Source organism: Alosa sapidissima, chromosome 5, assembly GCF_018492685.1.
Source record: "Alosa sapidissima isolate fAloSap1 chromosome 5, fAloSap1.pri, whole genome shotgun sequence".
NCBI lineage: Eukaryota > Metazoa > Chordata > Actinopteri > Clupeiformes > Clupeidae > Alosa > Alosa sapidissima.
Window position 1 is genome coordinate 26,054,102 of NC_055961.1, and position 288,358 is coordinate 26,342,459.

Consider the following 288,358-nt stretch of genomic DNA (forward strand, 5'->3'; position numbering starts at 1 on the left):
TTCATAGTACAGGTTTTTACTACAAAATATATCAGTATGACATTTGTTATTTTGAGAGTTAGGCCTACTTTTACTTGCCAGTAATGGCATGTATTGTAAAGTCATACAGCTGAAATCGGAACTGCCACCAATTAATAGTAGCTGTAGACACTGTTCATTGTCTAAATTAATTTCTTGTGAATGAATAAGAATATGTATGGGACTTAAATGGGAAACCCTTCCTTGTATAATAATCCATCCACATTTTCTTGCAGTAATATAGTGTTAAAATAGTTATTGACCCGGTGTAATGTCAATAACGTCCAATAAAATAACTTTCAATAAAGATGAGCCACAATGTAACGAAAATCCCTAGATTCACAAATAAAATGTGTTGCATGAAATGTGAACTCTAATATTGTAGAAAAATAAATTCCATAAAACATTTTTTTCTTTCTAAATAAATATTTCAACATATGTTAGTTATTACATTCCAGTGAGAATCCATTGAAAGGTGCAATGTATGTAGTCTATATATAATGTGGTTCTGTGGTAAAAATAGTTGTATTTCATGACAGAGGCATGATGGTCATGGTTTACAAAATGTGCAGTGCAATCTATGCATTTTGTTTCTCTGTTTCAGGGGGTTGATTGCATTTGTGTAGCATTTCATTCCCTGAAAAAGTAGACAAATGCAAGAACTCCAGACACCAAGGAACCAAATATGCATAATATATTGGTATTGCGGTTGATAATACTAACTGTTCCTGATGATATAATCCTAAATGTAAAAATAATATATGAAATAAATAAATAATAATTATGTTTATATAACAGAAAATGTATACTGCACCTTTCAGTGGAGTTTGAGTCAATATAACTACAACCTCTGATAATCAGTGATGAAGGCTAGGTCTGTGTTGAAACGTATTTTCCCTAATAATAATAATAATAATAATAATAATACTCTATAAAACTGGACATCTTAAAAATCATAGCGCTCTATCCTCCTCTTCCCTTATGTTACATTACAACCTGAACATCAACACTTATTGAACAACATGGCTTATTGGTTAAAGAAGAACATACAAAATGTAAGCCTTAATATGTTCAGTGCTATGCAATGACGATGACAAAATGGTAACATCACACCCAAACAACGAACCTGGACCATTATCAAACTTTCTTGTCACTATTTTCACATACAGCATCAGTCGTGTACTGTATGAAGGAAATTCACATACTCTGCACACATGAAGAAGGGAGGGTTTAAAACACCTGCATCACCGTTACGATGGAGAGGATCTGGATTCATCACGAACAAGCAGATGGAGAAACGTGTTGTCATGGCGATGGACTAACCTGTCCACATCGTCGTCATCACTTGAGAATGGAAATGTCTGGGTAGTAGATGATTTTAATGTATTTTGGTCTTCGTTTCTGTGCACCCCCCCCCCCCCCCCCCCCCCCAGTTCCACTCCCTGCTGCTGACCGCTCACCCCCACCTCCTCCTGCTCCCGGCCGCTCAGAAGAGGCCCTGCTTCCAGGCGGAGTTGTGGACCAGGCAGGTGCAGCACTGTATGGCGTGCCACCAGCTGTGGCAGTGCAGGGGCTCCACGTTGGCCTTGGCGATCATCACCTTGGAGTTGGAGGCGCTCACCCCCGACTGGTTCTCCGTTTTCATCGAGCTGCTGAACAAAGCACAGGTAGATGGGGGAACACAATCAACTGTGGTGGGGCTGTCTACATGTGATTCATTTCATACTATGTAATGTTAATGCTTAAATCCTTTTCACTCACTGAATGGGAACTGTACTATTGTTTCTATAGACAGGTCACGAAACATCATTGCTTGTTTACTAGCTTTCACTGCTTTCTTTATGATCAAGCCCATTTCTCCTATTGATTGTAAAATGTATGTGTGTAAACATGTACGTTTTTAAAACTTTGTTTTTGTGGCTTTGTCTCTGTAGAATTTCTGGTTTACCATGTTGTCATCCTTCACAGATTGAGAGCTCAGAGTTCATCAAGTGTAAGGAGATGGTGGATGAATATCTCTCCAGCCTAGAGGCCCCACTGCCAGCCAATGCTGTGTACATATTCAACAGTGCCTGTGTGACCAAGTACCAACCTTTGGGCCTAGAGCCGACCCAGGTGGCCCGCTGGCATCCGAAGGGCCAGCCTAGAGGGAAGAGAAACGGGCACCGACCCGGGAGCCACGGGGAGAGGGAGGTGGACGAGTACTACGACGGTTTCCGATGCCTTTATGACGGAATTGCCTCTGAAGGTGAATGCTATGGGGATTCTAGGAATGTTGGCGTTGAAGTTTCGCCCTGCCCACCGTTGCAGCCACACATCAGTTAACATGAAGGGGATTCACACCCCACTATTATGCTAATACAGCACTTTCATCATTCTTGCCTGATTATGTATGCATTTTGTTATTTACAAATATTCTCATTTTATTCTCTTAATTATTGTCACTGAATGCATACTATTTTATTACGTACCCTTAGATTGCTGTGTGTGTGTGTGTGTGTGTGTGTGTGTACGTGTGCAATTTTTAGTTGTGTTTTTTTTTTTATACTGAACATGGTATGTTAACAGATTAAGCTTTTTTCTACTTTCAGTTTTGTACACATGCAACTAATTTTATTATGTTCCTTTTGATTACTGCACTTTTTAGCATTGTTATATTTTTGAAAAAAACTGAAGTTACTGAATCAATAATTTCACATCATGTTTCTAATAAGATATTATGTTTTATATCTGAAAGGTAACTTTTAAAGGCAGCTACTTACGGTTGAGAGAAACTGTTAAGATGAGATTTTCTTTACTGTGTTTTTCGTTGTTGGTTTTGATTCAGTCTCACATGTTTATTTTCCATTAAAGTGTTTTGAAACTTTACACCTTTACTTTTTCCAGTAGAGTGGGAACTTGATAGCCTGGAAAATCCAGACCCTGATAATCTAGAAAGATTAAGGGTCTGGCAAAGAACAATGTAATGGCCCAACTCGAGGGGCGAGCATGCATTTAAAAATCTCACTGCACGCAATTGGATAACACTAGACCATGTTTACTCTGAATGATTTCGGACTTCGAGGCAATCGGATAACACTACGACCAATGTGTACTGTCCTCCAACGTTGCAGCGCTGTCTTCATCAATTTAGCTGTTTTCCTGGAATGTTGGGGTAAAAGTAACGTGCATCATTGCTCTTTGCCAGAGTGGCTCGCAGAGAACTCTGGATTTCCAGGGTAGGAACTTGATGTGATTGCATAGGGACTGTGGAAAAGAAATATTTTCCAAATGGTCATCAGAATTGGCCAGTTTGAGATTCTGCATATAGGTCTGAACATTTTTATTGAGTAGCTCTCTAGTAGTTTTCTACCTTATTTGTCTCTAGCAACTGACTCTTCACTATTTAGAAGTATTTCAGGAAAATTGCCAGAATCTCCAGCCAACTTCTCATGATTGTATGAAACATGATCAGGACTGAACAAAACTCGTTCAAATAACAGCTTCATGACTATAGAACTCTGCAACTCTAACTACTGCCCATTGTCTTAATCTACACTGTAGCTCTGCACAAATTACATTCAGGGATCGAAAGAGCACACTCTTTATCCTGATAGTTTGTTCAAAGCACAGGCAGTGTGTGAAGTGTTAACCTATCGATATTTGCCCTTCATCTACCCATTTTATGTGACTAGAGCTATTAGCTCCTAGAGCAATGACTTCTTGAATTAAAAGAGCAAAATATTCTAGTGATCTAGAGATGTGGTGGCACATTTGTGTGGTGTTCTCATCTCTGGTTCTTTTCAGCAAGTCTTACACTACACACCACCTGATACCTACATTGTATAATGGATGTCCTGCTGGAAATTCCAAACAATTACGGTCTTCCTTCACTACAATGTGGCCCGTATAAGATATCTCGGTTCACAATGGGACAGGGTCAGGTGTGCTGCTTTTAGTTTATTTACGAAAGTCAATACATCTCACATCTCATATGCAAATGCTCTGGTCACTTTAGCAGTAAGACAGAAAAAGCTTCCTGTGTCCATTTGTTCTCTGTGAGCTGCTCCTCTCACAGAACGACTGGAGGCTATCACATGCATAATGCAGACACCGCTTTAAACACAATGTGCCTGACAGGTTTTACAATGCATAAAATAAAACAACAGCTACGACAAAAATGAGTCATAGCGGGTTGAAATATTTAAATTTTAAAAACACCATCAAGGTAATTCGCCCTCTTATACACAACACTTGTTTATTCATGGGTACCCAGGTGTATGGATTTGATGTTGTGATATTATTGCTAGTATGGTTTGTATACTATCATTCAGGCCTGACTTGACTCAGTTTAAGACAACTCTAAATGCAGACAGACACAAATGCAAATGAATTAGCATTACATCACCTAATAAAAAACAACATGGCTTTAAGGAATCTGCACACAGATTAACACATAATTGTATATATTTGCTGGAGCTCCATTACTGTTCTATTCCGTTTCTGTACTCTAGTTATACAAGTCACTGGTGCATCTCAAAGCAAGACAAAGGTAATAAAAAATAAAATGTATAAAAGGTCCCAATTTGTCAAATAAATGAGAAAATAAACCTGGATAATCCTAAAGATGCGCATGGCCACTTTATTTCGGCTTGGCAGCACCAGCGTCGCTGGCCTCGTTTTCCCCCACAAGTGTCTTTGGTCCTTTACAAATGTCACAGGAATGTCAGAACGCATGTGCTGATGTGGCTATGGTGATGGAAGACAAATCCTCGGTTGGCCTGGGTGCTGTGCTTATAAATTAACTGAAAGAAAACAAGGCAAACATGGACAAGAACAGAAAGATAATGACCAAACGAAGAAAAATGAGGAGTGATAACATGCAGATGACATGGCACAATCACAGTGTGGTGCTTTATGGTATGCTTTAGACTTTACCACAGTTAATACAACCATAATACAACCACATGCATAAAAATAAACTAGCAAATTAAACATCAATAAAACAAAACACCAAACAAACAATGGAGCGTTTACTCTTCAGGAATTCCTCAAATTATATACAAAATAATGGCACTGTCTTACAGGTGACTTGTATATGAGAAACTGAAATATGTGCAAAGATGTGCCGATTGTGTAAAGATCTAGAATGCTATTTTGGTAATTCACAATTATGACCACCAGATGGAGCCAGTCAGTCACTAAAATTCACTAGCATTTCAACTATGAGCTGTGAGCTGTAAAATTGCTCTCCACAGCATAGAAGAACAGCCCTGTGAACCAGGCTGATTGAATGGTGGGAACAAAGAGGGTTAGCAAGAGAGGAAGAAAAAAGAGAGACAGACTCACTTTTTCTTGTCCTTGTCCTTCTTGAGTGGCTGTGAGAGGGAAAGTGTCTCGGCGGCGACCTTCCTCCTGTTGAAGGCGTTCATCTCCTCCTCCAGGTCTCGCCTCTTCTCCTCCACCTTCCTCTTCTCCTCCTGGTGCATGCGCTTCAGCTGCTCAAACTTCTCATGCAGCTGCGCCAACAGGGGACAACACAACACGGCTCAGACATCTTCATACATGCAAACACCTCTGACCAACTGCCAAGCAGTCTGACCACTAAGCATCTTTAACACTTGTTTATTATAAATGGCTGCATAACGCTCAAGGAATATGTGCTGTGAAAGAGACCAACTGGCTGAGTGAGGTGCAAACCACATGTAGGCCATGGGTTGGTTTTCCAGTTAGCACAGACACAAATACAAGCCTTATCTACAGAGCATGTCACTTTGGATTAAAGCACCAGCCAATGTGATATTATGACCAGTGCCTCTTCTAGTCTATCCTAGTGCATTCAATCCAGCTCCTGATGCATGTAAATGATCTTGTGTTACAGAATCCAGTGAGTCATGAGAGAGCTGGGGAATCTCATGAAAACTTCGGCTCTGAAACAACCACCCACCGTCTAGCCCACCCAACACGCACACACACACACACACACACACACACACACACACACCTCACCTCTCTCTCCTTCTCCTTGAGCTCGGCCTCCGTCTCTTTGACTTTGTTGACGAACATCTGCCTCATCTCCTCCTCCTTGCGCTGCAGGTCGCCCAGGAACTCTTTCCTCTTGGCCTCGTAGGTCTCCTGTAGGCTGCAAAGAGATAGACACAACAGAGTTCCCTCTTCAGAACGCATCTCTAGTCTCCATCACAACAGAGTTCCCTCTTCAGAACGCATCTCTAGTCTCCATCACAACAGCATGCTTAAAGTGCTGCACATAATACATACAATCTAGCTTTGGATTAAATTGCCTACTTAATACTGAATAAATAAATGTAAACAGATTCATATAGTCAAGATTGTTGGTAACCTTCCACAAAACATTTTACCCTACATTTATCTTTGAAATCATTTGAAACTGATAAAAGTAATCAGCATTCATTGTTTAATGCAAATTAGACTTAGATTTGGACTCTTCATTCAACAGAATATTTTGAAAAATAAAACAAATTCAAATGGCAAAATGACAAAAATGATGGTAGTCTTATTCTAATAGTGTTCCATGACCTTCAGAATCAATTACTGCCAACAAACGTTTTCTGAAGCTCTGAATGAGACGTGCTTCTGAGCAAACTGCTCCAGCCCTCTCAGGTTTGAAGGTTAGCTTCATAGCAGACTGCAAGTTGTAGCTCTTTCCAGAGATATTGAATGGAATTTAGGTCTGGACTCATGAAAGCCCACTTCAGAGTAGTCCACTGTTTATTCCTTAACTATTCTTGGGTGCTTTTAGCTCCTTGTGTTTGGGTCAATATCCTGTTGGAAGATCCATGACCTGCCACTAGGTTTTCAGACACTGGGCTGTATGTTTTACTCCAGGATACAATCTAGTCTTGAGATTTCACTGTGCCCTGCACAGATACAAGGTGCTGTGGGCCAGACACAGCAAAGCAGCCCTAAAACATAACTGAGCCTCCTCCTCCAAAATGACCAAAACATAACTGAACCTCCTCCACTTTTCAAAATGGGTATGGTGTTCTTTTCTTGGACACACTCATTTTGTCTTTGTAAATGTAGAGCTGATGTGACTTGCCAAAAAGCTCCAGTTCTGTCTTATCAGTCAAAAGGACATTTCTCCTAGAAGGATTGTGACAAGTATTTTAGCCAATTTGTTTTTTTTAGGTTTTACTTTCAGCTGTGGAGTCCTCCAAGGACTTCTAAGGATTACTTTTAAGAAAGCAATAAATCATTCTTTCAAAAATCTGTAAGGGTGCCAACAAATTCAGACACAACTGTACAAAAGATATTGTCAAGGTGTTTTTTTTTGGTTGTAAATTATTCTGACTTCTCAGCGTGTGTGAGCATGTGTGTATACATCTCCACCTGTGTGTGTGTGTGTGTGTGTGTGAGAGAGAGACCGGACTACTCTCCCCACCTGAAGGGCTGGCTGTCGGGGTCGGTGTCCTTGAAGCCCATCTCCTCTAGTTTGCAGCGGCGGTAGAGCTCATAGTGGCGTGCATGGGTCTGCTCTCGAAGGTCCTCCATGTTCACGCGGATCAGCATCTCCCTCAGCTTCACAAAGTCACAGTGGCTCTCGTTCTCAACTGCACAAAACACACACACACACACAAAGTCAACAAAACTTCTCTATAACCCTCCAGACACCGGCTGATTCTGGAGAAGGCTGCAGCTTGATTGGCACAGGTCCACCCACACAACTTAACACCACTACAGTCAGTTACATCAATCTCTTTAATTCTCTCTAACCCATGCATGCAGTCAACACAACACAACACAACACAACACAACTTAACTACTTAGCTACAGTCAGTCTTCTACTTGCTCAATCATTCAACTTTCCACATGGGGGGGGGCACTGTGGTGCAGCAGGCTACAGCGCCCGTCTGAGTGCCCACAGGGACCCAGGTTCGAGTCCGACCTGCGGTCATTTCCCGATCCCGCCCCATCTCTCTCTCCCACTTGCTTCCGGTCTCACTCTCCACTGTCCTGTCCAAGTAAAGGCAAAAAGCCCAAAAAAATATACTTTAAAAAAAAAAAACTTCCCACGTGGTGACAGACTAGTAGGGACCAGACCTGCCGCTGCTTCTGGCCCTGATGCGGCGCAGATCCGCGCCAGACAGGAAGAGGATTCCAAAGCTCACGTCTGGTCTATTGCCTAATGAGTCGTCACAGTCTTACAAAAACACCAGCGGTAGGGCAGGAGCCCAGTTTCCCCGACAGGATAAGAACTCAAGTCTGCCATGATGACTGACAGTATTCCCTGCATTCACAGTCAATGATGTCAGTAAGAGGATAAGACATGCTTTTGATCACCAGACAGAGACACACACACACAGACACACAGGACTTTCTCAGTCCTGCAGCACTGTAAAAAAACACCTCATGGCCGTCTGATTATCACTATGAGATGAAAGAGGGAAATAAAGCTTTTCTGTAGCGTGGTGCATCCCAGAAGCCATTTTCATTCTGGAGGAAGAACGAGGATGAGTGAAGAGTTAAAACAGAGAGTCGGACTCGTTCTTCACATTCCTCTGCTTAACATCCCCCTAAACACAAACACAGACACAGACACAGACACACACAGACACACACAGACAGACACAGACAGACACAGACAGACACAGACACTTTCTCACGGAAGCCAGACAGCTGGATCTGTGTCTGTGGAGTGCTAACGCTCTGATAAGTGAAACACTGTTTCTCTCTTCTGACCAGAGCACACAGGCATCTGTAGTCAGTCCGAGGAGTCCCCCACCCAAATGATCTACACCTCATATCATGCATGCTCCGTCAGTCAAAAAATAGACTGCATAAACATGACAAAGGAAGATTGATGACCAAATACCATGATGTTTAGAAAGAAGTGTTCCATATCCAGTGGACTGTGGGAGGGAGAGAGCGAGAGATGGCTAATGGGGAAGTTGTGCAGAGGCCAGCTGCTGGAGGATGGGGATGGGTGAGGGGGGGAGGGGGTGAGGGGGCGGTTTGGGTTAGTCACAACCTTTGACACGTTCACATAGCATCTCCACAGACTCCTGTTTGGACAGCCTGGGACGCAGGATGCCACATAACTCATCCCTCCCCACTCACCAAAACAAATACCATGAAAAGATGCAGAAAACACACACACACACACACACACACACACACTCTATAATCATGTTATTGTGTCATATATGTGTGACCTGTGTTATTGTAATGGTATCCATCAGTGCATTTAGACCTGCATAATTCTTTTTCTCACAAGCTCACGTGCATGCAAACATGTGTAGTGTACACAAGAACACAGACGTGCGCACACCTATGTGCTTATGGACGACTTTGGCTACTACGCCATCATATCTGCACGGTGTCACATTGTGTTAACATTTGAATATGTGAGGAGGATGCAACTCCCTCTGCTCGCGACATTCTCGGGACTTATCAGAGCATGACGACTGAGACTCTTGGTGATTAAGATACGAGGCTGCAAGCAAGACAACTACACATTAAACTAGGACAGAGGGGAGAGTTCAGTAATGGTGAACATCACACCATCCACACACAATCCGCCATGCTTTTTATGGAGCCCATCACAGCTGTGTCCAACACACAGAGCCAATTTGACTGACTGTTTGATGAAATAAAAACTAATGATGGCTAATTAGTGACAGAATCCTCTGTGTGTGTGTGTGTGTGTGCGCGTGTGTGTGTGTGTGTGTGTGTGTATCTAGTTATCAAAGTCATGTATGTGTGTGTGTGTGGGCCTCTCCCTGTGCATATGTATGTCTGTGTGTGTGTCCACATATGGAGATAAAAGTTAAGGAAGATGGGCCTTCTGGTATGCGAGCGCCTTCCAGCTGCGTCTCAAAGAGCAATTAGCTGACCCCAGCCTGAGGTCCCCTGGGGAGTCTGTGAGAGAAGTGGAAGGGGCCAAGGCTCCATTATCGTCAGCCATGGCCAGAATAGCATACCGCAATCTGCCAGAATCATCTCAGATTCAAAGATAACAACATGCGCAGACATACAAACACTGCTGGCCTGGGATGTCCAGATTTCCTCCTCTATTGTTTTATGTAACGAGTAATCTCTTACACCTAACATTTTTCCACTGAGAAGGTAATATATATATATATATATATATATATATATATATATATATATATATATATATATATATATATATATATATATATATATATATATATATATATATATATATATATAACATGCATATGAAATCATGGACATCAGATTTAGGGAGAGTAAGGGTGTGTGTGAGTGTCTGTGTAAGTAGGAGAGAGCAGGTATACATGCATGCATACCTACCATATGTTATTGACCTACTTGGTTTGGAAAGGAAGGAGTTGTAACCATTGTACGTTTACGATTTGATTCACTACAACTCCCTAGATTTCTCTTGTTGAATAGAGTTGAATGGTATGACACCAACCTTGCACCACTCCCCATGGGTACTGCCTGGCTCTCACAGTCTTGTTTCCCACTTTGACTTCCTCCACACTCCCAACGACAGCAAAAGGAAGATGTGCCTGAGGAGAACAAGGCAGAAGGTGCTTTAACCCAACTCAATACACACAAACACACACTAGCAAAAACCTCTCTGAGCGGAAAGAAAGCAAAAATGTCTAAGAGCAGAAAAATACAGCATCTGAAAGTATGTCTCTGTCTCTCTCACACACACACACAAAACACACACACACACACAGAACGATGTGGGCCTGTGCCTGGAGTTTCATATCTACACAGTTGCATAACAAAAACTGCATGTCATTATCAAAAACAAAAAAAGCTGAGCGCTTGAGAGAGAATATATATGCACAGTGATGCAGGGAGCCATAGTTCAACATGAGCTGAATTTAACACAACACTTCTTCTTCTGTCTTGGCGTGAGCAAAGAATTATCCATGGCCGAGTAAACTACACGGTGACGTAAGCATCCTGTCCACCCAACCACAAAAGCCACACCACACACGCGCACCAAACAGAAGCTGAGAGATGGCTGCCCTCGAACGAGAGGCCTCTGATGGGAGAGGAGGAGCCTCACAGCAAAGGTCTGGTCAACTGATTAGTCTGTCTATGACTCCACATCCTGCCAATACATTTACATAACCTCCAGTGATTGGTTTTACAGAGCAGTGCGCCCAATAGACAGCAAAAAAAATGTTTTATGTTTTCTCAAAGCTGGGCTGGAAATCACACACAAATATCTACAGAGTAAAAAAAAAAAGAATTTTCTATGAAGTAAATAACAAATTCCTCCCTTAAAAGTACAAAGAACAAGTATAAACGTAGATATGACACTAGCGTTGAGGAAGGATGAAGGGTCACTTACATTCATGGAGGAGTTGATCTCTGTGACCGCCTCGTCATCTGTGGGAAACTGGTAGATCTGCACTCCGTTGCTCACCAACTCACTCATGATTTTGATCTTGAACTTGTGCAGTTCACTCTTAGAAATTGTGTCTGCTTTAGCGATGATTGGGATAATGTTAACCTGAGAGATAACACAATCACAACGTCAGCAGTAGTCATCATCATCATTTCTTTAATAATACATCAAGCAGACTGTAGATGTAGCAAGAACACAATGGTGAGATGCTAGTTCATCTTATTATACAGTCAACAAAACATACCAATGACTAAGGCTGTCATGGATGTCCCCTTACTCAATTTACCAAAGCCTGCAGGCATGGGTGTAGCAAGCTCGTAAATCATGTAACAAACACATCTTTTGTCCCCCCAAACACACACACCCATACTGGACGATCATGTAACCAGACACATATTCACACATACCTCCTACCATCACTATCTAAACAGGTCACTGACACACAGCCACACCAACCCACAGACAAGACATGTCATTCATTATTGCAGAGAAAAAGAAATGTGGCTCCCGGACCACAAACACAGAGTTTCCCTAGTGATCATGATGATAAAGGCTGCCATCTCCATAGCTCTGGCCCACCAATCATGCAAAGGGCAAATCTCAATCTGTCTACTCCGACTGCGCACTCCAGCACAGCTCATGGACTGGAATAAAGATGGCCGAATGTGAAATGAACAGCCTTCTTTATAATTTACTCTCCCCGTGCTCAAGAGGAGAGGGCACAAGTGGACGACTGACTGACCGACCCACTGGCATGTTTGAGAGGATTTCTGCACATGACACAAGAGAGTGGGTCTGAAGACAACCAGGGAGCGCTCGGAGCTGGAAGAGTTCCCTGCCTATTGCTAGACCATCTGTCTCTCACACACACACACACACACACTAACATCTCTCTCTCCCTCTCTTCTTTAACTCTCTCACTCTACCTTTTGCTCACTCTCTGCCTCCCTTCTTTACACTACTCTGAACACTGACATTCTCTCTCTCTCTCTCCCCCTCCCTCCCTCCCTCCCTCCCTCCCTCCCTCCATTTCCCTTCCCCTCGCTCTTTTCCCCTGACTCTTGCATTCTCACCCTTCACGCTTTAGCGCATCCATCGATTCGCTTCACACCAACACTTTTCACATGGGTAACAGACAGTTCCGTACAGCGCCTAATTAGGGACCGCTCAATACTTAATTCACAAATATGGATCAGTGGCATGCTGTGCTACTCTACGAGTAGGACCGCTACAGACATTAACCCTTAAAAAGATGAATGAACTGAACAGAACTCCTACCTTACTGTCCAGTTTCTTCATGGTGACCAAGTCTAAAGACTTGAGCGAATGGCCGGTGGGGGCGATGAAATAGAGACAGATATGGATTCTGGTGTCGTGATAGTTGAAGAGAGATCGCTTGATTTTTAGCTCCTCCTGAAGGTAGTTTTCAAATTGTGTGTCGATATAATCCACAATAGGCTTATAACTGCAAAACAGAAGACAAATCGGATATTTTGTTCATTGCTGTACTCTGTGTTAGTATAAAAGTAAGTATTGAATCCACAAGCTGCAACCAGATCATTTTGAGGCAGTTTTCTTCAAAAATTACACAAACCAATTAGTTGACAACTAATCGATTAATCAATTATTTGTTGTAGCCGGAAATTAGGCGTATATGTAATCACTAGTGACAATCCATTTCATGTATTTCTCAATGAGAAGAAATGTTGCTTGTGCATACTTGCCAAGAGCCTTATTATACTGTGTGACCTTTCCCTTGGCTCAGGGACATTTTCCCATCAGCGACACTGTCCCGTTACATGCACTTCAACGTGTATTGCGTTGGCCATGCAGACACTACTTAATTATATTCTATTCATTCCCCAAAGAAGCCCACAAGTCCCAAGCCAATGAATCAGTTCGAAGAATGTAAAATAAATTAGTAATAAAATTAGCGGGTATTGCATATTAGGCTTTAGGCTACAGCAACAAAAAGGCCTTGATAAGATCCTCGCCACGACTCACAACTAGATAGGCTTTGGCACAGACAAAAACACAGCAACCAACCAGCATTAGTGTATCCGATTCTGGTGAAAACCAAGGATCGGTTTACCACAAAATGATTACTCAACAATTTGTCAACAATATGATGATCAAAGTAGTACAACGAATTAATTTCGTAAATCAACTTCTTCTATGAGGAAGTTCTACTTTCATAGTAAAGCATGAGTAAGTCACAAGTGATCACTTGGTGAGAGAGAGTATTTTGCATGAACTGAACATAACTGAAATTAACTTTGAGCCCAACATCTCACCTGTCTTCTTTGTTGATCTGATCGCCGAACCCGACTGTGTCCACAATGGTGAGTTTGAGGTGCACGTTACTTTCCTGCAGATCGTACGTTCTGGGTCGCAGGTACACGCCATTCTGGTAGTGGCTCGCCTCCTCATTCTCAAACATTGTGTTAAAAAGTGTGTTCATTAACGTGGACTTTCCAATACCCGTTTCCCCTGGACAAAGAAACAGATAAAGAAAGGAGATGACCTCAGGAAGACAATTAAATTCACAGCTTGTAGTTTCACTCCCTCGTCCACGCCAAGTACACGGACACCTATGGGGGAGTTAGAAGAAAAAGAGAGGATGCTCACCCACACAGAGTATGTTGAAACAGAAGCCTTGTGTCACCGATTTACTGACCAGTTGATCGGGCAGACTGTCAAAGCCAACATGGCCGCCCAAATTCAGGTTGCGCTTTTCTTCATTCTGTTAACACACATACCAAAAACAAACATTAACGGACATGACCATTTAGTCACAATGGTTTAAAAAAAAAAGACAAAAAGCTGCATTATGGCTTTTAGCTTAATGGCTTGAGCATAACCTTCAAATAATACAATATGACGTCAGGAATGGGTAACTTTCCGGGGGGTGGGGGGGTGGTGCGAGCAGTCACAGGTGTGCAGCCTACGTCTAGGACTAAAGGGGAACGCAAAGTATAGGCTATACTTTCAAGTTTTAAAATGCTGTTTGGCCACATTGATAGACACATTCTCACCTGCATCTGATGAGTACAGGCAGGCGATAGTCATGACTCATGAGTGACTAAGCATGAACTGAAGACACTGATCTGCCTCATTCTCAATCTCAACCCACACAGGCCGACCCTAGAGTTCAAATATTAATGTGTATTGTGCTCGGTATGTCACAACTAGAAACTATATCATTACACTCTAGTCATTCTCTGATGACACCCACAACAGCTGAAACGTATTAAAGCAGTTTGAAACATTAAAACTTAAAATATTAAAATAACAATAATACTATATTGGATCGCAATTAAACTCCATTTTAGGCTCAATCCACACATAGGGCTTTGGACATCAACATGTAGCCTATATTGGCCTACAGAGCAGATGAACCACCTATAGGCTACCAACATTGTACTGAATTCAGCTTTACCTATGTAGCCTATAGGCCTACAGATCAGATCACCCATCTAAACCCCACAGACTAGCCTACACCAGACCTCCTCCTCATAAAGGCGAGTGGGGCTTGTTCTCCCGTATGGCTGCATATTTGGAGGGTGATGTCAGCAAACGTGTGCAGACAGCCAGCCGAACGCAGTCAACTCAGGCAAAAAGGGGGCTGTAGGACCCCGGAGCCGGGAACAAGAGGAATGTGGCGCACAGGAGAACCGGGGAGAGCCCAGTGTTATCACAGGAGAACCGGGGCAAGTCCAGTGTTATCACAGGGGCTAAGGCTCTCATCAAACAGAGCTCCCAGCGACATGGGCTGGGGGAGGTGGGGGGGGGCACTGCTAACTGCAGACATGATGAAAGGATGAGAACCCCCAACTGACAAAGCAGAAGGGATGTGTTAAGTGGCTAAAACACTTCTTCAACAAGCAGCAATGACTTTTTTTTTATTTTATTTTTTTTAGAGGGAGGATTCCTGGGATGTCTTCAGTCGACAGAAGTTAAACGTCCCCCAGCCCTCCCCCTGGTGAGGAAACACTAAACTTTCTCAGGGGAGTCACTAGGTCGAGAGGAAATGGCTGCGTGTTTTGTGGTACAGACCAATATTTTTTTAAGCGCCGGCCTGAATATAGTCAACCTCATTCGCTTTGTGACTAAAGGGCTCTGACAGACTGCTGAAGATGGACTTTAAAAAAGAGCTTGATCAGTAGTGTGTGGGGTGGGTGGGCATTCAAGAGAGATGGGGGGGGGGGGGGGGGGGGGGGTTGAAGGGGGGCTTGTAGAGAGGAATTGGGATGGATGGCAGGGGGGTGCACTGAGGATGAAGCTTATTGGACAGTGGAAGCCTACGTGCCGGGGGGGGGGGGGGGTACAGTAAAACTGGGATAGATGGAGATGGGGGGGGGGGGGGGGGTTACTATGGAGGGAGCCTTCTCCTCCTCTCAGACAGATGGCTGGGAGGGCCTTCAGTGGCACCTGTCCATCCTGGCCGCCCATTAGAGCACACACCTGAGCGGGCCGATCTGCCCCTGCATTGATTGGACAAGAATAACACTGGAAGAATGCCATGGCATTAACACTAACACACAAAGGTAGTTTCAATTCTCCCATGAGACAAACAGATGGGGACAGAGACAGGAAGAGAGCGAGAGAGAAAATCAGAGACAGAGAAACAAAGAGGGGAAAAATACAAGAGATAGGAACACAAAGAGAAAGGGACAGCTAAAAAGTCTCATAGAGGGAGGGATGAAGACATCGGCAAATGGAAAGAAAGAGTGACAGAAACAGAATGAGAGAGAGAGAGAAAGAGAAAGAGAGGAATTCAAAAACGCTTTCAAAGACAGCTATGCACAGCTGTTTGACTGATGCAAGACAAGACAATCCAAAGGGACAAAACAAGGGAAGCAGATTAACAGGCTTCAGTGAGCGAGACGACCATGAGCACTGAAACACTGGAAATGGAGTCTTTGGTCAACACATGGCCAAATCCCCTCAACACCATCAGGCTACAAACTGTCTGTCGACTCCGAAAACATGAAATGACATAAGACGGCCATAGGACATGAGGCTGAGGCGCATCCACCCAGTCGTGTGGTGTGCGTTGTCAGCCACTAACGGTCATGAATCATCCCTTGCGGCTTCTCACGATGCATGCATGGTAAATATCATTTATGACATAAGCATCAGGTCATGCGGAGAGGCAGCATCTCGACCAACCTATTTCTGTCCGGATGAGTGCACTTGCAAGCACACTAATACAATATCAGAAAGGCTCTTGTCGTATTTTGAAGAGTAAGCTACTAGGGACTACTACTGGGCACCGTATAGCCTACATATAATGGTGATTAAAAACAATGGAATAACACAGTGTGATTGCAATCTGCCATTCTGTGCACTACGGCTGAAAGATCTCTGCAAGGGATTACATAACAGAAACTAAAATAGAGCTTTTTAACTGAGGGCGATCAATAGCGCCGATCAAAATGGCCTGATCAACATCAGGGTCTTGTGGAGTACTCACAGGGAGTGAAATGTCAATAGGAAAACAATAAAACGACCAAACATCTGATCAATACCCATCATGCCCTGCAAGAAAACATCACTGCTCCCGTCCCTTCTAGGATAGAAACATGAAACACGCAAAAGGTCTCAAATCATTATCGCTGCTTATGCAGTGTGGGTTGTTTGTCTGTCTGATTTTCAGGAGGATTATATATAAAAAATAAAAAAAAAACACAGGCCCGATGAAACTTGGTGTAAGGGTGTAGAATGGGTCCAAAAAGAACCCATTATATTCTGGAGCAGATCAGAGTAATGTGGCAGATTCACTAATTATCTCATTAACATTCCGACAAAGGGCATTTGGCACAGGGCATAGGGCATTTGGAAGAGGTTTGCACTCCTCATGTGCATGTTTAAAGAGTTTGCTAAGCCTATCTGGAACTAAATTAATCACTAGACACGTTGCTTTTACATGGCATCCTCTCATCCATCCTAGAACCAGAGCAGACTTCCAAATTTCATGTTAAAACTTAATCTGAATGCTTGGGAACTGTTCTGATAGGTCGGAACAAACAAAGCCAAAGCGATTCTTTCCGCACAGTTCGTCCCAACAAACTGTCAGACAAACAGGGACTCGTTTGTATTGGTGGATCAGTAATCCAAGCACAAACAGCAGCAGACAATGGGACAGTGCTATGGCTGGCACTTCACAGAGGCTGCAAATCCACATGAACTCTTCTTCAAAGGCATCCAAAGACAAATCGTGGAGCACACCAGATTCACTTATCCAGTGCTTCCTCATTCTTACTCAAAGACAATACAAAGTAGTCTAATTACAAACAGATTCACCTTTTAAGATAGGGTGCACACTATTCATAGTTCAGTGAAAATTCAGTTGATAGTCTAACACGCAATGTGTGGCTGGCACTCTGTCCACCAGAGAAAGGATTTGTTACCAACAGATAGGCCTAATCCACTTATCCTGCAACATACCACTTACCCTCCTCTTCAACATCTCTGTGAATCTCTCATTGGCTGACCAAAAGTTAATCAGCCTTGATCTTGAGTGCATGCACACTCCCCCCAGCCCTTGACACTTATCTGTAGTCATTCAGTCGCGGTAAGAGGGATTTCATTGTAATCTTCAACCTTGAAGGACAACTTTCTCAGATTGATAGCACAATATTTCTGGTGAAATGCTAGCATACCACATCTCCAGATAAACCGGTCATTTGGTATTCATATGCTGATACGTCAAGGATGAGTACATTGTATGTCCCACTGGGAGAACTTGAATTATCATTAAGCCTTTGAAACTATGTAAATTCATTTTATTGCAATCAACGCCAACTTACTTCCTTAATTACAGTACAAAAAAACTTAGGTTGGAGTGATATGGATGTGAACTCTCATCAATTGTTCACAACAACGAACAAAGCGTCTAGGACTCTAGGTTATTCCAATACCGTACTGTTCAGTGTAAATAGAATAGTTAGCCTACTTATTACTATTTACACTGAACACAAACGATCAACGTTAGAATGAAAACAGCTGTCGCTATCTGTATGACCAAGATAGCTGTGATGTTAGCTTATGAAGAAAACAGCGATGGTGCATTTCATTTACTGAAACCGAAAATTACCGATAACGTTACTCCAAGTTGCAGGTGGCGGTTGTGTTTCAGTGTAAGTGACTTCAAATAAACACTAGGCCTACGAGAGTCAACTGGGCAGAAAGGTATAGTGAGAAACAAATCTCAATCACTGGGTTTACAACTCCATTCTTAAAACCTGAAGGTACACTCCCTCGAGCTAGCGCATATGCTAGCTAGTTGGCTAGCAGTCTCGTACACTTTCCGAGGGAAATCACATAGTGCTACCATAGATTCACAGCAAAGCGATGTAATTCATGTTCCCAGCATTGCGCCCTACAAGCGAAGTAAATCACAAGGCACTTACAGAAAATATGTCAACGTCGGTAGCAGCCATATTGCGGAATGTGTGTATTTTACTGCCGAGCTGGGCGAGGGGGCTCCTCTCTCGTCTCTATCAGACTGTCTGTAAACTGACGGAGTGGAACAAGCTGAAATGCTTCAATATGGCTACTTCCTGGAAACTCCCACTTGGTCCAGGGCGGTTCAGGAATGCCCTTCTCAGCTCTACGCAAACCAGAAGAGGGAAGCGAGTAAATCCAAACTGCAAATGTCTAAATATATTTTAATAATCAAGTGTAAACCAATGTAATGATTAATTGACAAGCGCACAGCTTATGCGACCACTGCACACACCATCCTAATGCTTTGCTACTGCAACTGGGAGTTGTAGTTTTTAAGCCACTGCCTTCAAGTGCCCTCGGTCATATCACGCATTAGACGTTATTGGGAAAGTTTATAGGCCTAGCCTGCAGTACAACAATATGGACATCGAAGTTGCCTGTTTTCAGCCTCTGTGTTTTCTTCATAGCCAGAACGAAGGACAGTTTATTTTATTGCTCCATTGGCCTACAACACAGGAACCTATCAGGGCCAGACTACATTGAACGAAATGATGTACATAAGTTTAGGGCTAACCTAGGCTATTTAAACGGGCTAAAGAAAACCTAACATTAAAACATCGAAGGGCTATGGCCTTGCAAATAGTCTACAGTGACCTGCATAGGCCAAAGGCTAGGCTACTGTCTAGCTATGCATAATGTAGGCTATTCAAATGATAGCCAATCCACGTGTTCATTTTTCCCGGAAATGGCAGGTAGGTCGAGTGTCAGGTAGACAGGTATAGGCTACTTGCCGAAGACTTATCAGCTGGGAACAGGGCTACTCGTCTGCTGCTCGTCAGGAAAATGGATCTAACGCAAGAGTCCATTATGTCCATATTGGTAGAGGAGGGTGGAAAGGTGAAGAATTCAGACATTCTGAGTAAGTTTCAAACGTTACTTAATTGTACTGATCCAGTTGAAAAGAAACAAAATAGGGATCTATTTAAGACACTTATCAACAATGTCGCAATCGTGAAGGAGCTGGAGGACGGCAAATATGTAGTTCTTAAAAAGAGACATCAGTATTTATTGAAACAAATTAGTCCTGAAAATGACGACAGTGACAATGACCAGCTGAAGGTAGAACATGAACCGACTTCAAAAGACAAGACAGACAAAGTCCAAGAGCGCATCTCATTTTTTCCGGATGGGTTTGATCGTGAGGACGCGGAACATTCTTCTGATTCAAACACTGATAGAAATACTTCCTCATCTAATGAACATTCACCTATACAGTTGGCACTACACAGGTCCAACGTAGGCCTAGGCCCAGTTGACATCAAACCAAGAAAATGTCTCAGCTTTGTCCGAAAACAAGTGATTAGTTTAAACGAGTCATCAGGACAAAAGGTTTTTCCTGTCCAGGCTACCGCAAACACCCACAAGCCCTGTGCACTTCCATTAAGGCTACCAGCTACACAGGCAACAACTGATCCCCAGAGTCGAATCACAAAAGACACTAGTAGTCAAGAGGGAGACAACACCCCAAGAAACAAGAGGAGACCTTCTGTGGAGGGTGTGGTGCTCAGTTCTCCACTGCTGAGGCGCGGCTTTAAGAATGCCAGACCCTCAGATGAGCCCAAGCACACTGTGTTGGTGCCACTGGAGCGTAATGAACATGAGTGGCTGGTTAAATCAGCCGCGGGACATTGGGACCTGGTCTACGGCCTCCTGCTTAACGATGGCCACCTAGCACAGAAGAGGGACTTCATGTCCGGCTTTACTGCCCTGCACTGGGCCGTCAAGTGTGGCAACAGCAAAATGGTCACCAAGATCATTGAGGTGTCCAGGAAAGTTGGCAGTGGGGCCGATGTCAATGCCAAGACCCATGGTGGATACACACCGTTGCACATCGCAGCAATACATGATCAGGAGTACATCATGACCCTACTGGTACGAGAGTATGGGGCAGACGCACGCATCAGGGACAACTGTGGCAAGAGGCCGTACCACTACCTGCACAAAGGGGTGTCCGAAGCCGTCAGGGAGCTGCTGGGGATGCCCAAGGCCATCCAACAGGCGGCGGCAGTGGTGGCGGCCCCGGGGAAGGAGGAAGCGGAGGGCACACTCCACACGACACTCACCCGCCTGTTCCAGCCCCACACCATCGGTCACCTCATGCTGAGGCCCAGACACAGGGAGGTGTTCTCCTCAGTCACGGAGGAGCCACTGGAGGTGTGAAGCAGGAACCACCTCAGAACCACCACAGAGCCTCTGCTTTCCGTCATGGAAGTTATGAAAAGCTCTTTGAGCTTTGACCTGCATGCCATGTATGAATGCCGCATTCAATGTTCATTATTGTAATTATGATGACGGCAATCATGAATATGTTGATGATGATTATTGTTAATAGTAGTAGTAGCAGTTGTAGTAGTTGCAGCAGTATAGTAGTGTAATAGTAGCATTAGTTATTATTATTGCATCTATGGGGATGTCGTGGCCTACTGGTTAGGGCTTCAGGCTTGGAACCGAAGGGTTGCGGGTTCGATCCCCGACCAGTGGAAACGGCTGAAGTGCTCTTGAGCAAGGCACCTAACCCCTCACTGCTCCCCGAGCGCCGATGTAGCAAGGCAGCTCACTGTTCCGGGTTAGTGTATGCTTCACCTCACTGTGTGCTCTGTGTGTTCATTAATTCACAGATGGGATAAATGCAGAGACCAAATTCCTTATATACACGTATTGGCCTAGAAACCTGATTTACATTTACATTTATCAATTGTAAATCAGCAATCGTGAAATCCAATGAGCAGTATACTTGTAATCAAATTTTATTATTATGCAAGATTGAATATACTACCTGATTCAGTGTTTTCCATTTAGATAATGTTCAGGACATACAGCAGTTTGTGTCCACTGATTATCTATGTGATTTTTGAACGCACCCCCACTGAACTGATTCATTAGCATGTTTGATTTACTGAATATATAATGAATACGGAATAGGCTACGTGGTTTACAGATGAATATATAATGAAGACTGAATAGGGTACATGGTTTACAGATCATTGTATCCAATGCAACTTACAGGAAAGGCCACATCTATGTTTGCTTCTTAGGAAATGCTTAGTGATACTGACATTGCTAAGACATAGCCTTTCAGGCTATTTTGAAAACTGTTGGAGCACAGTTTGGAGGCTGACATGTTTAGAATGGAGATATGTAAAACAATGTGAGGGGATAAACGTTACATATTATGTGTTTGTCCCTGTGATGATTGTCTGATGTGAGAGGCAGACTATGAATAAATAAATGAATGCACTCACTTTCATGTTACTCTGAGCTCATCTGGAACAAGGAAGGTACACTAATATATAGTGCAATATTCATACAAATAGGACTCATTCAAACAAGGAACTCAATTCACTTCCTCTTTTTGGACACTTTGTGTGATCATACCCAATGGCCATTAGACTTGTGCTGCTGATCATCTACTAAAGTTGTGTGAACATACTTTTAAGAAATTTCATATGAACACGTAAGAGACAGAAAGGAACATGTGCATAAATAAGCACAGTACATACAAGTAATACATTCTGAAGACTTTGATTGTGGTTCATAACAAGAAACGTCCTCCTGATGCCTATTATTAATTGAAGCCCAATGCAAATCTGGTTAACTGGACAGATGTCAGCCTCTGGGCCTTTCACTGGGTGGAAACACTTACATAAATGTCCCATTATCTGATGGAAGTTAATGGATGAATAAACACTCTGACTAGTGAATGGCCCATCTAATGGAGAATACTTTACATTCAGAATACGTTATATCTAACATTATTCATGTAGTATATTAATGAGCCATTAACTTAAGGGCTGTATATTAAGTGTTGCAGTTAATGCCACATTACTGTTAACTACTGCGGTCAACATAAAGTGTCACTGTCTTGATATAGAGTGAGAAGTGATGAAGCCTGAAATAACTTCCATTTCCTGTCTTTTTGTCGTGTTCTCTCACACCCTTGCATCTATACTACTCCCTCTGCCATGATGTCATTTCTACCCAGGCGATAACAAACGTGCACACACATGCCTTGTGCCCTCTCCCACCCAGCGGTAGAACATGTCTCTCTCCTGCTCTCACCCAACCAGAAGAGGGCAGTGAGCCAGGAGGGGGCTGCTTGCCAGAAACTAGGTACAAACAACCGTTACCTCACAGTGCATTTTAAGCCAGTCAGGGACCATTCAGGGAAAGAGAGTTAATGCATTCCTTTGAGTTCTCCTAGGAGTTCTGCTTTTTCGATGGTAGCTAACTGAAAGTTTACTAGGCTGACCTAAGAAGATGTATTATGTACATTTCGTAACCATTATTACTTTGCAAAGGAGAACAATATTGTCACACACACATAATATTTTAAGTCACATTTTAACATTTCCATTTCACTTTCAGCCATAGCGGATACAAGAATGGTATATTTTATTCAGCTAATATCAGTAATTCATGTCATCATGTTTTCTTATTGCAAAGCTATGTATGACCTAGGATGGAGGAGGAAGATTATTCTAAACTTGAAGAACCATTAAACCAACTGCTTTGCATGTCATTTTATTGTCTCAGCTTGTTTTTCTTCCATGTTTTAATTTATGATGTTCCTGTTATTATTCACTGTCAACAACAGATCTGAATGTAGGCCTTCAACCCTCTGCTTTCCTGCTGAGTTCCCTCCCAAATGACACAAGGTCACCATAAAAACACGTTCACAAACAGGCCTGCAGACATTCTGCTGGTGTTTTCATGCAGAGAACATTGGGGAAAACATTAATCCATTTATTTCACAAGCATTCTCTTTTTGATACTCAATCATTATGACAGGGAAATTAAAAGCATCTGATTGCAGTTGCACAAAATCCATTTCTAAAAAATGTGTGGACATTGATAACAAGGTAATTCAAGGATCTGAATAGCCAGTCCTGAATTAGATAAGGCACGGTCAACCATTGCCTAATTTAAGAAGGCACAGCACACATGTAATTAAAGCAACTTGTGTCTTAAATTGAACACAAAACTGAAATGTGTAATTTATTCACATTAAAACAAAAACAAAAGAAAATCATTAACATTCAAAAAAACTAGTCTTCTAGTAAAAAAATACACAGACCAGTCAAATGGACGGTAAAAGATATGTTGTAGACTTGTTTATGTCAATTCCAAACACCAGAAACAGTGATATGGATGTGATATTTTAACAAACAAAGGGACACGACCATGTGACAAACCACTTCCACGAGTTTCATTACATAATCCAATCTCGCCCACAGCACTGTCCAAATCCAAACCCATAACAAAAAACCTGCACACTTGGAAATGCTGACAAAACAAAGAAACGCCTATTGTGAAGTGCAGCTTAAACTGAAATGGATCAATGGACAACATGTGTATGTATGTAGACATGTGCATAACAGGAAATAGTGTGCGCTTATTGAAAGCAAGAATGTGATCTTTTGTTGGTTGTGCGTTAATGTAATGTAATGCAGTGCTGTTTTTTTTTTCCAATTCTTTGAGGCTGTATAAACACAACCCCTCTGAGACATAGGGTCACTTAACCTTTGAGGTCGCGCTCTGAGCAAAGGCCAACACAAACATCCATTATGTTTATCCAACTGAAATGCCAGTGGGCATAAATCTCAGGAGAAATGTTTGAATGGAAAATATTTCTTAGATATTTTAGAAAACTCATTTGTGACATATGGCATGTGAAAAAGAAAAGGGACACCGCAGAGAATGCTCAGCTGAATAAGTTCATGTACCATGTACATAATGCCTTAAAAACAACACGACAAACTCTGACAACACACTAACCACGTGCGTTGGGTAGAGATGGCTGCAATTGATGATAATCTAAAATTTGATTATTATAAAGGAAGGGTGGCGATAGCCCAGTATGAATCCCTTCAAATGAAGCAAGATCTTAAAAAAAAAACATTTACCTGAATTCAGTGAAGAGCTTTGAATAGGTCTCAAGCACATATCTATTCTTATTTCAAAAGCAACATTAGTCCAACCTTTCATCAGGTTAAAGGTCATCCATACATTAAGGTAGTTTGACATATAAATGACACACAGAGGACATTCCAGTGTCCCAAGTCAGAAATGACTACATATGTCTGGATAAATAGTCTACATGTGTTAACAGAGACTTGTAAACACCTCTGTCAGTAGGGTTTGGGTGAGAAATACCTGGAAACGTCAATTCAGTTATCAGACGACATTCAACATTCAAGAAACTGGCGTTTCTGTGGTTGCATCAAGCCCTTCTGGGATTGGAGAGCACAGTACAATATAAAGACAACTGTTGAAATAAAAGGATAAATATTTACTTACTAATTTAAAGGTAAAATAATGTAAATAAACCATTATAAGACCATTGAATTGTGCCACATTCACGTCTTTTATGATCATAGTATCCATCCAGAGCCACTCAAAACATAAAACGTGAAATATAAATAAAGGCACTGAATGATTAAAAGGTAGAGAGGAAACTTCTCAGAAAGACATTTGTATTTGAGTGCATGTAAATATCAAAGTGCTTTTTCTTCATTTTTATCATTCTTCCTTTTTTTGGTTTTGTTTAGAGTGCCTTCACTTCATTTTGAAATTAATATTTACAAAAATACTACTGGAGAACTCGTCCAAACTACACTTAAAGCCTTAAAGCTGTCGTTGTTCTGAAAATGTGCACACTGAAATGTTATGCAAACTGAACCAGCAACTACTCAGATGAGGCAATAATAGGACACCCCCCTCCCACACAGAAGTCCAACACTCCAGTACATCCACAAACAGGAAGGCGCACAGGGGCCATGCTGCAGTATATAGACTAGTTTCACACGATAAGGCATGTTCATTGTTTATCATCGATAAGGCAAGTTTATCGACAGTTTCACACTATAAAGCATGCAGGGACAGTAGGGGTAAGGGAGACGACATTGCAGGTGAGCACCCCCCCCCCCCCCCCCCCACACACACACACACACACACACACACCCTGACCCCCCCATCCCATCTAAGGAGGGAGGCTGTTGAGCAGGGCGTCCCTCTGCTCCTCTCCCAGACGCTGTCTCTCTTCCAGGTCCTTCTGGCGGATCAGCAGCGAGGCCTTGGTCTGGACGAAGCGCCGGTAGTCCTGGAGCTCGGCAGCTGTCAGGTGTTTGGAGAGGAACGTGGAGACCACACGCTCGCGCCGGTCCAGGTTGTCCTTCAAGTCTTTGGCATCGTCCCGCTGCTTGCACAAGAGATGGTGGCGGTTGTCCAGAGATTGCTGCACAAGAAGAAAAGAGAAAGAGAGCAGAGTGGTTTAGCCTCGAAATGATTAAGTACATACATCATCAGCAGGGAGATTCTGGTGATACCCATGGGAGTCATTTGTACTAAGGACATTGAGACCTATCAAATCTATGGTACATTTTTTTCTCACAAGGGCTACATAGCCAAAAAACACTTTTTGTGTCTCGTAGTTTTAGGACACCCATGGGAATACCCCTACCCTGCCATTATGCCTAAATTAAAGGCTGGATAATAGAGTCTTTATATAGCCTATGACAATAGTGGCAGTGATGTTTAGGATCATTATTACTGTTGTTTACTGCGGATATGAACAAAGCATTCCACACAGTAAGTGAGTCCAGAAGGTTGACCTGTCATCTGTGGAATTTGGCAATTAAAATGAAGTTCAGATTTCTGCCACTAGAGAGCAGTGTGATGAAGAAAACACCCACCGAAACTGGCCTGTAGTTTCGATGACTCATTGTTGACAGAAACAGTGCTGATTACAGAGGCAACTTAAAAAAAAAAACTGAGGCAGCAGGTTACTAGCCATGCTAACCAGTGGCTGTCTTTAGTTTTATAATAAGTTATAGGTAAACACTTTATTTAAAAATACAAACAGAACTGTATAAGCTTAATCACAAATGTACTCAAGAGTAGGCTACTTGCATAACACCATACACAATATTTCAAATTGAACGCACTTCAAATGTATTTTCTCTCCAATTCACCCCTTTCAAAAGTCTTAATGTATGTATAGTGTATGTGGCATTTGATGGTATTTAAAAACAAGCTAGTCTGACCAAATATTTATTTTGTTCTGTGCATGCATTGTGTTGCTTTCCTCACTCACCTTCTCCTCTTCGTCCGTGTGCTCGGTGACTGCGCTGAGGGCGTTCTGCACGCGTGCCAGTCGGGCAGACAGGCAAAGCAGCAGGCTGACCACGCGCTCCAGGTCACCTATGAAGAGTGAGTAGCGTTCCTGCTCGGCGGGGATGCAGCGCTCGGCCACCAGGGCCGTAATGGCCGCCCCGCGCGCCCCATTCTCCTCCTCCTCCTGCTGCAAGACGCAGCGCTGCTCCCCCAGAGCACTCAGACGCTCCTCCACACAGGCCAGCAGCTGCCTCTGTACACACACACACACACACACACACACACACACATACAGACAGAGCAGGTGAGTAACATTTTCAACTGGCGTATAACCAAAAGTGAGTATGTATTGTGTAGTTTACACAGAATATTGAAACACGTGATGACCAAAAGTACCTTTTTCTCAGTCACATCAGCACCAGATAGACTTGCAGCACCGTTTTGCTGAGGCTCAGAGCACACTTCTTCAGAGGGACTGGGGGAGAGGCCAGGCTGCTCCTCAACAGCACTTGCCCTTAGGAGAGGAAACAGGATTATTAACAAACACACACCAGGATAAATTCCAGCCCTCACCCTAATGGCATAAGTGATTGTGAGAAATATAGGCTACTGCAATCTCATCATTAAGAACGTGTCGGCAAACAATTAAAATTTTCAAATTTAAAGATGACCATTGCACTGCCATTTGGAGCACCACCGTGGCTAGTGACTGATGAGATTTATGACACCACAGTGGGAGCTATTATTCCCGTTTCTGTGGCACTCGATTAAACAACGGCGGCTGCAGGATAAGATATGGAAAGATGGTGAGATGTCATAAAAGCCTCAGAGCGTGATTGTTATGTAAGTGCTCTGTGACGTGTGCGTGTCAAAGTGGGCATTCACCTCTGGGCCCTCTTCTCCTCCTCCTCCTCCTGCTGCTGTTTCTCCTCCAGGCCAGAGGCCCTCCCTTCCTCTTGCTTCTTCTTGTAATGCTCCTCCATCAGCAGGGTGTCTTCAGATAGCAGCTGCTCCATCAGCATCAGAGCTGTCTTGCGATTGGCCACAGGGCGCAGTAAGACTGCCAGAAATTGGTCGGCGGAGGCCACTTCCTCTACTAGAGCCGCCCACTGTGTCTTCTGCTGCTGTTGCTGCTGCTGTGGTGGTGGTGGTGGTGGAGGGGCGTTCCTCTCTGGTTCTTCTGTCCGATTTCCCCCCACTGATGCGACTTCCTGTTCCCTGTCTTTCATCTCTCGCTCCTGCTGGCTCTCTTCCTCCCTCTCTTCCCCCCTCTCCCTTTCTAGTTTCTCCCCCACACTCGCATTGGCCTCAGTGACCGGAGTTGCCCTGGGAGACTCGGACTGTGACAACCGGACATTGTGCATTGTCTCCATTCCCATGGCATTGTATTCATCTTCTCCGTCATCATCATCACCCGGTGGAGAAGGCCACAAACTAGGGTCGGTGGTCACACCGTGACTAAGGGCCACCTCATGAGAGGAGTCTGGCTGCTTCACCTCACTCCACTCCTTCATACGAGGGGGCACTGGAGCCTCTGTCGGATACAGACTGGGGGGGGGGGGGGGGCATGACAATGTGAAACAATGCTTCAAAATACTGCAAATGTTTAGTAACCCAAGTACTCATTTCTAGTCCTTACATAAATAACATGTTATGGCTCATATAATATGTAGTTTTAAATGCAAAAATGTGAATTGAGTTTATTATATACCCCATTTTTCTTGGGTTATTTTACTTGCGTGCACTCTTTGGCGTACCTTGGCAGAGGTTTGCCCTCCACTGGGTACCCTCTGGGCTTTGTCTCTGTTCCTGTCGACACCAGGCCAGAGGACTGTGCCAAGTCAGGCTGTGCCCCTGCGCCTACAGGAAGTGATCCAACACTGGAGGTGGAATCACCCCTGCTGTGCTGAATGTCCATCTGCATGGCTTCCGCCCAGCCCTCCTGGTGCCCGGTCCACCTCTGTGTACATTCACCAAGCTGGACCCTGTCTGACGCTGCTACACTCCTCTTCTCTCTGCTTTGGTAAGAGCTGGGGTTTGCTGAGCTAGGCATACGGCCACTGCCACTGCAGAGCTGGTCCAATTGTTCTGAGCTCCGGCTCAGACACGCCGGCCTGATGACCTTTGACACACCCAGCTCCTCCATGGACTTCCCTCGCGGGGCCATCACCCGGCGACGTTCCTCGGGAACCACTGCAGCAACAGCAGCAGTCTGGGGGACACCCGCTACTGTGTTCACGTCTCCTTTCAGAGTGCTGTGCAAATTAAATAAGCCAAATCAACATTATAATATTACAACCCTTTGATATAAAGGCTACATAATCACCAGTAAATTACATATAGTTTATTTTGTTCATGATCATAATCACAAAATAATCACATATAGTTTATGTTGTTAATGCATACATGTGGTCATTTTTATGGTTTTGGTTAGCATAATGTGGATATGTCCACTAAATAGTATGATAAAAAGTAAAATTATATGCCTTCACCTTGATGAATCTGTTGATGAAGCATCACTGATGCTAATGGAATCCTAGAAAAGAGAGGGAAAAAAACACATTTGTAAAACTCTGCATACACAGTAGTTTAGTAACAGTTTGGTAACAACAGGATGCTATGTATTATATCATAACTACTGAAATGTTCATCAAGCAACAGGATGCTATGTATTATATCATAATTACTGAAACATGCATCAAGCTGTGAAAAGCTTGCTGACAAGTTGGTGTGTGTGTTTAATTGTCTCTCTCTCTCCCTCACACATATGCACACACTCATACTCACACACAAGTGGGAATTTTTTTACATTTGTATCTATGTTTTGAAACAGACCTGGAGGGCATGAGGTGTTGACTTGGAGCGGGCGCGGTAGAATCTGGACAGTTCTGGTTGATCCAGCAGACTCTCCACGGAGGCGGCTTTACTTGGAGACGCCGACGGCACGTCCTTCCAGCTAGACTGTCGGGAATGCTCACCAGAAGACGTGGAACCGAATTGGGCATACCGGATGGAGCTAGAGGAAGAGTCCAGTATGCGCCCGGCAGAGAGGGGCCTGTGGAGTTTCTTCTTCGAGCCTCCATTGCCGTGGTGAAGCCTGGGGCCACAGTCGGAGGTCCTGCCCGATGTGGAGTGCCTTTGGCTAGTCACTTGAGAACAAGGCTGCTGGGGCTCAGTCACCTTCTGGCCTGTCTTCCGCTCCATGTAGGCCACGAGGGCCTTGTGCTGGAGGTGCTTCAGGGTGGTCTTGGACAGGCTGGATGCAGACAAGGCGCGACCCCGTGTCTCAAACAGCTTCCTCCGGGCAGCCACCAGACCCTGGTCTCCCAGGTCATCGTCCGTGAGTAGGCACTCTGCCTCGTTGCCCAGCGAGTGCGAGGGCTTGTGGGTAGGCGCATCCAGCAACTTGTGAAGTTTCTCCGGCTCGGAGTAGCACATCTTCTTCTGCTCCTGAGTTAGCCGCTTTCGGCCTCCAATGCGCGCCACTTGTGGCTGGGCTACTTTGGGGACTTTCCTTGTTTCCTCACTCCTTACATCCTTCTTCGATTCCTCAACCCCTACATCCTTCCTTGTTTCCTCAACCCTTATATCCACACTATGCAATTCATTCTCCTGGGCAGACTTCCTTTCTTTCTCCTTCCCAAATGTTTTTTCACTCTCTCCTCCAGCTGGCTCCCAGGTCTTCTCCCTGGGGTTGTCATTCCTACTCTTGGTATCGGACACCTGTGACTGGTGCTGTGACCACAGACGACTCGGCTTGTCCACTGTGTACAGAGGGTCCTGGGCGGAAGTGAATACCTGGAGGACAGGCTGCTGTTGCTCACGCTTCTGTTTAGTCTTGTGAGGCTGCAGGTCCCTCCTTTTGAAAGAAGTCTCCCTGAGCACTCTGGACTGGACGTCCTTTAGCTTCTCTTTGTAGTATTTCTTAAAGGAATCGTCCAGCGTGGGATAAGACAAGTTGTCCAGATTTTTGTCCACAGGTGTCTTCATTTTAGAGTCTTCACACTGGTCACTGAAGATGCTTGTGCCTTTTACTTCTTTCGAGTTGGCTCGCTCTTTCTCTGGCTGTTGTGGATTCCTACAGCTCATTCCGGAGTCAGAATCGTTTTTGAACTTGTTCATGAGTGCCATTCTGTTGGCCCCTGTGAGGTGGTAGAGCAGAGGGGTATTTTCCTTGCTTATTTTCTCACGGGGCACCACATCTAAAGGCTGCTTCCTGACCTTCCTCGCTTGCTCCTCTTGCTTCTCTGTGTGAATGGACGGCTCTGCCACAGGAGGCGGGATAGGAGTTGGTTGTGGGACACTTGGCTGCACGTGTGGAACACTTTCCTCAGGGCCACAGTAGAAGATTGGATGGGCAGAACTGTGATGTCTGCCTGTGATCTCCCTGCCTAAGAGTCTCTGCCCTGGCTCTTGGGCATCAGAAATGTGTGGCGCCTGTTTGCTACCGAGAAGAGCATTATCCAAGTACCCATCGGCATCTTGCTTCCTCACACTCAGCTCCTGGGCACGGGGGAAATGCTCCCTTTCACTTAGTGTGTCGTAACTGTTACGTCTATGATTGGTGGATCTTTGCATACCACCATCTGGAACATGGAATCTCTCTTTCTCCACAGGCTTACGTGAATCAACACCAGAGTTATCTGACATGTGAGCCACTGGCTTGGTTCCGGGTGGTCCTTCCGTCTTGCAAACGCCGGTCACAAAGTAGAAGTGCCCCTTGTGCTGGATGCTCCCGTTGATCGCACTCGGAGGAGAAGGATGAGGAGGCTGCTGCCAGGAGTCGGCTGGCCGTATGGGCACAGGAGGCAGGGCGGCGTGGGCAGAGTGTGCCCTCTTGCACTGTGCGTCTCCTTGGGCGACGTGACCCTGCTGACCAGCCGGTTGGCTGTCATGCTCCACTGCCGGGCTCGGGTACTTCTGGGCCAATCGGCTTAAGGTGTTTGCTGACTTCTGCTGACCAGAGGCGTCTCGGTTCACTGGATCACCCTGGATAGTCTGGGGGACCGGGAAGGAATATGCTGAGTCAGGGCCTGAGCCAGGAATGCTGGGAAAAAACGGTGGTGGCGGTGGTGGTGCTGGCGATGTATAGGCCCTCTGGTGCGACCTGTCAGCTATTTGCCCTTCGGGGACTTGTCGTGATAGAAGGTTCTCCATATTCCTGATGGTGACCAGGCTTTCAAGCCGAGTAGGTGGAGGAGGCGGTGGTGGAGGTGGGGGTGGAAGAGACATCGTGGGGGACATTTGTTTTTTGCTACATTGCTGATTGCCATTGCTGCAGTGGGTGGCATCTTCCTGGTTGCACTGCGTCGTGAAGGCTTCCATGGAGCGGTACAGCTGGTCCATGCTTTTGGGCTCGGACTCTCCGGCCAAGTTAAATGCGGAGTTCATGTACTTAAAGTCTGCATAATGAAGGCCGTGGGCATGAAAGTCGTCGGGGAAGAAGGGAGAGGAGAGATCGGGCGCGTTGGAGCCACCAGAGAACGAGCTGTAGGCAGAGTCGCCCTTGCCGTGGTGGTGGGTGTACTGGTCGATGCTACTGGAGGACTTTGCAGGGGCTAACCTACTGATGGGGAAACTCAGGGGGTGCATGTCCAGGTTGCTCATCCTCTCAAGGGGGAAGCTGAACGAATCCATGTGGGGCCCGCAGGAAGAACAAACATGGACTTGTGTGAACCTGCCGGACAAGAGAGATTATCGGAAGGAAGTTGACTTAATCAGCTGACGTAACAGTTGGGTCATTTTCTTTCTTTTCCTGGACCTGTAGATGAGAAAGAAAAGGAGAACATTGTCAACGATCTCATAAGTCAGCTGCAAGCTAAGATGGCACATGGCTACGCAAACAAAAACAAACAAACACACACACACGCAACAACAAATAAAAAAGAAAAAATAATACTGGTCATTCTTTTTCTAATTCCTGTCACCATAGCCCTGATCTCCTCACCTAGGTACTAGGCAGATGGTACATGGCTACACAAACACACACACAACAAATAAGAAAAGAAAATAATGGTCTTTCTTTTTCTAATTCCCGTCAGCACGGCTCCACTATAGCCCTCATCTCATCTCCTAGTCGACCGCATTGTTATGCATGGCCGGAAACTTCCTCTCGGTCTCACCCTTATTCCACACAAACACTCCTCACACTCCACAGCACACTCCTCCCCTCTGGCCAGGTACCAGCGCCAAAACACACCCATAAGCAGGGGCTTTGTCTGATATGCAGTCAGTCCAGTCCCAAACTGACTCTTCATTATCTATTCAAACTGACTATTCAAGTAGTGCTGCACTGACTAATGGTTATTTGAGGCTTGGCTTTGCCGTGGATAAATAATGCACCAAACCATAGGATCTCCTTGAGTACAGTAGACTGAATGGTCAGGCTATGTGTGCTGGTGGTGAGGCAACGCCTTGGTTGATACTACTTACACCAGTAATGCATACTGTCCACATTAGGTGTTCCCCCACTCTCGCGACACAGGATATGTGTTAACTAACAATAACAGATAACTGTGTTTGTGTTAGATTCCCAACCATGCATGTCTGCCGCAACCATAACGAACAACCCCATTAGCCAAAAAAGATCAAATCCAGTCTGGAGCAATTTCTTTGGTGGAATTTTAAGCATTCAACGGAACACTGATTCTGTTGGTGCTCAGGATATTTGGATTATCAAACGCATTGGTGCAATATGATATTTTTTTCTCAATTAAAACAAACTCAACAGAAAATTCTTGCATAGCACAGGGCTTGGTACAGTCAAGTACACATAAATGCCCTTCTCTTCCTCTAATAATTAGAATGTAAATCTTATTTTAGCTCATGCTCAATTTGCTTGGAATTTAAAAGACCCAATTTGTCGACTTGTGCCATGCAGCTCCCTGTCAGAATGACTTAAAGTCTTAAGTGTCGAGCCTGGGGACAGAAAATTTGTTTGATTTGGATAAAGGTGGAATCAGGAGAAAAATCCATGAATTGGGGATTTATGAATTAAATGAATGTTTTCATGCCACCCTCTCTGACCATCCAACATCTGTCAAATGTCTGTCATTGGACAAATGAACACTAAACGTCTTGTTTTGATTACAAATGTTTCTTTAGTAGATGAATGATGAGTGGCCTTGTAAATTATTTTTTAAAACTTTTTTTTTTATTAAACATAAGACTCAATGTCTTTGAGGTCCATGTCAGGGTGATCAAAAATGTGTGGAATTCCTTGTCGACATGGGAGAAATATTTTGGGATTAATCATGTGATCATGCTTAATGGATTAGCCTCTGTCTGAGGGCAACGCATATTCTATTCACAAGACTGATGGCCACACACACACACACACACACACACACACACACACACACACACACACACACACACACACACACACACACACACACAGTATCCCTATAATGACTGCAGATGGCAGACAGTGAATTATCAGCATCTACTGATGGACTTTATTATGGCATTGTACAATTGTACACCTAAACCCCCCACATAGTAAGCACTGTAAAGCGGTGTAATCCTGACCTGTTAGCACTGGGCTTAGGGTGCAAAAGTGTATTCTCACAGTTATAAAGAGTGGAAGATGAATGTATACTTCAATGTTTTGATCATATGAATTATACACATTATAATATGCATAATATGATGTATGTTTTGCAATTGAGGATAATATACGCTAGTATTACAGTAATACACATCTACTTCAGAGAAGCTTCACCATGTCACATAACACTAACTGCCACAGTTAGACCATAGATGGAATGCCTATATTAAAGATTAACAAGTGTTTTCCCTCGGCAATCTGAGAAACAACAAAGTCCAACTAATCCAAACCAAACATTTCAGAAAAGCTTCCCTCCCCTTTCAAAAAAAAAAGTTTCTTGCACGTCCAAAGAGGACACACGGACGGTCATGTGTAGAAGGGTGACACAGAACAGAGGGCGCACAAAGACACACACACACACACACACACACAAATGGTGGGGCTCAAGTGGAAGTAATTGGACCGTCTTCGAGCGACAAACTCAGAGTAGCACACACAGAGGCCTGCAGGAGCAATGCCACACACTACATTAAGAACAACAGCATCTATTACAGTGAACAAGAAAAGCCAAAGTACCCCGAGGGGGTTCTTACCACAAGCTGAGAGGGACTCTTAACTGTAATGAAAGTAAAGTCCAGTCAGTAAGCGCCACTCCATTTGCTGTCCCTCACTGTGATGAAATTATTACAGACTGAGGCGGAAGATTTAGGGAGACTTTATTGAAATGGAGGCCTGCTGAAGCACAGCCTAGCGCTGCCGGCGACTGCGTGAGAGAGAGAGAGAGAGACAGAAGGACAATGCGAGCCTCCTCCTGTTTACCCGATTCCCTCTGCACTGGACGATCAGTGAGTGAGCAAACCAACGCGCGACCTCCAGTTACACAGCCCAGTGACGTCTCCCTCCTCGCCAGAACACAATAGGGACACGCAGAGGGAATATTTCACTGTTGATAATGGCGTCTGAACAAGAGAAAGAGAGTGAGTGAGAGAGAGAGAGTTTGTGTGTGTGTGTGGGAGAGAGAGAGAGAGAGAGAGAGAAAAGGCCTCACATTCCAGGCCAGCTTCAAAGAAAGACAGGGCCGGGGCGCCATTCATTGCCAGGGTCCTCTGCTCATGGAACGCAGCCAAGCTGCTGGGGCAAGGGGGGGTGGAGGGAGGCAACAGGGGTGGGGGTAGAATGGGGAGGATGACCAGGGCACTCCCATGGACTTCACACATTAGAAAAGCCCCCAACACCTCCTTAACTTTACTAAAGGGAGATAACGATTTGCCTTTACTGTTAACAACCCATGAAAAAGACACAATCCACAATGTCAATTTATGCTGTTGTATACTCTAGATAAAATGACTTGTGTATCCTTCTGAGTAACGGATGGTAGGTGCATGGCCTGGCTCATGTGGTTTCAGTGGCTATATGATTTCCTCCTCCTCCTTGGTCAGAGCAGTGGGGGAGAAAGCTGTTGGGGTATTCCATGACTTGAATGAATATTTCCTCTCTATCCTTCAAAGTCCACTCTGGTTTCGGTTCATGGTAGGTATTTATGACTTTTTTGTTGTCCTCTGTAAGCTTTGTGGAGTTGCAATGCATTTTCTGTGGATCAACTCTGTGACCTGCCCAACCCACCAACCTATCGGCATAGAGACAAAGGACAACGCCTGGCAAACAACTCAAGAGGGGTTTTTATTGATACACCTTATTGGCTGTGCACCTTATTGGCTGTTAAAACTGCCTCACAGACTGCTGTTTTCGTTAGAGCTGTTTGAGAGCTAACAACGAAGACAAAAGCCATTGAAAAGGACACCATGGGTCTGCACAGTGCACAAACATCTTTGACATCACTTCAGGAAACATCATCAGGATAAATAGTCCCTGAGCACAGCACACATCAGCTTTGTATACCTGTTTCTCAGAACATGTTTTCCCTGTCAGTTTCAGTTTGACAGCTGTAAGGTGTGAATCAGGCCTAGTTTAGTTTCAAACAATTCAAACTGTGTTTACCTTCCAACTTCAAGTAAACACCTACTCCTACCTACAGCTTCATAAACATCACAAAGGGATAAATCTGACCAGTCCACAACTAAACATCCGTTCAAATACACACCTTCACTTCCTCTCGACTCCAAACACACATTGAACAAATGAGAGAGAGAGAGAGAGCTAAAGGGGAAAAGATGGATGAAGGGGGAACACAGAGAGAGAGAGAGAGAGAGAGAGAGAGAGCTTTTTGAGAGGATAAGTCGGATATGAAATCTGGTATGAGGCAACGCTTGTACTGGGTCAGGATTCCGTTGCCGTGGTGAAATGGCCAGCACAATCCCTGGAGGCTGGTGCTTTAGGAAAAGGTGCTTTACTGCAGCAAAACAAAACAACACATCAGGACAGAGAGGCCAAGCATTCAGCAGAGCTCACTCCCAGAGCTAGGTTAATCTATACACACTGCAGAGTAGTCACTCATGTGTAACTAACCATTAAAGCTTTGTTTAATTATCGAGCCATGATGTAAGGTGATGATAACTTGAGATGGTCAACTTTTCTAACAATGTTGTTTGGCAACCGCATGACCAGTTCCATGTGTTCTTATTGGATGATCGTGAAAATTTGCTTATCGATGATTAAATCATCCAGATAAAAAAAAAAGAAAAAAAAAAAACTATTGTTGCCCAATATCAATGGGACCCCAGAACAACACTTGATCATTGCCCAGGAACATTTTTTACAAAGATTCCTCATGCATCATCATCTTAAGTATATCTATCAGGGCTATTATGCTGTCTGTATTTTGATCGTCGTCATGCTAGCTACAGATACAAAATGTGATACAAAATGTGTGAGACTATAAGGATAGATGTTTGATGAATAGGTGACAGATCCTTTCCTGTTATTGTTTTGATTTTTTATACCAGCATCTCCAGACTTGTGAGAATGCTTAGATGTATGTGTCATCAGCAAACGATGATTTCAATGATTTCCCAAAAATGCTTCTTTACAACTTCCTTAAATTACTTGGCCAACAACTTCCTAAACTGCCTGTACTAAATTTCCTTACTGGCTTACAGTAAAACAGGAGCATGAGAGTATTTGTCCCTGGGGTGGAAAAGTACAACCAACACATGTTCTTCTTTTGTGTATTCTAGAACTTGCTTCATTACCCAGAAACCTTTGACAAACTGATTCTCTTTTAAATCCAGACTATTCCTCACTAGGCTCTCCTTTTCAGACAGCTTCTATACCAGCACAGTAGCCCTTTCAGAAGTGTAAGTGTTGAGTGAAACTGTCTTTGGCGTGGTGGTGTGGTCACAAACACATATTCACGTGTAAAAATGGGTGGAAGGCAGCTGAACTTCACACCCACTGGAGCAGATACGTAAACACTTTCTTCTCTTCCCAGTGGAGGTTATTATCAAATTAAACACTTATTAGTTGCATACCAAGAGAGGGAAGGGAGAAATGTACATGAAGCCTCTATTTATCTTAAAGTGTTATTTTTGGCCATGATATTATGAACTGACTTTTTTTTAGTTTAAGAGAGTGCATCATAAGTTGTTTTGGGCAAAGCAAATAAAACTGGCACACACTGTGTTGTTCTTGCCATCTGATCCCAAAAGAAATGCAAATATTAGCTTAACTTACATGCTCTTGCACACTATTAATATTTGACTATTTGATAAAATGATGACAACAAATAGGAATGTTACATCTACTTATTCCAATCTGTCTCTATAACATACGTATAAATTTTTCAAATAAAAAATATCATTGTTGAAGGGTTTAACACCTGAAGTTGCACTAGTGTTTCCTCATCATGTGAGAATGCACAGTGGATACTGAGAAAATGGCAAACCATTACAGTTAGCCTCATATCCTGAAGGCGGACTATTATGGCAGTCCTAGTCCACAGGTTTCTATTCAACTGCATGTGGCCCTGAAGAATGCTACCTGAACAGCCCAGGTAATTCCATCTCAGTAGGTGTTATATTACTCCCACGCAGATGGCATTTTAAGGAGTCCACGATCAAGTTACCAACCGACCAACAACCAAACACCCTCCTTGAAAAAAAAACAACACATTCCAGCTTGAGCTTATTGTGTAGATGCTGATAACTGGGAAACTAAAAATCCCGCTGTCATTTTCACAGTGTTAGCAAAACAATACAACAGCTACACAATCAGCAATCACAGCAAACATACGTGGGTTTAGCCTTTTATTAAAACTACTTTGATATAGATGTCCTGATCTGTTCGGATTTGAATGTGTTAATGATTCAGGTAACAAGAAAAATTAACACTAACAGTCTGACTCTGAGGAAGGCGCTGTGTGTCGAAACGTTAGTCATTTACATTGATTAAAGTCTCAAAAAGCTATTTGTATGCTCCGGTCCAGGGTTCAGCCATTTGAAATGGCCCAGGGCCTGCTGCTAACTCTCCGTTTCTGCTCCGTGAGCACCGAGTTTCTAGAGCGCAGGTGATACCCATTCCATTGCTTTAACACTGACATGTGTTAACATTAACACCTTCCCAGGTGTGAATAGCTTAGTTGTGATGTTTAGTTTAGTAATTAAACACATATTCTTTAGTCACTCTGATGACTGGGAATAAGGACCCTGAAGGAAGAGTCTGACTAATCCTTGGGTTAGTGGCCATAGACCACAGACACGTGCTGAGAATTTGCCTGTTGCCTATTGTTTGCCGTGTGAAACAGAGCAAGACCCTTGGTCTACTTTTCTTTTTACAAAGAAGGTGAGAACATTACTTCACCCCACCAGCACCAACCAAATGGAGCATTGCTCAATATTTGTTCTCAGTCGACATACTAATGACCTCTATAGTAATCAGGTCACGCTGGGTGGGTAAAAGTGTTGCGGCCACGCCAAGTGTATCAAATCACAAGAATCAAAAGAAATGACTCAACTTGAATATATGTATTTGTGGGAAAGGGTGCGCACATCCTATATGTTTTTACAGATGCCAGACAAAACGTGTCAGAGAGAGAGAAGATGGTCTGCACACTGTATATGGGCTCCAAGAAATACTTAATTTATTCTAAAAAGGCAACGTTTCGATCTCAACAGATCTTCATCAGGCAAATAAGAACAAATAAGAAGTTCTGTGTGTGTGTGTGGGTGGGTGGGTGGGTGTGATAGAAGGAGAGAGAGAGAAATTACATGAGCAGAAATTTGTTTAACCCTCTTTGATATTTGACTTGCAAAAATATGCTGTTAGAAACAGACCTTGTCTCATCCGCTCTGAGATGACGCACAGGGATGCGTTGTAGCCTTGTTGTCCGATGAAAGTCAGAAAGTCAGAGGAGCGTGGCTGTTCAATATCATCCTGCTCCTTAACATTCATCATGACTGCTGTAGCTCAGAGATGATTTGTAGACACAGCCCATGATCAATCAATGTGACTTCATACGTTTACAGTCGGCAGTATGCAAAAGCCATCAACTCTTGCTTTAAACCTGCTCCTTCTCAGAGAACAAGTGAAAACCTCAGGGAGAGATTAGGCATCAGCCCTTACAGACTGCTGCAGACCAACACACCCTGAACTTTGTAACCTGGAATCCACACAAAACCAGGGATGAAAGGCAAGACAACATGAGATTAAAAGCAAGCGTGTTGATGAAAGGAGACGAAGAGACACAAAGAGAGACAGGGAGAGTAACAGGTGAAGCTGAACTACAGGCAACTATTCAGTGCAATTATGAAAACAAAAGCCTTAAAGAAAAGAGAAAAACAACAAAAGACCAAAGTTCATGTTATGTCGCTATGCCCTGCCACTGTAACAAACATTACAACGGAGAATTATTATGTTGAGTTATATGACAATTTCAAAGGCCATTTGAGAGGCTGCACTGTAAATGACGCTTTATATGACCTCACCTGATGCCTCAATACTCGATTCTCAGGAACCTTTAGTCCAGGTGACAGGTCGTCAGACACACTTTCTCATCAGTGTGTATGAAACTGGAGTACCTTGGCATAAGCAGGAAGTGTGTATGAAACTGGAGCCCTTGGCATGGACAGGAAGAGTGGGATTACTGTACTCACACTGCACCTCTCATTCTATGGCCCTCTGAACAAACAGTAGTTCAGTAGAGTAGAAGTGAAGGAGATGTTCCAGGTAGTATCAGGATAGAAGTTCTGGGATTCTTGAGACTGTGTGTTTGTGAGAGAGAATGTGTGGGTCTGTGTCTGCGAGAGTGTGTGTGAGAGAGAAAGATGGTGTGTGTGTGTGTGTGCGTGTGTGTGTGTGTGTGTAGAAACAAGACAATTTTGTTCTACATTTCAATCCACTGTACAGTGATAGTCAGTGACTAAGTGGAGTAGGAAACCCAACACTGCACTGATGCTATTTTAGCAGCAATCACTCTTATGGTTTTCTCACAATTGCAATTAAGTTAAATGTCTTCCATTCTCATTAAACCTAACTTGTTGTATTTGGGATTGTGTCTGATGTGATTTGACAACATAGGCTGTGACTAACAATCGTATAGCCCACAACACTGTCTCTAATTCTGCAATCAGAAGATTAAACAAAAATTATATGTCAACTGATATTTGCTTTAACTCTTGATATCAGTCTAAATCTACATATGAAAGTGCTTTTGCTATTTCTCAAGTTGGGAACTGGAGAAATATGTACAGGGCGTTGTGCCCTTGAGCAAGGCACTTAACCCCAAGTTGCTCCGGGGACAATGTGATCCCTTGTAATATAGCTGACATATGTAAGTCACTTCGGTCAAGAAGTGTCTGCTAAATGTAATGTAATGTAATGTACTACCTTTACTTCTGCTGAAGACCTTTGTCCACATAAAAAGTCCCTTGACTGACAGGGTTGGCCTCAGGTTGTCTGGGAGAATTACCCTTTCCACAAACACATGGGCCTATTTTTTTACTGCCTACTGGCAGCATATTTCTTTTCAACATACCATCTAAAGTCAGATGGGGACAAGTTGACAGCAGCATATGATGAGTATTACCTAGCAACCCACAGTGGATTCAACTGAGCGAGCATGGAATTTAAGGCATTTTCAGTCTCCCTAAGAGAGCCTCACTTTCTGAATTGTCCTGTCCATGTACAGTTTCCCCAACCCCCTCCTCATACTAAACCAACACACACACACACACACACACACACAGACACACACACACACACACACACCTCACCGTTCAGCTCAGAGCCAATCAGCATCCTGCATGATTCACATTCCATTGCAAAACAAGCTGCTTAAAATGTATGCTCATTAGTGGAATATGGCAAGATCATAGATACACGGGGAAATTCATAAACCGCCTCAGATCACTGAAATTTTTTACATCGCTAGAAACATCCAGAAAAGCCACGTAGTCAATAGCCAAACACCAATGCATACATTTGGAACCAAGTTGTAAACAACTTCACAGAGAAAGAAAATACTGTATATAGGGCAATCTGCTCCTTGAGAATGTAAGCATGTGTCAGGTACTGATTAATTTGTTACAAAAAAGGTAGGCATTATAGGCCTGGGCTAGGCCTACTATAGACACACTAATATAATAACATAATTAGAAGTTGTTTGATAAGGCCTACTGTACTACACCGCAACAGTAAACCAGGACTAAAAGACAAAGGGTCTGTTTCTCATCATTATATTTGCCATGTGACAGTGTCGCCATGAGTGCGTGCTGCTTAAGCTGCCAGTGCACTGGAGTTTCAGTTGGCATGTTGAAATCTTTCATAATGCAGAGTTGCAGGCCAGGATCTTGGAATGATAGAAGTACACTTTGTAGATTTACTGATGCAAACATACCTCCACATTAAGGTACACCTAATACCTACACACAAATCATTCTCAGCCATTTTGTGGCTTGTGGAGACTCAAGCTGCATTGCATTAGTAGACTAGGTATCTGGTCTGAAATAATGAAAAATATACACCATGTTTGACTGGGTGCAAAGTGACAGTGTAAGCTATGCATGAACTATAGAGTTTCAGACTAACCACAATGGGTAGTGTCAGGTTTCCCCTACAAACTGATAGTGGAGTCTTTCCATCTACTATATAAATTAAACATAACGTCAAGAGCTGCATAACGCAAATTAATTCTTCATGTTTATGGTATCTGGCAGAAAATAATTGTTTAATTACAGTTTTTCTTTCTTCTAATTGCTTGGACTAGGGGTGGTGGGGTTACTGAAATTTGCCTTTGTTCAGAGGTGCAACAGAGGTCTTAAAGATTGACGCTTGCATTTACGCCATCAAAAAATAACTGATGGGCAAAGGTTGTGTATGTACAAATGTATGTATGGAGCACAATAAAGTTGAATTCTAAGACGGACTGTTCCATCCATTTAGCCTATAAGAATAGTGATCAGGTGCTTTAGGTAGTATGTTTCTAGGTTACTTTTTTGTCTTTTCAGAAAACAGCACACTTGTGTAGTGTTTGTCTCCAACAATCAATAGCCTAGCTTATACAAAATATGACCTCATTGATGACTGTGACATATATTTTGAGGGTAAAAGGTTGTCACACGGTTGTCGAACGAAACTCCGACAACTCCGACGCAGATGCTAGCCTATAACAAGTGCATTAAAAAAGTATTGCCTACCTTAATTGTTCAGTATGAATACTCCATGGGAACATGCAACTGAGGTGGGCGTCATGTTCGCCGGCTCATTGACAGAACTGTCATTCTTAACATTTATTTACATCGTCCTAATGGGCAGATACCTCCACCACTGCACAACTGGGCGGCTCGAACGCGCAACTGACCCCTCAGTTTACTAGTAACCTGAGGTGGGAAACGAACCTAACGAATCAACAATGGGACGGAATAGGCGGAGCAAAAACTGCGTAGGTACATGCCGCCGCCTTCCGTAGGTTTCACAACCTGCTGAAATAGATCCATGCAAACCATGGACTCACAGAAGGCCTGTTCTCATTGCACGCAGGTAGACCTACAGCAAATATGGATTTGGCGCAAACGCCATCTCGAGGTCATATTTGCTTATGCCAGCGTAGGCTATTTCCTGAGAACTTAATGTCATTACAAAGGTGGACTCCTTATCCATCAGTCAGGTTTTCCTACGCGTTTACTGAGGCTTAGTTGCAGCTAAGTGGACACTGAAATTCGTCAACACTTCACCATTTCACAATTATGTGAAAACCAGAAATCATTAGAGACTTTAAGAAGTCGTCCATACTAAATTTGCTCATACAAATAAAGCCCAAAGCATGGAAGCTTACATTTTTGACCTAATAAGAGTGATAAAGTTATAGCCTACTGTTGCTGAGTTTTAACTTTCATTGTTGAAGTAAATAGCCTAAATATACGTTGTGAGCACAGAAAAACAACGTCCACTAGGGGGCTGTAGTCGTTAGGGTTGGGAGCAGACCGCTGCACAGGGCTCTACTATGGGTTTTGATCACTACAACCTCAAAATGTATATCCAAAATGCCTATACGTGTAGGCTATGGTACATCCATGGCAGACGCTTTAATCCAAAGTGACTTAGAGTAGAAACATTACATTATTATAAAATAATGGTTTCAAATAAAGAATTAGTTTTGGAGGGATTAAGCTGAAGGTGTCCATCTTATCCAACTTGACATATCCCTTAGGCATGCAGAAATCCAAGCAGAAACCGTAGTCTCATCAGGTGGGAAAGACAGGAAAGCTTTATAGCCCTTAGAAAAGACACGAGTAAGACCAGAGCCACCTGAGTGTGAAGAAGAATTCTACCATGGGGAATTTGGGACCCCTTGTGTCACCATGAAGACCCTTAGCCTACATTTTCAGAGAATATCCAGTAGTTCTTTGAAGGCATAAGGTGATTAAGAGATGCAATACACCCACTGAAGAAAACAAATGAATACAAGCTGTTTAAATTCAAGGTTTCTGGGAAGCAAATCTTAAGGTTCAGTAGAACTTCTAATATTCTTAATTGTAAGACGGCCATGCATTTTTTATTTTCTCCCAAATAGTCTCCAAGTACTCAACGTACCTCTTGCATTTTGACAAGAAAAGACCAGGGTGTCAAACATAATCATATACATTTTTTATTCTCAATACAGTAAAATACAAATATTCACAACAGACTCAGAAAATTCATTAGTTACCAGTAACACTCACTTCACAAAATGCTTTAAATTACAAGTTATAACAAGTCTGGATAAATGAAACAGAACCTTTAAAATGTACCTTTTAAACAATTATCATATTGCATCCATAATATATAAGTAGATTTTTCATCAATCTCTTTGTCATTACGTATAAACTAAACCAATTTGAATATTGTTCTGCATCTGCCAATGGCCTTTTTTAGAGACAACTGTAAAAGGAGTACGACATACAAACATCTACATCATCAACAGTACAGAATTGCCTCGAAAGATATCTCTAACTTGTTACTGGGTTACATTTGCCCCAAAAGAAAAACAAAGTATTTTAATGATATCTCGTGGAACATTTGTTTTTCGATGAGCAATATGCACTGATGAAGCTGCTTTTCATTCTGGACCATGCACGGAACAGAATCTTACTCTAGGAAGTTTGGCGAGAAGGACAGAGAGCTCAGAAAGCCACAGACAAAGAGGGTGTGTAAAAATAGTCGAGAATTCTTAAGAAAGAAAGAAAAAAGCCAACAGTTTAAATTGAAAACGACATACAGTGTTAAGTACAAAGTGTCAAAATAAAGTTTGGAAGAAAAACAAAAAAGATTTAATGATGAAGATGTGCATATATTTTCATGTTCTATTTACATAATCATATAAATGATTAACTGCTATAAAAAATTTACCCAAAAGAAACGTTTATATACATTTATACATTTTAGCCATTTAAATAGACATGCGAGTGTTACGTGTTCTTGTTGGATGTCAAATAAAAGTATTCTTACCCTGGATTCAAGTTAATAAGAATTATTAATAATATTCATCTGGAGATAAACAAATGTATCTAAATTAATGTTACAAGCTCAGTATAAAAACAAACTGATCCAAGTAATCTATGGACAAACTAGACAGTCATAAAACAAACATGTGTTAAACAAGATATAAAAAAAGAGTAATGCATGCCATTAATCCTTTTCTGGCAGTAAGGTAAACACCTTAAATCTGTTGGCAATATATCCAGAGCATAAAGATAAGTACTCTGAATAGCAACTATCCTCATCAATAATGTTCCTCTCTTTGCTACTCATCAAGCAGGGACTGATGAGGACACTGGGTTATACCCCACAGACTGGCAAGCAAAGGCCATCAGACAGCATTCTCGAAATTAAAAACATCTACAAGGTGAATGGGCTCTGTTCCAGGGATTAAAATGTGCAACACCTTTTGAAAAAAAAAAAAAGAAGCTGAGCTACAAACAAACACACACACACACACACACACACACACACACACACACTCTCTCTCTCTCTCTCTCTCACTCACTCTCTCACACACATGCACACAGAGGAAACTACCAGTAAATCAATGTGTACATCAAGCCTGAGCCCACAGTCCTAACAGCTGAAAACACCAGATTTCCTTGACCAAGACAAAACAAGGCAGCGGGCCTGGTAACTGACAACTTGCCTAGTGTCAAATAAAGGGTTGGTGTGTGATTGTGTGTGTATATCTGCATGTATACCTGTGTGACCATATGCATATACCTGTGTTTAATCATATGAAAATACCTGTGTGATACATAAGTATATATCTGTATGTGTCTGTGACGATAAGCATGTACGTGTGTGTGTGTGCATATTGTTATGCTCATATGGAATCAGGAGGAGGTAGGGATGCCCAGAGAGCAGCTGACTGTGAAACGGATGTGGCCCCGATCCGGCGCACAACCGGCGCTGATTTGCCATGCATCCGTGCCAGTCGAGTGCTTTCCGGGTGAGGGGGAGCCATGGACTCAGGCCTGTGTGTACTGCACTGGAACAGAAGGAACTATGGGAACTCTGACGCGTCTAGCAGCACAGAGGGCAGAGGTCAGATGGCAAAGTCGGGTCCGCTGCTCATGTCCACTCCTTTACCTCACCAGCTGAAGTGAGTAGCCCACTAGAAAAACATGGCGAGTCTGGAGCGCTTCCGGGCCACAGGAACAGGCCAAAACAAGGGACTCGATTCAGATTATGTGGCTACGCCACAGTGAGTCTCCCAGCGGTTTCCACTGATGTTGAATAATACAATCTCTCGGACCACACCGGAGGCCCAAGAGGTTGACTGTGGCCCAGACACACATACCTGTTTTACTCGGCTCAGCCTCAACGTGTGATATAATCATTTTTAACTGACTGTGAGCCGGTCACATGTCTGACCCGAGTGAAGGAGACAGAAAAACTATTGTATGACTGTCAACTAACCACAGTGTTGTGTTGCTATGCCCTGCAGGCATGTACCATAACAGTTCTGATCTCTACTACATTCATTCAAATGAACTAAGTAAAAATGAATGATTTCCCCCTTAACAGTTACAATGAAGCCTATTAAAATAATAGTAGTAGTTCTAGTGCAAGGTATAGATAACGGGCATTTCCAGCATACAACATACTTAAGAGGACTGCCCTGAATAATCTAAAACCTACAATACCATGTTTGTTTGTTTTTTGTTCTATTACTTTTCTACTTTACGAGCTGGAACAACTCTACGATATGAAACTGCTATCAAATCAGACAGATTAGGGGCAATGGTGGGAAGGGGAAAGATGTTGAAGTGAAACGACAAAACACACACACACACACACACACACACACACACACACACTCTCTCTCGCTCATACACACAATCACACTCTCAATGCAAATATCCATAGCAAATACCATAAATATATTCCATAGATGACTTTTTCATTAAATGATCTGTAATACACAAATGACGATTATGCCAAGAAGGGAAATTCATGAATGACATTAAATATTTAAATACTTTCCATTTACAATAGAAATACTTTACATTTCTGCGCTCTAGTTTCAACCCTGTTTGAAGCCTTTTCAAATCTGTAAGCGAAGGTAGGACTTAGCTCAAAGCAAGCTCTACTTTGTATAAATAAAATATAGTTTGGGCCATATGTGTGACGATGATGCGCAGACGCATGATGCTCCTGCAATTCATAAAAATAAATCTGTGACTGGATAAAAAAACAACCCCATGTGCATGCTACATTACTATTGCTCAAACCTTAAAACGTGAGCATTAAAACGCCTCAGGATCTGAGTCCGTTGGCAGCCATTTAGCATGTTTCCTCTGAATGGCCAATTCTGCCCAAAACCTTTCAAACGAATGGACTTTGTTTTGTTTTGCAAGAGTACAACTTTGCAATGGCCTCCATACTCTGCTGTGCCTTTGAAAAAAAAATACAAATGTGCTACCCAGTGGACCGGTCATCAGAACGATGCTGCGGTTTTGTTTAAAAAGAAACATTTCATGAAGGAAATGAGTATGTGGACAAGTGTCGTCCTATTTTCCTGTATATCAAATACAAGGCACAAAACAGATAAAGGACAAAACCTTAAGTTTTAAAGCACATTTGGTTAAGTGGGAGGTATTTTGGTTAAACAAAGCCAATGGAAAAACCCAATTTCATGCACATTTGCTTACTGCTGACAAAAAAAAAAAGAAATTTAAAAACGATAAAAATGGCTTTGCACTAAAATGCCTTCATCATTGACAATGGATTGAATAAATACTTGACTAAAAACCAATTCAACCCAATGATATGGGAGAGCACGCAGGATCCGGGTGGAGGCTGGGGGGTTTGGAAGGAGTTCTTCTTGGTAGCTTGAATTGTCCTTCCATAATAAATATCACAAAGCTACTTGGAGCTGGGGTTTCCGTAGGGACGAGTTTTTTGCGTCTTTTTTTGTTTGTTTTTGTCATTGCTGCTGTTGCTGCTGCTGGTTTTGGCAAGCTGGTGCAGATGATGAACACAGTGAGAGATATGCAAAATGTCTGAGGCAGATCAAGCCCGCAACGCTAATGAGTGTTTTTGTTTTTGTGTGTGTGTGTGTGTTGCTGGGCTTTAGAAAACAAAAGGCCCATGAGTCCCAGGCTCTGAAAGAGAGTCGCGTTAAGTGAGTGAGTGAAGGAGTCCAGCATGAGAAGACGATGGAGAGCACCTCTACTGGTTCAGCTTGGAGTCCTGACGCAGCCAGGACAGGCCCTGGCGAGTGTAGCGCACCAGATCGGTCATGCTGCTCGTGTTGAAGATTAGCGGGCCCATCATCTTCTCCAGCTCCACAAAGAACTCTGGGAGAAGACAGGGAAAATGAGAGAGAGAAGAGGAAAGAGAAGAAGACAGAGAAAAAAAAGAGAAAGAGAGAGAGAGAGAGAGAGACGAGATGAGCGGGAGAATAGGAATAGACCAAGAGTGAAAGAGGGAGAAAGTGAAAGAAAACAAAGAGAGGGGGAGAGAGAGGGACAGTGAGTGACAGGAATAATAAAGGACTGCGCTGATGTAGCGAGATGCGTCTGGCCCTCTGGCACCGACCCCACGTACCTTTCTGCTCGCGGGCCAGCTGCTCGGCCTGGTCCCACACCTCGGTGGCGTAGAGGAAGTTGGAGGTGACTTGCACGTAGCTGGCTGCCATCTGGTGGATGCGCTGAGGGATGTTGACGGAGGAGGAGCTGCTGGGGTTGGAGCTGCTGGACGAGTAGCTGCCCGCGCTGCCCGGGGACAGCTTGGGGGAGACCGGAGATGGCATGCTCGCCGCTTTACTGTGGAGAGGACAGGGAACGGGAGAAGGAGGGGGAAGGGAATTAATTTGAATTCCTCTTTTACACAATATTGACATCGGTATAGTTCAGTTATTTCACAAAATGACACTTCCTTTAATACAAAGACTCATCATAAAAATAACATTGAAAAAGAGATTTCTCTGTTAATAAGTGAGAGACGAAAGAAAGAAACAAAAGAAAGAAAATGCCTGAATTGTAAGACAGAAAATAGACTACTAAGTGAAGAGGATTAATGAAAGTCCACTTACTTGCCCAACCCTGGAGACGGCGCCTGGGTATTACTTAAGGAATTCTGTGAATCAAACACAAGCAGCAGCAGCACAGGTTACACTCGCATCAAAAACACCAGGTTACACTCGCATCACAAACACCAGGTTACACTCGCATCACAAACACCAGGTTACACTCGCATCACACTAAAGAGACACACTTCAGAGCCCATCAGACAACACATTACCTTTAAGTGGTCAGTGAGTGTTTTGGAGTACTTGAGTGCACTTTCCTTCCTCAGCTTGAAGAGCCGCAGGTAGAGAAGAGACTGACACCTCAGACTAGAAGAAAGAGATGGAGAGAGAGAGAGAGATAAGAGGAGAGGAGAGATATCAGGAAAAAAAACCCCAAGAGAGACAGTTAATACAATGTTTTATTGGTCTTTGGCTATTCTTTATCTAAACTGTCATGCTAATTAAGCAGTGATGAATTAAACAGATTTGAAATGAGAGCAATCGATAGATAGACAGATAGATAGATAGATAGATAGAGAGAGAGAAAGAAAGAATGAAAGAAAGAGAGAGCGAGAATGACTGACAGGTATAAACACAGGTAGACAAAAACAACTTGACAAAGAGAAAAAGGAGAGGGATGAATTTGTAGCCAGACAGATTACCTGAGACATACAAAGAGTCAGACACACAGAGCCAGGTGACCTACCAGAGCACTGCCAATCTCTTGTCTGCAGATGTGGCATCTGGGGCCATGTAGCTCTTTAGTTTCATAGTGTATCTGAAGCGCACACACACACACACACACACACACACACACACACACAAAACTTAGAGGTCAGAAATTAACTGAAAGATCAAAGATCAACACGGTCCAGATAAAAACCACAAACATGCATATATACATGCCATCCCCTGAGAAGAGAAAGCCAACTTCACTCATCATGAACTCTACCATCCAATGCAAAATTCCTAAAGATGCTTTGCCGTTATAATAAAAAGGTTCAATTGTATTTATTATACTGATCAAGTACATTTGTTAATAGACTGCTACACACACACATGCAAAGGAAGTTGAGTAATTCTCTTACTTGATGAGCTCCACAGTCTCGGCGTACATGGGGAAGGGAGACTTGGCTTCTTGGGCACTCCTCTCAAGGGCGTTCCCACACTCAATGAAGGACACCACAGCGTCCAGATAGTAAACTGCCTTCTCGAACCTGTCCATCTGTGTAGGGGAGGGGAAGAAGGACATTTTATTATAATATATACTAATAGTACAGAAGGCTAAGAACAGCAATCGTTCAGTTTTCACAGAAAGTGTGAACTTTTCACAGGCATACTACTACCCTGTAGTGAAGTAAAAAAAATGCCCCCAAAATGCGCTCCAAGTGGCAGCCACATTAAATTCTAATAAAGCCTCCATTTTTAACTGTTTTTTTTTTTTTTTTTTCAGATAAACTTCAAAACAAAACCACATAAACCGTTAATTTTAATATTTAACTCTACATGATCAGGTTTCCATGCAAATCTGGTGTCACCTCTTTTGAAATTCAAGATGGTGGCAATAACCAGAATAAGAAAATATTGATGGAACCATCGTTCACAATCATCTAATTCCAATGCTTCAGTGTCAGTGAATTAGACGTCATCCTTCTGGGGCAGTATGGTATATGTGGTTAATTTTAGAAACAAACCTTGGCATCTGACAAATTATGCTCAACATCAATGGAGGGAAGCATGCATGGCCCTGGCCACTAATGGAAGGCCACAGTGAAATCTGTGGTTAAATCTCAAGTTCTAATGTCTACAGTAGGGGTCGATGACAGGAGGATCACGGTAAAAGGTCCTGATTATGCGATTACTTTCATAATGCTGAACAAGTGGTTATAGACTGATAATTGTCTATGTTTGGAGCAGTACAGTATTACAGAGAGAATGCCAAATCTTAGCTGCCATATTTAAAATCAAGATGGCGGCCACTAGGGGGCACATTCTTTTTTTTTTTTTTTGGAGGGGGGGGTGGGGGTTGGTCATTTTTTCCAGCTTACTTCCGAGGTAGTAAGTGAACTAAAAAAAAAATGCACCCCCTAGTGACCACCATCTGGATTTTAAATATGCCACCTGTGCCAAGTTTCATGATTTCTGTGAAAACTGAACAGTTCTTATGAAAATCATGCCCCTGTACTTTAAGCATAATCTTACTGATTACTTACACGTACACGCAAATACTAACACTTACATCTTACTAATAGTCCATTGGGGAGACCATTGTTACCGTGGTCAGCCTATACCTACACTTCCCAGTCAATGCAAAATATACTGGATATGCATGTCTTGTCAGGTTAGACCTGTGAACACCACACTTGTTTCATTTACAAATTTATAAACCTGCTTCGGGTCATGAGCAGTTATAAAAAGTTGCTCAGCAGCTTTAGAAGCATGCAAGTGTAAAGGTTCTACTTCAAAGGTTTCAGTAAAGGTTCACTGTGTTGGCTCTGATACTGACATTAGGCCGTCACAAACCACCACACCCAGGTATCATGACAGAAACATGATATGGCCTGCATCTGACATTCAAGAACAACTCTGTGAGCCATTTGGCGCCTTACCAAAGCATCAGCATTGTGTTTCAGCTTCTTGGCCTCCTGTAGGTAGTAATCAGCAGAATGCACCCTAAAAGTAGAAGAATGCCAGTGACTCAACTTGTTGTTACTTAGGCCATCTTCCCAAACCTGTTCAGTCTCATCATCCTTACAGCCTCTTCCCCAATAGGGAACTAGTTATATTCCATAAAACTCTTTCCTGTGTGTCACAGGTCAAAATCTAGACACAATTGACGACATGCATGTTGTATAAACTATATTTTAATTAAGTTATGTTTAAATGTGGCTTTTCCATTCTATCTTTCTACAATTTCATAGGATTTCAGAGTTGTAAAAATAAAGGAAAATATATCATTAGCTAGGCATTTCCACACTTTTGAATGGTGCTATAAGAACAATGCAAAGGCCACATCAGCTAAACATCCCCCTCCCCCACCCAATCCTCCACCCTGCCTCCCTGACATGACTGACATGTTTATTTTTGACAGCAAACATCTTTTTATTCCACTACAAACATGGGCTTCTTACCGGTCTTCAAACAGAAGCTTGGATCTCGACTTAGAGCAGTCAGGCAGCTGGCCATCAATCATCTTAGAAGACTTCTCCTGAAAACAAACAAATAAATAACTAAATACGAGTTTAAACCGGATTCATCTTTACTAGTGACTAAAGTAAAAGAGACAAAAGGATAAACACAATGTACATCTGTTTAAGTCACAAGTTTAACATGTCTTTAGCTAATCATTTGTCCGATAATGCTACAAAGCCAAAACAAAAGGATGTCAAATGCATACGAAGGTTCAGGACAATCGTTGGCACGTTTTCACCATTTACACAGTCTTGCAATTTAGGACCATAGAACACTTAAAATAGCTTTTTTAGCACATACCAGCTCAGAGGAGAAATATGGCAGGAAGCTATGGATCTACCAGCACAACCACAATGGTCACTGAAGCCCAGTGTAATGTATATAGAAAGGCATTAAGTGCAAAGTGTATGAAGGCCATATATCTATGAACCTTTTCCATGCCACCCTCCCACCCAATCAACGAAAGTGAGCGTGGAATCGTATCACAAAAGGGGGGGGGTTCTCTGTATTGAAGGGAAAGGGTCCAACTAAAGTGCATCTCTCCAGGGCTGCAGCATTGCACACACACTGCTCGGTCCTGACCCTAGGTGACGATCATCAAGAGGGGTCAAGTGCACTCTGCGGGAGGGCCAGCTCTACCTTTCCATCCCTGGTGCTCCGGCCCTGCTTGTCCTCGCGCCGGTGCTTGGAGGCGGGGCCGTTCCTTGTGCTGTGGCCGCCCTCCTTGCCACTGCTGGCTCCGCTGGACAGCGAGTTGGACGACAGGCTGGTGGTGCGCTTGCGGCTCTGGTGCTCCGGCTTGGGCGTGCGCTGGAGACCCGTCATCGAGGGCGAGGGTGCCAACTCCTTCTCCTTCTCCGGGCCGCGCTTGGACGACCTGATCACAACAAACCACAAACACACGTCAGGCTTCACCCAACATCATTCCATTTAAACGCTATCAAAAGTGAGTACACCCCTAAGTGAAAATGTCGAAATTGTGCCCAAAGTGTCAATATTTTGTGTGGCCACCATTATTTTCCAGCACTGCCTCTTGGGCATGGAGTTCACCAGAGCTTCACAGGCTATCACTGGAATCCTCTTCAACTCCTCCATGACGACATCACAGAGCTGGTGGATGTTAGAGACCTTGCGTTCCTCCACCTTCCATTTGAGGATGCCCCACAGACGCTCAATAGGGTTTAGGTCTGGAGAAATGCTTGGCCAGTCCATCACCTTTACCCACCTTTATCAGGCTTTCTTGTGCATCATCTTTAGAAGAGGCTTCCTTCTGGAACGACAGCCATGCAGACCAATTTGATGCAGTGTGCGGCGTATGGTCTGAGCACTGACAGGCTGACCCCCCCACCCCTTCAACCTCTGCAGCAATGCTGGCAGCACATCTTTTTTCCAAAGACAACCTCTGGAAAAAAGATATGACGCTGAGCATGTGCACTCAACTTCTTTGGTCGACCATGGCGAGGCCTGTTCTGAGTGGAACCGGTCCTGTTAAACTGCTGTATGGTCTTGGCCACCATGCTGCAGCTCAGTTTCAGGGTGTTGGCAATGTTCTTACAGCCTAGGCCATCTTTATGTAGAGCAACGATTCTTTTTTTCAGATCATCAGGAAGTTCTTTGCCATGAGGTGCCATGTTGAACTTCCAGTGACCACTATGAGAGAATGTGAGAGCGATAACACCATATTGAACACACCTGCTCCCCATTCACACCTGAGACCTTGTAACCGGGTAGGGAAAATGGCTAATTGGGCCCAATTTGGACATTTTCACTGAGGGGTGTACTCACTTTTGTTGCCAGCGGTTTAGACATTAATGGCTGTATGTCAAGTTATTTTGAGGGGACAGTCAATTTACAATTACACAAGTACAATGTACACTGACCACTTTACATTGTAGCAAAGTGTAATTTCTTCACCGTTGCCATGAAAAGATAATAAAATATTAACAAAAATGTGGGGGGTGTACTCACTTTTGTGAGATACTGTATTTATTATAATTATAGTGAGGTCCGTCTGCCTGATATTAGTAAAGGCACAGCTTTCTGGTTGAGGCACGTGTGCTTGGCGAAACTTACTCTTTACTGCTGGACTTGTAATGTGATGAGGCCTTGTCCTCCATCCTGGATTTTTTGCCCTCCGGCTTCATGCCCTCATCCTCATTCTACAAAAAAGAAAAGGGTGCAAAATCGAAACAGATTCTATACTGCGAAAGTGCAAAAAAAAAAAACTTTCAGTTCTTGGTCTTGAAACAGAATAGGTTTTGTTCACCAAACCAAACAGGTCAGGGTAATGGAATTTGGAAACTAAGTGCTCCACAGAAAGCACATGCACAGACTAAATGTACCAAAGGTGTTACACTGTGTAACTTAAGTTATTTTTTCTTGCTTTCACTTTATTTATTTTAATTATCAGACATGACGAGCTGAACAGACTGAGGAAGTGTGTGTGTGTGTGTGTGTGCGTGTGCGACGTGCAAACCTTGATGTGCTTCCTCTTCCCCTTACTGGAGGTCTTCTCGCTGGGCGGCTTCTGGAGGTCCTTGCTGTCGCTCTCTCCTCCCCCGCCACCACCGCCGCCTACGTCCCTCTCCTGCTTAATCTGGTCCAGCTCCTTGTAGTGTCGGCCGGGGACGCGGGACAGCAGGCTCAGGTCGATTTTGACCAGCAGCACCTGCCGCGTGGCGAAGCGCTCCTCGGGGTCGCTGAGCGGCGACAGCAGCTCCTTCTCCTCCATGGGCGAGAAGACGCAGACGGGCGTGCGGATGCTCTCCTGGTACTTGGGCGTCTGCGACGACGACGGGATGCTCTCGTTGCCCTCGGAGTCGGACGACGACGAGTCCGTGTCCACAAACTCGCGGGACTTCTGCGGCGTCTTGGTGGGCGCCTTGGCCTTGCGCTTGTCCTGGGCCTGCCGCGGTGACTTGGGCTCCTTCTTGATGTTGGGCTTGCGAGGCCCCTTGCTGGGCGCCTTATTGCGCGGCGTGGGGATGTCCTGCGGGGTCTCGCTCTCCACCATCAGCCCCCCCTTGGGCTCCTCCACCACCGGCGGCTTCTCCGACTTCTTGGGCAGCTTTTTACCCGTAGTCCGCCGCTGCCCTGCACCGCTGTCACTCTGCGCGGGCGACTTCTGACGCCCCCGGCCATTCTCCGAACTCTTCTGGGCCGGTCGTAAGTCACGACCCTGCGTGGGCGCACCGGCGTCTTTCGATCCACTCTGGCCACCGTACCCACGGCCCGACCCCGGATCCCTGCTCTCTTTCCTGTACTTGGTGGGCACATTGTTGTTGTCCACGGGCGACGCTGGGGAAAATTTGTTGACCTTCTTGAACCAGTTGTCCAGCTGCCACTTGTTGGCAGTGGGCTGCTCAGGCTGTAAAGATGAAAAGATATAATCACATACAAGTAAAGCTTTGTGTAATAATCTCACCAGCTCCATTCTACCCCCCTCTCTGGGACTTGTGTGTGTGTGTAAGTGGATTTGTTTATTTTAATAGTATCTGTGTAAGAAAATGCGGCCAATAACTACGGGTGTGTATGTTCCCACGTGCATGTGAATGTGTTTAAGTGGGTATGTACCTGCGCGTGTGTGTGTGTGTGTGTGTGTGCGTGTGTGTGTGTGTGTGAGACCTCTGGTGAAGCGGCGCGTGGTGGTTCATTGGTCTCGCTCTCGCTGGAGCTGCTCTCGCTCTCGCTGTCCGACGCCGAGCTGCTCTCAGAGCCCGTGTGGCTGCTTGCGTCCTCCCGAGAATTCTCCGCCACCTCCGGACCCTGGCTGTGGAACACACAAAATCACAGGAGGCCCAAGGTTAGAACCTGCTGAGGGGTAGAACCGGCTGAGTTAGAACGTCCCTGCAATGGTGAATTTGGTTCCAAAACCTCAGCAAGGCAGGCAAGCTGGCCAGGTAACAAAAGGGCAAGCGCAAGTTGTCAGAATCTAAAGGGCAACATTTTGAGCAATGTTGTTGGACAACCACATAACTAGTTCCATGTGATGAGCCATGACGATTTGCATAGTCGTAATTAAAGCTCTCCACATGAAAAGCATTTGTTCCAAAATATCAATGGGAATGTGCCCAAACAACAATACTCAGGAACATTCCTCAGCTAGATGAAGAAGTTGCCGTCGTGTGTATCAACAGCATTGTTGATAGACTTTCATTTCAAAACAAATATCACTGATATGAGAACTGCAAAAACACCATACAGTCTCAGCAATATCAGCTCTTCAGAAGACCGGTGTGCATGAAGAAAACGACAGGCTCTTTCCAAATACTTATTGGACACCTATGTACCTACATTCAATGTCAGATTTTCTTTTTTTGTTAGTTTTGTGTGTGCGTGTGTGTGTGATCCATCTTGCCAGGTTAACTTCTTTAACACAACATAATGAGTAAAGCCCAGTGAGTGGTCCTGGGTGTGGAGGTAACGGGGCACAGGGGGTACCTCTGAGGGGCGCTCCTGGGGGCCGTTTTGGCAGAGTCCTGCTCGCCGTCACTCTCTCCGTCGCTGCTGCTTATTGCAAGGTCACTCTCCAGCATGCTGTAACCACAGGGCATGATGAGTCTCAGCAAAACTGACCACACATCAGCCTTACTACGCCAGTGCTACTACTACGAGTAATCCCACTTCTAGTGCGTTATTAGGATTATAATCTCAGTACCAAGTAATACTACTTCTAGTGCGTTATTAGGATTATAATCTCAGTACCATAGTTGCACTAGTGATGTTTAGGTCAAAGGTGTCCGAGATATCCTTTAAACTGTAATTTAACATTAAAGCCAACAACACACACACAGTCAGTGCATACAAATGAAGGCACATGGTCAATCCGTAGTTTTAGTAATAAAGAAGAGAAACAGTAACAATAGCTGCACTGGTAGAACATTTTTAATACTCAACTGGTGACATTAATAGAAGGAGAAATTGTAACTAGTCAGTGCAGTAACAATGAAGATGGTGAACATCGATTGGTATAATATGATTGTATAGAACAGTCTCTATATATCAGAGGTGTCACATGACATGCTTCAACAACAGCTTCTACCCTTCAGCAATTAAGACTCCTGAAGATTTTTTATTTATTTTATCCACTCCTGAAGATTTTTTATTTATTTTATCCCACACACACACACACACACACACACACACACACACACACACACAACTGGTTAGTGCTTCGGACTTGTAACCGGAGGGTTGCCGGTTCTAACCCTGACAAGTAGGCACGGCTGAAGTGCCCTTGAGCAAGGCACCTAACCCCTCACTGCTCCCCGAGTGCCGCTGTTGTAGCAGGCAGCTCACTGCGCCAGTGTGTGCGCTTCACCTCACTGTGTGCTGAGTGTGTTTCACTAATTCACAGATTGGGATAAATGCAGAGACCAAATTTCCCTCATGGGACCAAAAGAGTATATATACACTTATACACACACACACACACACACACACCAGACTGAGCTACAAAATATACCACAAACATTGTTGTGTGGCAATTAAAGTTTCTATTCTATCTATCAGATGTGTCGGGTTGTCGTGCTCTTACTTGGCCTGGTCGCCCTCGCAGGGTTTGGAGCCATGTGTGCTGGAGGAGCTCTTCCCCGTGCTGCACCTCTCTGAAACCCAAAACCGCAAGCGTTAGTGTGGGCTCCTCACACACCATGACTCACCAGCAGCCACTGAAATGTGCTCCAACACACATCTTGAACAGAACATGGGCACTTACTGCTGTGTCCTCCACTGAAACTTGAGTGTTGGGAGTCCTTTAACATGTAAAAGTAAATAAATAGAAAGATACATAAATAAATAAACAAAGAAACAAATAACACATGATATAAAGTAAATAATAATACAAATCATTCTAACAACTGCTATCCCGGTACGTGGTTAACATTACTTCCGCGGGTAAGTATCATCACAAGGCTTATAACACAATTGCAAAACATGTTCACGAAAACTTTCCTAGTAAGGATGACGCAAACTGACCTTTGTAGGGAAGGGAAATTTGGATGGCTCTGTCTTACAGGGAGTATGAATGGCCGTCAGTGGGGGAGGCCAGGACTGAGTCATTTCCTGCAGGGATGTCAAGATGACATGAGGACACAAACACGTACACACCACACACACCACAATTTTCACAAGGTGCTTGCCACAGAGTTGACCACTTCCTACAGACCACCTGGCTGTGGTGGTTCGAAAGCCATTCCCCAAATATCCCAGTCTTGCCGAATGACCATAATTTGCCTCCCAGTTGTTTTATACACTTGTATATAATATTATAATATAATATATATATATATATATATATATATAAAATCACACACACACTTACTAACATACCAACTGCCTTTATATTGTGTCATGATACACACCTGGGCACCTATGCCAATGTGTTTTTCCTTTTTTTAAAAGCACACAGTTATGAGCAAGACATAAGTAATAGCCTAGTTATGAATGACAGTTATGTCCTGATTGACTTATTATGGTAAAGGCCTTGTCAGTGGGAAAGAATGACAAATGTTTTTTTTTTTTTAACACTTTAGTCTCAAAATGGAAATCATGATGTAATTCCCCCCCCCCTCAATGTGAGAATTACTATCCATCCAAGGCCTTGACGATGCAAATGGCATCAGCATCAGAGCGTGAAACTGAAATACACATATCACTCTATGGTCATATCTGGTCACAACAGGACCCAAAATTCACCACTCATTCAGTTTTGCTTGCAGAGTCATTTTTGCACCGGCCTACAACACTGAGACGTTCACAACTAACTACTGAGATGATTTGCATCTCCTGTGCCTCTGGGAGCGACTGTGCTATGCAACTGCCTACTAAAACAGTGGTTTGCATCAGCTACTTTGTTTTGGTGTGTGGGGACACTGAATAAGAGATGCATACATCTGCATGGAGGCCCGCAGCAATGCACGGTTTAGTCTTCAGGCAAGCTATGGTCAAAAGGCTAAAAACTTGATGCTGTGGTGAAACTGGTTCTCTCAGAATATATTTTGACTTCCGAATAGGCTTTTATTACCAAAAGTGGCACCAATGCTAGGTCAGTCAGATAATTGTATATTTATTATAAATGGCCTCCATAAATCACTTTGTGAGTAAACAGTAATTAATGGCACCATCCTTACCTTTAAGATCTCATCAACACAGCTTGAATCACCGGTCATGGAGCCCTACAACATTAAATACCCAATTAAGTAGGCTATTATTTATAAATTCATCTTCATGGCAATACTTGTAGTACTACTAGAGAATCAATACAACTATTGCAAGGGACTGCAGAAGAAAACTAGTCTGAATGGGAAAATCTGGCACATTTACATGACTGACTTACATGAGCATGATGATGAACACGTGTTGTCCCTTAATTATAAAATAAACCCACGGGTACTAGTTATTAGTGTCTGTATCTGGGTGTTGTAAGACAATAAGGTGTACCTCTACCGGTTGCGTGGGGATCTTGAGCTTGGCGAGCGAGGCCTTGCCGTTGGACTTCATCTCGCCGGCGCTGCTGCTGTGCGACTGTCCGCCATACGTTTCAGTGGAGCCCTTGGGCTCAGCAGTCTCCTGCCCGTCCATGGGCCGCACGTACGCCGTGGGCTTCTGCAACATGGAGCTGGGCTTGGTCATCAGCGAGGGCGGGAAAGCCTGGCTGGAGTGCTGGCCTGTGGCGAAGGTCGAGGTGTGGACGCGCGACGGCGAGTCCCAGCTGGGCTCGCGCTCCCGCTCCCTCGGCGACTTGCGGTAGCGGTCCTTGCCGTGGTGCTCGGAGCCACCCATGGAGCGCGAGTGGCCCGACGAGCCCATGGACGAGCCCTTAGCCGGGCTGGACGTGTGTCCCTTGGACTGGTCCGAGTTGCTGTGCTTGCTGGACTTCTTGCCGCTGCTGCTGCCGCTATAGTCCTTCTCGTGTCTCTGGCTGCTGCTGCTGCTGCCGCTACTACTGCCGCTGCCTCCGGCCCCGCGCTGGCTGCCCTGGAGCCCGGAGCGCTTCTGCATCTGGGAGGAGGAGGACGAGGACGAGGCAACAGGAGTCCATTTGCTGCTCTGGCCGCCTCCTCCTCCACTGCTACCTCCTCTTTCTCTCTGTTCGCTGTACTGTCCTGACTTCTCCTCGGAAGAGGAAGAACCTGATCCTTTGCTCATGAGTTTAGATATGGGGGTTTCACCGATCGTTTCTTTCATCTCGTCGTAATTTCCTAGCATGCTCTGGATACGGCTGGATAGTTTGTCTTCTTTGCTAGACTGCGGGGAGAGACAGGGAGAAACGACGAGAAAAGGGGAGGCCGTAAGCAACATTTATCCTCATCAGGTTTCCTTTCTCCAAATCATCAAACTTAGGACTCTACAGAACATATGAGTTTTCTTGCTAGTACTAGGCCTAAATGTACTGTATATGCCGTTAATCACACTACTAAGGAAGAGCTCTTAAACACGTGCCAAACAGACAATACTTGTGAGGCAACAGAGGTAGTGCATCGGTAGATAGAAGTCGTCATTACAAGAGAGCCTGTCCGTTGACCTCAAACAGACAGTGGCGCAACCAGAGAGAAAAAAAAAAGTGGCTTCAAAACAACTACCTCTAGGAGCCTCACAGAAAATAGAACAACCATTTTCCGACAGACACCCTATCTTTAAACTCAAAGTCAAAAGCTTCTGAGCTGTGTTAATGTCCATTTTGAACAGTGCTATGTGCAATACAGAGCTACGCTTCAGTAAATAAATAAATATATATTTATTTATCTATCTGTCTATCTGGGACACCAAGTGCACATGCTCCACTGTTGTTATGCAACAGGCTGACTGAGGACAGGTCGGAGCATCGTCATAAAATGACACTGGTGCTCAGAGGAGCCGACACGGCGATGTGTTGGCTGATATTTAATCTGCTCTAGATTATCGAGCCTGGTTTCTTGGTCACATCAGGCAAATGTGGCCAGAGCTTGTGTAAGAGTCTGTCAAAACCATGGGGGAAGAGTTTGGACAAAAAGCATCCCTGCTCTTCCGTGTTAACTAACACAACGTAGAGAGAGGGCATGTTTTCCCATAATGCTCAGAGCTTTGGCCGGTGGCAGTAGCGGCCTAAGGTTTGTTGTGTAAACTCAGAGCACACATCTCAGAAAAGAAAAGGGGGGAGGGGAAGAGAGTGAGAGAGAGCGAGAGAGAGAGAGAGAGAGAGAGAGAGAGAGAGAGAGAGAGAGAGAAACACACACACACACACACACACACACACACACACTACTGCTCGTGCCCTCTGATGCTTCCGTCCTCATTTCTCCACTTGTCACATCCTATTGGTGCTCACGCAATGATGGCTGCCTTCCACTGAAATGTACTTATCAACCCACCCCACCCCTTATGTGCTAAGCTGTTTAGTTGCAAAGATTACCCAGCGCAGACAGCAATCCTATTAGTCATCATAGTGACTAGTCTCTCAGTCTTGTTAGTCGCCGTGGTGCGCCAAGTGAACGTGCATCACTGAGACAGACCAAAGATAAATTCAGAAAGCATTCTCTTTTTCAGTCTTCTCTTTTACAGTCATACTCTGATGTAACAAGTTCACAGCGCTCATTTACACACGGTAGACAAAAATGTCGGTCTACACATTATGCAGGCCAAAGACGGACGATGACTACTTAATGTAAAAAAATAAATAAAATAAAAACAGTACATTGTTTGCCCACAAAAGCTGCTGTTGCTGGATATTTGTGTCTTGCTAAGACTTAGCCATCACAACAGTCCAGCTCAGTTCCATTACTGTGGGGTGCACGTACATTAAAACAGGCAGGTGAGGACATGCCCTTCTAGAGGTTTCCTTAACTTCATAAAATGCAGCTGTCGATTAGAAAATCTTCAGAATATCCATTTCAGATTTTTCAACATCAAATGCACCGGTGTCTAGTTCAAGTAGCCTACTAAAAGACACTGCACACAGCAGGTTTACAGTGTGCAGACTCACTCCCCCAGTCTCTTCCAAGCATGACCTGACCAAATGACCTTCAGATCCTTAAGGGTCAACCTAGGAACTGCTACTCCTCTTTGAGATGATCAATAATTCATTTCCATGGGTGGTCACATCACATACCGTAGCTGACTGGCCTACACTGGGGAAAAGGGGAGTACACAATCCGGGAAGAGAAACGACCGAATACACAGTAAAGGAGGACTAGTGAGAACTAGTCAACACCCCCACTGACCCCGCTATGAGGCAAGTTGAACACTTGCTGCTTCAGGGTCTGGCTAAGGCATCTTGCAGCCAGGCCAGGGAGAACCTGCAAGGCTGCACTTACCTCAGACTTAAATCACTTCCAAAACAAAGCACAAAAACAAACACACACACACACACACACAGAGACTCATACACGCACACAAACACACATACAGATACAAGAACACGCGCTCACATATACATGCACACACACAGACAATCATGCATACACAACAACAATGTCAGCTAGATTTATATAAAAAATAAAAGAAAGAAAGAAAGAAAAAAAAACAGGTCATTCAGGTTCTGGCCATTTCATACAGAATGGATTCCCTGTGACAACCCAAAACAAAATAAAGAAATGAAGAATAAAGAAAAACAACAAGGAAGAAGAAAACAAACTTACAACTTTATAAGGCTCGGGAAAGAGAGGGGAGTTAGCTGGGAAGGCCTCTCCTCCTTGCTGGATCTCTTGATTTCTCCTTTCTCTTTCTTTCATTCGGAGCACATTCCGGTCTTCACGGTTCATGTTGCTAACAACAGAGACACAGTCACTAAGCGTGGAGGAGAGAAAATTGCAACTTCCAAAGCTTTTTGGACTCTATGATGGCAAAGTATATAAGAGTATAAAAGCAAGACAAAGTACAACAGCATCAGTTCAAAAACTCACTGTTAAGCTGAAAATGAATTTAGCGTAACAGCAGCTAATCAAAGACGGTCATATTTGAAAAGGGATATATCCATGGGGATCGAAGACCTCCACAACAACTTGTAACAGAACATAATTCCCCCCAAAAACAGAAACCACATCTAAACATCTGGTGAATGCCCTATTTATTTCAGACTACTCTACTACCTATCTAACCACTCCAGTGGGAATCTAGTCAGTGCGACAGCAGCAGCAAGGCAAATGCCACAGACGACCAATCACATGAGATTAAAAATGACAGTCATCTTTTTCACCCTCAAATAGATTACTGGGGCAGGGTATTTCGGCATTATTAAATTACAATGTAACAGTCCCTGGAGGACGAAAACACAAACTCTACAAAGCTCAACTTGACGGCCGGTGGCTGATAAAATGCCCTACAAAATTTTCCCCAACACCCTAAGCAGACAAAAAGTAAGGTATGTGTAAAAAGTAGATTTAAGAGTGTCACAAAAAGGGAATGAATTCCATGTTTTTTAACAGACACTGAACTCTTGTGTTAACCCAGGGCACTCTTATGTAAGGCCCACAGTGTCCCTTACAATCTTAACATAAGCATTTCAGAAGTGATGAAATTCCTGTTTACTCTACGTCAAACCCTGGTCATGCATTCCATATTTACACACTGAGAAAATAAAGGTGTTGAACAATCACAGATGGCTCAACTAGATATCAAATCACTACAAAAGTACTGGGGTTTTTTTTTGGCTTCATTGCCTACCTCTCCATACCCGTGAAGGACAGTAAAAGGCAACTACAGCAAGCCAACATAGAGGGATCCCAAAACTATCCTAACACACATTCTTGTACGCGCACAAATGCTAAAACAAACAGACATAGTCAAATAAGATAACAACAATAAGAAAATCTAGTCTCTCAACAGGAAGCTACATGCGACACACAGACCAAGCAACCAAAGGCAGGAGGACCTGAATGTTATCTTTGAACAGGGTGAGAAAAGGACCGAAGATGGTCAAGTGGTCAATTTAAAACGTATTGCAAGAACATTTCTAAAAATGGTAATAAAGAAACAGACTTTACAGATGTGATGTGATATTTTTAAAAGCTAGTGCAATGATTGCACTGCCACAACATTGCACATTGTGTGGTACACTAAAATAAGTCCTGTTTTACCAACGTCAGCAATTTTTGTTTTTGTTTGAATAAATAAACAAACAAATAAACAACACATATCCATGATATACTCTTTCCCTAAATACCCTAGCTTTAAGCACATCTTAACCTTTTTGGCACAAGCAGAGCATAGCAGGGGCATAAATAATAGGACCAGGGCCTCAGTGTATACAAACCAGCGGAATGCTGCTTGGCAAAACAGAGCTTAATTTAGAGCGAAGAGGACACGGTTCCTGATTTTGAGGAAACCCTTTGGGCTCTATTCTGTCTGAACTGCCCCTTGGAAGAGCGGAACAGCACATAAACAAGGATCAATAAATCATTTTAATGCAAAAAGGCTATGATCACAAAATAAATCTAAAAAAAACAATATTTTTTTATTACTCTATCCAAAAACTAGTTTGAAAAAATAACTACCACATGGTGTTTTATTCTAGTTTGGGAAATACTGTGTTTTTACATAGTTAAAGTGGAAGTCCAGCGAAAATTGACCCCAGGGTCAATTTCTGCATTAAAACATATCAAATAAGCCGTGGAGACAGTATTTTTCGTCGTATTTTTCGTTGGTATACGCTATAGTCTCCTCCAACCCAGTATTGCAAGGATTTGTTGTACCGTCACGTTTGGTTAATCTATTATTCATGCTGGGGTTGGAGGAGTTGATAGGGGGACAGTTGGTAAGTGTTCTTAACAGTCTTCTGTAATAAACTCCAGGTTCACTAATTATGTTGTTGGTGCTTCGTTTGATGTGTAGGGACCCTGAGCAAGCTACTGACAAGGTTTGGTGCTGTTTTGAACAATATTACTGGTTAAAAAATGCTATTTTTCGTTCATGACCCTTAGCTAATCCACTTTTTGTGATTTAGGGCTATAGCGTATACCAGAGCTCTGTAGTGGTTGATCAACAAAAAATACTGTCTCCATGGTTTATTTGATGTGTTTTAATGCAGAAAAAGACCATTGGGCCAATTTTCGCTGGAGTTACACTTTAATATGAGTCTTAATCTACTTTAAGGTCAAAGACATTTAGTGTTATGACAACTTGTCAGAATGCCTAGATGCTCTACTTGAGAAATGATGCATGGCAGTAGCACTGCATTGTAAATAATCTTTTGTGTGTGTGTGTGTGTGTAACATAAACATAGTGTGGTGCCTGAATGTCGCTACTCAAGACTGGGTAAGGCCACATATTTAGCTTCAACCAGTTAGCATCACAGGTAAATAGGGTTCAGTGTTTCCCATACATTGACTAATCTGTGGCGGGGCGCCACGAAATAAAAATCAGCCGCCACACATAAATATTCTATGTTTAATTTAATTTAAATTAAATATAAGATCAAATCCTTGCATTGCCATTGAGCTGCGCTTTTTACGCACGCAGCCTTTCCTTGCCCCGCCCCGCTCTCTCTCTAGCCCGCTGCCCCTCCTCTGCATGTGCATTTAACAAAATATTCACGATTGTTGAAGGATTTTTGTTGGCACATAGAAGCATTGCATAGAAGACATGGCTAAATTGCTATTAAATCCGCTTAGCATCGTGACCATGCTGCGCAAATTTGTTCAAAACTGCTGCATTGAAGTTAACTCTGCTAAGGTCTCATCACAACATAGTAGGCTACATTGAAGAGACTAAACTAAGTTAAGTTATGCAATCAAGCAGTATCTCAAAGCTAACGTTAGAATACTGTTTGGATTGAATTTAGCATGCTTAGCTTACTTACAGCTGCTTGTCAGCTGCTTCGTTGAAGGGCTCATTTTATTGACTCCGACACTGAATGTTTGCAAAATCCCGATGTAAATGGAAAAGTGTTTTCTAAAATTCAAAAATGCTTGTCCCAAGGAGAAGTGCGAACCTTTATTTTAACTATGTAGAAAACGTTATGAATTCCATCCACACATCAGCAGCCTTTAAACTGTGTTACAATTGCAATTTGCAAGGGTTCCCTCATGAACGTCTTAAAGTGACAGGCACTCAATTAGACACAGGGGCCAGGGGCTTTTCCCGCATACACCTCCTGGGAATGTATGAGTCTTCAATGTGTAATTTCGAGTGTTTTTCCCCCATAAGTAAATTTAAATACTCGATAATGTCAATTTGCACATCGTTAAAACAACAATCACGATATTATCGCAGACGATATATATCGCCCACCCCTAGTCTGTAGTTTCATTGCTTCTAGGCATAATTCCAATGGCTTGTCATAACTTCAGTGTTTTCCATACATTGGCTAATCTGTGTCGGCCCGCCATAAGATCAACACTGACCGCCACACAATAATTTTCTATGTTGTAGCCTACTATTTAATCCTTTAATTGAGTTGCACTTTCCATGCATAAAGCCTTTCCTTGCCCCGCCCAGCTCTCTCTCGTAACAGACCCGCCACCCCTCCTCTGCATGCACATTTAACAAAACATTAGCAATTGTTCAAGGATTGTTGTTGGCACATAGAAGCATTGCATTGAAAACGATAAACAAAATTGCTAATAAATCCACTTAGCATTATCATTCTGTGCAAATTTGTTAAAAACTGCTGCATTCAAGTTAACTCTGCTGAGGTCTTATCACAACATAGTAAATTGTGGAGACCAAACTAAGCTAAGTTATGCAAGCAAACCGTATCTCTTAAGCTAACGTTAGAATACCGTTTGGATGTCTATCTTAGCAAGCTTAGTTACATCTGCTTGTCGAATAGGCATGCAGGGCTACTATTCATTTTATTGACCGACACTGAATGTTTGCAAAACCCCAATGTAACTGGATTTTCCAAGACTCAAAAGGGCTTGTCCCAATGAGAAGTACGAACCTTTACTTTAACTAATTACATAGAAAACATTATGAATTGCATCCACACATATCAGTAGCCCATAACTGTAAGACTGTTAAAACTGCAAGCCTTCCTCCCACACAAACGTCTTAAAGTGAGAGGCACTCAATTAGACCTAATGAGTGGAGTGCAGGCACATATACAAAATTTAAACAGGTGCTGGGAGCTTTGATACCTGACGAAGACCTCTGGTCGAAACGTTGTTAATAAACCACTCTGGGAACTTATAGAACAGTGTGCGGATCTTTTTATTACTCAATTAGACCTACACACCACCAGTACAATGTATTGACATCAAAGATACATAATAGTTTAGCTCACAGGCGGGACGTGGCCTATGCTATTAAGCTTTAATTTTCAATTAATTGTAAATAATAATAATACCCCCCCCCCCCCCCCCCCACCGCCAAGAGCTCGTGATATTGCTTTAAAGTAGGCTACTTGGCAATGGCATGGCCTCATGCGAGCCGTCAAACACGGCCCACCAGCCTATGTGGTGCACCCCTCTGGTTTAAGCTTATTCCTTGAAGTGTTTATGTTAGCTAAGCATAATGTGGTGCTTTCAGAGCAAGCTGTTACAGATGGTGCCTGACGTGCAGTAATGCCTCGTTTTTAAAAAGAAAAAAAAAATGCCATCGTAATGAGCCACCGAAATCCTCGATGTCGTTACTACCATTTGCCTCGGCACCGGTTACATATAAGAACCGGGTTACGGTGCCCAACCTTACAGGTGAACTGAGCTGACTTGATGGTGACCGGCAGAAAAACTGACACTGACCAACAACAAACTTGTCCAACATGCTCTTTTACTTGCTCCGAGCCAACTAGCCATCGCTGAACCCTGGTTTTACGGACTTCATAGAAGCTGTGAACTTTTGATTAGTCTAACTACTGTAGATTGGTGAGGGGATTTCTCTGCTGTGCAGATGGTTCAATAAGCCTGTAAGCACATTTCATAATTAGCTGACAAATGAATGATTCTGGCTCACAACATCTTAAATATTCCCTTTCCTTTGTATCCGAGAGAAAATTTATAAGTCTCCAGGTGTTTCAAAGAGGCCTGTTCATTTAGTTCTTCGACTTCCACTGTGTCCACTGTTGATGTGGACTACTGTTATTTTATGGGGGGTTTTCGTCGACAGTCCTATAAATCTTTTACATTTATTTTAAAGTGACACATGACAACGACCAAGATTTTTTTTATGTAGGCTAATGGAGAACAGAAGAATAGAACTTTGACATTCTATGCAAACATGCCAACTTAAAATATCTCACTAAAACACTGACCATGTGTAGCTCACGCACACTTGTTTCTGTCTGGAAATTAATGGCTCATGGATAGATGTCCATTCATGTAGGTTAGAAGAAACATACCCAATATGGGCCACTTCATTTAGCTTTGTATGCAAACCCTCTCATATTACACAGATCAGCACATAAACTCAGGTTAAGTGTATTTCACATATGACAGATCGTTCTGACAAGGCACATTGCTGACAAATCCTGGTTGTGGTAACTAAGGGGTAACAAACTAAAAACTGTAGTAGACACAGGAAACATGGCTGAGTGCTGAGAGTTGAGCAAGAGATCTGCAGTTGCTTACCCCATCTGAGCGGCCATGGCCAAGGGCTGTAAACCATCGGAAAGGAGTATGAGTCAAACTCCGGCAGAGTTTGATGACCCTAACAGTATGGTGTTCTGCTAAAAAATCATTCCCCTAATCCCTTCTCCCTTAACGGAGGGCTTTCATTTTGAGTCACGATTTGAGTCCCGTGGCAGCTTACATCTGAGGCGGCGACACAAAACTTCCTTGGTGTGCTGATAAATCTCACTTTGAGAAGGGTGGTTACGGATAGCTCGCGGAAGACACCACTCTCAACTAGCCGCGGGGGTGCCGGGGCAAGTGACAATGAAGCCTATGGGAGACTTTTGTGAAAGACCAGGGAAAGTGCTCTTAAATAGGCTTATGTGTACATTCTGGTGTGCATGGATTAAGTAGAAGTGAGACTTCATTGTGAGCACTTCAAATAAAATACTAATCCAATAATTTAAGTAACTGACAGATAATTATAGTGTGTTCATCTCTCGCATGCCTTGTACTCTGAAGTCAATCAACACTTTGAGTCCTTTTGATACCTATAGGTAAAACATCTGAAATAAAGTCAAACAGATGGGGAAACTGACTGTACAACTTTAAGAACTTTTCTAAAAGACTAGGCTACACAAACTTTGCCTGAGGCAGACAATCATCTGCTACCTACCTCCTTCCTTGATATGGATCAGTCCCGCTGCGCCATATAAGGAGATGTTATTCTATGCAAGTGAGCCTCACCTCCTAGTGATCTCATCATACTGAGGAATGCCAAGCCAATCAGAGACTCTGTTCCAGTAAACATTCTCCCTCCCCCACAGAGGGCTAGAACACTGTAGTGAGTTCTTTAAAGTACTAGTCTACTACTGCCTCATCTCTCTCTCTCTGTCAGGACTCACACTCAAGTTTATTTCCTTTATGACATGAGAAGAAATACAAAACTCATTGAAAACCCATGGCTATGACAGGGACAACATGTTGACAGGGACAATAGTTGCTATACTTGCCAAAATAAGAGAGCCATTTTGAACCAAACGTAGAGTGCATTCTTTAACAGAACGGGAAGAGCTGCTTCAGTAGGCACAGCTCAAGCTCATTTACATGATCACTGATCTGTGCAGAGGCCACAGATATGTTGACTTTTAAACTCATCACCCAGGCCTACACCCAGAGCCACACACACACACAACCGGTCAGGTGGCCATTAAATTGACTCACACCACACTCATCGCTACTGCTCAAAAATGACATTTTATTATATTTAACCTATGATTTAGTCAAACAGGACTTGACTACAGGCATAGGGAATGATTGCGGATGGAGGCAATAAACCAAACATTACAGGGATCAGAGGTCACTGTGGTGAGCCTTCGGGCAGGGCTGTCCGCTGCCTTTCATGTGTGTACTTTGAGCCACTTAGGCTGGTGATCTTTGGCGTGTGCAAAATCTGGACGTTCTGTCGACTCAGGTATGGTAATTTCCACTGATGTTTTAGACTACATACACTGCCTAGTTGGCTGATGATGATTACGATCATAAAATAGGGCAAATACATTTCTGAGGGAATATACACCACGTCATAGTAGCACCACCACACTATTGATGACATTGATACCCATGTACAGCTATATCAGTCATCAGTAATAATGCAAACCTGCTCAAGTCTGTCCCCTTAAGGATCTTGAGAGATTTGTGATTGTTGTGGATAAAAGTGACAATTCTCGGTAGGAATTCTCAAAAAATGCTTGATCACCCTCAAGCACATTGGTCTTTCTTAATTTAACTTATATAGTGTATTTAGTTTTGTTAGTTTTCTTATCTGTCTTATCTTCTACTGTCTTATTGTACAGTGGAGTTTAGTTATATGTTTATACTTACACTTATGTTTACCACTTCTGCTGTAAGTGCATGTTGTGTGTTATGTCTGTATGCTACCGAGACCCTTGAATTTCCCCTTGAGGATCAATAAAGTATCTATCTATCTATCTATCTATCTATCTATCTATCTATCTATCTATCTATCTCTAAAAATCCATGAAGTTGATTTGATTTTGAGTTGCATAAAACTGCAGATAAAGCAGAAATTCCATTTCTTTGTTTGTTTCTTCTTCAACAGAAATGGAAAAACAAAATTGACCTACATCATGTTACTCAGTTATTAGTCATCTACCAGCACATATAATTCTGCCTGTGTCTTTATCTAAAGGGTCGGTAAAACACTTTGGAAATGTATGGCTTATTGTGTATAATAAAAACTAAAAATTATAATAAAATTATTTTGCTTTTGGTCAATCAAACAAATGAGGATGTACAATATATTTAGCATATCCCTGCAATATACTTGCCTATCATTACGCTATACCTTCACAAAGCAGGACACGCTGTTAAAACAAATGCCCACTCTCTTAAGGGCAAAGTAAATCCCTTTACTCTATGGGTTATAGTCATGGTCCATGGTAGGGGTGAACAATTCTGTTACAAATAATCATTCTTGATGCAAGCAGTTTTTGAAAAAGCTTATCAATGCCACAATATCTAGCGCATTGTGCAGATGCTTTTTTGTACGGAGCTTCCCAATGGTCATGGTGAGAATGTACATTTTTGAAGTTAAAGTTACTTTTAAATTCCCTAAAAATAGGTTTTGCTATCCTTCGCCATACATGTTGTGCTCCCTCACAAAGTTTTATGTGGGAATGCAACAGGCCTACTATTGCTTGGAAATGCAATAGGCCTACTTTTGCTTGGGAATGCAAAACGTATGAGAGGAAACACAAAACTGTTGTAATGGAATGTAAAAGTTGTTCCCATTTAAAAAAAATAAATAAAAAAAAAAAAAAAAAAAAAACTCACCATGTCCCTTCAGGGCTTATGCAAAATTATTTCTGACCTCTAGAAGGGCTCTGTATGTAGCAAAACAATTTGTACAAATAACTTTCAGGGTTCCCACTCTCTCAAGTCAAATGTAAAATCCCATGACTTTCCCTGACAAAAAAAACAGAATTTCCATGACTTACTAATGAATAGTACAATATACTGACCAATGATTTCAGAGGAGCCACGTAGCGTTCAAGAATCCTTTACTTTTTTAGATCGGGAGATGAATAAATGGGCATTGAAAACACCAAGTTGGGCTACTCAAGCAAGCAGTAAAGCTAATAACCAGATATACACCAATTCTGTATGGAAATATATTGTATTCAAGTATTTTGGCAAGTAAATTTTAAACTGCTACAACAAAATTCCCTGACATTCAATGACCCCCCCCCCCCTAAAAATTCCCTGACTTTCCATGTCTGGAATAGACTTCCATGACCCGTGGGAACCCTGAATTTCATATTTAATCAGCAGCTAAATATTGTTAAAATGTTGAATGAGGTCTCTGGCAATTTACTCCCCAAGTGCATGCATCACACAAACAAATATGTGTGGGTTACCCATTTCACACCATGGCCGAGCCAAAAAAAAAGAGTCGAAATACAACAACATAGGCCAAGTCAGCCTAGAGGATTAGAAAGTTTGCCTGGAGACCAGACAATTGGAAACAAAATTGATTGAAGCTTGACATTACGTTAAGAGAGTGACTACACTCTAGAGCAAGTGTACACCTGTACCCTATTACTCATATCACCCAGCCTATACAGCCAGTCAACTACTTCATTGCTCAACTTCTGATGCCAACATGGTACAAGGAAAATCCACAATAGGCTTTGGCTCAAAATTCCAATCATGTATAAGGAGCACATTTTATTTAGAGAAGAGAACAACGTTATTATTGTTACAGCAATATCCCAAAATATTCTAAATCTGTTTTGTACAAACCGATAGCCTACTCAACAACTATGCAGGCCTAACATTGGCACTGTACCCATTTACTAGACCCAGCACTATGGTTATAGTTGACCCAAAATCACAAACTGGTTACTTTAATTTTGTCTGATCATATGTATTCACCTATCAATGCCATGATGTATTAGCCTACACAGTCATTACTAAGCCTTTGATAAAACACATGAACACTCTAATGGCTTAATTATTTTTTGGTGCACTTTTTCACTGAGCGTTTTTCACAGATTTAGGCCTAGCAGCTATTAATCAGCTTAGTGTAAGTAAATAGGCTTATATTTGTGGCAGAAGTCAACCAAAGGTCCTCCTTAAAAAATAAAAATCACCAAAGGTTACACTTCCCAAACTCCTACACCTTTGTCACCACAACTTGCATTTTCAAGATATGCCACAATATTTTACAGCTAAGTCCCTTAGCCTTTGAGAAACAACCAAGCATCTCTATATGTAGGATAATCTAACTTTTAAGTACCCAGCAGCATTCATAAAAAAGAAAGGGGGACAACCATCACTGGTATGATAATGAAATATAAATATTTTGATTCTATAGCACCACATTGCCAGCTCCACCCAACCTCCAAGTTGTATGTACAGTGACTGTGAAACTGAATTTCCATCAGTGGACAATAAATTAACTAACTAACTAACTCATGCATTCTTACATCATGGGTTCACTATAATAACAAATAAGTAATAGATAAGAAATAAGTATGTGGAACACGGTAAAGCTTGCCTTAGATTTGCTGTGGTTAAGGGTTATGACAGAGTCTGGTCTCAGAAGTAGATGCAGACTAAAAAAAATGTTAGTACAAGCTCTGAAACTATTTTTTTTTACTGGCTTTGCAAGCACGTTGAAGAGCAAATGTTGTTGAGAGTGCACTTCAGTGGCATAACCAAATGCACAGAATGCAATGACATACGCATATACACTTCTGCCTTTGATTAAATTCTTCTGGGCAAAAGTAGGCCTGTATAGTGTTACCATTACAGCTAAGAACTTCCTGGTTTTTCGCCATTTTGGAAACACAACGGGCATCCTCAATGTCAATGACTGAAAATGTTGAAACAGCCCAAACTTCGTAAACACTTCAAACTGCAATCTCCGTGGTATCAACCATTCCAAGTTATTTGTAAAAGTATTGATCAGTCATCCTATTTCCGCATGGCGTGACACCAGCGCGTTTATGTTTTTGTTGCCAGTGTTTTCTTTCTTGCAACAACATTAACTGAATTGTATAAAGTTACTCACGAAAATAAACATTACATGTGCTAGTATTTATTGAAGTAGGCAGCCCATATGTACAGGTAACTTGCCAAGACAACTTACTCTGTTTGCAAGGTACAAGTGATCGTTAGCTACTCGTAGATGGAATAGGATTAGATACAAACAAAACAGTAGAAGCTAGATAGGTTACAAACACAGTTACTCCGATCGTTTGCCATTTATTGTATTTTTGGACAACGCTACAAACCACAACATCTTTTGGATTGCAACCACTTATATGGACAACCCAGCACATATACAAAAAAAACGTACGTAAGCTACCTATCTGATGTGCACTGCGTTAGTTGCACATCTATGTAACTAGCTAGCCAGCCAGTGTTCAGTTAGTTCACTCTGATGACAATTTACACGAACAACAGTAGCTAAGTTAATAAGGTTGTGCTAAACGAATTGCTTGTCCAAATAACCTCAAATAGTCAAAAAGACCTTCGCGTCAAACACCAAATCATGACAACTAATCTGTAACACACACATACACAATGCATTTTCTGGTCGTCGTGCCAGCTAGCTAGTTAAGCTAACCTGTAACAAACAGTTGTGGTGGCCACTAACGGGGTATTGCCATTTGCCGTAATAGCCTATAATCTGAAGCACCCTTTCAAGAACCTAAGAACTGTAGCATAACCATATTCCAAATACAGGACAAGACTACTGAGAACACAAATGGACATGTTAGTTAAGTTGGTTATCAATTCCTTGTAAATAATGAGATGAACTCAGCCCATATAGCTTTGGTTGTAGCCTGTAGCAAGAAAACAAATCGCATTAGCTTCTATGATTCATCGCTGCTTATGAGAAGCATAATGGCTAACAAGCTAGCTAGCTAAATTAGCAAACCAATCCCACAAGCTAAGTTAGCACCTTGATTAGGTGGTCAGTCACAGATATTTTTTAAGGAATGCAGATAAACATGCTTTTTACCAAAGATAAAGATACAAATAAAACAAATCTCGAGACCGTTATAGTCGTCTTACCTCTTGTCTTCTTTTAGGCCCAAACCATTCTAGCTATTGGAAAGCCTATCCCTTTGTCTTTCTTCACTTTCCAGTTTAGCAAATAGACCTTCAGTAAAATGTCATCAACGATTCCCTAAACATAAATAATTGTTAAAATACTCAATCGACTCCATCTATGTGAGCCATGAGACGAGATGGCGTATAATCGCCATTGTTTTGCCGGACAGTTTTTCCAACAAAACCTCAAGAACACAATCAAGAAGAGAGTCGATTGAAGCAACTGGGTGGTTGATTTCGATTCCTGAACTTAGTCACGTGACAGCGACGCATACCGTGATACAAGAGCGAGCGTGTGTGTGTGTATCTGGGACTGTGCACGAGCTCAACACTCGAGTGCTTATCACCTGTATGTTTTATCATCAGTGTCACACGGGCAGTGTTATTTCTACATTTTCCGTCGGTGTTAATTTTCATATTTTGTATGATGGGACTGGCTAGAGAACAGTAAGTTTCGTCGTTAAATCTGTAACAGGACCTAATGCTCTTCATTTTAGTCTTCCACACTATGACTGTAACCAACACTATCTATTAGACATGCAAGGATACATTGGGATTTCACCATCTAAATTCCCTGCAAAGGTGGAAGAAATCACAGCACCAGATGACTGTTAATTTATGACCTAAATTAAAGCAAGTGGGGAGTGAAAAAGAATAATATTTGGGAACATATTTTATTTTAGTGAGTCAAAGAATAAGAATGAGTACAAAAATGTTTGGATATTTTTTTTTTTATCTCTTATCATTACAAACAGTGCAAACCTGTCAAAACAGGTAAACTTTACAGAGTAAACAAAGTAAAACTTAAAAATTAAGTTTATTTTTATAAATTAATATCAGCACACAATTTAAAAAACATATAGTAAAATGCACAGTAAATATTTATATATATATTATTATTTATATAGAATATCTTTTACTCTGTACATAACCCTCTATACACACTGTAGACAAACCTGTATTTATCTAACTACACTGTTGTACATAATTAATCTTTATCATCTACATAACTGCACAGAATACTGTACTCAACCTGCACTTTGGTATTTAATGCTTCTTTTGCACTTCTGGTTGGATGTCAACTGCATTTCATTGGCTCTGTACCCTGCTAAATGACAATAAAGTTTAATCTAATCTAATCTAATCTAATTTATTAAGGAGCGATAAACTCCGCCTTGAGGACAAAGATCTTCCCAATCCCTCTAAACTGCCTTACACATCTCACTGAACCTTATTTCAGAAAAATATCAATAAGAGTTGGTGACATGCACAAAATCTACACTGTATTTCATAACTGACATGCATCCATTTTAACCTGCCAAATGTCAAATGCAAGTATGTATTTCAGACAACTTATGGTCATTGAGCACTTCAAAGACATTAATGTGGAAGTAAAATTAAGTCACATGAGATTGGGTAAAGTCTTTGTTCTGCATGTTTGATTTATAGCACCACCTATTGGATACAGGAAGTGGGTCCCGATCACATGTAGCCTAAACTGTGGAACACCGGAACATTTGTCACCTTTTGTAATATCGACCCTGCAGAAATGGTCTTCTCTAATAGATTGCCCCACTCCCAAGAGTGCAAGACTATAGGGAAGAGGCACCAACAAACAAGGTGCATGGCAAGTGTTCAGGTTATTAATGGTTTTGCTGGACATAACCATCTTGATTTTGCTGGACAGAACCACCAACAGTTTGGACTGTCTAATCCTCTTTTGTCAAACCATTTCACTAATGACAAACCAAGATGTCCATCTATTTCCGTTCAAACTATATCTGCATAATACAAACATTAAGTATAGTCAAAACTTGATATGTATGAGATATGTAAATCTAACAGATCTGTACACTGGAAAACATGCTGTCAAAATGTTTGTTTTAGAGCACAACTGAAGTCATAATCAATGGCATGTATGTTTATTTTTCAGTCTTAAGTTCCTACAACACACCAATAAAGCCAAAACTACACTGTTGGATTAAGGCACCTGTATTTCTGATATAAATGTAACTAGCTTTTATTAAAAATATATATTTCTCCTTTTCTCTTACACACTCATTCAACACTGGTTTGGAAATTGCAATGAGGTGACCACCAAGACAAATATTTAAAAACTAGATTATACCTCACTGGAAAGCCTTTAAAACACGTATCCATACCTGAAACGTTTAGTATTAAATGTCAAAGTGAACCATATTCCCTCTAGGCTGATCTGGGGTGCGTTTCCCAAAAGCATAGTTGCTAACTAAGTTGACTGTTCTAAAATGATGTTGACTACACTTCCACAGTTCTACAGTATTCCATACTGCCACTGACTGTATATGATGGTAGATGTAGACAACAGTGAATAGAGCAAACAGATATATTTCCAAATGTTCATACCAACAAATATGTAGCTTTCCCTCTCAGTAGCACAATTGTTAATTATTAAACCTTATTTAAACAGGATGTTCAACCATATTACAAAATAGTCAGAGGGAATTAAAAATCCAATATCCTTTATTGAAAAGAAAAGAAATCTTGTTTGCCTAGGCACATGGTGTGCTCTAGCAGCCTCAGGATTGAAGGTTTAAAACATCTTGATACAACCAAGTCATACCAAAACTGACTGGGTACAGGATTACCACATAAATCACAAAAACACATGGTAGCATTAAAAAACGAAAGGAAATCTGGGCTTTAAGTCCTTCAGGTTTTCTTTTTTCTCTTCACAGGTGGGCCTTGGTCTGAACTACTGCTGCTAGAGGAATCTGAATCTGATTCGGAGCTGCTGCTACTACTGCTGTTGCTGCTACTGGAGGAGGCCGAGGAGCTGGAGCTGCCCTCGCTATCACTGCTGCTGTCCTCCGACGAAGACGAGGAGCTGGACGACTCGCTGCTATCAGAGGAAGAGTCACTTGAGGAGCTGTCCGAGTCACTGCTGACACCTGTGGAGCTACTCTGGTCCTTTTCCCTACAAAAAAACAAGGGACATTGCCATACATCAGACCATCTTCCACATGATGCACTTTGGAATGATTTATCAAAGAAGACTAAATCTCCATTACTTTTTTCTCCTCTTCTTTTTCCTTTTATCAGCAACTTCTCCCCCATGAGGGCTGTGAGGAAGAGCAAATGGTAGCAGTGTGAATCATGACTGAATACACAACACAAACACCACAAGTGACTGACACACACACACACACACACACACACACACACACACACACACACACACACACACACACACAATATATACTTACATTACATGTTCTTGTTTGTTATCGTTTTCCTTTAGGGTTTTTTTCATCTCTGCAGTTCGAGAGGGTCGATAAAGGTACTTCCTTTTCCCTTTGCACTCATAGGTCCAGTGACCAAGTTCTAGACACTTCTGACATTTAACGTTTTGCTTGTTTGCCTCTCTGTTTTGGTATGAAGTGGAATGACAAAAAAACAAAGCAATACCGTTAACGTTACTGTTAAAACCTGACGTTTGCTATCTTGATATCACTATCAAATTAGGATGACAAAATGTCTCACATCTGTTACCTTTGAACACATTTAAGTTATATATTAAAAATAAATATTAATACACTTAAAGCTAACATTCAAGGGCAAGGCTTTGAACAAATTTGCCAGTGCTTATCAAGTGTTTTAAGCAGTGTAGTCGTAGACGTAACGTTAACTGTTAGCTGTTGCTAGCTAATAATAAGCTAGTAGTTAGTCCAGTTGGTCCCCTGCTACACGGTGTTGTATTTCCTGTACAACAAACACTACACAATATAGTTCACATAGTACTAAATAACTGTGTTGACCTCCTGACAAACTCATACGCCAGAATTTGCATTAATATAGTACTTACGCTAGCCTTCTAGCAATCAGTCGATGCATCGGAGTCGCCATGTTGACAAAGTTTCTTCTACTATTCTCCACACTGTGTAACAATAAATGTAGATGTGATATCGCCACCTAGTGTCTGGAAGAGAACCCCGACACGTTAAAACCAGAACCAACATAAGAGCCGTATGCTATTAACCTCAGGTTAGTAGGCTATGCCTCTGACCAACATGACCAAGTAGCCACTGGTAGCATCTTCTCCGGTCTGGACCAGGGCCTCCAATCTAATCCATTAATACACATTCTTTACACTCATCATCATCAACGACATTTCTTAAGACCCCAGCTGGCGGAAGGTGAAAAGTGTTCCTGAAACAGAAAGGTCTTGAGGTGAGCTTTGAAGAAAGGAAAGGAGGGACAGTCACGGAGGGATTGAGGGAGGGAATTCCAGAGCTAGGGGGCATGGCGCTGAAAGACCTGCCACCTAGACACTCTGCACACTCTGGTGCGGGGGACAGAGAGGAGATTTTGATTAGAGGATCTGAGGGAGCGGGAAGGAGTGTAGGAGATCAGAAGGTCACAGAGGCAAGGAGGAGCAAGGTCATGGAGGGCTTTGAAAGTGAGTAGTAGAATTTTCAATTTGATTTGGGACAGAACCGGTAACCAGTGAAGCTGAGAAAGAATAGGGGTGATTTGTGCAGATCTCTTGGTATGAGTGATTAGTCTGGCTGCAGAGTTCTGAATATATTGTAGTCTTTGAAGTGATTTAGTGGGGAGGCCAATGAATAGGGAGTTGCAGTAGTCTAGGCGGGATGTAATGAAGGAGTGAACCAGGGTCTGTGCATCAGTGGTAGAAATTGGAAGGGGCGAAGGCGGGCAATGTTCCGGAGGTGAAAAAATGCCGTTTTAGTGAGGGATTTAATGTGGGGGTCAAAACTGAGTAAGGAGTCAAGCAGTAGCCTATGCCAAGGTTTCTGACAACAGGAGCGGATTTGACACTTGTACCATCAATGTTCAGACTGAGACTATGAGATTTGGACAGTTGAGGTTTGGGGCTGATGAGAAGGATTTCGGTTTTATCTGTGTTGAGTTTTAGAAAGTTATCTTGCATCCATAGCTTTAAATCCAGAAAGGCAGTTAGTGAGTGAACTGGGAAGTCAGTGAGGGAGGATAGTGAGATATAATTTATTTTTGGTATAAAGGTATATTTGGTATATTTGGTGCAAAAGTGGCGAGCACATATAACTGCAGATTTTGCATGTGCACACTAAAGTCATAAATGTGTAACAGTAAAGTTGAAGTTGTACATATTTTTTTTATATCTTGATAACACAAAATAGGGGCTACGGGTTCACAAATCCTTGTTACAGGTACACAAATTCTATCCTGTGAGTCACAACTTACAAGAGTCATGCACTCGACACTTTTGCTCCAAGTGCAGCGCTCCAAGTGCAGTTGGTGCAAAACACATTTGGACATCCGTGTTTCATAATCTGAGAACATGCACAACATTCATGCATTTGTAAACCCAAATGTGAACTATCCGAAGTTGTACATCTGTGAAATAATTTCTCATTAATAAAATTCTACAGATCGCTTTGATTTTCTTGCACGACTAAAGTCAATTGATACAAGTCAATTGATACCCACCCCCCACCCCCCGCGCTGGGCCCCCCGAACCCCCAAAAATGCAGTTTTTCCTAAATAACTACCTGAACCGTGGCACCGAGGATGAAGAATTTTTTGGTCTCAAGGGCCCACATCAACCTAGCCCATAATCACTCATTTGTGATTTGCACCCCCCCCCCAGCCGTCTACCAGGAAGTTTTAGAGCACTTCATGCTTCCTGCTGCTGACCAACTTTATGGAGATGCAGATTTCATTTTCCAATAGGACTTCACACCTGCACACAGTGTCAAAGCTACCAGTACCTTAAGGACCATGGTATCCCTGTTTGTTTTGGATGAACTATAGTGGTGGACACCAACATTTTGACGATGGGTCCTGTCGCGACTTATCCGACTCGTTTTGAATCGCCTTTGACTACTTCAGAGTGGCTGCCTACAGGCATGCACAAACATGTCCTTAAAACAACCCTTAACGTTCTCTTTCAAAACTGTGCAACTCACAACTCAAAACGAGTCAGAAAAGTTGAGACAGGACGAATCGTCAAAATTTCGGTGTCCACCACTCTAGTTCATCCAAAACAAACCAGAAAAGGGACTCAAAGTGCTAAATACCGGAGTTATCCTTTTACCTCATAGAAAATCTATGGGGTATTGTGAAGAGGAAGTTGCGATACGCCAGACCCAATAATGCAGAAGATCTGAAGGCCACTATCGGAGCAACCTGGGCTCTCATAACACCTGAGCAGTGATTGACTCCATGTCACGCCGCATTGCTGCAGTAATTCAGGCAAAAGGAGCCCCAACTAAGTATTGACTGCTGTACATGCTCATACTTTTCATGTTCATACTTTTCAGTTGGCCAACATTTCTAAAAAAAATCTTTTTTGATTGGTCTTAAGTAATATTCTAATTTTCTGAGATACTGAATTTGGGATTTTCATTAGTTGTCAGTTATAATCAAATTAAAAGAAACATTTGAAATATATCAGTATGTGTGTAATGAATGAATATAATATACAAGTTTCACTTTTTGAGTGGAATTACCGACATACATTTTTTGATGATATTCTAATTATATGACCAGCACCTGTATATGACTATTTCAGGCCTAATACGATAAAATTCATAGTGTCATGTATCATGTCTAAAACATACTTATATAGCACCAGTAGGTTGATCTAATTCTTGGTTTTATGCAGCAATTTGGTTCTTAGGCCTAAAGTCATAGGGAATAGTCAACTTTAGCCCATTGTCAGTCAACTGTAGCCCACTGGGACCCTATTTTACTGTACAAAGATGGGGTAGCACAAGATAAAACATTTTTTCTTTCAAATTAATGGTTGGCTTCATAGTTTTCCCAATCCCATTGACTGAACGTGTACCAATCAAGAACGCAGATAAAACTTGTTGTACCCCTGCTGGACCACTGAATACACTGTCCAAGTCGTGGTTCAGCACGTGGACCTATCGTTGTTGGTCGTTTAGAATGCAGAAGGCGGGCCTTGCTACCACAGGACAACTGTCACTCGCGGAAGAGCGAGTACAAGGGATCCAATGAGATCACGCCGCGTCCTGGGCCCAATGGTTAGGTTAGGAACAAGCCGGTGACTGCAAAGGAAAACGCAAGAAGTCTGTGGTACCTTAAATAACTGTGAACAAGGATATGAGCCCAGCCACACTGAAGCTGGTTTTCAGTTTTACATGATAGAGATATAATTGCCGAAGAGTACACCAGGGTCCGGGAATTGATTAATCCAATTGCTGAGAAACGTGCAAAGCCAGGAAGAACCGGAGTTCTGTAGCCAGCCACAACCAAAATAACCTGGGTCTTTAAGGTAAGTTTCGACATATCGGTGTAGTTTGAATGTTAATGTTAGACTTATCCTACACAGCGTGCTCATTTGCACCATTTTCATTTTCACTGCACGGTTTTGTTGTGACAGCACTGACTGTGTGTGTGTGTGACAGTTTAGCTAGTTTGCTCACTTAGCAAGTAAGCTAGCTCGCCACCTAAATTAGTGAGTGATCTGATGTCTCTAGCCTATTAGCATTGCCATCTAGCTGTAGCATTACGAATGGATGAATGGATCTAACTGCATTCAGCATTGTTCTGAACTTTTCATATGAATTTTGTGAACATTAAGACTTTTTAGTGGTTAAACTAAATGCACTCTGGCCTACCAATTAAGTTGAGTCAGAGTCTAGAATAATGCTGGCTAGCTAGAGAAAGCTAGCGACAGCATCTCACGACGTGACTCGGTCAATCAACGATTCACACACCGGCGTCCAAAGACTAGAAATTTCGATGCGCATCCACAAGCCTGAAAGGACCCATAATTGTACGGCTCGTTTTCGTTCCATAAAGCGAATATTCGCGTGACTGCTTCAAACTGTTGTGGGCAACGCTGTTGTTCCTACTGTCTGGCCATGATATTATCCGTCTCAAAACGCCGGCAGTCATTTGAGATGATGTCTAGGTTTAATTGACCTCATCCTCCTTACAGATTGTTCAGTAATTACTGCCACGTGTATTCAAGCTCGTCCACTCACGTGGGCGGGATCATTTAGCTTTACACATAAAGGGACTTGAACCTGATGGTGTACCTGTGATCAAGGTGATCTGTCCCCACCTACAGTAGACTGGATGTACTTCTGTCCCGCACCATACCACATTTAATGAGAAAATTACTTCTGCTGTATATATTCCCACCAAAAGAACGTAAGAATACTTGGAAGATCTGGCGGTGGCCATTGTATGTGTTGACAGATTTTGTTTTCTTCTATAGGTCACAATGAGGAAGCTGACAATATGGACATTGTTTTGCCTTGCACTTGCACTCTTGCCTTCTCAAACAGGTGAGATTTCCAAGGGCCAACTGTAATACAACACCATGGTGCATGTTAATTTGGTTATGATAGAATATTAGTACGGTGATGGAGACTGAGACCACTATATAGCCTCACACATAGTAGCTAAGAAGTTTCACTTCCTAATTTTCCTTAGAGTGTGGGTGTTTGATACCATGTTTGCTTCACCTGCAGACTCTGTAGCTGTGATGTCTGTAGACCTGGGGAGTGAGTGGGTGAAGATAGCTATAGTCAAACCTGGTGTGCCCATGGAGATTGTCCTTAACAAGTAAGTTTGAACTGACTCAAACAGTCATTCCTGATGGTTAAGCAGGAAAGAATTTGAAACTGAGCAGTCGATTCTTCTCCATTACTCCAGGGAGTCGAGGAGGAAAACGCCGGTAGCCGTGTGCCTGAAGGACAACGAGCGTCTCTTTGGAGACAGCGCCCTCGGAGTAGTAGGTGTCACCACTCCACACATCTCAAAGCATCGTGTTTGACATATGTTGCCGGTTTTGTCTCTTGTTAGACATTGAGCAGAGACCACTGATGCATTAATGGTTTCGTCGTTTCATTCATCATCATGTCTGTGTATTTGACAGTCTGTGAAGAACCCAAAGGTGGTGTACCGATACATTCAGAGTCTTCTGGGGAAGCGTGAGGACAACCCCCAGGTGTCACTGTACAAGCAGCACTTCCCTGAGCACCAGATAGAGAAGGATGAGGAGAGGGGCACTGCCATCTTCAAGCTCTCTGAGTACGTTTTATGTGGGATTATGCAAATAAACCGGTGTATGTGACCTCTTTGTGCCTTTGAAGGAGGGGATGTCTGCATAATGACCATAAAAATGTTAGTAGACCAACTGGTTATATCTATAAGTCTCTATAGTTCTTTGACCTTATTGGACATATAACTTCAATGCTAAAAGACCGACAACCAGTCAATCCAACAGGAATGTCACTAAACCAATTATGCTCAGCCTGTTAAAACAATGCTGCGTGGTCTTGCACTCAGCCTATTTCCTCATTATACCATCCGAAAACAATCATGCATTCCGTCACACAACAATCACAGAAGGAATGGCACATGTTGTTTCCCCTTTAGAAGTTGTTGCCCTCTAGAAGTTGCTGATATGAAGTAATCTGAGGCTTGTATCAAAATGTAATTAGAACAGCACTTTAAGGTGTTGTCAGTTGCTTTGGCAGATATCAATTCAACCTGGCAGAAGCATCTTTGTCAGGGCATATGACCGATAGACTTTTTCAAGATTAGAGATGTTCAGATTTGCCATTTTCTGGCACCTTTTTGTAATTGCTAGAAAGTGTTCTCTTTTTATTTCCCATTTCCAAAGTACAAATCTAATCTTGCTTTTAAAACTGAGACATGTATACATATAAATTGTAGTACTGTTATTAGTTGTATAGCCATTAAAATACTGATTGAGTGCTCTTTATGGGACTGTCAGAGGAATCGTTACACCTCCTCTTTGCATTTATTTTACATACATGTCTGATGGCCGTTGAGTGTTCTGCATACTGATGATCTTTGCTCTCCCACAGAGAGTTGGTGTACTCACCGGAGGAAATCCTTGGCATGGTGTTGAATGACTCTCGCTCTCTTGCTCAGGATTTTGCAGGTTTGTCTCTTAAGCATCGATCTATAAAGCCACATTTAGCATATTTCAGAGCTAACATTGGACTCTTTGGTTGTTGTTTTGTTTTTTCAGAGCAACCCATTAAAGATGCAGTGATCACCGTTCCAGCCTTTTTCAATCAGGCAGAGAGAAGGGCAGTTCTGCAGGCTGCCCGGATGGCAGGCCTGAAGGTCCTTCAGCTCATCAATGACAACACAGCTGTAGCTTTGAATTATGGTGTGTTCAGGAGGAAGGACATTAACTCAACTGCACAGGTAACGCGAAAAAGGCTCTGTCAGAAATCTCTATTAGAAAGAAAACCTTGCTGAAATTGTGTGAAGAAGTATGCATTGCCTTAAAGATGTGCATATTTTTCCCTCACAGAATATGATGTTCTATGACATGGGCTCTGGAAGCACGACGGCCACTATCGTCACGTATCAAACTGTGAAGACTAAAGAGTCTGGAACACAGCCCCAGCTCCAGATCAGAGGAGTAGGGTGAGTTTCACTGTGTAGTAACACCTAGGTATTAAAATAATATAGAGACTTTAAAATACCGTAAAACTCCAAATAATAGCCCGGGCTTTTATTTTCCCAAATCGCCAAACTGCACCGCCTAGGCCATCCTTAAAAATATTTTCGTTTGCCGTAACCCGACCCACCCTGTCAATTTAGAACCGACCCAAATATTTATTTTTTCCCCTTTTAGTCCGCCCGACTTGCCGGTTGTAAACTTGCGTTAATACCGACCGATTGTTTTTTTTACTCTAAACAACCAATACAAATGCAATAAAATAATATTTATTTTAGTAGGCCTAAGTATTGTGAATATAAATTGCCTACATGCAAACGTAGCTCACCTAAATAAAACCCTGTGGCGTCATCTCTACACCATTGGTTTTACGCATGTCACACTATGGCCCTACGCTTCGTTTCATTCACACAAACTGATAACGCTTTTACTTGGCACGAAGTTCTGGAAGAACTATGCCCAGATCTTTTCCCATCCCTTCTCCCCGCTAGTCTAACGGTGACCGTGTCGAGGTATTGAAATTGGTTGTGGTCTATTCAGAATTTCTCAAAATATGGGTCCGCAACGTGGAGACTGCTGGTCCGCGGAGTCGTGGAGTGAAATTAGGTGCTTCATCTGATAATTTGCTGCGCAGTTGATCAAGAAACCGTGGACGAAAAAAGAAAACAAACGTTTCTGCTATCGATGTCATTAAACATGGAGCCCTACAATTAAGTGGTGGTATGAGCATTCATTCAATGCGCATCTGCGTGAGAGAAACTGAAACTATTCGATAACGTTGGTATTTTTATTTATTTATTTATTTATTTATTTATTTATTTAACGAAACTTAATAGAACGACGTTGTTTTTTGGAACTTAGCAGAGACTGTATAATACACTGTATAACATTGAGTATTGTATAGTCAAATTTCAATATAACGTGGCCAAAAGCTATTGTAGCCTTCTTTCTGGGTACATGTAGATGAGCCCTATGACTCCAAAGTCTGCCATGACCGGGCCTCAGGTCAAAGAAGTTTGAGAGAGGCTGGTCTATATAACCTGCATCAGAATGAGGTTTGCGCCTTTGCGCCTTTGCGTTTCATGGTGCGCCTGAAAGCATGGGTTGAAGACCCAGTCAGTTACGTCACAATATGCACATTTGTGTAAATTCATTCCTACGTAATCACCATGACCAAAATTTTACTTTTTTTTTTTTACTTTGAATCTTGGGGGAAAAAAAATATTGACTTACCTACCGATCCATTTTTATTTTTTTTTGGCTGTAACTGCAAACAAGAATATTTTTAAGGATGGCCCTAGTATTAGAGACAGGCCTTTAATTCCCTTTACACAAAACTTTTCCTCTGCAAAGATGGAAAATATTATCGAATTAATTATTTCAAACACACTGAATGTCTACCTATATGACTAGGCTATCTGATGACAATTACGGATCATCATTCATTTAGTGTTGAGATGTTGTTCATTGAATGAGATACGTAAGATCCAAATAGCATAGCCAGAACAGATGAAACACATTTTAATTAAACGTAATCTACAAAGAGATCGTATCACACTGAAAGCTCATATTTTGTCACTAGCAAATAGCCTATATCGGTCCTTTGTCAAATACAGTTGCATTATCAGCCCTGACCAAAACCGTTCAGGAATTATTTATGCAAAAGTGGAACGTGCTTAATCCTTTTCGGCACGAATGAAACAGCATGAGGGAGCATGAACCATATTGTTTCTCCCGTTTTGTATTTGCCAAATTTGACAACAGTCTACATTCAAATCATAGCCTACTTCCAGGCGCGTGGGAACATATTTTTGACCAGGGGTGCTGAATAACAAAATAATCATTGATGTCAGACGATTTCTCCCCCAGCATATGATTCGAATTTAGACAGCTAAATACGCCATTTCACCGCCGTGTATGAGTAGGTCTAAGAGTGAGAAGTTTTATAATGCCCTGGGCAGCCACATTCCACTGCAACTATGCGCAGCACTTGCCACTCCGACTCCTCAATTAAAAACTGTGCGTGCACACACCAGTCCTATAGAAGCGCACTTGACTTTACATCATTAACCTATTTCAGTAGGTTATATAGCCAGAGAATGTCCGTAGACGGGCTCTGATATAGCCTAGTCTAAGGTAAATTCCTTTTCTGACTTCTTTCTCTTTATCGCCATGGCATTTAGAATAAAGAATAACGTTCCCGAACCGTTCTGGTTTTGTTGCCAGCATAAAAACAAGCTTACCATCGGCCTATCCGCAAATTCTAAACACAAGGGATGAATTTAACGATGACGAAGTCGGACATATAGGCATAGTTCATATTGGAAAAAAAGTTATACAATTTGGAACTCTAGCTTTTCCCGACCGCAGTCTTTTAATGCCATCTAATCATAACGTGCACAGTCTGCGCCATACTTAAGCCCAAATCACACCCAAGATTTGCAACAAGATGAGCAGCAACTTGATGCAACTGTGACCAGACATGTGAATGCTTTGCGACGGCTTGTAACGACGTGCAACATCTAATTCACACTGCTGTAACCTCCTTTCTGTAACGGTTTCGTGTCATTGCGAATCTTTAAACAGACGGTCTGACTGGTTTTAGGAGATTAAATACAACCCGAAACTAAAAAACAGACCAGGCCTCTACTGGAGACCGGCCTTTAACCCAAACCTGTAGCCACGCCAGGCGTTTAAAAGAGACCGGCGTCTCTTAGGGACTCTGCGATTATTTTAAGTTTTACGGTAGCTACAGATAGGCTTGTGTGTTATGCTATGGTGTAGATGGTTTTGGATAGTTTTTTTTTTTAATCATTGTTTTGCTTTATTACCGGTAAATGTGTTTTATTTAACAATAATTGATTCTAAATTAATGTTCATTAAGGTTTGACCGGACGCTGGGAGGATTTGAAATGGAGCTTCGTCTGCGAGAGCACTTGGCCAAGCTGTTTAATGAGCAGAAGAAGTCCAAAAAAGACGTGCGGGAGAACATGCGGGCCATGGCTAAGCTTCTCAAGGAGGCCCAGAGGCTAAAGACCGTGCTCAGTGCTAATGCCGAATTCATGGCTCAGGTCAGACCAATGACTGCCACCTTCTCACACACACAGTTTGCACTGACTTATGAAATTGGTTTATGAAGAGTTTTTATTAGTCTGTGGCATATGACGTCTAAAGACTGTTGTTGTTTAACAAAACAACAAAACAAATATGGTCTTTTCTGATTAATGAGAAAGTCCACTGTTTGGTTTTGCAGGTGGAGGGTCTGATGGATGACATTGACTTCAAGGCGAAGGTGACTCGTACTGAGTTTGAGGAGCTGTGTAAGGATCTGTTTGACAGAGTGCCAGGACCCGTCCAGGATGCCCTCAGCTCAGCTGAAATGTCTCTTGTGAGTGAACTTTAAAGAAGTGTGTGTGTTTGTGTGTGTGCGCGTGTGCATCAGAAATCGCCTTTTTTGTGTTATGGCTGGTTTTGTAGTAGTTACAGTTCTAAGATCGAATACATTAAAGGTTCTCTAAGTGATGCTGGGCAATGTCACTTCTGTTGACTTTCAAACAAAACAGAGAGCTAACTTCCTCCCCCTCCCTCCTGTGCTGCTCCTGTGCAATTGAAACTCTCCTAAACGCGCATCTCGTCTGTGATTTGCTGGAACAGTTTGTTATGTTTTCATGGGCTAGGTTTGCCCAGGTTGTTTTTGTTGCCGTTTGGAGCCTGGGCTGTCCAGAGATCACGTTTTTTTACAGTGTATTCAGGACACAGACAGCTAGCGGTTTGATGTTTGCAGTAAGTGACAATGTTTTAGCCTAAAAAACGCATGGCATCGCTAAGAGCACCTTTAATTAGTATCTAGGCTATTAGGAGTTATTTAGTTGGAGATGTCCAGGTCACTTTTTAGACTGTTCTGTGTAGGCCTGCTTTATGGAACTAGTCTTGCAAATCTGAATGCTAAACCTTGTTTCCTGTGTAGGATGAAATCGAGCAGGTCATTCTTGTGGGAGGATCAACTCGGGTACCCAAGGTCCAGGAGGTCCTGATGAAGGCTGTGCGCAAGTATGTCCTTATTCTTAAGGCTTAGAGTTGAATCACAGCAATACTGATAATAATAGCTTGGGCTCTGTGGGTTGAATCAGTTCAAGTCAGTTTATATAACACAGCAGACGTTGAGCCAAAGTGCTTTTCAAAATTCAAATTGTGAATAATGAATTATTTAAACATAACATGAAGAATAGAAATGTATGAATTGTATTTGAAATGTAAATAAAGCCATTATAAATCAACCATATTGCTTGTTCACTTCAACATAGATTCAGAAGTAAAAAACTAAAACACATTACAACTTCAGAAGTCCTTATTAACATACCTCCTGTGTTTCAGAGAGGAGCTGGGGAAGAACATCAACGCTGACGAGGCTGCTGCCATGGGAGCTGTCTACCAGGCAGCGGCCCTCAGCAAAGCCTTCAAGGTTAAGCCTTTCATCGTGCGAGACGCTGCCGTTTTTCCTATTCAGGTAAGGGGCATTGTAATCTTGTCATCTTTAACCGGATCCGTTTTAACCATAGATTGTATAGAACTATATACAGTCTATGGTTTTAACTCTACAAAGGCTAAGAGCAGCATCTACACTACACACGTTTTTGCAGATACTGCTCTTTGGCTTTGTAGGACAGTAGTTTCTGCCTGTAACCAAGGCAAGCACTGTGTGCACGGTACAGTCACAATGAATAATCTTGGAAAATATGTTATGTCTTGGTTGAACAAGATTAGTAAAGGCCTATGTAAACACTGAACTTGTAACATGTTGCTTTGGGCTATCAGGTGGAGTTTAGCAGGGAGACTGAGGAAGAGGATGGAACGAAGAGCGTAAAACACAACAAGCGCATCCTGTTCCAGCGCATGGCACCCTACCCCCAGAGAAAGGTCATCACCTTCAACCGCTACGCGGACGACTTTGTCTTCAACATCAACTACGGTGACCTCAGTTTCCTCAGTGAACAAGACCTGAGGTACGCCGTTTAAACAATAACAATAACATGCATGTGAACAACACATGAGCAAGCAAACCAACAACCAAAGAGCATTTTTAAAGAAGCATTATTGAGTTTTGGTATAAAAGCATTGTTTTTTTTTTTTTACAATAACAATCGCTCTAACTTAAAAGCATGCACTAACAGACGTCCCTAACTGACATCTTTTTGCCAGCATTTGTGGTGATATGATTGCTCACATCCTGTGAAGGCTTTATTTTTTTTTCAGTTTTGCAGGGTGTGCAACTTACCAGCTTATCTATTTAATCTCCCATGTGAATCTGTTTTGAGCTGATGAATGATCGTGTTTGCTCTGTGCAGTGTGTTTGGCTCTCTGAACCTGACCACAGTCAAGCTGAATGGAGTGGGAGACAGCTTCAAGAAGCACAGCGACGCCGAGTCCAAGGGCATCAAGGCACACTTCAACATGGACGAAAGCGGCGTGCTGGTGCTGGACAGGGTGAGGTCCACATCTGTCCAGCAAATCTGAGCCAACAGGGAAGCTACACCAGGCGCGTAACTGAAGTGTTCCGTTCGCGTTTGCTGCAACAATTAGCTTCCACTATAATCAATGGAAGTAGCTACAACAGACGTGATGGCGGCGCGTATGTTCGAAAATATTTTGTTCGTCGTCATGAACAGAACGCTTCAGATGGGCGCCCGATGTAGCTTCCCTGTTATGGTACCACTCATGTTTCCACTGTCTGTTTGGAACGTTTTGTGGCACAGATCAAGATTCTTGGCATGGTAGTACTGGATCAGAGTAAGATTTAGCATGTCAAAAATGACAACTTAAGGAAGCCAGATGAATGACATTTGCAAAAAGCTACTAGGAAAGCTTGAAGAGGAGAAGGAGGTGAATGTAATGGGATTAATAACTGCTTTTTTTCAGGTGGAGTCTGTGTTTGAGACTATTGTGGATGAGAAAGAAGAGGAATCCACACTGACAAGTATGTTCTTTTTTCTAAAAAAATATAATGCACACATACTGTAATGAGAGTGGGGCCCTTGAGCTTATGTGGGCTTCTCTGATTCAGAGTGAGAACCAGAAGTGACTTAAGTATTACAGCCATATTGTGTAGCCTGTTGTACTTGAATAGATATAGATTTTACACTGGCAATGTACTTGCACTGACACTTTCTTGCATCATGTTACTGTTGCACCTTTCTGCATTTTTTCCACACCGCTCCTTTAACATGTTACCATCTAACTTTACTGTAAGGGCACACTATTGGTATCTTCCTTTCTATTTTTGTTGTATGTACTGTATGTGTGCATGGATGTCATGTCTGTGTATGATGTGTATAAGCTATTGGACACCTTAATTTCCTTCTGGATACATAAAGTATCTCTATCTCTCTATCCCCCCCCCCCCCCCCTCTCTATGGATGATTCTGGAGAATAATTTTCATGTTTTGTGTACTCTTGTTTCAGAACTTGGTAATACAATCCAAAGTCTGTTTGGAGGTGGAAGCTCAGAACCTAGTCAAAATGTGACTGAACCAGTCCATGTGAGTTCTAACATGTCTTACTGTGTGTCTGTCTCTATGTGTGTGTGGTACCATTTATCGAGGGCCCTATGATTTCTGTGATGCGGAAAACGAGGACGGAATCACAGAATCTACACATGAAAACTCTTCAATTCTCGTTTAAACACGGAATTTCACGGAATTTGCAGATATTCTGTTGACGCATTAAATAAACGGGCGTTTTTGTACTTGCTTCTCTTTTATTTCAGTTTACATTAAAACAAAAAGTATATAAGGTCTCTGCCTAAACCGTGGCCAAAAGACATTGTTAAACGCGTTGCGTAGCCTAGTAATCATGTCTCGAATATTCACGTGTGTCGAGTTTGTTGATTGGTGCGTGAAAGAAAATAAGCGATCAGTGGTTCCTGACAACGGTGGCAAAAAACTAAACTGCTTGACTAGATAGATAGATAGATAGATACTTTATTGATCCCCAAGGGGAAATTTAAGAAAAGGACTACTAGATAACGGGGCTGAACAATTCCCCAATGACTACTATGAGTCTGAAAACAACTAGTTTGCATTGATGTGACTCACAAAGACACATGTAGCGAGCAATGGCAAAATCAGTATATGCAAGACGTGAGTTTGTGGAAGATTGTTGCAATGTGTGCAGAAGCTGACATACCGCTATGTCAGTTACTTGAAACATTGCAAGCATTCCCATTCCCATGAATGTCGGCAGCCGGTACCCTTTTATTGGGATCTAAACTTGCAGCCTAGTTATGGCCATGTAGTTGAAGCTATGTATGCCCTAACTGTTCTGTGCACAGAGATTTGTTGAATGTATGGCTAGATTTTGGAGAATTTTTAAAAAACTGAATTGTGTCTGTCATTGAGTTTTTATAGGTGAAGATTGCTTAGAAGTTAAAAAAAAAATTCTGAAACTAAAATCAAATCTGGAAAAACGGAATTTGGAAGATAATAAATCGGATTTCATAGGGTCCTATTTAACCAACCTCTGATGCGATTCCAGGATGAAGAGGAGGTTCCTCCTGAGGCGGGTAAAGAACCCGAGGAACAGGACCAGAAGGAACCGGCCGCAGAAGAGAAGCAAGAAACCGGAGAGCAAACAGCTGAGGAGCCCCAGGCTGAGGAGCAGGGCAACAAAGACGGGGCTGACACCGCCTCAGAGGTAGGCCTCTTCCCTTTGCATTCTCTTAAGGATGCAATGCAGTGTTATCCACAGATAGTGTTACGTTAGCATAAATAGTTAATAGGTTTTAAGCATATCGGTTAATTCATACTTTGAGTGCAGAGGTTGATGATGCTGACTTTACTTAATGTTAACATTTTAATGCAACTCTTCAATCTGCCCCTTATTACCATTGTTTGTAAAACCCCATTTTCATGTTTGCTGGTTGCTGCTCCTTTAGTTAACGGCTGCCTTAACATTTGCCAGTATCTGATGAACAAGCTTGATCCTCTTTGGTGAGCTGCTTTAAAAGTGTTCTGACATGACATTGAAACTTGTGCTGAGCAGGCAGAAAAGACTGAGGAGTCTGCTGAGAAGTCTGAGAAGGCCCCTGAGGGAGACCAGGCTGAATCTAAAGAGCCTGATGAGGACAAGAAGGCCAAACCGCAGAAGAAGAGCAAGATCACTGTTGACATCGGAGCAGATCTCGAGGTGAACGATGTGCTGGACCCAAGTGTAGAGGCCATTGAGTCCTCCAAGAAGAAGTGAGTTTCTCTCTCTATCTCTGGTTATCTTCCTTTGTGCCCTCATAGTAAAATGGTGTATAGCTTGCTGGGATCTTTATTGCACAGACCGTTGTTGTCACGGTCTGCACAGAGCTTCACATTCATACAGGTTCATGATGCATAGCACAAGCACGTTGACCAGACTGAGAAGTAGGATCACAGCCCTTTATTAAAGAACACCTACTGTGCCAGGTTGCAGGATCTGACTGATCGGGACCTGGAGAAACAGGAGAGGGAGAAGTCTCTGAACAGCCTGGAGGCCTTCATCTTTGAGACCCAGGTATGGAATCCTCAGTTGTAACTCACAAGTCATATGTAAGCCAGAGTTTGAATATCTGTGTGGATGAATGTGCCATGTTGTGCAACGGATACAGGGTTCCCTTCCCCCTGATGGTCATTTTGATACCACAGATGAAATAGAGACCCAGTCAGACCAATAGTATGAAAAACAGAGTTTATTACATATTGGAATATTGGACATAATGTTCTTCTATTCCACTTTCTCCCTCACCCCTCAGGACAAGTTGTACCAGGATGAGTACCAGGCTGTGGTGGGCGAGGAGGAGAAGGAGCAGCTCTCGTCTAAGCTGAGCGAGGCCTCCAGCTGGATGGACGAGGACGGCTACTCTGCTAGCACCAAGGAGCTGAAGGAGAAGCTGTCGGAGCTGAAGAAGGTGTCCAAGGGCATGTTCTTCAGGGTGGACGAGCGCAGGAAGTGGCCCGACCGCCTGGCCGCCCTGGACAGCCGGCTTAACCAGTCCACCTTCTTCCTCAGGTAAGTGGGAGACGCACTGGTCTGGAAGCAATATGTGTGTTGAAGTCCGTGGGGAGGGGGGGGTTGTGGGCAGGCAATCTCCAGGGCATACATGAGAAGGTTTCAAACGGTGTAGCTCAATTATGGTTGCATGGTAGGGAGTACTGTCAAATTGAGATGCATTGGCGGTAAAGTATTCTAAACGTTGGTGAACACTGCCTAACGTCATTTATACTTGGTTGAAGACAAAAGAACCAGATTTTGTTTAGAATAGTGGCTTTCACCATTTATAGTAGTTTGTAAACAATAGCAACAATTGCCTTTTGCTTTTTCATCTCTGAGGAAAGTAATGATTTCTGTATGTTTTCTCGGAGGGTTCCAATAGGGAAATTAGGCTGCAGATATATTTCGTAACTTTCTTTTTTTACGCAACACCCATCATCGCTGATCTGTTGAGTCAGCCGATAAAGAGCAGTTCTTAGAAACAGGAGTGGCTTTCAGGATTTTTCCTTTATGTCCAAAGTTGTAGAAACATGGGTTGCACAACTGGAAGCATAACAAATCTTTAAATACAGTTTTTGTTAAGTTAAAATGGTTCCAATGATGCTGCACAATAGCATGTGTTACGCCTGTCTCATATTCACTAAAATCTTCTGCTCTGACCATTTGAAAATCCTTTTATTTCACAACACAACGTAACGAATAAGAGGGCTTAGGTTCCCATTACACACATGCAGGTGTGCCCCTCTATAACTGCCATGCGATTGTGCTTTAATAATGTTTTATTGCTCTAGATTGTCAGTGTAATGTGAAATATGCTATTCTTACTGAAATATCTGTTTATATACACAGACACTGCCCCCAAGTGGTAATATAAAGAAATGCAGCAACAAATTAAATGTCTTTTTATTCCCTCCCTGCAGAGGTCTTAAACTGATCCCCGAATCTGACCAAATCTTTACTGAAGTGGAGCTGAAGACTCTGGAGAAAGTGATAAATGAGACCACTGTAAGATCCGATATCTCTGGAGAGTCATATTGTGAAAGTCTCAGACTGTACTATTTAAGTGTTCCTCTAATCTATAATCTGCACCTCCTCTCCAGACTTGGAAGAATGAGACGGTGGCAGAACAGGAGAAACGGTCGCCCTCAGAGAAACCTGTGCTGCTGTCCAAAGACATTGACGCCAAGATCTCCCTGCTGGACCGGGAGGTCAACTATCTAATCAATAAGATGAAGTTCACCAAACCCAAGCCCAAGCCCAAACCCAAGGAGAAGAACAGCACCAGCTCCGAGAGCAGCAAAGCCAACAGCAGCTCAACCAACACAGACGATAAGCCAGGTGACATTTTTTTTCTCCCTTCTTTATTTTTCTTCCTCTCTTTCTCGGTCCCTTATATACGCACGCGCACATACTTGGCATGTTTAAATTTAGCCAAACACTGCAGCCATAAAATACTCACTTCATGTGATAAAATCTGCTAACAGAAGCTGGAGAAGAGGTTAAGCCGGCTGAAGAGCCACCTGCAGCAGATACAGAAGATACGGCAACAGAAAGCGAAGCACAAACACCAGAAGAAACAACAACAACCGGTAGGAGTCAGAGAAATGCATCTAGACCTTCATTTGTGTGAACCTCTAATCATTCATTACAACACAGCCCTGATTTGACCCATTAAAGATCTCCTCCATTCATTTTGTTACAGTGTAAGATTACTCTGAAAGTGTAACTCGGAAGTAAAAACAACCTAGGGTCTATTTATGGTTGTTAACAACTTCCCTTTTAACAACTTTTGATTGAGAGTATCGTTAAAGTTACACTTTAAAGGTTGTATCAGCGATTGAAGGCCCAAAAAAGGCTCAAGTGCTGCCAACCACTCAAAGGCAAAATATAGTGTTCCAACCAATAACCGAGATGCGCGTTCAGGAGAGTTTTAATTGCACTGGAGGGAGGGGGAGGGAGTAGTGAGCTAGCTCTCTGTTTTGTTTGAACGTCAACAGAAGTGACGTCACCCCGCCATTGCTGATACAACCTTTAAGTGTGTTCCATATTGAGTGTCCATGCCTAACAAGGCATTGACCCTCTGTAGTTACATAATGTGAGCAACATGTACTTGCCGTTTGGGCACATATGTAAGTACATGTGCAGTTCATATAAACATTTGATAGCTGGTAATATGCAGCCATTTTTGTTGCCACTGAATAAAAATCTTCCTAAACCCCAGACCTAAATGTTTGAAGAATTTAAACTAGAAAGTTCATGGGATGCTGAACTATACAGAGACAGTTAGCTATTTAAAATGGCAAACTAAAGTGTAATGACTGACTTGAGAAGGCCAGATGAGCGCAATCAGATTGCCTGTAATTGCAGCTGTTCAAAACGGTTGATCAGTGATATTGGTGAAGGACCATACCTTTCACTGCTGCTTTAAGCAGTGGAGTAAATAATTGGCAGGGTGCTTCCAGACCTGAAAAAGTATTTTCTCAGCAATGCAGAATTTATATTTTGGGAAAAGGGCAAGCACCCTGGTTGGTAATGTTGTGCTGATGCCATAATAAGGCTGCTTATGGTGATTGGGAACTGCATGATCATGGGACATGGTGCGGGCAGTTAATCAGAAGGGAGACGCTTTTGATCAATTGGATGATGGAGAAGTTAGTGTCTTAGCATTTTTACTTTATCTCACTTCTTTAGAGAAATATTTGCACAGCAGGAGAGATTTGGAACAGTTGTAACACATCTTCATACTACTTACACAGTTACACAAAGGTAACGTGACCAAAAGCTTTGACATTCTTATTGAATGAGCATCCGCGTGCATTCACACACGCTATCTTGGGCTGCCTTTCCCAAAAGCTTTGTTGTGCCCCAGCCGTTGAATACTCTATTGGTTAAGATGGTCACAGCGCAATGATACTTTGGAAAACACTTGCTGGATTTTTGTCTTACAAGAAGTTCACAAAGAGATCATGGCCTTTGCATGCCCGCAGCAAGTAAAATTTATCTTTTTTTTTTTTTTTAACTGTTACCTATGATTACTGACCGACTTGTTTCTTCTTTCATTTTCAGATCAACCAGAAGACAGCAATTCAAATCATAAAACAGATGAGTTATAACAACTGGAACTAAAGTATCTCCTTGTATTTATTGACTGTGTAATGGTTCAGGTTTTCTTTGTCAGGCCGTCAACTTCTTTTTTTTTTTTTTTTTTTTGCGTTGAGCAGAAGGTTGGTTTAGATTGGACACTGTTTGAGGTGTACATTTTTCAGCGCCATCTGAGATGGCAGTCAACACGGCAGGAGTGGACCTGGCCCTGTGGTGGCCTGAACCAGCCTCCCCTCTGAGCCACGTCAGGGCCAGGTCTGGGCCACATCCGCCTCCTCTGACTTAACCTGCCGTCTGGGGTCCCCAATTCCTTGGTTTTCACAGTTTGTGAACAGCAGGAGACCCCTACTCCAACCCCACACCCTCGCCCATCTTCACCCCACTGCACCCCCTCTGCTGTCCCCAAAACAACTCAGAATGTTCAGCTCACAAGAACAGTTCCAGAACTGGACAGAAAAAGAATGTGGAGCCCTTGCTTGTAACGAGAGGTAGTCATGGTTTCAGTCTATAAAAAAATGGTTCCATTGAACAATTGTTCACTTTCCTTTGGTTCCTCATTAGCAATCTGCATTGACTTGAATGCTGTGCATGCTGAGTATGTAAGATCCTAACATATCAGTCCATTTTATAAGCTGGAACTACAAGCAAGGCTATAAAATGAATTTGGACACAGGCCACTGAGTGTTTTTAAGTTGGATGTTAAGTGTACAGTGGGGGTGTTTTTTTTTTTTTTTTTTTTTTTTTTTTTTTTATTATATAAAAATAAATGACTAAAACATGGTTTTAACCAGTCATGCCTAATTTAAAATGAGCTTGTTCTGTGAATTATCTGTAATTTGGGAGACAACCAGACAACCATTTTTATTATGTTCTATGGACTGCTGCAGGACATGTACTTTCTGTCTACCTTGCTCTTTAGTCTACTTACCTCTCTGCGTATGGTGTGTTGATGAGTGAATGAGTATTTTTGCAACATCAAGTACATGGAAATAGTCTCACGATATGTGCAATCTGCACGCTCCTTTACATCGTCTCATTGACCGCTTCCCGCCACACAAAGCACTGCAATCTGTTTTCGTTTTGTTTTGTTTTCATGTTTGTTTTGGTTATACTTATGTACTGTTACCATGTTAGAACCGTTTGCCTGCACTTAGATCAGTGTTTTTTTTTTCTTGTTTTTTTTTTTCAGAAAGCACTTGTGCCACATCAAACACACACAAACCCTAACTCGTTCAGTTCACAACTTGTCCTTTTCTTCTGTTTGCATTACATGAGTATACTTCTCTGGAGGGGGAAACCATGTTCTGAATTGTTAATAAAGTTTTTTTTTTTTTTTTTTTTTTAAAGAAAAAATTGTTTTCTTGACACTCTCAAACCACTCTCGATTCCCAAGGGATGTAACTATTGTTGAAATAAACTTAATGTGTACATTAAGCTCTAGAACCGAATCCTTACAGCAAACATGTTTAGAGTCATAGAATAGCAAAATCAATGATTGATATTGTCTCCAAAAGTCTCAAAAGTGTCTTGTGGCAAACCTGAGGCTATTACCATTATCAATTCAGAATACAAAGAAATTTTGGACAACAAAATGGTTCCCTTATATTTTAATAAAAATAGAGAACTATGTAGAAAATAGTACTGCATACCCATACCCTCAAGCTTTTCATGTTTTTGCAATACCACATGAGCGAATAATGAATTACTCTGTGATATATGAACATTTAAAAATACTATATGAAGATTATTTAATTCCTTTAACTTGTGATCATAGATAAATAAGACATGCATTTCATACATACAAGCAGTGTATCATCCCAATAAACCTCAAGAGCGGAAGAGAAAGTGTCTATGCAGGATAATGGCATGCATTGTATTTGATTCAGCACAGATATGCTTGATATGCTTGTATATATTTTATTCTAAATGATCGGCTAGTGGTTTTGTTCCTTGACCTTTACCAGTGTTTTAACCCATGCAGAACTGGGTCTTTGGCAGCGAGCTGGACGAAAGTTGTCGGCTGTCCAGTCAGAGTCCTGTTGTTTCTGTGGATTCAGCCCCCTATGTTGGCCCTCAGAGGCAGCAGGTCGTCCTTGGTCTTCTTAGTGAGACGGACCCAGTAGAAAACAGCTCCCAACGTGGCCATACTCATGACTGCAATCACCGCTGCTGCTACGGCTACTCCCAGTACTGGGCTCTCTTGATGGGACGGATCAGAATCTGAATATAGACACAAATAGATCACCTGCTTTCACCCATCACTCCTGCTTAGCTCCAAAACATAAATGGGTATACTAAGTGATCCAAAATCCAAAACATATCATCAAATGAGGCCATATACAGTACCCTCCAGAATTATTGGCACCTCTGCTAAAGTTGACTAAAAACCGGTATAAAAAAGAATCTGTTGGTGATTTATTGTCATCTCAGAATGAAAAAAATAGGAAAAATACAACCTTGAAGAAAAGCAAATTTATTATTTTTATTATTTGGAGAAAAAGGAAAATCTCATAAAGAAATAAATATTTTTAACAAAAACACGTTGCTCATAATTATTGGCACCCCTGCTTGTAATACCTTCTTAAGCCTCTCTTTGCCAATGAAGAATTGTAATATTCTTCTATGACACCCCATAAAGTTGGAGAATATAAAGCAAGGGATTTAAGACCATTCGTCTTTACAAAATCTCCCCAGATCGTCCAGATTCCTAGGTCCACACTTATGCATTCTCCTCTTTGACTCACCCCACTGTTTTTCTATGGAGTTTAGATCAGGGGACTGAGATGGCAATGTCCGAAGCTTGATTTTGTGTTCAGCAAACCATATTTGTTTTGATCTGGATGTTTGTTTTGGTTCATTGACCTGATGAATGATCCAATTATGACCAACTTTTAGTGTCTTGGCAGAGATTGACAGATTTCCTTTGAAAATGTTGAGGTTTTTCTTGGTGGTTCATGATACCATGCACCTTAATTAGGTTCCCAAAGTCTTTGGGAATAAAAACAGCCCCACAATAGCACAGCCCCTCCACCATAATTCTCATTAGGCATGGGGCTCTTTTCAGTATAGTCATTCTTCTACGTATGCCAAACACACCTAAATTGTTTGTAGCCAAAGAGCGCAATTTTCATTTTATCTGACAATAGACCACACTTCCAGACAAAGTTACTGTACTATTCAGTAAATCCTGCTGTTTACATTGGTAATTAAATGACTGGATAGGCTTTTACCTGGCATGCCCTCTAAATAATCTATTAGAAGTGAGGTCACTTTTGAATACTTTTTTGGGGACTTGGTGACCCCAAGATGATACCTTTGTCTGTAACTCTCCAACAGTGGAATTTTCCATACTGTACGTGGGGCCAAGATAACCATGGGTCTTTGTCCAAGCATGTTTGTCACATGATTAGATGATTAGAACCTTTTAATCATTGTTTTAACTGTAAATATAGGCATTTCTAGTTTTCATAAACATTCTCTGACTTACAAATGTTAACACACTTTCTTTTTATTTAAGTTTAGTGTATTATCTTGTCTTTCCGATGTTGAAAAATGGCTAGAGGATTTAGCCTCTGTAGCCTAGTGAAAAAGAAAGTCATGAACTACTTCTGAAAGTTAACAGACACTCTGATTAATTCAAATAATTTGAAATTAGATAGGAAAATGCTTCTGTTAGGTTTTATATATAAGATTTTTCAGAGGTGCCAATAATTGTGAGCAATGTGTTTTTGTTACTTCTTGATGAGATTTTCCTTTTTCTCAAAATAAATTTGCTTCCCTTCAAGGTTGGATTTTTCCTATTTGTTTTCATTGTGAGATTACAATAAATCACCAACAGATTATTTTTTATACCGGTTTTTAGTCAACTTTAGCAGAGGTGCCAATAATTCTCAAGGGTACTGTATGGCTTTACTGTTTGATGGTTCAATCATACAATCTTTAACTCAATACTTCATAAATGTAAATGATAAATACCTTCAGACACGTGTCCTACAGCCATTTCATCTGAAAGAGAACAAATCAAATGTTATTGTTTGCAAACACAGGTTTAGCGTACTAATGTAGATATTGTATTTATGTAAATGCTTATCAAAGCTTAAAAAGGTGTCATCAATCTGCTGTGTCTCATCTACTGCAATGTCAATCCTGTAATTATTTAGGACTCTACGTTATGTAATGGTTTGATGCATGCATTTTCACTGTTAGGTGAAGCAAAATAGATTAACTATTTAACTTTACTGGCTGTTGAGACAGTTTGGTCCATGCAAGTACTATAAAAGTCAGTTCGATACTTGATACTTGATACTTATAGTTGAATAATTACCCATCTTACCAGTATCGAGTTTAGTGATGATGGGGCCAGAGGTGACTGTGGCCGTGTCGCTCACTGAGGTGCCCTGAGCAGACATGACCTCCCTCTTCCTCCTCGAGTTGCTCGAACAGTTCTGAGAGGCGGGAGGAGACCACAGGTCATGGGCCCTGCCTGTATATCAGGGAGGCTAGGCTTTAAAGCCTTCATCCAAAACCTCAGCTTCCCATTGCTGTGTTCCATTTATCTTAACTAGATGAGCAGGGTGCTGTATCTCTAAATAGCACAATAATAACCAAATAAAATTACAGTAACTAAATAACGGTGTATGTCCACTCATGATAAACAATTCCGACAAAATTCACAAAGCTGAAACCAATTCTAATGCTACACGTTGGGAAAAATGGGATCTCATTAATAGCAGTAGAGCCACCACATCATAAATCAGGTTCAGGTTCAGGAGTTACCATACCTGTTGCAAAGAGCTGCAGTATGTCTTCTCACAGAGCCTAGTCTCACAGTGCAGGTAGAAGGTCGAGACAGTCTTGTTCTTATGCTCCACAAAACGGAAGGCCTCGAAGGAGAACCGTGCTTTCTGCGTATCACCGTTCTGTCTTATCACTGTCTGCCCATCGCGAGTACACCTACAAGCAGAGACTTAGAGACTGTAAAATATGGAATTGGCTCTAGTCACATTTTACGTCTCTCATTTAAGGCCTGCTGTTTTTATCTACAATAAAAGTAAGATTTAGGATTTCACCCAACAACTCACCCAACAAAGAGGTCATAGTAAGTGCTGTTGATTGGATAAGGGCTAGTTGTGGCATAGCATCGATCCAGCAGCACATTAAACCTAAATGAGAAGGAAAGATTGCAGTTGATCCAGTGTCATAACCTCAATGTTCCTATGCTCCAAGCAGTAGTGTGTTCACGCCCACCATCATCTTAATGGAGCAGCTAAATCCACAAGGCCAAAACTGGCATATGGAATTTCACCTTGTGATCCTATCTAAGTTTTTTGGTAGTTATGATATGTTACAATATGATATTGTGTAATTTTCATAGATATTATGGTAAAGGGTGTTATGTAATAATTTTACTGATATGAAATTTTGTTGATACACAGATCCAGTATCATGTTACATATGTTGGATTCCTTCTGTGACATTTTTATATTTTAGTTGGACAAATTAGGCATCATGAAGAATCCTTCTATGAGAACCTTTGACTTGAAGAAAGTTGTCATATCTAGTAGCTATCTGTAAGATATCTATCCTTAACAAAGGTGTCGTATCTAGTACCTTTCAGTGAGATTTGTAGCCTGAACTTCCACAAAGATTCGTGTTTTCAGTGAAAGGCCGCCGTCTGGAACCTGGAGCTGGGATGAGTATTCAGCATCCTTGGAATCATAAACAGTTAATGTGTGAGTTACTCATAAGTACTCTTCAGTATACACAGTAGGCCTATAGTATAGTATAGTATGAATAGAAGTTTTGTGTATGCATGTGATCTGTGGATCTACCCGAAACAGGCGCATGCTTAGAGTACTGATGAAACTTCCATTGTTGTCCTTGATTGCCAGGCTCACGCCCGATCTGTGGTAAAAAAATAAGCTAAAGCTAAGCTACCTTTGATTGGGCATTATATCCTGACAAGTTTATTCATTAAGTACTGAGGACTCGTGTTCATTCACTGTGATGGAGAATGGTTTTAAAGTTCATCAGTTGTTAGCCTGCTGGATATACATGATCTGAAAAGTTCTGGAAAAAAAAGAGAACATAAGCATCTCTGCAGTGAAGTGCAAGAGTTGCATCAGTTTTTCCTCCATTTTCTGAACCTTGAGCAGAACTGATATCCACTGGGGCAACAACTGACATTTGTCACAAAAAATGGCATTTTCATTATCAATTAATCCCATACAGTTACAAATGTATTGCTTATTTTTCTTTATTAGTTCCCATAAGAGAGAGAAAATAAAGACTGACAAACTCACACACTCAATTCTGTGTTGTTCACCAGGTACTGCAATGGGTAGCGGCAAGAGAACAGATACATCATCTCTTTACGGTAGGTAATGGTGCCGGCACTGGGGTCCAGGGAGTTGACAATCCCTGAGATGTTGACAAACTGAATGTTGGAGTAATCTGAGAAGACTCCGGAACCCCGTTCTTGAGTAATCTGTGAGATAGAGAACATTTGTCAGGAACATCATCTGTCAAAAAGACATTCATGTTCTGATTTCACTGCATGCCATGCACAGTCCAGAGGAGGTAAGATACTGGGGGAGAGGTATAAGTATAAGTATATATACTCTTTTGATCCCGTGAGGGAAATTGGTCTGCATTTATCCTAATCCGTGAAACACACTCAGCACACAGTGAGGTGAAGCACACACTAATCCCGGCGCAGTGAGCTGCCTGCAACAACAGCGGCGCTCGGGGAGCAGTGAGGGGTTAGGTGCCTTGCTTAAGGGCACTTCAGCTGTGCCTACTGGTCAGGGTTCGAACCGGCAACCTTCCGGTTACAAGTCCGAAGCGCTAACCAGTAGGCCACGGCTGAGAGAGGGTAGAGAGGGAGAACAAGTCAGAGGAAGGAAGGGATGGAGGGAAGGAGAGAGACAAACAGACAGTTGGAGGATGAGGGTGCGAGAAAGGGAAGGATAGATTAAAAACTAATTGGAGTGTTCCCATATGCACAAAAAAACTGTTCTGAACTCCACTGAAAGGGACCATGTGTGAAAACACTAAAAGATAATGATAATGTACCACTTCTCTCCATGTTTTTACCGTGAGTCTGTACCACATCTCTTCGTGTTTTTACCGTGAGTCTGTTAGAGCACTGAGACACAGCCTGCTCGGTGATGGAGAAGTTGAACTTCAGCACAGGAGGGTCTGCATTTAGATCAGGGGTGCCATAGCAGCTGGGGTTGTTGTACTTAGCGTTGAGTGCCATCAGAGACTCGTTGTATCCTCCATAGTACACGGGACAGAGCAGGATCTGGAGTTCCATCCTCTTGGTACCACACACTACAGAGATATCAGAGTTCTCTGCAGAAAACAATAAACAAAAACAGTGGTAAATATAAACAATTCCACTAATTAATCTCTCTGACTATTGTCAACATATGTCTAAACATTTATATTTACATGCAGTTTATAGCAAATGCATATTTATGTACAGAAATTATTAATAGCAAATACTTTATTCCAAGCAACTTTCAGTATGTAATTAAGACAGTAAAGGAAGATATGCTATTTACATATATATCAGCATGAAACTTCCTTGGGTGTTATTGATTCCTTATCTCAAAAGTTAGATTGTCAAGAAAAAATGACATTCGTGCAACACATGCCTATAGGTTAACTAGATTTCACATACTAACTGCATACGTGTCAGGCGTTTCTAGGGCACAAGTGATCATTTATGCCCTTAAGGCAGAAACGCAGAAGACCATGGACTCATGTTGCTGGGTGGATCCAGCTGTGCTTTCTCAGGTGTGAGGCAGAAGAAAGGTGAGCTGCCTGCTCGCACTAGCCTGGCTAGCGCCACCACTTCTCAATGAGACGTGGTCTGGGAACCAAACGTTCATTTTCTCGTATTTGAAAAAAATGCCCAGATCCGTTTATTGGGTGCCACGGATGTCTATCAAATGCGTCTGTGCATAGCTCATCATCGTCTTGCTTTCTCACCTGTTCTGTGATTGGTTCCCTATCTCAGGCGAAAATTTGCTTCATGGTCTCCAGGCTGCCTTAGCAGCGTGAATCAAATCGCATGCAAGGCAGCATGGGAACACCCAGGCTATGCTCGCACAGTAGTGGGAAAGGAAAGGCACGACGGTAGTGCTGTGACAGCGAGCTCTTCCACTGACCTGGCTCTCGGAACGTGGCCTTAGAGCTGCATATGTTCTGGGCCTCTCCATGAAGGACAAGCAAGGCAAGCTGATACACAAGCAGGGACAGCCACATTGTCCTCACGCTGCAAGGGAAAACCTGCCACAGACATAATCTCACCTTGACCTCATTTCATGTGGAACTCTTAAGACACTGCTCTCAACATTTTCAAATAAGTTAGAACATGTTATAAGTGAAGTGGTCGTGATAAAGTGTCCATAATAACATGCTATTCAAATGTTCTAAATATTTTAACAACTTCAGGGCTGTTTGATTTACTACAAATAAAACTTCTTAACACATTCCTGAGGCCATAATTTGAAACAAAGCTTGTAACCCAGTAATGAACAAATTCATAAAATTAAAAAAGCGTCGAACATAGAAGTCCAGGATTGAGATTTAAAAAGTTTCAATTCAAGAACTGTTTGACTTATTCAACTGAGTTAATGCAAATGTACCTAAACAAGTAAAGAAACAAACAAAAAAATCCCATGATATTCCTATTTTAAATTGATATATTTGACAGAAGAATTGTACCTTAGTGTGCCTTCGGCACCTGCTCCTCTTCTCTTTCTTTGCCTGATGTGGTATGAGGACCCCACCTATTTATACCGGCCTCCTTTCTAAGGACATCCGGAAACACAGTGTTACGGGAGAGTGGGGGGCTGTGCGAAGCCAAGAGAGCAACTTGAATGGATTTATCCGAAATGGTATATGCTGCTGCAGCATCTGATATGTCTGGAAGTGACTGTTTTGCCCTTGGGTTTGGATTTAGTTGGCTGTTTCCTCCCTTCTTTTACCCAGATGTCAATATGACATCAGATCATATTATGGGCAGGCCTATGATGTTACTTTGGTTACTTTGGTAGGAAATCAGATAATTCGTCTTTGTAGATCCAGAGGCTAACAACCCGCTTTATAGAGACGTGCCACTGACATGTACCAATGCCTTAGATGACAAAAGTAAATTCTCAGCAGTAAGTCATTTACTGAAGTCTGTGTTTACTTGGTTAAAAAACACCTTAGGTATAGCCTACCATATTCCACATGCACACACTCTCATATTGAAAGAGAAACATATTTCAATATAGTCATGGACATTTTTATCTTTTCCCCCTTCATCACTAGACAGATCTTTATCACTGTCTAATTGGTACTTGTAAGGAAACCACATAATAGGCTACTATATAATACTGGTAAAGAATCCATTGAATCTTACCAAGGGCAACTGCATTAGTGACATGAACATGAAATACTATGCCATTTATGTTCAAGCACATGTGTTATAAGCTTATCTCTAGGGCCTAGGTGTAGGATCTTCATCTGGAAAATAGATCTGTCCAACGACACTGCCGTAAGATTCCATAAGAATGGAATCACTTCTGTACCAACAGCTCTCATGTCACCACTCAAACACTGAAGACACCTCACAACATGGGCTTAAACAATAGACTGTGTCATCTCGCAAGCCCCTGCTGTACAGTTCTGTGCGGCTGTATCACACCAGTGATATTCCATCGCTCATAACTGTTCATGGTTCAGGCACGCAAGATATGGCCGTTCAGTGGGACTTGATAGCACCTGAACTTCTCATGGCTCTGTTTTTAATTTTCTTCATTAAAGGGAGAAAGAAGACTGGACTTACATTAATAAACAAATATTCATGCTGCCTTCTTGTTATCCAGATTTGATGGATAGTTAGGGCCTATTGACATAAAACAAAAAAAAATTGACCCCCCCCCCCCCCCCCCCCCCTGCCAGATATCAGTTTGTTGCCTCAAGGCAACAATGTGCCACAATGGTAGTAAAACGCCTAGCTTTTCTATATATGGCTGTGTTGTGAAACTGATAAAAAAAAACACAGATTAATGCAAAATTTATGGAAAAAGTTCATTTATTCATTCAGTTTATTCAGCTTTCACTAAAACAAGTGAATTCTAACTTTTATCATGTCACAGAAAACAACGACCAGCTGATTGTAAGTGTGCTTGCACAAACAAGTGTGTGTATCATTTGTGGATGAGCAATAGTATGCCTATTCTTATTTTTGTATGTATGTACCGGTATGATTTGTTTCAACATCTCTTTTTGAAATGCTGATATCTATTCAGTGTGGAACCGCAGAAAGCAGTTGCTTGATGCTGTGAAGCAGAGATGGACATTACATTTCTGGCACTTTACTTTCGGAGTACCACTGCATCCTGGGATCTTGCATCGGCCATTCTTCCACGTCATCACCATCCAGTGGGCTGTGGCATCCAGACGTACATTGACAACTGGGATGGGTGCAGTTTGGCCTCTTTTCTTTTCTGCCTCATATTCTGCAGCAACAGAGGAACTGGCAGTCACCATTGCCATGTCCAAGAAGTGGAACATGAGGCGATGATACCATTTCTTGGAACGGACTTTTGTTCTGTAGAGAGCTATGAGTGAATCAAGGAGGTCCACTCCACCCATGTTCTTATTGTATTCACTCACAACAGCAGGACAGGGAACTTTGAGGAAGACCTTTTTCTTGCGATCCCATCTCTGAACCTCAGGCAATGGGGATGCTCCGATGTAATTGCTCAACAGTGTAACTGAGCGGTTATCAAACCACCGCACAACATTCAGGGTGGTTTCACCAACAACAGCTGACTTCTGGTCACAAGACCCATGTCCTGTTTCCTTTAGTTCAGAATCCGACTCAGGTTTGCCCCAGGTAGCCTGTTGCCGCAAACAGTTCCAGTGCAGGGGATTCCCTGCTCAGCGAGTGTCAGAACAAGGGGTACGCTGGTGAACTAATTGTCAAAGAAGAGCTTATAATTCTGGTGCACAGGCACAGGTTGGGCCAGGCGGAGGACCACATTCCCACTTGCTCCAATATCCCTCAGTGTAGGGGGCTGTATAACTTTCCCAGTGTACACCTCAAAGTTGTGAGGGAGACCATCAGAACCAGCTAAAACAAAAATTTTGTAGCCCCACTTCTTTGTTTTTTTTTGGCAGGTATTGCTTTAATTTACTCTTCCCTTTGAATGGCACCATCTGCTCATCCACCGCCAGCTTCTCAACCATGGGAATGGACATCAGCTTTAAGGTCAGGTGATCCACCAGTGGCCGCACCTTGTAGAGTGGGTCTTCATTTTGCCTGTTATTGTTGCTGAAATGGAGGAACTTTTTGATGATCTCCCATCTATTCAATGACATAGTGTCGACTACTTGGGACACTCTGCTCGACTTGCTCCAATACATGCGGGTGCCTGGCAATCCAAACAAGGACATATACAACACAGTGCCTAGGAACTGCTCAAGTTCAGAGGTTTTAAGGTTCAGGGGCTTATTTGGATCACATTGCATAGCGTAAAGATTGGACTGATCGACAATCACATCAAGGATGTCCTCAGAAAAGAAGATCTTGAAGTATTCAAGAGGTGACATGAGGTCATTTGGCCTTGGCAGGTTGCCTTGCCATTCTGGGTAAGCAATGGGATTGGGATTGTAGAGAGTTCTCCAACGGGGTAAGATTGGACCATCATCTTCAACAACTTCATCAGGTTGCTCTTCCTCAACCGGTGCAGGCTCAGGATCAAGGCCATCTCCTTAAATCAATAGGAAAAAGTGTCAAACCTAACTTCACTACCGACACCGCTTCAAAGCAATGAACACATATAATCCCTTATAAATACTTACACACTCACAAATGCATGCGCAGTCGCGCACACAAACACCACATAACTCACTGACCCTTGACTGACCCCTGATCTGCTAACTGTTTCAAACCTGTTTCTGGAGTCCATTCTTCCTCACTGTCATTCTCCTAAATTTCACTGCCCTCAGGAATGACCCTAACTGCACAAGGCAGCCTTTCTCCCATAAAAAGTGTTTTGCATCCATTTCCTGTAAGTTAATTCCAGTTTCTGGTAATACATGAACAATAACAATCTTGGCTAAATTCAGAAATAGATCTATGTAAATATCTATCTGCTATATCTATCTATCTATCTATCTATCTATCTATCTATCTATCTATCTATCTGTCTATCTGTCTGTTTATTTATTTATTTATTTATTTATTGTTGCATCTGTATATGTGAGGATATCTAAAACATGAGTTATAAAGACCAGAATTAAGAAGCACCATTTATCTTCATTTGTCTGAAAATCTATTCCCTGGCTGCATATTGTTGCCCTCAGGCAACGAAGGAAAAATAGCTGATTTAATACATTAATTTTATAAATATATGTTTTCAGACAACAAAAAATGCGTCTTTATGTGTTTATACACATGCAAATATTTTTTTAATTGAAGATATTTCATATTAAACATGTTTAAATATGTTTTATATCTTACCTCTAGTCAGTGCTGCATACCATGCGGCTGCACTTCCTGGAAAGACTGTCCCACCCCCTGGTCAAGGGTCAAACCCCCTTTTCCCCATAATTTTATTGGATAGGAACATGTCTTGTGTTGATGTAATGAAAGAAATGTAAAAAAAAAAATTAAAGGGCCAATGCATTCACTCAAAAAGTGGTTTGTTGCTGAGGGCAACTAGCCTGGCTAGCGCCACCACTTCTCAATGAGACGTGGTCTGGGAACCAAACGTTCATTTTCTCGTATTTGAAAAAAAATGCCCAGATCCGTTTATTGGGTGCCACAGATGTCTATCAAATGCGTCTGTGCATAGCTCATCATCGTCTTGCTTTCCCACCTGTTCTGTGATTGGTTCCCTATCTCAGGCGAAAATTTGCTCCATGGTCTCCAGGCTGCCTTAGCAGCGTGAATCAAATCGCGTGCAAGGCAGCATGGGAACACCCAGGCTAGAGGGCAACACCATGCCATAGAGGGTTAAAACAGAGCACTGTGACATCCGTGTCTAATTTATTAAACTTTGGAACCACGACTCCATCCATAAACTTCAACCACGACTCCATTGTGAGTTTTGACAGTGATTGACAGGTGATGGCGGGTGGCATGTGACAGGTTGGGTCGAACCATCCTGGGGGGGACTCTGGGTTTTAAGGATAATGAAATTGAAAGGCCTACTGAAATATACTTTTTATCAACTTATATTTTCCTGAAATATTTATTAAATAATTGTTTTTAAAGTATTTTTGCAAAGAATTCTACTTTTTAAATCTATGTATATTTTAACCATAAGCTGTTTTTAGGGCATTTCCACTACCTTTATTCATAAGGATTTATTCTGGTCATTGAACGGTTGCGGAGCAATGTAACAGAAAAGAAAGGGTGTGTTTTTTGACGCACTTTGCGTCAATCGGGTTCTAAGGGTTAAAATCTCAAAAACCCCTGGAGTGCCTTGACGTACCCCCAGGGGTACACGTACCCCCATTTGAGAACCACTGGGCTGTAGCATCAAACATTTTTACATTTTCATTTTTTTGAGGCTTAGGACCTTTCTGTAATGATATGTTGACATGAAGATAAAACATTTGAACAAATAGAAGTGGAAGTTGGATAACTTTCCATAATTACCTCTGATTGAATATCCTATCTTTTATCCAGATTTTCAGGTCAGATTGAATGCTGAAATGGCGCACACAATGTGAAACTTTGATACTGTTTCTGCATCCCATTGGAATGTTCCATTCGGTTTTGTTTTCATCTCCTGAGGGTAGGGAGTACTTTAATAATCTGCTTAGACATGATTAAGCCTTGTCCTGTATTGTATCTTTTAGTAACACTATCTCAAGGGCGCGGGAAGGGGGAAAGGGGATCGTCGGACATCCATTATTTTTGTTATTCAGCACCCCTTGTCAAAAATAGGTTCCCGCGCGCCTGCACTACCTTCTTTAAAAATCACAGGGAACAACTTCTTTTTGTTAAGTACAATTGCCCTGATTTCAAAGACATCCGAGTGTAGAAACATATCCACAATCAGATCACAGGTAGCCTTTCTTTGACTCTTTGACAGGAAAATGCATGCGTGTTGAAGTAATGTGCATGTGTCCGCCTCATAATCGAGCTAAAAGGAAAAGGGTGTAGATATGCAGATTATCCAAACGCCCACTCGGGTTGTACAACACAACATGATTTTTTTTAATACGAATTGTTCCGATACAGTGGACGGAATATTCTGTTGCCAAGCACTCTACTGGCAGATGACACCTGTCACATTTTGCATCAAGGTAACACTGGGTTACTCTTTGAAGTGGGAGCGGCTCCTCCCAAGCGGGGCACTACAAATGATGAGACACGTACACTTCCTTTTCCCAGTGGTGTATTGGCTGAATATGATTTGACACATGCAACAGAAGCTACTGCAATTATATAACGCCTTTTGTCCATTTGTCAGGAACAGAGTAAGGCAGGTAACACCATAAATCACAAACAGCTCAAATCTTCCTGCAGAAAATAAATCTTGCGCTCCTTGTCTTTGGCCGTTTCACTTGGAGCTTGTGTACTTCGTCACGGCTTTGGTACCTTCGGAAACGGCGTGCCTGGCCAACTCCCCGGGCAGAAGCAAGCGCACAGGAGTCTGAATTTCTCGGGATGTGATTGTCGAGCGCTTGTTGTAGTGGGCAAGACGTGACGCTTCGCCAGCAATTCGCTCGAAGATGTCATTAACAAAAGAATTCATTATGCCCATTGCTTTGGAGGAGATGTGTTATCCGGTATCTGGATGGACCTGCTTTAACACTTTTTACACATATATTGCATAGCTCTCTTTCCTTGTTTTGCGGCGCTTCTTATCTCCCTTCTTCTGTGTCTTGGTAACGGCCTTTTTGGATCCCTTTTTGGGGGCAGGTGGGGACTTTGCTGGATCTGGCATAGCTTAACTTTGTCGTATTCAACACAAACTGAAGCTCAGTCTCTGTACATGCCACAAATATTTATAGTGCTATCATGTAAATGTAGCTAAACAAAACATGCTTTGCCATTGGTCATTGGTTTAACGTCATATGCGTAACATTCTATCATTGGTGAAAACTGTGCAATGCAAAATGACCAATCAGAGAAATCCTAGCGGTATATATACCAATCCCAGTTTACATCATTGTTGAATGGCTGTGGAGAGTCTGGGTGAGAATATACACTGTATGATCAAAAAATAACCGTAGATTACAGTAACCGCAATGTCCGGGAGAGGCAAAACAGGAGGGAAAGCGCGCGCTAAGGCTAAATCACGGTCGTCAAGAGCTGGTTTACAGTTCCCTGTAGGACGAGTTCACAGACTTCTTCGCAAGGGTAACTACGCCGAACGCGTTGGCGCTGGAGCTCCAGTATATCTGGCAGCTGTACTGGAATATCTGACAGCTGAGATCCTGGAATTGGCAGGCAACGCCGCCAGAGACAACAAGAAAACAAGGATCATTCCGCGCCACCTGCAACTAGCTGTGCGCAACGACGAAGAACTTAACAAACTCCTTGGTGGTGTGACCATTGCTCAAGGAGGAGTACTGCCAAATATCCAGGCCGTGCTTTTGCCTAAGAAAACGGAGAAGCCAGCAAAAAGCAAATGATCACAAGTACCGTGGGCATGAAAGCCCAGCGCCTCTGAGAGAAGACACTAGTCATCAGTCTCTCATAAAGAACATTTCCTACAACGCTGTTATGGGTTGAAAAACGTTTTGTGTGATTTGAAAATTGTGTAAGTTCATTTTCGTTAGCTCAAACTCAGAAGTGAAATGGTAGCAGTTCTGCGGGCCCATTTGACGCACTCCATGAACAGGACCAAAGAGGTATGGAGCACAACACGACGACGAACAGCCATTTTGGACCTCTGTGGATTGTAAAATGGGATTCTTGCCCTTAACTTGTCACTACCCAGTCAGTGACCGACAGTTTGGACACAGCGTATGGCTATAAGCAGATGTCAGATAGATTTTATTTTTGCTTTATTCGTCGTGCTGAACTGTGGGGAATTGTGTTTTCAATAAATGTTTTGTTAAGGTGTTTTAAGCCCTGGCGTCTTACTGCGCTCACAAAGTAACAGCACACGATCATTTAAAACTTTTCCGCATAGGCAGACAAGAAACGTCAACATAATATAGGCTACCAATGAAATGCTATGGGAATAGTCTGACACTCAGAGGACAGTTTTTGACATTGCAGGTCTGTGGAGATATGGCTGTCCGTCTCCAATATATAATAACGAGGTGACAATTTAAATAGATACGCACCAGTGTTTCCCATACATTGACTTATTTGTGGCGGCCCACCACAATATCAACATTGACCACCACACAATGATTTTCCAAGTTGTACTAAATTGTGCTTAAATCTGGTTAGCATCATAGGACGCTGCGCTAATTTGTTAAAAACTGTTGCATTCACGTTAATTCTGTTAAACTGCCACCACAAATAGAATTAAATTCTGTGGGAAACACTGCGCATATATTTAAACCTATACGTAGGCCTACTGTTTCAAGTTGCTATTTTCTCTCCTAGGATTAATCATATTCTGCATGTAGTTATCATAATATGGTTCGTGTAGAACTCGAGATGCAGGATATATTGGGTAAGGTTGAGACATATCAGTCAAAGGCTAGACGGTTTTAACCATTATAAGGCAATGGAAATTCATCAATCATAAAAGTTGTGACTAATCAGTAAAATCTACAGTGACTTTTCATTAATAATGAGGCAGAGCTATGACAACAATAAAAAGTTCAGTGGGCCAAAAGGGAACTGGTGTGGTGTCCCTTATTTCATTACATGCACACCATAGTGTGTCCCACACCAATTAATGTGCAATTGCAATATGATACATTGTGAAGTAACAGAATCTTAGCCCCATATTTTTTTAATGTCACACTATCAGTGGGTTATTACTTATCTGTTACTAATTTATTCATCTGCATTTAGTACAGATTATGTTAGCAAGGACAATGTAGAAAAAAGTGGTTGCGGTGTAAACATCTGTGGTTCTAACTGAGGCTGTTTAGAGAATAAATCTATATATTATAAAAGTATTTTGCCCAATCTAAAACAGACCTGAATGAATATCCACACTACACTTTTGTTTTGAAAAAGACAAAACAGACTCAAATCAGTGTTGTTGGGGCAGATTTTTAATTGTCTAGGACTCAGTTAGGCCCAGTGTGTGTGTACAGTATTAGTCACTTCCAACATGGCATGACCAAGTATTTATCTGACATCGGATATACTCTTAAAGTGTTTTGGGATACAGAGTATTGGCCTTTTCTGTTTAGTCAACCTCCTCAATGGTTGGTCCAGAGGATGCACCACCGCCTGGCGCAGCACCGGCTCCAGGGAAGCCACCTGGCATTCCACCGGGCATCCCTCCTGGCATCCCACCGGCACTCTGGTACAGCTTGGTGATGATGGGGTTGCACACCTTCTCCAGCTCCTGTTGTTGATGTTCGTACTCATCCCTCTCAGCAGTCTGGAAGGGTTTAAAGGTTAAAGATTAAAGTGTGCTACTTACTCTAAGCTGGATAATTGAAAACATTGAAAAAGCTGACATGATAACTGTATTGCTTACCTGGTTCTTGTCAAGCCAGCTGATGACCTCATTGCACTTTTCAAGAATCTTCTGCTTGTCCTCGTCGCTGATCTTGCCCTGCAGCTTCTCATCCTCCACGGTGGACTTCATGTTGAAGGCGTACGACTCCAGGGAGTTCTTAGAGGACACCTTGTCACGCTGGACATCATCCTCAGCCTTGTATTTTTCAGCTTCCTGGACCATGCGCTCGATGTCCTCCTTGCTGAGACGACCTGATCAGATGTTGACATAGTAGGTTAATAGGAAGCCGAGGAATGGAGGTAAGGTCATTTCATGATGTAAAGAAGCACCTCAGCATTGCAGTGTGTAGTACAGCATGAAGAAAATAAAAAATCACCTTTGTCATTGGTGATGGTAATCTTGTTTTCCTTGCCAGTGCTCTTGTCAACAGCAGAGACATTCATGATGCCGTTGGCATCAATGTCAAATGTCACCTCAATCTGGGGAACACCACGGGGAGCTGGAGGGATGCCGGTCAACTCGAACTTGCCCAGCAGGTTGTTGTCCTTGGTCATGGCACGCTCACCTTCGTATACCTGTGAAGATGACAAAGATTATTCATTAGTAGCTGACATCTTACAGTCTGACAGCTAGGTTAGCGTAATGGGTGCCAGCTGGCATTGCTGTGCATGTGGAAGGTTAGTAAACTATTTCCACTGACCTGAATGAGCACACCAGGCTGGTTGTCGGAGTAAGTGGTGAAGGTCTGGGTCTGCTTGGTCGGAATGGTGGTGTTGCGCTTGATCAGCACAGTCATGACGCCACCAGCGGTCTCGATACCCAGAGACAGTGGAGTGACGTCCAGAAGTAGCAAGTCCTGGACATTTTCTGATTTGTCACCAGAGAGGATGGCAGCCTGGACAGCTGAAAAGGAGAGAAAGAAAATTGTTTTATCAATCTAGCCCACCACTAATGTATTAAGACAGAGCAGCAGATTCTCGCTCAGACATCCAAGGAAGGTGCTTGTGCCATCTTTGGTTTTTCAACCTCTGGTGGAAACTGCGAATGGCTGGACATCAACTTCATCACAGCGTTACTGATACTAAACTATGCCTAGTATATATATATATATATAACACACTTACCAGCACCGTAAGCAACAGCCTCGTCAGGGTTGATGCTCTTGTTGAGTTCCTTGCCATTGAAGAAATCTTGCAGAAGTTTCTGGATCTTAGGGATACGGGTGGAACCACCGACGAGGACGATGTCGTGGATTGCGGACTTGTCCATTTTGGCGTCACGGAGGGACTTCTCAACTGGGTCCAAAGTGCCACGGAAGAGGTCAGCGTTGAGCTCCTCGAAACGAGCTCTGGTGATGGAGGTGTAGAAGTCGATGCCCTCGTACAGGGAGTCGATTTCAATGCTGGCCTGAGTGCTTGATGACAGGGTGCGCTTAGCTCTCTCACAGGCGGTGCGGAGACGGCGGACGGCTCTCTTGTTGTCGCTGATGTCTTTCTTGTATTTACGCTTGAACTCAGCAATGAAGTGGTTGACCATGCGGTTGTCGAAGTCCTCGCCTCCCAAGTGAGTGTCTCCAGCTGTAGATTTGACTTCAAAGATTCCGTCCTCAATGGTCAGGATGGACACGTCAAAAGTGCCACCACCAAGATCGAAGATGAGGACGTTCCTTTCAGCACCAACCTGATGCAAATTAAGAACATTTTGATCACATTATCTTCTAAAGCAATCACCTAAAAGAAACAGCTGACTAAAATAAGTGAAGATACTATACGCCGGCATCCACTATAGGCAATCTGCATTTCAATCAATGTAGGCATCCTCTTTTCTCTTCAATGTGTACTGCTGACACAAAGTAATTACCACAGAGGGCTGCCAGTTTCTTAGGAAATCTAATGGCTAATCTAATCAAAGTAGTTAATCCACACTGACATACAAATTATGCTTATGCAAGAGTATTTATATTCACGATAGCTATCACAATGTAATGATGGCTAACAAAGGCATTTTTCCATTTTTCCAAATCTCAAATTTAATTATCAGAATTGTGACAAATAAGAATTGGCAGAAATGTCACCTTCTTGTCGAGTCCATACGCAATAGCTGCAGCTGTGGGTTCATTGATGATACGGAGCACGTTGAGGCCTGAGATGGTTCCGGCATCCTTGGTAGCCTGACGCTGCGAGTCATTGAAGTAGGCTGGGACCGTAATGACAGCATTGGACACGGACTGCAAAGCAAACAAGTTTGGACAATCAGAAAAAAGACCAGGTTTGAGTGGTAGGAAAGAAATACTGGTTACTGGTAAGAAATACTGATACTGGTAAGAAATATATGTAATACAGTTGTGATGTGGTCACCTACGACTCACTTTTCCCAGGTAAGCTTCAGCAATCTCCTTCATCTTGACCAAGACCATGGAGGAGATCTCCTCAGGGTAGAAACTCTTCGTCTCACCCTTGTACTCCACCTGAACCTTGGGACGGCTGCTGTCACTGATGACGGTGAAGGGCCAGTGCTTCATGTCAGACTGGACAACTGTATCTTCAAACCTCCTGCCAATTAAACGTTTGGCATCTGAGAGAGAAAATGGACACGCAGAGAAAGAAATTAATTCATGTGAAATAGTAAGTCAATAAAAGCTTTCTTGTAGTAAGTAGAAAACATCCTGTGACTAATGGACAATATAAAGTATAACATCACTCTTACCAAAGACTGTGTTTGTGGGGTTCATGGCCACCTGGTTCTTGGCAGCATCTCCAATGAGACGCTCCGAATCAGTGAAGGCAACATAACTGGGGGTGGTCCTGTTGCCCTGGTCGTTGGCAATGATTTCAACTTTGCCATGTTGGAAAACCCCCACACAGGAGTATGTGGTCCCAAGATCAATGCCTACTGCAGTTCCCTTGGACATGGTTTCTGTTCCAAGTAAAAAGGGAAGTCATAGGAAAGTTATAGTAATTGATAGGAATTAGACCTACATATGTAGACACTGTTTAACATATCGGTCACAACGGAAACGGACATTATAATCACATAGCATGTTTATTTTTTCTTCAACTGTCTTGTTGCAGGTCATAGCAACTTTATCAAAGCACAGCAGAAAACATACTGTCAAGTGTCCAATATTGATGTGCACACAATTCTATTTGCTCGAGAGTGTAGCTTGCTGTTGTTTTAACAGTTTCAAATATCCTTAATTACCTTAAACTAGGTCAGTTAGCATGAAATATTAACCGAGGAATAACCAGACCTGGATAGTGCTTATTTAAGGTAATAATATATGTATCACACTGAAGCTCAAGGGGCGGTGTTAAGAGGGACAAAATATTCCTTATGCATCATTTTTTATATTTATCTCGCAGATACAGTTTAGCCTATATTGCCCATTGGAATATAGCAATCAACACCATGGCATCAGATGTAGGTTATCGCGTGTGTTTCGAGCGATAATGCGATTTGTCATGGATGTTCCCATGCCATCTGGAAATGAACGTCTGTACCCTCCCCCAACTGCGCTTCTGAAGGACAAAAACGCTCACTGCGGTATGGCTTGCGCTCTGCCTACATCTGAACGTCATCGGCTACCGGCACCGGCCATTTGGTTGTAGCCGACTGACTGCAGTGCTACACAGCATCTTGATAGCTTGACAGACATAACATGTCTCGGCCATTTCAAAGCCGACCCATTGCACAAATAAATTACATTCGATATCTGGTTCCAGCAAGCTATTTTCCAACGGATTCACTTAACCAAAACAAAGTAGTAAACTGTGATAATGACCCTACAAAATGACCCGACTTGTAAACTCTTCAGGGAATAATTACAGAGGCAACCTATTACTATTAGTATGCAATTATATAAAGAAAGGGCAATATGATGGTCACAAAAATGTTTTACCTGTATTTGGGATGCTGCCTCTGCTAAGAGAACCGTTCGCTGTCTCCGACACTGCAGTAGAGCGAGCGGTCGTTGAAATAGTCTCTTCCGGATCTCCGCACTCTGCTGTAAACCAATCAAATTCCTCGCTGTAAAGAAGACTCCTCTCTGCACCTGTCAGAGGAAATGTACAAGCATTCGAGCATTTTCCAACGGGGTCTTTAAAATCCCACTGCACAACTAACATATATTTCGTGGTCTAATGGCAGTGAGCCCATTATGGTGCGCTCTATTCTACAAATAATAATATTTTTTTAAGGGTTGGATAAAGAGGTCATGCAGAGATTACACCAAAATAGCCCAAGAATATTCTAGAAATGTCTTCCATTTAATTCCAGTTTACGCTGGGTCTTTGATCTACATAACCAGTGTGGAATAGAAAGATATTCTTGTATGTGTGACTAACTCATCGAATAGCGTTGTAGGCTTTCAATATGTTTTTCAATAATTATTGATGGCAGTAAGAATAATGACGATGATGGAAATTATTTATGTCCAGTCGTGACAATAGGCCAATAGCAGAAGTGACACGGGATATACTCTTAAAGTGTTTTGGGATACAGAGTATTGGCCTTTTCTGTTTAGTCAACCTCCTCAATGTTGGTCCAGAGGATGCACCACCGCCTGGCGCGGCACCGGCTCCAGGGAAGCCGCCTGGCATTCCACCGGGCATCCCTCCTGGCATTCCACCGGCACTCTGGTACAGCTTGGTGATGATGGGGTTGCACACCTTCTCCAGCTCCTGTTGTTGATGCTCGTACTCATCTTACTGTAAGTCTTACTTGTCAATGACAGTTACATCTTGGGAGGAATGAATACAATTATTTTATATTTAGTCTTTTCACAGTTTTGCTCTGATACCAGAAACATGAGAAAGAAATTGAACAGACATAAAAAAACTGCTCATTTTGAGAACTATATTTTGCATTTTGTTGTCCAGTGTGTAATGATTGATTAAAATCACACATTGATTTGACAGGATGTGTTGTCTGAAGGCAAAATTTGCTTTTGCTGCATATTTTAAGTCTTTTGAGAGAGTTACAACCTTTTGCAAGCAAAATTGTAATTTTGGCCAGAGTGCTTTTGTTCAGACATGGGTGTAACTGTTTTGAAAACGTGATGTCAGAGCATCAAAGCGATCGAGAAAAACTGTAGTAGCAGCCTCAATATGATCGCTTTACTGGTCACCACAAGGTGGCATTATGTAGCCTGTCCTTCATGTGCGATGTGCTTACAGTTGGTCTCGATCGCTTAGTTTTTCTCGATTGCTTTGACCTGCTTAAGGAAACTGGGATCCACCTGATCTTCATGGACACTTTCTGTGCACAGCAGAAGTCATCTCTTGCGAATGTGTTCACACATGTTTCACACCCCTTTGCAAAACAGTTAACCCATTTAAGCCCAAATTTCCCCAGACATGCAAATATGCGTTATTATCAACCCTTTGAAATAATCAAGAATTATTATTATTTTATTTTTTTTAAGTAGAAAATTAGCCTAGATGGAAAAAGTGGTCACAATTATGACTGGTGGGATAATATGATATTCTACATTGTAGGTTGCTCAAATTGTTTTTTTTGTTGTTGTTGTTGTTAAAATAAGGGTATTCTGACAGGACTTTCCACACTGATATGGACACTGAGACCAATGGCAAAATGTCAAAATATGTTAACATTGTTTATTTACCAAGAGTTTCGGCTTGTTAAAATAGAACCCTGAGTGTGTATGTCTGTGTGTGCGAGTGTGTGTCTGCATGTACTGTAGGTGTGACAGTTAGTGTATATAGTGTGTGTGTGTGTGTATCTGCATGAGGTGTGAGAGTTAGTGTGCATATACTGTGTGCGTATATGTATGTATGTATGTGTGTGTGTGTGTGTGTGTATGTGTGTGTGTGTGTGTGCGCATGTATATGTGTGTGTGTGTGTGTGTGTATGTGTGTGTGTGTGTGTGTGTGTGTGTGTGTGTGTGTGTGTGTGAGAGAGAGAGAGTGTATATATCTGTGTGTGTGTGTGTGTGCGAGTGTGTATATCTGTGTGTGAGCGTGTGTGTCTGTGTGTGCGTGTGTGTGTGTGTGTGTGTGTGTATGTATTGTTTATTTACCAGAAGTTTCGGCTCGTTAAAATAGAACCCTGAGTGTGTATGTCTGTGCGTGCGAGTGTGTCTCTGCATGTGTGTGCATGTATGTGTGTGTGTATAGTTATATGTGTGTGTGTGTGTGTGTGTGTGTACAGTATGTCTGTGTGTGTGTATGTGTGTGTGTGAGTGTGTATATTTGTGTGTGAGCGTGTGTGTGTGTGTATATCTGTGTGTATGTGTATGAGTGTATCCGTGTGTGAGTGTGTGTGTGTGTGAGAGAGAATGTATATATCTGTGTGTATGTGTGTCTCTGTGTGTGTGTGTGTGTGGTGAGAGAGAGAGAGGGGTGTGTGTATAAGTGTGAGTATGTGTATGAGTGTGTGTATATCTGTGTGTATGTAGGTGTGTTTGTGTGTGTATATCTGTGTGTGAGTGTGTGTGTGTGAGAGAGCGTATATATCTGTGTGTATGTGTGTCTGTGTGTGTGGTGAGAGAGAGAGAGAGAGTGTGTGTGTGTACTGTATATGTGTGAGTATGTGTATGTGTGTGTAGGTATATATCTATGTGTATGTGTGTCTGTGTGTGTGTGTGAGGGAGAGAGAGAGAGAGAGAGAGAGGGTGTGTGTTTATGTGTGAGTATGTGTATGTGTGTGTGTGTGTAGGTATATAAGTATGTGTGCATCTAGATACAACATTCTATCCCACCGGTCACTATTGTGACCGTTAACGTGTTTACTCATTCTGCAAACAGACCAAATACATTTGAATAATTACAAATGTATATATCATAACTAGACATCTTAAAGACCATGTGTACAAAAAATCTTTTCCCTATGTTTATTTTAACATACTTTAAAAACTTTTTATTTGGGAGCTGTGAGGCAGTAATTCTCTTCTCAAGGTGCAACCAGGAAGTAAACAGCTCTAATCATGTGATAATTTACTCAAAACATTTGACACTGCACACATTTCATTGAAACACTCTATTATTTCAATATTTACTGAAAGAGTATTGGGAAATTTCCCAGTACAGTTTTAGAGGCTTCTATATATTTTTTTTTTCGGTCACAATTGTGACCAATGGGTTGACATGGGTTAACACAGATGTCATTCAAAAACCCCAAACTGTATTGGTTTTCCCGTGCTAAACAAAAGGAAAACATCTTTTCACAGGTGATATAGATTCCTTGCATAAGTCTGAATATCTGATACACCTGTGTGCAGTTCTTCAATTAGCAGTCATTCATTATGCATAATGAGATACCATGTCTGTTCTGTGTTGCTATTTGCAAGCATGGATCTAATGCACATTTAGACAAAGTACTGTATTGCCTATTTGGTGAAGAAAACAGTACAAAAGGTGTTTACTGTAAGTCTATTTCGATGAAAAATGACAAATTGTAGTTCAATGAAATTTGTTTTGCCTAGGTGATTACTGTAGGTCTTACATGTCAATGACAGTTACATCTTGGGAGGAATGAATACATTATTTTTTATTCTGTACATTTTGTCTTTTCACAGTTTTTTCAGATACCAGAAAAATGAGAAAGAAATGGAACAGACATAGCAAAAATGCTCATTTTAGGAACTAGATTTGGCATTTTGTTGTCCAGTGTGTAATGATTGAAATCACTCAGTGATTTAATGACAGGATGTGTTGTTTGAAGGCAAGATTTTGCTGTATGTTTTAAGTGTTTGCTGCATGTTTTAAGTGAGAGTAACAGCCTTTTTCAAGCAAAATGTGTCATTTTGGCCAGAGTGCTTTTGTTCAGACACAGGTGTTAACTGCTTTGAGAATGTGATGTCAGAGTTGACACAAGCATCAAAACGATCGAGAAAAACTGTAATGCTTGTGACAAGTCTGACACTCTGACAAACAGTTACAATAACACACAGGTGTAAACAGAATCACTCTGGCCAAAATTACATTTTGCTTGCAAAATACTCACTCTTAATACATTTAAAACACAGCAAAAGCAAAATTTGCCTTTAAACAACACAACTTGTAGTGAAATGTTTGCTTTGTTATCTCTTATGGATAATGAATGATTGCTGATTGAAGAATTGTGCAAAGGAGATTCACACATTGACATTACAAGTTCATAAGTTTGCAAGCAATATCTATTAGCTTTGGATAAATGTTTTCCATTTGTTACACACAGTTAATCCAATGGAGTTTGGAGTCTTTGTGAACTGTATTACAGTAAATGTTTTGAAAAATGATGTGAAACATGAGTTAAACCAATGAAAATGTGTTAAATCATTTGCAAGAGATGACTTCTGCTGTGCTAAGAAGGTGAAGCTCAAGATCAAGTGGATCAGATAACTAAATAAAACCAGATAACTGAATCATGAGTAGATTAGGCTACTTATTGTTTATTATTACACAGCTCTTCATAATGCTCCATTCACTTGAATAGGCCTTCCCAACATTCGGTGGTCTGATATTTCTCGATAACAGACCGTTGCTAAGTATAACAGACAGCTGTCAAGGAAAATGGGTTTTGTGCTTTTAATTCACATCTTTCATATCACTCCGCCAATTAGTCAGGTCCATATATAGTCACTTCTTGCATTGGAACTTCATTCAAAAGTGAAAGCAGACGGTGGATCAGCTGTGTTCGGGGTACTGTTCATCCTGTTGGGACATATTTTCTGATAATGACCGGCATTCTATATTATCCCTTACATGATGTACACTAAAGATCTAGCTATGTGGTGAATGTCAGGTGATTGTTTAATTTAATTTCAATTTCACACTCATCATGGAGGATAGCCTGGTTAACACCAGACCACTTCTCAAATTTTAATTAACAGGTTTGTCTGGGTTCTCTCAGGCTATGAAGGATGTTCTGATGAAAAATCATGTCACAATTCAGCCAAGTGCAAATTGGACTATTTCAAAAAAATGATCTTCAAGATGGTCTATCGCATTATTACATTCAAAGAATCAAATGTGGTTAAAAGTACTTCATGCTCATATTTCAAATGTAGTGGAGTCAAAAGTACAGCATTTGCCTTTCAAATGTATGTAGTGGAGTAAATGTCACAAGTTTTCAAAAATGTTAATACTCAAGTACAGATACTAATAAAAAAAAAACATTAAAGAGCAGTATTTTCAAATCTGCTATCTAAAAATAGTCATAAGCTGCTTTCAGACCTAGGTGCAAGTCCACATATTCTGTGAATGTCAAGCGGTTCGGCCGTATATCTGAACATAACCGGCTAGTTGGAATTCCGAAGTTAGCCGCACTGTAATCCCACATTTTGTTTGAACCTATAAAAAGTTGTACATTGCACACAAATCTCAGAATATCCCACATATTACACGCTTATTTTGAGTGAGGAGAATGGTTTTCATGAATTTGTAGAATCAACTGGGATCTTTCAGTTGTATCAACATTTTGAGCAACATGTGGCCCAGGAAAGAAGATTTGATTGGATTCCGCCAAAATGCACTTTTTTCCACTCCCAAACCCGGGGATTTCCCGCAGACGACGGAGATAGAAGTCACGGACGGTTCACGACATGAGAGCAAGACACATACTTCTTAAAATTGAAACAAGACAGAAAAAAGCCAAGGTATTTACCCCCCCTTTGTTTCTTATTTTGTTATGCGATTACCAACATAAGTTTGTCATTAGATAGCCTCCGCTAAGTAGCAGTTTAGCCAATAACTGTAAATAAGTTCATTCGCCATTTAAGTTCAATTGCCATTTTACATTAGCTATTACCAAACGGGCTCTGCTATTACATAGACCTACTATCGCTGTTCCATATCAATGCTTATGAATGGTAATTATGACAACCATAGTAGGACGACGGTTGAGTCTGGAGGCAGGCTTTGCAACAAAGGAATCAACTGTAAACAAGCTAACTGTCCATGCTATCAATGAAAGTTGTAGCAGCTACAACAAGCTGAATTAGTGGGCTTCTTTTTAAACTGAACCGTGTGTTTCCTTTGCGTGCTATAAAGGCATGGCTTTACAGTAGCAACCGGGGGATAAGCGGGATAACGGCCTTCTAGGTGTGTCCAGTTATACGGTAGCCTATTAATGGACTCCGGTGGAGGCAACTCCGCTGCGCGTCGGGGAGTTCTTTGCCCCTCGCCCGCACTTCAGGACACTTCGGTGGTCGTTATCCCTTAGCCTACATAACGTTAGGTATTTCTAACTACATGCTAAATTATGCAGCAACATTAAAATAAAGAAAGGAACATAAACTGGAAATGCAAGTATCACGCATTTAATTGCGAGAAGAAAGGACATATTAAAGCATTAAGTTACAGACTGAAGCATGGTAGCTGTACTAGAAGCGAACCGTTTCGTTGTCCTTACAATGAGTGTTTGTGCACGTTTAAGTCCTTTGGCACGCTTAGGACTCACATGTCCCGGTTTCATTTGCCAGGTCCATCACAGCAATCTGCCCTTCACGTTGTCGCTTAGAAGAAAGGAGGTTGTGATGGACAAGCCTCCTGTGAGCCAGATGATAAAGCATTGGCCAGCACTCTTTGTTGAAAATCAGGTAAGGTTTGATTGTCTCTGTTAATGTCTGTAAAAGTCTAATATAATGCAGCCATGTGAAGTTAACATAATATTACTGTAGCCTTTGATGTCACCCACCCACACACACCCACCCTCACACATCCCCCTTCATCATTTCATCACCCCAATTCCTTTTATGAGTAGATGGGACAGCCCTGTAATATGAAGCGAACTACATAAATGATTGTTCACAGTGTCTTGATAAACATGATTTATTTCTGACTCTGTTTCAGGTCTCCCAGGAATTCAGCAGAGTGGTAGGGAAAAACCTGAAACAGGAATTCTGAGTCTCTGGATCGTCTTTGCCCTAAACTTGTTGAAATCATCAGGTCAAAGAGAGGTCTAAAGGGACAACTTCTGGATGGTCTGTTGCGCCAAACAAAGGTTTGTAAGCTGAAGTGATACTACTGATTTTGGTGTATGGATGTCTTGAATGATAGCTGTCTGCAATGTCACTCTCTAATGTTACTGTGTTAATGTCTCTAATGTCTCTGCTTTCACTGCAAACCAGACATCGGACACTGCTGACATCAGATGCCTTGTCCTGAGAGGGCTTCCAATACTCTTTGATGACAACTCAGCTGATTTCTTCAAGACTTGCTTTGTAAGTAGTATCACTGAAGTATAATTCTTCAGTTGTTAGATATATAAATAAAGCCAATAATGTCATGAAGAGTGAGTTAATTTGCTGTAAGACATTTGTGGTTCATCCTAATAGGACACGAAATTACAATTTATATTATAATATAAAATGTGAAATCAGCATGCCATTCCTTATGTAATCCAGGTTTAATTTCACTTTATAATCTCAAGTCAGTACTCAAATATGTTACTGTGTGCTCTGATTTTCCTTACTACCTACAAGCCCAACATGACCACAAGGGTGGCTGGTCACAATTTTTAATCTGGACCTTTTTGTATTTCCAGTCTGAATATGTATTTGGTAAGGTCAATGTACAATGCCCAATTATGATGTAATTTGTACTTGATTAGGTTTTAAAAGTAATAACAATGTGCTGTATTTCTAATTAAATATATGTGTGTGTGTGTGTGTTATGTTTAGGTCACTAATGACGAGGGCGTATACAGACACATTGGAACAGGAATCTTCTGCTTCACTGAGGAAGATATTGCACCGCATCCTCTGACTCCATCTTCTTGGAGGGGACTCCAAGTGTGTGTGAGAGTGAGAGTGACTGTGGGAGACGGGGATAGAGCAATTGTATTGTGTACCTAGCTGTTTGCAGGCTGGTATTGTGGGGATGCTAAAAAGGAAAGTATTAACACTGACAAATCAGCTGTAAGGTGTGAATGTGAGTGAGTGTGTCTGAGTGAATGTGAGTGAGATGGGGAGAGAGCAATTGTATTGTGTACCCAGGTGTTTGCAGGGTGGTATATTATGGTGGATGTTAATGTTTATAATAATACCTCAGTGTTTGTGTTTGTGTGTACACCTATCCAGTGTTTGAGAGTGGTACTTTTTGACTGCCTTGTCAATGCCCATGTTCATTTTTTGCATAAAGGTGCATTTTGTGTGTGTGTGTGTGTGTGGGGTCTGGCCCATTTAGCCTTTTGCCACTTTGGGAAACGTCTAGATCAGCTGACACTTTTATATATATATATATATATATATATATATATATATATATATATATATATATATATATATATATGTGTGTGTGTGTGTGTGTGTGTTGAAATTGTATTGATGGTGTATTCTACATCTGTGTGTGTATGTAGAATTTCTATAGAGCTTGTATTTCTATTCTCTGTGATTTTGATATTGATCAGATGTATTTTGAACTCTGAAAAAGATTGTTGAGTTGAGTAACAATTGAATAAACACTCAAGTGTTCTGAATATAAACTGTTTCTTTTACTTTCATAGCTTAAGCAGCCTAAAACACATTTAACTATAAGAAATGTCTAATGAACTTTTAATTGAATTAAAAAGACATTTTATGCTCACTTAACTAAAAGTTCAAGTTAAAATAGTAAGTATTTATAAGTTACATAAACATACATTGAAGGTATTCTTTCATCGCAAGTTTACGTTGTTGTAACATGCAAAACTAGTTTATTGTACTAAAATTCATCATGCATTACTATTTGGCACATGTCGTACACTTGACGTAAATTTGTTCGTTTATTGAACAATACATAACATAAAATATTTAGGGCAACGTGTTACCTCGAAAATTTTATGTTTATTGAACGAATTAGGGTTTACAGTGCGGCTCTTCTTAGTATTTCCGACAGACATTATGTAAATGAACTTGTGTCTGAACCAAGGAAAAAACATGCGGTGATTCTGTTCATATGAGTGTTCAACCACGTTCAACCTGTCCAACCGTGCAGAGATTCTGTTCATGAGCGTCGGTGTCGGTCACACATAGGACCGCATAATGTCAGTATGTTAGCATCATATCTGAATCACCCAAAGGGTCGGACCTCCGTTTGACAAAGCTCTGCATATACTGTGGAGGACATGTCTGAAAGCAGCTAGGTAATCACATTCTAAATCTCAAATATATGTTACCAGATTGATAAAGCATAAAAAACAGTATTTTTAACAAATTTACACTAACATTGCAAAACAAATGGTTAACTGTAACCACCGGATAAATGAAACACAGGGCAAACTAAACCTGTTAGTGAGTGTTTCATTTAGGTGGGTACAGTTAACCATTTGTTTTGCAATGTTAGTGTAAATTTGTTGTGAGACAAAGCTTAGTGTTCATTTGCGTAAAAGCTATTTATAGTGTTCCAACAGACACATAAGCAGATAGGCCTAGTCACGCATGGTTTCCACATCAGTTTCAGTTGCGAACATTCTTCCTATACTCATCATATGGTACAGCAAAGCTATGACCACAGATCATGATGTTCACAACACTACAGAAAGGTATGAACTGTCCAGGTTTGCAGTGTAAAGGTGAGCTTCAACAGCAAAACATACAATACAGACAAGAGCTGTCAGGTGATGGTAGTCCTTCACCCCTAACTGATCAGTAAAGGACGGAGAGAAAAAGATTCATCCATCCGGGTGCTGATTCAGATGGAGAACATCAGGACTGACATGGTGACCCCCTACTTTTGGGCGGGTATCACATCAGCCAGCAGCAAGCGGCAGGTTTCCTATTGTTCGGCAGCGGAACGGTGGCAATGCTGGTATAACGCTAAAAAGTTTGTGTTGCTTAGGAACGAGATAAAACTTATTATGGTCTGAGCGTTGAGTTACGTTTGCGCTGCTGCTTGCCGCTGGCTGATGTGATCCCCACCTAATACGTTTTTATCTCGTTCAACACAAACAGTTTGTCAATTGAATACGCTCGCGTTGCGCTTTGAAAGTTGAACCAAGTTCAACAATCAGCTTTTTCAACGCAGCGTTACGCCAGTGTTGCCACCGTTCCGCTGCCGAACCATAGAGAACAATAGGAAACCTGCCGCTTGCTGCTGGCTAATGTGATTCCTCAAGGGAACAATGGATGGCCAGGCGGACCCAATACATGATGGGGTCAGTTTTGTTATTGTGTTGTATTTGAAAGATCTTTCACCTCAGAAAAATAGCATATTTAATGGTGCCTATAGTGAATATCCTTTAGCATGGCCATGGGAACATAATTTATAACTCTAGCAACTACAGCGGGGGAAACTAGATGTATCGCAAAGCGGTACAAAATATGACCGCCACTCAGTCCTACACATTCTCTCCACAAAAATAAATCACGCTTGTCAATTTGTCTCCATCTCCTACTCCATCCTACCCTGGAAATACAGAGTTCTCGCGAGAGCACAATGGAATTGTCTCTGCGAGACACTCTGGCAATGAGCAATGATGCACGTTACTTTTACCCCAACATTCCGGGGAACCAGCTAAACTGATGAAGACAGCACTGCAACGTTGGAGGACAGTACACATTGGTCGTAGTGTTATCCGATTGCATGGAAGTCCGAAATCATTCAGAGTAAACATGGTCTAGTGTTATCAATTGCGTGCAGTGAGATTTTTAAATGCATGCTTGTTGCCGCCCCTCGAGTTGGGCCATTACATTGTTCATGGCCAGACCCTTACACTAGTCTTTCTAGATTATCAGGGTCTGGATTTTCCAGGCTAACTCCATCCCCTACTCTTGCAACGTGCATGTAAATGAGTGTGTGCACGTACGTTTGCTTTTGTATATGTGTGCTTCTCTCTCTGTGTGTGTGTGTGTGTGTGTGTGTTCGCTTGTGAGTGTGTGTCTGTGTGTGTGTCAGCTTGCCTGCATGTGTGTGTGTTTTTATGTGTGTGTGTGTGTGTGTGTGTGTTCGCTTGTGAGTGTGTGGGGGGGGGAATTGGATGTGTGTGTGTGTGTGTGCATGTGTGTGTGTACCTGTATATGTGTGTGTTTATGTGTGTGTGCATGCGTGGGTGTTTGTGTGCATGTGGGTGTGTTTATGTGTGAGTTTGTGCGTGCGTGCGTGTACGTGTTTGTGGTCATGTGTGCGTGTGCGTGTGCGTGTGCTTGTGTGCGTGCCTGTGCGTGTGCGCACGTGCATGTGAGTGTGTGCGTACAACGTACGTGCCTGTGTTTGTTCATGTGTGTGCGTACGTGTGTGCATTTGCATGCATGTTTACTGTGCGTGTATGTGAGCAACACACAGTGCGAGTTGTCAAAAACAGGTGCGAGGGCAGAAATCCTCAAAATGAAGCGCTGGCACAGTGCACAACACTGGACAAGCCTCAGACTACAGGGAAAACTGGCACTTCTACCATTTGCAAATCACTTCCTGTCCCTCACCATATTTTCAAACTCCACTCTTGGCGAGGATATTCTCACATTTACCACCTAAGCATGCTTTCAAGTCTTCCCAACAAGATCAAACCTGGCTACATGGTACCCATCTAACCACAAAACAGACTGCATTTCTCACTCCACTAACCATGATAACGAGACCACCGCACATGTCCTGAATGGATGCAGTTTTAATAAAGGACTTTACATAGCAAGGCATGAGACTGGTGGACTAAGTGTCACGAAGCATCAAATACGTGCAGGAGGGAACGACAAAAATATATCAATGATGAAAACACCAACAATATCACTTTCTGTAATATTCCAAGTACCCCAGTTACCATTATAGATTAAAATACTAAGAATGTGACTAAGAGTTGTAATGAAATGGGATGTTCTTTTGATTTGGACATGGACACTTGTTTTAACTCCAAGCTGTTGAAATATCAGCCACTTGTTGATAATATCACAAATATGGGGTTTCAATGATCAATCTTGTGTTTGGGAGTCTTGGCCATGTGCACAAACTTGTTTTACGTGGATAGCAACTGTATCATTGGAAATATGCTTACTGAAAAAAATGTTGACGCGTTCAATACTTGTTTCCCCCAGTGTACGACGCAGGCGATAAAAGTTATGTTAAAATAAGAGGAAATTGAAAACCGCTTCCTCTAATCTGAAGAAAGAGAAGGGGGCTAAGTTATACAGATCTATTGTGAACATTGTAAACAATATACTAACATCGCAAGTATAATTAAAACACCAATTAAAAAGAATAAATAGCACTAAAAATGTACAACAATCACCATATATGAAGGACAGCTAAGTTAAATGGACTAAATAGAGGATTGTTGTAAACCTGAGTTTTTAAACATTGCTTGAATATACCAAGGTTATCATATATATATATTATCTATCTATATCATTGGGTCAAAGGCAGATGTCCTCATAGGGCCTACTCTAAATACGATACAGATAAAGCAACCTGCAGCCCTATTTAGACCTAGACAAGCTTTAAGGGAAACAAACATAAAACAACAAAAGCGCAAACAAAAAGTTGAAATTAAAAATGAACCTTGAAAAAGACATTGGATCTTTCATCACTTTGAGTGTGATAAGTGTGTAAGCCACTGTAAGGGACAACACAAAATCAGCTAAATCATCCATATTTTAAATGATTCCATTGGCAATTGGTAAAAACATGACAGAAAGAGAAGTAAGAGTCTGTGAAGGATTCCCCACATTAAACTATATATTTAAGTGAGTGGAAAACCCTGAAGTTTTGTTGAAGTGATGTCATGGGTGTCTAGTGCAGAGCGCTACAAAAAGCCTCAGCAAGAGAGGAAGTACTCAGATCAAGGCTAACAGTATGAAGATGACACATGCAACAGATTTAAGCTTTCTTGTTTTGATACTTTGTGGTGAGTAAAATCTCTTTTCAGTAGGAATGCTTTTATGAAATCTTAAACTAGTGTGTTCTCCAATGGGCAATGATGTATATTTGAGGTAAAGAATACAACGGATGTTTTTATCCTGTTAGGGGGGGGGGGGGGGGTATTTTATTCTGTTTATGTTTGCCTTCATGCCTTTATTATCAGTTACATATTTACAAAGTTACTTCTAAATTCCTTCATCAGTCATCAATACCAAGGTACATTGAATTCATAAAAAAAAAATCTTCTGCCTCCGGTGTTCGCTGTCAGATGACTGATCTGAAAGGCATGGCAATATATTTTTCACTATTTAAATGTGTTGACTAGTTTAAAGATGACTGAAACTATTAAATAAAATCATCACAGGCCAATTAGAAAGATGACACTTTTCTATGAAATGTCATACATGTACATTTTTAATGTCAATTATAGCTGCTTCATTTACATTATATTTAATCAGATACTTTTGTCCAACGTGATGAGTAGCATACAGACACATTTTGACCTGCATGTGTAGTGTGTGCACTCCTATGAGAATCAAACTCATGAACGTGTTAGTTCCTTATACTCTATGTTGTTCTACAAGCAAGGCCACAATAACAATGCAAGGGTATCAACAACATTATCAACAGATAACAGTACTAAATGTTTATGTCTAGTCTTTGCTATATGGTGTTCTAGCTGTCATCTCAGTTTAATGTATGCCATATAAGGCATGCTATGGGTTTATTTAACCTTTGATAGTATGCTAAATTTAAATAGCGAACATGCTCATAGTTTGAGGAGGAGTGTGAATGCAGAGGACGTGACTGCTTGAGTATGCCACCACTAGCTTTCACTTCAGGCGCTCTTTCTCACCACCACACTTCCTGTAGCAGAGACCCTGTAGTTGACTCTATTGTACAGTCTGCCTTTTTTGGTGCCGGAGGTGTTTACTGCATCGGCCAGTGGAGACTCACCTCAGAGCAACCCTCCATTTCCTGTCCCACCCCCAGTGGTGGAAATGTTGCTTGTTGAGTCAGAGATGTGAGAAGAGTGGTCGTCTCTTCCGCCATCGGTTCTTTCCAGTGCCCCCTCCTTTACCTCCCCTGACCTCAGAGTTGAAGTGAATAACTCTTCACTTGTGTTGGCCCACGTTATATCTGTGGGACCCCAGACTTTTGATGTGTGCATCTATGTCTGCCTGTATGGTTGTAAAGACTGATATCAGGATGTGCACTGTGAAGCATTTACGACCCATTTCGGCCTTTATCAAGCAAATATCATCACTGTCAAATCAACTGATGTCCTAGCATGCTGTACTTGTGTATCATATGTCATATTCCTCTATTTTATCCCTGTATAACAGGCATTGGAATGTCATCGGCTGTAACACATGTCACAGTGATGGAGGGCGAGAGATTAACTCTGAAATGCAGGAAGTCACCGGGCCATATGGACTGGAAAAATAAAAGAGATGAAGTTCTATTTTTCAACAATATAAAAGGTGAAATTCAAGACAAAATGTTATGTTCAATAAGAAAGACTTTACAACGTTGAATCCATAATGCTGTTGTTGCTGTTGAAGCCATGGCATGCTGTTGCGATAGCTCTTCATCTTATTTGTAGTCCTACTGCTTAACATGGTTAAAGAGACTATAGCTTAATAATGCTATCCTGAATTAAAATAGTCACAACGAAGAGAATGACTATCAGTGTGTAATTTGTAATGTTTTAATGAATTATACTGTGCCCCTCATGTCCATTCTATGTGTATAAATGTAACAGCAGTATAGGCATTGCATTTACATTGCTTCTTTTATCTGAATTTACAGCTTGCCTGGACAGCAGATATAGCATCCTCAGCTTTTCTGGTTCAGACTACACTTTAGCAGTATCACCTGTGACTTTCAAAGATGAGGGCATGTATTCATGCTACCATTACAGCAACAACTCACCAAAAGTCACAGTAAGGCGATACAATGTGACCGTTTTAGGTAAGTTATTTTGTTCAGTTAAAGCACAAAAAGTCAAGATGCCATCTTTTGTTTGTTTTATGCATGTTTTACTTTGCATTATTATGGGTTATCTGATGTTGTCTTTGTTATGAACCTATTAGGTGCGCCCAAAATAACATACACCAAGCATGGAGACAGAACTCTTGTAAAATGTTCAGCAAAAGGAAATACACCTCCTGTAGTGTCCTGGCAGATTGGCAGTGGAATTGACCTTGAAGGTGAGAGTAAATCCAGTAGTGTTCTCATTTCTGATGTTGTCTTAGCATCCATCCAATAGCCTCCATGTCTGAATACTGAAATAAGGGGTGGTAACATTTAATGAAAAGCAGTTCATTAAGGTTCACTAAAGGCTATTAATTATTAGGTAATTTTGATTTGAGCTACTTAACAATGACTGGCATGGCAATTGCTCTTCACAAATAGAAGAACACATGGGTATTCCCACGACATAGCACTATTTGAGCTAGCTGAAGTGAAATTGGCTGACAAAGGTCAGGGAAGGACAGTGACCAAACTCATGGTTAGCACATTGTTTTTCTTGATGGCGCCACTGAAACAGATGAGACTTCACACATGTGACTCAAGTGGGGGTGTTGTGTCAGGCATGTCATCAAAACAACTTATTTTCCCTTTTCTAATTACCCTTTCACTTAGCTCGACCACAGTACAAGAAACAAGACAAAACAGGCAAATGGACCACAGAAGATATTATAAGTATCAAAGTCCTTACGAGGGAGGAGACATTGAAATGTGTACTTCTTGACCCCACTTTGCGTAGTCCTCTTGGAGTCCGATTTGTGACCCTAGAAAACAAAGGTAAGCATTTTATTATTTTTCACACCAGTGACTTCAAACATAATACTGTCAAAAGCAACAGAATCAATGTGATAAATAAAAAGAGACAGAAACCAGAAAGGTGCTTTGACTTCTGGACAGTCACATGTCTACCAGAATGAAGCTTTTGAGGATGCAATACTCCCATGGCGCCAAGCCAATTAAACATGACCAAGTCTCTCCTCTTTTTCTGTGACATGAGAAACTCATGACAGGCCTTCTCTATTTTTGGCCAGTGGGTATTTTTGTAAAAAAACAAAAAAAAAACAGGATATGATATATGTGTGTTCTGTAATCAGAAGGCACACCATTTAATGTGGACCTTTAGGGACTTTTGTTTGGACTTTAGGGACTTTTTTGTTTTGTTTGACCATTTGTTGACCAGAAATAGGGGGAAATAGCAATTCCCAGAAATGTATAAGCTATCCATTCTCCTCACCTCACAGACAATGTAGGCATATAACATTTTCAGAAACTATGATTTAATGACTCTTTCTCATCCACAGAATTCAAGCAATATACAACACAAACAAGCACAGCCCAGATGTCAACATCAGCAACATCTCACACCACAGATTCACCACATGTATCAACATATTTCAGTATCACAGGTACAACAATTAAACATTAATTTACATTACAACATATCACTCTGTAAGTGACTACATACATTATTAGTTCCTCAGTGGATTCATAACACAAAGCAAAGAATGTGAATGCTCTCTTGTAACTCATCAGAGAAGAAGTTATATTGTGTGGGTTGATTAGAAAGTGGGCTATGGGAATTTGGCATTTGAATGGTTTGGTTTGACCTTGTGGTTTCCAAACTGCCCGCAGAATAAATGAGGGACAGTAATGGTAGCAGGAAACTTACTGAAAGTCACATGGTCTACAACCCACACCCACCAAGACAAAGAAGAAGTAGGCTAGTCAATACTTCATTTGTTAGAGCTCCCTCTGGTGGTGTAATTGTTACTGTTAAGAAAATGTCACTTAGCTTGAAACTGTGATGGTTTCTTTCGGTTCAGCTTGAATATTTGTTGTATTTATATTTGGCCTGATGTATCTTTATTTGTTCAGGAGGGACGGACCACATGAACACCACTAGCATGGAAACAAGTCAGCACACAGATACAAACATCAATACAACTTCCACACTAGAGGGCTCCAGTTCAACACCAGTCAATACCAGCTCCACATTAGACAACTCCACTTCTGTTACAGAAAATGTCACCAGGAATTTCACAGAAGGTACAATAAAAACCTATGAAATATTTCTGTCCATATACCACTCTCATTGAATTGCACACAAGAGATTGTAGGCCTACTGTGATAACATGTTTTTCACTCTCGCCCCTTTATCCCAGAGGTAAATGAGAAACAAGAACGACGAGAGGGAGGGAGCGCATCACTCTTCATCACTGCTGTGACAGCCCTAATTATCTGCCTGCTGATAGTTGTCACATTCTTTGTTGTCAAGTTGAGAAGAGCACACAAGAAGTGGAAATTAGGTAGGTGTCAACAATGCATCATTTAAGCATCAACACATAAAGTTGTTATATGAGAGACCTTAATTAAACCAAGTATCCTTCTGATTTCTTCCCATATAGAAAAAGAAGATTCAGATCAGTCTGTGGAGAGTGGCAAATCAAAATCAAGTGGGGAAGAGGGGAAGCCTAAAGTATCCCTTGGTAGGTTATAGTGCTATTCAAACTTCCATGTCCCATTGTAGTCTATTTTCTTTCTATTGTTCTTTAAATTGCATTTGATTAAGCCTATATCCTACTCTCTAGGTTTCCTGAAGAGCAATTTCAGAAAATATAGGTCTAAGGAGGGTGCCTTTGGTACACAAACTTCGGCTTCAACTTCAGCATCCACTCTTGCATCGAACCCAACATCAGGTGCAGCATCCCATTCAGCATCACACACAGTAGAGGTCACTGTGGAAAATCATGCCATCAATGGCATCAAGCCAACTCAAAACCATGGAGCTGCACCAGTGAAAGAGACTGAACTGTGATGTTAAACTTATAAGCATAATAGCATTTTTTGTTGCCATTTTGTTTTGTTGTTGTCATTGGTGCTAAACCTCAGGATGTCTGTTTTTGATGGATTGTCATCATGGGTTATGTCAGTCTTGAAATATTAGCCTAAATGTTTTCCCTGAAATTATGTAATTATGTAAATTATTATTATATTAACTGAATGCTGTGTATTCATCATATACTCCAAAGAAGCTAGGCTATATATAAGCTGAATGAAAGTGTTGTCAATAAAGAGAGTTTTTTTCAAATAAAGTATTTTAAAGTACATTAATCCAGTTTCAGCACTATGATTCAATTCTAACGGTCATCACCCTTTAGAGGAGGAGGTCTATGGGTTTAAGAGATAGGATAAACTTCAACAATATAGCCAAGTGTGCTACATGGCTGAAGCCCCCCCCCCCCCCACCCCCCACCCCCCAAACAAGACACAAGTTTGTTCTGATGCTTCACCAGAATGAATGAGCTTTGCTAAATAAGACTAAAGCTCAATTTATAACGGCAATGGTCCAATTAGAGCAGTGGTCCCCAAACTTTTTCTTCCGAGGGCCAGCTCACTATGCCTGGCTCTAAGAGAGGGCCAGAGACTCGGAGTAGGGATCGACCGATATAGATTTTTTAGTGCCGATACCGATACCGATTTTTTTTACAGGCTGCCGATTTTCTTGAGCCGATATTTGGAGCCGATACTGCTTTTATTTTGCTCCCTCAATTTACATCATACAAATGACACATAATTACACAGATGATGATAACAAATGTTATAAGTCTCAATTTAAAAAAGGAACATTGAACGTATGGATGGGTGCACTGAATATGGTTAACTGTGCAAAATGCTTTCATCAACATCTTACAACACCTTGATGATGCATTGCTTGCTGACATATTATAAGACATAATTCAGGTCATCACAAAATGTCCTTTGTCAACACATTTAAATAATTTAAGAAAACAATAAGCCTGAAAATTAGCTATTGAAATAAAGTGCTTGATTTGTAATTTAAGACTGCATGGTTTCAATTTTTCTATTTCTATATTTTTCTAAAAAAAGCGGCCAGATTTGTCAACCACAGAACATAAATCAGCAGAGGAAAATAACGTGGTGTCAAATGTTTCTGTTCTAAACGGCATCAACGTCAAAAGGTATAAAAACATATCTCTCAGTTTTAAAATCTCTCCTTCAGGTAGTGCAGCACTCTCATATCGCTGTGATGCGTGTGTCCCACTCCCACTGAGTGAGACAGACCAGACGCACACACAAACTTCTGTTTGGTAGCTGACGAACCACAATTGAACTGGATTGATAATGATAACGTTAGCAAACGGCTCTAAACAAGTAAGGCATACACGGTCTGGTACATGATAAACGTTAACACGAATTAATATTCAACTACATATAACATGTCTCTCATTATTAAAGCTCTGATATCACTGCGATGGCAACTCCACCCGCTCGAAGGGAGACGCACACACCACACGCGTCCAAAACTCAGCCAGGTGGTCGCTGAATAAAACTCCCACAAATATCTCGCAACAACGTCGGCATTACTTAATCATATGATTGACCAGTGTTTGTAACAGCTACCGCTACCCCATGCATAGCCTACAACTTAGCTATTTGCAGCTCCCTAAATACAATGGCAAGCAGTTTTATAGAAGAGGGGCATTCAGGGAGGGAGACACACACATACCACACGCGTCCAACACTCAGCCAGGTGGTCGCTGAATAAATCTCCCACAAATACCACGGAACAACGTTGGCATTACTTAATCATATGATCAGTGTTTGTAACAGCTAGCTACCGCATGCATTTGGATAGCCTAGCCTACAACTTTTTTGCAGCTACCTAAATACAATGGCAAGCAGTTTTATAAACGAGGCATTAAGCATTAAATAAAGTAGGCTACCTATATCATCCGCATTTTCCATTTGGACCCACAAACTTGCTTCCACCTTCAAAGTGTATGGCAATATTTCAGCTAAGTCAAACAGTTAAAAGATGCTTTGAAATGCTTTTACTGTTGTCTTGAAGAGCAGGCTTTCAGCTCTCTGCTCGTGGGGGTGGGGCAGTCTGCACGTGAATTGCAGCGTCTCCAGCAACACAGAGCTGCCTGTGGACGCCGGTATGTAAATAATGCGGGGGAAAAAACTATCGGCGAACGCAGCTGCTTATCGGCAGATGCCGATACACGTAAAAAACGCAAATATCGGCTGATATATCGGCCGATCCTAACTCGGAGTATATCAGTTGTGAACAAGCAATATCTTACAAATAATTTAAAGTTCTCAAACAATGAGAGTTTTATGAAGTGCTGGCAAAAACATCTGAAACTAGATGTACCGCAGAGCGGTACAAAATATGACCAAATTTCCGTCAAGGATTCCCGGGACACTGAAAGACCGGGGTACACAAAACTTGGTGGGCATGTAACCCCACATGGATAGCATGGAACCATCGTTTTTCGTTTTGATCTATAGCCCCTCCCCCCGGCTGGACTCGACCCCCGAAAGGAGGGTAGGGCAGACACAGTTTTATGTGAATATCTCGAGAACCGTAGGGCTTAGGTGGACCACCTTTTTTTTGTATGTTGATCTTAAGGGGCCATGTCAACCCATTCCATAACCACTCATTTCATGTATAGCGCCCCCTAGTTAAACACAAAAAAGTACAAATGAGGTGTTGTAATTGCAGGTATCTGTGACCTAACGTATAGTCAAAACTGCATGAAATTGGAAGTGTAGGATCATTATGACACCCTCTGAATGCACACCAAGTTTCGTGGAATTCCGTTGATGGGGGGCCACACAATAAATTAATTTATGTTACTGTACACCAACTGGCCTGTAGGTGGCCGGAGACAGTTTTCTGTGAATATCTCGTGAACCTTAAGGCCTAGGAGGACCACCTTTTTTTGGTCTTAAGGGGCCATGTCAACCCCTCCCATTACCACTTATTTCATGTATAGCACCACCTAGTTAAAAATTAAAAAGCAAGGATTAGGTGTTTTAATCACAATATCTCTGGCTGACATGGTCAAAACTGCACGACATTGAAAGTGTAGGATCATTATGACACCCTCCGAATGCATGCCAAGTTTCGTGAACTTTCGTTCATGGGGGGCTTTCCAATAAAAGTATTTTGTACCGCTCTGCGGTACATCTAGTTTCCTAATAGCCTACCCTGCTACATCGTCGCTGACTCAAACTTCGAGACAATCATGGTGATATTTATTCATTTTGACAGATTTCGCTAATGAGCGTTGTAGGAGATATTGACGGCACAATAACTTTTACAAAAGACCAGAAAACAATGTTAAGGCATTTGTGGAGAAGAAGGATGGTTTGTGTGTTCTTCCTACACCTCACGGTAAGCTATTTTGTTGCTCTGGTTAGGTCTATCCAATTGAGTACAGAGGCATTCCCCCCCTGTATCGGTTGAAACACGCCCCATAATTACGTCCCAATGGAGCAGTACTCATATTCTGACTAGAATTGATAGAATTGATTGATAATTGAATGGCTACGTCAGGCTACCTGAAGAGGGCATAATAGTATGCCCCCCCCCCCCCCCCACACACACTACTACACTTAAGTGCCATTTCTTGTAGCCCTGGTCCCAGAGTTTAAGAAAAATCATGTTAACAAGAAATTAACTCATTCCCACTGGTAGCCCACTTTCTGACCAGTACCCAGTGGTGGAAAAATATTTTAATAGACATGATATGAGATATGAGAGATGAAATTGTTGCCCATTGCTCATCCAAAAAGTGGTCAATATTGAGCAAGTTGGGTATCACACAAAGTATATGACATGTTATATCATAATCTAAAGTTCAATTATGTGCAATATTATTATAGTAGGCTATTGAAATATTCATAGTCAGGGTTCTAAATTAACTTTTTTGATCACCAGCCAATGTGGCTGGTAACTTTCTAAAGTTACTAGCCAATCAGAATTTCTAGCCAATTTTTTCCCGGTGAAAATAAGAGAATCATGAGATGAGTGTCACTGAATGCATTTGATCTTTATTAACATTGTTGGCATGGATGCTATCTATATCTATTTCTCTGTCGATATCCTCATCCCCTGCTCCCTCTTCTCGCTCAAGTTGGATCTTTATAGAGAGGACCCGAAAAGTATCACCTTTATGTAACATGCTGTTGGTGCATGTTTACATTGTATACTTTATCTAACAAGAGTAAAAAACAGTTTGCAGTCCAGCTATAGGCTACCTACTATTTATTGGCTAAATTCCCTCTGTCTCTATGCACAGTGCGTGATGCGTGTGGTGGTGGTGATCACTGATCAGGCAACTTTTTAAAACTGATCATTTTCGCCTATAGGCCTACAAGCTTCTAACGTTCCTCTCCATCTTCAGCTATAGACAATAAAATAAATGATCTAGCTGCTTCAGGTTTTGCGGCCTCCGCTACATGAGCCTCCCACAAAGGAAATAGGCTAGGTAAACACAATGCGTTAATTGCGTTAATATTTCGTAACGTGTTATGTATTTGTGTTATGTACTTTATTTTTTACTTTACTGGCTAACTCCCTCCTCGTCCAGTCTATGCTCCCTGATCTGGCTCCGTTCGTTCTTCTAATTATGACCGCCACGCAGCGAAGCGGCGGTCATATAGGTTTAGTCAGATTTTTTTTTTTTTCTTTTTCGCATGCCCAAATTTCCGTCAATGAGTCCCGGGACACTGAAAGACTGGGGTACACGAAACTTGGTGGGCATGTAACCCCACATAGATAGCATGGAACCATCGTTTTTCGTATTGATCTGTAGCCCCCCCGCTGGACTGGACCCCCCGAAAGGAGGGTAGGGCAGACACAGTTTTCTGTGAATATCTCGAAAACCATAGGGTTTAGGAGGACCATTTTTTTTTTGTATGTTGATCTCAAGGGGCCATGTCAACCCATTCCATAACCACTCATTTAATGTATAGCGCCACCTAGTTAAACACAAAAAAGTAAAAATGAGGTGTTGTAATTGAAGGTATCTGTGACCTAACATAGTCAAAACTGCACGAAATTGGAAGTGTAGGATCATTATGACACCCTCTGTATGCACGCCAAGTTTGGTGGAATTCCGTTCATGGGGGGCCACACAATAAATTAATTTATGTTACTATACACCAACTGGCCTGTAGGTGGCCGGAGACAGTTTTCTGTGAATATCTCGAGAACCGTAGGGCCTAGGAGGTCCACCTTTTTTATGTATGTTGGTCTTAAGGGGGCATGTCAACCCATCCCATTACCACTTATTTCATGTATAGCGCCACCTAGTTAAAAATTAAAAAGCAAAAAATTTGGTGTTTTCATCTCAATATCTCTGGCTGACAAGGTCAAAACTGCACGAAATTAAAAGTGTAGGATCATTATGACACCCTCTGAATGCATGCCAAGTTTTGTGTACTTTCGTTCATGGGGGGCCTTACAATAAAATAATTTATGTGTACATTTAGTGACCGTACACCAACAAGGATTCCCGGGACACTGAAAGACCGGGGTACACAAAACTTGGTGGGCATGTACCCCCACATGGATAGCATGGAACCGTCATTTTTCGTTTTCATCTGCAGCCCCCCCCCCCCGCTGGACTGGACCCCCGAAAGGAGGGTAGGGCAGACACAGTTCTCTGTGAATCTTTTATGGTATGTTGGTCTCAAGGGCCCACATCAACCTGGCTCATAATCACTCATTTGTGATTTGCCCCCCCCCCCGGTAAAAAATGAAAATCAGTAGGATTAAAAGAAAGCCAAAATAAATATTCATCATCATCATCATGGCTGCATTTTCAGTATTGGCGAGAAGTAGTCGTTTGTCCACTAGATGGCGCATCGTTGCAGTTAGACGTAATTTTGTTGGAAGTTAAAAGTGGGTTGGAAAAAACAATGGACGCTTCATACAAGGACTGTAATTTACCGCAGCGAACATCTAATAAGGATAGGACGATGTTCACATGAAGTGTAATTCCCATTTCTTCTTGAAGCCGAAATAAATCTGAGGATGTTTATCGGACATGCTTGGTTTTTACTGCAGGTACGTTAATCTTGTAATATCAATAAGGACCTAGGTAATGTTACCGTTAGCGTTGGTTGAGTGATGGAGGCATTTGATTTATTGCATTTGTAGAAAACTATAAATGCGGTTATACCAAGCAAATGTATAGCAGCACTGTTTGTATCTTTCGACTGTCATTTATTGCACGTGCTACAAAATCATTCTGTGCAATGGGAGATTTACCAACGTTACACCGGTCTGATACAGTTTTGCCTATACATGCGTGAGACTGAGACGCCTGTTTATTTTGTTTTAAGTGCGTGCAGGGTGTGAGAGGGGAATCGATGTGCTTTGATTACAGCTTGGTAGTTGTAGTCTGTGAAATTAAAAAGCACGTGTGTGTGAAGTATCCAAACAATGACACCTTCATTTCATTATGGCTGCTTTAGCAAAACACCTTAAGCTACTGTGTAGTGGGTCCCATTTAGAAGTGGCTACTTTATTCGCGCTTTCCTTGACTCATGGAGCTGCATGAATTTTATTTTCGCCACGATATGGCAGTTTAAGTCCGCTTGATACTGTAAGGCGTAAGCCATTGGTTTCCAAAGGAGATTTTATTTGTGTCGCCAGCATAGCCTATTGACAATTTATGTTGTAAATAGGCCTACCTTATAATCCTACCTGTAGCTTAGGGAAGCTAACAGCTTTCTATTAGGATCTAGTTTGTTAGTTACCGTTTTGTCATAACTCCCTGATGCATTTTTGCATTTAGAATAGCCAGAGCGTGTATATCTCAATCGGAAAATTAAACAATATCGGGTGCCTATGGACTAGGCTGGGTGAACCCAGCCTGATCTGCCCGCTATTTATTTTTTGATTTCTTAAAAGATTGAGCTTGGTCTGATGAAAGCCAGACTAGCCATGGACCTCAGTTAAACAATGCAAGGGAACATGAATCAGCCTATATTTGCACTAACAATAACGGACAAAAGCTCTTCAACTTTGGCCCGTTAAAATGTGTATGAACAGTCTAGCGACGCATTTCATCAAGGCCCATTTGGACATGTCAGTTATTTGCACCACTGGTTAGATGTAAAACAGCATTTCGTTTCAGACTAGGCTACTGTTACTTAATTTGTGCATTAACAATAACGTTTCAGACTACCATTACTTAATTTGTGCATTGACAATAAAGTATTAAATGAACTAAAGATGACTAAAATCTTATGTAGAAGAAGAAACATTCACAAAAAATCCATCCATCCAAAAATGACCTTTGTTTTTGATAGCTGTTGAAAACGGCATGGAACTGACAGAGATGTTTTTGTTTAAAAATACATAAAAAATAAATAAATAAATAAATAAATAACATTATGCTGATACCTTTTGCTTTTCCCAAATACAATGTAGCCTACAGGTGTAAGTGACCTTTCATCAATCCAGTTGCAATGGATGAACTGTGATGAACTGCCCTACTTGTGATTGTTTAGAGATTTTAAAGGTTTTATAACAATTCTACATCTTCTTTGGCTATTCTACAATCTATTCACCTTTTCAGCACCAGTAGGGTACTTTCTGTGCAGCCGCACACACACACTCAGGCATGCCAAACAAGCATACACAAAAGTTTCAAGAGTGGGGGATGGAGTAAAATATGGAGACAAATTGAAGTGTGATTTATTTTCGCGGAACGGATGTACAGGACTGAGCGGCGGTCATATTTTGTACCGCTATGCGGTACATCTAGTTCCTTGAGTTTTCTGGTAGACGCTCCGTTCGTTTCAGTCTCTCGCGCTGGTTTTTACTCCAAACTGCGCGCAGTCAATTGGCGTATGAAACGTCATCACGTAGCATTACGGCACAGTGGTCATGGGAAATGTACGAAGCAGAGAGGGTTCAAGCGGAGCTAGTAATCAAGGATCTTTGTACGAAGTACTGCCAAAGATTGTTAAGGCGAAGCTCCGCCTTAACAATCTTTGGTACTGCCAGGGGGATATATGCATAGACAGTAAAAGAAAGGATATATGACCGAGAGTACGTAATGCCATCACCACCAGCCAAACTGGCTAGTAAGTTTTTATTAACACCCGCCAAAATGAATTTTAACCCGCATTTGGCGGGTTGGCAGGGTGTTAATTTAGAACCCTGGTCATAGTGTGTTCCATAGTCAATGGGCTATAGGGGTCAACCTGTACCACCCCAGTACTGAACTTAATGTTATTTTCTTGAAACCCTGGTCCCAAAGTTTGAGAAAAATCATGTTAACAAGAAATAAACTCATTCCCACTCTAATTGGTACTTTCTAACCTGTACCGAATTTAATTAAAAAAAAAAACCCTCTTAACTCTAGTAGTTTCAAATGCAAAATGAGGTGGTGTTTCTTGTAAGTTTTATACTTTGTAAACAAACAGTAGCCAGCCACCAGACAGTAAATGTTTCAATTAGGCCTATAATATTCTTCACATTATAAAATCTTATATATTCAGCACATTTCGTCTTTTTTTGAACACCATTTAACATCATGTTTTTGACGATACTCGAAATGTTTATTATTACTATTATTATTAGTAAAACTGGATGCACCAACAAACAGCTCCTGGAGGCAGGCACAAAAACAACGCCTATGCGTAAAGACATTGGACACTGTTCCGCTTGGTTCTCCTGGGTTGGACCAGAGGGCACACTCACTTGACTGTTCTAATGTGATTGGTCGAATGTCTTCTTATAAAACGTTTCCTCACCGGCATTCTTCCTCTCTCTCTCCAGGCGGGGCAGTGAAGTTTGGCAGTGACGAGGCTCCAGGATTAATTACTCAAACATCCCGTTGAAAAGAAGGTATGTTTTTTTCGACGTTTCTATGTGGATTTAGCCATATGGTTGTGTTTAAGTTAGTATTAAAAAGGTTTAAGTGAAGACATTACAAAGACTCGGGAAGCCGACGTTAGATTGCTAACGTTAGCATAGTCCGATTAGCGCTAACCTTAGCCAGCTAACGCTTCCTAGTCATTGTTGTGTCAATGTCGATTGCAACGTTACCCAACAAATTCATGTCTGTACATGTATTTCTGTCTGAGTCTTGTGTAATTCACAATCGTCTTGAGTTTAGAATCGGGATGGCTCTTTAGTTTGTGTCAATCGTTGAATGGTTTAACGCTAATCTCGGGATAACCTCAATTAACGTCACGATAATGGTAAAAGATGCCGGCTGCCCAGTTTAGCAGAGCGACGTTGTGACGCGCCGAATAGCCTTTTCATTCTAAGCAGGTGTTTGCTCTTATTTGCTTGGCGACAATAATGTGATTCCCTTTTGTGTAAAGTATGACTGTTAAGTGCGTGTAACTTAAATCTTGTTGTACCATTGGGTTCTAATTGTATTCCTTGGTAGCGAGCCAGCTGGGTCAAGGACCACGAGGAAAAAATGGCTATGGCTAACAAGCTAGCAAACGCTTTCCACCAACTAGAGGTTGGATCATTAACATTGCAGATCAATCTTATGAAACCCTAGTCGTTGTAGGGCTTTCTCTAAAGAGATGTGTTGTATATTTTAAGGCAAGGGCTTAATTTATGCACCACTCGTGATTCTTAAGAGGATTCTGTTCCGAGTTCGGCATGTGCCTGTACTAAGAAAATAAGAGCGGAAGTGATTCTTAAAGGATAGAAGGTTCTCGAAACATGACGTAGGCAGGATATGTGTCACGCACGTATGTTGGGTCACCATGAATTACTTGTAGCCATTTCCTGTTATTGGTGTCATCACTTGGCCTAATTAATGCTTAAATTGTTAGATATTAAATGTCTGTCTTCTTTTGTAGGAACCATGTCTAAAGGACCAGCTGTAGGCATTGATCTTGGGACCACATACTCCTGTGTGGGGGTTTTCCAACATGGCAAAGTTGAAATCATTGCCAACGACCAGGGCAACAGGACCACCCCCAGTTATGTTGCCTTCACTGATTCGGAGCGTCTCATTGGAGATGCTGCCAAGAACCAGGTGGCCATGAACCCCACAAACACAGTCTTTGGTATGTACTTAAGATTTTCAACCTTTCCCTGTGTATAAACAGTGCTTTTTAAAATGATTTCTTTCCTGAACATTCTCATTTTGTGCTCTAGATGCCAAAAGACTCATTGGACGCAGATTTGATGATGGAGTTGTCCAGTCTGATATGAAACACTGGCCATTTACCGTCATCGATGATTCCACGCGCCCTAAAGTCCAGGTTGACTACAAGGGTGAAACAAAGAGCTTCTACCCAGAAGAGATCTCTTCCATGGTTCTAGTGAAAATGAAGGAAATTGCCGAAGCTTATCTTGGAAAGGTAGCGTGATTCTTGATCAGTGGATTATGGTTTTCAAAATAAACAATTTGAGTTACAAAGTTTTAACTTCTATGTTTTTGTCATTGCAGACTGTTAGCAATGCAGTAGTCACCGTGCCTGCCTACTTCAATGACTCCCAGCGCCAAGCCACTAAGGATGCTGGCACCATCTCTGGCTTGAATGTGCTGCGTATCATCAATGAGCCAACAGCTGCTGCCATTGCCTACGGGCTTGACAAGAAGGTATTTTACTAGTTAATGTGCCTTTTTTTTTTTTTTGTGCCATTAGATATAATGGGAAGCATGCAGTTGCCCTTGAGTTGGCTTCTGTAAGGGTGCCCCTCCTGTATTTGGTCTCATCATGGATTTTACTTTTGTAGGTTGGTGCTGAAAGGAATGTCCTCATCTTCGATCTTGGTGGTGGCACTTTTGACGTGTCCATCCTGACCATTGAGGACGGAATCTTTGAAGTCAAATCTACAGCTGGAGACACTCACTTGGGCGGCGAGGACTTCGACAACCGCATGGTCAACCACTTCATTGCCGAGTTCAAGCGTAAATTCAAGAAAGACATCAGCGACAACAAGAGAGCCGTCCGCCGTCTCCGCACCGCCTGTGAGAGAGCTAAGCGCACCCTGTCATCAAGCACTCAGGCCAGCATTGAAATCGACTCTCTGTACGAGGGCGTCGACTTCTACACCTCCATCACCAGAGCTCGTTTTGAGGAGCTCAACGCTGACCTCTTCCGTGGCACTTTGGACCCAGTTGAGAAGTCCCTCCGTGACGCCAAAATGGACAAGTCCGCGGTCCACGACATCGTCCTCGTCGGTGGTTCCACCCGTATCCCTAAGATCCAGAAACTTCTGCAAGATTTCTTTAACGGCAAGGAACTCAACAAGAGCATCAACCCTGACGAGGCTGTTGCTTACGGTGCTGGTAAGTTGTTTCATTCCTCATGGTAATGGTAGCTGCTACACATTTGACCGCTGTGATGAAGTTTATTCCCTGCCATTCGTAGTTTCCACCAGAGGTTGAAAAACCAAAGATGGCACAAGCACCTTCCTTGGATGTCTGAGCGAGAATCTGCTGCTCTGTCTTAATACATTAGTGGTGGGCTAGGTTAATGAAACAAAACAATTTTCTTTCTCTCCTTTTCAGCTGTCCAGGCTGCCATCCTCTCTGGTGACAAATCAGAGAATGTCCAGGACTTGCTGCTTCTGGACGTCACTCCACTGTCTCTGGGTATCGAGACCGCTGGTGGAGTCATGACTGTGCTGATCAAGCGCAATACCACCATTCCGACCAAGCAGACCCAGACCTTCACCACTTACTCCGACAACCAGCCTGGTGTGCTCATTCAGGTCAGTAGAATTGGGTCACATTGAACTCGAGTGAACAGGGTGTAAATGCTGCTTGTACATGTTCCTCTAGTCTACAGTTGGTTTTATGAAGCTGCATTCTATTTGAGAATACATTTTAAAATGTCAGGCTGTAATTATTCCAGGTATTTGTAATGAAGTATCTCACTGATCATCTTCACAGGTGTACGAAGGTGAGCGTGCCATGACCAAGGACAACAACTTGCTGGGCAAGTTCGAGCTGACTGGCATTCCTCCAGCTCCCCGTGGTGTTCCCCAGATTGAGGTGACCTTTGACATTGACGCCAACGGCATCCTCAACGTCTCTGCTGTTGACAAGAGCACTGGCAAGGAAAACAAGATTACAATCACCAATGACAAAGGTTGGTTCACTCAAAACTCTACCATCAGTATTGATCTTTGTGTAGATGCAGTATCTTGCGCAGTGCTTCATTGCTTTCTTGATTGTTTCAGGTCGCCTCTCCAAGGAGGACATTGAACGCATGGTCCAGGAAGCTGAGCAGTACAAGGCTGAGGATGACGTCCAGCGTGACAAGGTTTCTTCCAAGAACGCTCTGGAGTCGTACGCCTTCAACATGAAGTCCACCGTGGAGGATGAGAAGCTGCAGGGCAAGATCAGCGACGAGGACAAGCAGAAGATTCTTGAAAAGTGCAATGAGGTCATCAGCTGGCTTGACAAGAACCAGGTATGTTTGGATCAATATCTTACAATATCTTTACAAATGTTTTATGTTAAGCAAAGAGAATGTAATTCAGTTGATGCCATGTCAAACATTCCTGCCTTCTCCTTTGTGTCTGATGTTAATTGCTTTTGTAAAACAAATGTTCTTTCCATAACTTCTCAGACTGCTGAGAAGGAAGAGTATGAGCACCACCAGAAGGAGCTGGAGAAGGTGTGCAACCCAATCATCACCAAGCTGTACCAGAGTGCCGGTGGGATGCCAGGAGGGATGCCCGGTGGAATGCCAGGTGGCTTCCCTGGAGCTGGTGCCGCGCCAGGCGGTGGTGGATCCTCCGGACCAACCATTGAGGAGGTCGACTAAACTGTCCTGTGCTTTCAATTACCTCTCCAACAGTAATGTTTACAGAGAACTCTGTGAAGAAGGCAAATGTTTTTTCCCCAACCTCATGGCTGTTAGGGATCACTTGAATTTCTCAACTGGTTTTGTGGCTGTTGCACAAAGATGTAAGTCAGGATTCTTTGACTATATGCCTTTTTATACCTCTAAACCATTTTGAATAAAGTCTATAGTCCTTCAGCCTCTTATGTTTTAAGTGGTTGTCTATTTGTTCCTTCCATTTTCTTTGGTCACAATCAGGTGTGATTTTAAGTGTTTAGTTTCTAATGTAAGTCACCTTAACATAACAGGCTGAAAAAAAAATAATAAAAAAAAAATAGCCACACTTTTGTTTATGTCCAATATTACTATTGTGCTTAATGTAGGTTTTCACACTTCAAACTATTTTAATTAATGTAGTGTTCCTAAACTGACAGTCGCTTGGGACCATAGCGTCTGCAGAATACTTGCACCATGCTGCATACCTTGCTATACTGTGCACACAAATCGCAGTGTAATGTCTAAACCGAGAATCGGGCCATCCATCTTCATGAGCACATTTGAGTAGCATTTTCTTGGGGGTAAATGAAGGTTTGTTACCAGTGGGCTGCGGCCCCTACTCTGGCAAACATTGCCTTGGGCAATTCCCTATATTCAGCTCTGAAGTTGACCTTAACAGGGATTTGTCCATAAAAACACAATTCATTACCCTTTTGGAAAAATAGCAGGACATGTAAACCCACTTTTTCCCTTGCAGTAGTATGCTACATTGTGACCATAAGTGTTAAATTCTACCACTCTCTTTTACCATCCCCCTTGGACATGTCTGAAGTAATGTCAATGGAGCCAGAATGGTCAACTTTTATCACCCTTCTGTAGGAAAACATGGGGTCTAAACCCAATGGTTTTGTTTATGGTGTAATATGTAATGTAAAGAGCTTATAGCTTTTGAATAAGAAAACAAACAATCTCAACGTTTTCAGGATCTACCTTCCCTCATGTAGTATACTTCTGCGAGGTTTTGAGATTTTAAGTGGCCCACGTTCAAAATTACTTGAACAAAAATGCTTTTCCAGTTGCAGTAAAAAGACCTCAAGGGTGAGATTAGAAATTCCAATGTGAGTTATTCCAATGTGAGATTAGAAATTTTACTAATACAAATTACTAATCTAGAGTAAAGTTTTGGCAAAAAATATGGTTTCGTTGAGCTAGGAGAGGAATATTTTAAAAAGCAGTACAAATAAAATACTGGCATTTGGTGCGGTTTTCTATGCAGTATCCATCCATTACTGAAAAGGCATATCTTGGCAACAAAATAACATGCCAGGCTGGGATTTTCCTATTATAGTCATAAGACATGGGGGACTGGACGAAACATGTTTCCAAAAATCTTAAGACTAAGCTGTCGAATCCATTTTTTGTGTGTTGACTAGATTTGAAGAAAAAAAAAAAAAACGGCATTATATGAAAAACGAAAAAAAAAAAATATATATATATGTAGCCTACTGTGTATATACATGTCAAACAGGTAACTTGATGCGTTTGATATCAGTTTGAAATTAGCTTCTAAGAGTCCTTATTTCCTGTTTCCATGATTGGTTGATTTGGGCCCATAGGGCAATAAGGTTATGAGATATCACCGGGCACCCTCCTTAATCTTAAAAAGCTACCCCAAGTCTACAAGATAAAGCAGGAAAAAAAAACCCTAACTGACAAAACCAGGTTTAACCCGGACTGTACCGCATGGTCAAAGATTGTATTTATCAAAGATTATCAAGCGTCTCTGGCAAGGTCGTCCCCATCAAAGATTCTAGAACTCCGCTCTATAATCTTTGGTTCCCATAGTTCCCAGTAGACAGTACGCGTCCATGTATCCATGGAAACAGTTTGAAACAGTTTGTGTAGCGTTCAGAGGGGAACTAGCTCTAGCCTACTAGCTCATAATTCTCTGTGCATTTGATCTCTAATACGATCGTAATGTGAAAGATTTAAATCCAGTTGAGTTAGTGATTGTATTATGAACTAGTAGTTCTCCATAAAGGTTTCTATACGACCATGTTAACACCAGCTAATGTTATGTTGATGGTTAACAACACTCATGATGTGAATCATTGCGACGTGTGCCTGCATTTGGCGATTTTGACATGAAACGTCAACAACGTTAACAACAACAACGTTAGCATAATGCAAAGATGCCCTTCAGTTTGTTGGACTCTCTTGATTCGGACACAGACAGCTTGGTCCAGGAAAAGGCCTATCAGTTGGAGCTTCAGACGCGTATTGGCAGTAACGTAAACATTCAAATCGAGGAAAATGGTTCAGATATCAATTTGAAGCGAAATCATTTCATTTACGACAGTCTGGAGGTGACACCTGCTACACCCGTGGACAACCGAACTACAAGGACTGACGAGGAAGCGACAAGGTAAATGAATGCAGACGATGCATTAGGCTGCTGTTTTATAGCATATTTTCGTAGGCTATCCTTCAGTCAGCCTGGTTACTTAATTCAGTCATACATTCGAATGGTTTTACCATAACACATTTGCCAAACTTTCAATGGCCAACGACGATGATATGCAACCCATGCGGTTAACTTAGACCCACCGACTAGCCTACTTTGTTCAGTTGAGAAATATCACTGATCAGGGCTAACTGTTTGTTTACCACTTGAATAGTTAATATAAAGAGGCCTAATTGTGTGCTTCACATAATCTGCTTTGATGCCTAGGCTTGTTTCTTGTAAGGTGAACTAACTATTCGTGTGTAGGCCTAACTTGTCTTTTGAACCACGAAGGATGTTTAATAGAAAAGTGTTGGCTCTGAGTCTGCCCAATTCTATCTTTCATTATTTAACAGTAACCAAAACAAAGGTGTGTGAATGTATCCGTAGTTACAGGAGCTACCTTTGGGAGTCATGCAGTTCTTGACTTGCACATGAGGTGGCATAAAGACTGGCTATAAAACATGAAACCAAGTTACAGGCAACATTTACAGCAGTCCTGAACCATTACAGACGCTGGTCATGTAATTGGAATATCATGAAAAAGTTGATTTATTTCAGTAATTCCATTCAAAAAGTGAAACTTGTATAATCATTTCACACAGACTGATATATTTCAAGTGTTTATTTCTTTTAATTTTGATGATTATAACTGACAACTAATGAAAACCCCAAATTCAGTATCTCAGAAAATTTAAATATTGTGAAAAGGATCAATATTAAAGACACCTGGTGCCACACTCTAATCAGCTAATTAACTCAGCTAAAATCAGCTAAAAAACACCTGCAAAGGCCTTTAAATGGTCTCTTAGTCTAGGCTACACAATCATGGGGAAAACTGCTGACTTGACAGTTGTCTAAAAGACGGCCATTGACACCTTGCACAAGGAGGGCAAGACACAAAACGTCATTGCTAAAGAGGCTGGCTGTTCACAGAGCTCTGTGTCCAAGCACATTAATAGAGAGGCGAAGGGAAGGAAAAGATGTGGTAGAAAAAAGTGTACAAGCAATAGGGATAACCGCACTCTGGAGAGGATTGTGAAACAAAACCCGTTCACAAAGAGTGGACTGCAGCTGGAGTCAGTGCTTCAAGAACCACCACACACAGACTTATGCAAGACATGGGTTTCAGCTGTCACATTCCTTGTGTCAAGCCACTGTTGAACAAGAGACAGTGTTAGAAGCGTCTCGCCTGGGATAAAGACAAAAAGGACTGGACTGCTGCTGAGTGGTCCAAAGTTATGTTCTCTGATGAAAGTAAATTTTGCATTTCCTTTGGAAATCAAGGTCCCAGAGTCTGGAGGAAGAGAGGAGAGGCACAGAATCCACGTTGCTTGAAGTCCAGTGTAAAGTTTCCAGTCAGTGATGGTTTGGGGTGCCATGTCATCTGCTGGTGTTGGTCCACTGTGTTTTCTGAGGTCCAGGATCAACACAGCCGTCTACCAGGAAGTTTTAGAGCACTTCATGCTTCCTGCTGCTGACATACTTTATGGAGATGCAGATTTTATTTTCCAACAGGACTTGGCACCTGCACACAGTGCCAAAGCTACCTGGTTTAAGGACCATGGTATCCCTGTTCTTAATTGGCCAGCAAACTCGCCTGAGAAAATCTATGCCGTATTGTGTAGAGGAAGATGCGATACGCCAGACCCAACAACGCAGAAGAGCTGAAGGCCACTATCAGAGCAACCTGGGCTCTCATAACCCCTGAGCAGTGCCACAGAGTGATCTACTCCATGTCACGCCACATTGCTGCAGTAATTCAGGCAAAAGGAGCCCCAACTAAGTATTGAGTGATCCTCATACTTTTCATGTTCATACTTTTCAGTTGGCCAACATTTCTAAAAAAACTTTTTTTGTATTGGTCTTAAGTAATATTCAAATTTTCAGAGATACTGAATTTGGGATTTTCATTAGTTGTCAGTTATAATCAACAGAATTAAAAGAAATAAACATTTGAAATATATCAGTATGTGTGTAATGAATGAATATAATATACAAGTTTCACTTTTTGAATGGAATTACTGACATAAATCAACTTTTTGATGATATTCTAATTATATGACCAGCACCTGTATAGCCAGCCTCTGTTCAACAAATGTATAGCCAAGGCTTTGAAAAGGTTGGTCTTTGCATTAGCTTAGTAGAGACCTTTGTAACTGGCCCAAGCCTATTTGCAATATGCAACAGACATAGACAAGCTTTTTATGGCAAATTACACATTTGAGCACTTATACATTTAAATCCCTTTGAGTCCATTTTTTTGTTTGTTTTATTGAATGGATCCTAATGGTAGATAAAGGTAATAATAAGCTCTGCTTTTATTCAATTCACTAAAAATGGATAATGAAAGCCTTCAGAATGAGACATGCTCATGTCTAATTGGCCTAAAGACCCTAATTTCATCACTTTCCATGTAACTGCCCTCATTTGAGTGAAATTAGATTTCTGTTTTGTTTGAGGTCATTGCAACGAGGACCCATTGTGAACACTATTTAAAAAGCAGTTGCTTTGTTGTCATCAAATGGACGACCCTTTATCCTCCTCCAACGCAGATGTAGGAATCTGGAGTCTGAATGCCCACATCTGTTCTGGCGCTATCCCGTTACCACCACAACTGTTGCCCGTTGGCCCCAATAAATGTGGTTTGCCCGTTTAAAGAGAGAGACATTCTCTTTGGTCATTGATGAGCATGCTGTGAAGTGGTACTTCACCCATATATTGTTGCAGTGCAATGACTGTGGCAAGTCTCCACAAAAGGTTCACGTGTGAATGCAGAGACAAAATAGATGACGGTCCTCGGCTCATCGTATTCTATCCATTTACAATGAATGACATCCTGATGAGCGCTGTCTGTTGGTGATGCACTTACACAGTCTATGGTGGTGATGCATTGAGAAGAACTTATTTTCCACATACACACAGTAATTCCCTCATTGCACAAGGAATCATAAAACAGTAAGGTTTGTTAGGGTTGTCATTAACAAGCTCTCTCTCTCAGCTTAACTTTAGCAGTTGTGTGTGAACCACATTGCTATCAAGTTTGTCTTTGTTCATAACCTGGCCTAATTATCTCCACCTTTTCTCTCAGTGGTGTGAAGTGCGGGGTTTGTAGCCTACAGATAGCACTGCATACAGCACAATGGCATTAGTAATGCATCTCATAGCATTGAGAATCCCATAATGACATCCTCCAGGTTATTCTAACAAGGTCTTTTCATTTATGGGACAAAGACCCTGTAGTGATTTAAAGCTGTTTAATTTGTATCCTGGGTTTTCAACTGGGGAAAACCTGTTACTATTAAGTTGTATTCAGATGCTCTCAAGGGGTGTATAAGTAGCCTAGATATTCAGCATTTTTCACATTATGCTAGATAAACTGTGTTAACCTCATTAAGGATTATGGAGTAGAGACTTGAAGTTGATAATACAATGATAATAGGATGTGATTTTGAAGCAAAATATAACTTTTGTTTAATCTATTCTCTAATAATTTATTGAATATGCTTTCCTAATTTGGAAGAAATGTCACTATTTAAGCCTGGCCTTTGTACATTTTATTTTGCATGATAATTATTTGTCTTCATCATCTTGCATGTCTTCATTCTCACTATGTCAATGTTTATTAACTGTTTTATACATTTTATTAAAACTTAGTGATGACAGTGACGAGTATGCAGACCTACGCTACAACCCTGACTGGAGGAGGAATTTTGAGGAGGCACGTCTGTTCCACAAGCTGCGGACACGGCTCACCTTGGATAAGGATGTCTATGATGCCACTGCAGGCTCAGATGAAAGCCTTGGGCAACTCCAGAGCTTGACCAAGAGGAGAAGTTGCGAAAATGTCAACGGTATCGGTCACAGGGTTGTACGATCCGGTGGATCCACGGAGGCCCACGTCAAAGTAGAGAAGCTTAGCGGCGTCCAGGCTGATCTCCCCGCATCCTCCTTCCACCTGCATCCACCAGAACATCAGGTAGCAGCCAACTCCTCCTCAGCGACACACAGTCAGACACAGTCCCCACCTGCATCAGGGGCAACAGCCGGAGGAGGTCATTCAAATCGCACCTTGAAGCCCCGTATACCCAAGCCACGAAGGCACCAGCATCACAGAACAACCCTCGAGGGACATGACCTAACAGGTGAACCCCCAGAGCAAGGGGAGGTAGGCACTGGCCGAGTCAAAGACCATCAGGGGGCCTTTCCCCTCAGTCAGAAGAGTCGCTCACACAGACGGTCAAACGCAAGGGCAGCCAAACCAAGGACGGACAAGGTAGAACTGAACAAGGCGACGCTGGGTGTGAACCGATCCAAGCAGGGGTCATACCTGAGGAGGCATGGGAAGAGGACTGACCAGCCGGAGCCAACAGATGAGGTTTGTGTCGGACCGTCTCTTACTTAGGCAAGGATAAGTTTAGGTGTAGAGGTGAGATCATCTTATAAGATTAGAGAAAAAATCTGATAAGATAGGAAATCCCCATTTTATTAGCTGCAGAGATGGTCAAATGTTGTCGAAGAGTATACAGTGGTTCCTGAACAAATGAAGTTTGATTGTTATTGCAGGGGTCTGTACAGGTTTTACTGTCTTATCATTACGGTCATGGCAGATGTTTTATTGTGTGGTTAATGTAATGAAATGTAATACATTTCTGAATGGCCAAGGAGGCGATCTCAAACAGTAAGATGACTTTTGATTCATTTTAAGAATCATTTCAGCATCATTTCATTGAATTGAATAACCTGTCTGAATGTATAACCAAATCTGAGAAATCATGTGGACATCAGTTAGTCATTCACTCATTGGGACTGCATTTACCAAAAGATCCACAAGGGGTCACACTAGCATTGCAGGAATCAGAGCTGTTATGGTGCTGTCAGGAATGCAGAGTCCTTCATGTCCAAATGGTTGCTGTCACCTTGTGAAATGAAAAGCCCCAATAACATAACTATAAGAGAATAAGGGTAAGGAATAAGTTGGTCCTGCTTGCCAAAAAAAGAGTATTTCAGTCTATTTCCAAAATCCATTTTATTTGTGTATCTCCAAGACATTTGTGGTCTGCCTTTAGCTATTTATTTAGTGTAAACCCAGAAGGTTAAGATTATTAAAGCTCTTCTGACCTTATGTATACCATATTTGACCTTTGTGATATTTTTAAATGTGTGTTGACAGAATTCGCCAGATGTATGTGATATTACATGTTTTGAAGTTTGGTACTCATTAGGCTAGTTTTGGGCTTTTACTCTTCAGTGCTTGAATAGATAACATTGAAGATTGGCTTCCTGTTTGATATTTTATTACCAGCATATCATCAGGGCCTGTTTTTTGGCTTCCTCTCGCAATAGACTCCAGCTAATAAAGAGCTCAATTTTTGTAAATGCAGGTTTAATTTCTTGAATCCAGTCTTCAATTGCAATGTACTCCAAAAAGTAAAAAAAAAAAAAAAAAGAAAGAAAAATGGAAAAAAAAAAAAATATGCCGAGAGCATGTCTGCCTATGTAGAGCCTATTATGGTCTGATCTGTGCTACAGCACCCATTAAGGACATCAGAGAGAGGCACTGTTAGCAATAGCCTCTTAGATAGCAGTGCACCTGGCCCAGGGGTTATAATTGGCTTTGGCGACCTTGGCGCACACTCCTGCATATGGCTGTCTGCTATATTTCTAAACTTTCCCTATCCATCTGAGCCCTAGTTCCCCCTTAATGTCTCACATCAGGCACATTTGCATAGTGAAGAGTCGTTACCATTGTGAGATTGTAAACAGAGCCAGACCCTTAACCCCCCCCCCCCCTCCTCTCTTCCACATGAAGCTGTGTGTGCCTGTGTGTTATGGATCCTATGATTGGGCTGGATAGTTTTCTATTACGAGTTCCTTACGGTGTTTTTTCAGATTGGGTGGCGTATAGGGGAGTAGGAGGGGATAGAAGCTGAAGTAATCTTTGAATTGAATTTATTAAAAAGGGTGGTATTTTGAGTTTATTAAAAAGGGTGGTATTCTGAGTTTATTTTAAGAGGGTGGTATTTTGAGTTTGAGTTTGTACGTACCTCATATTGGGCACTTTTGAGACTTGTGAGATACATTCAAATGAAAATGAATAGCTTGTAGACTGTAATTAGCCACATGTTATTCAAAATGGGTCCGATTAGACTTGTGGGCAGACAGTAAAAGTCGAAAACTTCCGATATATTGTCTGTGAATATACTCTGTTGCTCCATTCTCAAAGTTAAAACTCTACCACACAAAGAAGAAACCGTATTTAGACATGATCGAAAATGCCACCTTATCTAGACTGAGATTAAGTGGAAAACTGTGGTTACACGAATCACAATTTGTAATTATTTTTGGAAAACATGGACTCCTGCATCCTCTGGGCTAAAGAGCCATCCAACTTGTTATTAGTTCAAAAGCCAGCATCTGTGATGGTATTAAGGATGTGCGTCTTTTCAGTTCCCAAACATTTACAACCTGTTGTGAAAATAAGGGATAAAGCAATAGCGTGGTAAACACATCCCTTTCCCAACTTTCTTGAGACATGTTGCTGGCATCAAATTCAAAATGAACACATATTTTCTGAAACAAACAATGACGTTTCTCTATTTCAGCAATTATTTAGTTATAATTTGTTTATTATTTTACAATTTCAGCACTATTCTCTATTAAATATAGGGTTTACATTATTTGCAAATCATAGCATTTGGTGTTTATATGTTACACAGCGTCCCAACTTTTTTGGAAACCGGTTTGTAAATTGCTCTCAAAGTGCGAAAGGATTTTATATTAGCTACATGCCTATTGTCTTCATATGACTTGGTCAGCCCTTTAACTTTTACATGTATGTTCTTATAGGTCAAGGTTTGTAAGAAACGCCCTCACCTCCAGTAATATAATACCCTATATGTTTTACCCTCAATCTAATGTCATACCTACTCTATTTGTATTGCATGTGTGTTTTTTTTTTTTTTTGTCTAAATCAAATCACTTGGGTAATAGGCAGGCTATCAGTATTTTCCAAACGTGCTGTTTCGCCATTGACAGGATCCTAAATCCCGATAATTAGCGATGTTATTAAGCGTACACAATCTCGTAATGCGCCAACTTTTTTCTCTTTTTGGCTGGGGGAATGGCAGATGGATGATCCAGCAGAGGTCCCTTTGATAAAGACAGAAGTAGCCGAGCAATCTTCCACCATTGCACTCAGCCGGAGTCTCTCGTTCTCCCCCGGGCCCTTACTTCAAAGCCAGGAACATAATGTACAATCTCTTAATAGCTCTAGACCATGGCTCCGGGCCTCTCGGCCACTGTATACTCTACCTCAGTGTAAACACCTAATCAAGATTGCCTGGGCGGCCACAATAGCAACCAAATGCAATTCAAGATCCGTGCACCCTTTGAAGTCTTCATCGGGAAAGCTGTGTATCCTAGTCTCGAGGAAAATGGCAAGGTCCGATTGTCTGACTTTGTTGTGGCTTGTGCTGTAGAGAGGCAATTACGTGGGCCAATTTAACAGAATAGGTATTACAGAGCTTACGGTGCTCCAAATGCTATTTTGGTTGATCATTCTCCCGTCGTGATTGAGATTATTAAAATAGTTGACAAAAGGCAGTGGCAGAGGGACAGGCTCAGGTTGTGGCCCTGTATCGCCACAAAGGACATAAGGAGCCGATATGTGTTGTCCGCAGCTGAATCATAGGCACCTGTTCCCGGCCACAATGGCTGCTTCAATCAGGCTGCTATCCGAGGCCTGCGTGATGAGTAGCAGAGCCACACCTGCATCCCAGTGTGTGCCAAGTTGCCAAAGAGAAGTCCCTCCTATAGGCCAGTAGGCCTGCCTCAGACGATTTAAGACAAAAAAAAAACATTAAAAAGAAAGTGAATGGCATATCATAGAGACCCTCTTGTTTTATTTTAGTATGAAAGGTCAGTCTGTAATTCTACACAAGTATTCTATTTCCCAAATTAAGCTATTTGTTCCTCATGGCCTAGCTGTGCATTTTGTGTGCTCAGCCCTATAACTTAATTAAGACATACACAGCCAATCACATTATTTCATGGAAGCACGGAAGGTGGATGTGTACCGGTAATTTGATTTGCTGTTGAGCTCAAATATTAACAACCCTTCACCAGAATTGCCCACTGGACCTTTTAGTGAGTAATCATTTTGTATTATGTTACATGATCCTCCATGTAACATTCATGCTGGAAGAAACCCTAACCCCAAGGGTAAAGTACTGGTATGCTGCTATTCTTCACTCGTAGTGTAGGCATTGCTATGCTGTAAGAGAGACATGTCACCTAGGCTCGTGCTTGTTTTGATTTGTTGAATCCTATTGTTTTTGTTGACTGTAGCCCTGCAGTCATGCTTTGCTTCAAAACTCTGTGGCTCACATGGAAAAAAAGCCCCATGCTGTTTCAAGAGCAGCGTTTTGTTAAACAGAACAGACCTTTGTTTCTTTTGATCCAGCCGGACAATAGACAGGACGGGTGTCAGTGATGTCGGGCAACATTTCACTATCAATGGTAGCTCTCACTTTTAGCCACCCTTCTAAACTACTCCAGAGCCCCCTCTTTCCATGCCTCCAAACCCCCTCTTTTCTGCATGTACTGTAACAATCATCTGCCAGTGACCGCTCTGATGCCAACAGTGGGAGTCAGACCGTGCAATTACCTCCGCGGTTACCTGGCCTTTGGCTAAATAGATAGACCAGCGTGACGGCGTGTTTATTGATGGATATATTACAACCCGAGCCACTCACGGCAGCTTGGTTGGTCATGACCTTCGCCTATTCACGCTTTTCAGAATTAGTTGCATTCATTGAGGGGCTCTTCAAGCCATCAATACCATTGATCAGGCTCAGATTGTCCCCAGTTGTGAAAGGCTGCCTGAAGTTAACTAAATGATTTTCATTACAGCATTAGCAGTGGGTTCTCTCCTTGAGCTAGTGCATTAAGAGGTATTGAAAGAGTGCATTGGATACAACGTGAGCTTATATAGACACTTATTTTGGCATGGGTATGAATTGATTCATGTGTGTAGGATCGATTAGGCCTTAAATCTGTAGCCAGAGTTCAGCATCTGTGCGTTGCACTGTGATAAAAAATGCTACATGTCTCCGTGTGACTTGCCCAATCTTTTGTGACCTATCCTTAGCTAATCAATGACTAGAATTCTGTGCATATTTGTAGGACACACTGTGTTAATTCCTCTGCATTTTCTAGGATTTACTCTGCTCTTGCAACATGTGTGAATTACATGAGATGTAGCTTCTGCATGTAGGTGTCTGTGTTTTTTTACTTACTACACTGACGTGTTTGATGGTCTCATAGTGTCTAAAGGTAAATCAGTAACATGTGTGTAAAGGTAGCTTGACAGCTAGTGTATGTGCTTCTTTGTTTTGTTTTTTTTTTTGTCTGAAGGTACAGGAGTCCGGGGAAGATTCCAGCACAGACAGACAGGAGGACGAGAGGAGTTTGGATTCTGAGCACCTGTGGCTTCAGAGGACCCAGAGGCTGAAGGTGAAACCCCTCCACCGACGCGTGGCTTACTGATCGCCTTCATTTCCCCCCCTGCGCTGCACACCTTAGAGGCTGTGCTCGACCCAAATGTGTAAAGTGTTACCAAAGGGCTCTCTCTCTCTCCACATGAAAAAGACAACAACACATCTAAACGTCTGCACAACGGTGTTCCCAGCCCTGCGGGATTTCATTTTGTCCTGCACGGCAGATACAATCTCTCATCGAAATCTTACTGCGACAATGGAGCTTGGGAGATGTCGTTCAGTAGAGTCCAGATCTAAAAAAGAGGCACACACACAAACACACACACACACACACTGAGACACACACGGAGGCATCATTATTTGGAGCACTTGAGTGTCCTCCCTAATGCTGGGAGGTAGAGCAGTGTAAATATTTTCCCATTAGAATGGTGAAAGCTGGTGTTTGCTAGATCAGGTGCATTAGATGCACAGACACAGCTGCAGTCCTTACTGCATAATACCTCTCTCTCCTTTTCCTTTTCTTTGTGTGTCTGTGCTCTGTCTTCTTTGTATGGTGCCTCTTGAGCACAAAAACATGTAGAAATGTCAACTGGATCTGGATGTAGCTTCAATGGATGTTATACAGGGAATGTTTTAAAGGGAAATAGATAATCTATTATAAATGTCTGAAATATTTATGCTATTGACCAAATCTGACCAAAACAAATTAAAAGACAAGAACACTTTTAAATTCATAGTCATGATGATTCGATTTTATTATGTCTGTCATTTGACCATAATTATTTGGCTTTCATATGAAATGTCAGGAATTTTTGTTTCATTTTTAAAAAGATTACCCCAGTAGAATATATCTGGTGTTCAGTGTGTCAAGCACTCTGGTGTATGATATCCCAGAATACTTCAGGACATGTGAAACCTTGTTCTAATTGAACTGCAGGTCACTCAGGGCCATGGAGAGAGGAAACCTCAACCGAAGGGGGGAAATGGCAAACCTCCCCTGCAGAACCGGCCCAACAGGAGTCACGCAGCTCGGACCAGATGCCGGTTGAGCGCGCTCCCCGCCAGGCCTTCGGCTGCAGGGGATACCCACACTCTGGCCGAGATTATGGTCATCGACGAGGCCCGCTCCTCCAGCGACGCCTCGGACACCCCAACACCACCACCACGTCCAGCAGCAGCAATACAGCAGCCCAGACGATCCCGTCTCCCTGCCTCTCTTCCTTCCTCAGACGGGACCCCCATGGTCAACCTGAACATAAACCTGAGCACCTCCAAAGGCAGGGACCTCTCCCCCCACACCAGCAAAGAGCAGCAGCAGGCCGGCCTCCTAACGTTGGTCTCTCCCAGGGCCCCTCAGTGGGTGCTGCAGCCTCAGGTCTACCCCGCGCTTTTCACAGGCTCGGACAGCAGTCCAGGCCACTTCCCGCTCCCTCCCCACGCGGCTGGCATGGGGCAGTGGGCCCTGCTGATGGCCTCCCCCAGCGCTGCTCCAGAGGCTGGACAGCAGGGCCTAGACATGCTAATGCCCCCTGGTGGTGCTCATTTATGGGGCCTGAACAGTGAAAGGTCAGTGAAGTTGTTGTTGTTGTTGTTGTTGTTGCTGTTGCTGTTGCTGCTATTGTGGCAAAGTACTCTAGATATGGCTTAATACAACCCCGTTTCCAAAATAGTTGGGACACTGTGTGAAATGTAAATAAGGACAGAATGCTATGATTTGCAAATCATATGACTCAATATTTTATTGAGAATAGTGCAAAGACAACATATCAGTTATTGCTACATGTTTATTTGACAACACATCCAAAATTGCGGGACAGGGGCACGTTTACCACTGTTTTGCTTCACCTGTTCTTTTAATAATAGTCTGAAAATGTTTGGGAACTGAGACCAGTTGCTGGAGTTTTGAGAATGAAATGTTGTCCCATTCTTGCCCAGTATAGGATTTCAGAGGGGTATTTCACAAAACCTAGATAAGGGATTAAGCTGGAATTTTTTGGTTATCCTGGATGCATTTAGCCTTGACTTGGTGTCACAAAAGAGATGGCACATAAGTTGCCATGGGGATTTATTCTTTGCACCTAGCCTGGTCCCGACCATGCTAACAGCCAAGCTAAGTTAATTCTAATGTAATTATGTTGTCTTATTGGTTCAGCTAGCTGTCATTCAAATCAGAGCTCTGTGTAAGGAGCTTTATTCCATTTACATACTATTTGCTGAATGTATTTGCTCACAAAACAGATTGTCTGCCTGTACCATATGGTTATTATTATAGTTGAGATAGCCTTATAATTATTAACATAGGCCTAGGTACTCGTTGTTTGCTTCTTTTGTTGATAGACGTTTGATCCTACTGTAGTTGATTGGAAGTAGAGGGGCAAGTTTTCGAAGGTGTTTTCATCTATAATATAAAGGTAGGCTATTTCATACTATGTGCATCTTTGCAGTGGCAAGCGCTTTCTTAATGACGTTGCGTGCCGAGACAAGGAAGCACTCACACGTGGGTGCATACGTAAATTTGCATTCAGTTGGCCTACCACGCCTACTCTTTTACAGAAATAGCTATGATTCCCCATTACAAAAAGGACAACTTTTTTTCATTATTAGTCTATATCAAAACGGTTGTTCACTTTGTGCGAATGACGCTATTTTCCGCATCTTTTTTTATTCCAACCGTGAATTCTTTAGGGCAGAAACGAGAACGCGCACACATCCTGAATTACTTATACCTGGCTTGACATAGTTGCTCCTACTCATCTTGGATTGGCGTTAGTGAAACGAGTTTAGCTAGAATGACCAGACAATGTCAAACCTCGCTTTATCTTGGATGTCTTAAAGCTGCAGTTGGCAAGTATGACAGATTGAGGGGATTTAGCCAAAATGTTGAATGTTTACAACTCTCATACCCCTCCCCCACTACCACCGGGCACCCTCTCATCGAATTTGTGCTCATCAGTGCGCACCAGACTGCACCAGACTGATTGACAGTATCTCACACAGCCCTGCTCTGATTGGACCAGAAGAACCGGGAGCTGTGGATTTTTGCAAAACAAATGACAAATAGAAGTGCAGGTTTTTTTCTAAAACCGGCTGATTTATGTTGTTCTGTTGGAGCATAGTGTCGGTTTCAGTGAATATGATCAAAACATTTTTGCCAACTGCAGCTTTAATTTTGCCTTTGTGAAATACCCCTCAGGAATTCAACGGTCTGAGGTCTTAATCATGGGACAGTTTGATTAGGGTTGGGTATGCTTTGGGTTTAATGGATCAGGTGCTAAATCAATAGGCTACTTTTAAAATGGTGCTGTGCCAAAACGGTGCCTGAATTGGTACTTTATTTTTAAAATAAAATGCCCAAACCAATGGTCGAAAGCTTGAGTTGCTTGAGTTGACAAATTTGAACATGAAATGGAACTATATTTAGTTTATTATTAATATGTGTTGTTTCATTGCTTCTAGGCATAATTCTAATAATTCTAATTTTTAACATTTAACTTTAAATGTTAAAAAGGCGGTGTTAACGGTAACATGGTGGTAACATCATTTAAACCAATGATGTCATTCCCTTTAACAGCAGCACAACTTCAAAGAATGCATCTGTATTTTAAGTCAGCAGCGCATATGAAGGAATCTGCTTGCGAGACCGTATGGAACAGTTATTCCACTAAACAATGCTTTACTAAAGCCTAGCATAGTATAGCCTACACGCATTTGCACTCGTCTATTATTTGAACTCATTGGCAAAGTGAAACTAACTTCATCGTGGTGTCAGTCAACAACAAAACAGTTATACACAGTTAATTATGACCGCCGCTAGCGAAGCGGTCATATAGGGATTGTCAAAGTTTTTTTTAATTTTTTTTATTTATTTTTTTCCCCCCCGTCATCTACTTCCTGAATTTTTGGTCAACTATACCCGGGACACCGAAACACCAGGGCACATGAAATTTGGTGGGTATGTAGCCCCCCTAGACCCTGTGGTCTCCCCCGGTAAAAAATGCAATATCATTCTGCTTTAATCGCCCCTCTCTTCAGTTAAGATGTTCAGAACTGCACCAAATTTTATGTGTATGGTTAACATGACATTCTCTGGGGGTATGCCAAGTTTTGTAGAATTTCATCCATTGGGGGGTCTAAAAAAAATTATGTTATGTGTACATTTAGTGACTCTACATTCATTGGCCTGTAGATGGTGGTGTTGAGCGAAGGGTTGCTTGAAGAGGATATTGTCTCACAGGCACTCTTTTTCGCAAACACACATGCATACATCAACACACACGCACATACACATGCACACACACACACACATCCACAGGCACACACACACACACACACACACACGTATGCACGCACACATACACACACAGACACGCACACACACAAACACACACACATACACGCACACATATACACACGCACACACACAGGCACGCACATACTATCGGTATCGGCAATTAGAACGGCCGATACATAATTACAAATTCAGTAGGATTAAAGGAAAACCAAATATTCATCATCATTTGGCTGCATTTCCAGTATTGGCGTTAGGTAGTAGTTTGTCCACCAGATGGCGCATGCTTGGTTTTTTACTGCAGGTACGTTAATCTTATACAAGTTATATCATAGCCTAGGACCTAGGTAAAATAATGTTAGGCCTACCATTAGCATTGGTTGAGTGATTGAGGCCAATTTGATTGGCTGTCATCTCATTCTTTTCTGACCATAGCCTACTAACAGGAGGTAAGTTAATGGAAAATATACTTGAAAGATAACCTGTCTATGAAGCATCCTAAACAGGCTGGGACATTTCTGCTTGCTAAATAGGTTTTTCTGCTGTTGATTCGCTCACAGTCCTTGGTGGCCCTGTCAGAGCTTTGTAAAATGTTGCATTAAGACCACATAAATTCTCAAAAAGCATCTGAGCTCACGTTCAACACCGCTACTTCAATCCTCTATTTTCAAAGGTGTTTCAAGTAAGTAAGAGCATGGCTCAAAGTAAAGTAGCCTGCAAAACTGCATTTCGTTTTAGACTATTGGTATTTAATTTGTGCATTGACAATAAAGTTGAATATCATATGAACTAAAGATGACTAAAATCTTGCATATGTAGACGAAGAAACATTCACAAAAATCCATGGCATGACCTCTTCTTGGAAATGAGAGGGATTGTTTGTTTGTTTATAAATAAATAAATAAAAGTAAAACTGATACCTTCTGCTTTCCCCAAATACAATGTAGACTACAGGTGTACATTACCTTTCATCAGTCCAGTTGCAATGGATGAACTGTGATGAACTGCCCTACTTGTGATTGTTTAGAGATTTTAAAGGTTTTATAACAATGCTACAATTTTTTTGGCTAGTGCTACAAATCTAAACCTTCGCAGCGCCAGTAGGCTACTTTCTGTGCAGCCCGCACACACACACAGGCATGCCAAACAAGCATACACAAAAGTTTCAAGAGTGGGGGATGAAGTAGAAGATGGAAAAAAATTGATTACTGTGATTTCGCTGAACGGGTGTACAGGACTGAGCGGCGGTCATATTTTGTACCGCTATGCGGTACATCTAGTTACTTTCACTATTGACTGACAATGGGTTACCATCAAAAACATATCCTGGAAAAAGCAGCACTTACCCCAGTAATGTTTGAATGACTGAATAAAAAAACATTTATCCTGCAGAGGAGTTGCTTACATCTCGTGACGGTGCCTCTTCAGCTGTGCTTCATATTTGCCTCTCCGTCATTACCAATTTGAAAATGATGGTGATTGGTGTATAACTACTCATTGTGAGATGTATTTCGTAATATCTTCATTCTAATTGTGTTTCCCATTGTAATCGTGTAATTTGTAATGTTTTGCATGGATGTGCATTGGTGCGCATTCATGGATAATAGAAGGATGGTGGGTTGTGCACCCGCCCATATCACTGTTGATAATGCGCTCTTAAAATAACATATGAACAACTCGTCATGGACTTCTGACCAGGTTTCTCTTGGTCAGTGGCGTAATGCATTTTAGGTAGTGTACATAGCGATTTTTAGACACGCCAGACTATTCCTTAGGTTGTTAATTGCCACACCCCTTGGCGCATTGCTTAAAAAAGAGACATGCATAGTAAGAAAATAAAATTTGCGCTGGGAAAAAAACGAGTTTTCCGCCATGCACCAGTGCGAAAAAAGGGCCATAGGTGTGCACCCCGATAACATTCCAATGAATGTTAAAAATGCATCATTCATCCAAGCACACCGGCAAAGTCTTTGAATTGTGTTTCCAGGGACTTGTTGCTAAGGTCTCAGGCTGTTAGATTCCTGACACCCTCAAAATAACTGAATGAATGCCCATTCAACTTTAGACCACGTTTCTTGGTCAGTGGTGTTCTCATTTTCAGTGGCGTCAAAATAGCAATTTGTGATCACATGCCTGACCACACTTGTTTTTTTCATCGATACACCTGTGGGTGTGCAAGGATCACACAGCATGGGTGTCTGGCGGAATAATGATAAAATGTGCTCACCTCAAACTAGGAAAACAATTGTGTTGTGCCTGGTTCCTTGATGCACTCGGTGTAAGATAGGGCCCTCGGTCTTCCTAACTAATACTTCTACATATCGGATATGCAGTTGAACAATGATTTCTTTCTCTTTCCTTTCTTAAATGTTCTTGGTACTTTACTGGGTCATCCCTCAATCTTTGTCTATATTTTCTCAGTCTTTCTGCTCCACTTTTTCATTCATGTTTAGGCATGTTGGCAATTTGTCTATCTATAGCGCTACAACGTAACCATAGAAAGTAAACTAAGGCTGTAGGCCTAGTCTTAAATATTCTTAAATGCATTTAATTTGTATAAATGTGCAATTGGAAATATCGCTGATTTTCCAAAATATAGGACGTAGTGTTAGTCACAAAAAGCATAAATGCTTTTTAAATAAATGTTTAGGGTCTGGGACAGCAATTTGCACGAATTCGGTAGAATGGCCCATTTATGTTTTTACAAGCAAACTTTTAGCATGAGCTTCAAATTCATTGTGATGCTATATGGGTCTCATGCATATGAAAGATTAATATCAGTATGTAGTTCGGAAGTTATCAGAACATACGTGAAACAAAGTTTTCACATTACAACTTTGCTGATAACATTTCAAATAGATGCCAGTTAGCATATTAGCAAGTTTTTGTGTAAACTAGGCTGTTGGTGTTGTAGCCTTTTCCTTGTGTGTAGTTATTATTTGCTAAATTTCAACAAGAGCTTGTGATATTACTTTAAAGTAGGCTACTTGGTAAATGGCATGGGCTCATGCGAGCTGTCAAACATGGTCCACTTGCTTATGTGGTGCACCCCTCTGCTTTAAGCTTATATCTTGAAGTGTTCAAATATTAGTTATCTGTATAGAATGTGGTGCTATCAAAGCAAGATGTTACAGATGGCGCACAACGTGCAGTGATGTCTCGTTTAAAAAATAAATAAATAAAAAATTAGACATGGGTCTAGAATGATCCATCAAAGCAGGATCAAAATCCCTTATCTTTAGAAGGAACGTGACTACTACTAATTTCCCATATGAAGGGGACAGATCCAGCCCCATGAACGAGCCTGGTTGTCCCAGTTGACTGCCAAAGGGCTGAGGGCGAACAGCTGGGCCTGGCCTCTGGTCAGCAGGTGGGCAGAGGGTGGCCGGAGCAGATGGGTGCTGCTGATCAGTTTGGTCACAGAGTTTAAAGTTAACGGACTGGAAGAGAAGATGGAGGCACTCAGAATCTGATTTGTTTTTTTAAACAACCGGAAGTGATTCTGAACATAGCTTAAGGGGTGAGTTATAGGGCTTTAGACCGTCAGGTGCCCGCTTTTAGTATTATTTTATTTTAATTGGCTTGGGTTATCTATACCATCAATTGTGCCATGACCTCCAGGAAATTGCTGCATAGCTCAGACAGTACTTTGGATGTCAATGTCAGAAGATTAAATGACCCCTTTAGGTAAGCCTTTAGATATTTAAGTTGAATTCTTTTGTTAGCACTAATCAAGCAGGAATGTAAGCTTCAAGAGAGGACTTTAGGACATGAAAAGAGCGTCCTTTTTTATTTCACTGATGCATTAAATATTCAATGGTATTACATATACAAGGATATGGTGCTAAACCATAGTGAAGGATGGTGTAGAAAGCTGCATTAAAAAAAGGTTCTGGATTTGCCTTCGGCTACATGCTAATGAGATGCATTCCTTCCCTACTGTAAGCTATACTGAGTAAAAGTGCAAATACCACAAACTTCATTGAGGCACACGCACTTCGTTGTAACAAGGTACTTAGTTCAGGTGTGGTGAAAAACAGGTGGAAATACAGCAAATACAGGTAGATTATGGGTAAAATAAGTCATCGTCAGGACAACTGTTGCTTATTTCACTTATTTATTCAACTTTGTGTGTTTACAGAGTTGTGGTGGCTAACCTGCTGGACTGTGTATTGATGTGTTTTCCAGAGTGACCATGTGGCAGCCTAATGCAGACTGGAGCCAGGAGCCTGCTGTGCAGACGCGCGATCCCTCGCTCAAATCCAGCCATTCCACAGAGAGCGTGGGACCCTATGCTGTGCTGCCCCCTATTGGCAGGACCGTGGCAGAGGAGCGCATGGCTGGCGGGGCTCTGGGCGGCACGGGGACACTCGGCCCCAGGAGCTGCTCTGATGGGTACCTGGCTCAGCTGGAGAGGCAGAGGCACACAAAGGCACAGGCGGGATATAAGGTGTGTGTGTGTGGGGGGGGGGGGGGGGGGTGTGTGTCTGTGTAAGTGTGTGGGGGTGTGTGAGAGAGAGAGAAAGAAAGGGAGAGTGCAAGAGAGCATGAAAAACACAATGCATAAGGATGAATAATTTGTGTGTGTGTGTGTGTGTGGGGGGGGGATTGGAAAGACAGCATCTTACAGGTGTTCCAAGTGTGGGGCCTAATTGTGCAGATACAACCATCAGGTTAATTGTATAAGTAATTGAGAATGTGCTTAATTGCTATGAGATGATGACATAAGACAGGGCCACAAAAGACATCTTGAAAGGTATCAGGAGCTAAGGTGATTAAGTGAAAGCCTTGTGTGCAAGACGGCCGGCCGATAAGGTGGCCATTTGCATTTAATGACGATGCCTTTTTTCTTTGGCTGTCAGCTTTAGTCTCACAGGTGCGACCCTCTAAAGGCGAACCTACCACCATGCTAGTGAATCTGCTGGCAAAGGACATTAGAGACATTAACAAACACATATGGTAGTCGAGTGTGTGTGAACAAAAAAGCTACCCTCACTATAAACAGAATTAGCTCGGAGATTATGAAGATTACAAGTTTCTCTCTCACACACACACACACACACACACACACACACACAGACACAAACTACACACACACACACAAGGACACACACCTACTCATCACATCACATCACATCCACAAGGACAGACCCTTAGTTCAGTCTGGCCGTCTCCAGGACAAGACTCAGCGGATTAGTGTGGCGAGTTTGTAAAACACCCCAAGCGAGGTACCCAGGGGAAACGGATCAGAGCCCAGAGAAAGAAGCCTGGGCCTGTCCTGCAGTGTCCATGACCAATGGCTAATTCACGAGTGGCCCTGGAGCCCTTAAGAGTCCCGTCTGATCTAAAATGATTAGTCCCCCTTTTGTCCAAGGGCCGGCTTGTGGATTGCTGCTCGGCGTTCTATGGTGGATTAACTGCTTACTCCCTGGGCCATGGGAGTCTGGTGGCTCCTGGCCCCCCAGTGCACATGTTTATACGAAAGGAGAAACCAATGATTTTTGTATTTTGTACACACTTGGCAGCCTTTCACAGGTGTATTTGTATTTGTTTGTTTGTTTGTTCATGTGTCTTTCTTTGTGTGTGTGTGTGTGTGTGTGTGTGTGTGTGCGCGTGTATATATTTACAGGTGTACACACTCAAGGATTATAAAAGTATTAAGCACAATGTGAAGCTTGGAGGTCTTGGACCAAGTAATGCTGTAACAGAAACAACTGTAAGCAATTTGCAATGATGCATTGCCAGTGTACTTGTTGTGGTATCTTGAAGCTCCATGTACACACAATTGGATGTCTTAATATTTTAATTACATAATAATAGATTGCTTAAATGGAAATGCAATGAAAATACACATATCACATTATGAAAGTACACCTCTCCCAAAGAAATCACATCATCACATGTATTAATCTTTAGCTGTAATTTTCCGTTGTCTCTTTGTGTTGTCAAGCACTTCTTTATTGTGTCCATTTAGCAATCAGGTGTTAATTGGTCAAAGAGATTCAGATCGAATCAATGGACAGTTAGTGTGGGAAGTGGAAGTCTAATAGTTATTAAGCGTGAATGCTACTTCTCAATCCCTGCATGTGAAATGGCTGCCTACTGCAAAGCATGTTTTTGTGCACAGTAGCCAGTCAGTTACCAGTGTAAAAATAGCCATTTCAGAGAAAATTATTTGTTCTGTTTTCCCCCTTGTAATATTGTCTTTTATTGTTTTGTTGGTCAGACAAGGTCCAGAGTGCTTTATAACAAAGAGGCTATAAATGGTCCAGTTAATTAAACCCCTCTTTTGTAATCTGTCCCCTCTCTCTCTCTCCTTTCAACGCTCCCAGGCAGAGAAAATGAGACGCCAGAAGCTGTATTCAGATGTGATCCGGCAGCAGAACAAGAACATAAGTAGGATTCCCTTTCTACCGGCTCGGGCAAAGACACAGGCCCCGGAGAGGACTGACAAGGACACGACTCCCAGGAGGAAGGTACTGGACATCCACCCCACCACAGCCCTTTAAAGCAGGCTGGCTCGGGCTGTCCACTTTTGTATCGAGCATCAGCACAGACGTTGGGTGATGATAAGCAACTCGCATGCTCTTTACCCTTTAAATACCTTGGGTGTCCAGCGCTCTCTATTGATCTTCATTCGCTAATGTATCATCAACCTCATTAAAGTGTTAGAAGCAATACAAGCTAGGATATTGTATGCTGTTGATATTAGTTATCATGAAATGAAGAAAATGCTAAAATATAAAATGCTTTTATATGTTTTGTTTTGGCCCAGGCTTTGGAATATGCCAGAACTATCGCAAAGCCGAAAGTGTCACCGAGGCCGAAGAAGGAGTCCCAGACGCAGACGCAGGCCGCAGGTGCTCAGGCCCAGGCGCAGTCGAGCTATTTGAGTGAGGTGGACATTGGCCGGCTGACCCTGCTGGAGAGCCTGCGCCAGCGGCACGAGCAAGAGAAGCAGGCCGTGGCTCAGCTCAGCGCTGTTCATGCTATTTAACCCGCCATGGCGCAGGTTTGACTAGATGTAGGGCTTTATAAGGAAATCTCTGAGCACTTTCTTATCTTGTGGAGTATATTCTTTTACGCAGTCAAATGAAATGGCATTTAAACGTCTTGGCAGTGCAATCTGCCATATTGGAGGGTCTCCATCAGAACTCAGTTCCTCCAAACACATGTTGACTGAATTTTCAATGAGTTGTCAAGAAGGAACGATGGATGTTAAAATCTTGTTAAAATGTCCGTTCATGACCTCAAAATGCATTTGTTGTATAATATGTTTTATTCATAAATATTTTAAATAAAAAGCAGTTTGTCCGTGGGTTAACCCATGCGACAGAGAAGATTGAACTCTTACAAATTCAGCATCTATTTGTAATGGTGTAGCGCTTCAGACAAGATAAAAACAGACTGTATCTGCTTAAAAATCTACTAATTAAGCATTTTTCTGTATAAGTTGTATATTATGAGTGTACTAATATATGTTGTATTGTATTTTTTTCAATCTCTATCAAATACCTCGCATTTCATAAGATCCGTCTAGAGACGAAATTTGATTGGAAGATCTTTTTTGTAGTTTATCTCTGAGCTATGTCTATCTCCATCTTCCCCCTCCACCTCAGTCCAGCTAAAAAAAAAAGGGTCAAACAAAAATTGTACTTTGAAGCTACCCTGATCAGAACCTCAAAACTTGTTCTCTGTATTTTAAAGTGATAATTTTCTCCTACAAAACAACCTCAAGCACCTATTTCTTTAATGGAGCCTTTAGATCATTATCAAAGAGCTATTTACTGTCATGTAATATTTTAATTAGATTATAGTCTCTATTTAACCCATCATTGCCTCTTTGATGCTCTGTGGTTTTGGTATTAAGCCTCAGATGCAGGGGTAATAAATAGTGGACCTTTTTGAATTAATGAGAAATACTGCCTTTCCAGACCTGCCCCTTTATACCTCCAACCCCCCCTCCCCTCTTTGCGCCCATAGAAATCAGTTAATTGAAGGAGTCTCTCTCAACCACACATAAAGGGGCCGAATTAGCATCCCTTTCTACAAATTGGAAAGCCCAGGCAGACACTCTGGCTTTGATCTGAGCACCACGCTGAAGTAGTCGACAGGCCTCTGAAAATGAGCTGATGGGCTCGCTATTAGGCCCAAATGCAGATGCGTCCATGTGTTACAAAACGCTTAATCTTTTAATTGATCACCTTCCACACTGCCTATTCTCTCCTCGCTTTTTTATTTTCTCAGTAAATCTGAATCACGTTTTGAAAACGACATGAATTGCTTTTCAAAGCAGGGGAAGAGTGGCACATATCCTGTTATAATAAAAAGCATCCAAATTAACATAACCCCTCTAAATGGACATGCGTTAGTTACCCTTAGATAGGTCACGCATTGGTTGTACTGAACAAACTGAAACAGTGGAGGTGAATGGAGAGTGCCGGTGACACACATTAGAAGTAACGAGTTGGTGTAGAAAGAAAATGTAGTATTTAACAAATTGCGGATGTATGATGTGTGCAAGATTATTTTTTCAAAGCAATACGTTGCCTTTGATCGGATTAAACTCCCATCCCAAAATATATGTTGCTTGACTTTCAACTATCCGCCTACAGTAATAATATGAATTCACAGTGTGCGTAAAAATAGGCATAACGCACACACAATTCCATTGATTCATCTTTGCAAACATCAGTGAAAAAACAGCGAGAGAAAAGGCTTGCGCCTTAGAATAACGCTGTTATGAAATCAGTCAATATTATACGCTTTCAGAGAGGTGATATTTTTCAACAAAAATATGCTTGGAAATGGGCAGCACAAATTAAGCAGCAGCACAAATAGCTAGACTGCAGATCTCCTGATGGCACAACCTCGCAGCGTGTCTCTTAAATTAAAAGATTCGTGGAACTATCGGATGAATAGAACATAGGATAACTCCTGCTGCGTCCATGCAACTTCCATCTAGTAGGCTACAACGTGATCCTGCGACTTACAAGTGGCTAAGCCGCCCGCTACATTTTGTTAAAGTAAACGTGCACAGTACCAAACCCTCTGCAAGACACGAATAGACAAATGTGGCAGACCGACTTCGCTACCCTACACAAACAAAGCAAGTGGAATGAAATGGGGGGAAAATATCATGCCAAAACCTGAAAGACTTGGTGCTATATTAGGAAATGAAACATAATTGAAAAGGGGATTTCTACAAGGAAAAAACTATCTAAACGTAGACGTCATGATCATGGTCGTCATAAATGTTAACTTCCTAGGCGGCCGCATTAATGTGAACAGGTGCCCAAAAGAAAAGGAAAGAAAACAGGCAACAATGAAATGACAAGGCTCCAGAGAGCGGAAATAGCAAATTTGTTAATAACAGGAACCATTTACCATTTAATTTGTAAAATTGCATACACATGTATTCAGCAATGGATATTATCAAAGCAAAGTGCTACATGCACTTACGGGGAACATGATGGGGAGGATATAAACAAAAGGGAAAATAATTTACAATAGACATATTTGAAGCATTAGTCCAGTAACAATTTATACTTTACTGTTTGCATTTACATTGTTTATGCTAATACATTATTATTATTATTATTATTATTATTATTATTATTATTATTATTATGCTATTATTATTATTATTATTATTATTATTATTATTATTATTAAAGGCTAGGCCTAATTCTTCATAAGCAATGTATTGCCCCTGTCTTTTTTCAACACAACTTCACGTATACTTTTTACAACCACTCCAATAAATATTGACATTTTGAAGCAATAATAACCCATTATAAAAAAGTATATAATTTTCTCTAAAAGACATGAACTATGTACATTGCGGTTAGTTTTATTGTCTCAAAAATCACTTGCATTAGGCTATAGTAGATGTTCAGGTGAACACACGTCATCTTCAATATCAACGTCGTCCTCGTTTTCGTCCAGTATGTATGTGTCCGGACTCAGCCCATGTTTAATATCATCAGGGCACTTTTCGTTAATTTCGCTTTCACAAGAGTTTTCCACAGATCTGTCTAATTCGCTTGGGTTTTTCTGGTCGTCTTGGGTTTTCCTCAGTTGTTTTTTGTGCTTCATTCTTCTGTTTTGAAACCACGTTTTTACCTGTGTGATAAAAGATAACCTTTTTATAAACAAATTCATTCACATAATTTAACGCGCAGTATTATTTATAAACTGGTCTTTTTTTTCCTCACCTGCGTCTCCGAGAGACTTAGCGCTGTGGCTAACTCTACGCGTTCGGGCGTGGATAGGTACCGCTGTATCTCAAACCTTTTCTCCAGTCCAGATAACTGGGAATCAGAGAAGACGGTTCGGGCTTTCCTGCGTCTGCAGTGTTTTCCTGGTAACTCTGGATGGTGCTGAAAGAGGGCAGGCATTTGCATACCTGCACAATTAAAAGTTTTTGTTTTTAAGACGGTGTACGAAAAAAAGCTGATTTGACATGGTATTCTTTAGGATTAGCCTATAAAAGAGAAGACCGATAAAAAAATAAAATAAAATAGTTTTATCACATGTTTTGTAGCCTATGTCTTTGTATTTTTGTAACAAGAATAACAACAATTGGATGATAATAATAATAATAATAATAATAATAATAATAATAATAATAATAACATTTTTGCACGAATCAGGATGCAAGTGAGGGCATTACTGTAGGCCAATATAGCCCTCTGTCCCCAATGCATTATTATTTCTTAGGCTGCTCAATCAGGTGAAAAGAATGACTGACCTAAATGCAAAAGCCATTGCCAGATTTCTTGTAATGACATTTTTTATAGTCTTTGAGCACAGGTCTGGCTTTGCCATTCGTAATGCTGGAGTTACCTATCATCTAAGCAGATTCTTTTGGTAGGCTACTCACCTGATGTGAAAAAGTATGGATGATTCTCAGGCTTGTGAAGGGGGTGATGTGGATGGGGCGCCAAAATTGGTGTCGGCATCAGAGGATATCCATAATCCAGAAGAGGCATCCGAGACGTGAAAGTGCTGGGAAAGGACGAGTGAAAAACCTCGCGGAGAGGCTTTGGTTTATGCAACAAAATATCTTCAATAAAGAACGACGTAGACCGTTGTGTTGGCATTTGTGGGACAGGTGACGTGTAGTTGAGATTCATCTTAAATTGTCTGGAAAGGGCAACCAAAACGAGTCCTGAGGGTCCGGGAACTGCCTTGAAGTAACTCTCAGCCTAAATATCCACACAATCTGACAGGTCTTCCGTTTCCGAGAAAGTTGAAACACTAAGGGTAATCTTTGTGACAAAAAGGTATGTAGCCCTCTGACAGATAGATTACTATTTATTGAGGCAGAATGACAGCAACAAACTCCAGCCTGCATTTGAGCTCAGCCAATGGCGCGACTGCTGGGCGGGGGATTGAATTAGTTCTTTATGGATTAATTAGACGGACGCGACAAGAGGGAGGGTCGCTCACCATGGTGCTGAAACAGCCTTCCGACCGACCGAAAGCCTGCATTTTGGCGACGGCTGTTATGGATTAGGCTCTGCCCGTTATAGGGTTTTAAAGGAAACTTTCACCAGTGCAAAATAAAACTAAATAATCTATTTTTTTTTGTCAGCCCAGTGGAGCTGCGACAATTGTAGGTGTTGCAGGACTGCAGAAATGAATGCGACAACTGTCTCCCTTTTAAATTAAAACGAACCAAACGTTGGAGTGGGAGTTATTTAACTCCGTGCATATTGATTTACAAATTGTATAGGCCTATGCAAGAGTAGGCTACAAAATGTAGGCTATAAAATGCCCTAATATATCAGCATGTCAAACTATCAAGTTATCAATGCTTTGTGTTTCAGTGGCGGCAGAGTAAATGGAATGTTTGTTTTAATGAGGATTTTATCTAAACAATAGAATCTAAAATAGTGAGAAAAACTATATTATTTTACGTTTATAATAACATAGTAGGTCACGCGTAAGAAGTCCTTGCATAAATGGCATAAAAATGTAGCGATCGTGTCTCAGTAGTAACTGCTCTTAAACAGTACTGTCCTTTCACGTTTGGGATAAGCAGTGGCACACAAGAGGGGGCTCCTCTTCCGTCTCCTCTGTGGCCGCAGTAATTTGTTGTTATCATGTTGTCGTCACATTTCCAATCATGGCGCTTAATGTTAAAAGTGTCTTAATATACCCAGAATTCTTGCAGCAATGCTATTAGATAATTAGAGAGGATGTTTAAACGGAAGTAATAATCCTTACGCGGAGGAGAGGATTTTGGTTTGATCAGGTGGACGCAAATTAAGTGCCGTGTTCAATTAGTCATGAAAATATATTACTCTAGCAAATACAAGGCACGCACTCCATATGCATGAGCTTGTAGCCTAACAGCCTGATGAATTGGGACATTATTCATTCCAAACTGACAATATAGCCAAACTTTAATCATTACCGAAATAAGACTTCAAATGACTTTTCTTGTTTCAGTCTCAGCCATGTCTCAACAAAAAAGTCTCAACAAATTGGCCTAGGCTTGATACACCGAGCTACACAATGGCGCAAGACACAAGCTACATGGCTTTAGACTGTTGTTGTCGCAACTAGGCCTACATGGCAAAATACATTTTATTTTATAGTGTTTACCTGAGACTTCCCTGATGATAAGACCCACCTGCGTCCTATGCCTGATTACTTGAACAGCACGGTAACTACTTGCTTTTAGAGGAAAATGAGAAAGTAAATGAATTAATGGTGATGAAATCGTCTTTAGGTGTGTAGTCAATAGAATCCGTTCGAAGGGGGAGTTAAGCGGCTTTTAACAACCATTTCATCAAGTGAAATTCAGAGCCAGCTGAGGAGGCAACATTGGCTCGCTTTAAAGTGGTGCATCTCTAAGAGGCTTGCATCAGTACACCTGGAATGTGGGATCTGTTCATCTTAAAAGTATATCCATGGTGTAGTTTTCTGTTATTTCATGAAACGTTTTATTGTCCATGACACTCTCTCTCTCTCTCTCTCTCTCTCTTTCTCTCTCTGTCTGTCTAATTTTCACATGCTGATTTTGAACATCTACCCATTGAAAAAACATCTGTTATCTGTTTTATCCACTATGAGCATTTATGTAGTTATATCATACACTGCTTCATAAGTTGAAAATTGCAGTTTTCTTTTGTCCATAAAAATGTAAATAATGCCAGTTTATGATCATTTTAATGATCATTTTTAACCATGGAATATTCCAGAATGTCAGCAAAAATGGACACAATTTCTTTTATGAAAGTGATTGTTAGATACATAACACATGACCAAACTACAGTGAGTTTCACTAGAATGAGGATACCTGAGTAATGTTTAATTTGCAAACATTGAGTACAAAATAAAGAAGAATGTTTTCTTCTCCATCCTTTATTTAAATAGCCTAGTGTCCAGTGTCCTAGTGCTCGACAATGCCATGCTCCACAGTCGATGCTTTACGATGCTGGGGTTGAGTCCTTGAAGCAAACTAGGGTGATTTCAGTCCTCTAATGTGTGTTGGAACTTCTTGGGCACTCATGCATCCGATAAGCACACATGTAGAATATACCTAGAAATCAATACAAATCAATGAGTACTTTACATAGTCTAATAACAATGGGCAACAAAACATAATGCACAACAATCAGAAACAGACAGCTATGTTGATTATTGCTGCTTATGTACCTGAAAAGAATGTGAGTACCACTGCCACCCAGCCAATGATGTAGGACCAGGAGAATCGCCAGTTTCCATAGCGTTTGCCATAGTAATTTACTGTCACGCCAGTGTACACCGCCATTGCCAGAAATACAAAAAAGCCTACAGAGAAGTGAAATATATACATATTTCGTTGTAAGTTTCACACTATTTACCTCTCAAGTAGGTCACCATTTAGAAATCTGGTTAGAAATGCCTTGAAATTCTCTAGGAAATTTTTGTTTTAATCGATGGCAAACTCCTAGTTCATAAGTATAAGTATAAGTATATATACTTTTTTGATCCCGTGAGGGAAATTTGGTAGCTAGCTGTGTAGAAGACACATAGCTGTGTAGATGACAATGGAAACGACTTACATGAGATGAAGAATAAAACGCCTGCAGCAAAGGTCTTATCAAATCTGTCGAAGGAGGAGTAGTGGATGAAGGCCATGATGCCGATGATGATGCCTATGAAACAGGCCAGCAGGGATAGGATCATGCATGCTCGAGTGGCATCCCAATAAGCTGCGGGGGAATGAATGAGTGAATGATAAGTGGAAAAACATATTTGTATGCATGTATACAAATCAGTGTACTGTAGATATTTACAACTGGATGAAAAATGAACAAATGAATCATTGAGTGAATGAATGCATGGATGCATGAGAGAGACATTTCCATAGTGCTTCTGTTGATACCCAAAGCTCACTCCATAAATTATAGGGGGGGCCAATCTTAGCACTACCTCCAAAGCGCCCTCACCATCCACTGCGTGGTGGCTGCTGACTCTAACATGACTGGTGTTGATCAAAGGCCAGCAGAGTTAGTTAGTGTTGTGATGTGTAACAGTGTTGTGGCTACTTCAGTGTGATCAAATGAGCATAACCACATGTAGTACACTTGGTTAATAGTGGTCAAATTTAATTGTCTTTGATAATACTTTCAAATAGTGTGATCCCCATAAAGTCATTTGGACAGATTAGTTTCCGGTTGAATTTCAAAATGATTCAATTCAGTTGGTCTTCTTATCTATGATAATGTATTGCTATCTATTATGGTTTTGGTATGAATGACATTCCTGTTTTAATTTTTTAAGTGTGCATGTTTATGGTATTGTAAAACACTTGGTGTAAAATACAGTCCTTTAAAAATTAACATATTGTTGTGAACGTTAGAAAATTAATGTCATTAAGTCATAATGTATCTTAATTTTCCATCATGTTCATGAACCGGATTATGTTTATTTACATATATGAAATGGTAAAATGGAACAGACCATATTGCTGATGACCATAACAAAGTGATTGTGAAAAGCAGCACAAAGCAGGACTCTCACCAATGCTGTCAGTGTGTGTAAAGCATTTGGAAGGCGTGCAGTAGCGCCAGAGGCCCTGGTGCATGTAGTTGTTTGAGTGTCGGTACTGCATCCAATAATCTGTTGCTGTGGAAACAATGAGGAGTATATTCCCTACGCCAGCACAGAACAGCCCGCCTCCCATGAAGCTGTACATCCTGCACCTGCAGAGGCTCAACACACACACACACACACACATGCACACACAGAGAGAGAGAGAGAGAGAGAGAGAGAGAGAGAGAGAGGCACACACGGAAACACACACACACACACACACAGACACGCCGTTAGAGAGGGGGGGGGGGAGGGGGGAGCGAGAGCCGTTCAGAGCATCAAGGGCCAGCAGCTCTCCTCTCATCCGAGCAGCACTTCAGTGGGAGAGGTGTAAGTGTCCGTAATTGCATTGTAATGAAGACATTATTTCCACCAGATTGAACTGGGGGGTCAGGGGCATGAATTCACAGACATGCTCCGCTCTACTACAAGATCAGTCAGCGTGTGTTGGCAAAGCAGAGCTATGAGGAGATGTGTTGACTTTTCAAAGGCTATTATGGAAAGATAGTCTGCAAGCATAATGGCATAAAAATCACTTTTCTGTGATACTGGACACACACATAGTGGTAATGCTCAAAACCCTAATGACAGAAAACACAGTATCAACACAGTTGAACCACGTCAACATCAGAAGCACTGGTAAATAAACAGTTGCATATATTTTCTTTATTTTTAAGCATATGAAGAAATATTTTTAGAAACTGTGTTTTCTTGTTATTGATATACTTTGAGATTGTAATGGAGAATTGTTTGAAAGACATTAAACATATATATAGCAAGTTATTTTTCATTTTGTGTGAATATCTTTATCTCCACTACCTATTTCTACTGGCTAACAATTAAATATCTGATCAAAAGTGTCCACAACATATTAAGAGAAGTTAAGTACATGGACTTAATTTCATTGTAAAAATTACTTTATGGATTCCTGCATTAAAGATCTAGTGGTCTTATAGATCTATCCGGCTGCCACATATTGATTGAACCCTGACCCCACAATCAATATGAAGTGACACCAGATGAACCATCATGTCTCCCTATCTCACATGAATAAATATCTCTCACTTACCTCAATTCACCACGTTGATGAAGACTGAATGACTCGGTTAAACCTCGGCAGGATAAAGCAAGGCCCTACAAGGGTAGGACAGGCTGGTGCAAATAGCGTTTTAACGTGTGGCCACTGGTGAATAGGGGAAACGTTGGAAAGAGCAAAAGAAGCGACCGGACACAAAAGGCCAGAGGCAAAGTGGTAGCCAATCAGAAAAGGACTAGTTTTTTGTGGTTTGGGAATCTGCTGAAAAAACAAAACTATGCGGGAGCCGGCAGGTTTGAAGTGATACTGATGACTGGATGCTTTCCATTGAAAGCCACGGGCTGACCGTTCTATAGAGGAGAGGAGGCCAAGCGTGAAGAGATTGCAGCGCTCGCTATAGAGCCCAGAACTATGATATTTATTTTTTCAAAACAAAGACTGATATTTTAATACAGCTACACAACTATATCAATGACCCACACTTCCAAATCATGGCTGGAAAAAAAAAAGCATCGCTGAATTTTGATCAGAGGAAGAGAGATCTCCACGCACGGCCATATCACTAGTTATCACCAGGCAAAATGATGAAGGGAAACGGTGCATTACTACCTGTGCGCTCTGGGCCCCAGCACAAGAGGGAAGAGTAATGGGGCCAAAGTGGTGGGCTCTCAGAGGCCAGTCAGATGTGCTACTGCCAGCATCCTGTTGGAGATGGCGCTCCATGAAAGAGCGCACTGCTCTGAAGCCTCACAGACTTTTTTTCCCCTCCACCACCACTGTGGTACCATGTGGGCACTGAATGGGTGTTGAATGGCTGGCTCACATCATGCCAAATCACATGCCATATCAGTCCTGCTTGGGCCCCTGCACCTAAACACAGCCCTGGCCCCGGCCTAGAGCATTATAGATATCAGCACAACTCCACCATCATCATCATCATCACCATCCTCATCCTCATCGTTCTTTGTCAGCCTGTTGCTGTCCATACCATGTTATTTGCACATTTCAACACAACCCTTACCATCACCATCATCACCATCGTTATTATGATATATTAATCCTCCATGCCATGTTACTTATGAATGTCAACACCACCCCAGCATCATCATAAAAATATTGTTATGATTTAGAATTCTTCTTTAGTCTGTTGCTGCCCATACAATGCATTAAAAAAATGTTACGTGGGCAAAAGTTAACACTGTTCTTGTAAAAAATTAAGGTTGGATTTTTTACTTGCCCTTATGTCCGTTATGGATTATTTTCCTCTCCAGGGAGACATTCTCTTGCCAAGAACATAGCAACCTGAAGATGAAAGGATGAGAGTGAGTCCATTACATGCATTAGAGCTCAGGCCAATTGATGACTACAAACTACAGTGGGAGAGGACTTTTTTTCCAAGGATGTGAGTGCTGTACTTACTTCTAACTTCATTTTTATAGACTACCGCCTATTCTCTTCCATTTCAGTCACTGCCTCAGGAGGGCATTTGATATCGTCCTCTGCTATCAAAGTGGACAACATTTCCCGGCAATGGAGGAGCAATTCCTCTGCAAATACATCTGGCTTTTCAAAGATGAATTTTGTTGTGGAAAGTACACATTTATGCATTTGCTAGAGAGAACTATATACAAACTGGTAATAAAGAGGCCTTTTGTAATTGGTTGTTTTGATAATGTTAATGAAAGATTAAGTGTAACATTGCAGCCTTGTAGTATTTCCTTTCAATGCTGCAATTGTAAACGTTATTTTGATTTGTATTTTACTTCTATTAATTACACAACACAGTTTAGAAATGTATTTGAACATCATTCTCAACATTACAGGAAATTGTATCAGTTGTGACAATATCCTGTTTGGGTCTAAACAGTACAGATGTTGAAGTCATGTACTTGGTTAGAGGTGTCATCATTAGAAAGCTCACTAAACCGAGAAGATGACGAAGAAGAAGTCTGACTGCCATGTACACAACTACAGTAAAATCGGTCTAAATGTTGAGTCTGATATATACAGGATTAACTTGATGCTCACATTATACAAGACTGAGGAGGATGCAAATGCAGGATGTTGTCGAGGGTAACACAATTAAACAGATATACAGACAAAAAAGAGGTCAGACATCATTGGACAACATTACTCATTTATTTAAAAGGAAACTGCTCTTTCAGACATCTATGTTGGATGTGTCTATTCGAGACTTCAGAGGTTAAGCTTTACATTAAAGACACATGTGTTTTTATTTGGTTAAGATCATTTTTAGTGTATTTTAAGAGCATTTTCTTTCTCTTTATGGAATGGTGCCCCTCACACATCCTACTTCAGTCGTGACCTCTCAAATTTATTAACTGCAGCCTGGAAAAATGTCTTTGAATCCTTTGAGTTGCCAGGCACATTTCCCCTAAATGCCTAAATCAACTCTTTAGGAGTTCGTTTCGGTGCCTGCGGATGCCTAATTTGCGGACTAAGTGCTTCCAGCGTTTTCTCCGCATTTAGTCAGTACCCCTTAATCAAAAGAGCAGGCAGACGGCACTTCCGCCCGCTCCAGCCAGACATTGCCACGAATGTGGCATAAAACCCATCCACTTAACCACTTAAATGAATATATCAAGAAACTAATTTGCCATTGTAATTGCACGATTTATCAAGACGCGCGCTTACTTTGCCTGTTCCATTTTGGTTGATTTCCAATGTGAGCAAACATTAGATTGATCTATGAAAGCCCACAGAATCACAACACTTAAGTCCTTTCATTTTCTCCTGTAATTAAATAATTGAAATTCCTGTCACTGTCTGCTCTTAAGTGATACACAAACACTACACACACACCAGGGACTAAAGGATTGTTTTTTTCTCTCTCCCCAGTACCCTTTCTTCTCTTGTTATCGTCCTTTCTCCTCCTCCAGTTCCAAGATTCGTTCCATTTGGCAAACCTGAAAATAGGTCAGTGCATGTCCATTTTGTGGAGATTTACTGGTGCCATTAAGTGATTGCTTGTAGAAATGACAGGGGGGACATTTCTCCTGATACATTTCCTGAAACACTGCTGCCGCACATTAAGGACACATTATTGGGTCCTATTTTCTCCCAGCTGCAAGGATATCCATTAGAGAGCCTCTGAGCTCCTAAATTTTTCCATTTTCTCTCTCACCAAACTTGACTTCACATATTACTCTCGGCTCTGTTTTGTAATTTTGAGCAACAAATTATATCAGGGAAAAGCTATCTCTCTCCAAATGTTCCTTCTCGCCATGCTTATTTGTTGTGACTGATTCTGAAGTGTCAAAATGGACATATCATTACCTCTAATGGTGATTGATGGATAGTGTCCCTCAAAGTTTTTGTGAGTCTGAAAACAAAGTCTGGCCGCAGTTGTCATTTCAGGGTTAGGCTCATAAAGATAATTATGTATACTGTGTGGGATTTTATATTTCTAAAGTGTTCTTTGAAGTGAAATATTTATTACTGATATTTGGATTTTCTGTGGTATAACATAAAAAGGATTTACCGGTAGTCAGGTTGCTCTTCAAGGTGTTATACAGGCAGATATATACAGTAAGTAATTCATTCATTCTTCCATTTCTTCCATTGTCAGACAAACACCAACTGCAAACAAAAGGAAAGACAATATTCAAATAAACATAAATTATAATGTAAAATGTAAATAACAAAATAAAAAAAAAAACATTTTTTTTCAAAAGAACAGGTAATTTGTTTAGAAACAGTCCATTGTAACTAGTATAAAACTCTGCAATCAATCAGATAAATTAAAAGCAAATGTTCACACACACACAGAAAGCCAAGTGAAAATCTCTGAAGAACACAATTGCCTGGGCAACAGAGGTCAGGCGGCACGAGCCCCCCACGTCTCTGACATTCTCATCGCGCCTCGGCCGTTAATTCAGTCATTGTTGCTTGTGCGGTCTCCTGGGGTCCTATCAAGGACTCAATATCCACTGCTTAACCAGTGGCCCCTGTCAATTCACACACTGCCCAGTCCCACTGCCTCCGGTGCTCACAGTCTTGAAGCTGGGATGGAGGAGGAGGAAGTGGTGGTGATGGCGGCGGAGGAGGCGGTGAAGGAACCTCTCCCACCACACACCCTGTCAAAGAGGGCATTATTACCCTGTAATTGTGGAAGTCAAACCCAATTAGGCAAATACGGGGGCAGATGCCTGCCTCTCTCCCCTCAACCCTCCCTCCCTCCTGCCCTCCTCCCAGGCACTCTGCATCACAAGGCCTCAGCAGTGCGAAAGCAACGAACCCCGTCAGGGGAGACATGTTGGTAATTGAGTTCTCACTGATCATTTGATCCTCCTAGTGAGCAAGAAGAAAAAACGACAAGGTGCCCAGGCAGGTCTCATCTGTAGCTACTCTGTTTGTGTGTGTTGGGGGGTGGGGGTGGAGTTTCTGGAGTTTCCCAGACTCCAGGGAGAGTCAGCAGCACTTAATCCATAAGGATGAGGATGACAGGATGAAACAGAAAAGGACTAAAATGAAACACGGAGACCCATGGCTTAGTCACTCAAAACACTCAAAAACCAACCCACCCACCCACTGGTTTCCGCCCAGGCACCACGCGAAGATGGATGACCTTTGCATGTGTTCGTTCCACACGACTGCTCACTCGCTACTGTGTAAGCACCGAGGGTGGGGTGGGGGGTGGGGGGGGTCTCCACTGACATGTCCTTCATTCATTCTATTAATTTTTTCACCCAAAATGAATAGAATGAATGAAGGACATGTTAGTGAAGACCTTATAGAAAATCAACCTCAGCGGAACCATCTTTGGGGGAGCTATGAGATGGTGTTTAAAATTACCACTGCTAAGACACTGTTAAGTTGAAAATGAGAACAGAAACATTACTGGCCAGACTGTGGTTGGTGTAGTGCTCAACACCAGCACTGCAAATGCACATTCCCTTAATTAGCCATGTCAGACCAGGGAGGGGAGAACACTTGCTCTGTTGGTTTGAGGGTGTGCCAGCTAATGTCTCTATTTGTGTTGTCCACAGAAAGGAAAGGTCTTCACGGGTCAGTGGAGGTCCCACTAGTCTGAATGGAGGTGGTGCCATGTATGCCTCTGCCTGTGTGTGTCTCTGTGTGAGTGTGTGTTGGAGGTGTGTGTGTGTGTGTATGGGGGGGGGGGGGGGGGGGGGCTGCTTTTGTTTGTGCATGTGTATTCCTATGTGTGTGCATTTGTGTGAGTGTGAGAGAGAGTGTGAGAGAGAGAGAGAAAGAAAGAAAGAAAGAAAGAAAGAAAGAAAGAAAGACATATTCCTGTGTGCAGTGAATGCTGCTGTTTTCTGTGCCCCTATATTCCTGCCTGGAACCACCCCACCCCACCCAGCCCCCCTTTCCCCCGTCTCCCCAGGATGTATACAGAAGCAGAGTCAGACAAAACCCAGCTCCCCCCAGCCAGCCCTCCTCATTCAGCAGCCAGGCTAGGGAGACCTCGGCCCCTCATGGGGAGGATTACGTGGCCAGTGAGGGGACAGGCAGAGGGATCAGTGGGCCAGTGTCCCTCCTTCCTGTCTCCCAGCAGTCCCCCGCTTCCCTTAAACCCCCCAGTTTCAATCAGTTGGGGATCTTGAGCAGGTGACTGGCCGCCTTATAGTGATGGAAATGTGTTGGACCTGTGGAGGTTTTTTAAAAAAAATGTATTAAGCATTTTTATTGTCTCCCTACAAGACCCCATTGAGAAGAGGCTGGAGTTCACAGACCTTTGGTTCACAGACCTTGTCCAGGCTTATGTTTGTTGCTGTTTGAAAAAGTGTTATCTAACAATCATTTGTGGCAAAATGTTAATACAGAATGATCACAAAGAATATGCTGTTTTGATTGGATCTCTTATTTTATTTGTGCTTCTGTAATTTGACATTTTATTGCTTTCTCATATTTTCTCAATTGTGCCCGTTTAAAGTGCTTGTCTCTACATCTGTTTTGGTTTACCATTGCTAAGTGACCTCTAAACAGCCAATTAATTATTGTCTCCATTAACAGCCGACATGTTTTCTATTTATCTAGCTGTGGAGGCAAGGTTTAATAGGTTATGCAGCTCTAGAAGCTTCTCCCTAGATACCAGTCTGAACCTTGAGAGGAACCGGAATGAATGTGATACAGATCTGGAGTGGAACCTCCCTAGTTCTATTTATGTGTCAATCGCAAAATTATGTCTGATAGAAAACATATTTCTGTCTGTCGTTAGCCTGTTCAGGTGGGGCAATTTCTTTAATTAGGCCCTCTACTGCAAACCACACAGTCCGCACTTCCTGATTACATGCTTATTGACTCTGAATTGAATGACGTGTTTTTTTTTGTGTGTGTGTGTCTCTCTCTCTCTCTCTCTCTCTCTGTGTGGTGTATGCACGCTTGTGCTTTTGCCTTTTGCCACAACCTTCTAATGGATCCTGCAAAAGGAGTCATTTACAAATGTGGGGCTGGTTTATGAAGCTGAAGTGCTTGTGGGCACATTTAAATGCTGCAAGGAGAGCCATTTGAAGTTCTCATTTAAGCTGTTGGGTGGAGGTCATCTGCTCTTAGCATCATTAGCCACACTTCCTCAGTCCTTCAAGGCACCTGCATGCAGCACTTTGTTGTCGTAACCTATTTTCTTTAAATATCAACAATAAAAACAAAAGCAATATTTTAATCATCTACTACTACTTCTACATATATTGTAATATAACGACAATAATCATATTATTTATACATATAATTATATTCATCATCATAAATAGCATTTATTAGCAACAGCAAGTAAAATATTACCTCTGGTATGGTTTTGACTTTGCTTCCAAAAAAATTGTAATAATGAATATTTGATTTAATAATGAATCTGCCTTAATACTTAAGATAATTAATCATTTTAATACCATTTTCAAACCAAACCAATGGCTCATGGTTAGACCAGGGTTATTTGACCTATGTTCAACCCTTCTTTATTAATTCAAACCAAGCCAGTTAACACAGGTATCAACTACAACCCCAAATCAGAATAAGTTGGGACACGTAAATAAAAACAGCATGTAAATAAAAATGTGATAATCTGCAAATCTCGTAAACTCATATTTAGCTGCAAAAAGGACGCAGGCAACATATCAAATGTTGAAAATTACAGTTGTGCCCATAAATTTGCACAAAAATGCTAAAGTTGACTAAATAGAGGAATAAAAAAAAATCTTTTGGAAATTGGTCTTAGTGCCTTAATTTAAAAAATCCAACCTTTAAGTACACACATTTCCTAGAGATTGGCAAGGCTTTATTTCAGTTAGCCTAATAGCTAGTTTGATTTGCATTAAGTGATGATCTTATGGAAAGTACCCCATGTCAATCCCTAGGTATGGTGAAGGGTATGTGGGGCTATTTTAATTCCAAAGGAAGTATCCTGGATCCATGAAATAACTGGCCTTTAAAAAGCATCTATGGGAATTTAACTGTCACAGACACAGGCTCAGACAGCAGAGATTGGTGTACAAGGGACTGGTTTATTCTCAAACAAGGCAGAATATACAGTTAAGAACAAACTTATTCATATCCCTGGCAAATATTGATTTAATGCTGATTTTCTATTTATCAATATGTTTGTTCTGACTGAAAATTATACTGTCACATGTCAAAAGTTTGTAAGACAATGTGGGAGAAACATGGAATTAAAAAAAATAAGTGTTTTCATCTTTTTTAGTCCAAAATTATTCATACCATTTTAAAATAATCAATGGAAACATCTTTATTTGCATTCACAACTCTCAAAATGGTTCTTATAATATCTACCAAGCCTCTCCATGTCTCCACAATGATTCTAGACCACACCTTTTTGACAGCAATCCGGGTTATTTGCCATCACTCTGGCCTTTGTGCTCACTTTTTTGACGGATTGAGGTTAGGACTCTGGCTCTGCCACTCTAAAATGTTGATATTGTTCTCAGTTAACCATTTCTTGCCTTGTTTGGCTGTATGTTTTTTTAGACATTGCATGTAGATTGGTAACAAAGTTCACTCTGAGGTGTGACCGTACGGGCAGAGGTAGAAGTTTTCCTGCAGGCAGATGTAGTGGGGTCCAGAGCCGGGTGTAGAATGTGCCGTGGTGAGGAGATGCGTGCAGAGGGTCTTGGGAATGTATGAACGACCACCCCGGGTATCTGGAGGTGCCGGGTCTGTCTCTTGCAGCTATTTGCTCCTCCAGGGCCCACTGAATGGGGCTTACCACAACACCAGCAGGCAGGATGGGTTCAGGTTGATCACCGCTTTCCTCGGGATTGAAGACACAGGAAAGGGCATCAACTCTACAATTACTAGAGCCCAGTCTGTACTTTATGGTAAAATGGAAACAAGTGAAAAACAGTGTCCTCCTGGCCTGTTGAGGGTTGAGCCTCCTTGCTTCACAGAGGTACTGCAGGTTCTTATGATCTGTGAACTGGATGGAGGACTGGTGAAAGCTGCATTTCTCTGCCTTCAGGTAGAGGTGGAACTGGCGCAGCTTCTCTAGAACCAGGGGCACATGCTGTACTGTATATGGCCAAGGAGGTCAGTGGAAAATACATAGATGATGTCCTCATATATTCGTTTCTTGGTGTTTTATGCCCCCAACGTTGTCTTCCAGGCAGCGCTGCCACCACTGACTTAAAGGCACCGAATCCTAAACCTAACCCCAACCCTAACCTTAACCCTTACCCTAGTGCCTTCTAGGCAGCGCTGCCTCCAAGACAACGTTGGGGGCATAAAACACCAAGAAACGAATATATGAGGACATCATCTATGTACAGTACACTATAACAAAATGATGGAGGTACTCACAGAGGATCTCATTCATGAAGCCCTGGAAGTCAGAAGGAGCGTTCGATAACCCATATGGCCTAACAAGGTATTCGTAGTGCCCAATGGGTGTATGCGGCGTATGCGGACTAAGTTGTAGGCGCTGCGCAGGTCTAACTTAGAGAAGATGGTGGCTCCTCGGAGTTGTTCCAGGGCTGCAGGAACAAGTGGAAGGGGATACCGGAACTTCACTGTGATCCGGTTGAGGGCACAGTAATCAATACAGGGACACAGGCCACTGTCTTTCTTGGCCACAAAGAAGAACGGCGAGGCTGCTGGAGATGTTGAAGGCCGCAAGTATCCCTGCTTTAGAGCTGTAGAGTGGGCGGTGACCGCTGTTGAGCACCGGTCCCTCAGGAGCTGGAGCTGTCAGCAGAGTTGGCTGGAGATGAATCACCAGTGCAGGCGTCTGGGTCACCAGAGTTATGGTGATCCAGGATATGGATCAACAGGGCTATGTTGACCAGCCGGATGTACAGGTTGCACAGGAGGATGCACGGGCTGCACAGGAGGAGGCACGGGCTGCACGGGAAGATGTACAGGCCGCATGGGAGGATGCCGCATCCCAGCAACTAAATACTGGAAGTGGTCGCCGGAAAGTTGGTTTGTGGGCTCCATTGCACGGTCTGGTCTTCTGTCACAGACACAGGCTCAGACAGCAGAGATTAGTGTACAAGGGACAGGATATAGTAATTCCAAGGGCAGGCATGCACAGGAGAACACAAAGATGAATGACACTACTGAGACACTGGAGTTCCAAAGCACCAGAGGTGGCAAACGACAGAGTCCAAACACTGAAAAGAAAATTGGTGTCCTTAAAGGTTGGATTTTTAAATAAGACATTAAGATCAATTTCTAAAAGATGATTTTGTATTTTCCTCTTTTTAGTCTTAGACTTTAGCATTGGTGTGTAAACGTAAGAGCACAACTGTACATGACTATTTCATGGAAAATATATGTTCATTCAAAAAAGTTGGGACAGTGGCATGTTACACTGCTGCTTCACCTCTTCATTTAACAACATTCTGTAAATGTTTAGGAACTGAGACCAGTTGCTAGAGTTTTGAGAATGAAATGTTCCATTTCATCCAGTATTAGAGCGTACTGTTACGACTAGGGATGTAACGATATGAAAATTTAACCTCACGGTTATAGTGACCAAAATTATCACAGTTTTCGGTATTATCGCGATATTTTTAAAAGTGTGTTCAATATGTTCAGAAAGGATTAATAGGCTGAAATAGTTTCAAAAAGTGTGACAGCATTTACTATTACAAAATATAGGCAAAACCTTATCAAAAGTGCAACATTTAACCAGGGACGCTGGAACTCATTTTCATCTGGGGGTGCTCATAGAGGGGGTGCTGTGGGAGGGTAAAAAATTGTTACTGAGTAGATGTGATTCTTTTATTCTGGTGCATTTTAAGGTGGCCTATTGCTACTAGAGAAGGGCATATTTTCATTCACATTCATACCTACATCCTGACTGCATAAACAAACCTGGCTAAGCTGAGCATTCTTAATTCATAGCATAACGTTACCGTGACATTGTGTGTTGTCCCATTGACTTTGTACCACAATTAAATCCATCAAGTAGATAACAGTATCAGTAGGGTACCAGTTTTGTTTCATTGTACCAGGCCTACTGTATGTCAAAAGCAAGCTTGGATGAAGCTGGGAAGGATTAAACACATGGTTTCCACACCGTGGTAATCATCCGAGATAATCATGATATTTGAAATGAAAACGATAATTGTTATCGTCAACATTTTTATCGCGGTTTACCATTATACCGGTAATCGTTAAATCCCTAATTACGACCCCCTGTGCCCCCTTCAGGCCTGGCATGGCCAGTGCACGGGAAATGCCGGCCTAGCTGGTCTAATTGGCTAATCACGCACAGCTGGTGAAGGTGTGTGGGCATTTAAGGGGTTTTTCTCTTTCTTGATTTGGGCACTTTTCTGTTAGGCACATTCTGTTGCAGGCACCTCTGGGTTATCTCTCTCCCACTGGCACTTTCTTTCTATCTTGGAACATCATAGTGACTTTGGCATACACACACCCACATGAACACACTTGCATGATTTTACTTTCCCTTAGACATCTTTTGGCAATGGTTATTTATTGCTTTTGGTTACTTTAAAAATAAAAACTTTATTGGTTAAAGTTATCTCTGTTGTACCGACTCCCTCTTTATGTTGCGGCTTAGAGCCGGGTCGTAACATAAATTGGGGTTTCTCATCCGCGAAACCTTTTCGGTAGAGTGATCGAAAACGGGATCATAGACTCATTGCATCCAGGTGAGCACGTCTTTTGGTTGCGCAGCTAATTAACTTCAGTCTCTGGTAAGGAAGTGTGTTTCAGCTAGGCCAGATAGCTCGTTTTGGTGTTATTTAGAGTTCCAGAGGACTGTTTTTCATCAGTGACGAAAAGGCTAAGGCTAGCTTTACACGACAACAATCTGAACACAATCCGCAAAAGTGACGTTGCGTTCCCACTTTTTATTTCGCGTTTAGACGAGCGTTTTTGGGTGGAAATCTGCATGCACACGGTGACACAAAAGTGTGTGAAATTTGATGTAGTATGCATGCCAGGTGGCTAGGTGGTACTGTGAAGCACTGCCATACAACAACACCAAGAGTGTGCATGCGTTGAAACTTCCTTCTACTTCTCTCTGTAGTAGCGTGAAATAGCCCACAGTCGAAAACCTAAGCTAAGGCAACTTGAATGTCCGACTGATGGAAATAATCCGACATGTTTGTTGTTTGGCTGTACTGCACATGGATATGACGTCAACGCGTGCGTATGCGAGGATAGCCAGCGTGAGCAGCTCAGAGCACACTTTTGCGTTTTCAACCCTTTAGACGGGAACGCGACAGTGGAGCGTCTTTAAGATTTCCACTCTGGAGGGTGGGTTCATTTTTTTGCGTTTTTAAGCCCCAAAAACGCTGTCGCCATCTAAACGAAAGGCACATCTGATAAAATATTTTGTTGGTTTCACCCGGGAGCGTTGTCATGTAAAGCCAGCCTAATTACATTATTAGGTGCACCCATATTGGGTGGGGCAATAAAAGGGGTTCTCTCTTTTTCTCGGTAGGCACCTCCTTTTTTTGCAGGCACTTTGATAGTCCTCTACACTGGCACGTTATTATTTCTCTGCTCTTTATTTCTACTTTCCCCCTTTGCCTTTCACTTATTCATCTTACATGCTGATACTACCATTTACATTCACACATACACGCACTTTTCAACATTCATCTCCCTAGACACTTTAGTTTGTTAATGTTGTTATCAATATTAATAAATGGTTAACTTTGAAACTCTTGTTGTCTCCCTTTATCTTGCGGTCTGTTCACGAGCTGGCCGTAACAATCCACACTGACCACATTGTGGACACGTTATCGCACACATCTAAGTTAGGGACACTGGTCTGGGCAGTACATAATTTTCCTAGACTTGTTTCGAGCTTGTTGCCAGGCTATGACTTCCTAACACTGACAAACTAATGATAACTAAGGTATCACGCTATGACAGTGACTCATTGTTGGTCATATGAAATTATAATTCTTTAATTACATTTCAATTGTTCTTATTTTAGAGATTTTCTTGAACTATCAACATACAGTGGGGGAAATAAATATTGAACGTCAACATTTTTTTCAGTAAGTATACTTCCAATGAGGCTATGTGCATGACATTTTCACCAGAGATTAGTATTAACTTAGGTCAGTTTTTCTCAAACTTTTTCAGACCAAGGACCACTTAACCAAAACAGAAACCTCACAGACCACCTCAGTGCTTTGACCACCACAAAAAAAGACCTTTCTTCAACAGTATATTACACAATATTAGGCCTACTCATGGAACCACCTTGCTTATCGTCTTTGCACCTTGCTTATTGTGTCAGGGGATTCATGTGATTTATACTAGCATAGCTTAGGCAGTGTTGCAGAACTGTTTGGATTTACATACAAGTTGGTTCAACATTGCAAAACAACTTATCTATATTATATTTTACCAAGTCTGCTCACGGACCACTTGGGAACACCAGTGAACACGCTAAGAAAAAGCAGTAGGCCTACACAAAGGCAAGGGACGAGCTGGAATCTATAAGTAGTTAGAGAGTAGCTAGATGTACCGCAGAGCGGTACAAAATATGACCGCCGCCCAGTCCAGCACATTTTTTCCACAAAAATAAGTCACGCTTGTCAAATTGTGTTCATTTCCTACTTTGTTCCTGCTTAGCTTCAGTAATACAGCAAAGTCAGGGTATCTGCTGGTCTGGCTGCTGGCTAAAAACAAAAGGTGAAAGGCATATGATTCTGTCTCACTGAATTTCATTATGCACACTCAATTCTCACTGGTATCTGCTAGACAACAAGTACCAAAACATGATTAGTACCATAGATTTCACATGTAAAATACATTTTATACAACCCCACCCCCATCTTGCCTGTTCATAATTCTGAGAAATTGTTGAATTGTGTGCGTGTACGTGTTTATATGTGTGTGTGTGTGTGTGTGTGTGTGTGTGTGTGTGTGTTTGTGTGCAGTGTAGTTCGAACTCTCAATCGCAAACAAGGACGCAAAGTTTGGTCGTTTGAACTACTGCAGTCGCACTTGTGTCGTTCCTTGGTAGTTCCTGTTGGTGTCCGGAGCGCCTAACCAAAAATCACAACCGCCTAACCAACAATTGCGAAGTGGATGTTTATTTTGTGACTCAATGATTGATCTATCCTGTAGCTTAATTTTGATTAAGACACTGACTCCCCTACTTGGCTCATTCTTGCTATTTATGTTAATTCAAGTATTGCCTTGCTTTTAGTATTATAATCTTCACAGACCCTTACAACAGCAGTGATAAATGGTGTAGTGGCTAAAGCAGATGACTTATTATCTCAACGTTGTAGGTTCGATTGTCTTATGATGTGAAATTGTCCTCTTGCTTCTCGCTACCTGCAGGTGAACTAGTGTGACACGTAGATTCAATTGTTTTTGACTGATGTCTTGTAGGCTACCCATGGTCTCTCGATGTAGAGTAACTATATACATACAGTGATGGCCAAAAGTATTGGCACCCATGCTAAAGTTGACTGAAAAGAGGAATATAAAATCATCTTTAGGAAATTGATCTTAATGCCTTAAGTGAAAAATGAGGAAATATCTAACCTTTAAGGACACCAATTTTCTTAGTGAATGAATAATGTATCATAAATAAATAAATGTTCTTCCTTAAAATACAGGGGTCATAAGTATTCCCACCCCTATGTTAAATTCCCATAGAGACAGGCAGATTTTTATTTTTAAAGGCCAGTTATTTCATGGATCCAGAATACTGTGCATCCTGATAAAGTTACCTTGGCCTTTGGAATTAAAATAGCCCCACATCATCACATACCCTTCACCATACCTAGAGATTGGCATGGGTGTTATTTCAGTTAGCCTATTAGCTGGTTTGATGCTCATTGAGCTCAATGCAAATCAAACCAGCTAATAGGCTAACTGAAATAACACCCATGCCAATCTCCACTGTTTCCACCAATGATATCTATCGCTGCATCATCAACAACGTTGTTGGAACTACAGTGTTCGAACGTCGGAGGTAGCGAATTGTGACACAGGTAAGATGCTTTCTGGAAACAGGTGTAACAATGTCGTTGTTTGGTCGCAAGTTGCGTCGTACCATGGTGGTTGAGCAACGTTGTTGCTAACTTTTCTAGAAATGACCCCCAGGATGTCAGAAGGATAGTCAGAAGAGTAGCCCAAGAGTCAAGGACCACTCGGAGAAAACTCCAGAAAGACTTGTAGGCAGCAGGTACAATTGTTACAGAGAAAATCATAGGTAATGCATTCCACCGCCATGGCCTCTATGCACGCTCACCCCGCATGACTCTATTACGAAAGAAAAACATGTCGAAGCTTGTTGAAAGTTTGCTACACATTTGGACAAGCTTATGAAATTACTGAGAGAATATATTCTGGTCAGGCGAGAGCAAAATGTTACTTTTTGGATGTCATATTACACACCATATTTGGAGGAGAAATGGCACTGTGCATCACCCTAAAAATACCATACCAACAGTGAGGTTTGGAGGTAGCCTGGGTGGCTAAACTTAGCCCCGCCCACAACATTTGAGGTCGGGAAGTTCGATCATTGCTCCGTTGTGGAGCAACTATGCTCGAACCACAGCTGTTCGGACCAATCAAATTGGGCTTTACGATGATGGACAGGTGAGCAACAGCGCTTCATCTGAGCACGCTTAGGTTAATTTTGTTTGCAACAAAAATGCTGTGGCTAGAAGGAGACAGATGGCTTCTAAGACCCCATATGGAAAAATGCATATTATTATGACCGCCGCGCGAAGCATATAGGTTTAGTCAGATTTTTTTTATTTTCTTTTTCACATGGCCAAATTTCCGTCAATGATTCCCGGGACACTGAAAGACCGGGGTACACGAAACTTGGTGGGCATGTAACCCCACATGGATAGCATGGAACCATCGTTTTTCGTTCTGATCTGTAGCCCCCCCCACTGGACTGGACCCCCGAAAGGAGGGTAGGGCAGACACAGTTTTCTGTGAATATCTCAAAAACCGTAGGGTTTAGGAGGACCACCTTTTTTTTGTATGTTGATCTCAAGGGGCCATGTAAACCCATTCCATAACCACTAATTTCATGTATAGCACCACCTAGTTAAACACAAAAAAGTAAAAATTAGGTGTTGTAATCGCAGGTATCTGTGACCTAACAAAGTCAAAACTGCACGAAATTGGAAGTGTAGGATCATTATGACACCCTCTGAATGCACGCCAAGTTTCGTGGAATTCCGTTCATGGGGGGCCACACAATAAATTAATTTATGTTACTATACATCAATTGGCCTGTAGGTGGCCAGAGACATTTTTCTGTGAATATCTCGAGAACCGTAGGGCCTAGGAGGACCAGCTTTTTTATGTATGTTGGTCTTAAGGGGGTATTTTAACCCATTCCATATGCACACATGTGCATAAACAGATACACATGCACACACATACATTCACAGTAATCATATGTATGACTATACTCACACAGTAGACATATGTATGCATGCATGCACATGCACACACACAGGCACACACACACACACCCACACACATAAACATAAACATGTACATGCAGACATGCACACAATTCAAGAATTTCTCAGAATTATGAATAGGCAAGATGGGGGTGGGGTTGTATAAAATGTATATTACATGTGAAATCTATGAACTAATCATGTTTTGGTACTTGTTGTCTAGCAGATACCAGTGAGAATTGAGTGTGCATAATGCAATTTAGTGAGACAGTTAGAATCATATATGCCTTTCAGCGTGATTTATTTTTGTGGAAAAAACGTGCTGGACTGGGCGGTGGTCATATTTTGTACCGCTCTGCGGTACATCTAGTTTCAATGAGGTTTTATCACTGAAAATTATTATTTCTGAAAACTTTGGCCAAAGTAGAGATGTGGGAAAACTCATGGTTTCACTTTCATCAAGGGCAAACAGCGTGTTGCATTGTGACATGTTGTTCCCTCGTTCGTTTGAAATCTCTGATTGACCACCTGTTCGAGGGATTTGTGACAGCCTTCTCCATGTTTATAACATGTTTGTAGCATATTGGTGTTCAACAGGATTATTTTTAAAAACAGAGGGGAAATATCAGTTTTTCCTAATAGCCTACCCTGCAACGTATCTCTTTCACTAACGAGTGTTGTAGGAGATATTGATGGCACAATAGCTTTTACAAAAGACCAGAAAACAAGTGGAGAAGAAGGATGGTTTGTGTGTTCTTCCTACATCTCACGGCAAGCTATTTCGTTACTCTGATTGGTTAGGTCTATCCAATTGAGTGCAGAGCCATTCCTCCCCTGTATCGGTTGAAACACGCTCCATAATTACGTCCCAATGGAGCAATATCAGACTCATATTCTGACTAGAATTTGAGTATGACAACGTCAGGCTAGTTTGGAGGTGTTGGCATCATGGTGCAGGGCTGTTTTTCATGTCATGGTTCTGGCAGACTTCATACAGTTGAAGGAATGATGAATGGAGTCATTTTGTTCCAGGAGAATCTTGCTAGACATTCCAGCAGGACAATGATCCAAAGCATTGTTTCCTGTGGAACAAAAGTACCATCCCCATTGCCCCATAAATAATTCATTTGATCATTTGAGATGAATCACAGAAATACAGTATATTCCACAGTCTCTTCGGGTATGACAAGTGCAAATGCAAGTGCTTCACATATGCATCATCTTAAAACAGAAAGTTAAATTACCTTCCAATTTAGAAATGACTCACATGGATTTAATTCCTATTCCTCAGACGGTACTAAGGGCCTGGTACCGGAACATGAGTTATACCACCGATACTTCACAACTCTTCACATGTGATAACTGTATGATGGCAAATGCAAACAAAGAGACGGATGAGCGATAAGAGGCACTGAAGAGGGACTAAGTCACTGAACCTCAATAGAAGGGCCTCCAACCATCTAAATGATAAGTGATGAGGTTTTTACATATCACTAATTAGGGTATGACTTACAATAAATGCTGTAGCCTACATCATTACTATGACTATTATTCCAGGTAGCATCTGTCTTCAATCATTTCAGGCAGATGTCAGAAGCCTAAAAGGAGAGAATTCAGTCAGTATTTCATCACCTGTTTATGTTTATGCTGGTTCTTACAATTATGGTTCTTACGATTTTGTCCAAAGGGACTTACAATGGCACCAGTAAACATTACATTAAATCAAATAGTTTAAAGTAAACTCATGTATCCTCAATAAAATAGAAATTAACGAAATATTAACAATAACCTAAAACATACAAACCACAACTCTGTTAGCATTAATTAATTAGCTACAAGGTAAACAGATTAGTCGTTATATGCTGAGACACTTTTTGAAGATCCCAAAACTATCAAATGAAGATCAACGAGCAGTAGGTAAATCATTCCACCAATGAGGAGTCACAGAAGAAAAGACTCTTCACTGTGACCTCTTAATGTTGGAAGGCCAACTTAGCTTTTAACTTTATGGGCATGTTAAAAAAAAATCACAAAGTGGACTTAATTGTGCCCAGCCAGCAGACATGCACGCTAACATCTTACTGCTGCAAAACTATGGAAACTCTAAGATGCCATCGGGTTACATTTATTTTCTGACAATATAATTATTCCCTTCCCTAATTGGAACAATTAAAACAGCATTTCAAGTAAGGCTAGGCCTAAGTCAATTTCATTTTATTTTTTTAATTTTCAGTCTGTAGGCCTATATCTTGTCTTTGGCATCTACTTATTGAATTTGAAGACATTATAAAGTTTCACAATGATTGTTTAAAAGAAAATGAAAGTACAAGTGCTGAGATATTGCAAATAAAATGTTGGTAGCTCCCCCTTGAATTCATCTTGAACTTGACTTGTGTTGCTAAACTCATATAGCATAGGTGATAACTCAAGACAACAGCAGTTTGCATTACACAGGATGTAGCCTGGCCAAGTCATTTAGTACCAATACAATATTCATAGTTGACTGGAAAATATTGCTAAAGGGGACTTTTATTTTGAAGACACATAGTATCTCACAGTAATGTAAGACAGTGCCTGAACATTGCTTTACCATTCCTGATTATATTATGAAACATTTATGTACGATTTTATGAATGTGCTATCAGTGCCTTAAGTGTTACCAATTACAAACTTCTGTTAATAGGCTATAAATTACAGTGCCCCTATTACAAACAATTGGTATTACAAATGTTAATGCAATAACTAATTAATTAGGTAACAACTCAAATGTGCGTGTGTGTTTCTCTTGTGAAGCTGTTGTTAACCCTGTTGCCTCTGCCTATCAACTTATTATGGACTGTGATGAGACATTTTATGCTCTTAACTTAACCTCACAATGCCATGCTAGTCACATGGGTACAACTCACGTTACTCACGTAAAAGACCCCTGATTGTTTGGTTGATGTGAATTCTATTGTCTGTTACCAAAATCCTGATGAACTCCCCTCATGTTTTTGGAAGAAACATCCTCATATCCCAGCACCTGTATTACCCTGTCAGATGTTTCAGTGGTCTGAGCCAATATGCGTTGGCATGTAGGGAATTGGAATTAAATCTCCAAATGGTGCTCGGGAAGCAGATCCAGCCTAAGGTAACTGAGCCATGTCTGGAGTGGACAAATGCAGGAGGTCATTCTGCACTGATAAATGCTATACCTTTTTCATGCCTAGTCACATAATTGCTGTCATGTCCGATCCATGACCACCTGCTTAAAGAAGGTCAGGATTACCTACTGGTTCACTCACTGTTTGTCACTCATTGAGTCACTCCAGTCTGCAAAATGCCACACTCACCGTAGCCTGTTGCTCCTCGGGATGGGTGAATCTCACTGATAGACAAGTGGCATGTCTGTCCATCTGTCATCAGTCCCTGACTCTGGTGAAATTATGGTGAATTCAGGTGGTTTGGTGGCACATGGTGTACTGTAGATGTCATAATTGACCTGTCGCTAAGCTCCGCCCCCCATTGTTACCGTGTGAAAACTCGGACAAACAAACCAGACTTGATTAGAAATACATTGTGGACAATGGCAGCTGACAGTATATGAAAGCAGGCTTTGAGGACGGTTTGGTCGATAAAGGATTTACTTTCTTCCAGAAGCTATCAAAAGAGACTTAATTATGCTATGGAGGGGTGTATTCAAAACTTTAGAATACATACAAGGTGTCAAGCAGTTGTGGCGAGTAGCCGTGCAAAAACCACTGATGTTAATGCTAGCTAGCTAGCTAGTGGAAGATTGATACTAAAATATGTTAGGTTACGTTAATATTTGATGTAGTAAGAATATAGTAGTTGGTTAATGAGCATTTTTATCTTGGGATTTAACAGGGAACCTGTGCCCACGTTGCTGGCTTAGTAGCCTACGTTTTAAAATATCGAAAACGGATCATTGATCAGGGAAAAAAAATATCATGGATCAGGAAAAAATAATTTTCCTCGGCCCTCCCCCCATGGCAAAAAAATTCTCCTGGGCCTTACCCCCCCCCCCCCCCCCCCCCCCCGGTAAATATCGTACAGTCCCTTAGGACAAAAGGGGAACATTTAAGAACTTTTTTTTTTTTTAATTGTAGGCTGATAGTTTTGATAGTATCTAAAAGAATAAACACATAAACAAATCTGATGCTGATATTAAATCTGCATCTTGATTATAGGAGGAATCTTCTACATTATATAAATATCCAACATTATATTTGATCAGGCTGTCTGTTTACTGTATATTGGCAACCCTTTTGTTAATAGATTGAAATGCTCACATTTGAATATCTAAATTGGCATTTAAATAACATTTTAAATAGTTGCACCCCATCCACTACCAACAATGCACAACAATGCTCATTATTGCATTGTTAATCACTAACAAATTGTGACATCTAAGATCACACCACTTCCATGGGATGTGGTTGCCAAAGTGAAAGTCAGTCAATGAGTTATTCAATTATTTCCCATATTTAATTACAGTATACACTATTGAAGTACAGCAGTCATTCGCATTGACCACCATGATCTAAATATAACTTAAAGTTCCCAACTGGCATAGGTTGTATTGTTAAGATGTACACAAGTGAAAGTGTACAATTCTAACAGCTGATCATAGAGGATCAGTAATACAAAGAGAACAAATGTCCAAAGCTGTTTGGGTCGATGATGACTGTGATGTGAGTTGTGCAGATGTAAAAATGCTCAACTATCATGTCAAGGAATTATTTGACAAGTTCACTGTAGCAGGATCAATTCTGATTAAAGTCTGATTTAACATTGTAAATGCATACACTTAAAAGTGTACAAGATAGAATGGGACCTTTCAAACTGTCATATGAATAAATACACATTCTGAATCCTTAATCACTCCTGCAAATGGTAATTTTCTACATGCATGGATGTCCAACACTGTACCCCTGCAGAATGGGTATGGGTGGATGATGTGGGAATATATTTGCCTAAAACATTGCTGACTCCTGCACTGTTATAATATACATACCACCAGGAAGACTGTACCTTTAAAATAAGCTTTGTGGTTACATCCTTACATTGACTGGATTGGGAATAGCAGAACAAAAAGCTTGATTAAAAACATATTGCCTCGGCCCCAGCCGTGGCGCAACTGGCTGGGGCACCTGCACCGTATGCCGGCGACCCGAGTTCGATTCCCGCCCCGTGGTCCTTTCCGGATCCCACCCCGACTCTCTCTCCCACTTACTTACTGTCACTCTCCACTATCCTGTCGCATTAAAGCAACACCAAAGAACTTTCCCTCTGTCACACGCACGCTATTTGTTTATCCAGCACCGGCTTTGCAAATAACAATGTCCACAGACAAGGTAGAATATGTTGCATGATTTATGAAAGTACGATGTATTACGACATCAAACGCAAGTCAAATTTGTAGTTTCTTATGTCTCATTCCATCAAACTACAGATCCGCTACCCGATCTGGCAAACTTACAGTGCGGTTATAGCCGATAGAGGGCTGCGAAGCGAATGCAGAAGTGCCGTTCACCCTGTTACAAGTTGATGAACCACTGAAACATTATTTTAAGGTACAAAAAACTCTTTGGTGTTGCTTTAAAGGCATAAAAGCCCCCCCCCCCCCCAAAAAAAAAAAACAAACAAAAAAAACATATTGCCTCAAGGTGTGTGCATACAAATGGTAATGACAGGATACTGGAAATAGTGCAAGGTATAAGCAAGATACATGAAACTCAATTCCTCAAAATGCACATAGTTTTACAAAATAGGAGTCTATGCCATGACAATATTGTATTTGTCAGAGATCAGTAATATCTGAAACTATTAAACTAAAAATGTAAATTTATTGGCAGTTCGCAGAGACAATAGATTTACTGTCAACAGATATTTATTGTGCAATGTTTTCTCTGAAACAAGCTTCCCTGTGGATACCACACAAATGTACAAATTGTCCTAACGTTTCAACAGGGTTGGGTAGTAATGGATTACATGTAGGTAATCTGGATTACGTAATCAGATTACAAAAATCAAGTAACTATAATCAGCCCAGATTACAAGACAATCGGTTTTCTTCACATGAATTTACAATGCTAATTTGCATATTCAATCTAATAAAACATAGCGGAGGTGTCACAGAACATTCTTGCATCATATAAAAGGATAATATCTTCAGTAAAATAAGAAATACACAGTTGTAAAGCATTTGAACTTCGCAGTATTTACAAAGCCAGTTTACCCCTTTCCAGACTTCCAAAACGTGAGAAAGTCTGCATGTGTGTAACACCAATTATTGCCCCATCGGAAACAATAGCAAAACCATTAACAGGACCATTAAAAGATTAACATATATTAGACTACAAAAGAGATTTGGGGAAGTTCACTAAAGAGACAAAACTTTATTTACACTAAATTATGCCTTTGCTACACTATGGTGGTTGCTTCTAGAGGTGGCTTAGGGTCATTAAGATGGTTGTTAGGGTGTTGCTAGGATAATAAGAAATGTGCAAGTTGTGTTAAAAATAATCCCAAAGTAATCAGATTACGTTACATGTTTTGGGTAATCCTATTGATTACGTTACTGATTACAAAAATGGCCATGTAGGCTAATCTGTAGTCAGTAATAGATTACATTTCAAAGTGATCTGATCCAACCCTGTGTGTGAAATATGATTATATCTATGGTGCTAAAGCATCTGCAAGTGCTTACATACACACTACATGTAGGCCTACTGACAGAATTACTCTACTGTTTACTCTGAAGCAGAATTAGAAGCAGAATTAAACCACAGTCTATTAATTTCTTACCCAGGTCCTAGCCGAATGTGCAAATCCTTAAGAGCCGAAGCCCTCAATAATTAAAACAGGTATTAGTGTAAGGAGAGGAGAATAGAGCCCATGTTAAGTGTCCACCCACCAGTGTCTCCTCAGACCGCATTGAGTTGCCCAGCAGGACGCTCGATGCAAATAATAAAGAAATGGCAAATGGAGCCCAAATTGACCCTTTCACAGCGTGTTAGGTCTGTTTGTATGGGTACCCACAGAGCCTATCCCACTTCCCATCAATAAAATAATTTAAGAACACATTATACTCCTTCAAAAGGACCCATTTGTCCAACCAGGTGATTTATGAAAGACTCTTTGGATTAAAGACACCCTGCTTCAGGTGCTTTTAAATCAATACAACTTACAAGTGCATGGTTGAATATTAAAGAGTAGTTATTTTGCTTTTAACACATTTATTGAAGTAACTGTTTTCTATTCAGTTAATATGTGGATAGGAATGTGCTTGAAGTGTATGACTGCTGATTTTTACTGAAAGAATAGGCCTACTGTAACCACCTGGAACATTCTTGCTTCTACGAAATCTTTAACCTTAATCTTGACAACTGTGAGATAGTTCCTTGACTGCCCCTGTTGAATACAAGGAATGTATTGCCAGCTATTTTTTTTTACCTATAATAGTATTTGTTATTAATTATGAAAAACCTCTTTGCTATCTGCTCACCTAGCTGCTGCTGTTGCAAATGTAATTTAGTGTATTTGATGTCAAGGGTACATTTTCAATGAGCTTATGCAACTTGTGGTTGTGCTTGACTCAGGATATAAGCGTTAAGAAAAAAATAATGTTGAATGAAGAATCGTACAGGGCCACAAATATCAATAGTTTATCTGAAATTCAAGGTGGTGTGTACACAAACACACAAGTACACAACAGGAATCAGGGAGCATGCACAGTCTTTTTTCCCCTTTCCAGGGCTCAGCTCTGGATGCCAAAATGAAGCAGTGATTTGGCATGTTAGCGAGTGTGTTGAAGCTAATCAGACAGAGGGCCAACAGTAATGGACAGAATATGGGCAGAATCACAGATAGTCAGCCTGCAGCCGGAGCAAGTAATACAACTAATTTCTCTTCTGTCTCTGCTACCGCGCCGACGAAAATGGGGTCAAGGGAGGTGGAGGCAGCACCAAATGAACAGCTGTTGCCTTCTCTCAGCGAGCGGCGGAGGAATAGGATCATACCGCTACACAGTCACTGTCGCCGGCGTCGCCAATAAATGCAAAAGTATGTATGTTCAAATGAGGGGCAAGACCTCTCTATATTTCTTTCATACTTCGTTTAATCATTTCTAAAGTCTTGTCATAAACAGCGTGCCAGGAACCACTCAATATAGGAAAGCAATGAAATGTATGCATGGCCTTTGCGGATAGCCTTTTCCAATCCAATGTGTGTTTGTGGTGATGTATACGCAATCGTGCATTAGAAAGGTGCCACTTGTAGGCAAATAAGGGACTAGTAGGCCTACGTTTACGGAAATTACTCTAAGGTTTATGATAAACATGTCCTGACAATCATAAATATACATACAGGTGAGGTTTAATATTGTAATGAAAGTGACTGTTGGAGATGTACACTGTCCACACACAGGAAGTTATTACATGGTGGCGCATGGTGTGATGCATTGCTTTGTATTTTAGAAAATGATTGCATTTTAATGTAGTGAGGTACAGACACATCTGGGTAGGAAATAGACTGAGAACACTGAAAGGGAAAATAAATCCATATTTGCCATGGATATGAATTGACATTGCATTTTGACAGATAAATAACATGGCCTTGTCTAGAAATTCGTCAAAAACAGCCTTTAGAAGCTATCAGATTCTATCCGTAGGTTTGAACCATCTATTTCATTCCATGTGTGAGACCAGACTAGCTCGGCAGAAATCATTTAAGACCAATCAGTCATAGATAGCAGACGTCCTATAGCAGCAACAGGTTTAATTGAGGAGAGGAGGGATGGAAGAGCCCAGACTCGATGCAAATGCCATAGAAGATGGAGATGCATTAAGCCCTCCCCGTCAGGAACAATAATGGATTAAAGGCCACAGTTGCTCCACAGTTTGCCAGTCAATGTTCTTTATTTTCAGCATCACCCCAATTTCATCTCCTTCCCGTTCTGTCGGAAAGAGTCGATTTGCCGTCGATTGCCTTCTCAGGCAGCGGCATTAATGCGCGCCCACAAAAGGATGGCACACCATATTATCACTTCGCTAGCTTTCAAATTAGAGAGGACCGCTGCCTCCGCGCAGCTTGTGACTTGTTAACACTATCAGCTATTTGTTGTGATTGGCCCTAATTCGCAGTGTCTAAAGATTTCATCAGGCATTTGATGACAGAAATAAACCACTGCCCACAGGGAAATGGCGCTGATTAATAGAATTAGGCGTTGGAGGGGAATCAATAAGGGAAGCCAGTCACGTGGGGATCAGCGAGGCTTGCCAGTCATCCTGAGGACTATTTAGTCGCCCCGAAGAAGCATGGCGCACTGGTGTTGTGTGCCTTCTGGTTTTTTCACCTACTGGCTTCCTTGCGCGTGCTCGCGTGCGGAGCTGCAGGAGTTGTCAGACATTCACAAACAAGTTGTTTTAGAAGGATGTGAGGTCGCATTTCAAAACTGCTACACATTAATCACGTAAGCAGCGCCTTGGCAAAACAAACAAACAAAAAATATATATTTACATGTCTTTTGTCCAAGTGGCTGTAATGTAGTGCACGTGGCGTATATATGAAAAGCGACTTCAAATCAGTCTAAAACTTGTTTGTGAATGTGTGACAACTCCTGTTGCTGTAGACTAGGCTATGAGCACAGCGCGTGCACGAGCAAGGAAACCAGTAGGTGAAGAAACCAGAGAGGGCACACAACACCGGCGCATGGCACATTCCCGTTAATGGGGTCTGGGCTCTGTATGTGACTTAAAAAGCCAAGGATTAGTGCGCGCAGCCTCAGCTTGCAGTGGCAATCTGTTCAGTAAATGGCCGAACCATATGGGTCCTGTTGGATGCGTATTATTTCAATACAATGCAACCCATATCTGAAAAATGTCGTGTAAAGCTTTCAAAGTCGGGAACAACAGCAAGGCCCACAGGCCTGATACTCGTCTTTGTGCGTTGTACCTTTTCTCCGGACGGCGGGCTCGGCCTTCTCTCTGCATTTTTAGCCAGTTAAGTGCTCTTAGCCTGGGCCCCTCCGGTTAATGCACCTCTGTCCTCTGCCCCAACCCAAAGGCCTCACAACCTCTCCTTTCTATTTGGCTTTTGTGTACCCCTCCAGTCTATTGCATTAGCGGCTGCTTGCCAGTAAGCGACCTGAAATGCAGGCAGGATTAAGATGAATTGGGCTGAACTGTTAGGCCGGGAGGCCTTAGCCGAAAGTTAGACGGGAATGAGATGAGAGGAGAGGTAGCGGGGGCGGGAGATAAACTTCCTCTGTTGTCCAATTAGGTGACTCAAGCTATTAAGGGGCCATTTCACGACCCGAACAGCGTTCATCTGAAGAGAAGGCTGTGGTTATTCAATTTCATTTTCAATTCAGTATTCATACTTGAGTAGACATATCAAGGTAGGCTATTTCTAAAATTATATCACAACAGTGACCCAACGAGTTTGCACACTTGTTAGGCCTACATGATTGGTGGGGTTTACGAACATTTCTATGACTGCCGCTTCAAAAATGCTTAAAAATACTCTTTCAGATGGGAAACTATTTTCAACCTATAGAACCACATAGTAGGCTACTTTTGGAAAAGAAAAACGCCTAAACTCTTTTGTTTTAACATCATTAAACAAAACAAACACCGACATTTTTGTTCAAATTACACATACGTGTATGTTGTGTAGGCTATTACAAAAACTGTTATACATTACAATAGGTCACTGCAAACACACCTCTTATTCTGCATCATGGTACACACCAGGAATGATGACTTAAGAATGTAGTTTGGTTGCCCTCTGGTGGAAGAGAGCAGTTTGGGCTACTTTATTTACAGGCCCATCATGTACATTTGCTCTATGCCTAGAAACAGTTTCAGTAGATATTTATCAGTTAGGCTATATATCTTATTTTACAGTCTGTTTACAGTGTCTTAAATACCGTTTGGTCTGCACAGGTCACACATATACCAACTCATGATCTCTCATCAAAGATACATGAGTATACTGCCACCTGGTGGTAAAGTAGACATTTAATTGGAACGTTTGTAATTATTTTGTGAGAAGTTTTATAAGTTCTAAATGTTTTGATATATTGTATGCTGTTGTACTTATATATACTTGTAGGGAGTATGGAAAGCCAGGATTTATGGTTAGCCTTGTATAGGCCTGAAAATCATTGTAAATCCTTGATTTGTTTTGCCTAAAAGACCTTTTAATTCTGTCATGACAATGAGCCCCCTTTGCACATTGCACAGAAGAATGAAGGCCTCGATGGTCCCCCCATCTATTACAAGCTATTACATTTTGTATCCATTTTGTATCCAAATTTTAAAGACTCCTGAGTGAGGGCAAACCCAATCTGGAATTAATCTCTCTGTCTCTCTCTCTCTTTCTCTCTCTGTCTCTTTCCCTCTCTCTTTGTGTGTTTGTATGCGTGTGTGTGAGAACACACATAGGTAGGGAGTGAGCTGTGTGTGTGTGTGTGTGTGTTTGTAGGAGGGGGGGGGGGGGGCATGGGAATGGATAGCCTTGTGGGAGAGTTGCTAGCAGGTGCTTTGAAATGACTGCAGGGAACAAGAGAGGGACTACGAGATAATCACCACAGATTTGTTCCTCTACTTTTATCTTTGAGGCGGATCAGAGCCATACAGTCTAATTGTGCCTACCCCACAAATTCACATAAGTAGGACAGAGGGCTGCCTGAAAGGAATGACACGAAGAGACTTACCATTTGGCTTGGGTTATTTGACCTGATTTAGATGGAAACACCAAGAATATTACATAGAGAAAGCAACAGCAGCTAACATCAATGATTGTATTAAATAAGTGATTGCAGCACAGCCATGGAAAGCTTACATGAATGTCATGTCAATGTTTTATGAAAAAAAAAAAGTCATGTAAAATATGTATCTTACACTAATGGGGTTGTTTGTATGTGTGTTTGCCAGAGCATTACAGTGCTAACATACAAACAAACTGATACAATGTTAACAGCACTTCTCAGCACTTCACATTTCGATATTCAACAATGCCTTTATTTGATGGAGAAACTCAAGTCACCAGATAGCAGTAGGAAATGTATCAATGTGAATATTAATAATCACCAAGCACTGCACATGTACAGGTAATGTGAGGTTTGTATAGTTGAGCCCAACATACCTGATTACCTGATTGAGCTTTTCAGAAAGCTCAGTGAACCTGTACGTAGACCTCAGTATCAAATAAAATCAAATGTTAATAAGAGTGTCAATGGGTTGCTGCTTTGCATCTATTATTGTTAATATGGGTCATTTCCTGGGAGAGAAAGTGGTCACTATGGTGAAATTATACACTAAAGGAATTGTTTTATGATGATGGAAAAAATCACGTCATCAAGAAAACCCATTTTTATTAGTTCCATTATACTGAAGAGCAAAGATTAACACATACCCCTACACACAAATAAGATGGTACTAGGTTTTCAAAGAGAATAGACAGTGCGTGAACATTTGTGGTGTTCTGAGAAGTAAACCCATTAGAGGAACTGACCACTAGGTTGTACTCTAGACCAAAGTGTTCCCTGAAACATTGTTTGAAGTGTGCTGTTGGCTGAATGCTTCTCTGCTCGTTTCCCTGCAACTCAAGAATAAATGATGTGATGTAGCTTTAACAACGCCACACAAAGAGGGCATTGTTTAAAGGAATGAAGTCATCTCCTTGTGTTTAGTTTGCTTGAAGGACATTAATCTGGTCTATAAGAAGAAAAAGAGCTTGCTTTTATTGTTTAACTCAGTGGTAGAGCTCAGGGCTAGCAGTGCAATGCATGGAATCTTGTGATAGGCCAACACACACACACACACACACACACACACACACACACACACACTGTACTCCATGGCCATTCTTTTGTGCCTGAACTTTCTTTTTTTTCTCTGTTTGTTACAGTAAGTCAGTAATTAAGTATGCCCATTTTATTTATAAATAACATTTTCTTTCATTTCTAAATAATGCTGTAGAGTCGCCTATAGTCGGGAGCTTAATCATTTAGTTGTAATTAAGACTAATCAAAGGTTTACTGTAGGCGGTTGGTTGCCCTTGGGGAGGGCCAAGAAACTGCTGTGATGTAGGGTCTGGGCACTCACCGTTCGCAGTGCTCAGTCCGAGGGGCGGGATAATAGGTTGTCTTTCAAATTCCCTCTGCACGCAGTAGGACAGCGCTATGAGTCCCATGCGTTTCCCACTAGCGGAGCTAGTTGGCTAGTTCAAACTTTTGCCAACTTCATAAAAGCTTAACTCGTGTCACACTGTTCGCCAACATCAACATCCATCTTATTTGTTTTCAAGTAGCAGGGAATTCAAGTCAAACCGTTGCAACTCTGCCATCAATCATTATGTTAAGCCCACCTAACGACTCTATACACGATTTGATTGGCCTGATAGAAGTTTAATTTTTTGAGCTCACAAGCCAACGGAGAGTTGCAGACTAGCCCTGGCAGCAAATATAATTTGGTCATATAATTTGCTGCCGCTAGGGTGCGTCTAGATTTCTAGGGTAGCTGTGATGCATACTAATGGGGGGAACACATGGGGGGGGGGGGGGGGGGGGGGGGTGTCTACTGGCAACCCATTTTAGCGTGTTAGCTAAAACAATAACATACAAGCTAACTTGTTAACACAAGAAAGTGCCAAGTGCCTTAAACGGCAATACATTTTCTGTGTTACTGTGAACTGTGAACTTTACAATGTTACAGAGGCTCAAACACTAATTTCATCTTGAGAGGGTAATATTTAGATAATTTCAAATGTGACTCACACTGGCAAAATATCCCACCCCCCTCACACTAAGCTAATGTTTGAGCCTGTCATCATGCTGCCATTCCCTTGGATATTTCTCAGAAACCCATGGAGATCTGTGGGAGTGTTTTCAGATTTATCAGAAATAAATACAGCTTCAAAAGGTCATACTAACTCTGATTTGTGGTTAGTTTGCCTGGTGAAATGCCTGGAGTCTTTTTTCTGTAAACCTAGTTTTGTCTCCAAACACCCAAAGTAGAATTTGAGGGGGGAAATGTTGTACATTTTCTGAATGAGTTTTATTAAGTTAAACTTTAAGCATAGGCTACCTGCGTGCGGATGCTGATAAGGCCAATGGTCTAAGTTGGGCCTCAAAAGCAGAAACAGAGAACAAGACTTGTGAATTAAATTCTGCTTTAATTAGAAAGTAACAGTTCAAAACATCAGGCAAAGCTCAGTGCTCAAAAACAGTCCAAGGTTCTTTTCATAGAATCAGCCTGGACAGCCTGGACCATCTGGTGCTAGTTCTGAACTGCTATTGGGAGGCAGACAGGGAACAACAGAGTGTTCTTGCCCCTTAATTGGTGTGATAGAGATATCGACTCCCTAAATCAATATTATGGATAAATATTTGACAAACATTAATTAGTTAGTTACAACCCAATTCAGAAAAAGTTGGTACGTTGTGTAAAATGTGAATAAAAGCAATATGTAGCGTAACGTGCAAATCTTGCAAACTCATATTTAGTTGCCAAAAGGACACAGACAACATATTAAATGTTGAAAATGACAAATTTGACTATTACATGGAAAATATATGATCATTGGAAAATATATGTTAATTTTCAATTTGATACCAGCAACACGTTTCAAAAAGAGTTGGGACGGGGGTAACAAAAGGCTGGAAAAGTTGTGTAATGATAAAGAAAACAAAAGGAGGAATGTTTCACAACTAATTAGGGTAACTGGCAACATGATTGGGTATGAAAAAGAGCATGCCAGAGAGGCAGAGGGCCCTATCTTGGCGATCTAAAAACGCATTGTCAGTAGCGAAAAGCTTAAATACATTTAGGGGTGTGTCCAGTCCACATTCGGGGTGGTTTTGTTATCAAACATCGGGCGCTTGGCGCAAAAAGGTTGGTCTTATGTTTCTTAATCAATCATGGGTGTGTTTTGGGCGTAACATCCTTTAAACCAATCAAAATCTGTCATTCCCTTTAACAGCAAGCAGCGCAACTTCAAACAGCGCATCAGTATTTTGATAGTCAGCGGCGCATTTGAAGGAATCTGCTTGCACGCAAGACCGTATGAAACAGATAGTCCACTAAACCATGCTTTACTAAATCCTAGCAGAGTATAGCTTACATGCATCTGCACTTGTCTATTATTTGAACTCATAGGCAAAGTGAAACTAACTTCACTGTGGTGTCATAGTCACAAAACAGTTAATTACTTTCACTATTGACTGACAATGGGTTACCATAGAAAACATAGCCTGAAAAAAGCAACACTTACCCTAATAATGTTCGAATGGCTGAATAAAAAACCTAAGGACATTTATCCTGCAGAGGATAAATTGCTGCTTGCTGCTTACATCTTATGACAGTGCGTCTTCAGCTGTGCTTCATATGCACCTTTCGCTATACAGTAGATCAGGTTATTCTTGGTCAGTGAGTTTGACAAACTGGAAACCGGAAGATGGACTAGTTCGAGGGCAAGCGAGAGTTGCAGTTCAGAAGACTGTTTTGTTACAGTCGTGAATTTTTAATAGTTTTTTAACAAAGTTACCAGCGAGAGTTGCAACACATGGAATTAAGAGGAAAGAATAGAAAAGATTTATTTTCAACCAAAGGATATCTACTAAGACCTGAACAAAATCTCTTTCCACTTTAGGAAATTACACAAACTCAGCCAGCTGCTAGCTAGCTAGCCAGCTAACTAAAATGTTTAAATTATTAAAATTTCCCTCGGGATGACAAAAGCATCTATCTATATATCCATCTATCTATCTGTCTGTCTGCCTACCTGCCTGTCTCTCTGTCTGCCTGCCTGCCTGCCTGCACACACCTTGGAAACTAGATGGTAATGATGATGATACTGCCTGCCTGCCTGCACACACCTTGGAAACTAGATGGTAATGATGATGGTAGTTGTGAATAGAAGATGGTAATGATGATGGTAGTTGTAACACAAATAAAGTTTTATGGCTCAACTCTACCACCCAACACTGGGAAAGTTGAGCCAGATATGTGATCCCGTGAGGCACACTGCTAAAGTTTCATTGACTGGCACACAAAACTTGTCTTGTAGGCTGAATTGGTGTCCCTATGGTGTTTTGTATATTAAATTAGATTAGATTCAACTTTATTGTCATTTAGCAGAGGACAGTACAGAGCCAATGGAATGCAGTTGACATCCAACTAATAGTGATGGGGACGAGACCGCCTATGCCGAGTCCGAGTCAAGACCGAGTCTTTGAAGGGTCGAGACCGAGTCGAGACCAAGTCTGTTGGTTTTCAAATACAGTCGAGTCCGAGTCGAGACCGAGTCCTTTAGGAGTCGAGACCGAGTCGAGACCAAGACCATAAAAAAATTTCAGTTTTAATATTCATAATTTAATATCACCCCAGTTAATAATCAACAGTTAGGCCTACAGACTAAGCTAGATTGGGAATTGTTTAGAGGAGCAGTCTTAACGTCTTAATATGGACTATGCTGACCTACAGACACTCACCGGCAGCAGAGCCATAGAGATAAATAAACGGCTCTGACGGCAGTATCTTTGCATTGCACCATGGGATGTCATTTTCAAATAATGCCAGTCAACATTGCATTTTATTATTATTGTTGTTATGTGTTGTCTGTTTTTTTATATGAACATAAAAAATGCGTTGGTTTCGAGGACTCGGTCTGAAATTACGAGTCCTTCTCCTCCCACTGTGGTCCGAGACCGAGTCAAGACCGAGTCTTTGAAGGAACGAGTCCAAGACGAGACCGAGAAAGCAGAAATTGGTCTCGAGACCGGACTCGAGTCCGAGACCGGACTCGAGTACTACATCACTACCAACTAAATAAACATATATATTATATACAGTTATACAATATATATATTATATACAGTTAAGAACAAAATGATTCATACCCCAAATATGGCAAATATTGATGTAATGTTGATTTTTTTCTTGACCAATATGTTTTTTTCTGAATGACACTGCCACATGCCAAAAGGTTGTAAGACAATGTGGCAGAAACATGGAATCAAATAAATAATAATTTTGATCTTTTTTAACATTTTTACGGAAATGGCATGTCCAAAATTATTCATACCCTTTTTAAATAATCAATGGAAATAGTGTTAATTTCGTCAGACGAGACGAGAGGAAATATGTTCGTCAACGACCTTTTTTTTCATGACTAAGACAACGATGACGAGACGGCAGTAATGTCCTGAAACACTGACTAAGACTATCTTAAGATGCATTGTTGTTGACGAAAAAAGACGAGACTAAAATGTTTTGCATGAAATAAAAACTAAGATAAAATCTCCCTTCATGTTCGTCTACAAAATGAGAAGACAGAATATCTAGCTGTTATGTTTTCAAAATATTCCGAATGAGTTCATATGCAACAGCTTTCCTGTAGGCTAGTCTACGTGCTGCTGCTGCAACCCTGTGGCTGCAACACGAAACTACATGGAACAAGAACACTGGAGATTTCTGCCAGAGTTAGCAAGCTAACTACCTAAGCTTTATGCCACAATGCTACATACCCAGAAGTTGAAGCTTCTCTCATACAAATTAACATCCCCCAGAATGTCCATACGAAAATGTTCAGCATGTAATGTCAACTATTCATCTAGTTAGACTGATGATGCAACGTTTGCTAGCAAGTAAGCAAATATGGAAAGTTCGCTAGCAAGTTAGCTATGGCTAAGATGGAGAGTCTGTTTGGGGAATGTGTTGTGTTTGGGCGCATATCGCCATCTAGCGAGGCGGAGTCAAACATTAATAGTTTGACCTACGACAGTGTTTCTCAAACTTTTTCAGTTTCAGGACCACTTAACTAACCCTAGCTAAAAAAAAAAAAGATTAGACCTACTTAAACAGTAGCCTATAATTAGTCTACACAATAGGCCTACTCACTGAACCACCTTGCTTATTGTCTTTGCACTTTGCTTATTGTGTCAGAGGATTCATACTGTATGATTTAAACTGGCATATCTTACATAGACAGTGTTGCAGAACTGTTTGGATTTACATACAAGTTATATTGCAAACAACTCATCTATATTATATTTTACCACGTCTGCTCGCGGACCACTTGGGATAGCTTGCAGACCACCAGTGATCCCCGGACCACACTTTGAGAAACACTGGTCTACGAATATGACAGTGGTCCAGTCAAATCTTTTACTGTCTATGGTCAAATCCCAGCCGAGCTATAACTGTAGCTCGACTTACCTGTGCATGTAAACATACTGACTGACAAAAAATCAGAATGAGTATTATAACAGACGAGTAGCCCTGTGGACACACAATATTGTTGGAAAATTGGGATGTGTGAAACACTATTTGACTCAAATGGTAATCAGAAATAATTTGTTAAAAAAAAGACTAAAATGTGTTGACTAAAACTGACTAAGACTAAGATACCTTTAGTTTTCTTTTGACTAAAACTAGACTAAAATGACGAGACTTTTAGTCGACTAAATCTTGACTAACAAAAATGATAAAAGACTAAATATGACAAAGACTAAAAAGGACATTTCGTCACAAGACTAAGACTAGATTAAAAATAGGTGACAAAATTAACACTAAATGGAAACATCTTTATTTGCCATCAAAGCTCTCGAAATGGTTCTTATAATAACTACCAAGCCTCTCCATGTCTCCACAATGATTGTAGACCGCACCTTTTTAGCAGCCATCTGGGTTTTGAGGCAGGAACGATTATTTGCCATCACTTTGGCCTTGTGCTAACTTTTTTGACTGATTGAGGTCTGGGCCCACTTCCCCGATAACGACAGAGACACGCTCTTAAGAGGGTTTTCTACGATTCATCTTACGATCGTTTGTTTGGTTTTTCCGACTGTTTCCCGAACATGCTCGTAGCGTGAACGCGCATGCACTGCTCTTAAGATGCTCTTAAGGGGAGCTGTCCACGTTAATAGTTCTGAAATATCCTCTGATTTGACGGTGATGTCAGGTGACTGCATGTCACAGCCATAGGCCTACCATTTAAACTTCGGATCTACACATTAATTCACATCAATACGAAAATAGAAACACTTTGACATCTGCATGTAAGCATCCCAAGTAGGTTATATACCACACAGAGACATAAATAATTGTAATTATTTTAAGATTAGATTGTTGCACCATGCAATAATTTTTCGTGGTGCCACTTAAGAACACTTTTGAAGATAAGAAAGAAGTCGAGTAAGAAAGAGAGGAAAGGTGTAGGCTTAGATTTTGATGCAGTAGGCTACAGACTAAACCACATGTTGCTTTCTCTGCTTTTTACCTCATAGGCCTAATAAAATATTCACTTAGCAAAGATAATGTCAAACTATTCTGGCAACGTCTCGTTTCATAACTTGATTGCATTTTTGTCCGCTTTTCATCACATTATTATGACCATTAAATGTAGGCTATTTTGCACGCTAAAATCTGATTCATCACAGGTAAACACAATAAAGAATGGGAACGTAAATTGGATTATGTATTCTAAGTTGTAATTCCTCTGTATGTCCTGTTGGTGACCTCAGTGAGAAGTACTGTTAAGACGCTCTTAGCCGGTAACGAGTACTCTGGAGCACTCGTAGATCTACGAGTGTTTTCACGATGCTCTTAAGCTACGATGGTTTCGGGAAACAGTCGGCAAATCTTAAGACGTTCGTAAGAGGGACGTTAAGAGGGCTTAAGATGCTTTCGGGGAAGTGGGCCCTGGAGTCTGGCTGGGCCACTCTAAAATGTTGATATTGTTTTCTGTTAACCATTTCTTGCCTTGTTTGGCTGTATGTGTTGGATCATTGTATGGTTTAATGGCCCAATGATGCCTATTGGGGCAGGTCTCTTGGCACACTGCCTGATCTTTTCCTCCAGAATCTCAGTGTAGCCTCTTGCTTTAGTGTTACCATTTACTTTGAGAAGGTCACCAGGTCCCCCTGGTTGAAAAACATCCCAAAAAATACTTTTCTAACCCCCACAATTGAAATGGACATGGTGTCATTGGAATTTAATGCTTCTTTTTTATTCCAATCTCAGGCCATGTCCCTGGGTCAAAAAAGAAATCCAGTGAAACCTAAATTCTTTGTCCAGGTGTGCCCTTATAAAGGTTTAGCTGAGTTGTGCATGTTTGGAGAAGAGTGATCCATGATCATCATCCAAGATGACCAAGTGATCCATTTTGAGATGGAGTGAAAATGTCAACCATCAAAACACCACCCACAATGTGGAGAATAGCTATAGAAATGTATTCGTTTTGGGTGTTTTTTAGACAATGGGACCTGGTGAACTTCTCAAACAGTAACACTAAAACAAGGGGCTACATTGAGATTTTTGGTGGAAAAGATACAAACAATGATCACACAATGGGATCACACAACATACAGCCAAACAAGGCAAGAAATGGTTAACTGAGAACAATATCAACATTTTAGAGTGGCAGAGCCAGAGTCCAGACCTCAATCCGTCAGAGTGCAAATAATCGTTCCTGACTGACTGTTTTTCATGTTCATAAGGGTTATATAGGTTTTCAGAACAGACAAGTCACATACAATCCACTTGGCTTTTCATAATTAGAGCTGCAGCAGATGTCACGCAGCTCAGAATTGATCATTACAAACTGTGTTCATAGACATAAACTGTTTGCTTTTGTTTTACTAATGATTATAACATAATATAAAAAAGTCAGTTTGGGTTTTCGAAACACATATTTGAATGGTAGGCTATGGATACATTACTTGGGCTCAGGAAGCAAAAAAAAATTAAACCCTACAGCAAGTAGCCTGCCTTGTATATTAGTTAAATAGAAGGGCATAGATGAAACAGTGTAGGAGTAAATGTAAACAGGTAAACAGTGCAATGCAGTCAATGTAAACAGTACAGTAGTAAAAAGTAAACAGGTAAACTAGTAACAGCTAAAGTGCAAATGCTATAAGTAAGTATATATAAGTATATATACTCTTTGATCCCATGAGGAAAATTTGGTCTCTGCATTTATCCCATTCCGTGAACTAGTGAAACACACTCAGCACACAGTGAGGTGAAGCACACACTAATCCCGGCGCAGTGAGCTGCCTGCAACAACAGCGGCGCTCGGGGTTCAAACCGGCAACCCTCCGGTTACAAGTCCGAGGTGGTAACCAGTAGGCCACGGCTGCCCCTCGACAGGAGGTGTAGTTTTGTTCAGCAGTGTTACAGCCTTTGGAAAGAAGCTGTACCTGAGCCTGCTGGTGCGGGAGTGCAGGCTCCTGTATCGCCTGCCAGATGGAAGTAGACTGAAAAGACCATGGTCTGGGTGACTGGCATCCTTGACAATGGATTTGACTTTGTTTGTACAGCGTTTATGATATGTGTTGTGGATGGAGGGGAGTTGAGAGCCAATAGTCCTTTGGGCAGATTTCACTACTCTTTGTAGTGCCTTGCGATCAGCAGTGTTGCAGCTGCCGTATCATACAGAGATGCAGTTAGTTAGTATGCTCTCAGTGGTACAACGGTAGAAGTCTGTTAGAATCCTAGGACATAGGTGTGCTTTCTTCAGGGTTCGTAGAAAGTGAAGGCACTGATGGCCTTCTTCACCAGACTGGAGGAGTTGAGAGACCAAGAAAGATTTTCAGTGATGTGTACCCCAAGGAACTTAAAACTAGACACACGTTCCACCTCAGGGCTGCTGATGTGGAGGGGGATGTGTGCCCTGCTCTTGTCTCCTGAAGTCCACAATGATCTCCTTGGTCTTCTGGGTATTGAGTGCCAGGTTATTGTTTTTGCACCACATAGCTAGGTACTGAACCTCATCTCTATATGCTGTTTCATCCTCCTCTCTGATCAGACCCACCACTGTGGTGTCATCTGCTAACTTGATTATGGCATTGGAGCCATAAACAGGAGCGCAGTCGTGGGTAAAGAGGGAGTAGAGCAGAGGGCTCAGTATATGTATGGTGTCAAAGTCAAAGTCAAAGTCAGCTTTATTGTCAATTTCTTCACATGTTCCAGACATACAAAGAGATCGAAATTACGTTTCTCACTATCCCACGGTGAAGACAAGACATATTTTACCAATTTAAGTCCACAGACAAACATAACATTCAAGTAAACAAAAAAGTAAGTAAATAAGAGGGCACATATAATAATGAAAAAAATAAGAGCAGCAAAATTTGGTTGAAATTGTGCATAGACAGTCAATAAAATACTAGTGCAAAGTCAGGCCAATAAAAGGCTTGTGTAGTTCTGTTTGACCTAAGTAAGAAAGAAAGTGACATAGTGGTGCAAGTTATGTAAGAGCAGCAGATGTGTTGTGTTTTCAGGACAACAACAACAAGTTGTAAAGTGTACAAGTGTGCAAGTGCAAGTGTGCAAGTGGAGTAGTGCACGCGGCCATTGTGGGTCCAATGTCCAGGATGTTATGTAGCTGAGGGTGGAGGGGGGAGAGGAGGGAGAGAGTTCAGCATCCTTACAGCTTGGTGTATGAAGCTGTTGGTGAGTCTGGTAGTGCGGGAGCGCAGGCTTCTGTACCTCTTCCCAGAGGGCAGTAGATCGAACAGATTGTGAGCGGGGTGACTTGCATCACTCACAATTTTGGTCGGCTTGCGGGTGAGGTGGGTGGTGTAAATGTCCTTCAGGGAGGGGAGTGAAGCACCAATAATCCTTCCAGCTGTGTTCACTATGCGCTGCAGGGCTTTCCTGTTGTATTCAGTGCAGCTTCCGCCCCACACAGCGATACAGCTGGAGAGGATGCTCTCAATGGTGCCTCGGTAGAATGTGGTCATGATGGCTGGTGGAGCACTTGCTCGCCTGAGTTTCCGCAGGAAGTACAGGCGGCGCTGAGCTCTCTTCGCCAGTGATGCAGTGTTGGTGGTCCAGGAGAGGTCTTCGCTGATGTGCACCCCCAGGAATTTGGTGCTGCTCGCTCTCTCCACCACAGCACCGTCGATGGTCAGTGGCAGGTGTTGGGTGTGACCTCTCCGGAAGTCAACAACAATCTCTTTGGTCTTGCTGACGTTCAGCAGGAGGTTGTTGTCCCTGCACCACGTGGTCAGATGGTCGACCTCCAACCTGTATTGGGTCTCGTCGCCCTTGGTGATGAGACCCACCAGAGTTGTGTCGTCAGCAAATTTCACTATGTGATTGTTGCTGTAGGTTGCAGTGCAGTCATGCGTCAGCAGGGTGAAGAGCAGCGGACTGAGCACGCAGCCTTGGGGGGCCCCTGTGCTCAGTGTGATGCTGCTTGAGGTATTGTTGCCAACACGTACTACTTGAGGCCTCTGACAGAGGAAGTCCAGTAGCCAGTTGCAGAGGTAGGTACTGAGTCCCAGTTTGTCAAGTTTGCTGATGAGTTGTTGTGGTATTATGGTGTTGAATGCAGAACTATAAACTATATTTATAGAAGTCTATAAACAGCAATCTCACATATGAGTCTCTTTTTTCCAGGTGGGTGAGGGCTGGGTGGAGGGCAGAGCAGATTGCATTTTGTGTGTATAGTGTTTTCTATATGTGGTGTTTTTTATGTATAGTGTTTTGTATGTGTGGTGTAGGGCTGCACGATTTGAGGAAAATATCTAATTGCGATCTTTCTGACAGATATCGCGATTGTGATTTGTGAGATGATTTTTGAATGTCAGTGAATCGATTCAGTTCAATATTCCAAATGTCTCTTTAATTTGTGGCACTGATTGGTGAGCATGTCTGGTGCACAAGAAGCACAGCACCCCCGACCGACTATGAAGTTCACCAATTAGAATTTCTATGCCCCTCACACACTACGCACAACAGTGTGTGCTTATATAACTATATTGAATAGCAAAGTACATGTCATAAATATAAAGTGTGCATCTAGGCCTATTCTTACACAGCAGCAGGGACATTATTACTTGAAATTGTTTAGTAGCCTACAGATAACAAAAGAAATAGGCTACATAATTTGTGAAAGTAAAAATGTGTTTTTTTATTACATTGTATTGCATTTTGTAGAAATAGTGTAAGCCATGCATTGCTTGGAAATATTGAGATCTAGTAAATCAATATAACAGACATGTACATGAAGTGGCAGCTTCAGCCATTAGTAGCCATGAAAAGTTTGGCGGCTGCAGCAGCCATTTAGGTTTTGGCTGAGCTGGCTAGCCAGCCAATAACTTCATCAGCCAGCCATTATCCTCAAAACAAATGGCTTCAGGGTCTATTGTGCAGCCCTAGTGTGGTGTTTTGTATGTGTGTGGTGTTTTGTGGTGTTTTGTATGTGTATGGTGTTTTGTATGTGTGTGGTGTTTTGTACGTGTGTGGTGTTTTGTATGTGTGTGGTGTTTTGTGGTGTTTTGTATGTGTGTGGTGTTTTGTGGTGTTTTGTATGTGTGTGGTGTTTTGTCTGTGTGTGGTGTTTTGTGGTGTTTTGTACGTGTGTGGTGTTTTGTATGTGTGTGGTGTTTTGTGGTGTTTTGTATGTGTGTGGTGTTTGGTGTTTTGTATGTGTGTAGTATTTTGTATGTGTATGGTGTTTTGTATGTGTACTGTATGGTATTTTGTGTGGTGTTTTGTATGTATGGTGTTCTAGGGTATATCTGCATTATTGCACACAGTTATGGCCTTGGCATCCAAACTTGTTTAGGTCATTAGTGGGGCCTGTTAATATGCCACGGTGTACAGTACATACTGTCAGGGATTTCAGCTCAGCATCTGTCTCAAAACAGATTTCGGTGTAAACATTTGGACTTCTTCTCTGTGTCAAAAAGATACAAATGAGCCGCAAATCAAACAGCACAATGAAGAAAAATAAAATTAGCAATAATAATTGTTTATTGGGAAGTCATTTTACTGCAGCTGCGGAACCCAATAATCTTTTCACAAGAGGCTCCTTATATCAACACTGAATCACTGGAATTGCAATGTATGTAATATATGCACATACTGAATAGAAATCTGGCATCAGTTTTTCATAGACAAAGTCAGCTATCAGAATTTAGTGTGTTCTTTGAGAGCTTCCCCGGGCGCATCATCAAAATACCTAGACCTTATAACAGTTCATGTTCTTTATGGCAGTGTTTCCATTTTGTTAGATTACACAGTGAAACAATTGCTAAACATACCTTTAAGCCACAGGGGTGCACTTGAAGTAGTGTGTGAAGTGTGTGTGTGTGTGTGTGTGTGTCTTGTGCCCTGAGGAACACACACACACACATACACACACACACACACACACACACCACCTCCACCCCCGTTTGAGCTCTACCTTCCCGCCCAGTGCCAGCTCCATGAGGAGGATACCCCACTGCAATGGAGAGATGAGCTCGGCAGGTCTCCGCTCAAACACTTTACCCCCTACCGCCCCCCCCCCCCCCCCCCCCCCCCCCACACACACACACACATGCGTACACACTCACACTCCCCCCAAAACTCCCCTTTGTTGGATTCAATTCTCCAAATTGCTGTGAATGTGGACCACCCCAGGGGCTTCTCTGAGCAGCGCCCAGCGTCACACATATTTTCTCTCCAGTGTGTAGAGCGCTGTACATTCGGGCATTCTACAAAGAGGACTTGATTTCCATACCCAGACACAGATTTGAATATGACTGTCCTTCAGGGAGAAAGAAATGCACGGGCAGAGCTGCCCCCAACTCAGTCGAGACTGTTACTGCCTTTATTGCTTCCTCAGCATCTGGTCGGTGAGGCACAAGCAGACTAAAAATGTAAAATAGATGTAGGTTAAACGATTACCGTAAGTTACTGGTATGTTGCGTCAGCACAACATGGCTAGGTATAGATATGCAGAGTTTGTTCAATTCATATCTTATTATTATAGGTTAACAGGATGTAGGATTTGCTTTTTATCATTACAGACAGCCTAAACATACTGGTTCAAAGATGTAAAATAGACATAGATTAGCCTACACGATTACTGTGAATCCCTGGTATGTTGCGTCAACAAAGTGTGACTACCGGTATCTGTATGTAGAGTTGTGCAGTTTATTAATTTCACATCCAATTGTTCTTAGTGAATATGATGGACGATTTATTGTTTTTTTTCTTTAGCTTTTTTCAAAAAGCGTATTTCATTATTCCAAGGAAACTCATTATAAGATGAAAAACAAGTCCTACTCCAACACTGCTTCTTCAGAGTGATTAGGCGCACTCTTAAGTCTTAAACTCTAAAAAGGGAAATGTTTGAAGACCATCTCATTATTTAAAAACAAACAAAACAGAAACTGCAGCTCATTTCAGTTTATATGTGCAGTGCTATCTTACCCTGCCCCATTTTCCATCTTCATCTCTCCGGAATACTCCGTCACCCAAGGTGTCAGAAAACTTTTCCAGAGAATGGTGAAAAGTCCTGTAAGTAGAGTAATGGAGAAATGGTGCCAAGGCTGTCCTGTCTGCACAAAATAGAAAACAAGTACTGGAGATGATTTAAATGTACCACTTGTTTATAGTGTGACAAATAGCCCTGAGTTAAACATTGCTGCTCCATTACTTCCCTGGCCAGTGGAGTGGAGCGTGTGCTTATTAAAATGACTAGAGGCCCAGATTCATTTTCTGTTGGGGAATACTGTCTTCAGGTTTTGCTCAGAGTACCATATTTGTTAATTTATAAGTCTGAGAGTTTCTGTTTTCAGTCATTACAATCAAATCAATAACACTAGTTTTTAGGTTGTTGATATTTTGGCTGAAGGTATGCTTATAAGACCATAAACTTATGAGAATCTACAGTTAACTTTAGAATAATTCTGATTAATAACCAATATATGTAGTCCAATCCAGCCAAAAATCCACATCATAGTGATTCTGGCCAGACATATCTCAGCCATTTGTTTTATCTGTGTCACTTTTCATTCTACTTCCAGTAGTATGAGCTGAACAGGGGCTAGTTCTTGGCTGAATACACAAAGCCATTCTGCATCCTTAGGGGCAAATGGCCATGAAGGTTTGATCTGACATAGACAAAGTCTATTGAATTATAAAGGCTAAATTCAGTGGGAGGATGTCTTTTTTTATTATTTACTTATTTATTTCATTCCAGTGAGCGTTGAGATTTCAAAATATGGAATTCAGTTTTAAATTCTCATGGAGGCTGATTTATTTATGTGTGGTTGCATTGGCAATGCTCATTGTTTCAAGGCAGGCAGCTTGATGCCTCAACTTCCCCCAACCCACTCCCTCCATACACCTACCACCTCCATCAACTCGCCAGTTAGAACACACGGTGACAGTAGTGATGAAGAATAAAAAAAAACAGTAAAAACCCTGTTTTACCTTTTTCTCTTTCTTTTCTGGCCTTCCAGTATTCCTCTTCTGTTGCATGGTTCCCTACAGCCCTCCTTGTCACGTTCATCACTGTCTGCACTGTGTTCAAGGACTTTTGTTTACATAGCCATGTGTGTTTGTTTACTTCTGGGTTGCTCATGTGGGTTTGTTTCGGCACCTGTTTTGTGTTATCTCATTTGTTAGCCTGCTTTTTGACTGCACTATTTTCACGGTGTCCCCTGTTTAGTTCATCCAGTGTTTATTTCCCCTGGGGAGTTGCCTTGTGTTTTTTTAGGCCCTACTTCTTTAGTTCCCAGTCTGACTTTGGTCATGTTAACTTCTGGATTACTGCCGTTACTCACAAACAGCATCTAGAGCAACATCCCTAGAGCAACGGCCCTACTGTACATCTCTCTTCTCGTCATTCAACCTCTTTACAAGGGAAACTTCCAATCGGCTCCCATGCCCGGTCACACTGGGTTCTGTTCCAGTGTCAGGACCACTTGGCTCAAAGTAGAGCTGACATAGGGGAGACCACACTGAACTTAATGTTTAAATATGTGTTGTCACACTGGGTTCTGTTCCAGGCTCTCTTCCAATTATACAGGTCAGATTGAATCATTCTACAAACAGGACATATTATGCATGTGAAAGTAGGACAGGAGGGAAGTCATGGATCATTCTGACAGCCGACAGAATGCCTTGTCAGCATGGGAAAGTAGGAAAATAACTACAGTTATGTGCACAGAGCATCTACTCTTATGTGTAGTAGTAGGAGATCTATGTGTGTGAATGCAGGATATTGGAAAATAGAAGGATACAATCAAACACAGACCGATCAGGAAGAACTGTTATAGACACAAACTTCAGGGAATGTAAAGGCATAGAGGCAATCGGTCAGTTCAACTATTTTCTACATATCTCAAAGTTGTCCCGGTTTACTTCTGAAGCCAAAGTTTTATTTACTGGACCAATAGACCACTTGTTCGCCCTCTTAGTCTGAAGTCTGTGGCCCCAAGGCCACTGAAGATTCGTGACTCTCTCTCTCTCTCCTCATCCTCTGGCTGCACCTTTCTTCTGTTTTCTTTTTTTTCACTCAGTTGGTGCGTTTCATGTCTAAACCACAGCACAGATAAGTGAAGTTTGTGCTATGCTCTATCATGTTGTTTTAACTGAAAGCTGGACCTTGTCCTTGTACACTACACACACACACACACACACACACAGAACCCCCCCCAACACACACACACACAAACACACAGGCACACACCAGAAATACTCAGTATTCAGTTAGCATGAAAGTGAAAGGCACCAAGAGGCCTTTATTCACCTCCATGTGTTGAAAAGACATCTTGCTCACTCTGACAAAAGGAAGTGAATGATTGCAACACATTGAAAAAAACAAGGACAAACACATTCAAACAGATGGGGGGGGAAAACACAAGTGGCATGACATCATAGGCATTGCTCAAACTAAGAGCTTAGGGATTGTTCGTTATTTATTTAAAGGATAATTCCGGTGTGATTTTGACCTAAAGTGTGTTGAAACATGATACCGAGTGTGAACGTAGCTCATAGGTGTCTCAACGGTGTCTCATAGCTCACCTCGGCTTGTCCCCTGCACTCAGAAATCTGGCGCTAGTTAGCCAATGCTACCAACAGTGTTTCGTTGTGGTGCCTCGGGCATCGGCCTAGCCATGCAAATAAATCACTGTTTTACACCATTTACGAGGCTCAAAGTAGCTCCATACTTCATTGGTAGACTTCCGAGGGCCTTGACATTTAAAACGAGACATGGAGAACTTTGAAAAAGCACCGGTAGTTTATTTACAAGACGATTTATACAGACAGTACCTTAAGGAATTTTACCGTTCGACGCCAAGTTCACTCCGAGTTGGCCTACCATAATATCCCAACTCTGCAGTAGACCATAAACTGGCTATTTATATTTTTCTGTGAAATAACCAAATGTATTTGTTCAACTTTAAGAAGCAGAATTACGCACTAGGCTACTTTGCGTAATCCTGCTTAACAAACTTAACACATTTTGTTTTGCGCAGGAGAGAGAATGACAGAGATTAGCATTGCACTAGTTGCTGGTTACCAATAAATTCTATATATTTTTGCAAACAACAAAAAAAGAAAGGATGGAGACAGCAAAGCTAGAAATGGGCAGGAACAAGGTCAATTGGTAGATAGCCTATGCTTGTGAAAACGAGCTGGATGTGTGGATGAATGAAGCACAATTATGCTTTACTAATGTTAAGCATGCACACTGTTTAAAGTTACACGGTAAACTAAAAGTAAACCGAAGGTTAAATTTAGCCTATTTAGGGCTGTATAATGTTGACCAAATGACTATAGGCTGTTAGGCGTGAATAAAGTAGGCTACTTTGTTGCTACTACTGCAACCTTTCCAAGGTTAATGGGGACATAATGTTGACATGTTCCCGTATTTTGGGTGAGAAACCCGGGAAATCTCCCTTATTTTCAATGTTCAATGTTGACGGCTATGGAACGAAAGAGAACGTTATATGGCGCCAGAAATCACATTCGCTGTAGAATCTTTACTAGTGCCTAGATGACCCTCATTCTTCACTGAGTCTCTATGAAAGCCACATCGTGAGGCCTTTATTTTACTCCCTAGGCCAGGGGTTCCCAAACTTTTCCACGACAAGGCCCCCTAAATACCACTAGGTTCTGGCCAAGGACCCCCGTGATGTGTTATTAAACCCATCGAGAATACTACGGCAAATGTAAAAATACATTAAGCTAATCCTAACTAGATGTACCGCATAGCGGCTCTGGCTATTCTAAATGCAAAAATGCATCAGGGAGTTATGACAAAACTGTAACTAACAAACTAGATCCTAATAGAAAGCTGTTAGCTTCCCTAAGCTACAGGTAGGCTTATAAGGTAGGCCTATTTACAACATAAATTGTCAATAGGCTATGCTGGCTACACAAATAAAATCTCCTTTGGAAACCAATGGCTTACGGCTTACAGTATCAAGCGGACTTAAACTGCCATATCGTGGCGAAAAGTTGTAATACAATTTGCGCAGCTCCATGAGTCAAGGAAAGCGCGAATGAAGTAGCCACTTCTAAATGGGACCCACTACACAGTAGCTTAAGGTGTGTTGCTAAAGCAGCCATAATGAAATGAAGGTGTCATTGTTTGGATACTTCACACACACATGCTTTTTAATTTCACAGACTACAACTACCAAGCTGGAATCAAAGCACATCGATTCCCCTCTCACACCCTGCACGCACTTAAAACAAAATAAACAGGCGTCTCAGTCTCACGCATGTATAGGCAAAACTGTATCAGACCGGTGTAACGTTGGTAAATCTTCCATTGCACAGAATGATTTTGTAGCATGTGCAACAAATGACAGTCGAAAAATACAATTACAGTGCTGCTATCAATTTGCTTGGTATAACCGCATTTATAGTTTTCTACAAATGCAATCAATCAAATTGGCCTCCATCACTCAACCAACGCTAACGGTAACATTACCTAGGTCCTTATTGATATTATAAGATTAACGTACCTGCAGTAAAAACCAAGCATGTCCGATAAACATCCTCAGATTTATTTCGGCTTCAAGAAGAAATGGGAATTACATTTCATTAGGGATGTGACGCTCGAAGCTGACGTTTCGAAACAGTGTCGAGCTTCCGAAACGCAAGTGTTTCGAACAGTGTTTCGAAGTGTGGTTCAAAACGCCCATGTCACGTGACCATGGCTTAGTGAGGCTTCGTGGTGTTTCAATTTGGTTTGGACAGGTGGCACACTTGCCGCGCGAGCCAATTACCCGAGTAAACACCTGTTTGATCTAAATTACAAAGTCCCAGAATGCTTAAAAGTCATTCAAACACATCCTATCTTTGTGGGTTTTTTGTGAGGAGAGAGATTTTAAGAGATATAGCGACATAGAGACATATAGAGATATAGCGATTTATAGTGCATTCTTGTGATTGATAGGTTAGTGATATAGATTAATTGACAGGCTAGAGACAGACAGTAAGCGATAGTTTAGATAGATATAGTCTAGTGACGTTAATATTTAGATAGTAGCAGAAGTAAAAAAAATATATGACGGATGCCTTTATTTCAAGAACAGCTGACCCTTTGAAATACTGGCAGGAGAGGAGAGTGGTTTATCCAAACCTAACTGTGATGGCAAAAAAATATTTGTGCATGCCAGCAACAAGTGTGCCTTGTGAAAGATTTTTTTCCAAGGCTGGGGAGGTTTATTCAAAAACAAGAAACAGATTAAATGCCAAGACGGCAGAACAACTGTTATTCCTAAATAAAAATGTATGTTGACATACAAAAAATGTGTTGTTTATTTTTCCCATGTTGTACCTGATTAGTCTAACCTGCTTCACATGTATCCTTTATTTCCCTACAACATGTTCCCAAAAAAAACCCTGGGCCATAAGCATAGCCTACATTTTAAAACCATTGTAGCATTTTCCTCTCCAGCATATTCCAAAGGATAATGTACTATGAAACTGAAATAACAAAACATCTAACTGGCAGATATAAAAATGTTCTAATTACTGAACGCATATACTAGTCTGAAATTTCTAAGCACCAGCAGGGAGTCGAACACCGGCCGCTCCGGCCGAATGCAAGTGTGTTAACCACTGAACCACGTGACTGTGGACGAAATCTTGCATTCCATGTTGGCTATTTATATTCTTCGTCTGGCCACTAGATGTCACCATGGAGTTACGTGTGTCGGATTGTTTCGAAACCTCGACGCATTCCGGCGCAATTGCTTCGAACGTTTCGTTGTTTCACAAAGCCTCGTTCTGCCCATCCCTACATTTCATGTGAACATCGTCCTATCCTTATTAGACGTTCTCTGCGGTAAACTATAGTCCTTGTAGGAAGCGTGCATTGTTTTTCCAACCCACTTTTAACTTCTAACAAAATTACGTCTCACTGCAATGATGCGCCATCTAGTGGACAAACGACTACTTATCGCCAATACTGGAAATGCAGCCATGATGATGATGATGAATATTTATTTTGGCTTTCTTTTAATCCTACTGAATTTGTAATTATGTATCGGCCGTTCTAATACCAATAGTATGTGGGTGCCTGTGTGTGTGTGCATGTGTATATGTGTGCACCGCCATCTACAGGCCAATGAGTGTACAGTCACTAAATGTACACATAACCTACTTTTTTTTAGACCGCCCCATGGATGAAATTCTACGAAACTTGGCATATCCCCAGAGAATGCCAGGTCAATCATACACATAAAATTTGGTGCAGTTCTGAAAGCAGAATAATATTGCATTTTCATTTTGATGGTGCAAATCACAAATGAGTGATTATGGGCCAGGTTGATGTGGGCCCTTGAGACCAACATACCATAAAAGATTCTTCATCCTCAGTGCCACGGTTCAGGTAGTTATTTAGGGAAAAACTGCTTTTTTGGCAGTTCGGGGGGCCCAACAAAATTCGGGGACGAAACAAAATTTTTCCGTAAAAGTCTAGTGGGGCTACATACCCACCAAATTTCATGTGCCCCGGTGGTTCAGTGTCCCGGGTATCGTTGACCAAAAATTCAGGAAGTAGATGACGGGGGAAAAAAAAAAAAAAAAAAAACTTTGACAATCCCTATATGACTGCTTCGCTAGCTTCGCTAGCGGCGGTCATAATAATTATTTTAGCCACAAACACTTTGTGATAGAGCATACAGTGTGTAAAAATTGTATTTGGGGCTTTCTGCTATATGAGAGCTATCACTCTACTATTATTCCCAGTCATTATCATGGAAAATATAATGTTCAGATATGCGACACATTATTATAATGGCATTGTATAACAACCTAGTAATACGTATATTTTAAATTTTTCAAATGTATTTATTTGTTGCTTTTATTTTTCCTTCCAACTTGCTGAGGCCCCCCTGGCACCCCCTCGCGGCCCCGGCCCCCACTTTGAAAACCACTGCCCTAGGCTACTCTGCAAGAAAGAAGGAAATGAGGGGTAAACGTGGTGTGCAGAGGGGTTCCCGAAGACTGAGACTGAGGGTTACATGGAAAATATGCACCAAACAAGCCACTTTGAAATTTTGCTGTTTTCATGAATAATAATAAAAAATAAATAAAATAAAATAATAATAACCCCCCCCCCCAGACTAAAAAAAAGTCGGGTGACCCTCCCCTCAACAAAGAATAAAAGAATAAAAAGACATGACCCTCCCCTATTTTCCTCCGGTGGTCCATTCCATAAATACCTAACGGTCCCTTAACCTTGTCACCTGCCTGCAATTATTCTGTTTATGATATAACATTATATATGAAACCTTGTATTCAGTAACGTGTGTTATCTATTCCTTTCTTTTGTGACCTTTTGAAGACCATGATACAGTAGTATTACCAGTAAGAGGTCTAAGTCACTTCCAAGGCACTTCAGCCGTGGCCTACTGGTTAACGCTTCGGACTTATAACCGGAGGGTTGCCGTTTCAAACCCCGACCAGTAGGCATGGCTGAAGTGCCCTTGAGCAAGGCACCTAACCCCTCACTGCTCCCCCAGCGCCGCTGTTGTTGCAGGCAGCTCACTGCGCCGGGATTAGTGTGTGCTTCACCTCACTGTGTGGTTCACTAATTTACGGATTGGGATAAATTCACAATTTCGTTGCCGTTTTTTTTTTTTTTTTTTGAAAAACCATAGTCCAGTATTTCTTTCGAAATTTAAATGAAGTTGTATGGACTGGGCTATGTTTTTTTTTTTTTTTTTTTAAAAATGGCGACGAAATTGTGCATTTCCAGAGCATGTTACTCCACACTCGGCAATAGACTCCTACGGACTTTCCCCTAAAGTGTCAAGTACGAGACAGGAGAACCAGACGAGTTTCACGAACACCAGAAGGTTATCTTTATTAAATAAGGGGAAAGGGGAAGTGGAGAGTGAGAGTCAGAGTGGAGGCAGTGAATCCAGTGGCTGGAGTGGGGTCTGTGAGAGGCTGAGTGGAGCGAGAGACCCCAGTGGCTGGCGTGGGGTCTGTGAGAGGCTGAGTGGAGCGAGAGACCCCAGTGGCTGGAGTGGGGTCTGTGAGAGGCTGAGTGGAGCGAGCAGCAGCAGACACTGGCACAGGCTGGGGCTGGGGTTGGCAGGCACAGGCAGAGTGTTCTGAGAGGGGTAGAGGCACAGAAGCGAAGATACAGAAATTTTGAAAACAGGTCTGGTTACCAGGAGCGGGAAGATGGTCGTTGTACGGTTGAACAGGTCGGGTCAAACAGGTAGGAATAAGCACGGCGATCAGTTGAGGAAGGCCAACGAACAGGAACACGCTGAATCGCAGACGAACTGACACTGAATGTCTGAAGACCTGTGCCTTAAGTACACACACACACACAGCAGCTGGTAACAAGGTGCAGGTGGCAGTGATTAGGAGCAATGAACAGGTGAGCTTCCTGATAGGTCAGAGTGTGAGTGTGAGGGGGGTGTGGCAACAGGCAGAGTGAGGTGGAATAATATCCAATTAGTGGAGCAGGGAGCAGACTCATGACATAAAGACGCCAGCTGCAGCTAGTGATGGGTAAATGAAGCCTCGAGCGCTACTCGGCACATTTCCCTAATGTGCCGAAGCTTCGAAACATGGAAGACAAGGAAAACACAGCGACATCTGGTGGTTTGCATAAATTATCGCAGCTACGGACTAGTGAAAAGAATGCCTACAACGTTCAACACAATGCCAAAGCTTCGAAATGTTCTCATTCATTACATTAAAAGTGTTGCAAGAAATTTGCATTTCTGTTTGTCTCAATTCAATACAATAAAATACGATTAGGCAACATAATCCCGACACTCGTTATCACGTGAAGATTGGTGTTTCCGTGGAGGCGTGAAATCATGTGTTATCCCAGTCAATGATCCAATCGGTCTCCCATCCACTTAACGACCGCAGTAGACACTACTTAGCTTCTAAACCAGGACAAAGTATTATCAACCTGAACACGCTGTGGACGAGAGTGAAAAGGAAACGACCTGGCGCCTAATTAAATCAAACCCTACATGGCCTGACATAGTTTGACGTTTCATGAATCAAACTTTCAATAAAAGGAAAATTATGTCAGTCATTATTGTTAGGCCTACATAGAAATGATTAGCCTGTATTGCTTTTAAATTACATGATTGAAGTTGAGACAAGATTGCAACGCAAACACGTTTTAATGTCATTGTTCTAAATGGCAAAGCTTTAGGCTAGGCCTAGGCTATTTCTTCTTTATTTATATGTGCATGATATTATGGACATTTTCTGGAAAGAAAAGAACGTAAATTCACAAACAGAGAAAGCATCCTATATAAAACAGGGCTACCCACAAATTTCGCCTGACTCTTGCAATACAACACAACTCATTCCGACACTTGAGCGGGTGCCCTGGTCCGCGCAATTCAAAGCCTTTGAATCAGATTCCGAAGCAGTCACGTGGGTGTGTGTCCCAAACAAAGCTTCAGACGTCACACTCACAAACCGAGGCCTCGTTTGTCATCAGACACGTGATTTTTATGGAATCGACACAAGCCTCGAACCGGGGCTTCATCTGGCACGCCCCTTTCTGCTCGACACAAGCTCCGAAGCCTCGCTTCATTGGGCACATCACTAGCTGCAGCAGCAACATTTCTGTAAAGGTACTGGCTTGATGAAATTCATTCTGGACTCTCTATCCGACCACATAAAGACCTCGGGATACTTCGGTTTGGTTTTAGGGACCCTCTACTCACTACCACGTAAGTGTAATGTTGTTTGGAACTGTAGAAGAGGTATAAAAATAGCATTTTGTAGCAGCGAAATGACTTGCCCTGGTCACTTCCAGGCTAACGAGTTTTGACTAAAAACGGTAAAATCGCACTTTCTCAAAACACATCCGAATGACATGATTTTGATGTCAACTCAACGTATGTACTCCCAATCATCCGTAAATTGATCTAAAGTGCATTTTACTCCGGATAATTCCTTTAAGTCAAATCCAAAACTTTATGGCAGCATACCAATTTCCTTTATTGTGACAACAACAGTGTTGTTTGTTTGTTGTTGTTATTTGACCAACATTTTGCTCCCCAAGCTTTTGAAATTTGAAGCATGTGTGCGCGTCCTGTGGTGTGTGGCCACTCAGAACTTTATGACCAATGGTCTTGAGGGGGTCTGTTTTCAGTGTATGGGAGAAGGGGCACTGTTGTTATATGGACAACCTGAAGATGCAATGAATAGTGAGTGCCGAAAAGCAGAGAAAGTGATGTCGATAGATAGGAGTAAATTATACATCCTAGCCCAGCAGAAAAGAACAAACAAGAAAGACAAGAAAGACAGAAAGCATGGTGCTTGACAGGGTTGTGCTGTTGGTAGAAGAAAAATGGATACTCGGCCTCTGGAGAGGAGTAAGGGAGTTCAGACCTACGCTGTAGAATGCCTAATACAAGTTGGCTGTGAAATCCCCGCTCCTTTTGTGCTGTTTTGGAATCTTAACAACACGGGAGTGTCTGTCAGATGGCTGCAGCATCTAGCAATCACTGAGACATGGGGAGTGATTCAGGTGAGGGTGGAAGGGCCAAAGAAGTATTGCGCGTATGAAACTAACTGCAATTGACAAAAATGGTAAAAAATGAAACCTACAGTACTGTACCTGGGTCGGCTTTATCAGGTGGAGTGGTTTAAGAGGTGATGACGAAGAGATCCTCGAGTAAAAAGGTGTAATGTGTAATGTAATGAATTTGTAATGTAGATGTTATGTAGGTCATGGAGAGACAACACTGATCATGCTGATTGAAATGACGCAGAGTTTCATCTCCCTGGGGTTCAGGACACTCGAGGCGGTAATTGTCTCTTACATTGCCAGCTCTGCATCAGTGATCTCAGTGTTGGTCATGTGAGCCACCTGCTGACCCAATCATTGTCCACATAATTTGGATCAATACGCATTAGTCACACTTGAGCCTGATTTAAACCCACTGGACAAGAAACAGGCCACAATGAGCCCAGGGAATGCAGGAGGGGCTGAACCAAGTGCTAGAATCCCAATACTAGAATATTCTGAAGTTTTATAAATGGTTTTAATAATGGATTGTGTTACGTACAGTAAAGAGTGTCTAAATACATTGGTCAAGTCATAGTGGTCTTGCTTAGGCCATCAGAGGTCAGCGTGTTGAAGATGATGCTAAATTTCAAATATCAATTCTGCCAAAGGCAAGTAATCACAGTTACCATGGATTTAATGTGTGGATCACTGACATCTCTAAACTTATAGGAATACTATGAAACATGGATGTTAATCATCACTATGGCATCTCTCTCTCTCTCTCTCTCTCTCTCTCTCTCTCTCTCTCTGTCTCTCTCTCTCTCTCTCTCTCTCTCTCTTTCTGTCTCTGTCTTTGTGTGTGAGTGTGTGATTTGTTCATCTGGCAAAGGAATTGTATTTCAATTAAATTTCAAAAATATTTGATATTTAATATCAATAATATTTGATCTCGAAACCAAATTTATTTTGTCTATGCTATCAATAACAAACACAGAAACAGATGTGTACTAGTGTTAAATCATGGATGAAAATCATTGTTGCCATGGTGAACAGGAAATGGTTTAATCTTTGAATAATTCTCAAAGAAGAGGAAAACAGTGCACCTCAGGCCAAAGGGAATAGCTGCATGTACAGTCTTTTGGAAGACAGAAATCTTAGCTTGTGAGACATCATCTGAAGACTAGGCCACATTCTTATGCTATTTATTTTCTGCCAATGTCTTAAAAGTAGTCTAGATGACAATCTGGAGAAACATATTTTCTATTTATTCTTAAAGATATGCTATAAGATATAGCATATACATTAGCACAAAATACCATCAATTAATTACTTCCTTGACCTTCCATGACTGTCAGGCTTAGGGAAAAACATGTCTTATATATTAATTAGCATATAGCTTATATGTTAATTAATCACATTTTAATATGTATATTCATGTAGAATTATCATCTGTTTGAAAAAAAAGCAACTTAAAAGACGTGTTTCTCTCCATGTTGGAAGCCATAAGTCTTGTCACGGGGGAAAGCGACAGGAATGTGCATTATTCCGCCTCCGATAGCACCTTTGCAGGTGCCTCACTGACAGGCCTCTCTGGCATCAAGCAAACAAGGCACCACAGGGACGCGAATTGCGATCGGGCTGGGGAGCGCATGTCGACAACAGGGGATGACAAAGGCGTACTATTTATACTATGTTACTGGGGTCTGTGCTTATTTACATTTTGCAGCTCAATTGACACTAACAAACAGAAGTGTATGAAAAACAAGAGTGTTTAAGCTACATAGATGTATTAAGAGAATAGCTCAGAATTATTAGTCAAATATGTAAAAATATGGAGGAAAAAAACACATAAAAATGCATGGATTGTTTGTATCTTGTGGATGCTCACAATACAGCTCTCTGAGTGGATGCAGTAGAGAGCTGAATCCAGAATAAAACATTATATCAGCATTTCTCTGTGTACTTGGTTGTCTTCTTGATTTATTAACAAGTGCTAAGCACACCAACAAGCACATAAACAACATTCCCCATACTTCCCTGGTGACCAGGAAACCCCTCCCCAAGGTTCTCCAGTCTCACCCCTGCTCAACTTCAACACCTCTGAACTTCCAAATCAGTTTGCAGAGGTATGACATGCTACAAAGAGAGACATGGACAGCCTGTTCACAACCAACATGTCCCTGACTTCAGCTTACTGTTTTTTGTACAAGTGCCCTGCTGGGGGAGCTAAATAGCCAGAAATGGCATCTACCTCTGTGTTCAGCATGGCACTTACACTCTACCTCACTGCATGCATTGTTAATAGCAACCTGACAGATGCTCAGTTATGAGGCCCCATTAAGTGTTGTTTAACAAGTTCAGTTGTTAACATATAATAATTAATGGATTTTATATCTAATGTTTGTTGCTAGTACAGTTTTTTTTTTAATGAACTGAGTGAAAACGATAATGATTTATGAATGCTGTAGTTAATGATAGGAAAGCTAATGTTTGCTGTATGGGTGTAACTGTGAGGCGTTTTTTCAAACCGTTATCTCGCTAATGGCCTTTGCTTGCAGTTTCCTGGCATATGTTCATGACTTCTGACTTAACCCCGGCAGAATCCCTGGCCAGTATCTGTCGATATCTATATCCTTCCCCAGTTAAAGGCTTCTGATCTGCTTGATCTCTCTTAAACGTGGAGTGGATCACAATGTTTTGCAAGCGTGGACTGTGCTGAGGGATTTGATATTGCCACTGATCCACCTTTTTACCTCAGTGTACATGGAGCCTGTGTGCAGAGCAGGTTACTTAAACAAAAACTTTAATTTCTCGTGTTTTAAGTTCATCGCCTGTTTACACTAATCTATTTGAAATACACTATGTTTGCTTGTGCATCATCATAGTGTTCTATCGCTTCCATTCTCTTCCATACATCAGTCAGCATTGTTCATCCACCAAACTCTTTTAAACTACAAAGTGCATCCGGGCGTTTAGGCTTCTCTAAAGTCCATTTTTTAGGTTGGTGCAGTCAGGTCTGAGTTAAATGAAACATGTGCACATGGAGCACGCACGGAACGCTTTATAACTGCTGCCTTTGAAGTGGTGATGACAACCTGCCTCCTCTTTCAATCACAACCTTTCCATGCTCTCGAATCACTCCTCGCTGGCATGATAATGTGGAGGAAGGACTCTGAACTGTGAGACACAGAGCAATTGTTCCATGTCCTTGAAAAAAATCAAACACCACATTTTCCATTGTATAGTCAGTGCAACAAGAGGCGCTGTGTTCTACAGTAGAGTCATATTACTCTAGTTCGGCGGAGTAATGCTGAGTACGTTTGTGTGGGAGTTTATGGGGTGAGGGGGTGATGTTTGTTCACGTCCATTATGTGGAGACTATATATATCTGAGAAACTGAATAATAAAGGCAAGAAAATGTCACAAGCAGCACATCAGTTAGTTTAATGCAGCTTTTATTCCCATTCTCACGGGTGCATTTGAAAGCGGTAAAGGCTGATGAAAGGCAGTAACTGATGTAGGCCTGGTCCACCTAAACACATTTCCACTTACCTATGTTTCTATTATACCATAGCTAATTCCTCTGTATCAAAGGTGGATTCATACCAAATAACTGTCCTCTTATGTTTATAAATGGATTTCCATTCATATCATAACTCAAAGAGCATCCATCTGTTACATATAGTATAGAAGCTTAATCTCATCCTCCCATTCAGCCAGGCACCATCATGAGCGTTCAAACTAATGTCCTGCCTCAACTCCCCGAAGGATTAATGTGCGTGTTGTCATAATACCAGCCTTTCATTACACTTCCTCAGCCTATTATATCAGCGAGGGCCCTCGCACAAACAAATGTCAGAAATGTCAGGGATCTCATTGCTCTCTCCCTGAGCAGAAACGCTGTGTCATTTGTCATGAAAGTGATTAATAATGACTGAGACTGCAGAGTGTGTGCGGCGAGGCGGCCATGGCGGTGGTCAGCAGTGCCCCCACCCTCCCTCCCTCCCTGGACATGAATTAAAGATTCATCTAAATTCCGAGGGCTTCCCTACCACGGAGCGGCGTCCAAAAAGCCGATGTGTGGTGGCAAGCCTCAATGGCTGCCCAAGTGTTTCACTCTCTATCTCTCTCTGTCTGTCTCTGGCTCTCTCTATCTCTCTCAGTCTCTCACTGGCTCTGTCTCATCTCCTCTGGACCTCTCTCTTTATCTTCTTTCCTCAGTCCCTCTGTCTTTCTCTTCATCTCCTCTCCCCTCAATACCCTCTCTCTGTCTTCTTTCTATCCTTACCTTTCTCCTCTCTTTCTCTCTCTCTCTCTCTGTGGTCTGGCTCAGTGGACTCTGGCTTACATAAGGCCCAGGTGTGGCCCAGCTCCAACATGGCTCCCTCACGCTAGATCAGGTCCCCATCTCACCCCCAGTCAGCAGCTACCTGTGTTCTCTGCCTTTCTTTCCCTCTTTTCTTCCCCCGCCCCTCTCTCTCTCTACTTCTCTATCTCCCTTTTTTCTGGTGCACATACCCCATGGTGCAGCCAGCCCTCTCCACCTTCTCATCACACACAGCCTACTCCTCCTAGAGGGGATGTAATCCCTTTTCTTGAGTCAGTGAAATAGAACTGACACAGGAATTTAAATGTGGATTAATAAACCTCCCAGGCTTTTGTATGCAATATTTTCCATGCATATGTTGAATGTAAATGATGTTCGGAAGGCATCCTCTCTATTACTTTCTCTCTACAGACTAGCAGTCCCTTCCAGGTGTATACTTTTGGGATATGGAATAGCTCACAACTCAGCATAGAACAAGTATGTAATCGAAGAACTCTACATCAAAAAAACTGTGACCAGAAAATACACTGTGCTATGTATAACTGATATTTTACAAACACTGTTATCAACTGCATTACGGACTCGCAACAATGAGAACCGAACCCAAGTCATCCGATTATCAGTTGGTAACGTATCCCACTGCTTCGCCACATCCCTTATGCACCCCTTAAAGTATAGGGAGCACACATTGTGCTATGCTCAACAATAGGAAGATAAAATAGGTCTATGTATATGCCACTGGGTTTTGGAGTTCAAGAGGTTGTTTGCATACAGTGAGGATGTAACATAAAGTAAAAATGATCTTTGCCTCTTTCCTGCATAACATGCAATGGCTATAACTCAATAACTCAAGCCAAGAAGAATTTCACATTTGTTATATGGTCAGATTATTGGAAACAATATCAATTTTTCACATTGCCGTATGAGAGTACATCAATGTATTCGGTAGGGGAATATTAAGACAGTGGGTTGCTGAGGTTACATTGATGTTGGTATTATAAATGATCTAATGCTGATGCATAAAGCAGCTTAGGCAAACCCTCGCGTAGACAGAAATCGTTGTGGGAAAAGACTGTGTGGTAAAGGTTACCTGCTGTTGCTGCTCACCCTGCCCCATTCCCCCCCCCCCCCCCTCCCCGCCCCCACCCCTCCCACTGACTCTGGCTGCTGGGGTACCACACGACTGCCAGAGGTCCCTACACTGACCTGCAGACGGAGCATTCATGTCAGGGGATGTCAATAAATATTATCATCTGTATTGCCCGCCTTGACACAGGCTGTTAAGTGGGATTGTCAAGAGATCAATTTTCTCTGCGGATTCTCTGCTATGTCCGATTTGCTACCTACAGAAAGCTGTAAAGCGGTTGCTAGAAGGGTGTGATTGGCTGAGCTTGGAGCAGGATCTGGTCCTGGTCTGGCCCAGGCCTGATCCATATCTGACAGGTTATTGACAGGTTTGCCCCAGAATCTTGCTTTCTGAAGGTAGGACAAAACTCTGTCAAGATGTCATTGACCCTGTATGACATATGTCAGATGTGTCAGAGTAATACCATGAACGTTATACAGTATACATAAATACATAGACGTAAAATGTGCAACATGCACATTTACAATTATGAAGGTTGTTAAGCGCTGATTTCTTTGCATAAGCTGGCATTTTTCTCTGTTACGACTGTAAGTCGTGTTCTGCAGCAATCTTAACCAATCTGTACATTTGACAAAGGCTATTTTTCCAAGGCAGTTTGAGTGTGTGTGTCTGTGTGTGTGTCTGTGTCTGTGGGGAGATGCTGTTGTCGTTTTTTTGTAAAAGCTGTAATTTATCTGTATACCTACAGTTCTACAACTGAGCAGATTTAATATTCCACACAGTCGTGGAGCTGCTGAAAATTTTCCCTTGAGGACTGTGTTTTATCTCTGAGTTGACGTGGTTGTTGTGCGCCTTGGGCAAGGATCTCTCTCTTACACTCATTTGCATGGAACCATAGCACAATACACTGGATGGAGTTTACCCCTCTCAGGGCCTATTGGTGTTAACACTGATGCAAGGTCAATAGAGAAACAGCAGGTTCTATGGGCGCTGTCCAGCACTTGTCCTCCTGACGCAAGAGTGCTAAACCAAGAGCCAGAAAATACAGGCTTCCCATTGCGGTATGTTCATTCAGTTTTTAAGCGTTTTTGTCTTGAAACTGAGGAAATAATTCCCAAAGAATTAGCATGGTGAAGCAACTCAGGGAAACAATACTGTCCTAATACTGTAGGATATGTCCCTTAATCAGCTCACACGTATACACACGCATGTTGATCTGCGTAATAGTACTAATTAGTGTTGCATTTTCTTTTAATCTGCGTTACTTACGAGAACCATACTTTTCTAAAATCATGAATCGTTAATAAACGGCGTCTGTTCTCAGATGAACAAGGGCTTGTGTGATTTGAAGTGATGCGCAGGATGCAGAGCCGGCAGGTTCTTGGACAGCATCGCTTTAGTGGGTCTGGGATGGCTCTCCAAGCAGCCTCGCACTAATCACAACCAATACCTTGGTGAAGGAGGGACTTCTTGGCGCTTGCGTTGGCTGCTGCTTTACAGTCACAGAGATACTGGAATTTAGCGGGAAGTGCGCTCTGCTCCACTTCACTTTTCCCTGTATTTTTGGGGGTTCGAATATTTGGGCAACAGCGAATATCAGCCAGAAGCACACAATCAAATCGCGATGAAGAATCCATTGTGCTGGGTTATCCTGACCGGAGTGGCCTTTCTTTTGATTCAACAAGGTAGGCTAAGCACTCAACATAAAGAGGGAAATAACAGAAATGTTGCGGTTTACTAAATTATATTGTGTTTTTAAATTTGATTTATACAGGAAAGATAACATTCACTTGGTGGGAATGCAGTGTGTTGCCGCTAATGCACTTAGAGGTTGCGTGGGTCTTTGACGTGGTTACAAACTAAGTAGTGGATTAATTCAGTGACATGTCAAGTGTCTCTGAGCATAAGCTAATGAGGACGGTTGCCGAAAATATCTTAAAAGATGGGTTTTATGCGTTGCCTGTCATATTTGTCTTACGTGGTCTGTCAAAGACGGGCAGTCTTTGCTTTAAAACTTTTCATTGTAGACTATGGCGATTATGAGCTCAGTCCCCCCCCCCCCCCCATAAGAGTGTCGTTTTTCTATTTACGGTAGTCTTTGGTGGCAAACATGAGTGCCTGTTTTTTTCTTTTTAGCGAAACATCGTTTCATGAATGTGAAGATGCCGTAGCCTATCTCTTATTATCTCAGACACGTTCGTTGTAGCTGTCAAAAATGACAAGATCCAAACGTAGTGTTCATTAAGAAATGGTCGCTAATCCTCTTTTGACAGCATGTTCAGGTCATCAATGTTAAGCCGAATTTACCCAAGAAGGCGCGATTTTGTTGGCGCTGCAACCGTCTTTGGGCAACATGAAACAGGCTACGTAGCAAAGAATGACTTCAGCACTGGACTCCTGTCTATTCAGTTGCTGGTGTGTGTAACTTCATCGAAGTGACATTGAAAATATCACTGCTTAGTAACTGCTGCACGTTTAGGAATGCTGTTAAGTCTGGAACGCCTATTGGAGTGAAACCTTTTTCATTATGTTCATTATTATAAATAATTACTATCATTATTTAAATGCTTGCATTAACGTTGAGATGTATAGTAGTCCAAGTGCTCTTTAACCTAGTATTAGTCTGGTCCTTGGCATATCAAAGAAGACAGCTATTGCACTCTCTGAACTTGAATTTGCACTAGGCTACATTCTCCTACACGATGGTAAATAAATGCACCCACACAATGTGGTCTTTAAAGGAGCAGAGAGAAAGAGATATCTTCTTCATCTATCAGACAACAGCAACCTCTGATGAGGAGGGAGCATTGGAAGTTCAAGAATAACAACACCCGGTAGTAAAGGGAAGTTGGTTGTCAGGGGTACCGAGCAGCACTCTCTCTCTCTTTCCTTCTCTCCCCCATCCTCTCTATCTCTGTCTGCTGTGTTTTCCCTCGCTCTCATAGGTCCTCTGTGTGGCTATAAGGTGGCTGTGGCAGCCAGTGCGTTGCCTGGAAGCAGCACATAGCCCTGCGGTGCTCGGGCCAAGATCCCGCAGGCCTCCCTCTATTGTGGCCTCCAGGCCTTCTCCTGCCTGTCGGCGGCTGCCAATGCCAGAGTTATTTGTGATTAAATTGAAATTTGGAGCAACAGCTGTTGTTCAACTTCCCGCAGCGAGGATCCTGTGGAAAACATTTAACAGAGGGAGACAAGCTTCCAAAGAGAGACATTGAGCATTGCTCCGTTTTGCTGGAGGAGCCTCCCTGTTGCAGCTTTATGGTGTGTGTGTGTGTGTGTGTGTGATTGTGTGTGTGTGTGTGTGTGTGTGTGTAATGACATGGATTGAGCGGTGCCTGCCTGATATGTCCTTAGCGTCCGCTCTCTCTGATGGGTTTAGGAGAGTGCTGGAATTGGCGCGCGCCCGTGCTCCGGGTTCAGGCGCTGATGGAGAGTGATTGGTCGCACAGCTGCTGATTGTCATGTAGATGAGCGATGTTGCAGCAGAAGCTCTGTGGCCCTGGCTCTCTATTGCATTTACTGGTTTCCATGTGGGTGGGTGGGGGAGCTCTGTCATGTGGAAGGTGTCCTCCAATTTAGAGAATCAAAGTACGGATCTCATATTTTTTTTCCCAAAGTGGCCCTCTCCCAGAGCTTCACAGCATGATATGTTATTAAGCAAATTAGGCACATTAGGCATAGATGATGACTGTGAATAATTGACAACGGTTACAACCCAGATGTGAAATTGCCACTTTGCCTGTTTCATCAGTTGAACATAAGGGCTTGGTCTCAAGGAGCATATTATAAATTAGAGGATGCTGCCATCATGTTGATGTATTATGCACTGCAGGGAATAACAACTTGTTTGATTTCGAACAACTAATTTTCAGTGGACACGTTATGAAGGGGAAACATTTACATTTGGATTATATATCTGGATGTGAAATCTGAATGTAATAATCTGGATGTTAAAGTGTATACGTTTTAGTGTTGGATTTACTTCAAACACACATACACACACACACACACACACACACACATATTCCACATGCTCCACACACATTTGCTTAAAGAGTTGATGTGATATGGAAGAGGCTTGACAGAGGATTTCTGAAAGTTATTAGGTGATGCAAACGCCACCGATTGAGTTCATATACTATAAAAGATCCGCCACAAAGGACAGATTATTTTGTGCTGTTTCAGGGTCACAACAATGGCTATCTGAATAGTGCCGCGAGGATCAGGGTTTAGCCGAGCTGTCTCGAGGACTAATCTGGTGCGGGAAACACAATATTACTGTCACATCAAAGTGACATTTTTTCACACAATATTTTTTTGTGGATTTATTCCCTTTGAGTACCAACAAAAATGTCAGTAGCTTGGTCTGATGCACTCTATATCTATGGGTTATGGTTTTTAATAAAGTAGAAAGAGCCATATTCATTATTTCAGTCAACGACTTACCATTTCACATTAAAAATTAACAATTTGGAATAGGGTATGAGAAATTCAAAGTTTCAGGTATTTTGCAGACACTCTTATCTGAAACCACTTGCAAAAATCTGTAGCATTCAGGGTTTGCTGCTAGGCCAATGATCGCTCACAAAGTGATAATCTTGAACAGAGCACCACCATTCGTGCCCAGGATTCAAACAAGTAGGCTAGTCTTGAAAGATCCTCAGATAGACGCAGACTCGTAGTGGATCTGGCCCTGGTCTGGTCTATGGCATTAGGAAGTCAGATTCTATCCAGGATGGATAGCTGCCCTTAGTAGAGTAAGCCATGTCTGTATCCAAGGTCCACCACATCAGGTGGTAAATGTTTTGTTTTTTTGTCTGTAAACAGTACAAAGACCATCAGCCTGATTGATATGGGTGGAAAGGTGTAGTATGCCTCAGGGAAGAACCCATTACATTTCAGACTAGATCTGAATCATGGGGCAGATCCATGTTTCATTTACAGTTATGTTTTTAAAGTTTGGTGCACCTTTAAGTGCACCAACTGAAATATGTTTAACGAATATGTGTAATGAATGATACTACTCATTTATATAGCTCAACAATTTTAAAACCGGTAATCAAATGTGACTTTAAAAAAAAAAACTGAAGTAATTGGTATATTATTTTCATATCAGATTGTCTTTCAATAGATATGGACAACTTTGGGGGGATTGTTTACATGACTGACTTGTTTACCATTAACGCCAGCCAAACTAATTATTAGCTGAGATAAGAGGCTTGGACAAGTGCATTCTTGGGGCTGTCATGCACACTTTATTTATTCAAAAGTCAGACCATCAATGTCACTGATGTGACAAAACAGTTCTCCCCAGTGACAACAACCTCAAAGATGCCCATGTTTGAATGAGCATCTTAAATGAGCTCATTTTGAGTGAGAGATTGAAATGTTCACATTCTGGGGTTTCTTTCCATCCGGTCCCCTTTGAGCTTATCAAAGAGATATGACACATGGTAACATAATGGGCGTAAAAAGAGCATGATGATACTCTTCCTTCGAATGATGGTGCTGTCATTTTTCTGTCCTTGCGTTAGATGAGTGAGATGGGTTATATGTCTATTAAATAGTAGGGACATTGAAATATCAGTGGCTGAAGGTTTTATAGGCTGCATATTGAAAAAGAAACTTGAAAGACAGTGGATAAAGGTACACGCTCAAAAATGTCTTGGACATCTTAGATATTATTCATTGAAATTGCCTTAGTTGTGTTCAGAAACAAAGAAACTAGCTACAAAGAATGCATAGGAATCTTGGGAACAGTTCTACTATCTACCATTCCTTTAGAATAGATTCAGCGAACCTATTTAATTGATATTCTCAGCAACAACCAAAAAGTAACTACATTCGGCATATTTAATGACTCAATGATCTTTTAGTTGTATATTTATGTATTTGAGTGCAGCAGACAGTGTTTTGTGTTCCAGCCAGACGCGTCTGAAGTTCAATGACAACTGTTGAAGCCGCCTAAGAGGTCCTCAAAGCCTCTCCTGTGGCATTTATGACTTTGAATATCAAATCTGCATCCCACTCGCTCAGCTCGGCCGGAAAGTAACGTTTAAAGTGCAGCGTGAAGCCAGACCGATAGCCATTATTAGAGAGCAGATGGTGCCATCAGTTGTTAAGAAGCACATGGTCAGGACTTAATCCCCATGTTTGTGATTACTATGTGCCAGGCTTGTGCACTGCGGAGGCAGGCTAGGGGTAGAGAGAGACAGAGAGAGAGAAAGGAAAGCGCAGATATATTTCAATTAGTGCTCTAGCAGTTGGCGTCGAAGCCTTCCACAAGGCTCTGGTTGAAAATGAGTCTTCTGATCCATCTGAGATTTCGTTAGTTTTGCTTTCAAGGATACAATAGGGGACATAATGAATGCTGAATTGATGTTGTCTCTTCGCTTCTGTGCTATGCTCTGTGATTTTAAAATGAATGAAACGTTTTGCCATCAACCATGTTCGGGTTTTGGATGATCATGTAAAGCATCAGACAGTCACTTTCAAGTGCTTTATAGGCTGTTGTGATTAATTTTTATTTACACAGAAAATTAGATTCAGCTCTTTGTAGAACAGCATCAAACCCTAAAAATAAACAAAGAATTGAATATTCCCTGTGGGAGTATTTATACTTTACCTCACTATATTTTAAACACAAAGCTGAACGATCTGTGCTATGACGTGTCTGAAAAGTTTATCTCAGGACTCAATGCTCTCAAAGCCAGTTTTTCCAGCTCTGTTAGTACGCTTCATTTAAGCTAACAAGCCGGTTGGGAACCCAATTACAATGGTAAATGGAAAAACCCAAGTCACAAAGAAGCAGCACAAACTTTGAAATAGGAAAAAAAGTTGGGAAAAGACATAGACAAAATCATGACCAAATGTGCCCTGATGTTGGTGCTTTGTGATGTAGTATATGTATGTGGTTGTGGTACATGCACACTGTTGTAATTGATGCAGGCATAGGGGCTGGGATGAGCACTGTGTAGTTGAAGTCAGCAGAAGGATTGGCCGACTCTGACCAATGCCAGGTCTCAAGGCTTTGAAGTAGTAGTGTAAGCAGCTGGAGGGGTTATGTGCCAGAGGACGGCTGGGCCACTGGCCTACTCAGACACAGTGCCCAGCCATGTGAGTGTTGGCCTTGAGTAAGCCTGCTCTTTGTGTCCAGGGATTAGTGGGTCAGGTAGATTGAGCTGCATATAGCACACTAAGCACCAACTTTTCTTCCAGTGTGTTATTTAATGGTAAACCAGGTTTACATGGTGGAATGGTCATTTGCCAAGACTGTAGCCGTACTTCTCATGCACTCCAAAATAATAATGCTAATTTTAGAAGGCATTTAGTATGTAGTGTGTGCTAAATTAAATAGCTTTTCAATGGAAACAATTAAAACATTGCATTGCATTCATAGTCTATTGTGTCAGCATTTGACTGATATTGACACAGTTAATTTTTAACTGAATATTTTGCTAGCTGTCTGCTAACACAACTAGCATGGTCCTGAAGTGACCTGGTTGCATGATGACAGAATGGAAGGTACGGCTGTCATTCATATGCCTGTGTCATATTCTGAGCTGCTCGTGAAAACCATGACACCGATCTGATGGATGGCTTGAAAAGCTTGTCACATTGCCATCTATAGTGCTGAAAGATAACAAAAAAAAAAAACATCTGGAAAGTGTGACTCACCGTTATCATTTAGTTTTTTTTGCGGATAAAAAAGAAACTAAAAGAAAAGAAAATGGCTGATACCAGGCTTGGGTTGCTCTTAGCGCTGCTGGTTTCCATCTGCCTCACAAATACCAGTTTCCATTTCACACATTTTCATCACTCCTCCAGGCCTCTGTAATGCTACAGTATTAGAGACTTTTCTAAACAGACTGTTTGTCTGTTTGTATGTTTTCAATGCTTTCGCTTAGCAGTGGGATAACCCCTAACCTCTTGTGTGACACCCCGCAAGTGAAGTGTGAGCCTGAAAGGGTAAAAAGCCACACAAATAAAAAAAGATTCTACCACACAGAAGAGCGTTTAAAAAAATGAATTGTTCCCGCCAACTATTTCTGAAGTGGTGCACTTGTGAAGCAGGAGATTAAGAAAATAAATGTAGTCGTCCCCCGTGTGTGTATGTGTATGGTGTATGGCAAGAGGAAGCAAATCAAGTCAGCTGAGTGTAAGCTCCTGTCCTGAGGATTGTGTTATTTTGGAGGGATTGAAGAGCAGGATGCAGCCATGATTACTCCGGAGTTTATATGCCGAGTCAGCACTATGGAGTTGCCATATTTCCCAAACCTTTTTTTCCCCCCTTTCTTTGGGACTTTGCTGTGCTCATTGAATTTCATGGAGGCTTAGGGGGAATCCTCATAATTAATGTTCAATGCTTGACTGGCAATCTTAATAGACGTCTTAGGTCAGTATGAAAATGAATGTGTCTCATTAAACGTGGTCCCTTTGTTGTGATTTAAAAAAATTGTTTCGTTTAGCTCAGCTTGAATGGTACAGCAATATTCCTGCATGCTTCTAAGGTCGTTATTTATTTTATTTTTTTATCTTTTTTCTGGTCACACTGTATGCCAATGTACTTCACACTTCGCAAACACCATGATTTGTTGAATACAAAATGTGGCTGGTTAATTGTCGGCAGTTTCCAAATGAATTAATCGGCCCATTATGCTCATAGCATATTCAAGAGTTGGCTGGTGGATAATTCATTCACCCTGCAACCTCTAATTCATGCTGGCCTTTTTTTCAGAGGGATGTTTGCACTTTTTGTGTGTTCAGTTACTTCTCTTACTCACACTTTAACAAAAATATGTTTGCTGTGTTTTTTTGTGTTCAGGTTCCTTTAGAATGTCTGTTATTTCTTCTCGAGAGCTTCATCAGTTACAGCTTTGGTTACACTGTCTGATAATGAGCTTTACAGCTACAGTCGTGAGAAATGTTTTTTTCTGTGTCAGGATATGCATATTGAATACATTATTATGTGTTTATAGCCATAACATAGTATTGCACTCAGCATATAATATATATATATATATATATAACTCATAGCAAGAGTCAGATTTTTCAATCGGATTGATCAGGCCCCGGAGATGGAGCCTTGTGCGTACTGTAGAAGAATTCCTTTACTCTCTGTTGCAACAGATTGCATTTTGCCTTATGACTGCATACCTCATTAAAAACCTGACAATTAATCTATACTGGTCTGGAATAAACACATTTTTCAAATCCCATAAGAGTACATCATGGGATTTGCATATTTAATATGAATTCTTAATGAAAATGGTACATATGGTGAGAGACTTAACCACGGTTTTGTTTTGAGGAAACTTTAGTGTTCCTGGAGACGCTAACGCCGTTTGCACTCTCCCTGTTTCCTAACAGAGTTGTTTGCCAGTCTCTGCCGTTCTTCCTTCCCACAGCAAAGTCATTTGGACAAGTTAATTGGCTTGTTTTACATTGCTTTGTGATACTTTTGCAAATTGGGCCAAAACATGTTTTGAAAATCTCTGTCCTCAGACACCAGAGAGAGAGAGAGAAAGAGAGAGAGGGTGGGCGGGGGGGGGGGGTTACTCTGTTGAGACAGTTATCATATCAGGCTTTATTATATCATCCTCTTTGCTTCCAAGTTAATATATGTAAGATCCCCATCACCGGTATGTCGAGGTGTCTGTAGTACAAGATGAGTTAAGATATAATAAGTATATCGGTAAGGGATCATGGAGTAATTTCGCTAAGATAACAGATCGCTAATGAAGGTGTGCTGCCAGGTACCCTCAGAGACTGCTTCTGCTTTGTAGAGACCATGGGGATAGGCAGACTCCTGTAATTTCCACTTTGAAGAGCACATCTGCACAGACTAAACCTCTATAATCAGCAATGTCCTCTCCCCCAGTTGTGGGCATAATGTCTTGCTGCTTTCCCTTCATTAAGATACACCATAGACAGCAGGTTTGGTGACAAATCACTGCACTCACGCAGGCCAGAATGAGAACCGAGTCATGGCACCTCAGCCGGCGTAGAGCACTTCTGTCTGAAGCGCGGCAGGAGAAAGAGCCAGAGAAATGTAATTTAAGACAGTCGTTTCAAATGGCTGCCCATGTGCATTTGAGACGGAAAAGACAAAAAAAAAAAAAACACAGCCGTGTTGACGAGGGGGTTGCTTGATGTGGTGTGGGAAGAAATTCTTGTCACGTGTTTGATTATGTAGTCCCAACAAAGTGCGTTTTTGTCCCGGGTTGGAAGTGCTGAAGACACACTGCCTTTGTTCGGTCATCTTGTGTAACACTGTAGGGTAACAATGGCACTCTAAAATCACAGCAAAACATGTGGTGAAGATTGCCATGGAAAGTGAGTCAGTGGACTTGAATTTGGTCTGCGACCTCTTCACATCACTTTGATCATAACCTTGTTTTCTGACTGTGCTGTAAAAACCTTGAGCTGTTCACTCCACTCCACGGTGTAGTGACTCTCAAAGAAAACTGTATTTAGTCTGTAAGAGGTTATACTTATTCTACCACTGCATCATCATATATTTGCTGTTCTTAAATTTTGTGTTGGCATGTACATTGTGTTCCCTGAAATGCAGCCCTGTAGGGGATCATCTACGGTTCACAAGCACGATTTTGGGATGGGACGAGGAGGTGAAATTGATGTCAAAATCAGGCAAATCCGCTCAATGGAGCCCGTTTCTAGCAGCTGCTGTCTTCTCAGTGGCACTTTGAAAATGTTGAAAGGCGCGGCTGCGACTCTCCCCACAGATAAGCCCCCTTCTGAAACTTGTGCAGGTTTCCTCAGCTGTGCTGCAAGGTATATGGCGAATAAAAAAACGAAATAACATGAATATTTGCATGCTGAGATAATACCCTTGTTGCTCAAGCCAACCCACATATGTGGAAGTGTCTTGGCATGAGTAGAATACTGAATTCAAACAACTTGTTAGTGCACAGGATCTAGCATCCCAAGTGTCTTTGGTGCAGTTTACCACTGGGAATAGTTAAATTAATTCAAAGACAGGCAGGAGTGAGTGACATGTATTTTAAATAATAAGCAGTGGGGCCTGGTGTGCAATTTGACGGCATATGTTACAACTCAAACCCGGCTCCCACATGCTCATTTGATTTGGAGGTTAGTTTTGGGCAGAATGGATGAATGCTGAAACATTCATGAATCTCTCATCAGCGCATGATCCAGATCGTGTCTGACACTGAGACCCTTGGTGTGCCAGATCGGGCCATATTGGGGCCAGATCTGCTGTGAAGAGTCAGTTGTCAAAGGGGAAATATGGCATTCACTGTGTTCCTCTTAGCACAAGCAGCCGTGCTGTGTGCTATGATTTGTGTGGCCAGTCAGAGAAATCCTGTTTTAGCCGTTTTTTTTCTCTCTCCCACCATACCAGTAACCTGATTGATTTTTTTACACACTGTCCTTGGAACAGAGGCATTATCACAGAGAGAGCAGGATTCCCTGTCAATCTCCCAGATTTATCTGGAAGTCGCATGATGCATGGTCAGATCCCTGTGATTTAATTAAGAAATGCATCCGTCACGGCTGGTAGCTGCAGATTAAAAGGGCTTGTCAGTAAAGAGAAGCTTCTGATCAGTTTGATGGTCCCCCTACCTGCAAAACAACATGTTGCCACTTTTTTAACTTTCAACCACCATACCAAATTGTGTTCTCATAAGCAGGGCGTTGAAGCACTTAGATCTCATCTTCCTGTACATTACCTTGAGTAACACAGGTGATAACTGTGATTCACACTTAGCGAGAAGCACCATTAGCCAGTTCTCCTACTACAGCCCTGTTCAGTGAGACCCTTCAGAAAAATCAGTCTTCAAAAATGTTCTCTACCTTCCGTGAGCGGCTCCAGCAGTTTGTTGTCTAAGGAGATGCATGCCCAGGCGTTAATAGGGGAGGACGTGCTGCGGTTGTGATGTTTCATTGGGGAAGGCCGGGTACGGGAATAAGCTCCCCTGGGGAGCGTTGTTCCTTGCCTGACTAGAATGAGCCTGAAAAATACAGCCAATTTAATTAAGAAAGGGGGAGATTTGCACATAGACCTGGGGTTTCCACCTTATTTTCCACCCCAGCTCGCGGACCAGTAAGCCATTATACAGTGAAAGCTGCACAGAGGAGTAAGGATTCAAATGGGCTGAGTTTTCTTTTTTTATGAAAAGGCTTGTCTCATTTCAGGCTTCTGATAAAATGAAAGGTGGCTGCCCAAATGATTTGCCAGTTAATGGAGACACAAAACAGGCCGGCATTATAGCTCTCTGAAGACTTTTTTGTGAAGTAGCACCTTTAAAGGTAAACTATGCAATATTGACAATTTCCTTACTGTTTTCTCGGTTTTTGCTTCTTTTTCGCCGTCTCTGTCATGACGAATGTCTGAGAAACTCCATCGCTACCTTTTTCTAGCCGGTGCCTGGCGTGTATGTGTATTTGAATGCAGTAAAGCAATTCGTTACACTCGTTATACTTCCTGACACTGAGGCCGTCGGTCTGCCGGCCCACAGTTGCAAGGGTGGTTTTTCCGCTCACAGGCGCTAGGGGGAAGCGAGACGGCCACCATTCAACTCGAAAAAAGTCATATAAATGACTGAAGCTGTTACATGAAGGTAAATTAAGCTAAAAAACTTGCATATTAAGCTAAAAAAACAGCATAGTGTGCCTTTAAAGACAAAAATGAACAGTACTCCCAAAACTGCTCAAATTTACAGGCTGTACAGTCTCGTCTGTTCACATTTTCTCTGTAAGCATGTGTTATTGTGCAACAGAGAAACTGGTGTATATGGTTGTATGTAAAATATGTCATAGCCCATCTATTGTATGGCTGATTTGGTTGTGTACAGTCCCAATGACTGGATGTCTTGCCCCCAGTGCTCAATACAGTGTTAAAGGAATCAGTGGGAGGTTCTTGAGAAATAGTTCAATATAGTCAACATAGTAACAAACATGATACAGAATGTATCAGTAAGCCCACACAACAGTTTCCTGCTGTGTACAAGTCCACAAAACCGTAGCCTGTAGGGTACCGCATGGGGTGACACTGCACTGCATATTTTTCCAAAGGTGCCCCTTACAGCAGATTGAAGACCAGATGTTTGTGTAAAGTTTTGCAAACACAGTTTTATCTGTGGACAACAGTAAGTCAGGGCATGGTTAACAGATGCTACTGTGCTAAAGCTAAAGGCAAACGTTTTGGCGGGCTTCCTTGGTGTCTGTGTGAGAATTTGTGTTGCATCATATTTGGACAACAGGGGCAATTTGCTGCTCTGTAGACCATGGCCGTAAGGAGATAGAGTTGTCCTGCCCTGTGGGATGGACATATTATTTTAACTTCGCCTGCCAAAATAAGACCACATCAAAAGATAATGCAAAGGCATGATGTCATATCCACAGAGCATCTATTACTGTGGCCAACTGTGTAAATGTTATGATTAATCGGGTGTTTACTTCATATGAAGGTGAATATATTAACCATGTTTATTGTAAACAATGCTTATGTGGACACAGTGTACTGTACTTCCATGGCTTGTCAAGATCACCAAACCTACTAGTTATGAAAAACAAAAGAAGCATGATGAAGATGGAGATAGTTTTGTTGTGTTTTGTTTGTACAAGGTCAAGTTTAGGGGTTAATTTTGCTATCTAGCAAAATGTAAATGTTCTGTGGTTGCAGTATGATCTACTTAATGTCCATGTTATATGCTAACTGATCTCACATGAATTAAGAAATCTGTTTGGAATAATTGTATATGTGAGGCTGTGCTGGTTGAAGATGTTAATATTTGACCTCTTGGACATCTTCAACATGAACGATAGCAGCTTTGAAGTACATTCATTCATGATGTAACACATGATCTTTCCTATCATACAGTAAACAAAGTCTTCTCATGCTGCATACTAATGCAGCTAACGTCCGAGCCCTTTTGATAACATATTCCATTGCTGTACTCCTAAGCAACTGCCCCTTTTAAACAAGGTTAATATTCATTTCCATGTGGGTTGCGCTTGCTTTGATTAAATGCTTTAAGGTCATAACCATACTTCATTTCGTACAGTCTATGAAAAACTTGCCAATTGCCCCTTGGATCTTGCAATTTTCCACTGGGCCTCTAGGCCTTAGTAAACAATTTTAAGAACACCACTACAACTTGAGGAACATCAGGGATACATGATTAAAACTCTGTAAGTGTAGGTGTTAAAAATGAAAGGGTTCACAGCCCCATGGAGCAGTATCTCTGCTCTCCCTACACTCAGGCAGGCATGGTCAGTGCTCCCTTACCTACTCATGCAACAAGCCAGTTAACATGGGCAACACAGTGGCAAGAGCTTTAAAAACAGCACTTTCTAAAAGCTCAAGCAGTGTTTTTGAGAGATTCATGCATGTTTCAGCATTCATCCATTCTGCCCAAAACTAACCTCCAAATCAAATGAGCATGTGGGAGCCGGGTTTGACTTGTAACATATGCCGTCAATTTTAGCAGTGAAAGCCTTTGACTATTATAAACACAGGCTTAGCTATTATGACTTGACTATTATAAGCACAGGCTTAGTTGCTATGGTAGTATTCCCTTGATGGTAGTTTGTTGCTCTGTCACAATGTAGCAAAAATTCTTGTTATAACATTGGGAAATACCACAGGGGAAAAACACTGCTGCCCTTAGATATGTTCAATGTAGTGCTGTGGTGGTTCTAACATAACTTTGATTAATGGCAGAAAATAAAACTAAAAATACATTACTAAAACAGACCTGTATGGAGGGTATGTTTATTTGTCAGCTCTCTCTGAAATGCTCTAGCTGTTGTTGATGACTCTCAAAGCCGTTTGGAAGAGCGAGCCCATGTTCTCTCTGGGATAACAATCAGTACGCTGGGAGTTGGTGATTTCTGTCATGTCACACAAGACTGATTGTCTCCATAAATGATGGTTGCTAACCCTTGACAAGGCTGTCTCCTTAAATCACCACACGCAGCTCTTGACAGGCTCACTTGATGAGTGTCTCCTCAGTATTTCAGCCATGTTGAATGCTTTGCCTTTCTTCTACAGTATCTCACAGCCTATGCAAATATAATTTCCTCAATAATTTTGCATATAATATGCCAAGACATTGCATCCTTACATCTCCATACCATCTTGACAGCACTGGGGTGCAGTAAGTCGTGAGAGATTTTTTTTTTTGTGCTGTGAAATCCTATTTCCTCTGAGAGAACCAAAGGCACCCTTGACTGCCGGAGGGGCTAACCACCTCAGCCCCCACCGCCAGAGTCAGGGGTTGCACCCCTGGTGTCAATATTCAATTAGTCTCCCAATGACTTTGAATCTGTGCCAGCAGGATATGGTTGTCAGGATGTCTCTCTCTCTCTCTCTCTCTCTATCTCCGTCTCTCTGTCTCTCTCACTCTCATTCGCTTCACTTGGGAGAAGCCAACTTCAGTCACGGTATTCACATTATTGGATAAAGCCTAAAGCTCTAAGACTGGCGCCGGTGCAATAGGCAGGTGGGGGAGTGGGGAAGGGCGAAGGGAAGGAAGGCAGGGATGGTTTTGTCCTCAGAAGACCAACCATCTTGTTTGCGTTCCTTAAAATTATAAGTGGAGTGGTAGAGAGAGAGAGTGAGAGAGAGAGAGAGAGACACACACACAGAGGAAGAGAGAGAAAGAGAGAGAGAGAGGGAGGGAGGAAGGAAGGGAACATTGTGGTTAGACAGGTCAATGGTAAGGCAGAGTGGAGGGAAGGGACTTATCTTATTTAGATGTGTCCCAGGTAAACACGCTTAGCTGTGCTGTGCTGTGTGCCACGCAGGCCGTGACAGGCACAAGGAGATGATGGGATATGTGCGGGAGGCCCTTCTGCAACTGCATGCTTAGCTACTTTATGTAACTTTCATGTGATGCATTGAGGGAAGTTTTCCATTTGCTTTTACTTTTGTGGATTTAAAGTGGTTGGCTCAGATCAGTCCACCAAAATAGGGATGGGTTGTAGTTTCTCATCCATGCTTTGTGAGACAATCTTCTCTCAGTCTTTTCAGTATGAGTTTGTATGATGGCTAGAGAGATGATGTCAGTTTTTCACTCTTCAGTTCATCACTCTAACCTCACTCTCATCAGTTAGTGCACAAGGTAATAAGATTTTACAACTCCTGTCCATTCGAATATGTGTATCAAGTCTACATGAACATGAATGTTTATTTATATCCAGAAACAAAATCATCTGATTCCCTGTCAGATGTATAACATTTTAATAAATTACCTAGCAACAACAACCAGCGGTGCATGTAACATAGACGATTCACCTTGTGATATTAGGCAGGAGTCACAGAAATAATTCTCACAGCACCTTGTCCAAAATAAAATGTTAATCAGTGAAGGTGAACACTAGAATGAGAAGGTGAGAGAGGCAGTGAGAGAGAAAGAGAGAGAGAGAGAGAGAAAGAGAGGCAGTGAAAGAGCGAGAGAAAAAAGTGTGTATGCACGCGTGATAGAGAGAGTTGATGGAAACAAGAGTCCCCTTGAGGTGCCGTGTGTCTGAGAGCTGTATTGCGTGGAAGGAGGAACCCGTACACAGTGTGTTTCTACCCCAGCAGTGCCTGAGCCTCTCTCTCTCTCTCTCTCTCTCTCTCTCTCTGAGACGTTAAGGGAGATGGACTGACACAGAGACTGAGAGGCAGCTTCAGTGCAGTCAGTCGAGGGGAAGAGGAAAAAAGAATGAGTAAAAAGAATGAGAAAATGAAAGCCTGTTTGATGAGGGCATGTGTCTGATCGAATTATAGGGCCACGAGTGTGAGAAGAAAAGACCCCTGCTGCTGCTGCTGTGGCCACTGCTCCGCCCCCCCGCTCCTGCAGCTGCCCGAGGGAGAGCTGTGGAGATGGGGGGTCCGACGTGGAGTGTTTCAACTCCACGTGTTGCTCATGCGTCTTCACTGAAACACATAAGACACACTGGTCTCATCCCCCACCACCACTCAACCTGGAGACTCTTACCAGAGGGCAACAGTCTCTAGTAGGACAGCGCTCCCTCTGTTATAGACGTGTTGTTCGGGAGACTAGCCCTCTCCAGTACTGTACCTGACGGAGAAAGAGAATACGTAGGCTACTCTTTAAGGTACAACTACAATACAAACATGGACGGTTTCCAGAAAGTGAGAATAGAAGTCCAGTCAGAATCAGTCTTATCTGGAAACAAGTTACAATTTCTTAGTGTATTGAGAGGGATAAACCCATTATCCTTGACAGAATGGCTTACTGTAATTCAGAGGGGACTTCTGCTCATCTCACTGACAAGCTGTAGAGCACAGTGGCTTTTTTTTTTAACTCCCATAGAATAAGCCAACAGCAGACAGCATGATTTTATGATAAGTTTGCTATTTACAACAGCAGAGTAAAATATAAATATATTGCGACTCTGTACCTTAAAAGCATTTCAACAGTTCACCTTTTCTTTAGGCAGAAGGCCATTTCAAAGGTTTTCAATTATGTTATGGTAGACCGTTCTTGAGGAAGTAATACTTGCTTTTCATGACACCCTTTCTTCAAGGCTATGCTGGCAATTGTAAAGTGGAGATTTATTCTCTCTGCTTCAGCCACTGTTGCAACTGTGGAAGAATTATTTTTTTCCTGATTTCTACTCTCAAGTGATTAGAGACTGCCAGTGTTGTCTGAGGTAATAAAGTATACTGTAGGTCATTCGTGTTTTGGCATTAACAGAGGTACCTTTGTTTGGGAATCCCCAGCAGGCATGCTCATTGTGATCATTGTTATCCAAGAATGTAAGTCAGAGATAATTAATGTGCACCTTTGGAACAAGAGTCTTTCATCTATTTCATTTTCCAAAAAAAAAGAAAAAATTGGCAAATTAGCTTCTTCCTGTGCTTGATTAATAAAACGACATAGAGAGACTGGTTGGCTATGCATTTCTTTTCATTAATGTATTGATAATGCATCCTTAATCATTAAATTAAATTAAATTTGCCTGTCATTGAAACGGACTTCAGCCGTCACTGCTAGTGTTCATAATAACGGCAATCTGAAGCTGTAGCCTGTTTGAGAGGCCAGGCTTTTGTGGCACAGAGTAGCTCCAACGCCCATTAATCTTGGAACACTGTCTCATTTATGTTTTCATAACCCAATGCTTTTTGTACATATCTGATCACACACTTGGATTCGGCTCACGCGACTCCATCTGGAATTGCTCAGTAATCATCACTCAAACCCTTCAGGCTACGTGTGACATCTTTTTCGGTCAGCCATGCAGTACTTCTTCTTCTTCTTCTTTTTCTTCTTCTTCTTCCTCTTTTTCTTCTTCCACTTCTTCTTCTGTGTCGCCCTGCTTTGGCATTCCATCAGCCCCCATTTCTCCACAAAGCACTGACAGGCCACTTGTATCCTCATAAGTGATGCACAGTAAATTATGCCCAATCAGCTTTTAACTGGCAGTCTGGCACTTGTGTGTGTGTGAGAGAGAGAGAGAGAGAGAGAGAGAGAGAGAGAGAGAGAGAGAGAGAGAGAGAGAGAGAGAGAGAGACACTGTGCATTATGATTTATTTAACACAGGGTCTCACAGCGTGGCCAAATATGGCCACCGCTCGCGTGCTAATATCGGCATGCCGAAACGGGTGGGGCAGGTGAAGCTGCCTCGCCGAGACGATCATTCATCCTGACAGATTAGAATATGTGCTGACGTGCCAGGGCCAAAGGTCGTGAAGGGGAGAAAAAAAAGGTATGCCGTATGAAACAACAACAACAATTGACACCTTTACTCACAACACCCCCCCCCCATTCTGAGATTGGAAATTAGCTTTGCAAACTAGCAGAGCTGCTGTCCATGGCGGGCGGTCGCGGTTCTAATCCTATTACGAAACGCATAGATGAGCAGACTTCTGGTGGCAAATCTAATCTGCTGTGCTCGAGGAGTAAGCACTTTTCCCCCACCTAAGCACCTTAGGACTCAAGAGAGCATTTCAGGTGTATGCGTCTTCATGTCTGCACTGAGTTTCTTGTAAACAAGGAGCTCTTACAAATGACTTAACCCAGTAGTCATCTTCACAAATGTATGCCCCTTGTAAAAACTGATTTGCCCCAGGCTGCTTATTTATATGCTGGTGCTATGAGCCAAGAGGCTGAAGAAGATGTAAGTGTAAAACCCAAGCGATCAAACTGCCCAGCGCTCTTAAAACACAGTTAAAAAAGGGCTGTATTCGAAGCTAGACTCTCAAGGCTGTAAAGTTTAAAAAAGTCATAAAAGTAAGGTTCACTCAGAAGTGATTGCCTTAATGTTATATTATCACCATTCATTGTCAATGGGGAATGAATGCAAGTTATCTCATGAAACTTGCTGTATGATACAGGTCAGCTAGACAGAGCAGGCATGTTGTATCTTTCAGTACAGAGATCTGTGGGAAACAGGGAAACACAAGCATATTAAACACACAAATATAACACTAGGTCAGGCTGAGGTTGTCCTACAAAACATTGCTACTAGAATTTTTTTTTATTGCTGTTCCTGCTCAGGACATATCTTGTAAAATAAGAAAAATCAATAGCGTAAAAAAAACAACAACAACCCCTGAATGCTTTATCTTTATCAGGGTCAGTCTGAGGGCATGTTGGACTGTGAATGTTTACATACACAGATACTCAGTATGCAGTACTCTTACATTTTAAAATAAGGAAGGGCTGCTGTTTTTCACTTGTAAAGGTTGGTATTCCATCAGACCAAACAGATCAAACAGACCAAAATGGATTCATTATGATGTACTCAAGGCGCCTAATTTAAAACGCCATGAAAAAGGGCGTGAGTGCGGAGATTGCCTGTGATACGCAGGGTACACCACCACTGCTGTTCAGAATTTGAGACATGTCCACAAGGACCCCCATTCCATGTGGAGCAATTTTCCGTCTGAGTCAATATGTACCCAAAGTGTTTGCGGGGCCGGCAAGTGGAAAGAGAGAGAGAGAGAGAGAGAGAGAGAGAGAGAGAGAGAGAGAGAGAGAGAGAGAGAGAGAGAGAGAGAGAGAGAGAACCTCTGGGGGGACACAGCGGCGTGACCGCAACTGCATTCCTGCGATAACACGCCCTCCTGCTGATCCCAGTTCAGATCTGTCCGCATCAGGACCCTGTGAGGTATTGGACAGGCCACAGGACACTCTCTCCACCCTTCGCCGCCCGCCAGACACTCAAGGCACATTTTTTGACGCCAACGATGATATACCGAGATTAGAGTGCCATTAAGGAGAAGGACTGTGATGTGTGTAGGATGGTCTTGTGAAAAGGGAGAGAGATAGATAGACACACACACACACACACACACACACACACACACACACTGAAGGGGCCTCTGTTGTTGTCTGATATCAGTGTGTCATGTTGGGGAAGGGAGCAGGTGCAGCGTAGATGGAAAATGTCTTAAAACATTGCATACGAGCCGCAGATACAAGAACATGTGGTGGGTGAGACATGCTTGTTGAAGAGCCGTGTGAAGCCTGTCACTGATAAATAGGTGTGTTGTTGAGATAGCTTAGCTTCAGGTGTGGCAATAGTGCTCTTTGGTGTGTTTGTTAGGTTTCCAGTGACACATTGTGTAATTGTATGTCCTGTAGTTTAGTGATAACTGTTTCCCATAGTTCAGCAGTGGCCTCTCAGAGCAGCTTAGATGCAACGTAGATAACCACAGACATTTCGTTAAGCTTTCAGCTAAAACATATTGGCTTGTTATTGTTTGTTGTTTTCCTTGTGCAAAAATAGCCTGTGTGTGTGTTTTTTAAATAATAGAAGTATTTTGCACATGATTACGGCAATGGATTTGCTGTATGACTGGAGGACAGCCGAGCCTCAGGCTGCAAGTCTGTCATTTATTAGAATATATAAGGAATCAGGTGCTGCTCCGCTTGGTAAAATCTGTTAGTGGAGGAGAAACTGCAACATATGGTCTGAACAGGCCTCTCTAATATCAGATGATTTTATGTTGTTTATGTTCATCAGTATAAAACATGGTAACAGCAATGTCAATGTAAAATATGGATATATGAATATATATCTGGATGCTGATACTGAAATTACTTATCCATTAGCTACTAATTATATGTTTACAATTGCATTGCAATTACATTGTACTATATGGTACGGTGGCGCATTGCATTCACATCACAAAAAAAAAAAAAAACAGGTTCTCTCGTAATTATGAGATATCTCATAATTACGAGATAGTATCTCGTAATTATGACATATTATCTCATAATTACGAGATAATTCTCTCATAATTACGAGATAATCATGATTTATGACACATTTCCAATTCTGCCCCCACTTGTGTGAGGCAATGACATGGTCTATTAGAGAAGATAGACCTAACAGCTTCCCAAGAGAAAGTCTGAAGCTGAAGTTCCTTTCAAACCTTTACTTAGGATTCACTGTAAAACTATGCAGACCAACAGAGTACATCTCCGTTATTTCCTTCGATGTTTTGTTTAAGAGCAATCATGTAGACTAGCATTTCAAGTTACAGAATAGAAACTAATGTGTTAGCTTATGGCTAATGTATGAAATCCCATAGAGATGCTAACGGTTAGCATAATCAATAAAAGTAGATATGTAGAGCCAACTTCAGTCCATTTACGAAAGGGTTACATAAGAAGAGTTCTTTCTTTACAACTGACTATTTTCTCTCAATATAATACGTGTAGGAAAAATGTGACTGTTTAACTCATCAATGCCACTTGAACAAGTAGCCTAGCTGCACAAAATAAACAATAGAGTGTCCCAGTGACTTCCGTTTTACTTCCGCTACAAGGGACCTACAAAAAATATGAATGGGAGTTAATGGAGAGATAACAATTATTTTTTGGTCCAGTTTGAATTGTGCCACGAATTTCACATATGATGTGTGTGAATTTAAAAGATAATTTTTCACGTCAAGAAAGTACTATAGCGTCGGTGGATGTACATGTTTAACGTCGAATGAGTGTCTCCCAGAATGCAGTGCGAGTGAATGCTAGAAGGTGTAATGTTGATTATAATAGTTGTAGTTACGTTTACCATGTTGTGTATTTGTTAGCGTGTTAGTCTCTTTAGTTGTACCTCATGTGCTTATCCTCGTGTTGATGTGTGTTGTAAACCCTTATTGTGTGTAGCATGTGCGGCTGAGACTACCCCTGTGTTGCCCTATGTAGTTATCCGTATGTCTGATTGTGTCTGAGTCTTCCTGTTCCAATAAATGGCCGTCCTGGCCAAAGATGAATCTTGTCTGAGGGTGAAATCGCTACATTGGTGTCAGAAGCGGGATGGGCCCCTCCCAGATCTACGCCAGATCAAGATGGAGAAGAAGGCTGAAGACCAGACCAGCAAGATGGCGGCGAAGCTCAGCAGATGTTCCAATGGTCCTTTTAAGGACTAGCCAGCTCGCTGAGCTTGCCACTGCGGAGGATGAAGGACCTTCCGGCCCGGCGCGGGAGCTGTGCAGGCGACGAGTGGGACCAGCCCTGCACAGCCGACGAGAGCTGCCAGCGCTGGAGGAAGCGGCCTCGGCTGATGTCGCGGAAGTGTCCGCGGCTGGCAAGAAGTTCCCGGCATGACACCGATGTCGATGCTGCCGTCATCCGAGGATCTCATCCATAGAGAGCGCGAACTCTCTGACGACCTTGGAACACGACCACAGCGGCCGGATTTACACCGCCAGCTACTGAAGAACTTCCAGAGCGTCAGCTGTCGGTCGAGAGTGTGATGGAGTCATAGCTGCTAGTTCGGGAGCTTGCGGTGCTCCAGCTAGTGACCAAGAGGGTAACGTCGACCTGTAGAGCCTTGGAAGCTATCGTTTCGTGGACTGTTTGAAGTTAGAAGTGCACACATTCCGGTTGACGCAAGTCTGCGCAATGTTTTTCATGTTTTGTGTGTGAGTTCCTGTGTGTCCCGAGCCTGCTGGGAGGGTCGGGGTCTCCATTTCCCGCCACAGTGGAGCATCGTTGTGCTCGAGAGACAGACGACAAAAGTTCTACAAGAGGGCAGTGCGAGGAGGGACCTCGACGTGGACTGCTGACCGCCTGGAGATCGGCACACTGTGGACAGGTGGCAACGGCCACGAGCTGTCACAGTAGCCAGAGGGGGCTACCGAACGTCCAGGGGTTCGGCTTGCAGTGGGACTGTTTGCTGCTGTTTGAGGTAGCGCAGCTGCACGGCGGGAGACCGAGGGCCCAAGCAACACCACGACCCACGTCTGGCCAGTTCTGGTGCTTCTTCGGGGGAGAACTGACGTGACCGAGGCAGCCGAGAGCCCTTCCAGTCGGGAGGTGTTATCGTGCAGCCGGAGGCTTTCCGGTCACTTGGACTAAGCACTGGGACTGACACCGACGCAGCCGCGAGCGGTGAGCTGAGCTGTCATTGCCGGGGACGACAATGGCTCGGGAGGGGCTTATGTAGCGTCGGTGGATGTACATGTTTAACGTCGAATGAGTGTCTCCCAGAATGCAGTGCGAGTGAATGCTAGAAGGTGTAATGTCGATTATAATAGTTGTAGTTACGTTTACCATGTTGTGTATTTGTTAGCGTGTTAGTCTCTTTAGTTGTACCTCATGTGCTTATCCTCGTGTTGATGTGTGTGGTAAACCCTTATGTGTAGCATGTGCGGCTGAGACTACCCCTGTGTTGCCCTATGTAGTTATCCTAGTATGTCTGATTGTGTCTGAGTCTTCCTGTGGGTGAGATCGCTACAGTACTGTTGTTCGATAGACTTCAAAAGTTATGTTGGTTTTGTGCGAATCCGCTCAGTGGACTACATCTCTCGTCTCGAACGATGTACGTCACCAACGTAATTAACGATAAGATTAGCTGTTATGCTAGTTAACGGTTGCATCTTGCTGCCTGCTATATCACTTAACAGTATCTAATGTACAGTCTATGGACGAATACAACTTACCTGATGTGTTTAATCCTCTGACTCATGGTATTTTCATCGGCAAGGAAAGCCCAATTAAGACCTGTTGCTGGTATGCTTGTACAATCTAGTGTGGCTGTGAATGAGCTAACACCACTAGCGCGACTGATGGGTTTGTAGTCGTTGGAATTACGATCTTTCACAATGTTGTAATTCAATAGTTACGAAACAAACTGCAAATGTCTTTACATGAAAAATTGTCTTTAAAATTGACAAACATCATATGGGTAATTCAAACCAGAAAATAATTTCTTTTTCGCCATAGACTGGCGTTCAAAATTTTAGAATAGGTCCCATGGAGGCAAATGGAAGTGGCGTTACTGGGACACTCTATAGATAGTTATCTCTTAATTACGAGATAATTATCTCGTAAATATGAGATAATATGTCATAATTATGAGATACTATCTCGTAATTATGAGATAATTATCTCATAATTATGAGAGAACCTGATTTTTTATTTTTTTTGTGATGTGAATGCAATGTGCCACCGTAATATGGACTCCACTTTCCAAAAATAATAACATAACAAATGATGTTTTCATTTTCTCATTTTTTCGAAAGACATTTTAGCAGGAAACCCCCAAGAGACTGTGGCTTGCAGTGATTTTAGAACAGCTTACTGCTGTTGTTATGCCCAGAGTGCCTAAATCCCAAGCAGCACATATGTGCAACATCTCAACATCATTACCTTGCGACAGGGCAGCCCTCTGTGTTTGGCATAGAAATGCTAATGCCATGCATTTGCAGGTATACATTTGCAGAGGGTCTTGCCATGGTGTTGCCATGGTGTTAAACACGACTCCAATCATAGCTATGAATTCCATACTGCATGCTCACTTAAAACAAGCTCTGTAGATTACAACTGGTTGACCACAGCTGCTTGAGTAGCTCCTAATACGAGGAAGTGTTTCTTAGCTCGCAGCTCGACGGGGGAAATAACTCTTACTTGATACCTTCTCTCCAAGAATGCCCTGTGGCAAGCTAATTCACTCGCAGAGCTCCGCTGGATTGAAACATCCACTAAACACTTGCTAGACTGGTAAATAGGATTCACTGTGAACCTGAAGCGGCCAGTCGGGTGTCTAGGGCAGGAGGATATCTATGAAAGCGTCAGGGGGAGGAAGGCAAGACCCTGAGTGTTTACCGTTAACCAGCAGGATGGCTCTTGAAGTTGGCAGCACTTAGATCCCTGCGTTGGTGGAATCCAATGATGCTTCTGATCATGCCTGACTGTACACTTTAACTTTTCAGTCTTGAAGTGGTGCCAACCAGCATCAGGAAGGCTATGCTGAGGCTGTTTAGTTGTGTGTTTGGACTTTTAATGAGATTGTTCTTGTTTTTTTCTTTCTAGATTTTTCTTTTTTACATCTGCATATCCCTCATACTGCTGCTTGTAGGTAGATATCTAGGGTAATGTAACATGTAAATGATGGTGTTTTGTCTGTGAAATGCTTGAACAGAGACATTGTAGGGTCTTGTGGAGATGCACTACGAAAGGAACTTGATGAATCAATGCTGACAGGTTCACTGACAGTGGTATGTGGATTCAGGGTAAAAGGTAATACACACGTATGGAAATGTGATACCTGGAAAGGTTAAAAGACCATTTCAGTGGGTTGTTCAGTGGGTTGTTTAGTTTCACACTGGTAGAGTATTGGCCATGGCTTTGCAGGACATGTGTGGAGGCAGTCTCCAGTCTGCTTGCAGCTGCATATTTTTTTTAGTACCTTGAAGCAGGAATACATATGACTCATGCTGCAAAATGAGGGTGAAAAATCAACATTACACAGTTGTCAGGACCTGTGAGTTTTTGTGTTATGCTTGTTTGGGGGGCATATATTACTAATGCGGTATTAGTCGTGCACTTGCAACATTTGCCTGAAATATGCAATATTTCCATATTAAGGTGGGTGAGTCAATGTTCTTGAATGAGTAATTCAATTTTTATCATGAGTTCCAAAGGTCTACTGGGATCAGAAAAAAGACCCGTGCTAGACAATTTCAAGCATTCAAGTTCAAACGGAAATTCTGTGTTCTGAAGGTTGTGGAGGTGTTATTTCATTCAACTTTTGCTCTGGTGCGCGTTTACAATTTGCTTTGTATATTTTGATTATCCATCACCTCTTAAGAGAATACAAATTTTCTGGCAAAAAACCCCTTTGTTTTCTGCCGTTAATTATCCTAGCCAGTGCTTTCTTGCCCATAATTATAAAGCTGAGACAATTATAAAGCCGCCTGTCAACATGATTATCCTTGCATCACTCGTGGCTCCACAGGGTAACTTGATGTACGTATGGCTGAATGATCTCTTCAAAAAGCACAGAAGGAAAGAGAGCCTTTCCTTGAATCCATTTTGTGTCAGCATCAGCAGGGCTGTTTACCTGCGCAACATTTAGATATTTCTATCTGGTCTGACCCACATACAGAATATGTGGGGACGTGTGGGATTGATTCGCTTTTTCACAAGTTGTGCTTGAGGGAGGAGAAGACAGCAGCATCACTGAACGTCCTTGTTGATGAAATATGATGCCGCTCTGAGGAAGGTGAGATAGTCCCATCTGAGCAGTGCTGAGACATGTGTATCTCTCTGGTGTGACACAGGGATGCTAAGGAATGGCGTAATAAACTGGTAATATAGTGTTGGTATTTCTGTTAGCTAGCTACCCACATTAAAATGTGAAAATGATACACACACACACACCTCTTAGCACTGTAGTAGACCATGGGGTGTAGTAATTCTTTTAGATTTATCCGAGAGATTCCTGGTGGATGAGCTATGAGTGATACTCAGACGAAGACATGTTGTAGAGTCACGTTGGATTGGGTGGTGATAGACTGCCTGTGGCGAACAGATGTGTGGAAACATCCCCAGGTGTGGACAACAAACACTCCAGTCTGGAGTGAAGCAGACTGCAGGATGAACAAACATCAGCAGAAACATCTATGATCCACAAAAGACTGACACGACTAGAGTATCAATAAATAAAGCAAGGCACACCTGCTTGTTTGATACTCGCAGTAAAATTATTAGAATTTGGAATTTCATTTAAAGTTAAAGCTGCATAAGTTATAACATTGGCCTGGGTACAGTCGCATAGCATATGTTTAGGGGCAGCCGTGGCCTACTGGTTAGCACTTCGGACCTGTAACCGGAGGGTTGCCGGTACTGAACCCTAACCAGTAGGCACGGCTGAAGTGCCCTTGAGCAAGGCACCTAACCCCTCACTGCTCCCCGAGCGCCGCTGTTGATGCAGGCAGCTCACTGTGCCGGGATTAGTGTGGGCTTCACCTCACTGTGTGTACGCTGTGTGCTGTGTGTTTTTCACTAATTCACGGATTGGGATAAAATGCAGAGACCAAATTTCCCTCGCGGGATCAAAAGAGCATATATACTTATACTTACTTCTTTTATTTATTTTCTGTACTGAAGAGTGAAGTTAATATGTGTACTTATGGCTTAACCTCCTTCCTTGTACTTGAATCTGTCCCCCCTCACCCACTCCTACTGAAATGATTAAAAGGTTCAAGCTAAGGCAAAAAATGAACACAAGTTCTTTGCTCAGTCTCCCAGTGATGGTGTACACAGTTCTTGCTCATCAAAGGCTCTCATTCAATAGGCAATTCGGAGTGTGATGGCCAAATAAACACTCAGTTTATTTTGTGTGTATATATTGATGTCTGAAGACTTTTGAACATAACACAGACAGTTCTCATATCGTGTGTATAAGCATCCTGTCATGAAAGAGTTGTTGCCTTTAACCATACCGAAACATACCGAAAAGTTTGAAAGAATTGATAGACTTTCCAGACTTGATAGACTTGATAGACTCCACTTTCTGATTGGCAGGCGATACCTGACCTCACCATGTTCAATCGCACGTCCAGTCCTTGGCTACCTTGGCTACTCGTTACTGTTGTCCTTTTGTAGTCGAGAGGAAAGAGCCCCTCTGGCATTGCTCTGTCCCATCTTATTCCGCCAGTGGCGATGTGGTAGATCGGGGGGCGGTGGTGGGAGGGTGGGGGGGGGGGGGGGGGGGGGTGGTGGCGGGCGGTGGGGGGTCACCATGAAAGGCTGATTTTCTCGGGCAGCTGGCCCTCACTCCTGGAACACAGAGAGAGAGGGAGAGGTGCTCGACTCCAAATCACTCGGATTCCAATAGAGTCCATGCTGGCTCTGAGATGCTCTTATTAACAGAAAGGTCAGAGCAGGTGGGTGGGTTGATTGTAGTGCATAGAGGCAGTGTTCCCCCTCTCCCTATCTCTCTCTCTCTCTCTCTCTCTCTCTCTCTCTCTCTCTCTCTCTCTCTGTCTCTCTCTCTCTGTCTGCTTGATATCATTGCCACATGAAGTGCTGAATTAAAGAGACTTCTCTCTTTTCAGCAACAAAAGAGCAAGATAAGTGGGTCTCCTCTGCCGTTCATTCTCTAACAGCCCTGCATCTCTTAATTACTTATCCCAGAAGAGCCCAACCGGGCCGCAGAAGAGATATGACAGGCGTCTGCTCCGTCTCGCCCCTTTCCCTCGTGTTTTGTATGGCCAAAGAAGTTCCCTCAGCTCATCATTGCCTTTTTGCAGGGCCCCTCTGCCGCCTTTTAATTTCATTTCAGTGCAGCATCGCTCATCAGGTCGGCTGAATCGAGGTCGGTTCTAAAGCCCTTAATTAGCTGCGGGATTAGAGTATCAGACAATCTGGAGAGGGCACTAACAATAATGAACAACCAGATTGCCCATCCTGGTCTTTTGTTTGAAGGGGCAATGATGGCTCCAGCTTAGACTCTTAATTAGACTGGAAATAGCAAAGTCCTTTACAAGGTAGAGGTGTGCAAATTCACATTTACTGCCCAGAAACAAACAAAACATGTAAGAGGGCATCAGTGAGAGGCAGTTACTGTAAGTACAGCGGACAGTACACATGTTTTGTCTGCATCTGCAAAATCTGGTGCTCGATTTGGAGGTTTTTTTTTCTCATGCATATTTACAAGGGTGGAAAGTCACATAGCAGAATCGGTGTATCTGCAAGTGTTTTTTTTGTTTTTTATCGATATCAAAGACGTTGCTGCTGTACTTTTTCCGCCCCCTCCCTAAGAACAATCTGAGGTCAGTTTAGCCTGATAGAGTTCCCATCGCTGAAGGTAAACACATGCAGATGCAAATGTTAGAAAAACAAAGTGTCACTGTAAATTATACCTTGTTAGAAAATAAATGATTTTGTTTGTCAGTAAGTTTAAATGCCAGAAGAGTAGGAGTAAATGCATACCCTGCAGACTGCAGAGCCAAGCTCTCATAAAGACTTGTTTACATGCTAGTGGCTCTGCAGCAGACATTATGCATAAAATGATCAGCATTTACAGAAGTAATCACCTCCATGAACTTAAATGTGAATCCTACTGTTTCTAGCATTTCTGTTCACATTTCAGTTTCAGTTGGCATTCAGATTATGTATGGAATGATATACAGTAGTCATTTTAGAACATTCCAGGAATTGTTGTCCAGGGAATAACCTATGCTAATTGGGATCTCGTGGAGCCAAATGCGTGAATCATTAATATACATGAGGGTACATTCAGTACACTCTAAAACGGGGGTAAAATAGAGTTTAGTAGTCCAAAGCGAGTTTGCATATGGTGGTGGTGGTAATAAGCTGTCCAGCTGTGGGTAGGCCACTTCACTGCCCCCTTGTCCACCAAGAAGACTGCTGCACTATATGATTCTTAATCACTCTGTAATATTTGTCTTGGAGCCTTAAGCAACTTTCCCTCTGTGTACGTGCATGCGCGTGTGCGTGCATGTGTGAGTGTCAGTGTCTGTGTCTGTGTGTTGGTGCGTGTGAGTGTGCGTGTCTGTGTCTAGATTGCATGTAAATTTACATACACATATACTGTATCATATGTGATTAAAGTGAAATTCAATACAAATGCTACCAGACTGATTTGTTAATGCAGTCAATATTGTCTAATTGGGTGTTTGATTGAAACAAGTTGTTTCATTTGATTTGCTAATGTAATCATGGAGATCCAGGGAATTTACTTTTGTTTGTTTAAATGAAAATAAAAATCCTTTCCACTTTTTTTGTTTGTACTGCAAGACAGATACATAATATAGCTCCTAGTGACACCAGAATTTTTCTTTTTCATTTCGAGTAATTAGATGTTTCCTTCACCTCACGTAGGGGAGATCTGTCTATTTGTCAGGTATCTTATTAGACCATGTAAACAGAGGCGCTGACATTTCATCTTCAATATTAAATTTTTAATTCATTTTCCTCTTATCAGTGGTTGAGCCCAATGCAGCACTCACAACAAGAGTGCTAGAAAACTCCTAGTGGAGATCAGAAGGCAACATCAGCACTCAGAATGTTATGGTACACTACAGTACATATCAAGCTCTGTTTTAGCACTCTGGAACACATACAGTACATACTACACACCCACATGCAAACACACACACACATACACACACATTGATTGAAACACACTCACCCTCCCACACATGACTGTATGTCACACACACACACACACACATACAGTAGAGAGAGAGAGAGAGAGAGAGAGAGAGAGAGAGAAACACACTGAAAGACCTCCAGGCAGGCATACAGAGAGAGACCTGTCCTGTCAACCAGCGCGGTGCCACACAGCTGCTGCCTGTCTGTGCGGTAGTCAGGTCCTCTTTAAGAGAGGGGGGTCTCTCCACTCTCACTGCACGTCGGCAGAGATGGACGTTTAATTGGATTCTGCCAAATGACAGGACAATTTTGAGGCCGTTGTGTTTATTTCCACCAAATTACCATCCCTAGTGAGCTAAATTGAGCTGAAATTGAGCTGCTCTGAAATTATATTAGATTTTTACACAGACGTAGTGCTGATGATCTGAATCGCCTGAGTCAGTCTGAGCACTGGAAATGTACAACACATTGGTGTGTATGTGGGAGAAAGAATAAAAAAGAATGTGTGTGTGTGTGTGTGTGTGTGTGTGTGTGTGTGTGCTGGTATGTGAGAGTGTGTTTTTGAGCATGTGAATGTGTGTGTGTGTGTGTGTGTGTGTGTGTGTGAGAGAGAGAGACTAGATGAAGAGAGAGATACTGTAGGGAGAAGAGATGGAGAGAGATGGAGAGAGGAGAAGAGATAAAGAAAGAGTGAATGCCTGCTCGAGAGGTCAGGGATGGGGGAGGTTAATGCCAGACCCTGTCAGTCAAGGTCAAATTGCAGAGATGGAGAACGGAGGCAATCGAGTTTGGCCCTCTAAGTACAGTGTCTGATCCCCCCTATGGGAATTTACCATAGAAGGGAAGCACTGCTCTTGGGCGAGATCAGGCTAAATCGCACCTCGTCTGTAATTGATATTTTGTCAGTGGAGAAGTTGATGTATGGGTGCCGCACTGAAGGTAATCTGCCCACGTCAGGAACACCCTTGACTATGCCTCAGTGCCTCACCCTTATGGAACATGGCTAATTATGACATGCAAATTTAATTTCTCCACCAACTCGAGACTGTCAAGACTTGGAGATACTTCTTAAACAGCTCTATTATGTGTGTGACTCAACTGTGAAGCAGTATGCAAATGGTAATGGGCTTTTAAATATCCTTCTCCTCAGGTGAAGTTAGATGGAACACTTTGTCAAACATTCCTCAACATGTAGTCAAAGAGAATTTGAATTTGATGTGTGACTGACCTTTGCCTTCTTAAGAATTTAAACGTAGCCTTTTTTGTTAACTAAACAGTGTTGAGAATTTGGTCTAACCATCACCTTTAAAAGAATTTAAATGGAACATAATTTCAACCTCTGATTCTTTTCTTTACTGATTGGTAGATGGAACTTCATTTCTCAGACAGAAATTCTGTCTGAGTGTCTCTTTTATTGTTCTCTCTCTCTCTCTCTCTCTCTCTCTCCTACTCATTGCTGCAATGCTGACACAGGCTCTCTGAGAAATTGAACAGGGACTGACTGTGGGTGCATAAGCTGTGCATGTTTGAGAACAGTCGTCATAGTTTCCCCCCTCATGGTATTCCGACCCTTAGTTATTTCCGCAGCTGTTGACCTTGTGGAAATTGGTGGCTGCCCTTGTCTGTTCCCCCGGTCAACCCGTTCAGCGCACATCACCCGTGGCTGTGGCCTATGTGGATTGTCATCGGTTCGTAGCGGGTGATTCAGAGGCTCCAGTTTTTGAGTATCCTGCCACCCCCCCCCCACCCCCTAGGCACACACACACACACTATAGCAAACTACCTCTTCTCTGAGTTTGCATGTGTGTGTGTGTGTGTGTGTACACAGTGCACTTCACGGGTTGGTGCCTTTCACAAGGGAAAATACAAACAGTGCGTGCATTATTCATAAGACTTCTCCCCCCCCCCTCCCCCTGAATGGTTTCCGAGGGCATTATCAGAGGGGTGGTGGAGACTGCAGGTGTTTTTCGAGGATCACAAAACGGCCATGTCAACTTTATTAGCTGCCAGAGCTGGCGGAGGGCTTGTGATGAGTGGATTTAAATTTCCATTTTGCTCAATGGTGTTTTAAGCTCGCACCGTCGACTTCAAGGCAGCGCTGCGACCGTTGACTTTAAAGCACCTAACCCTAACCTTAACCCTAACCCTTGCCTAACCCTAGTGCCTTCAAGGCACCTAACCCTAACCCTTGCCTTACCCTAGTGCCTTCCATGCAGCGCTGCCTGGAAGACAACGTTGGGGGCTTAAAACACCAAGGGCCCTATCATGACAGTCAAAAGCGCATCGTCACTCGTCAAAAGCTTATTCAAATTTAGTAGGATGTGTCCAGTCCACATTGGGAGGGTTTTCGTTATCAAACGCCGAGCACATGGTGCAACAAGGTGTTCCTAGTTTTTTTAATCAGTCATGGGTCTGTTTGGGGCGTAACACCATTTAAACCAATGAGAATGGCATCTGTCATTCCCTTTAACGGCACCAAGCGCGATGTCAAAGAAATGCATCGGTATTTTGACATGATTCCCAAACTGTGGTACGTGTGTACCACCGGTGGTACACGAGCTGCCACTAGGGGGTATGCGAGATGAAAAGGGCAATGTCGGAAAGGTGTTAAAATGATTAATTAATTAATAATCGAATTAATTCATAAATAATAAATAATTTTGAATCGGGTTATAATGATATGGAAATGTGAAATTAAAGGAAATCATGTGTAAACTCTATAATAGGCTATATTTTCATTAAAAAATAAGCTACCCACAATGCATGTGATTTCCTGTGGGCAGCCAGAATATTAGTTTCGTGGAAGTTAGGCTAGAAGGCTGCGCAAACATGAAAAACTGGCTAAAACAGGGACACTGTCCAAAAGGCCTAATTAAAGCGATCGAAGAGGAGGAGGGAGAGAAACAGAGCAGGAGACAGGTAACGATGAAATAGGTTGGGGGGAGGAGTGATGAAGGTGGAGGTGGAGCGCAGGGGGATAAAAGAAAGGACAAGACAGAAAAGACGAAGAAAACGAAAGTATGATGAGGCATATAGGCCTAGGCTTCACGTGGATTGGGAGCGAGACTGCTCAAAGCCACAGTGCGTGGTTTGCAGTGAGGTGCCATCTAACCGGTCTAATGATGTTCTCCACACTGCTTTTTTTTTAGCGTGAGAGCATAGACCAGTTGCACATTTTGATTTAGTTATTTGTTATCATGTAGAGCGGCTAATTAAACATGATGCCTGGAATGCGTCAATAGAATGTGTTACTTTTTTATGTGTCGGATGGTTGGAGTACGCAAGCCGAGTCAGGATGTAGAAGGTGGTCCGCGGGAAAAAATGTTTGGGAACCGCTGCACTAAACCATGCTTTACTAAAACCTAGCATAGCCTTCACGCATTTGTACTCATTGGCACTCATTGGCAAAGTGAAACTAACTTTACCATGGTGTCAGTCAACGACAAGACCGTTATATTCAGTTACTTTCACTACTGACTGACAATGGGTTACCATCAAAAACATAGGCTGGAAAAAACAACACTTACCCTAATATTGCTTAAATGACTGAATAAAACAGCATTTATCCTGCAGAAGAGTTGCTTATATCTCGTGACAGTGCGTCTCCAGCTGTGCTCCATACTGTACGTGTCTCTCGGCTCTCCCCTAATCACTTTTAACCGTCATTACCAATTTGTAAATGATGGAGAACAGTATTTCGTAATATCTTTATTCTAATTATGTTTCCTATTGTAATCGTGCAATTTGTAATGTTTTGCTTGGACGTGCGCTGGTGTGCGTTCATGGATGATAGGTGCACCCGCCAATATGACTGTTGACAATTGTTGTTAATTGCCACACCCCTGGGCGCATTGTTTAAAAAAAATAAACGTGCAAAATAAGGAATTAAACTTTGCGCTGGGTGGAAAACGAGGCGTTGATTAAGGCCTAGTGGAAAAGTTGATGGTAGAAGGAAGACTTACAGTTATAATGTGATACTATTTATAGGACGTGTGAGGATAAATATGTCGGTAGAAAGTGTTGAGCTTTAGAAAATTTGACAACTACTTAAAGGTGCCATGTGTAATGTCCGCCAAAAATCAATTCATACTCCACGTTCCATAAAAGATGGGGGCAGTATACCTCCAGAAAGTGAGTTTCTACCCTAGAGTAACAACCGAGAAACGTGTATTGCAGTTTGGTTGGCGGTTATGTTGCAACCACACCGCCTCCCATGGCCGAAACTGGTATTATGACACCTGTTGGGCTGTGGCTAGTAATTTAGCATGCTAATTCAGGTTGATATCTCTGCAGCACTATACTGTAACGATTTGATAGCGACACACACAGTTGTCCAATCAAAAGGTTATTAGTTGAGAACGAGAGCAGGGACACAGACACAGAACACAATACACATGGAGCAGGTCAAGTACACACACACACTACACATACAGGGGAGGACACAGCCCCCCACACAAAAAGGATCACACACAAGGGAGAACTAAAAGGGAAACATGTCACAATAAAGACGCTAACATTAGACTTATAACTTAGGAGAAATACAGACAATAACCCCCAAATGTTCGCTCCCGCATCCCAGCATGCCCTGCGTGGGAGAACGCTAACAATGTCTTGTGCGCCGACGTTACACAGCTCCCCCAACAAGCCATTGCTGTCCTCGGCAATGACCACGAGGTAGCCACATGCTAACGTCGGCATGCGTCGCCCGCCACTTAGTCCAGTGCGACAGTACCGCCAATTCACGTGGGGTGCACACGCCGCAGGAGCTCACTCAACGGGGAGCCACGCTGCTAGCAATCCAGTGCGGGCGTGCTAGCAGCCACGTGGCCGTCCCCGCTCGTCACCAGCTCCCTCTCAGCAGCCGCCCTCAGGCTGCACTTTCCGCGGCGTGTCACCGCGGCACTCCTCCTCTCCTGGCGGGGCCCTAGGTGGCCTTTCCAACCGTCGACACTTTACCAAGCACCGGGGTTCAAGGGTGGTCAGATGAAGCTGCACCAGCGCCGCTCCGCTCCGTCGATTCACCGACCAGGACAGACAGGCACGACTCCGCAGCAATCGGACCACGCTGAGCTCTCCCGCTGCAGCTACCGTCTTCGGCGTCCCTCCTCGTGTTGCCTCCTCGCAGAGCCGTCCTGCTCTGCTCCTGGCCCGTTCCACTCCCTCGCAGCCTCAGCGAAGGCACGACCCCCGAGAAAGTTCAGAGGGCCATTCCGTCGAAGCTGCCCCACCGTCGTGAGTTTGCTCCCCCCAGCGCCTCTGCCAACCGTCCGTCGTCCAGGAACCTCTTCCTCGCCGCTCTCCCTCGGCTCTGCTCACGCGTCGCGGCCACCGCCAGCTCCAGCCTCGAACCGCCCGGCGCGGAGTCACTGCCCAGGCCAGCGCCGTCTTCTCCGCGAACGCTTCTTCAGGCCCCTCTTCCGGCAAGATCTCCTCCCACGGCAGCAGGCAGGTCCAGGCGACAGCACCTCTCCTCCGTCGGCAGTAGCGATAGAAGGCCCCGAGCTTTTTAGCAGCCCTTACAAGGGCTCTCTCCGGATCCTCTTGCGTGGGCCTCCACCCAGTGGTGAGGTCTCCCGCTCCCAGCTTCTCTCGCTGAGCGGAGGCCATGTTCGAAAATCACTTCTGACACCAATGTAACGATTTGATAGCGACACACACAGTTGTCCAATCAAAAGGTTTATTAGCTGAGAACGAGAGCAGGGACACAGACACAGAACACAATACACACGGAGCAGGTCAAGTACACACACACGCTACACATACAGGGGAGGACGCAGCCCCCCACACAAAAAGGATCACACACGAGGGAGAACTAAAAGGGAAACATGTCACAATAAAGACGCTAACATTAGACTTATAACTTAGGAGAAATACAGACAATAACCCCCAAATGTTCGCTCCCGCATCCCAGCATGCCCTGCGTGGGAGAACGCTAACAATGTCTTGTGCGCCGACGTTACAATACAATATATCAGTTTTTAATGACATCATCGCAATTATTTCTTCTTATTCTTTTGATGCGTGTAGCTCATTTTTTGGATGTTTTTACCTCAATTCTTACACATGGCACCTTTAACCCTACCATAGACTGCTTTACTTTAAATACAACTTTTATCGAACCAAGCATTAGAGTTGACAACACATGACAGGACTATCCTAACTCTTGAAATGGTGGCATGCCATTGTTACATTATTAGATAATCTGTCATTAAACCACATGGCAGTGGATAGCAGTTGACATTTTCTGACACGGTTTAACTGGTTATATGACAGGGAGATGAAATGAAGTGTTGCCGTTTTTGTAAAATCCCATTACATATTGATAACATGTCAAGAAGAGCTAACACTACCCCTTCACTGCTGCTCTAGTGTGTATTTTCAGTCAAGGCTAGTTGGCTTTTAGGTTTGTGCTTCAAGGTGTTTCTCTCACTGTTTTTAATCGATGGCAGCAATGTGATTGCATACTTTTTTTGGACAGATTTCAAAGATATCAAGGGGGAAGTCATCTGTAAATGATTGCTAATTGTCCATCTGGGTGTGTGAAGTGGACTGCTCAAGTGCTTTAATCATTTCACATGTTTTAAAAAAAATCTGAATAATACATCACCATTGTTACCGGCGGAGATGAGTGGTTCATTATGAACCTGTGATCGGCTGTGTGGGCACGTTGCACCTTTACTTTTAGGCTGTCAGTGAAGCCATGGCTCTCTTTGTTTTCCCTGCCTCTGTTATGCTTGATGTGACAGGCCTGATTCGCATTGCGGTTAAGAAAAGACGCAGGCTGAGTCTATGGATAGAGTAACATGCATTGCTCTTTTCTAGAGTGCGTCATCTGGCTGGTGTCAACATGGATATCTGACTAGACAAACTCTTAAGGTCTCAAATTTAACATAGGGACCTTTTTTCAATGGCAGGGCTTAAAGGATTGGAACATAAGTTGATGTAATGCACAAGTCAGTTCACATATGCATACAGTAATATATGTATACATACAGGAGTATTGTGTGGGTCCATGTATATTGATAGACAGGGAGGCAAACAGGCAGACAGACGGACAGACAAACAGACAAACAGATAGATAGATAGATAGATAGATAGATAGATAGATAGATAGATAGATAGATAGATAGAGATGAAGTTCTGACTTCAATCACTCTTCAACACGCACAGAGCAGAGACTAACTAGCACATTGCATTCATGATGTTTAGATCATTATTGGAAAATATCAGATGGCCTAATTATCAAGTTCTGCATCAAGGCACAGGTGACCTGGCCAGGTGAAAATTATGTATCGATCTCTGGTATGTTTCTTTCTTCCACACACACACACGTGCACACACACACACACACACACACACACACACACACACACACACACACACACACACAGAAACACACACACTTCAAGTTTCTCTCTTTTTCTCTCTGTGCCGACCGGGCGTTTTGATATTGAAAGCAGACTGACTGCGCAAGGCTACAGGCCGGCTGCCGGGTCCCATGCCGTATGTCAGATCACCTGCTGTGAGTAAGCCATATGTGCTGGGTGTCTAGAAATAGACAGAAAAAACACCAATACGTTTGTCTGCCTAATTCTGCATAACACTACTGTGCAAATCATATCAGTGTGGTTGATGATGAGACGATGAGCGAAAGAAAATGTTTTAGAGTTATATAATGTGTACAATTAAACAGAAACCCCTAATGTTTAACAGACTCTTACAGGGGGCTGCTAAGTAGATGTGTTAATAGGGATAAATAAACAGCAGGATGCCACACACAAACGCATTAGGCTGAAATGAAAGAAATCTATTCCAAATTTGGAGTTCTTAAAGTCACATTACGAGTGTAGCAAGCTTACATAAAGACACATGTAAATATCTGTGAGGGATTTTGCAAGGCGGTTGTGTGCTTTTGTCACACCTAACTGTCAACTCAGACAGAATATGGTAATAATGAAACCCAGCTTTATGCAAATAAAATACACATATGCCAAGTTTGAGCGATTGACCTTGTGAAATAATGCCTTTCGTCGTAACAGTGGCATGATAAATGACTGTACTACCTTGACCCATGACTAGGTTTCTGTCTCCTCTCTATTCTATTATGACGTCCTACAAAGGAAAAAAAGAAAGAGGGAAGAAAAAGACACATCAGTGTCCCAGAAAAAAGTGTAATTATGTGAGTAGGAGGGAGAAAAACCCTGGGAGAGAAATCTCATCTCTACAGCGACGCAGGGCTTTAGAATATGCTGCTCTCTCTCTCTCTCTCTCTCTCTCTCTCTCTCTCTCTCTCTCTCACTCTCTCTCTTGTTCTCTCTTTCTCTTTCACTGTGTCACTCTCTCTCAATCTCTCTCTCTCTCTTGTTCTCTCTCTCTCGCTCTCTTACAATGTCCACAAATTGGGACAAGTGCTCTGCCATTTGGGGAAAACACAGCAATATAGCACAGTTTTAAAGAAACAGCATGATTCATGATCTTTTTTATTCTTTTATAAATACCATATTCAGAGACTTGGTTCACCGGGCTCCGTAAATGCCACAGTGTTGTCAATGAGCACATCTGTGTTCGGCTCCACTGAAGGTTGTCATCACAGCATAATCCATCCCTTTTCTCTGCAGCGGTCAAGATTTACAGTATGACAGGCGAGATGCCTACCGATATCCGACGGCGCCTCCCTGTAAAGTAAAATTATACGTGCCCCTTTGAAGGCAATGGGTTCAAATGGGCCGGCATCCATCTTCAAGAGATATGAAACCATAAAGAGTTGAGGGGACACGGATGTGGTGTGACGGATGCTCAATATACTGTACCATCCGTGATGGAACCGCTGTGTGTGCTCAGACAGATGGCTGTAGAGAATGAAGCAACCAAGACAAGAGAAATGGCATTTGGTTTTATATGTAATTTTGACCACACTAACCAGCTGTACCACATGATTTCATTGAGAGTGTAATCCAAAACAAGGCATAAACCCATACCAACATTACCTGCCGTATTATATTGACATGGTTGTCTCAGAAATTAAGCATTTTGTTTTGTAATAGCCCGCTTTCTAGATTGTGTCTTGGCGAGCTAACTTTCCCAGTTTTAGATGGTCCCTTTAAGCCTCATACCTTTTGTGTTTGTATCTTGGTCAGTAAAGAATGTGAGTGCTAAAGAACTGCAGGCAAGCTAACAGAGCATGGCAATCCAGGCTTTCTGCACATCTGCCAGTCACCAGGGCTTAGCTTTGGACTCCAGTTAGCAGGGCTTAGCTTTGGACTTCACGCAGCCCATAATGTCACGGGGGGGCAAGCTGCGCAGAGAAGTGAATGAATGTGAGTAGTTGTGCCATTTCAGCCTCCTTAATATTCAAGTCATATATCTCGCACCTTCTCCTCGCATATGTAGACGCTTTGGGGAATTAAAAGAGACCGTATTATCTGACCAACTGGTTTTTAGACTGAAGTGACTGCTGCTGATGCTCCGTATCTGATGCTCAGACTATTGTTACACATGGCAAAGCACATAATGGTCTATTTCTCAAGAGAAACACATTTTTTTGGTGTACTTCATTGGTGATTCACTTCAAGTCATCTGGTTCCTGTCTAGATTTTACATGTTGTAAGAGATCTTGGAGGAATATTTACTGTATGAATAATATATTCTAATGATATTTTAGACAGCCCATAACAATGACTCATTGTGGCATCGTCTTGGGGTATGGCCAGTTCCTTCAGCACAGACTGCAACATTACACTATTACATTATTAAATCTTTATTTGTTCAAATGCAAACTTTTTAGAATGGATGTGGCCTGGGTATGGCCCAGAGCTTTCCCTAACCTGCCTGACACGGCCCTGAGCTGGAATGGGGCCAGGCAGTTTATCCGACATCCATCAGGACCAAATATCCCGCCGAGAGTCTGTGTGTCTCTGCGGACCTTTTTTCACTAAGCCTCCTCGAATGATTATGGACAAATGATGAAGTTATGCTTGAGGGTTTCAACCATTTCTTCTCCACTTAATCATACGTTTATGATGAGGATGCAGGGGGTGGGGGGGGGGGGGCTCAATTGATTTCGTGGATCTTAAAGTAGTGTGGCCTCTACCCCTCGAGTGGGCAACTGGTCATCATACCTAATCACTGATACTGTTTCATTTGTCATTCACAGCCTTTTCTTATCACGGAAAGCTGGATCAGGTCATAATGTACAAGGTCATAATGTACAAACATGGTTAATTCATGTACTCTTCAACACACACACACACACACACACACAAACACACACACACACACACACACACACACGCACACACGCACGCACACACACACACACACACACATACACACATACACACATACACAGATACACACACGCACACAGACACACATACACACAAGACAAACACAATAAGAGAGAAAGAGAGAGAGGGAACAAACAAATACACACGCAGGCAAAAAGTGAATATGAATTGGTTAAATGAGCTCTTTTTATTCATAAGATAAGATATAGGAAAAATGTATGAGAATGTATTTGATGTAGAGGTGAATCATTCGTCTTCATCCGAAGCAACTGCAAAGATTATCTGGATTATTGATGTTTTGTTATCTATGCTTACAGTACATATATGCCAAGAATTTACTTAGTCTTCCAGAGAAGGTTCTCACATTTAATCTCCAACAGCTCGGCAACCTCTTTGATTCATTTTGAAATGGAATAAACTAAATCTGGGAGCTTGTGGCCATGGATCGGACAACCCGTCCTTAAAAAATAAGAAAAAAAGCTCAGTTTCTCTTCTTGAATGCTTTCTCAATTTGGACTTTTCTATTAATCTGTTGAGAGGAAACCATACATATTTCTCAAAGAAATTGGAACTGGCTTTAGTACCTTGATAATGCAGTCCCAGAAGACATATCTGCCAGTTGTGATGAGACAGACAGTGGATTAAGCCAGTCTCTCTCTCAGTCTCTCTCTCTCTCTCTCTCTCTCTCTCTATCTCTCTCTCTCTTTTGCTTTCCATCTTTTAATCTCTATCCTTCTCTTCTCTCTCCCCCTTTTGTTTCTCCATGCAAGTGTTCTTCACAATAAAATTTCACTTGAAAGTTAGCAAGAGAGGTTCTTAGTTCTTAGATAGACATATGAGAATGTATGCCATATAAGGGATGAAATGGCAAACAAGTAGAAAACAAAACAATTTATAAACATGAAATGGAATGGAATAAATAAGGCATGGTGTCTGAAATACATGCACGATTTGATTGGGTACACTGCAAAAAATCCTAGAATTCAAAATCTAAGTGAGATAAATAAGCTTAAATCAAGGGAATATATACTTATTTTTCTAATATTTGCTTATAACAAGACAGTTTTGCACTTTTTTTGCACCGTTTTGACCATGTTATAAGTGACAATCTTCTTGTTCTGTTGGCAAATCTTGCAAGCAAAGTTTCATGTTTTGTGGAAAAACTACTTAAAATAATTATCTGGCCAGATTTGCCAATAGAACAAAAAGATTTTAACTTAGTGAAAATGAAAGTTAAAAAAAAAACTTAAATCAAGTGCAAAAATGTCTTGTAATATGCAAATATTAGAAAAATAAGTACATATTCACTTTATTTAAGCTTATTTATCTCACTTAGATTTTGAATTCTAGGATTTTTTGCAGTGTATAATTGCAGAAATATAAGAAGTTATTTATATTCATAATGCATAGATAGATAACCTTCAACTTTGTGGTAGAGAGTAAAACTATTAAGCGTGAGCAATAATGGCTTAGATCTGCACTTCTGAATATTTCAAAAGTGGATAAAAAAGAAGACCTTAAGGCATGTAGATCTGAACCTATCTCTAGTTCAGTTCAAGAGCAATCTTGTGTTCTGTTAATCAATTTACGGCAAGGCTTATGAGCTATGAATTCGCATGAGTTAGTTCCTGGAATGGGTACCTATTATCATCGTATGCTCCTGCGAGTCAGGGCCAATCATTTATTAGCACTTGCCAGCATGAGGAGGACTCCCAACTGCAAGATTTCTCTAATGGATGAGAGAGAGCTGAAGTCTCCCTGATTATCATTGATTCTCCAAACCAATTCCCTCACTTTGTTTGCTTTGATAGTTGCGGCACATGAAAGTGTTGTGGAGATTGAAATTACAGCTCCCTGTGCAGTGGGCATTGTGAGGTAGAGGCGGAGTGGCGGGCAGGGGATGGAGGGAAGGTTTGGGCTCCCGTGCTCTGGCTTGAGGTTCCGCTAATCGGGAGAGAGCAGTTGGCCAGCACCACCAAAATCTGTAATGTCTGACCCTCAAGAGCTCACAGAACTGAAGGTCTCCAGGCAATGATGACATGAAAGCTTCGCTGCTCGCTTGAATGAAGCAGCAGCAGGTTTGTAAACAGGGGCCTTAGGAAATAGAAAAAAGGACATGTGATATGTTTTTCACTGAAAAACAAGCTTGAGATTGTTGTTTTTTTAGCTTCATTACATTTTTTGAAGACCCCACCTGTATTGGATTTCTGTCCAAGCCTCCATGAAATGTTTGCTAAATTGGGTCTTTTTTTGTGCCATGTAACTTCAAAACACAGTTTTGCATTTGATCGCAATGTCAGTCTTTTTCAATGTCTCTCTTTCTCTGGACCTGGGGCATTGACATCACTGCCTTAAACATCTAAAAGGAAAACATTTCTCATTCTCATGGATTGACATGATCTTATTTACCATCTAAGGAGCTTAAAGGAATTATCCGGAGTAAAATGCACTTTAGATCAATTTACGGATGATTGGGAGTACATACGTTGAGTTGACATCCAAATCATGTCATTCGGATGTGTTTTGAAAAAGTTTGATGTTACCGTTTTTAGTCAAAACTCGTTAGCCTGGAAGTGACGCGAGCATGTAATTTCGCCGCTACAAAACGCTATTTTTATACCTCTTCTACAGTTCCAAACAACATTACATTTACGTGGTAGTGAGTAGAGGGTCCCTAAAGCCAAACCGAAGTATCCCGAGGTCTTTATGTGGTCGGATAGAGAGTCCAGAATGAATTTCATCAAGCCAGTACCTTTCCGGAAATGTTGCCATCTTTGCTGCCAGCTTCAGGGGAAAGTCTGTAGGAGTCGATTGCTGAGTGTAGAGTAACACGCTCTGGAAATTCACAATTTCGTCGCCATTTTTTTAATTTTTTTAAACATAGTCCAGTATTTCTTTCGAAATTGAAATGAAGTTGTATGGACTGGACTATGTTTTTTTTTTTTTTTTAAAAACGGTGACGAAATTGTGAATTTCCAGAGCGTGTTACTCCACACTCAGCAATCGACTCCTACGGACTTTCCCCTGAAGATGGCAGCAAAGATTATGTGGTTTATCCGACCACATAAAGACCTCGGGATACTTCGGTTTGGCTTAAGGGACCCTCTACTCACTACCACGTAAGTGTAATGTTGTTTGGAACTGTAGAAGAGGTATAAAAATAGCGTTTTGTAGAGGCAAAATGACATGCCCGCGTCACTTCCAGGCTAATGAGTTTTGACTAAAAACGGTAACATCGAACTTTCTCAAAACACATCCGAATGACATGATTTGGATGTCAATTCAACGTATGTACTCCCAATCATCCGTAAATTGATCTAAAGTGCATTTTACTCCGGATAATTCCTTTAACAGTGTCAGTGCCCTCAGCTGTCTAATGGTTGGCTTCTCCTGGCATCTAATTGGACTTCCAAACAGTGAAGGCTAAGAGACACTGAGGACACTGACAATTCAAAGGCAGCCATTGTTTGCCCCCCCCCCCCCCCCCAAAAAAAAAAGAAAAGAAAGTATGAACCCTCTCCCTTCGTTTGACACAGAGGGGATTGGCAAAGGACATGAAGCTCAACAAAAACAGCAGACCGAACTCTTCTGAAATGGTAGTGTGTGGGAAGGGTCAGACTGGCTAGACAGTCAGATGGTCTGCAGGAATATTCGGCACAGAAAACAAACAGACAGGTTTATAGACAGAGAATATACTGGGTATTCAGGTAGTTTCAGAGGAGACAAGAAAGGGAAGATGATTTTCCTTTTCCAGATAGTCACCGTCCATCTGCAGAAATTCTGTACAGAAAAACAAACAGAGGATTCTGCACATCTCAAAATATACTGGGTATCTAGGGTATGGAAGAGGAGAAAAAATGGTGTGTGTTTCTTCACTGCTGGCCAGAAAGTAAACATTTTGTGTTTCCAAGCCATGTTTTGGCATGGTTCACTTAAGGCTAACCTGTCCGAAAATGTCTGCTGTCAAGCGGTAAGATTGGCAATCTCTCGCCCCTACCTTTCCAAGTGTGTAGTTCAGCCTAGTGAAGCCGGTAGCTACTTCCCAGTATAAATATAGAGTACAGAATATAGTTACAGAATAATACTTGTTATAAACTTGTTATACTGAAAGTGTTTAGAATAGTGGGGGCAGCCGTGACCTATTGGTTAGCGCTTCGGACTTGTAACCGGAGGGCTGCCGGTTTGAACCTCGACCAGTAAGAACGGCTGAAGTGCCCTTGAGCAAGGCACCTAACCAATCACTACTCTCTGAGCGCCGCTGTAGCAGGTAGCTCACTGCGTCGGAATTAGTGTGTGCTTCACCTCACTGTGTGTTCACGGTGTGCTGAGTGTGTGCAAAGACCAAATTTCCCTCACGGGATCAAAAGAGTGTATATATACTATATATACCAGAGGTGGGACCAAGTCACTGTTTGGCAAGTCACAAGTAAGTCCCAAGTCTTAGCAGTCAAGTCCAAGTCAAGTCCCAAGTAAATACAGAGAAGGGCAAGTCGAGTCCAAGTCCAAGTCACATCAAAGCCAAGTCGAGTCCAAGTCCAAGTCCCAATCTTTTTCAAGTCCTGAACAAGTCATCAGGTACTCTTCACTTAATAATGCCATTATTAGACTATCGATCATAATTTTAGCACTTCCATCTAATCCACAGTATTTTTTTTATAAATACAGATTAAAATGTTCAATGTTTCTGTCTTGTAATCTTTTACGGCATATGCATGTGCATACCTGTGTAATATACACATGTGCATACCTGAGTAATCTGTACAAAACGGATAGCTACATGACACTCAGCACAGCTGCAAATATATATAATGTTTTTCCAAATTGCGGAGCCCACTGTAAGGATGAGTAATAATTTGACTGATGGTATTTCACTGCGCTAGGCCACAGATTTGCCTGCAAACAATTTATTAGGCTGTCTGCCAGTGGTGACTCATAAGGGAAGCCAAGGTCAACACTTTTATATTATTTAAAAGATAATAATGACAGTAATTGTGTTAAAGTATTAATTTCTTAAGAAATACTACACATTTGATGCTGTTTATCTAATTTGTAAATGGTGCACTGTCACTTTAAGCCCATTGTGCACTGTCCACACGTTCTCATAATGATCTTTTTCTTACCAGCTCCGTTCAAATATAGCCTATGGCTAGTCCACAAACTCAAACATTGTTTGTGCCACATGTATAGCACAATATTAACAATGATAAGCATGATATTAAGTTGGCACAAACAGCTTTCATTCCTTTGGAAAGAGAAACATGTATGACATGATGCTTGCTTGACATTTTCTGTTTGCAATTAAAAGTGAATTATGAGCCTGGTAGCCAGTAGCCACCTAGCTACAGTAGCTGAGTGGAATGCGTTTCAATCGGCATATCATGTGCTTCATGTAAATAAATTATTGAATACTTCAAGACTCACCAGTTCCATTACACAAGGCAAAGACAACTCTTCATAATATTCTTGTCCACTTTCCAAATCACAGTGAGTGCAGCTATGTCATAGTGACCTGGATCTCATAGTTTATAACAGTATAGTAGACTAGTGAGAACCGGATTCACAATCTCCTCTAATCTCGTACTTGTTGCCTCCACGATTTCTTTTTATATGTTTCTTATATTTAAAAGAAGATATCAATCATCATCAACAATGACAAGCCAGCTGGAACCTACTCGTTTTCTCTCCCTCTCGTGCGTGCTTAGATGTGTTCTCAATTAAATGCAGTAGCCTAGCATAAGTTTAAGTTGGATCTTAATGGAGAGGACTCGAAAAGTATCATCTTTATGTAACATGCTGTTGGTGCTTTTTGACAAACGTTCTCTAACAAGAGTGCAAATCAATTTGCAGTAAAGCTACTAGTGATTGGCTAAATGTTGGTCCTTCCTCTGTCTCTTGGTGCCCTACACACAGTGCGTAACGTGTGTGAGGGTAGTGGCAGTAGGCTACTGAACTGTGCTCTGTCCGCTTGTCTCCGCTATTTTTTTTTTTTTTTTAGTCGCAGGAAAGCGTCTCTGGGTTGACTGGTACACGATCAGGAAATTTAGTTTTTGATTCGAGACATGTCAAGTCATCACAAGTCAAAGAGGCAAAGTCCGAGTCAAGTCTTGAGTGAATAGTATTCAAGTCCAAGTCGAGTCGCAAGTCATGCCGAATTTTATCAAGTCAAGTCTGAAGTCATTAAAATCATGACTCGAGTCTGACTCGAGTCCAAGTCATGTGACTCGAGTCCACATGTCTGATATATACTATACTATACTATACTAGAATTGGAACCAGAAAGTCTACCTGCTATAAAGTCAACATTGCGAAAATCATGATCGGCTATCTAATGGTGTTTCATGAAAATGATTGTAATATCTTTGAAAAAGAGTTAGTGTTTAGATCGGCGAACGTTTTATGACACAAACCAACAACTTGCGTCCACTTCTGAGTTTATGGCGTATCAAATGCCTGTAGGTGTAGCCTGAGACTGTGACTGGCTAAGAAGCACTCTATGGTAGCCTACTGTTATCCCATGATAATTTACTTATTTGCACCATCACCATGACACTGACTCTTATAGAGCACCTTACTATGCATACTGTAAAGAATCACAGGCTTAGTCCCTTCCCTGTCTATCTATCCATCTATCCATCTATCCATCTATCTATCTATGACCTCAGCCTGACCACAGTCGGACCACAACTAACGTGTGAATATCACACTATATCACACCTCCTGCACTGTGTCAGTGTGTGATTATATGATGAGGTTGTGTGTCGTCATTGCTACCATCTGGGCAGGCCGTGTCTGACTGTATATGGTATGGAGTCAAGCTGCAATGTCTTTGAGTGAGAACACTGTCAATCATACTGAATGTCTTATTTGGGTTTTTGCATCAAAATGTGACAGCATATAAGCTTAAGACTCACTGAAGCAAGTGTGGTGGATGCATTGATGCATTTTTTGCACTCTTTCCTTGACATTAAAAATGACATTTTAATGTTTGACATTACCATATGTCCAATCTAAACAGGATTACCATTAATCAAGGAGGTAAATGCTGCATATCAATGCATGGCTGAGATGTGACTAACTGTGTGGGTCTGTGGGCATGACAGCACATCAAATAAAATATGAACTGGGCTGAGGAAGAAACACATGCCTGCTGAAATCAGTACTCTCTCCTAAACTCCAGGAAATGTGTTTTTATTGGTTGTTTCAGGGCGAAGACATGCATAATCCATGTTGCTTTTTTCATATTTTTCTTCAGAAAAGCATGTTTGAAATCAAGTTTCAAAATAATTTTGTGCTATAGCCACACACAATGACCTAGATCGACTTTTGGGATTTTACTACAAAATAAA

General features: G+C 41.9%; 15 protein-coding genes and 4 long non-coding RNA genes across 36 annotated transcripts in view; 9 read left to right on the top strand and 10 right to left on the bottom strand.

The window, feature by feature from the left end:
* Window positions 1-1,489: 1,489 nt before the first annotated feature.
* sept8a (septin 8a) lies at window positions 1,490-18,956 on the bottom strand. 3 transcript variants are annotated; one of them, XM_042091211.1, is made up of 10 exons: window positions 18,811-18,956; window positions 14,024-14,138; window positions 13,690-13,885; window positions 12,674-12,860; window positions 11,339-11,500; window positions 10,439-10,535; window positions 7,421-7,589; window positions 6,007-6,139; window positions 5,347-5,516; window positions 1,490-1,667 (listed from the first exon to the last, which is right to left on the bottom strand). In XM_042091211.1, exons 1-10 carry the CDS (start codon window positions 18,838-18,840, stop codon window positions 1,505-1,507), a joined length of 1,422 nt encoding a protein of 473 aa, XP_041947145.1. In that variant the 5' UTR covers window positions 18,841-18,956; the 3' UTR covers window positions 1,490-1,504. The 3 variants fall into 3 exon arrangements, with proteins under 3 accessions (XP_041947145.1, XP_041947144.1, XP_041947146.1); XM_042091210.1 differs by having other exon boundaries at window positions 1,490-1,670; XM_042091212.1 differs by lacking the exon at window positions 1,490-1,667 and adding an exon at window positions 3,938-4,802 and having other exon boundaries at window positions 18,811-18,955.
* Window positions 18,957-19,606: 650 nt separating this feature from the next.
* LOC121708506 (ankyrin repeat domain-containing protein SOWAHA-like) lies at window positions 19,607-22,149 on the top strand. Its single transcript, XM_042091213.1, has one exon. It carries the CDS (start codon window positions 19,691-19,693, stop codon window positions 21,065-21,067), a length of 1,377 nt encoding a protein of 458 aa, XP_041947147.1. The 5' UTR covers window positions 19,607-19,690; the 3' UTR covers window positions 21,068-22,149.
* A 1,485-nt stretch (window positions 22,150-23,634) lies between these two features.
* shroom1 (shroom family member 1) lies at window positions 23,635-43,321 on the bottom strand. Of its 4 annotated transcripts, none has more exons than XM_042091188.1 (8): window positions 43,157-43,321; window positions 29,855-32,780; window positions 29,512-29,555; window positions 28,777-29,274; window positions 27,905-28,567; window positions 27,416-27,533; window positions 27,000-27,272; window positions 23,635-26,141 (listed from the first exon to the last, which is right to left on the bottom strand). In XM_042091188.1, exons 2-8 carry the CDS (start codon window positions 32,654-32,656, stop codon window positions 25,887-25,889), a joined length of 4,653 nt encoding a protein of 1,550 aa, XP_041947122.1. In that variant the 5' UTR covers window positions 32,657-32,780; window positions 43,157-43,321; the 3' UTR covers window positions 23,635-25,886. The 4 variants fall into 4 exon arrangements, with proteins under 4 accessions (XP_041947122.1, XP_041947123.1, XP_041947124.1 ...); XM_042091189.1 differs by lacking the exon at window positions 43,157-43,321 and adding an exon at window positions 39,797-41,178; XM_042091190.1 differs by lacking the exon at window positions 43,157-43,321 and adding an exon at window positions 35,162-35,491.
* A 1,270-nt stretch (window positions 43,322-44,591) lies between these two features.
* aff4 (AF4/FMR2 family, member 4) lies at window positions 44,592-75,545 on the bottom strand. Of its 6 annotated transcripts, none has more exons than XM_042091200.1 (20): window positions 75,264-75,545; window positions 63,309-63,435; window positions 60,133-60,939; window positions 59,823-59,867; window positions 58,669-58,755; window positions 58,409-58,445; window positions 58,229-58,298; window positions 57,133-57,228; window positions 56,317-56,461; window positions 55,169-56,059; window positions 54,766-54,851; window positions 53,332-53,569; window positions 52,632-52,708; window positions 52,110-52,173; window positions 50,589-50,725; window positions 50,207-50,278; window positions 49,734-49,827; window positions 49,525-49,568; window positions 49,038-49,255; window positions 44,592-48,787 (listed from the first exon to the last, which is right to left on the bottom strand). In XM_042091200.1, exons 2-20 carry the CDS (start codon window positions 63,429-63,431, stop codon window positions 48,660-48,662), a joined length of 3,459 nt encoding a protein of 1,152 aa, XP_041947134.1. In that variant the 5' UTR covers window positions 63,432-63,435; window positions 75,264-75,545; the 3' UTR covers window positions 44,592-48,659. The 6 variants fall into 6 exon arrangements, with proteins under 6 accessions (XP_041947134.1, XP_041947132.1, XP_041947133.1 ...); XM_042091198.1 differs by lacking the exon at window positions 75,264-75,545 and adding an exon at window positions 69,174-69,480 and having other exon boundaries at window positions 52,632-52,705; XM_042091199.1 differs by lacking the exon at window positions 75,264-75,545 and adding an exon at window positions 69,174-69,479 and having other exon boundaries at window positions 60,139-60,939.
* A 2,241-nt stretch (window positions 75,546-77,786) lies between these two features.
* Window positions 77,787-79,580, bottom strand: zcchc10 (zinc finger, CCHC domain containing 10). The gene is made up of 4 exons (XM_042091236.1): window positions 79,147-79,580; window positions 78,548-78,706; window positions 78,353-78,403; window positions 77,787-78,258 (listed from the first exon to the last, which is right to left on the bottom strand). Exons 1-4 carry the CDS (start codon window positions 79,185-79,187, stop codon window positions 77,994-77,996), a joined length of 516 nt encoding a protein of 171 aa, XP_041947170.1. The 5' UTR covers window positions 79,188-79,580; the 3' UTR covers window positions 77,787-77,993.
* A 2,732-nt stretch (window positions 79,581-82,312) lies between these two features.
* On the top strand, window positions 82,313-99,210 carry hyou1 (hypoxia up-regulated 1). 2 transcript variants are annotated; one of them, XM_042091204.1, is made up of 25 exons: window positions 82,313-82,584; window positions 83,536-83,605; window positions 83,792-83,885; window positions 83,976-84,054; window positions 84,199-84,353; window positions 85,157-85,233; window positions 85,324-85,505; window positions 85,615-85,730; window positions 88,649-88,835; window positions 89,018-89,152; window positions 89,732-89,814; window positions 90,139-90,271; window positions 90,580-90,767; window positions 91,110-91,248; window positions 91,681-91,738; window positions 92,224-92,300; window positions 93,295-93,453; window positions 93,802-93,998; window positions 94,212-94,299; window positions 94,538-94,794; window positions 95,697-95,781; window positions 95,877-96,114; window positions 96,261-96,365; window positions 97,468-97,542; window positions 97,843-99,210. In XM_042091204.1, exons 2-24 carry the CDS (start codon window positions 83,542-83,544, stop codon window positions 97,506-97,508), a joined length of 2,937 nt encoding a protein of 978 aa, XP_041947138.1. In that variant the 5' UTR covers window positions 82,313-82,584; window positions 83,536-83,541; the 3' UTR covers window positions 97,509-97,542; window positions 97,843-99,210. The 2 variants fall into 2 exon arrangements, with proteins under 2 accessions (XP_041947138.1, XP_041947137.1); XM_042091203.1 differs by lacking the exon at window positions 97,468-97,542.
* A 712-nt stretch (window positions 99,211-99,922) lies between these two features.
* si:ch73-261i21.5 (zona pellucida-like domain-containing protein 1) lies at window positions 99,923-106,701 on the bottom strand. The gene is made up of 11 exons (XM_042091230.1): window positions 106,615-106,701; window positions 106,056-106,176; window positions 105,008-105,234; window positions 104,181-104,365; window positions 103,710-103,782; window positions 103,489-103,586; window positions 102,960-103,040; window positions 102,660-102,831; window positions 102,212-102,323; window positions 101,854-101,883; window positions 99,923-100,098 (listed from the first exon to the last, which is right to left on the bottom strand). Exons 2-11 carry the CDS (start codon window positions 106,150-106,152, stop codon window positions 99,932-99,934), a joined length of 1,242 nt encoding a protein of 413 aa, XP_041947164.1. The 5' UTR covers window positions 106,153-106,176; window positions 106,615-106,701; the 3' UTR covers window positions 99,923-99,931.
* Window positions 106,702-113,058: 6,357 nt separating this feature from the next.
* Window positions 113,059-113,977, top strand: LOC121708521 (histone H2A). The gene has a single exon (XM_042091237.1). It carries the CDS (start codon window positions 113,152-113,154, stop codon window positions 113,536-113,538), a length of 387 nt encoding a protein of 128 aa, XP_041947171.1. The 5' UTR covers window positions 113,059-113,151; the 3' UTR covers window positions 113,539-113,977.
* A 1,094-nt stretch (window positions 113,978-115,071) lies between these two features.
* Window positions 115,072-119,498, bottom strand: LOC121708503 (heat shock cognate 70 kDa protein-like). Its single transcript, XM_042091209.1, has 9 exons — window positions 119,404-119,498; window positions 118,212-118,421; window positions 117,874-118,079; window positions 117,580-117,732; window positions 116,630-117,185; window positions 116,206-116,408; window positions 115,882-116,080; window positions 115,524-115,756; window positions 115,072-115,424 (listed from the first exon to the last, which is right to left on the bottom strand). Exons 2-9 carry the CDS (start codon window positions 118,414-118,416, stop codon window positions 115,227-115,229), a joined length of 1,953 nt encoding a protein of 650 aa, XP_041947143.1. The 5' UTR covers window positions 118,417-118,421; window positions 119,404-119,498; the 3' UTR covers window positions 115,072-115,226.
* A 991-nt stretch (window positions 119,499-120,489) lies between these two features.
* On the top strand, window positions 120,490-123,350 carry LOC121708532. Its single transcript, XR_006031687.1, has 2 exons — window positions 120,490-120,539; window positions 123,297-123,350. It is a non-coding gene; the product is annotated as an uncharacterized LOC121708532 (long non-coding RNA).
* Window positions 123,351-124,915: 1,565 nt separating this feature from the next.
* On the top strand, window positions 124,916-127,659 carry LOC121708524. Of its 2 annotated transcripts, XR_006031673.1 has the most exons (5): window positions 124,916-125,100; window positions 125,926-126,042; window positions 126,296-126,446; window positions 126,574-126,666; window positions 127,126-127,659. It is a non-coding gene; the product is annotated as an uncharacterized LOC121708524 (long non-coding RNA). The 2 variants fall into 2 exon arrangements; XR_006031672.1 differs by lacking the exon at window positions 124,916-125,100 and having other exon boundaries at window positions 125,800-126,042.
* Window positions 127,660-132,170: 4,511 nt separating this feature from the next.
* LOC121708507 (cytotoxic and regulatory T-cell molecule) lies at window positions 132,171-137,420 on the top strand. Its single transcript, XM_042091214.1, has 10 exons — window positions 132,171-132,257; window positions 133,618-133,755; window positions 134,084-134,245; window positions 134,368-134,484; window positions 134,921-135,082; window positions 135,607-135,711; window positions 136,181-136,351; window positions 136,468-136,611; window positions 136,711-136,791; window positions 136,894-137,420. The coding sequence occupies exons 1-10, from the start codon at window positions 132,206-132,208 to the stop codon at window positions 137,118-137,120; spliced, it is 1,359 nt and encodes a 452-aa protein (XP_041947148.1). The 5' UTR covers window positions 132,171-132,205; the 3' UTR covers window positions 137,121-137,420.
* Window positions 133,969-145,933, bottom strand: LOC121708527. Of its 4 annotated transcripts, none has more exons than XR_006031682.1 (3): window positions 145,839-145,933; window positions 134,997-135,069; window positions 133,969-134,559 (listed from the first exon to the last, which is right to left on the bottom strand). It is a non-coding gene; the product is annotated as an uncharacterized LOC121708527 (long non-coding RNA). The 4 variants fall into 4 exon arrangements; XR_006031681.1 differs by lacking the exon at window positions 145,839-145,933 and adding an exon at window positions 139,051-139,158; XR_006031680.1 differs by lacking the exon at window positions 145,839-145,933 and adding an exon at window positions 138,834-139,000.
* Window positions 145,853-150,114, top strand: LOC121708502 (heat shock cognate 70 kDa protein). Its single transcript, XM_042091208.1, has 9 exons — window positions 145,853-145,985; window positions 146,963-147,172; window positions 147,264-147,469; window positions 147,559-147,711; window positions 147,849-148,404; window positions 148,627-148,829; window positions 149,011-149,209; window positions 149,301-149,533; window positions 149,693-150,114. Exons 2-9 carry the CDS (start codon window positions 146,968-146,970, stop codon window positions 149,888-149,890), a joined length of 1,953 nt encoding a protein of 650 aa, XP_041947142.1. The 5' UTR covers window positions 145,853-145,985; window positions 146,963-146,967; the 3' UTR covers window positions 149,891-150,114.
* Window positions 150,115-151,778: 1,664 nt separating this feature from the next.
* Window positions 151,779-173,549, top strand: jhy (junctional cadherin complex regulator). Of its 3 annotated transcripts, none has more exons than XM_042091206.1 (8): window positions 151,779-152,330; window positions 156,066-156,786; window positions 161,832-161,924; window positions 162,846-163,474; window positions 170,385-170,646; window positions 171,826-171,912; window positions 172,529-172,672; window positions 172,972-173,549. In XM_042091206.1, exons 1-8 carry the CDS (start codon window positions 152,098-152,100, stop codon window positions 173,191-173,193), a joined length of 2,391 nt encoding a protein of 796 aa, XP_041947140.1. In that variant the 5' UTR covers window positions 151,779-152,097; the 3' UTR covers window positions 173,194-173,549. The 3 variants fall into 3 exon arrangements, with proteins under 3 accessions (XP_041947140.1, XP_041947139.1, XP_041947141.1); XM_042091205.1 differs by having other exon boundaries at window positions 151,780-152,330; window positions 161,826-161,924; XM_042091207.1 differs by lacking the exon at window positions 171,826-171,912 and having other exon boundaries at window positions 151,780-152,330; window positions 161,826-161,924.
* Window positions 173,550-175,922: 2,373 nt separating this feature from the next.
* On the bottom strand, window positions 175,923-177,431 carry bsx (brain-specific homeobox). The gene is made up of 3 exons (XM_042091233.1): window positions 177,082-177,431; window positions 176,414-176,604; window positions 175,923-176,321 (listed from the first exon to the last, which is right to left on the bottom strand). Exons 1-3 carry the CDS (start codon window positions 177,332-177,334, stop codon window positions 176,079-176,081), a joined length of 687 nt encoding a protein of 228 aa, XP_041947167.1. The 5' UTR covers window positions 177,335-177,431; the 3' UTR covers window positions 175,923-176,078.
* Window positions 177,432-179,599: 2,168 nt separating this feature from the next.
* Window positions 179,600-182,457, bottom strand: lim2.1 (lens intrinsic membrane protein 2.1). The gene is made up of 5 exons (XM_042091235.1): window positions 182,359-182,457; window positions 181,218-181,399; window positions 180,257-180,406; window positions 179,868-180,002; window positions 179,600-179,751 (listed from the first exon to the last, which is right to left on the bottom strand). Exons 2-5 carry the CDS (start codon window positions 181,390-181,392, stop codon window positions 179,690-179,692), a joined length of 522 nt encoding a protein of 173 aa, XP_041947169.1. The 5' UTR covers window positions 181,393-181,399; window positions 182,359-182,457; the 3' UTR covers window positions 179,600-179,689.
* A 17,031-nt stretch (window positions 182,458-199,488) lies between these two features.
* Window positions 199,489-201,596, bottom strand: LOC121708533. Its single transcript, XR_006031688.1, has 3 exons — window positions 201,524-201,596; window positions 199,705-199,789; window positions 199,489-199,553 (listed from the first exon to the last, which is right to left on the bottom strand). It is a non-coding gene; the product is annotated as an uncharacterized LOC121708533 (long non-coding RNA).
* Window positions 201,597-241,745: 40,149 nt separating this feature from the next.
* The window catches only part of ntm (neurotrimin), a 225,758-nt gene continuing 179,145 nt past the window's right edge, over window positions 241,746-288,358 (top strand). The window contains exon 1 of the mRNA XM_042091229.1: window positions 241,746-242,058. Within this exon, the coding sequence (XP_041947163.1) occupies window positions 241,998-242,058 (61 nt within the window). The 5' untranslated portion in view covers window positions 241,746-241,997. The remainder of the gene's footprint in view (window positions 242,059-288,358) is intronic.

Excerpts from the sequence above, each read along its gene's own strand:
- sept8a (XM_042091210.1), bottom strand. The coding sequence starts at position 18,840 with ATGGCTGCTACCGACGTTGACATATTTTCT. Across the intron at positions 13,886-14,023 it reads TTTCAACATACTCTGTGTGG|GGGAAACGGGTATTGGAAAG; the intron begins GTGAGCATCCTC and ends TTCTTTGTCCAG. Across the intron at positions 5,517-6,006 it reads TCAAGGAGAAGGAGAGAGAG|CTGCATGAGAAGTTTGAGCA; the intron begins GTGAGGTGTGTG and ends CTGTTGGCGCAG.
- LOC121708506 (XM_042091213.1), top strand. The coding sequence starts at position 19,691 with ATGGATCTAACGCAAGAGTCCATTATGTCCATATTGGTAGAGGAGGGT.
- shroom1 (XM_042091188.1), bottom strand. The coding sequence starts at position 32,656 with ATGGATTCGTTCAGCTTCCCCCTTGAGAGGATGAGCAACCTGGACATG. Across the intron at positions 29,275-29,511 it reads TCATCAACAGATTCATCAAG|CACTCTGAAAGGAGACGTGA; the intron begins GTGAAGGCATAT and ends TAATTTGCACAG. Across the intron at positions 26,142-26,999 it reads ACACGGACGAAGAGGAGAAG|CAATCTCTGGACAACCGCCA; the intron begins GTGAGTGAGGAA and ends CTTCTTGTGCAG.
- aff4 (XM_042091197.1), bottom strand. Across the intron at positions 56,462-57,132 it reads CCCAGGAGCGCCCCTCAGAG|CCAGGGTCCGGAGGTGGCGG; the intron begins GTACCCCCTGTG and ends TGTGTTCCACAG. Across the intron at positions 52,709-53,331 it reads GGAGCACCAGGGATGGAAAG|GAGAAGTCTTCTAAGATGAT; the intron begins GTAGAGCTGGCC and ends GTTTGTTTTCAG.
- zcchc10 (XM_042091236.1), bottom strand. The coding sequence starts at position 79,187 with ATGGCGACTCCGATGCATCGACTGATTGCTAGAAGGCTAGC. Across the intron at positions 78,707-79,146 it reads CTGATTGCTAGAAGGCTAGC|AGAGGCAAACAAGCAAAACG; the intron begins GTAAGTACTATA and ends ATACCAAAACAG. Across the intron at positions 78,404-78,547 it reads AACAAACAAGAACATGTAAT|CCCTCATGGGGGAGAAGTTG; the intron begins GTAAGTATATAT and ends TCTTCCTCACAG.
- hyou1 (XM_042091203.1), top strand. The coding sequence starts at position 83,542 with ATGAGGAAGCTGACAATATGGACATTGTTTTGCCTTGCACTTGCACTC. Across the intron at positions 89,815-90,138 it reads CTGATGAAGGCTGTGCGCAA|AGAGGAGCTGGGGAAGAACA; the intron begins GTATGTCCTTAT and ends CCTGTGTTTCAG. Across the intron at positions 91,249-91,680 it reads GCGTGCTGGTGCTGGACAGG|GTGGAGTCTGTGTTTGAGAC; the intron begins GTGAGGTCCACA and ends GCTTTTTTTCAG.
- si:ch73-261i21.5 (XM_042091230.1), bottom strand. The coding sequence starts at position 106,152 with ATGTGGCTGTCCCTGCTTGTGTATCAGCTTGCCTTGCTTGTCCTTCAT. Across the intron at positions 105,235-106,055 it reads GGCCACGTTCCGAGAGCCAG|AGAACTCTGATATCTCTGTA; the intron begins GTCAGTGGAAGA and ends TGTTTTCTGCAG. Across the intron at positions 103,783-104,180 it reads AACAACACAGAATTGAGTGT|ATCGGGCGTGAGCCTGGCAA; the intron begins GTGAGTTTGTCA and ends TTTTTACCACAG.
- LOC121708521 (XM_042091237.1), top strand. The coding sequence starts at position 113,152 with ATGTCCGGGAGAGGCAAAACAGGAGGGAAAGCGCGCGCTAAGGCTAAA.
- LOC121708503 (XM_042091209.1), bottom strand. The coding sequence starts at position 118,416 with ATGTCCAAGGGAACTGCAGTAGGCATTGATCTTGGGACCACATACTCC. Across the intron at positions 118,080-118,211 it reads CCCCACAAACACAGTCTTTG|ATGCCAAACGTTTAATTGGC; the intron begins GTAAGAGTGATG and ends TTTCTCTCTCAG. Across the intron at positions 116,409-116,629 it reads GGCTGTTGCTTACGGTGCTG|CTGTCCAGGCTGCCATCCTC; the intron begins GTAAGTGTGTTA and ends TCTCCTTTTCAG.
- LOC121708507 (XM_042091214.1), top strand. The coding sequence starts at position 132,206 with ATGAAGATGACACATGCAACAGATTTAAGCTTTCTTGTTTTGATACTT. Across the intron at positions 135,083-135,606 it reads TGTGACCCTAGAAAACAAAG|AATTCAAGCAATATACAACA; the intron begins GTAAGCATTTTA and ends TCTCATCCACAG. Across the intron at positions 136,352-136,467 it reads CACCAGGAATTTCACAGAAG|AGGTAAATGAGAAACAAGAA; the intron begins GTACAATAAAAA and ends CCTTTATCCCAG.
- LOC121708502 (XM_042091208.1), top strand. The coding sequence starts at position 146,968 with ATGTCTAAAGGACCAGCTGTAGGCATTGATCTTGGGACCACATACTCC. Across the intron at positions 147,173-147,263 it reads CCCCACAAACACAGTCTTTG|ATGCCAAAAGACTCATTGGA; the intron begins GTATGTACTTAA and ends TTTGTGCTCTAG. Across the intron at positions 149,534-149,692 it reads GCTGGCTTGACAAGAACCAG|ACTGCTGAGAAGGAAGAGTA; the intron begins GTATGTTTGGAT and ends ATAACTTCTCAG.
- jhy (XM_042091205.1), top strand. The coding sequence starts at position 152,098 with ATGCCCTTCAGTTTGTTGGACTCTCTTGATTCGGACACAGACAGCTTG. Across the intron at positions 170,647-171,825 it reads AGGCACAGGCGGGATATAAG|GTGTACACACTCAAGGATTA; the intron begins GTGTGTGTGTGT and ends ATATATTTACAG. Across the intron at positions 171,913-172,528 it reads ATGCTGTAACAGAAACAACT|GCAGAGAAAATGAGACGCCA; the intron begins GTAAGCAATTTG and ends CAACGCTCCCAG.
- bsx (XM_042091233.1), bottom strand. The coding sequence starts at position 177,334 with ATGAATCTCAACTACACGTCACCTGTCCCACAAATGCCAACACAACGG. Across the intron at positions 176,605-177,081 it reads TCCATACTTTTTCACATCAG|GTATGCAAATGCCTGCCCTC; the intron begins GTGAGTAGCCTA and ends TTAATTGTGCAG. Across the intron at positions 176,322-176,413 it reads TAAGTCTCTCGGAGACGCAG|GTAAAAACGTGGTTTCAAAA; the intron begins GTGAGGAAAAAA and ends TTTATCACACAG.
- lim2.1 (XM_042091235.1), bottom strand. The coding sequence starts at position 181,392 with ATGTACAGCTTCATGGGAGGCGGGCTGTTCTGTGCTGGCGTAGGGAAT. Across the intron at positions 180,003-180,256 it reads CGTTTTATTCTTCATCTCAT|GCTTTTTTGTATTTCTGGCA; the intron begins GTAAGTCGTTTC and ends ACTTCTCTGTAG. Across the intron at positions 179,752-179,867 it reads GGTACTCACATTCTTTTCAG|GTATATTCTACATGTGTGCT; the intron begins GTACATAAGCAG and ends ATTGATTTCTAG.